The sequence below is a fragment of the Antennarius striatus genome, chromosome 13, assembly GCF_040054535.1.
Source record: "Antennarius striatus isolate MH-2024 chromosome 13, ASM4005453v1, whole genome shotgun sequence".
Classification (NCBI taxonomy): domain Eukaryota; kingdom Metazoa; phylum Chordata; class Actinopteri; order Lophiiformes; family Antennariidae; genus Antennarius; species Antennarius striatus.
Window position 1 is genome coordinate 1,727,261 of NC_090788.1, and position 261,458 is coordinate 1,988,718.

At 43.2% G+C, this 261,458-nt stretch overlaps 19 protein-coding genes and 43 non-coding genes across 65 annotated transcripts; 48 read left to right on the forward strand and 14 right to left on the reverse strand.

Annotated features, from left to right (window-relative positions):
* The first annotated feature begins 633 nt into the window (after nt 1-633).
* ankfy1 (ankyrin repeat and FYVE domain containing 1) lies at nt 634-9,981 on the forward strand. Its single transcript, XM_068331604.1, has 25 exons — nt 634-667; nt 2,121-2,331; nt 2,432-2,550; nt 2,923-3,058; nt 3,159-3,282; nt 3,481-3,630; nt 3,725-3,890; nt 4,016-4,220; nt 4,314-4,382; nt 4,475-4,677; nt 4,772-4,869; nt 4,962-5,163; nt 5,253-5,351; nt 5,441-5,594; nt 5,706-5,874; nt 5,956-6,074; nt 6,266-6,422; nt 6,787-6,987; nt 7,076-7,252; nt 7,358-7,505; nt 7,725-7,815; nt 7,893-8,017; nt 8,095-8,241; nt 8,339-8,429; nt 8,520-9,981. The coding sequence occupies exons 1-25, from the start codon at nt 658-660 to the stop codon at nt 8,650-8,652; spliced, it is 3,504 nt and encodes a 1,167-aa protein (XP_068187705.1). The 5' UTR covers nt 634-657; the 3' UTR covers nt 8,653-9,981.
* Nucleotides 9,982-10,083: 102 nt separating this feature from the next.
* Nucleotides 10,084-12,080, reverse strand: cyb5d2 (cytochrome b5 domain containing 2). The gene is made up of 4 exons (XM_068331606.1): nt 11,713-12,080; nt 10,928-11,068; nt 10,335-10,521; nt 10,084-10,258 (listed from the first exon to the last, which is right to left on the reverse strand). Exons 1-4 carry the CDS (start codon nt 11,957-11,959, stop codon nt 10,084-10,086), a joined length of 750 nt encoding a protein of 249 aa, XP_068187707.1. The 5' UTR covers nt 11,960-12,080.
* Nucleotides 12,081-12,127: 47 nt separating this feature from the next.
* Nucleotides 12,128-34,898, forward strand: zzef1 (zinc finger, ZZ-type with EF hand domain 1). The gene is made up of 54 exons (XM_068331603.1): nt 12,128-12,741; nt 13,130-13,274; nt 13,349-13,543; nt 13,609-13,792; nt 13,879-14,078; nt 14,613-14,823; nt 14,954-15,070; nt 15,874-16,052; nt 16,183-16,281; nt 16,363-16,454; nt 16,540-16,685; nt 16,782-16,887; nt 16,970-17,191; nt 17,314-17,405; nt 17,486-17,673; nt 17,744-17,877; nt 18,683-18,753; nt 18,968-19,082; nt 19,167-19,332; nt 19,409-19,530; nt 19,625-19,747; nt 19,858-20,027; nt 20,108-20,189; nt 20,274-20,475; nt 21,183-21,310; nt 21,395-21,635; nt 21,715-21,794; nt 21,876-21,969; nt 22,062-22,518; nt 22,608-22,772; nt 23,043-23,162; nt 23,257-23,418; nt 23,497-23,629; nt 23,740-23,878; nt 23,969-24,134; nt 24,241-24,503; nt 24,632-24,804; nt 24,898-25,090; nt 25,184-25,344; nt 25,532-25,815; nt 25,895-26,069; nt 26,175-26,307; nt 26,428-26,654; nt 27,623-27,931; nt 27,997-28,097; nt 28,171-28,306; nt 28,720-29,079; nt 29,152-29,295; nt 29,995-30,163; nt 30,292-30,390; nt 30,469-30,634; nt 30,708-30,858; nt 31,961-32,032; nt 33,114-34,898. Exons 1-54 carry the CDS (start codon nt 12,280-12,282, stop codon nt 33,192-33,194), a joined length of 9,105 nt encoding a protein of 3,034 aa, XP_068187704.1. The 5' UTR covers nt 12,128-12,279; the 3' UTR covers nt 33,195-34,898.
* Nucleotides 34,899-36,881: 1,983 nt separating this feature from the next.
* On the forward strand, nt 36,882-36,955 carry trnai-aau (transfer RNA isoleucine (anticodon AAU)). Its single transcript has one exon. It is a non-coding gene; the product is annotated as a tRNA-Ile (tRNA).
* Nucleotides 36,956-38,432: 1,477 nt separating this feature from the next.
* Nucleotides 38,433-38,506, forward strand: trnai-aau (transfer RNA isoleucine (anticodon AAU)). The gene has a single exon. It is a non-coding gene; the product is annotated as a tRNA-Ile (tRNA).
* A 2,426-nt stretch (nt 38,507-40,932) lies between these two features.
* On the forward strand, nt 40,933-41,006 carry trnai-aau (transfer RNA isoleucine (anticodon AAU)). Its single transcript has one exon. It is a non-coding gene; the product is annotated as a tRNA-Ile (tRNA).
* Nucleotides 41,007-41,237: 231 nt separating this feature from the next.
* Nucleotides 41,238-41,311, forward strand: trnai-aau (transfer RNA isoleucine (anticodon AAU)). Its single transcript has one exon. It is a non-coding gene; the product is annotated as a tRNA-Ile (tRNA).
* Nucleotides 41,312-42,196: 885 nt separating this feature from the next.
* Nucleotides 42,197-42,270, forward strand: trnai-aau (transfer RNA isoleucine (anticodon AAU)). Its single transcript has one exon. It is a non-coding gene; the product is annotated as a tRNA-Ile (tRNA).
* Nucleotides 42,271-44,215: 1,945 nt separating this feature from the next.
* trnai-aau (transfer RNA isoleucine (anticodon AAU)) lies at nt 44,216-44,289 on the forward strand. The gene has a single exon. It is a non-coding gene; the product is annotated as a tRNA-Ile (tRNA).
* Nucleotides 44,290-44,522: 233 nt separating this feature from the next.
* On the forward strand, nt 44,523-44,596 carry trnai-aau (transfer RNA isoleucine (anticodon AAU)). Its single transcript has one exon. It is a non-coding gene; the product is annotated as a tRNA-Ile (tRNA).
* A 1,071-nt stretch (nt 44,597-45,667) lies between these two features.
* Nucleotides 45,668-45,741, forward strand: trnai-aau (transfer RNA isoleucine (anticodon AAU)). Its single transcript has one exon. It is a non-coding gene; the product is annotated as a tRNA-Ile (tRNA).
* Nucleotides 45,742-48,118: 2,377 nt separating this feature from the next.
* Nucleotides 48,119-48,192, forward strand: trnai-aau (transfer RNA isoleucine (anticodon AAU)). Its single transcript has one exon. It is a non-coding gene; the product is annotated as a tRNA-Ile (tRNA).
* A 234-nt stretch (nt 48,193-48,426) lies between these two features.
* Nucleotides 48,427-48,500, forward strand: trnai-aau (transfer RNA isoleucine (anticodon AAU)). Its single transcript has one exon. It is a non-coding gene; the product is annotated as a tRNA-Ile (tRNA).
* A 1,637-nt stretch (nt 48,501-50,137) lies between these two features.
* trnai-aau (transfer RNA isoleucine (anticodon AAU)) lies at nt 50,138-50,211 on the forward strand. The gene has a single exon. It is a non-coding gene; the product is annotated as a tRNA-Ile (tRNA).
* A 2,375-nt stretch (nt 50,212-52,586) lies between these two features.
* Nucleotides 52,587-52,660, forward strand: trnai-aau (transfer RNA isoleucine (anticodon AAU)). Its single transcript has one exon. It is a non-coding gene; the product is annotated as a tRNA-Ile (tRNA).
* Nucleotides 52,661-52,891: 231 nt separating this feature from the next.
* trnai-aau (transfer RNA isoleucine (anticodon AAU)) lies at nt 52,892-52,965 on the forward strand. The gene has a single exon. It is a non-coding gene; the product is annotated as a tRNA-Ile (tRNA).
* A 1,139-nt stretch (nt 52,966-54,104) lies between these two features.
* On the forward strand, nt 54,105-54,178 carry trnai-aau (transfer RNA isoleucine (anticodon AAU)). The gene has a single exon. It is a non-coding gene; the product is annotated as a tRNA-Ile (tRNA).
* Nucleotides 54,179-54,411: 233 nt separating this feature from the next.
* trnai-aau (transfer RNA isoleucine (anticodon AAU)) lies at nt 54,412-54,485 on the forward strand. Its single transcript has one exon. It is a non-coding gene; the product is annotated as a tRNA-Ile (tRNA).
* A 1,015-nt stretch (nt 54,486-55,500) lies between these two features.
* trnai-aau (transfer RNA isoleucine (anticodon AAU)) lies at nt 55,501-55,574 on the forward strand. Its single transcript has one exon. It is a non-coding gene; the product is annotated as a tRNA-Ile (tRNA).
* Nucleotides 55,575-55,807: 233 nt separating this feature from the next.
* trnai-aau (transfer RNA isoleucine (anticodon AAU)) lies at nt 55,808-55,881 on the forward strand. Its single transcript has one exon. It is a non-coding gene; the product is annotated as a tRNA-Ile (tRNA).
* Nucleotides 55,882-57,004: 1,123 nt separating this feature from the next.
* Nucleotides 57,005-57,078, forward strand: trnai-aau (transfer RNA isoleucine (anticodon AAU)). The gene has a single exon. It is a non-coding gene; the product is annotated as a tRNA-Ile (tRNA).
* Nucleotides 57,079-58,147: 1,069 nt separating this feature from the next.
* Nucleotides 58,148-58,221, forward strand: trnai-aau (transfer RNA isoleucine (anticodon AAU)). Its single transcript has one exon. It is a non-coding gene; the product is annotated as a tRNA-Ile (tRNA).
* A 2,149-nt stretch (nt 58,222-60,370) lies between these two features.
* Nucleotides 60,371-60,444, forward strand: trnai-aau (transfer RNA isoleucine (anticodon AAU)). Its single transcript has one exon. It is a non-coding gene; the product is annotated as a tRNA-Ile (tRNA).
* Nucleotides 60,445-60,678: 234 nt separating this feature from the next.
* Nucleotides 60,679-60,752, forward strand: trnai-aau (transfer RNA isoleucine (anticodon AAU)). Its single transcript has one exon. It is a non-coding gene; the product is annotated as a tRNA-Ile (tRNA).
* Nucleotides 60,753-62,389: 1,637 nt separating this feature from the next.
* Nucleotides 62,390-62,463, forward strand: trnai-aau (transfer RNA isoleucine (anticodon AAU)). The gene has a single exon. It is a non-coding gene; the product is annotated as a tRNA-Ile (tRNA).
* A 2,418-nt stretch (nt 62,464-64,881) lies between these two features.
* On the forward strand, nt 64,882-64,955 carry trnai-aau (transfer RNA isoleucine (anticodon AAU)). The gene has a single exon. It is a non-coding gene; the product is annotated as a tRNA-Ile (tRNA).
* A 226-nt stretch (nt 64,956-65,181) lies between these two features.
* On the forward strand, nt 65,182-65,255 carry trnai-aau (transfer RNA isoleucine (anticodon AAU)). The gene has a single exon. It is a non-coding gene; the product is annotated as a tRNA-Ile (tRNA).
* Nucleotides 65,256-66,148: 893 nt separating this feature from the next.
* trnai-aau (transfer RNA isoleucine (anticodon AAU)) lies at nt 66,149-66,222 on the forward strand. The gene has a single exon. It is a non-coding gene; the product is annotated as a tRNA-Ile (tRNA).
* A 2,593-nt stretch (nt 66,223-68,815) lies between these two features.
* trnai-aau (transfer RNA isoleucine (anticodon AAU)) lies at nt 68,816-68,889 on the forward strand. The gene has a single exon. It is a non-coding gene; the product is annotated as a tRNA-Ile (tRNA).
* A 231-nt stretch (nt 68,890-69,120) lies between these two features.
* On the forward strand, nt 69,121-69,194 carry trnai-aau (transfer RNA isoleucine (anticodon AAU)). The gene has a single exon. It is a non-coding gene; the product is annotated as a tRNA-Ile (tRNA).
* Nucleotides 69,195-70,342: 1,148 nt separating this feature from the next.
* trnai-aau (transfer RNA isoleucine (anticodon AAU)) lies at nt 70,343-70,416 on the forward strand. Its single transcript has one exon. It is a non-coding gene; the product is annotated as a tRNA-Ile (tRNA).
* A 233-nt stretch (nt 70,417-70,649) lies between these two features.
* Nucleotides 70,650-70,723, forward strand: trnai-aau (transfer RNA isoleucine (anticodon AAU)). The gene has a single exon. It is a non-coding gene; the product is annotated as a tRNA-Ile (tRNA).
* Nucleotides 70,724-72,340: 1,617 nt separating this feature from the next.
* trnai-aau (transfer RNA isoleucine (anticodon AAU)) lies at nt 72,341-72,414 on the forward strand. The gene has a single exon. It is a non-coding gene; the product is annotated as a tRNA-Ile (tRNA).
* A 233-nt stretch (nt 72,415-72,647) lies between these two features.
* On the forward strand, nt 72,648-72,721 carry trnai-aau (transfer RNA isoleucine (anticodon AAU)). The gene has a single exon. It is a non-coding gene; the product is annotated as a tRNA-Ile (tRNA).
* A 1,445-nt stretch (nt 72,722-74,166) lies between these two features.
* Nucleotides 74,167-74,240, forward strand: trnai-aau (transfer RNA isoleucine (anticodon AAU)). Its single transcript has one exon. It is a non-coding gene; the product is annotated as a tRNA-Ile (tRNA).
* Nucleotides 74,241-74,473: 233 nt separating this feature from the next.
* trnai-aau (transfer RNA isoleucine (anticodon AAU)) lies at nt 74,474-74,547 on the forward strand. The gene has a single exon. It is a non-coding gene; the product is annotated as a tRNA-Ile (tRNA).
* A 1,639-nt stretch (nt 74,548-76,186) lies between these two features.
* trnai-aau (transfer RNA isoleucine (anticodon AAU)) lies at nt 76,187-76,260 on the forward strand. The gene has a single exon. It is a non-coding gene; the product is annotated as a tRNA-Ile (tRNA).
* A 2,188-nt stretch (nt 76,261-78,448) lies between these two features.
* trnai-aau (transfer RNA isoleucine (anticodon AAU)) lies at nt 78,449-78,522 on the forward strand. Its single transcript has one exon. It is a non-coding gene; the product is annotated as a tRNA-Ile (tRNA).
* A 231-nt stretch (nt 78,523-78,753) lies between these two features.
* On the forward strand, nt 78,754-78,827 carry trnai-aau (transfer RNA isoleucine (anticodon AAU)). Its single transcript has one exon. It is a non-coding gene; the product is annotated as a tRNA-Ile (tRNA).
* A 1,149-nt stretch (nt 78,828-79,976) lies between these two features.
* On the forward strand, nt 79,977-80,050 carry trnai-aau (transfer RNA isoleucine (anticodon AAU)). The gene has a single exon. It is a non-coding gene; the product is annotated as a tRNA-Ile (tRNA).
* Nucleotides 80,051-80,283: 233 nt separating this feature from the next.
* Nucleotides 80,284-80,357, forward strand: trnai-aau (transfer RNA isoleucine (anticodon AAU)). Its single transcript has one exon. It is a non-coding gene; the product is annotated as a tRNA-Ile (tRNA).
* Nucleotides 80,358-81,506: 1,149 nt separating this feature from the next.
* On the forward strand, nt 81,507-81,580 carry trnai-aau (transfer RNA isoleucine (anticodon AAU)). The gene has a single exon. It is a non-coding gene; the product is annotated as a tRNA-Ile (tRNA).
* A 1,069-nt stretch (nt 81,581-82,649) lies between these two features.
* On the forward strand, nt 82,650-82,723 carry trnai-aau (transfer RNA isoleucine (anticodon AAU)). The gene has a single exon. It is a non-coding gene; the product is annotated as a tRNA-Ile (tRNA).
* A 1,369-nt stretch (nt 82,724-84,092) lies between these two features.
* trnai-aau (transfer RNA isoleucine (anticodon AAU)) lies at nt 84,093-84,166 on the forward strand. Its single transcript has one exon. It is a non-coding gene; the product is annotated as a tRNA-Ile (tRNA).
* Nucleotides 84,167-86,080: 1,914 nt separating this feature from the next.
* On the forward strand, nt 86,081-86,154 carry trnai-aau (transfer RNA isoleucine (anticodon AAU)). The gene has a single exon. It is a non-coding gene; the product is annotated as a tRNA-Ile (tRNA).
* A 228-nt stretch (nt 86,155-86,382) lies between these two features.
* trnai-aau (transfer RNA isoleucine (anticodon AAU)) lies at nt 86,383-86,456 on the forward strand. The gene has a single exon. It is a non-coding gene; the product is annotated as a tRNA-Ile (tRNA).
* A 15,997-nt stretch (nt 86,457-102,453) lies between these two features.
* On the forward strand, nt 102,454-131,892 carry atp2a3 (ATPase sarcoplasmic/endoplasmic reticulum Ca2+ transporting 3). Of its 2 annotated transcripts, XM_068330494.1 has the most exons (22): nt 102,456-102,890; nt 112,401-112,418; nt 112,769-112,851; nt 114,639-114,743; nt 115,240-115,378; nt 118,582-118,662; nt 118,805-118,890; nt 119,016-119,480; nt 123,156-123,244; nt 124,018-124,120; nt 124,686-124,817; nt 125,606-125,722; nt 125,819-126,037; nt 126,107-126,442; nt 127,273-127,493; nt 127,575-127,777; nt 127,843-127,928; nt 128,008-128,141; nt 128,244-128,361; nt 128,456-128,573; nt 128,728-128,767; nt 128,852-131,892. In XM_068330494.1, the coding sequence occupies exons 1-21, from the start codon at nt 102,773-102,775 to the stop codon at nt 128,730-128,732; spliced, it is 2,976 nt and encodes a 991-aa protein (XP_068186595.1). In that variant the 5' UTR covers nt 102,456-102,772; the 3' UTR covers nt 128,733-128,767; nt 128,852-131,892. The 2 variants fall into 2 exon arrangements, with proteins under 2 accessions (XP_068186594.1, XP_068186595.1); XM_068330493.1 differs by lacking the exon at nt 128,728-128,767 and having other exon boundaries at nt 102,454-102,890.
* Nucleotides 131,868-135,119, reverse strand: LOC137605775 (histamine N-methyltransferase-like). The gene is made up of 7 exons (XM_068330495.1): nt 135,032-135,119; nt 134,731-134,876; nt 134,514-134,566; nt 133,658-133,765; nt 133,436-133,566; nt 133,263-133,356; nt 131,868-132,930 (listed from the first exon to the last, which is right to left on the reverse strand). Exons 2-7 carry the CDS (start codon nt 134,874-134,876, stop codon nt 132,569-132,571), a joined length of 894 nt encoding a protein of 297 aa, XP_068186596.1. The 5' UTR covers nt 135,032-135,119; the 3' UTR covers nt 131,868-132,568.
* A 3,841-nt stretch (nt 135,120-138,960) lies between these two features.
* LOC137606393 (histamine N-methyltransferase-like) lies at nt 138,961-147,641 on the reverse strand. The gene is made up of 9 exons (XM_068331641.1): nt 147,620-147,641; nt 145,932-146,078; nt 144,430-144,482; nt 144,208-144,315; nt 143,381-143,511; nt 143,168-143,261; nt 140,141-140,425; nt 139,646-139,724; nt 138,961-139,429 (listed from the first exon to the last, which is right to left on the reverse strand). Exons 2-9 carry the CDS (start codon nt 146,066-146,068, stop codon nt 138,961-138,963), a joined length of 1,356 nt encoding a protein of 451 aa, XP_068187742.1. The 5' UTR covers nt 146,069-146,078; nt 147,620-147,641.
* A 2,230-nt stretch (nt 147,642-149,871) lies between these two features.
* LOC137606512 (histamine N-methyltransferase-like) lies at nt 149,872-159,961 on the reverse strand. Of its 3 annotated transcripts, none has more exons than XM_068331786.1 (7): nt 159,939-159,961; nt 158,175-158,321; nt 156,651-156,703; nt 156,418-156,525; nt 150,974-151,104; nt 150,760-150,853; nt 149,872-150,478 (listed from the first exon to the last, which is right to left on the reverse strand). In XM_068331786.1, the coding sequence occupies exons 2-7, from the start codon at nt 158,309-158,311 to the stop codon at nt 150,120-150,122; spliced, it is 882 nt and encodes a 293-aa protein (XP_068187887.1). In that variant the 5' UTR covers nt 158,312-158,321; nt 159,939-159,961; the 3' UTR covers nt 149,872-150,119. The 3 variants fall into 3 exon arrangements, with proteins under 3 accessions (XP_068187887.1, XP_068187888.1, XP_068187886.1); XM_068331787.1 differs by lacking the exons at nt 149,872-150,478; nt 150,760-150,853; nt 150,974-151,104 and adding exons at nt 153,901-155,463; nt 155,745-155,838; nt 155,959-156,089 and having other exon boundaries at nt 156,430-156,525; XM_068331785.1 differs by lacking the exons at nt 149,872-150,478; nt 150,760-150,853; nt 150,974-151,104 and adding exons at nt 153,901-155,463; nt 155,745-155,838; nt 155,959-156,089.
* Nucleotides 159,962-161,926: 1,965 nt separating this feature from the next.
* Nucleotides 161,927-165,649, reverse strand: LOC137606578 (histamine N-methyltransferase-like). Its single transcript, XM_068331892.1, has 7 exons — nt 165,595-165,649; nt 164,564-164,710; nt 163,982-164,034; nt 163,755-163,862; nt 163,070-163,200; nt 162,857-162,950; nt 161,927-162,483 (listed from the first exon to the last, which is right to left on the reverse strand). The coding sequence occupies exons 2-7, from the start codon at nt 164,698-164,700 to the stop codon at nt 162,125-162,127; spliced, it is 882 nt and encodes a 293-aa protein (XP_068187993.1). The 5' UTR covers nt 164,701-164,710; nt 165,595-165,649; the 3' UTR covers nt 161,927-162,124.
* Nucleotides 165,650-167,885: 2,236 nt separating this feature from the next.
* LOC137606590 (histamine N-methyltransferase-like) lies at nt 167,886-173,436 on the reverse strand. The gene is made up of 7 exons (XM_068331918.1): nt 173,408-173,436; nt 172,171-172,309; nt 170,878-170,930; nt 170,644-170,751; nt 169,719-169,849; nt 169,519-169,612; nt 167,886-168,911 (listed from the first exon to the last, which is right to left on the reverse strand). The coding sequence occupies exons 2-7, from the start codon at nt 172,305-172,307 to the stop codon at nt 168,550-168,552; spliced, it is 885 nt and encodes a 294-aa protein (XP_068188019.1). The 5' UTR covers nt 172,308-172,309; nt 173,408-173,436; the 3' UTR covers nt 167,886-168,549.
* A 1,992-nt stretch (nt 173,437-175,428) lies between these two features.
* On the reverse strand, nt 175,429-180,785 carry LOC137606352 (histamine N-methyltransferase-like). The gene is made up of 7 exons (XM_068331585.1): nt 180,716-180,785; nt 179,794-179,940; nt 179,219-179,271; nt 178,992-179,099; nt 178,078-178,208; nt 177,892-177,985; nt 175,429-175,998 (listed from the first exon to the last, which is right to left on the reverse strand). Exons 2-7 carry the CDS (start codon nt 179,928-179,930, stop codon nt 175,640-175,642), a joined length of 882 nt encoding a protein of 293 aa, XP_068187686.1. The 5' UTR covers nt 179,931-179,940; nt 180,716-180,785; the 3' UTR covers nt 175,429-175,639.
* A 3,185-nt stretch (nt 180,786-183,970) lies between these two features.
* LOC137606353 (histamine N-methyltransferase-like) lies at nt 183,971-187,311 on the reverse strand. Its single transcript, XM_068331587.1, has 7 exons — nt 187,289-187,311; nt 186,502-186,640; nt 186,021-186,073; nt 185,786-185,893; nt 185,314-185,444; nt 185,088-185,181; nt 183,971-184,329 (listed from the first exon to the last, which is right to left on the reverse strand). The coding sequence occupies exons 2-7, from the start codon at nt 186,636-186,638 to the stop codon at nt 183,971-183,973; spliced, it is 882 nt and encodes a 293-aa protein (XP_068187688.1). The 5' UTR covers nt 186,639-186,640; nt 187,289-187,311.
* A 1,515-nt stretch (nt 187,312-188,826) lies between these two features.
* LOC137606605 (histamine N-methyltransferase-like) lies at nt 188,827-194,090 on the reverse strand. The gene is made up of 6 exons (XM_068331931.1): nt 193,954-194,090; nt 193,473-193,525; nt 193,239-193,346; nt 190,375-190,505; nt 190,149-190,242; nt 188,827-189,387 (listed from the first exon to the last, which is right to left on the reverse strand). Exons 1-6 carry the CDS (start codon nt 194,088-194,090, stop codon nt 189,029-189,031), a joined length of 882 nt encoding a protein of 293 aa, XP_068188032.1. The 3' UTR covers nt 188,827-189,028.
* A 10,700-nt stretch (nt 194,091-204,790) lies between these two features.
* LOC137606573 (histamine N-methyltransferase-like) lies at nt 204,791-209,848 on the reverse strand. The gene is made up of 7 exons (XM_068331889.1): nt 209,592-209,848; nt 208,980-209,126; nt 208,290-208,342; nt 207,103-207,210; nt 206,341-206,471; nt 206,116-206,209; nt 204,791-205,393 (listed from the first exon to the last, which is right to left on the reverse strand). Exons 2-7 carry the CDS (start codon nt 209,114-209,116, stop codon nt 205,035-205,037), a joined length of 882 nt encoding a protein of 293 aa, XP_068187990.1. The 5' UTR covers nt 209,117-209,126; nt 209,592-209,848; the 3' UTR covers nt 204,791-205,034.
* Nucleotides 209,849-211,057: 1,209 nt separating this feature from the next.
* LOC137606394 (histamine N-methyltransferase-like) lies at nt 211,058-217,621 on the reverse strand. Its single transcript, XM_068331642.1, has 6 exons — nt 217,485-217,621; nt 217,344-217,396; nt 216,812-216,919; nt 216,464-216,594; nt 216,247-216,340; nt 211,058-211,416 (listed from the first exon to the last, which is right to left on the reverse strand). The coding sequence occupies exons 1-6, from the start codon at nt 217,619-217,621 to the stop codon at nt 211,058-211,060; spliced, it is 882 nt and encodes a 293-aa protein (XP_068187743.1).
* A 2,176-nt stretch (nt 217,622-219,797) lies between these two features.
* LOC137605831 (histamine N-methyltransferase-like) lies at nt 219,798-231,501 on the forward strand. The gene is made up of 7 exons (XM_068330668.1): nt 219,798-219,810; nt 229,586-229,733; nt 229,935-229,987; nt 230,099-230,206; nt 230,506-230,636; nt 230,758-230,851; nt 231,146-231,501. The coding sequence occupies exons 2-7, from the start codon at nt 229,597-229,599 to the stop codon at nt 231,499-231,501; spliced, it is 879 nt and encodes a 292-aa protein (XP_068186769.1). The 5' UTR covers nt 219,798-219,810; nt 229,586-229,596.
* LOC137606396 (histamine N-methyltransferase-like) lies at nt 220,877-234,773 on the reverse strand. Its single transcript, XM_068331644.1, has 6 exons — nt 234,637-234,773; nt 234,351-234,403; nt 234,090-234,197; nt 222,125-222,255; nt 221,901-221,994; nt 220,877-221,235 (listed from the first exon to the last, which is right to left on the reverse strand). The coding sequence occupies exons 1-6, from the start codon at nt 234,771-234,773 to the stop codon at nt 220,877-220,879; spliced, it is 882 nt and encodes a 293-aa protein (XP_068187745.1).
* A 1,776-nt stretch (nt 234,774-236,549) lies between these two features.
* Nucleotides 236,550-239,317, reverse strand: LOC137606398 (histamine N-methyltransferase-like). Its single transcript, XM_068331646.1, has 7 exons — nt 239,253-239,317; nt 238,248-238,394; nt 238,038-238,090; nt 237,720-237,827; nt 237,343-237,473; nt 237,136-237,229; nt 236,550-236,905 (listed from the first exon to the last, which is right to left on the reverse strand). The coding sequence occupies exons 2-7, from the start codon at nt 238,382-238,384 to the stop codon at nt 236,550-236,552; spliced, it is 879 nt and encodes a 292-aa protein (XP_068187747.1). The 5' UTR covers nt 238,385-238,394; nt 239,253-239,317.
* A 6,013-nt stretch (nt 239,318-245,330) lies between these two features.
* Nucleotides 245,331-249,112, forward strand: LOC137606113 (histamine N-methyltransferase-like). The gene is made up of 7 exons (XM_068331200.1): nt 245,331-245,376; nt 245,901-246,039; nt 246,468-246,520; nt 246,899-247,006; nt 247,331-247,455; nt 247,586-247,679; nt 248,584-249,112. The coding sequence occupies exons 2-7, from the start codon at nt 245,903-245,905 to the stop codon at nt 248,940-248,942; spliced, it is 876 nt and encodes a 291-aa protein (XP_068187301.1). The 5' UTR covers nt 245,331-245,376; nt 245,901-245,902; the 3' UTR covers nt 248,943-249,112.
* Nucleotides 249,113-254,189: 5,077 nt separating this feature from the next.
* Nucleotides 254,190-257,631, reverse strand: LOC137606399 (histamine N-methyltransferase-like). The gene is made up of 6 exons (XM_068331647.1): nt 257,495-257,631; nt 256,450-256,502; nt 256,094-256,201; nt 255,523-255,653; nt 254,957-255,050; nt 254,190-254,545 (listed from the first exon to the last, which is right to left on the reverse strand). Exons 1-6 carry the CDS (start codon nt 257,629-257,631, stop codon nt 254,190-254,192), a joined length of 879 nt encoding a protein of 292 aa, XP_068187748.1.
* Between the last annotated feature and the right edge of the window lie 3,827 nt (nt 257,632-261,458).

The window sequence follows — 261,458 nt, forward strand, 5'->3', positions numbered from 1 at the left end:
CCAATCTCTCCACGACTATTGTTTAAAATTATTTTAGAAGACTTTTTGTTTCAGATCTTATTGTGCATTGAGGGGAACGCGTCAAGAGAACTCAGGTTCATTTATTTTTTAAACTCCCATTTGATTGACCTGTTTTTATGTAATTCAGTTGCTTAAAATCATTTAGTGGTCCAAAGAAAAATGAATATTACACAAACTTCACCTACGACGGAGGCAAGAGGCGACTGAACTTCATGTTGGGACTATTATTAGTTGTGAAATGAACCAGAACAATGAACAGATGAGTGACTTTGCGGTCATGCTGGTCACACCTTGGACCACCTGTCATGTTAGAAATGAAAGTTTAGCCCGAGCACCTGAAGGCAACACGGGTTTTACAACAAATTGGACTTTATTTGATATTCCCCTTTTATGTCGGCTCTTGTTTTGAAAACTAATTCATCTCTCATGGAACGCAGAGCTAAATATCCTCTCCTTCGACACAAATTCGTGGAATATGACACGAGGTTCCACTTACGAGTTTGGTGCTTTTTTTAACGAAATAAATAATTACCGAGCTTCGAGCGGGCAGTAAACGCAGCACCCCTAGCCCTGGTCTCGCGCCTCTTTCTTATCGCGATAAAGCCCGTCGGGCCGCGGAGCTTCGCGCTGAGCAACATGGCGGAAGGTATGAGACTGAGCTTTTCACGATTTTACACACCCTGTTTTCCCTCCCCGCTTGCGGGTTTGATAACCGGACTCCAGCGGCGGCTGTGCGGTTCACCAACCCGGGCTACGTCCGCGGAGGAACGAGCAGCGACACTTGTCACACCGGGCTAATGAGCAGCTCGGTCATTAGCTAGCTGTTGATGTTGCTAGCCCAATTTTTTTTTTTTTTATAGCTACGATTCGGCCAAACCCGAACAGAGATCGGTGTGTTGGACTGCGGAGAACGTATTTTCTTAGGGCGTATTACACACAAAAAAATGTCATTTTATAGAATTTACAGGTTTAACTTCATTTGAGTTAAATATAATCGCATCAAACTAGCATTAAGTTTCATTACCAATGCTAGCTTGGATTGCAGTAGCTTCCCCCTCTGTTGCCTTTTCCTGAATATAAAACATTATTTAAAATAAATTTTGTTTTACTTGACGTTGGTTCTGTTTGAGGGGTTATAAATATGGAGGAGACTTGACAGAATCGGGCTGGGGTGTCATTTACCCCACCTGTCAGGAGGCAACACCTTTTTTTTTATGCTGCCCACCTCCCTGAAGGAAACCCACATGAGGCTGGTGTTGTGGTGACTTTTCCTTTGTGATGTGTGTGTTGTTGTTTTTTTAAAAATGTTTTAAATGACTTGACAACACTTCTAAAGTTCGATTCCTCTTGTTTTGGGAGTTGAATTTGGGAAAAGCATCTTTTGTTTACCTCTTTATGGAATCTGGAGGAGAGCAGATCGAGCTGACACATGTTGATAGTGTGGAATTCATTTCCACTGAGGTTGTATTTAATGATGCAGTGCGTCACTTTCAGGCTTACATAGTACATGTTTTCTTATTATGAGTGATATCAAATCTGGCAATATAAAGCTGCATTTTAAGAATTAATCCGCTGATCTAACGCTGATCCATGCACCCTTCCTGTGTGGAGCGGTCAGGTGGTTTTCAGAGACACCCCTCATGACCAGCGGTTTTACAAGGGAGGGCAAAGTAACGTGCCGCCTCAGCGTTCTTTTCCCTACTAAATCTTAACAGTTTAAAAGGAAGGAAATGGGCCTCAGTGAAAGCTGAGCAATGAATTTGTGTCGCAACAAGAAGTTCTCTACAGAACCTGTTCACTTAGCGGATAAGGGGAAGCTTTGCTAAACTCCTGACTTGAGTGCCTCGTAGCAGAGAATGCTAAAAGTGTTTACGTCATAAAAATAATCTCAATAAGTAATTATCCATTGTGATGACAAGCAATCAAGGCCCACTCGTGGTCCTCTGGGGACAAATCCACATCATCCCTACCAAGCATTTGTGTGCTTCTCTCAACTTTTAGTCAAAGAATGAGGATCCGTCTGAACTGAGGTTGTCTAATCTCCTCTCTGTTACCCTTCGTCTTGTTTCTCCCATCTCCCTACCTTCTTTGTGGAGCAGAGGAGGTGGCCAAGCTGCAGAAGCACCTGGCCCTGCTCAGGCAGGAGTATGTGAAGATGCAGCAGAAGCTGGCCGACACGGAGCGGCGCTGCGCCGTGCTCGCTGCCCAGACCTCCGTCCAGGGATCCCCTAGCCCCGGAACGCCCGCCAACACCTTCGTCAGCCGCCTCCTGGACATCGTGGCCGAGCTCTTTCAGCAGGAACAGTACAGGTGAGGAACGGATGAGTGAGCGTGACGTTTTTACAGTCCTGAGAGTATTTCCTGTGTGTTTTCGGGGGTGGTTTCTGAGCTGAATTTGCTGGTTTTACAGTGATCTGAAAGTGAAAGTGGCAGGGGAGACGCTCTGTGCTCACAAGTTTGTGTTGGCGGCTCGGAGTGATGTCTGGAGTCTGGCCAACCTGGCCTCGACTGCAGAACTGGACCTATGTGGTGAGCGACTGGTGTGACAAAAAAACTGCCTAAATCATAACTAATAATGAAAATCCAGTTAACGATGACCTCTGTCAGTCAGCATGCTCAAAGATTCATCGATGATAACCAATATTTATTTTGGAATGCAGTATACACAGTGTCAAAGTCCAGTATTGATCTGGGCATGTGTGTACCCTTGCGTCTGAGTTAGTATTGAATATGTCTGCCTGAGAAATGCAAAAAGTGTCTCAAAGTTATTTTATTTTTCGGAATGAAGAACGTCTTAAAGATTTTCTTCCTCCAAAATGATTTTTTTTTCATGTTTACAAATCATCAGGATCGTGTTGACTCTGTGTACACGTCTGATTTTGTGACTCGATGCGTTTCCAGATTGCAAACCTGAGGTTGCCATGGCGATGCTGCGTTGGGCCTACACCGATGAGTTGGAACTCAGCGAAGATGACGCCTTTCTTATCGAGTTGATGAAGCTGGCCAATCGTTTCCAGCTCCAGTTGCTCAGAGAGAGGTCAGAACAGAACCAGCTCTTGTTCCTCAGCCTGACTGACACTAGACGGACCAAAACGTGTGACTGGACAGCCTGAAAAGCTGTTTCTCTGTTGGGACAGGTGTGAGAAAGGTGTGATGTCTTCAGTGAATGTCAGGAACTGCATTCGGTTTTACCAAACAGCCGAGGAGCTGAACGCCTCAACTCTGATGAACTACTGCGGGGAGATCATTGCCAGTCATTGGGTGAGAACCTGTGGACCGTGTGTGTCTGTGTGTGTCTTCTCAGAGAGGCCTCCTGCTTCTAACAATCTTTCTAGAGTTTATGTTAATCAGTTTTGTCTCAAACTGGTACCTGCTTTGTGATTCGCTCTGAGTTGTCTTATCCTCCCCAGTGCATCTCCATAGTTCTTATATTTGACACTCGATGTGTTGTTTTGTTAGGATGATCTGAGGAAAGAAGATTTCAGCACCATGAGTGCCCAACTTCTGTACAAGATGATCAAATCCAAAACGGAGTATCCTCTCCACAAAGCCATCAAAGTCGAGCGAGAAGACGTCGTCTTTCTCTATCTCATCGAGATGGACTCGCAGGTCAGCTGACTGACGCCCGACGTTAACCCATTAACCACTCTTTATTAGTTTTTCCCAACTGGATTAGCTTTATGTTGAAAGTTTTTCTTTCCAGCTACCCGGAAAGCTCAACGAACTGGACAACAATGGCGATCTGGCACTAGACCTGGCGCTGTCTCGTAAATTGGAAAGTATCGCAACCACTCTGGTCAACAACAAAGCCGATGTGGATATGGTGGACCAGAGCGGCTGGAGCCTCCTGCACAAGGCCATCCAAAGAGGTCACGATCTCTGCTGTTTGCTGCTTAGCGGTGTCCAAAATAAAGTCGTACCGACTCGTTCTGTGGATGCTTAAAAACAGATCACCTCTTCCTCACCGTTAACCTTCCTTCCTTCCTTCTTCCAGGTGATGAATTTGCCTCCGTCTTCCTGATTCGTCACTCTGCTCAGGTGAATGCAGCCACGGTGGGCGCCGTGGAAACGCCGCTTCACCTGGTCTGTTCTTTTAGCCCCAAGAAACATTCAGCTGAGGTGATGGGCGGCATGGCGCGGATCGCGGAGGCTCTGCTCAAGACGGGAGCCAACCCCAACATGCAGAACAGCAAGGGCAGGTCGGTCGCCGGGCTTTTTTGGGTTCTGAATGTCAATCGATTTTAAATCCTAACTACAGCGATGCATTATTTTGTTGTTGTTGTTGTTTACAGAACCCCTCTGCACGAGGCTGTGTCATCAGGGAACGAGCCGGTGTTCAACCAGCTGCTACAGTGCAAACAGTAAGACTGAAAAATGTGACTTTTGTTTCTTGAACAGCAGCATTTGAAGACCCCTACATTTAAGGTCACGTCCAATCTGTCCTCCTTGGTAGACTCGACCTGGAACTGAAGGACCACGAGGGCAGCACGGCGCTGTGGCTGGCCCTGCAGTACATCACCGTGTCCTCTGACCCCTCGGTTAACCCCTTCGAGGACAGCTCGCCGGTGGTGAACGGCACCTCGTTCGACGAGAACAGCTTCGCAGCCCAGCTCATTCAGAGGGGAAGCAATCCCGACGCGCCCGACACCGCCACAGGTGCCCCCCCCACACACACACACAGCGGCGATCCAGCATTCTGATGCTCCCAACGCCTTCTCATCTTCCTCTTCCTGGGTTTTTGTCTCTACAGGAAACTGTCTGATGCAGCGAGCGGCGCGGGCGGGGAACGAGGCGGCAGCTCTGTTTCTGGCCACTCACGAAGCGAAGGTCAACCACGTCAACAAATGGGTGTGTATGAACACACAACCAGCGTAAACGTAGCGTTATTAGTCGGTGCTGACTGATGCATGAGACCGTCCCGCCTTTACCCTCCCGTTCAGGGCGAGAGCCCCCTCCACACGGCGTGCCGCTGCGGCCTGGCCGGCCTGACGGCCGAGCTGCTCCAGCAGGGAGCCAACCCCAACCTCCAGACCCAGAGGCCCCTCCCCGATGACACCCTGGGCGTGGCCATGCAGACCCCCCTCCACATGGCGATCGCTCACAACCACCCGGACGTGGTTTCTGTCATTCTGGAGCAAAAAGGTGAAGGGGGCGTCGACGTTTAGGGGAAAGAGTCCCGTGTTCTTAAATTGATCGGCTCACGTTTGTTCGCCTCGACGCTTCGGTTTCAGCCAACGCGCTTCACGCCACCAACAACTTCCAGATCATCCCGGACTTCAGTCTCAAAGACTCCATGGACCAGACGGTTCTGGGCTTGGCCCTCTGGACAGGTAAGCAGGCCCCCACCTGCACAAGAAAGCTGTCATACAGTTGAATTTTGTCGTGTTCGTCTTTGTCTGACGTCTCTCATGCGCTGAAGGGATGCACATCATCGCGGCGCAGCTGCTGGGGTCAGGGGCGTCCATCAACGACACCATGTCCACCGGACAGACCCTGCTGCACATGGCCATCCAAAGACAGGACAGCAAGAGCGCCCTGTTCCTGCTGGAGCACCAGGCGGACATCAGTGTCAGGTAATTTATTAATCTGAGCCAGATTATGTGACAGTTCACAAATCAAGATTTACAGACGACCCTGATTGGACCTTCTTCTTTTGTCATCTCTGTTTTAACCTCCTCCACCAGGACCCAAGAGGGACAAACCCCCCTGCAGCTGGCCATCAGTAACCAGCTTCCACTGGTGGTGGACGCTATTTGCACAAGAGGAGCCGACATGTCTGTGGTGAATGACAAAGGGGACCCCCCGCTGTGGCTGGCGCTGGAGAACGGACTGGAAGACATCGCGTCCACACTGGTGAGAGAAATGCAGGAACAAACCAGAACCTGTCCTCTCCCCAGAACTTGGTCTTGACTGAGTCCTGTGTGTCCCGCGTAGGTCCGGCACGGCTGCGACGCCACCTGTTGGAGCACCGGGCCGTCCGGCTGCCAGCAGACCCTCCTGCACAGAGCCGTGGACGAGAACAACGAGGTGTCGGCGTGTTTCCTCATCCGCAGGTCAGACGTCCTCTAGATGAGCTCGAGAGTTGTCAAAACCTGCTAAAAAAACACCCGAGGAGTTTTTACTGAAATGACTGTAAAGTCTAGAGATCTGTTTGGTGTTTGGGACTTAATGTGTGTGTGTGTGTGTGTGTGTGTGTGTGTGTGTGTGTGTGTGTGTGTGTGTGTCTGTGTGTGTGTGTGTGTAGTGGTTGTGACGTGAACAGCTGCAGACAGCCCGGCCCCAACGGAGAAGGAGATGAAGAAGCCCGAGACGGACAAACGCCCCTCCACCTGGCGAGCTGCTGGGGGCTGGAGGAGGTGGCGCAGTGCCTTCTGGAGTTCGGAGCGAATGTTAACGCGCAGGTGGGTTCAGGTCGGTGTGTGTGTGTGTGTGTGTGTGGGGGGGTTGTGTATGCCTCGTGCTGCTGCTTCGCAGGAGGAAGGTTTACACAGGCTTTGTTTGGGCCCACGTTTCAACTCGAGCCATAAATCCTAAAAAATTACACCCCAGATTTTTCAATTTGAAGGTATTTCAGACTGAGTGGAGCTCCGAGTGATTTGATAATTATGTTTTAAAGACGTCAACTCTGGCAGTTATGGAGATATTTTAAGGAAAACGCAAAGATTGAATGGATGGATTAATATGTTTGAAGTAATTCCAACAATCTTTTTCCATCCTGTTGCTTCCTTTCTTAACCTTTATTCCCACGTCTGTTGTCTCCGTCAGGATGCAGAGGGCAGAGCTCCCATCCACGCTGCCATTAGCAACCAGCACAACGTCATCATCCAGCTGCTCATCTCCCATCCGGACATTCGTCTCAACATTCGTGACCGTCAGGGAATGACGCCGTTCGCCTGCGCCATGACCAACAAGAACAATAAAGCGGCGGAGGCGATCCTGAAGAGGGAGGCCGGAGCTGCTGAGCAGGTAGCGCTGACGTCAGGCCCACCGGCTCGCTGCAGCGGGAATATTTACCACCCCACCCCACCCCCATCTTAAATTTGTTTCCGTCTAGGTGGACAACAAAGGGCGTAATTTCCTCCATGTGGCCGTGCAGAACTCCGACATCGAAAGCGTTCTGTTCCTCATCAGCGTCCAAGCCAACGTCAACTCCAGGGTTCAGGACGCCGCCAAGCTCACCCCCCTCCACCTGGCCGTCCAGGCCGGCTCTGAGATCATCGTCCGCAACCTGGTAGAACCCTTAATGTCGCCTTCATGCCTGTTCTAAGCGATAGCGACCACGTATTTAAACGTCATGGACATCAAGGCGTAGCTGATGTATTTTCTCGTTTTCCAGCTGTTAGCCGGAGCCAAAGTGAACGAGCTGACCAAACACCGACAGACGGCGTTACATCTGGCGGCGCAGCAGGACCTGGCCACCATTTGTTCTGTGCTGCTAGAGAATAATGTCGACTTTGCTGCTGAGGATGAGAATGGGAACAATGGTACCGTTGATTCTGTTGTTTCCTATTCAGGGCTGCCTTTTGTTCAGCAGATGGCCCAGAATTCACTGTTTGTGTGTGTGTGTGTTAGTTAATCCCAACAGGTTTAGATTTGGATGATTTATTTCTATTTCATTCTCATACAGCTAATTATTGATTAATCCCAGCACGTCGTAATCCACGTGAATAACATTTTATGTCTTTGTCCTGCGTCTCCCCCAGCTCTGCATCTGGCTGTGATGCAGGCTCGCCTTAACAATGTCAGAGCCCTCCTCACCGAGTCCAACATCGACGCCGAGGCCTTCAATCTCAGGTGGATTATTATTAACCACGTGTTTAAACGGAACTGACATCTAGAGCGTTACGATCAACATGTCTGTCTCTTGTTAGGGGTCAGTCACCAATGCACGTGCTAGGGCATTATGGGAAAGAGAACGCCGCTGCCATTTTCGAGTTATTCCTGGAGTGCATGCCTGAATACCCTCTGGACAAACCAGACAACGAAGGGAACACGGGTACCGTCGCTCGTTTGAGCGTTTTATCGCTGTTGGCGCCCGACTCAGAATAACCGAATCATATTTTACGATTGCAGTTCTGCTCCTGGCCTACATGAAGGGAAACGCAAACCTGTGCCGCGCCATCGTGAGGGCCGGGGCTCGCCTGGGCGTCAACAACAATCAGGGCATCAACATTTTCAACTACCAAGTGGCAACCAAACAGTTGCTTTTCCGCCTTCTAGGTAAATGTCTCGCGTCGGGATCGTCAGCCTCACGTTCAGGGTCGATTTATGTGAATTCTGGGTAATCGGAGACTCTTTGTTGTCTGTGCTTGAGCAGATATGCTGTCCAAAGAGCCCCCCTGGTGTGATGGGTCCAACTGCTATGAATGTGTTGCCAAGTTTGGTGTTACCACGAGGAAACATCACTGGTTAGTCGTCTGAATTTAATTGTTTTTTAATTATACGTGTGTAAAATAACTGGTGTGATTAATCCTGCGTGTGTGTCCCCCCCCCACCAGCCGACATTGTGGGCGCCTGCTGTGCCACAAGTGCTCTATAAAGGAGATCCCCATCATCAAGTTTGACTTGAACAAGCCGGTGCGGGTGTGCGACATCTGCTTTGACGTATTAACTCTCGGTGGGGTGTCGTAATGCATCGACCTGTGGATATCTTCCTCCCTCCCAACGCGGCCCGACGCCACGCCGGGCACAGTGGTTCAGGCACACCAGGACCAGGGACGACAGTAGCAAGACGTACTAACAAAAACGTTTCCCGGACAGTTAAGGACATGATCTTTTATACTATTCCATTCTATGAAAAACCATCATTGTTCTAGAGGGACGTTTCAAATAGAAAGTGAAATGTTGTCTTTTTTTTTGTTTCCGTTCTGATCAAAGTATCTTAAAGTGGATTTCTGCAGCTCAAAGGGGTGTGACTGAGATCACGAGTCCGTCTTCAAAGTTCAATAATGTTTGTAATGATTAGCTCTTCTTATCACAGATGCAGGTAAACTGCTAAAAATACACATTTCATGTCAACGAGGAACGTTTGAACAAGTCACCTCTGTTGGGACGTTTCACTGTCAGCAGCTTTCTTACCGTCTTTCCTTCCCAAAGACACAACATTTCTTAGATTTACAGGTCGGAGCAGAACTGTAAAAATACCACTAGGTCAAATTATGAACACGCTCTGTCATCTTTCATCCTTTGGTCAAACTAATTCTGAGTCGCTTTAAAAGGGAAAGCAGGACAACTATTTTAAATCTGTTGTTTCCATCTGAGCTTCTGTATTCACTGTTAAAAGGTACAAGATGGCACAACTAGACGGGGACGCTTCCTTTTTTAAACACCAAGTTGGGAAACGGGAAGTCATTCCCCAAAACAAAAACTTCTCAACGATCCTCGTCAGTTTTCAGAAACGTCTGCTAATGCCTATGCACGTCGTTTATTTCGTAGCCTTTGTTCAAAAAAAAAAAAAGAATGAATAAAAAAACCCGTCGGCATCGATCACCGAGTGCTTACATTCCATTTCCGATCTGTGAGCTCCACGTCGGACGTCACGACGTTGCCTCAAGTCAAGTTGGTCATCTTGACCGTCGCATTTACCCTCCCCTCCCCCCTTTCTTGATTCCCAAGCCTATCGGGTGCACTTTATCAAGATCACACGGCATTTCCTGAACGATGGGTAGGACGTGGAGCGGAGGGACGGCCGAGCGGTCCGGCCGCTTCAAGTATTGTTAAATTGTACAGATAAATGTGTGATATTTTTGACCACTACAACTGTTTTGTACTTTAATGCAGTTTGTGCTTGTCATTGTGACAAACCTAAATCTTGCCTCTGTTAATCTTTTATGCACATTGTTTAATCTTTTATGCACATTATATTGTATCTGTATGCTCAGATATCTGGCCTGTCTCTTCCTGGTGTATCCTTTTAGAAAAAGGGGAGGACAAATTTACATAAAGGTCATCAAAAACGAGCGCAACCGAGTCTGGTTCATACGATTCTGATCGAAAGTCTCTTCCTGAGTTCTGTGTAACAAAAGCACCCAGATTAGGTCGGGGTTGTTGTCGTCCCACAGATTAGTAGTCTGCTACGGAGCAAGAGTCTGCCTGTGGATGACAGCCGTCGTACTTCTGAAGGTTTGGGTCTCGTTCTGCTGCAGATGGATCTTCAACACAGACACAACGGACGCCACTGGACCCCGGAGAGAAGAGCTTCCGGGGGACGCCGGTCCAGCCTCGTGCCACCCCACCGCTGGATTAAAAAGAAAATCAAATCATTATGCATCAATAAAACTAAATCCTCCACCAGGATAGAACTGGTTCTGCACCTCTGTGTGGAGCACCAGACTCTTCCTCCCCTTGCGGCGCTCCACTCAGAGTTGCAGGATGGGAGGCGGGACTTCTCCAGCTCAGACTGCGCCTTGATTCGCTGGCCTTCTACTCGGAACGCTCGCGCCTGCAGCAGCGCCTCCGTGGGCTGACCCGTCTCGTCGTAGAACCGGCCGATCACCAGACCTGGAATTCACAGGAGAGGGCAGGAATTAGGATGAAATACTCCAGCTGACCAGGAAGTTCATCTACAGCACTGATGGAGCTGGTTAGATGTTTAGAATTTAGAAGAACCCATTCATGGTTTGGTTTGAAGACTCCGAATGTTGTGAGGAATAAAAAGTTTACTTCGTTTTACGTACAATTTTAGGTTCCATGGAGTAAAAATATGTTAATACAAGTGAAAATGTGAGTAAAAGTACAAACATCTAACATCGGTAGGATCTATTTTCATTCCCAATAACTAGATCCAGGAGCATTTTAACTTAAATCGATGGATTAATAAATAAATAGAAGGTGTGTATGTTGTCAAAGTATTTGCCAAAGGACTTGTTGAGGATCTGTGGGGGCCGTGGGGTTGAGCATCCCTCACCCACAGGTCGGTAGTCTCTGTGGTAAAAGTCCAGCCAGTCATAAAGCGTCATCATCTGCAGCGGGGACAGACTGGACACGTCATCGCTCAGGCCACTTTCTGTGAAGTCTCCAGTGACGAAGGCCAGAGAGGCATCTTTACCTAAAAAACAAAAGTCGCATCAGCACAATGGCTCTCCTGAAAGGGCCAGATGTGACTAATGTAACTCAATGCAATGTAAATGAATGTAACTACTCCTTAATATTGAAAATAAACTTAATTTATTACTTATTCAAGTTACAAACATTACAGTTGCACAGAAAAAATGTTTGCTTGTTGCTGTTCTAACACAATTCCTTTTAATTTGTTATTGAACCCACAGAACTCCATCAAGGATCAAACTATCAATAAAAAATAACTAAAATCTTCTTTTCCTTTTGGAAAAAGAAGTAAAAATTTTAAAAAATCCGAAAATATTAAAAAGTAATGAATAAAAAACATCAAAACACATTAACTTTGTTCAGAAAGTAAATGTTAAATTGGGCTTAACTGCATTGTGGGAAATGTAGTTTTTGGTGAAAGCACACTTTTGACCTTCAGTAATTATTTTTAGACCCTTCTTTCATGCTCTTGGGGGCCACATTTGGCCCCCGGGCCTTGAGTTTGACACGTGGTCAACACCACATCAACACTGCATCACCGCTGTCTTAGTGATCTAGACTAAAATTAATATCCATGTTTTTGTTTTAATGACAATTTTGGGTGTTATTTGGAATAAACTATCTAATTCTGAGGATCATAACCACCTGCCATGGAGTGATAGGCCCCCCCGGGCCCGTAGTGCCTTTGCCCCTTGCGCACATCAAAGACCTGCCCCAGTACCGCCAGGTAGAGGCCGGCGCTGCCCTCCTCCCCGTCGAACCGAGACAACTCCCCGCTGCTGAGGAGGCGCACCGGGCCCCGGTTCGAATCATCTCCGACCTCCACTCCCCGCTTATAAGCCAGAAACACCGCAGCGAGCGATAAACCCGCGACACACGCCCGTCCGAACATTCCGGCTCGTTTAAAACGTTCTGGCTAATTCAGAACTCGACCCACTTCCATCGTTTCAACCGCCTGTCGGACTAGAACGCATCCGTTCCGTCACCGCTTTGACAGCCCGGAGGCAGGTGCTTCCGGGTTCTGACGCGCCTCTGCGCATGCGCGACCCGAATGCGCTCTGACGTAGGCACGTCGATGCGGTAGTAGCAGCGGCGGACGGCGGAGCTCTAGCTGCGGGCTGGCGGGCTGTGCGGACCGGCGCTACCGACTCGGAACCGACACCCAGCGGGTCACGGAGCGTTTCTGGGGAGGCGTAGGTCGGTTTAAGCAACATGGGGAACGCCGAAAGCGGCTGCGGGGGAGGTAGCGGCGAGGAGGAGGACGTGGAGACGGAGAGCCCGGGCTTCGCGGAAGACAGTCCGGCCTCTGCGGCCACAGGCGGCGGCGGCGGCGGCGGCGGAGGAGGAGGAGGAGGAGGAGGAGGAGGAGGAGGAGGCGGAGGAGGAGGAGGCTCCGGTTCGGGTAGAAGCGGAAGGGGATCGAGTAACGTCCCCGTGTCCGCCAGTGGGCCCCCCAGCCCCGCCGTCCTCCTGGAGCAGGTGAAGCTGCGAGAAGCGGCCGCCCGCGTCAGCGACTCCGGTGCGGCAATCCAGGAGTCCGTCCTGGCCGGGAACGAGAGCGCCCTGGTCCGGTGGCTGGAGGACCGGCTGAACCGGGGAGAGGAGTCCGTCAACATGGAGCAGTTCTGTGAGATGCTGGAGAGCAGGGACGCCCCCCGGGATGAGTGTGAGGAGGTACGGGGACTATTTCTACCTCAGGCCGGCTCATGATGGCCAATTTGTGGGTCCTAAATCCAGTCCAGACCTGCTGTCAGTGACTCTGTTGGCTCACACCTGTTGTCAGGTGAAGAGGTCACGTGTTGATTGTCTACTTTACAATTCATTTTCCTTTGTGTGTGTGTGTGTGTGTGTGTGTGTGTGTGTGTGTGTGTGTGTGGAATGCCACAGCTTTAAAAATCAACAATGTGGGAATACCTGCACTTGAAAAGCCCCAAACATGACCTGCTGTCCACACAAATGACGTATCTGTGACGTCATAACGCGTCAGAAAGGTGTGTCATGTGTGGACAGAGAGGTGCCAGCTGTTAGTCGAGTATTGATTGTGTTCATCACCCCCCCTCAGGCCTTTGGACAGTTCGATGCGGAGGGGGACGGGGTGGTGGATCTGGAGAGCATGCTGATCGCCCTGAAGAATTCTAACGGAGCCAATCTGAAGGGAGAGCTGAGTCATGTGATCAGACAGCTGCAGGCGTGCTCCTTAACTCCAGGTAGGAGAAGCCCCTGATTCTAAGAGTCTAACCCCTGAATGACTGTTTTGTTTTTTTTATTCCCTCCCCGACAGGTTTTGTGGATATTTTCTCCAAGACCAAAGACCGGTTGGGCGCACATGCTTCCAAAATCCTTAAATTCCTTCACAGGAATCGTATTCCCAGCAGCGCCATCCCCCTCCCCATCCTAGAGGGCTACAACAGCATCTGCACCATGAGGTCCAGCGTGGTCCAGGACTTCCTGCAGTTCCTCTTGCAGAAAGAAAAAGGTGAGCAGCAGATAAAAATTTTTTTAAAAAGTGAAATGATCTCCTAATCTGTGTGCTTCCTTCAGATTTAGATATCCAGTATAAAGCAGAGCTGGATCACGACCCAGAGGTGGACAAAGTCAAAGTGGTGACGCAGTGCTACAGCGCCATAGAGGCTTCCTCCAACGGCGCCGACGTTTACAAGATGACAAACGGGGAAACGGTTTCTTTCTGGCAGTCGGACGGCAGCGCGCGTTCTCACTGGATCAGGTGAGAGCATCCCGACGGGCGATCGCCACCGGCGGCGCCGCAGCTGATGGCTCATAATGACTCTCTCCCTCTTATCGGTTCTGTAGGTTGAAGATGAAACCGGATGTGGTTCTGAGGCGTCTCGCCATCGCCGTGGCGTCGAACGACCACAGCTACATGCCTCAGCTGGTGTCGGTCGCCGTGGGAAAGAATCGCCGTTCCCTCCAGGAGATCAGAGATATCCGGATCCCCAGCAATGTGACGGGTTACGTGGCTCTGCTGGAGAATGCCAACATCACACACCCATGTGAGTCATCGGGTGTCTGCGGCGCCCATCGCTGCATTTACTCACAGGCTGGTCTGTTTCATCACAGATAAACAGATAAACTCCTGAGAACATGTTGAGGGAAGTGATAAATAGTTTGCAATTCAAACGGTTAAAGGTGACAAATTCAGATTTAGTTGTTTTTTCCGATGCAGGCAAAACTGGAATTTATTTATATTTATTTTATTTTATATTTATTTTATTTTATTTTATTTTATTTTATTTTATTTTTTTTTTATTATTATTTTATTTTATATAATTTTTAAATTTTATATACTTGATATGACTGAATTGATCCATCTAGTTTTTTGTCTCCTCTACTTGATTTCAATTTCATTCTGTTCCTGAAAGGATTCGTTAGAAATAGAAGAATCCTTTATTTCTAATGAATTATTTTAATCTATAATCAAGTGCGAGTTTGTGGTGTCTTTTTAAACATTTAAAGGAAAACGGTGTAAACTCTGCCTGCGTCCCAGCGGTACGCTAACCGCTAACGGCTAACTTGGTCATCTCCAGACATCCAGATCAACATTAAACGCTGTCTGAGCGATGGCTGCGACACACGGATTCACGGCCTGAAGACGCTGGGCTACCAGATCACCAAGTGTAAAGAAGTGTCCGTTTCGGACGCTTCGGCCATCTGGTACCTGTCTCTCCTCACCTCTCTGGTCACCGCGTCCATGGAGACCAACCCCGCTCTGGCTCAGACTGTCCTGCAGAGCACTCAGTAAGCCCCATGCTGGTGTTTTCATCTGTGGACGTGTGTGAAGTGAACAGAAAGATGAAGGATTCTAATGTTTTCACTTCAGAGTCGTGTTTGGATCCTCTGATTTCTTTTCCTGATGTTTGCCCCTCAGGAAAGCCTTGCGGCACATGCCACCTCTGTCCCTGACGCCGTCGTCTTCAGAGTTCCCCAAGTTCTTCTCCTCCAACATCCTGGAGGAGGTGGATGGATTCCTGCTCAGAATAGCAGAGTAAGAACCCCCCCCCCCCTATCGATAACTTTCCCTTTAGTTTCTAATGGAGAGAGGAAATAAACCTGATCCGTTGTGGATGTTAGATGATTTTTATTTCTTCTCATTCACCAAATTTGGTCCCAGAGTTTCCTGAAAGAAATGTTACTATAAGTGATGAGAGAGATTCTCTCTGTGGGTTAGGGTCTGTATGTCTGGGGTAAATAGAGAATACAGCAGTCCCTCGTTTATCACTGCAGTTACGTCCAACACATAAACCGCTATAGTCAAATTCCGCAAAGTGGAACAAACCTTTATTTTTTACAGTTATTCCAGATGTTTTAAGGCTGTTTAACTCCTCACTACACACTTTTCCTACCAGTGATCCATAAAGCTAAAGCAGACTTCATTATTATGACGGACTTGTGGAGAATTTACGACCCTTTTTACGTCTTGATGTTATTTTCCTCCTTTTCACGTAACAAACTGAAGATTAATTTATTCCGTGGCGACGCCCTACGGTCACGTAACGTCTGTCTTCCTTTAACACGTCCAGAAGCCCAACGTTTTGTTCGATGGTCAGCATCTCCCCCTCTTTTGGGGGAGGTGTCTTTAAGGTGCAGAACGTTTCATCGACATTGTGGGTTTGTTGGGGAGAAAACCGTCAAACAAACAGTCCAGTTAAAAAAAAAAAAACCACGCAAGAAGAATTGTAAACCTCTCTAAGGTGGGGTGGGACATTGTGAAGTTACGGAGCCTGAAACACCTCCAGCGGTTTGCGGTAGAAGCGATCGGTGATCGTGTCGTTTCCCCCTCCCCATCAGCTGCTGCGTGAGTCCCGACGCTGAGCTGACCCTCCTGGCCTTCGCTCTGGCCCGAGGCAGCGTGGCCAAGGTTCTGCAGGCGCTGTCCTGCATCAGCGGCCGTCTGGAGGCCGACTACAAGGCCCGCGCCCTCATCGCCTCCATGGCCTCCGTCAGGCTGCGACTGCTGAACCGCAACGGTAACGAGACGATCCCTCCTCCAGTCTGTTCCACACACAGATGTGTGAAATGACGCCTCTGAGATGTTAAAGCCTGCAGAGCAGCGATGCTCTGTGATAACGGCAGGAAAACGCTTCTCGCCCCCGACAGGGAAGCCTCTCCAGCTGCACCTGCAGGCCTGTGACGTGAAGAGCAAAGAGGAGAAATCAGGACCGGAGAACATGCTGGTGGAGTCGTCCACCGGAGACGGTACCGCCCGCAGGATCACCCCCTCAGATTACGGCTCCGCTCGCCTTTTAAAGCCTAACAATGTCGTTGTCGCCGCTGAAGGTTTCCTCACGGAGAGCGGCAAGAGGAAGGCCAGCGTCATCCTGTCGACGGAGGACCAGAGTAACTTCCAGGTCACTCAGATGAGGATCAAGGTGAGGAGCGTGAACGCCCGTCAGCGATTGGGGGGGGGGTTCATCCGGAACGTGGGGGTCACTCTTCTGGTCGCTGTGGTTTCAGGTGCGGAAAGGCGCCATCGGAGCCAAATGCGGTCTGGTGTTCGCCTACAGGGAGGACGACCCGTTCGACGCCGACAGACACTTCAGGAGGTTCAGGAAGTACGACGCCTGGGACTACGTGGACTACAAAGATTTCGTTCACGACAAGTGAGCTTCCTGTTAGAGATGTCTGGATGTTAAATATGCAAAGGTAGGGAGGGGGGTGTGTGTCTAGTTTTAACGATGCTTCCGTCCGACCTGCAGCTCCAAGACCCCCCCGCAGTCGGAGGACGAGCCGATCGGCTGGTTCGAGGTGGAGAACGACTGGAACGACGTGGAGATCAAGCTGCAGCGCTGTCGGGTCACCAAGGTGCGTCCGGCGTCCGTTTGGAACCGCATGACCCCCCCCCCCCAGACATCTGGAGTCGCTCACCCGTTGTCTCATCTTCCAGTTCCTGATGGTGAAGTTCCTCTGCACCAGGCAGGACTGGGTGGCGGAGCGCCTGGGGGTGCAGTCCCTCAGCTTCAGCGGCTACCTCTGCCCCCGATTGGACCGGCTCTTAGACCTGGACGACCTCGGCGCCGAAGCCGAGGGCGGCGACCAGGACGGCGTGTCCGGGCTGTGTCTGCTGAACAAAACGCTGTTCTTCATCCAGCAGCTGACGCGAGACATGGTGAGGGACATTGGATGGATCTTAATTATTTCACTCCGATTTTGTCGGTTTTACGTGACTTTTCTTGACAAAACGTAGCTTCAAACATGAAGTAAATTTGACTTCTCTCCGTTTTTCTGCAGGACGTCTCTCATTTCAAGCAGAAGTTCCTCCTGGACTTCAGCGGTCTGAGCCTGAACCTCTTCTGGACGTTCTACAGTAAACTCAGGGAGATGTGAGTCGCGGCGGCGTCACGCCTCCTCCTCTGCGTCCGTCGGTGATTGGCCGATCGGTAAACCTTTGTGTTTCCTTCAGCGAGGGAGAGGAGGTGCTGAAGAGCCGGGTTCTGCTCCTCCAGCTGATGCAGAACTGCTTCCCCATGCTGCCCAACCCCCTGGAGCCGCGGGGCCCGGAGAGGAGCGAGGGCGACGCCCCGGCTCCGCCCACGTCCACGTCCGGCGGCGTCAGAGCCGTCACGGATCTCTACGCTCACCTCTGCCACGGTGAGAACCAGAACCAGATGGTTTGATTGGATGTTCCGTCACAGCCGGTCTGAAAGGCTCTCTGTTCCAGTCGTGGACGGTCCTGATGGTGACACGTTGGTGAAGAAGGCTTTGCACAAGGAGGCGGTCCAGGCCATCCTCAGCGGAGCGGCCGTCTTCTTCCCTGATAAACACGTCAGGAGGGACAGACTGTTCACCATGATGGTGAGTTTGTTACCGAAGGTACAAGTGGAGTAAAAACGGGGATTTGATCATGTTCAATTCAATTCACAAAACTTCATTAGCCCCCAGGGGGCAAAAGAAAGCACACAGAGCAGGATCGGTGTAAATGTGTGAACATTAACAATAAACAGAAATAATAAAAATTAAACACCAAAATAAATATAAATACAATGTATATGTTAAACAATAATCCAGAACTTAGTTTCAAACCGAGTAAGTTAGTTCAGGACTTACTGACAAAAACCTCATTAGTTTAGAGCCTAAGTTGTTCAAATTCTAAGAGTTCAGAAACTAATTGGTTTAAAACCTATTTAGTTATTTCAAAACCTAGTTAATTTAAACACCGAGTTAGTTTAAAACCCAGATAACTAGTTTCAAATGTAGTTGGTTCAAAACCTAGTTACTTTAAAAATGATTTAGTTTAAAAACCTAGTAAGTTATTTCAAAACTTGGTTAATTTAAAAACCTAGTTAGTTCAAAAACTAATTAGTTTAAAACTTAGCTTCTAATGCAATTAGTTTCAACTGGTTTTAATTAGTTTCAAATGTAGTTATTTCAAAACCTAGTTAGGTTAGTTAGTTTAAAACCTACTTAAAAAACCTAGTTAGTTCAAAAATTATTTAGTCCAAGAGCTATTTAGTTTAGAGCCTAGTTTGTTTAAAACCTAGTGGGTTAGTTAGTTCAAAAACTAGTTATTTTAAAACCTAGTTAGTTAAATATATATGATATATATATTCCATATATATATGTATATATTATGTATTTATAATGTTTTCCCTTCTCACAGAAAAACATCACAGAGGAGGAGCAGCCAGAGTCCACGAAGGTCACCTTTGAATCGCTCTGCAATTACTTCAGGTCAGCAGGTGGCACTCGTGCACACACACACACACACACACACGTAGTCGTGCACACACACACACACACACACACACACACACACACACACGTAGTCGTGCACACACACACACGCACTCGTGCACACACACACATACTCGTGCACACACACACACACACGTAGTCGTGCACACGCGGCTGCAGGTGGTTGTGGGTAACAGTTTTCTGTGCGCAGCGACCAGGACCCGAGCGGGCTCCTCCTGCTCCCCCCTAAAGGAGCCCCGTCGGACTTCGACGTGGGCCCCGTCCTGTCGGTGATGGAGACGCTGCTGCTGGTGGCGACCAGAGAGGTAAAAGCGTCGCCGGATCAAAAGATCTCGTAACCAAAGCCCCGCCCTGAAGTCACACCTTTCTCTCCGACCGCCGCCCGTCAGTGTGAGCTCCTGATGGGGGATGGGAGGGGCGGAGCCAGCAGGGCGGTGCTGCTGTCCTTGTTCTGGTCTCTGCAAGGCAGCCTGGTCTCCTGGTGCTACCTGCAGCTGAAAGGAGGAGCGTCCTCCGGCGTCGCCGCGGATCTGGCTCGAGACATTCTGCAAAAATGTGAGACGACCCTTCTACTGCTTCCCGTCGTCACGGTTACATTCTTTCTTTTATAAAAGTGGTTTCCTCCTCCCAGACGTGGATCAGTTCCTGGGGAGCATCAAACACACCCTCGGTCGCCTCCTGGAGAGCCACACCGGCGCTGAGATAACCGACAAACTGGGCAGCTCCATCCTGGCCACGGTCTTCAGACAGCTGGTGACCCACTCTTTTATTCTGAGTCTCCTTCCTGCACAGATATTCACGTCCATCGAGCTGCGTGAGGTTTTTTTTTAACCATTTTTTATTGCAGATGATTTTGCTGCTGGAGCTGTGCTCTCTGGATATTCCTCACTGCGTCCTCCTGAACAGCTTCTCCTCTCTGGTGGAGCTGCTCAGAAGCCTCTCCTGTGACACCGGAGACATCTTTTCTAAGGTGCGTCTGACTTCTCAACGCTCCCCACTGATCCTGTGATGAGATGCAGATTGAATATATCTGTAGAGACTTTACGTTCCACATCAGACATGTTGTTTCGTCGTCTTCAGGTGGATCAGGAGAGCTGGCAGCAGCCCCAGCAGCCGGTGGTGCTGAGAACCTGGGACATGGAGTCTCCTCACAACTACGAGAACAGCCGCCACGAGACGACCATCTACGCCTGTCCCGGTGCGACCGCCTTCGAGCTGGAGTTCGACGATCACTGCGAGACGGAGAAGAGGTCAGAGATTTAAAAATATAAGTCAGATGGTTGTTCTTAATCCGGGGTTTCATTTTCCATCTCGCTCTCGACGCGCACAGATACGACTACCTGGAATTCACCGATTCCAGAGGCGGGAAGGTTCGCTACGACATGAAGGTCGGAACAGAAAAGTGGCCGAAGGTACGATCAGCCGACGCCGGATTCAACGCTTCCGTTTCGCGATTTTTAAAAAAAAATTTCATACTTGCGCCGATTCTCTTTCAGAAAGTGACGTTCGACGCCGGGCCCCAGCTGCAGTTCCTCTTCCACTCCGACAGCAGCAACAACGAATGGGGTTACAAGTTCACCGTGACGGCGCTGGGACTCCCCGATATCACCATTTCCTGGATGTCGGACGTGCAGCTGCTGGTGGCTCGCCTCATGGGGCGCCTCGCTTCCAGAACACTTTCCCTCAAATCGCCTCACGGTATTTACAACCTTTATAATTTGAGCCGTACATACACGGATATTCGCTCCATATACAGGCAAACCTCGGTTTACGACCACAATTTGTTGCTGAAGGCTGCTCGAATAGCGATTTGTTCTCATTCCAAATACATTTTTCCCATTAAAAATAATGTATCAAAGAAATGTAAAAGAAAGAAGCAAACAGGAGAAAGAAAGAAAAAACACATGGATGCTATCAGGTTAGCCTAAGGTACGAGTTACCGTCGTCTTTTGGACAGAAGTTTACGGTACCGTAACTCGTACCAGAGGCAACGGAACGCAAATTAAGTGAACGATTATTATTATAATTATTAAAAAGTATTTTTTATTATTATTAATTTTATTAATTTAATTATTATTATTATTTATTATTATTAATAATAATATTTTTATTTATTATTTATTATTATTATACAGTAAACTAAAATAAAAAGTACATTACAATTAAAGCATAATAACAATAAAGATTAGTTTTATACCTTTGTGGCGGTGAGCAGTTGGCGTACGTGAACGTTGGAGAGGGAGAGGAGGAGGATGGATGTCACTGCGTCCAAATTTTGTTCGACTTCCAAGACAAAAAAAATTCCGAATTTTTTTAGTCAAATTCCGATTTGTTCGATGTCCAAAGTGTTCTAAAACCAAGGTTTGCTTGTATTTGATTTGTTGATCTATTCCTGTCTCCTCCAGACACACGCAACGTTAAAGAGCTTCCACCGGTGAAGGTGTCCCACGTCAGGTCTTCTCCTTTATGGAAACCAATTCTCCGACACGGGTTGTGCGAAACGGCGAAGCCGACGAAAACGCCGTCAGACCCGGTGAATAAAAGTCACTCCCAGCTTCGCTTAAATCCATTCTTTATGAAGTGGTTGTGACTTTTTTTTAATTTTATCGTACGGCAGACAAATTTGTGGACTCTGGACGAGTTGTGGGGCTTCCTGGAGGACTTCGCCCGTTGGAACCCGTCCCAGGAGCCCACAGACGCCCGGACGGAGCTGATGAGGACCCTCATGCTGTCCTGCAGGAAACACATCACCCGGCACGAGTTCGCCACCGGCTGGAGGACGGACCAGGCTGTCAACGCCATCTGGGCCGCCATGATCTACCACACGCCGGCGCTGAGCCTCGCCCTGAGGACTCACGGTACGTCCCTGGGGGGTGGGGGTGGGGCGATCGCAGCGGTTCGATTGTGGTTCATTCTCACGTGTTTGTTGGTCTGCAGTCCATCAGGACGGCTGCTCCAGCCTGAGTGACGACTTCCTCCAGGCATATTCGATGGCGGACGGCATCAGAATGTGGATGGTGAGTTTCTGTCACGTTTACGAATCGCCGTGTCGCTGACCTTTGACCGCGATGTGTTTTTTTTTTTTTTTCTCCGTCCAGCTGGAGATGAAGCAGAGATTCCTGGTGGGTAAATCCAGCGCCCCCGGTGAGAAAGGAGAAGCGCCGCACGATAAGGTTACCATGGAGACGCTCGGTGAGGAATCCACGTTTAAATTCCACCTTCTTTATTTATAATATTTTCCATTTGGCTGACTTGTGTTGCTCTCTGCCCCCCCCCCCCCCCAGCCGACGTGTGCATCGAGAAGAGCCTCCTGCTCTTCAGGTTCAACCCGTGCGGCGCGTCCGATCAGGACGGCGACTCCTCCAGACCAGCAGGGGGCAGTGGCACGCCGCTCCTCCGCACCAGCTCCATCTCGGAAGACGACTTCCAGCCCAGCCCCTCCCTCGAACCCCAGGCCGCGGGGGCCGAGAAGCAGGGCCCCCCACCTGACGCCCCATCCCAGTCGTCCTGCGAGCGCAGCGGGAGCCACAAAGGCTCCAGCGAGAGCCTCTCCGCCCCGCCGGGCGACCCCGTCTCGCCCTCAAACGCACCCCGGAGAGCCCCGTTCAGCCGGGGGCGCCTGCGCCTCCTCTCCTGTCGGTCCATAGAGGAACCCCGGATGAGCCCCAACGTCAGGGAGGGCTACCCCATCCTGAAACACATCCTGAACTTCATCAGGGACCAGTCTCTCACCACAGCTAGGTGACCCCCCCCTGCTCCAAGTTCCTCCATCTTTGTCTGTCATGTCTGTAATGGTGTCTAACCCCCCCCCCCCCGTCCTGCTCCTGCAGCATCCTGCAGACGCTGTCCTTGAGCAAAGCGCAGGCGGTGAGCGTCTGCAGCGTCCTGGAGACGGTGCAGCGGTGCCTGCAGTCCCTGGGGAGGCCTCACCTGTTCCAGGCCCCCTGCATCCTGTTCCTGCAGGAGCTGCTGGCGTGTCAGAAGGACTTCACCGGGTACGGCCCGCGCCCAACCAGGAAGCACAGGCGGACCTCGGTTTACGACCTCGGTTTACGACCTCGGTTTACGACCTCGGTTTACGACCTCGGTTTACGACCTCGGTTTACGACCTCGGTTTACGACCTCGGTTTTCTTCATGTCATTCATCAAACTGTATATTCATGAAACGCGTCAGAGAAAGAAGCAAACAGGAGAAAATACATGAATAAATACTCTAACCAGTCGGTAAAGTGACGCTGAAGAACTCCCCCCCCCCCCCCCCCCAGGTATTTCTCCCAGCTGTCAGACAGCGGCCAGAAGCTGGGGGAGGAGGTGCGGCGCTCCTACCATCAGCTGGTGCTGATGCTGGTGGAGGCGGTGCAGGGATTCGGTAGCCTCAACGAGAAGTGAGCTCTCACACACTCGCCACGAACACACACGTGTGTGTGTGTGTGTGTAACGTGTGTAATCTGACCCCCCCCCCCCCAATCTGCTCCTCAGAGCCCTCCTCCCCGCCTTGTCCTGCGTTCAGACCTGTTTGCTGCATCTCCTGGACATGAGCTGGGAATTTCTGGACCTCCCTCTCTTCACCAACATCAAACTTCCCGACCTGCTGCTCGCCATGGCCCAAGAGAACATCAGCGTCCACGACATCGCCATCAGGTAGCAGCGAGACGAGGCAAAGCATGGTGGGAATGATCCCTGATGTATGCGTGACATCACGTTTGAATTCACCTGCAGTCAGTGGACGGAGGAGGACGAGATCGCAGACTACAAGAAGAACCAGGAGTGGATGGACGAGTGTATGGACGGGATGTTCGAGAAGTGGTACGACAAGATCGACGAAGAGGAGTCGGCGGAGGACCGGAGAAAGGTGCGGCACGCCAAGCGATCACCAGCGACGCTCGGAGAATCATTTCTAGCCGTGACTTAATCTGAAATGAAAAACGAAGAGCACAGTTTTCACGTCCCCCCCCCCCCCAGATGCACATGTTCATCGCTCGGTACTGCGACCTCCTCAACGTGGTGATCTCGTGCGACGGCTGTGAGAGGATGGCGCCGTGGCACCGCTACCGCTGCCTCCAGTGCATGGACATGGATCTCTGCAAGACCTGCTTCCTCAGTGAGATCCTGCACGCCTTCACCGCCGCGTTCACACGGGAACAGCGTCCCGTGGGCTCCACAGAAGGTGTGTGTGTGCGTTTTTGTCCAGGTGGGGCCAAACCCGAGGGCCACGAGGACGACCACGAGATGGTGAACATGGAGTACGCCTGCGACCACTGCCAGGGGCTGATCGTCGGCAGCCGCATCAACTGCAACGTGTGCGAGGACTTCGACCTTTGCTTCGGGTGTTACCACGCAAAGAAATACCCCGACAGGTGACGCGCTTTTCACGTTTTGGTGCATTATGGGTAAAAAAAACAAAACAAACGCCAACGAGGAGTCGTAGAAGCGAATCTGTTTTTGAAACGGGCGTGTCCGCAGCCACCTGCCGACGCACCGGATCACCGTCTACCCCATGGTGACCATCCGCATCAGCGACCGGCACCGCCTCATCCAGCCCTACATCCACAACTACTCCTGGCTGCTGTTCGCCGCTCTGGCGCTCTACACGTCCGAGCTGAGCAGCGACAGGCAGACGGAAGGGGAAGTGCTGGACGGCGCCACCTTGAGGCAGGCCTCGGCGCTGCAGACCGGCTGCTCCCAGCTCGTCATCGACTGTTTGCTCAGGAGGCAGACGGGGAAAGGTGAGTCCAATCTAGATTAGATTAGATTAACGTGTGATGGAAGCAGAGGGAAACAGGAAATAAAAATGCTCGTTTTGCAACAAGATGACGCGCTGCGTTCTCTCCATCGCTACCCGTCCTCCTGGCAGGTCTGCGCTCGTCGGCGCTGCTCGCTCTGCTGTCGTCCAGCGAGTCGGTTTCCGAAAGCGAGCTGTGTCCGGTTTCTCCGGAGTCGTCTCAGGAGCTCAGCTCCACCACCGACACCTCCTCCATCCCCGGCAGCACGGCGGCCATCTGCTCCCCGTCCTCCCCTAAGGACAAGGTGAACGACACAGTTGATGTTGTAGATATGATTTTGATTCTTTAAGGACACACTTACTCCTCTGATGTGATATTTTTACTCTCCCTCCACCAGAACAATCCGTCTGGTGAGAAGAAGACGAAGGAGGCGAGCGCTCCTCTTCCCGCTCCATTGGAGGCGTCGTTCCCCCCGAACGCCGGCGAGGGAGAGAAAATGAAACTGGTGGCTCAGGACACGCTGGACTCCTCCAGCCTGAGCCAAACGCCGTCGGTGTCCAGCGAGGACGCCGTCTCCCCCGTGGTCCGATGTGCGTCCCGACAGAACCCAGTGTGTTCTCAGCCTCTCTCATTTTTCTTTGGTGGTTTTAATCTTTTTTTTTTTTTTTTTAAATACATTTCAGCGTCAGAATCCGGTCCCGGAGCAGTCGACTCCCCGTCTGACGTCGTCAAGGAGACGGATGAGAGGCTGCCCCAGGTCCCCCTTCAGGAACACGTGTTCTCCGAATGCTCTAGAGAGAGGATTCTGGGATTGCTGGCGGCCATGCTGCCTCCGGCCAAACCAGTAAGGAAACATTTATCAGGGTCGAGACGACAGGAAGCCCCAGAAATCAGCGTTCACCCTCAACATGACGTAGAAACAGAACCAACGAGGAGTTCTTCTCCACCTTTATGCTAATCTGAGACATTAACTGTAGACTGGCACCGGTATTTCTGACCTCCAGATGACGTTTCTCCCGTTTACCCCTCAGGGCAGCACCTTGTCTCTGCCCAGCCTGAGCTCCATCCTGCCCCACCTCTTCAGGGCAGTTATTTCCAACGTGGGCTCCCTGAACGAGACCTTCCACCTCACGCTGGGGCTGCTGGGACAGCTGCTGCTGCGGATCCCGCCGGCGGAGGCCGACGCCGCCGTCACCGAGGCGCTGTCCGACAAATACGAGCTGCTGCTGCTGCAGGGCGAGCCGCCCGGCGCCGACGCCCGGGGCTGGAAGACCACCCAGCTGCTGTTCAGCCTGGGGGCCGTCTGTCTGGACAGGTCTCCAGAAACCTTTAATTCACCATTTCTGCGCCACGTTCGGTCTGATTGTTAACGTGAATCCTCCCCCGTCCTGCAGCCGCATCGGTCTGGATTGGGCGTGCACGGTGGCGGACATCCTCCACAGCCTCAACGCCAGTCCTGATTGGAGCAGAGTCATCGCCGCCTTCACCGACCACTGCGTGCAGCAGCTGCCACAGACGCTCAGACGCACCAACCTGTTCACGCTGCTGGTGCTGGTGGGCTTCCCCGAGGTGAGCGGAACGCCGGGAACCCCCATACGGGATGGTGAACGCCTCCCCCCCCACCCCCAGCTGCAGGTGTGTTTACCCCCCCACCCCATCCCGCGTGTGTGTCAGGTGCTGTGCGTGGGAACCCAGACGGTCTTCATCGACAACGCCAACGAGCAGCACAGCATGATCCTCCTGAAACACTTCACCGAGAAGAACCACGCCGCCGTGGTGGACGTCAAGACGCGCAAGAGGAAGACAGGTGGGTGGGGGTTGGAAGGCTGCTCCGTTTGGGGGGGGGGGTTAGTCTGTAAATGTCTTCTATGATGATGAAAGATCACCTGAAGTCATCGTCCTGCCGCTCCGCTCTCCTTCGCTCCAGTGAAGGACTACCAGCTCATCCAGGCTCAGGATTCCACCGCAGCTGCCCCCCCGGGGCAGTTGGAGGGCCGCGGCTGCACCGACACCCTCCTCAGTCGCTACTTGAGCAACTTCACCTCCATCATCAGCCACCTGCTCCAGAGCAGCCAGGACGCCGGCTCCCATGATGCCGTGGAGGCGTCCTGGGTTCTGTCCTTAGCCCTCAAAGGCCTCTACAACACGCTGAAGGTAGACGCCAGTCGTTGTTCATCAGTTCAAATTCAATTCAAAAAACTTTATTAGTACCCAAGAGGCTGTTGGAAGCACATAAAGCAGGATAGGTGTAAAACATAAAGGTAAACTGTAAAGATAACCAATAATTAAATCATAAATAAATAATAACAAATATAAATACAATGTTTATGTTAAATAATAATTCAAAACCTAGTTAGTTGTTCAAAACCTAATGGGTTACTCATTTATTTAGTTCAGAAACTAGTTTAAAACCTCATTTAAAAACCTAGTTGGTTTTAAACTAACTTGTTTTTGAACTAACTGGGTTTTTAAACTAACTATGAATTATGAATTAACCCACTAAGTTTTGAACTAACCAGTTTCTGAACGAACTAATCCATTAGGTTTTGAGTAATTTAGGTTCTACACTAACTAGGTTTAGTACTACTGTAACTAGGTTTTTGAACTATGTTTTAAACTAACTAGTTTTGAACTATATAGATTTTTAAATTAACTAGATTTGTAATAAATAAACTAGGTTTTAAACTAACTAGTTTTTGAACTAAGTTAGTTATTACAAATGTAGTTAATTTAAAAACTTAGTTAATTTAAAACTGGTTAGTTTAAAAAATACATTGTAGTTCAAAAACCTAGTTACAGTAGTACTAAACATAGTTTGGAACCTACCGAAATTTGTTCAAAACCTAATGGGTTGGTTATTTAGTTAGTCAGTTAGTTCAGAAACTAGTTCGTTTAAAACCTAGTTAATTTAAAAACCTAGTTAGTACGAAACCTAGTTAGTATGAAACCTAGTTAGTTTAGAACCTAATTTGTTCAAAAACTGTTTAGTTCAAAACTTAGTGGGTTAATTCATAACTTAGTTGAAAATCCCAGTTAGTTCAGAAACGAGTTAGTTTAAAACCTAGTTAGTTCATATGGATTTATTTTGAATTGATTAACGGTGACCTTTGACCTCCCTCCAGAAACACGGCGTGGCGTCCGCCCAGGACGACATCCGGCGCTCGGGTCTGACGCAGCTGCTGGTGAGGAAGTGCAGCAAAGGGACCGGCTTCAGCAAGCTGTGGCTGCTGCGGGACCTGGAGATCCTGTCCATCATGCTCTACTCCTCCAAGAGGGAGATCCACTCCATGGCCCAGGACCCCGAGCGGGAGCAGCGGGGGCCCGACAAGGAGCCCGACTCCGACCACTCCAGCAGCGGCGCCGACGACAACGACGTCAACAAGGCCGACCCGCTGGACGGCCTGGACGAGGAGACCAAGATCTGCTTCCAGGTGAGGAGGGAGACGGTTTGTGACGCGGCGACGCGGCGACGATTTGACGTCCTGTTTTGGTGCAGATTACCCACGATGCCTTAAACGCGCCGCTGCCCATCCTGAGAGCCATGTACGAGCTGCAGATGAAGAGGACCGACTCGTTCTTCGTGGAGGTGCAGAAGAGGTCGGTATCAAGTTTCTTCTTCTTCCTTTTTCACGATCCAACACCCCCCCTCTCCCCCCCCGTCTGTGTTCAGATTCGATGGGGAGGAGATCAAAACGGACGAGGCCATTCGGACGCTGGCTCAGAAGTGGCAGCCGGCGAGGCGGCCGCGCTCGGAGGAGAGGAGCACCAAGGCGGTGGACACCGACATGATCGTGGTGTCGTGTGTGGTGAGTGTGAGGCGTCCAACGAAACGTGTTTCTTTAACACGCGGAGGAGCGCACCACGGATGCTGTCAGCCAATAGCGTTGCACGTACGGAATCATGTGACGTCGGGACGTGGAACGTTAACAACATCACAGCTTCACGGTGGAATCTGACCGTCCTGCTGACACGAGTGAAACCCAGAGTTCTTCTGTAGGTGGACGAGTGATTGATGTTTGATGACACGACCAGGCTTTTATAACAACTTCATTTTTTTTAAAATGGTGTGAATTTGTGAGTGGCGTGGGAGGCGGATCTGTGTGTTCTCTGCCGAGCGGCGCTGACAGACGCCGTCGACGCGTTTGTTTGGTTTATATTTATGGGATCACAGATTGGGATCACGGATTGAACGCTGTGTTTCCCCCCCCCCCTCCCTCAGTCCAAACCGGGTCACTGTGAAAAGGCCACAGAGGAGATCAACGTGGCGGCGCAGAAGCTCATCACCAGCTCGGAGAGCGACCTGCAGCTCAGCTACGCCAAGCAGCGGCGCACCAAGAGCTCGGCGCTGCTGCACAAGGAGCTGGACGTGCGCAGCAACCGGGCCGTGCGCCAGTACCTGGTGAAGGTCAACCAGGCCATCGCCACGCTGTACGCACGCCACGTGTTGGCCTCGCTGCTGGCCGACTGGCCCGCCGTGGAGGTGCTCAGCGAGGAGGCGCTGGAGCTGAACGGCGCCTCCCACATGGCCTACATCCTGGATATGCTGATGCAGCTGGAGGAGAAGCCGCTGTGGGAGAAGGTGAGCCGGAGGGGGGGGTGGGGTTAAAGGTGAGGGATGTGTGATGTGACGCGTGTGTTCTGATGATGTCAGATCCTCCAGCGCGTCCTGAAGGGCTGCGGTCGCAGCATGTTGGGCAGCCTGTCGCTCACCGCCTGTCAGTTCATGGAGGAGCCGGGGATGGCCGTCCTGGTGCGCGAGTCCAAGCACCCCTACGACAACAACACCAACTTTGAGGTGGGGGGGAACTTTGTTTATTGCCATCACTTAAATCACACGTGTGTCAGACTCGAGGCCCCCGGGGGCCCGAATGTGGCCCACGAGGGCATTAAAGGTCAGAGTGTCTGAAAGCAAAGAGGTCAAAAGTGTGCTTTGAGCAAAACTACATTTCCCATAATGCAGTAGTTCAGCCCATTTTAATCCTGACAAAAACGCTGTGAACAAAGTTAACGTCCTAACTTGTGTCTGATGTTATTTTTCTTTATTGATTGATAGTTTGATCCTTGATTGATGGGCTTCTGTGGGTTTAATAACCTGACTGATTAAAAGGATTAATGTTAGAACAGAGAAACAAACAAACATGTTTGTAACTAGAATAAATAATAAATGCAGTTGTTTAACATTTAGGAGTATTTACATTTATATTACATTGAGTTACATTTAGTTACATTTATTAGTTACATCTGGACTCACACAAACTTCATCGTCCTCTGATTCTCTATCCTCGGTCCCGTAACCGGATCAGTCGTCATGACGATAAATTCCATGATATGAAACCTGATTTCCACTGATGAGCTCGTCTTTTAATGGAAAACATCATTGAAGTCAACGTCAGCCGGTGATTCAAGCTGAGATACGACGTGTTGGCTTCACTTTCATGAAAACCTTTCCTCGGGTTCCGACCCGGTTTTGCGTTCCGCGCGTCTCGTCTTTCAGGACAAGGTCCACATCCCGGGCGCCATCTACCTGTCGGTGAAGTTCGACTCGCGCTGCTACACGGAGGAAGGCTGCGACGAGCTCATCATGTCCAGCAGCAGCGACTTCCTGCAGGACATCCACAAGTTCACCGGGTCGCCCCAGAAGTGGAACGACTTCGAAATCCCTGGTGAGGAAGACGTTCATCTGTGTGTGTGTGTGTGTGTGTGTGTGTGTGTGTGTGTGTGTGTGTGTGTGTGTGTGTGTGTGTGTGTGTCGGTCACTGACATTTAGAGAGTGTGTGTGTGTTTCCATCAGGGGATACTCTGTACTACAGGTTCATGTCAGACATGAGCAACACAGAGTGGGGCTACAAGTTCAGCGTGACCGGAGGTCACAGAGGACGCTTCCAGACCGGTACGTCACGTCAGAACCGCCCCGCCAGCGTCCATCACGCGTCACGAACGTCTTAAATGTCGTCTTTTCCCGGAATAGGGTTCGAGATCCTGAAGCAGATGCTCGCCGACGACCAGGTGCTCGCTCACCTGCCGCTGTCCGACATCTGGGAGTGGCAGGTGGGCGTGGCCTGTCGCCAAACGGGGAGCCAGCGGCTCAAAGCCGTCCACCTGCTGCTCCGCCTCCTGCAGTGTCCGTCGCAGATGTAAGAGCCCCGCCCCTCCCTCGCCCCGGCGCCGTTGGCGTCTCACCTGACTGTCCACCTGTTTGTGCTCCAGATCCTGTCAGCTGACCTTGCTGCGACCTCTGTGGCAGCTCTTCACCTCGATGGAGGTCAGCGCGAGTCAGGACCCCACCAGCATCACCGTGCTGCTGCCTCTGCACAGAGCCCTCACCGAACTGTTCTTCATCGCGGAGGCCCGCGCCATGGTAACACACACACACACACACACGCATGCGCGTGTAGCTGGAGGTGTGCGTTCTGTGTTTGTTTTGGCGTTGTTGACTCTGAAGGTTAAACTTAAAGCTCACATCCGACGCGTTCGGATTCTGTTTTCCTCAACACTGCTTCCTGTTTCCTGCTTCAGCAACAGAAACGGTTTGAATTTGAATGAAAACCATGAGTAGAAAATGAAGCAAATGAATATTTCATTCGTCACCTCCTGTCTGTTCTGTCTCTGTGTGATGACTGTTCTCCTATGTGTCAAAGCGCTTGAAGGAAGAGGGGATTGCGTTCCGTTTGGCGGTGTGTGTGTGTGTGTGTGTGTGTGTGTGTGTGTGTTTCTCTGTGTTCCTGCCGTCATGAATTATTAACTAATAGAACTTTTGAGGATTCTGGGTAGGAACGCCATCAGCCAAGAGTTTCCCATCGGTAACTTTCAGTGGATTCAGACGAGCTCGTCGCGCTGGGCGGATTTCGCTCTCCTCCCGTGTTGAAGGGGGAGCTGCAGTTCCCGCTGTGAACACCGGGAGGCAGCAGAGCGCCCTCGCTTCCAGCTCCTCATCCTCAGCTTGAAGGAGCGTGAGATGACGAGTGGCGCTCATTCAAAGCGTTCCGGGCGTCGACTCCCTCTCCTCCAGATTAAAAGGGTGACGGTGGGTGGGTCACATGACCCTCGCTGCTTCATGGCCATATTAGGTCCGATCTGGACCCGGATTATTCCCAGAGGTTTACTGGGAATAAATTCCAGCATCAGCCCCACTTCTGGTTTCAGCGAACTCTTCAACCCACAAAAGAAAGTTATATTTAGGAAACAACGGGGGTATGTCACGCACTCCCGCCGATACAAATGGTCTCAGGATGTCCCCCCCCCTGCATAAACAGTCAGACGGGACCCTGGACTGTGTCTCCTGCGTGTTTTTTTTTTTTTTAAAAACTCCACTTGGCCCGGTCTCAGCCCATTTAGCGGCGGCGGCGGCGTCTTATCTCTAACGCCCGCTTCAGCGGAAGCACTCTGTTTAAATATGAACTCCCAGCATTCCACAGTGTCATCTTGATGCTGAGATGAAGCGCTGTTGCTGTGTCTTCCAGGCGCAGGGCGACCTGCAGGACTACCTGCTGGCCATGACCACCGATCAGCAGCTCCTCAACAACACAGCCATGGTAAGAAACTATTATTATTATTATTTTTGCATATTGATCCCTGATAATTCCTTTGTTAATGTCACGCCGCGCCGTGTTTTCATTGGTTGAAATGTCGCGTCTTGAAGACGCCGTCCTCCAGCGTCCTGACATTCTGCGGCGCTCTTTCTGTAAGCACACAATCCCCCTGATTGAAAGGTCTCCAGCCCCCACGAGTCAGCCGGCGGCGAGAGTCTCTTTAGCTCGTGAGTCACCGCTGGCCCCCCCATCCCTGATTGTTGTATATATGTGTGGGCCTCACTCAGGACTAATGTATTTAGTAATTACATCCATTAGCATTTGTGGGATGGCGAGGCATGGCGTTCTGTTCGGTGCCCCCCCCCTTTAACACGGCAGAGGAGCCCGTGGGCAGCCGAGAGGCGCCGAGAGACGTGGGCTCCAGCAAAACACGGTGGGCGGTTCTGCTGAGCGGTTACCTAACGCCTGAAAAACAAAAACCACCGGTCGCCCGGCATCCCGTCGGTTTGAAGTTCCATCCGAACCAGGAGCGACTCAACGGAACTGGAAAAGGGTTGAGTCCGTCATAAGTCAAGTCATAAGTCAAGTCATAAGTCAAGTCATAAGTCAAGTCCGTCATAAATTCAAGCAGCACCTTTTGCTGTTTAAACCTCTGGTTATTTCATTTTTTTAAAAGGAATTCCCACCTTTTTGTCGCGCTTGGCGGCGAGAAAAAGGCGTTTGTTTTGTGTTCCACTTCCAAATTTTGTTCGACATCTGAGACAAAAAAAAAAAATCAGATTTTTTTTTGGGTCGAATTCCGATTTGTTCGATGTCTAAAGCGTTCGAAAACCAAGGTTAGCTTGTAGTTACATTTACTTGACATGACATTGACTTACATTCATTAGTTACATCCGGCCGTTTGAGGACAGCCGTGATGCCGATGTGACCTTCGATGAAAATGAGTTTGACCCCCCTGATTTAAGAAGATGTGTGTCGGGGGCATCAATTGTTTTATGATACTAAATGTTAGTATTTTATTTAGTTCCAGTCTCCAGACCCGCCCCGTCTCCCTCTGTTAAAAACTCTTTTTTTTGTTGCGTAGGCTCTGAAGAACATCGCCGCCATCAGCCTGGCCATCAATTACCCCAATAAATCCACCCAGCTGCTCCACATGTCCCCCTGACGGATGCTAAGGGGGGGGGAGGCATCCTGACTCAGCTGGTTCTCTCTGAACAAGGAAGAGCAGAGATGACGGGAGGGGGGGGTCCTCCAAGAGCACTTTCCACTCTTCCCATTACCCTTCTTGCCTTAGGGGGGGGTCCAGTCAGCGTGTGCATCACCACGGCGGGATCTTGATTTGTTTTGTTGTTTTAAACCATCGTTGGGTTTTTACTTGAAGTTGCCTTTTAAAGGACACAAAATGTGCCAAAATCACAATTCATGTCAAACGGGGAAGCATCTTTTTCTGCCTTTCTTCTTCTTCTCCTTCTTAAACCGCAGCCGCTCTGGGTTACGTCGTTGATTTGAAGGGGGGGGGGGGGGGGGAATCAGGTCACCTTGGCAACGTATATTTCTCAGCGGACATGTAGAGCATCCTAAAAATACAGTCCAGGACGGCGGAGTCTCATTAGTCACCGGAGGGAGAAGGCACTGACCTACTCGCCCCCCCACCCCCACCCCCCACTCACACACACCTCCGTTCCTCCCCCAGCTATTTATTTCATCACTTTCAGACTGTAAAGGATCCGTATATCATCATTAACGTCCGTCTGATCTGCTTCATGCATGCTTGACCCCCGGTTCAGGTCCGATGACGGTATGATCACCTCTACGTCGTATTTTCACTCCATTAATGGTAATAAATCAAAATGATGTCAATAAAAATGGGGGGTGGGGGGTGGGGGAGCGTGAAGGTGACATCATCAACGCAAGAAAGTCGGGATTACTCAAGTCTGAATTACCTCATTGCTTAGAATGAACCTGACGCTTCCTCACTTGTTGAATGTGACGATCCAATCGCATCACACACACACACACCCCCCCCATCTGTATCCACGTAGCCACGCCCACAGAGACCACACAGAGCACTTTCACCTTTAAAGAAAAAAAAGAATCTAAATACAGAGAGTAGGTAGATTTAAGTCGTCTCCGACTTTAATTTGGGGTCATGGTGGTTTTTATACCAAAGAATCCATGAAACTTTTCTCAGAGAGCTCCTGGTCGAGTTCCTTTTCTTTTGTGTCTCACATATCAGACGTTCAGTAATAATTTTTTTTTTTCTCTCTTTGACTTAACTTTTGAGGTGGTTTCTTCTGGGACGATAGATTAGCTCTGTGGTTTTGTTTACACAAACGTCGGCTCGGCTTCTGCGACGCCTTCACCTATCTACGATGTGCCTACGGTTAAAAGTGAAGCAATCATAATTTAACTGGTGTTAGCCAAATAGTTGTTAGTTCTATTTTAAATGAGAAGTTTATCGTTTGATTGGAAGTTTTTTGGGGGTTTTTTTTTGTAACTTTTTACTTTTAATGTTGTTTTTTTTTTTGCAGGAAGGCTGACTAATTTGAATGTACATATGTGTGAATATTGATTGCACAGTGGAAAGCCTTTGATATCAACCCCTTACAAATGGAAAACCTCATCGGGCACTTAATAATGGACATTTTGATTCTGATTTTGTAAGCATGGCACATTTACGATTAAAAGGAAATATTGCTTGGGTTGAAATGTGATCTGTTTTTAATAAAAAGTTAATATGATTGCAAATTCTGCTCCTTTTTTTTTTTAGTTTAGGCTCGACAGAGAATTTCTGTGCAGCGAACAAAACGACATTGATCATTTAGTTGGCATTGATCATCGCCTCTTTGCCCACCCCCACCACCCTCCCCCCTTGATGGGAATGATGATCACAAGGGTAATAATGGCATTAAATACAGGAAATATTCCAAAAGGCGTCGGCTTGTTTTCATTCCCCACAATGTAAAGATTATTAAAGAAAAGTTTCCCAAATTTATCTTTTCAAAAGTCCGCTTTCAAATCACATCACTTTATAGTGGTGATGATGTCATCAACCTCATATTTCAGCCAATCACATGCTACTTCGTTTACCTACTAAGTCATTGTGGGCAAGTTGCTTTCAAAATAAAACGTTTCATCACTTAAATGAAGTCGCGCTACTTTTGTTAAAGGTAAATAAATGCATCACCTCCACTAGTTTCAAGGATCTGGTGGAAAGTTGTTCCTTCTAGATCCAGTGCTGGGTAGTACTGCACAGCGTAATGAAGAGTCTCCACAGGAAATGACCTCTGATTGGCTCGAACTCGGTCCAAGGTACAACGTGTTTGCTAGCGGTCAGCCAGCAGTCATGCTAACAACAACATCTGCTCCCAAACCAGACCTGGAACATAAAATATTTTGCATTGTGTCAAGTTTCTGAAGTGTTTGGGTTCATTGGTGGAACGTTTTTCGACAGCGTTCTGGAGTTCTGAAGCTTTTCATTGGTTCCTCGAGCGCCTCCTTCGACCCCATGTGAACCCGTAACCCAGCTGATGAACCTACCGACTCTCCTCTTTGTCATAATGAGGCCTACTTCCTCTCAGGCTCCGGGGACAGGGTGCCGCTGTGGGCCGTCTCTCACGAGACTCAGGGATAATTGGCTCATTGACACAATCCAGTAGGAATTAGACGTGGGGGAGGGGTTCCTTATAATTAGCAGCTCCGCATGTGTTACTGTTTGACTGCAACAGGACAGCGAGGATTATTGTTTTCCACCCTATTTTACCCCTGCCTCCGACCTGGGGTAGAGGTGGACTGTGATTGAAACCTTTACCGCTAACGCATTAGTAGAGGATAGACGATCACAATCGCTGTGGCGATGAGACTGTTAGATAATCCCGATCATTAGGATGAAAGCTGGATATGGGTTCTAATGTGATGGAATTAGACTGGCCTACCGTGTCCTGAATGGAAACCTGTCCATTTATTTCCGATCTGGACCATAAACACCCAAATTCCCTTCAGGACGGACCCACTGATGGTGTCAGTTGAGGTTTACAAGGACTCCTACCTCATCCAACCCCAGCTTTGTCTCTTTATGATATATCTCGAAAAGCAGCTTGACTATGTTGGTCAGAAATTCCACGAAACTAGCATTTAGGTGGGATTTAAAGAAATGAAATCGTATCACATAGGTGGGGCAGCTGTGGCAGCAAATTGCGTTGACACAGGAGCTGTCAGGTTGTGATGACTGTATGAGTCAGAAGGCATGAATGAAACCGATGATTCATAAAAGACCCGCAGAAAAGAGAGGATAGACTTGAATGAGCCTGATAAACAGTTAGGAGATTCATGGAAACACTTCATCCCAGTGATTCTACGCAGGTCCAGGTGGATAAGACTGTTTCTGAGAGCTATTTTTAAGCAACCTGAGAGGATGAAGATAGATCAAATCGATCCACTGCGGCAAACCACTGTGGATTAAGATGAGCAGAGACGTTCACACCCCAGAACAGAGCTGGCTCTAACATCTAAAGCTGATACGGCTACATGTAGACGGTATGCACCGACTGTCCTGGACCAGGTTAGATAACCAGTGTGAGTTTCTACAGAATGTCAGCCGAAAATCTGTTGAAACTGGATTCAACTTTAAAAATAAGTTGGGTTGTTACAAAGAAGAACCGATGGAGGTAGTCTAGATTAGTGGTGTGGGAAAGTCATGGATTCAAACCTTAAGGGGACTTAAACCATTAACTTTTTGTCAGAGGTCAGTGACTTCATTGATGGGGCCAAATTCCCAAGGGAATACTTCTGAAGCTTTGAACTAAGATGGACCACTTTAATTAAAATAGTTTAAAATGCATTGCAGAACTGTGGCCGGTTAGCTCAGCTGGTTAGAGCGTGGTGCTAATAACGCCAAGGTCATGGGTTCAATCCCCATACTGGCCAAAAAGAAGGCACTGGTTCAAATGTTTGAAGACCTACTCAGCTACATTTTGAACATAGTCCTTATACTCTATGAATATTAAATACACTGTTTTTTTGAGATGCTTTCAAAAAATGAGTAAAATCCGCATGATATTATAATTATTATGACAGTGAACAGTGATAATAGTGTGATCAATCTGCCCCATGCTGGGCAGCACGGTGGCGCAGTGGGTAGCGCTGTAGCCTCACAACAAGAAGGTCTCCAGTTCAAATCCGACTGAGGGCCTTTCTGTGAGGAGTTTGCATGTTCTCCCCGTGTCTGCGTGGGTTCTCTCCGGGTTCTCCGGCTTCCTCCCACCTCCAAAAACATGCAACACAGGTGGATTGGAGATACTAAATTGCCCGTAGGTGTGAATGAGTGTGAATGAGTGTGAATGAGTGTGAGATTGGATCCGTTGTCATTCATTGTGGGGTAAGCACACCAGGAGATCCCCCACCACATGCTAAAGGATGTTGAACAAGCACTGAGACAACAAGCGAGTGGTTAAGTTGCCCTTCTGTGGGTCTGGGAGGAGTTGTTAACTCACCAAATGAACTACATGACTGAATAGAGAAACACATAAAGGCAACGAATGAATGTGGTAAAAAATTTTTGATTCCCTCCAAAAAAAGGCAGCGGTAGTCCCCAACCTACAAACACGATTGGTTCAGAGAGGCTATTTGTGAGTCATTATTTATTAAATGACCTGTGGGAGGCAGTTCAGGTGTATTGGTCATGTCAGGACTGCCTGTGGGTGTGCGTATGTATGTGAATGGTCGTTTGTCTTTCATCTGGCCCAGCGGTGCACCGGAGACACACCCAGATTGTCCCCTCGACTTTCATCTATGTTCTTCTGAGATAGGCTGCAGCAACCCCCGTGACCCGCAAAAAAGTGTAAGAGTGAAGGGAGAGGAGGGGGAGGGAGGAGTTATGGTCAGTGAGAGGCAGAGGTGTCACCGGAGAGATTGTCGAATGAACAAAGTGGTTCTGCTCGGGGTGTGTTGTGGCAGAAAGGAGAACTACAGTAGTCTGACCTGGTGGCCAGCGCTGTCTTTTTTGTGTTTTTAAAAAATTTCTCTTAAGCCAAGGTGAATTCATCGTCCTGTCCCGCTCTACTTCTGCCTTTCAGATGATGAAGCCTTGTTGTTGACCAGGATGAAAACCGTGCTAAATTTATTCTGTTGTGATCATAAATTCATCCTGGAGGATTAGTGCCATGATGGACAAGGTGTCTGACTTCCATGTGAACAAGAAATGTTATTCACATTTTTATCTCAACAATTCTAAAGACCATGGAGCATTCAGCCTTAAAGGGACTTGAACCATTAACTACTTGTCAGAGGTCAGTCACATTATTAATGAGACCAAATTATCAAGGAAATATTTTTGACTCTATGCTTTGAGGGTTTCACATGGTCCATTTCATTTAAAATGTGTTAAAACGCACATCAGATATATGGCCGGTTAGCTCAGCTGGTTAGAGCGTGGTGCTAATAACGCCAAGGTCGTGGGTTCAATCCCCATACTGGCCAAATCACATGCATTGCTTCAGGTATTTCCAGTATCTGAAGCAATACCTGAAAGATCCAAGATGTTTAGACTGATCCTGAACAAACATTTTAAAAGGATAAAACTTCTATAATTGTTTAACTTTTCCTTTATCATTTCAAGAGATTCTTGTTTTTATCCACATTTCAAGTCAATGCAAATGTCCTCTAGACTCTGAACTACTACAGTGTGTTGATCCTCAGTCCTTATACTCTATGAATATTAAATACACTGTTTTCTTGAGATGCTTTCAAAAAAATGAGTAAAATCCGCATGGTATTATAATTATTATCAAGGTCTCAGTCTCCACAGTGAACGGTGATAATAGTGTGATCAATCTGCCCCATGCTGGGCAGCACGGTGGCGCAGTGGGTAGCGCTATAGCCTCACAACAAGAAGGTCTCCAGTTCAAATCTGACTGAGGGCCTTTCTGTGAGGAGTTTGCATGTTCTCCCCGTGTCTGCGTGGGTTCTCTCCAGGTTCTCCGGCTTCCTCCCACCTCCAAAAACATGCAACACAGGTGGATTGGAGATACTAAATTGACCATAGGTGTGAATGAGTGTGAATTAGTGTGAGAGTGATATCAGTGACTCCTCCAGGATATATTCCGCCCAAGTATTGATGAGATTGAAGAAGCACTTAGACAAGGACTGAGAGTGGCTCAGTTGTCAAACTGTGGGTAAAACCACCAAACTGTAGCAACATAGTTAGAAAACCACTTAGAGACAATGAATGAATGTGGAAACCTTTTTAAGGTTCCCACAAACAAAAGTTATTTTTTTTGTTCTCTGAAGCTAAGATGGGACATTATCTTCTTTCATCTCCTTCTATCATCTCTTACCTTCAGGGGTCACCACAGCGAATCAGTGTCCTCCATCTAACCGTGTCTTCTGCATCCTCTTCTCTCACACCAGCTACCTTCATGTCCTCTTTCACTACATCCATAAACCTCCTCTTTGGTCTTCCTCTAGGCCTCCTGCCTGGCAGTTCAAAACTCAGCATCCTTCTACCAATATATTCACTATCTCTCCTCTGGACATGTCCAAACCATCTCAGTCTGGCCTCTCTGACTTTATCTCCAGAACCTCTAACATGTGCTGTCCCTCTGATGTACTCATTCCTGATCCTATCCTTCCTGGTCACTCCCAGAGAGAACCTCAGCATCTTCATCTCTGCTACCTCCAGCTCTGTCTCCTGTCTTTTCCTCAGTGACACTGTCTCTAGACCAAACAACATCGCTGGTCTCACCACAGTTTTGTACACCTTTCCTTTCATTTTAGCTGAAACTCTTCTATCACACATCACACCTGACACTTTCCTCCACCCGTTCCATCCTGCCTGGACACGCTTCTTCACCTCTTTTCAACACTCTCCATTGCTCTGGACTGTTGACCCTAAGCACTTAAAATCCTCCACCTTCTTGATCTCTTCTCCCTGTAACTTCACTCTTCCACTTGGGTCCCTCTCATTCACACACATGTACTCTGTCTTACTGCAGCCAACCTTCATTCCTCTCCTTTCCAGGACAAACCTCCACCTCTCTAGCTTCTCCTCCACCTGTTCCCTGCTCTCACTGCAGATCACAATGTCATCTGCAAACATCATAGTCCATGGAGATTCCTGTCTAACCTCGTCTGTCAGCCTGTCCATCACCATAGCAACAAGAAGGGGCTCAGAGCTGATCCCTGGTGCAGTCCCACCTCCACCTTGAACTCCTCTGTCACACCTACAGCACACCTCACCACTGTCTTACAGTCCTCATACATGTCCTGCACCGCTCTAACATACTTCTCTGCCACTCCAGACTTCCTCATACAATACCACAGTTCCTCTCTGGACACCCTGTCATCAGCTTTCTCCAGATCTACAAAAACACAATGCAGCTCCCTCTGGCCTTCTCTGTACTTCTCTATCAACATCCTCAAAGCAAACACTGCATCTGTAGTACTCTTTTTTGGCATGAAACCATACTGCTGCTCACAAATGTTCACTTCTGCCCTTAGTCTAGCTTCAGCTACTCTCTCCCATAACTTCATTGTATGGCTCATCAGCTTTATTCCTCGGTAGTTGCCACAACTCTGCACGTCTTTCTTGTTCTTAAAAATGGGCACCAGCACACTTCTCCTCCATTCCTCAGGAATCTTCTCACTATCTAAGATTCTGTTGAACAATCTTCTCACTATGTAAGATCTTAAGTAAGATCCTGTAGACTTCTATGAAACCAAGATTTCAAATAAAGTGAGGTCATAGATGGAAGGTGAACATGATGGTTTGATAAAGTAAAAGTCGTCTCACTTTTAGGAATATTAGACATGAAAATAAAGTTCATTCCAATGAAACTCATATTTCACGTTTGGGTCATGTACAAACTGCTACAACTTTTCCTCAGCACCCATTCTGGTTTGCTGAAGGCCGGTTAGCTCAGTTGGTTAGAGCGTGGTGCTAATAACGCCAAGGTCATGGGTTCAATCCCCATACTGGCCAGGTATAAAGTTCAGTTTACCAAACATATTTTAAAGAACTACATGAAACCAAGAATTCAACCAAAGTGAGGTCATACATGGAAGGTGAACATGATGGATTGATAAAGTAAAAGTCGTCTCACTTTTCAGGATACTAGACATGACAAGTCTTTTCCAATGAAAGCCATGTTTATATATGAACTGTGAACAAACCTCTACAGCCTTTGTACTACACCTACTCAAGAGTGTCAAAGGCCGGTTAGCTCAGCTGGTTAGAGCGTGGTGCTAATAACGCCAAGGTCATGGGTTCAATCCCCATACTGGCCAACTAGCAGGCTTTGCTTCATATATTTCAGGGAGCCTCTAATGAAGGATCCAGGTGTGATCCTGAACATAAATTTTAAACTGATAAGAATGACGAAGTGAACAGTGATAATAGTGTGAACAATCTGCCCCATGCTGGGCAGCACGGTGGCGCAGTGGGTAGCGCTGTAGCCTCACAACAAGAAGGTCTCTAGTTCAAATCCGACTGAGGGCCTTTCTGTGAGGAGTTTGCATGTTCTCCCCGTGTCTGCGTGGGTTCTCTCCGGGCTCTCCGGCTTCCTCCCACCCCCAAAAACATGCAACACAGGTGGATTGGAGATTGTAAATTGCCCGTAGGTGTGAATGAGTGTGAGAGTGATTCCGTTGTCATTCACTGTGGGGTAACTCCTCCAGGAGATACCCCACCAAAAACACAAGGATATTGAAAGAGCACTTAGACAAGGAATGAGAGTGGTTGAGTTGTCAATCTGTGTGGGTCTGTGAGGAGTTGTTAACTCCTCCAGGGTAAACCCACCAAAATGCGAAAAACAGTTAGAAGGTGCTCTTAAAGACAATGAATGAATGTGGTAAAATTTTAAGATTTCCAAAAACAAATTTTTGTTTCTATGGGGGGTTCTCTAAACCCAAAGTGGGAGGTTATCAATCCTGAATACATCCAGAATGGAGTCATTATCTTGTCTCGCTCTATTCCTGGTGTCATCATTTCACATTTCTGTTCAAAGGGACTTGAACCATCATCTTCTAATCAGAGGTCAGATAGCTCGTTCAGTGGCTACGTTATCAAGAAAACTATTCCACCCCTTGTTTATTTGGTTCAGACTCAGATGAAACAATGGTAACCCTGGTCCATTGTTATCTGAAATGCCTTCAAATCCATTAGCAGAGCAAGGCCAGTTAGCTCAGATGGTTAGAGCGTGGTGCTAATAACCCCAAGGTCATGGGTTCAATCCCCATACTGGCTAAGAGGAAGACACACATTGAAATGTTATAAAGACCATTTTAGAATTGATCTTCACAGCTGAACATGGTTTTAAACATGGACTTCAAAGTGATAAAAATGACTTCCATAAGTGTTTAACTTTTACTTTATTATTTGAAGAAATTCTTGTTTTTATCCACATTTCAAGTCGACCCAAATGTCGTCTAGACTCTGAACTACTACAGTGTGTTGATCCTCATTCCTGCTACACTACGAATATAAAATACACTGTTTTCTTGAGATGTTTTCAAAAACATCTAGTAAAGTGATCATGGTACTACAATTATTATCAAGGTCTCAGTCTCCACAGTGAACAGTGATAATAGTGTGATCAATCTGCCCCATGCTGGGCAGCACGGTGGCGCAGTGGGTAGCGCTGTAGCCTCACAACAAGAAGGTCTCCTGTTCAAATCCGACTAAGGGCCTTTCTGTGAGAAGTTTGCATGTTCTCCCCGTGTCTGCGTGGGTTCTCTCCGGGTTCTCCGGCTTCCTCCCACCTCCAAAAACATGCAACACAGGTGGATTGGAGATTGTAAATTGCCCCTAGGTGTGAATGAGTGTGAGAGTGGTGTGGTTGTCATTCTATATGGGGTAGCTCCTACAGGAGATACCCCAGCCAATACCCATTGACAATAATAAGCTCTTAGACAACGATTGTGAGTGGTGAGTTGCCGATCTATGTGGGTCTGTGAGGAGTTGTGAACTCCTCCAGGGTAAACCCAACAAATACATTAAAAACAGGTTAGAGAAACACTTAAGGGCAACGAATGAATGTGGTAAAACTTTTACGTTTCCCCAAAGCAAAAGTACAATTAAGTCCCCAACCTATGAACACAATTGGTTCAGAGAGGCTCTTCCCAAGTCATTTTCTATTAAATGACTTGCAGGAGCAAGAGCAAGAAGGCTCCCGGTTCTCCCCATGTTTGCGTAGGTTCTGTGGGATAGACTGCTGGAATAGGCCCCAGCAACTCCTGTTACACACAAAAAGTGGAGGAAGTGGAAGAAAATACTGTAGATTCATAATTTCATACATAAATTCATAGTTTTAAAAGTATTTTTACATCCCGCTTCAAAGCGGTGATGTATTTGATTGTCTGTGTTCGTCAGTTCGTCCGTCCGTTAGTCCACCAAATATCTTCTCAACCGTTGCAGATAGAAAGACGAAACAAAAAGTACATTAGTCGGGCGGCAGAGGGGATGGAAATGAGATGATGACCTTGAGAAAATGAGGTCATGGACAAATATAAACTTTTGGACACTCAGGAACCAGATAGGATATAAAGATGAGGGACAAGGCCATTGCGAGTAAGACCGTAGATCAAAGCTAGTGCTTTGATCTACCTATGCACTACCTTTGATCTATGGTCAAAGATAGTGCATAGTTTTGACCTACTCTGAAAGGTCAAAGCTATGCACACGTCAGGTACTACTTTCAGGGTACCCTGACCTACCCTGAAAGTAGGGCAGGGTAAGTAGCGGGATGTTGCAGTCTCTGACGGCCTCGGTTCTTATTGAATATTTGTAAAGAAATATTTTCAACTCCTTGCTTTGAACTCAGATGGATGAATGGTAACACTGGAAACTGTATTTAAAATGTCTTAAAATGCAAGTCCAGAGTAAGGCTGGTTACCTCAGGCGGTTAGATTGGGGTGCTAATAACCCCAACGTCATGGGTTCAATCCCCACACTGACCAAATATAAAAGTTAAGTTTAAGAAAGATATTTTTTGTACTTATAAAAAATCTAGGATTCAAGCAATGAGGTCATACATGGAAGGTGAACTTGATGGATTGAGAAAGTCAAAGTTGTCTCACTTTTAAGAATATTAGTCATGAAAATAAAGTCTTTTGTGATTAAACTCATATGTATATATGGGCTGTGAACAAACCTCTGCAGCTTTTCCACCACATCTATTGAAGTTTACTGAAGGCCAGTTAGCTCAGCTGGTTAGAGCGTGGTGCTAATAACGCCAAGGTCATGGGTTCGATCCCCATACTGGCCAAATATAGAAATTTCTGTTTAACAAAAATACTTATTATACTTGAAACCAAGGAGTGAAACAAAGTGAGGTCATACATGGAAGGTGAACATGATGGATTGATAAAGTAAAAGTCGTCTCGCTTTTCAGAATCTTAGTCATGAAAATAAAGTCTTTTCCAGTGAAACTCATATTTATATATGGGCTGTGAACAAACCTCTACAGCTTTTCCACCGCATCTATTGAAGTTTACTGAAGGCCGGTTAGCTCAGCTGGTTAGAGCGTGGTGCTAATAACGCCAAGGTCATGGGTTCAATCCCCATACTGGCCAAATCACATGAATTTTTTCACTCTTTTCAAGAAAGGTCTAATGAAGGTCTCAGGAGGGTTAATGTGATCCTCAACATGTATTTTAAACTGACAAAAAGGATGGCTACTAAAATAGTTTAACTTTTCGTTGACCATTTTAAGCGATCCTTGTTTTTCTTCACATTTCAAGTCCACCCAAATGTCCTCTAGTCACTAGTCACACTACACTATGGATATAAAGTACACTGAGATTCTCAGTACACTGAGATTTTCTTGAGATTCTTTAAAAAAAAGTAAAATCAGCATTGTACTCTAATTACTATCAAGGTCTCAGTCTCCACAGTGAACAGTGATAATAGTGTGAACAATCTGCCCCATGCTGGGCAGCACGGTGGCGCAGTGGGTAGCGCTGTAGCCTCACAACAAGAAGGTCTCTAGTTCAAATCCAACTGAGGGCCTTTCTGTGAGGAGTTTGCATGTTCTCCCCGTGTCTGTGTGGGTTCTCTCCGGGTTCTCCGGCTTCCTCCCACCTCCAAAAACATGCAACACAGGTGGATTGGAGATTGTAAATTGCCTATAGGTGTGAATGAGTGTGAGAGTGATTCCGTTGTCATTCAATATGGGGTAACTCCTCCAGGAGATACCCCACCAAATACTCGGTATGGAAATTGAAAGAGCACTTAGACAAGGAATGAGAGTGGTTGGGTTGTCAAACTCTGTGGGTAAAACCACCAAATTAACACGACACGCCTAGAAAAACACTTACAGACAACAAATGAATGTGGTAAACTTTTTAAGGTTCCCACAAACAAAGTTTTTTTGGTGGGGATTCTAAACCCAAGGTGGGACATTTTCAACCCTGAATACAACCAAAATGTCGTGTTCCGCTCTATTTCTGGAGTCATCCTGTTACATTTCTGTTCAAAGGGACTTGAACCATCATCTTCTAATCAGAGGTCAGATAGCTCGTTCAGTGGCTACGTTATCAAGAAAACGATTCCACCCCTTGTTTATTTGGTTCAGACTCAGATGAATGAATGGTAACCCTGGTCCATTGTTATCTGAAATGCCTTCAAAGCCACCACATAAGCAAGGCTGGTTAGCTCAGATGGTTAGAGCGTGGTGCTAATAACGCCAAGGTCATGGGTTCAATCCCCATACTGGCCAAATCACATGCATTACTTCACCTGTTTCAATGAGTCTTTGTGAAAAAACCCAGGATGCTTTTTGTGATCATAAAAATAAATTTTAAACTGATAGAAAGAATAACTTCCATAATTGTTTAACTTTTCAAAGTCAGCTTTATTGTCAAATGTACCAGATATACACATGACATACAGCACAGTACAACACAGGCAGTACAACACTGGTAGTACAACAGGCAGTACAACACAGGCAGTACAACACAGGCAGTACAACACAGGCAGTACAACACAGGCAGTACAACACAGGTAATACAACAGGCAGTACAACACAGGTAGTACAGCACAGGTAGTACAACAGGCAGTACAACACAGGCAGTACAGCACAGGTAGTACAACAGGCAGTACAACACAGGCAGTACAACACAGGCAGTACAACACAGGCAGTACAACACAGGCAGTACAACACAGGTAATACAACAGGCAGTACAACACAGGTAGTACAGCACAGGTAGTACAACAGGCAGTACAACACAGGCAGTACAGCACAGGTAGTACAACAGGCAGTACAATACAGGCAGTACAACTGGCAGAGCAACACAGACAGTACAACAGGCAGTACAACAGGCAGTACAACACAGTCAGTACAACAGGCTGTACAACACAGGCAGTACAAAAGGCAGTACAACACAGGCAGTACAACTGGCAGCACAACACAGGCAGCACAACAGACAGTACAACACAGGCAGTACAACAGGCAGTACAACACAGGCAGTACAACAGGCAGTACAACACAGGCAGTACAACTGGCAGCGAAACACAGGCAGCACAACAGACAGTACAACACAGGCAGTACAACAGGCAGTACAACACAGGCAGTACAACACAGGCAGTACAACACAGGCAGTACAATAGACAGTACAACACAAAGTATAAGACGAAACACAAAGGGAGGGTAAACATCTCTACACTCTTTAATCCCGTAGGGGAAGTGACGTGTGGGCAGTCCCTGAGCTGACGGGAGGAGAGAGAGAGAGGTACTCAGGTGCTGGGGGGTGAGGGTAGAGTTCAAGGCTGTGGCAGAGGGCAGAGCAGAGAGGGAGTTGAGCGTCCTGACTGCCTGGTAAAAGAAACTGTCCTTGGGCTGCTGCTTTTGGCCCCAGACTCTTCAGTCTCCTCCCTGATGGCAGGAGGCTGAAAAGTCTGCTTCCTTTTTCTTTATCATTTCAAGAGATCCTTGTTTTTCTTCACATTTCAATTCAACCCAAATGTGCTCTAGTCACTGAACTACTACAGTTGTTGATCCTCATTCCTGCTACAGTACGAATATCAAATACACTGTTTGCTTGAGATGCTTCCAAAACATTGACAATAGTGTGAACAATCTGCCCCATGCTGGGCAGCACGGTGGCGCAGTGGGTAGCGCTGTAGCCTCACAACAAGAAGGTCTCCAGTTCAAATCCGACTGAGGGCCTTTCTGTGAGGAGTTTGCATGTTCTCCCCGTGTCTGCGTGGGTTCTCTCCGGGTTCTCTGGCTTCCTCCCACCCCCAAAAACATGCAACACAGGTGGATTGGAGATTGTAAATTGCCCGTAGGTGTGAATGAGTGTGAGAGAGATTCCATTGTCATTCTATGTGGGTAACTCCTCCAGGAGATACCCCACCAAAAACTCTGGGATATTGAAAGAGCACTTAGACAAGGAATGAGAGTGGTTGGGTTGTCAATCTGTGTGGGTCTGTGAGGAGTTGTTAACTCCTCCAGGGTAAACCCACCAAAGGAACGTGATACAGAATTAGAGAAACACTTAAAGGCAACGAATGAATGTGGTAAAATTTTCATGATTCTCCAAAACAAAGGAACCGGTAGTCCCCAGCCTGTGAATACAATTGGTTCAGAGTAGCTCTTCAGAAGTCGTTATCTATTAAACCACTTACAGGTGACAGATTGGCGCTGTAGGTTTAGCTTTTGCCTCACAGCAAAAAGTTTCCAGGTTCTCTCCATGTTTGTGTAGGTTTTTTTGGGGTTCCATCCACCTCCAGCAACAAGCAATTTATGTTTGATTGCTCAAGTCAAAGTTGCCTGTAGCTGTGAGTGTGTGTGTGAATAGATGTTTGTATTTGGTGTGGCTCAGCAGTGCAATGGAGACGGGCCTCGAATGACTCCTGCTTTTCACCTGTAGGCTGCAGGGATAGGCTCCAGAAAACCCTGTGACACCCAAAAAGTGTAAGAAGCGGCAGAAAATAGAACCATTGCCTCATATATACATTCATAGTTTTCAAAATATTTTTGAATGTTGTGGAAGAAATATTTTTGACTCCTTTGTAGCTACGAAGTCAGATGAATGAATGATAGGACTAGACCATTTCAGTTTAAAATGTCTTAAAACACCATCTAAATCTAAGGCCAGTTAGCTCAGCTGGTTAGAGCGTGGTGCTAATAACGCCAAGGTCATGGGTTCGATCCCCATACTGGCCAAATATAGAAATTTCTGTTTAACAAAAATACTTATTATACTTGAAACCAAGGAGTGAAACAAAGTGAGGTCATACATGGAAGGTGAACATGATGGATTGATAAAGTAAAAGTCGTCTCGCTTTTCAGAATCTTAGTCATGAAAATAAAGTTTGTTTCAAGTGAAACTCATATTTATATATGGGCTGTGAACAAACCTCTACAGCTTTTCCACCACATCTATTGAGGTTTACTGAAGGCCGGTTAGCTCAGCTGGTTAGAGCGTGGTGCTAATAACGCCAAGGTCATGGGTTCAATCCCCATACTGGCCAAATCACATGCATTACTTCACTCTTTTCAAGAAAGGTCTAATGAAGGTCTCAGGAGGGTTAATGTGATCCTCAACATGTATCTTAAACCGATAAAAAGAATGGCTTCTACAATAGTTTAAATTTTCATTGACCTTTTTAAGCGATCCTTGTTTTTCTTCACATTTCAAGACAACCCAAATGTCCTCTAGTCACTAGTCACACTACACTATGGATATAAAGTACACTGAGATTCTCAGTACACTGAGATTTTCTTGAGATTCTTTAAAAAAAAAGTAAAATCAGCATTGTACTCTAATTATTATCAGTCTCAGTCTCCACAGTGAACAGTGATAATAGTGTGATCAATCTGCCCCATGCTGGGCAGCACGGTGGCGCAGTGGGTAGCGCTGTAGCCTCACAACAAGAAGGTCTCCAGTTCAAACCCGACTGAGGGCCTTTCTGTGAGGAGTTTGCATGTTCTCCCCGTGTCTGCGTGGGTTCTCTCCAGGTTCTCCGGCTTCCTCCCACCTCCAAAAACATGCAACACAGGTGGATTGGAGATACTAAATTGCCCGTAGGTGTGAATGAGTGTGAATGAGTGAGAGATTGGATCCGTTGTCATTCATTGTGGGGTAAGCACACCAGGAGATCCCCCACCACATGCTAAAGGATGTTGAACAAGCACTGAGACAACAAGCGAGTGGTTAAGTTGCCCTTCTGTGGGTCTGGGAGGAGTTGTTAACTCACCAAATGAACTACATGACTGAATAGAGAAACACATAAAGGCAACGAATGAATGTGGTAAAAAAATTTTGATTCCCTCCAAAAAAAGGCAGCGGTAGTCCCCAACCTACAAACACGATTGGTTCAGAGAGGCTATTTGTGAGTCATTATTTATTAAATGACCTGTGGGAGGCAGTTCAGGTGTATTGGTCATGTCAGGACTGCCTGTGGGTGTGCGTATGTATGTGAATGGTCGTTTGTCTTTCATCTGGCCCAGCGGTGCACCGGAGACACACCCAGATTGTCCCCTCGACTTTCATCTATGTTCTTCTGAGATAGGCTGCAGCAACCCCCGTGACCCGCAAAAAAGTGTAAGAGTGAAGGGAGAGGAGGGGGAGGGAGGAGTTATGGTCAGTGAGAGGCAGAGGTGTCACCGGAGAGATTGTCGAATGAACAAAGCGGTTCTGCTCGGGGTGTGTTGTGGCAGAAAGGAGAACTACAGTAGTCTGACCTGGTGGCCAGCGCTGTCTTTTTTGTGTTTTTTAAAAATTTCTCTTAAGCCAAGATGAATTCATCGTCCTGTCCCGCTCTACTTCTGCCTTTCAGATGATGAAGCCTTGTTGTTGACCAGGATGAAAACCGTGCTAAATTTATTCTGTTGTGATCATAAATTCATCCTGGAGGATTAGTGCCATGATGGACAAGGTGTCTGACTTCCATGTGAACAAGAAATGTTATTCACATTTTTATCTCAACAATTCTAAAGACCATGGAGCATTCAGCCTTAAAGGGACTTGAACCATTAACTACTTGTCAGAGGTCAGTCACATTATTAATGAGACCAAATTATCAAGGAAATATATTTGACTCTATGCTTTGAGGGTTTCACATGGTCCATTTCATTTAAAATGTGTTAAAACGCACATCAGATATATGGCCGGTTAGCTCAGCTGGTTAGAGCGTGGTGCTAATAACGCCAAGGTCGTGGGTTCAATCCCCATACTGGCCAAATCACATGCATTGCTTCAGATATTTCCGGTATCTGACTTATCCTGAACAAACATTTTAAAAGGATAAAACTTCTATAATTGTTTAACTTTTCCTTTATCATTTCAAGAGATTCTTGTTTTTATCCACATTTCAAGTCAATGCAAATGTCCTCTAGACTCTGAACTACTACAGTGTGTTGATCCTCAGTCCTTATACTCTATGAATATTAAATACACTGTTTTCTTGAGATGCTTTCAAAAAAATGAGTAAAATCCGCATGATATTATAATTATTATCAAGGTCTCAGTCTCCACAGTGAACAGTGACAATAGTGTGATCAATCTGCCCCATGCTGGGCAGCACGGTGGCGCAGTGGGTAGCGCTATAGCCTCACAACAAGAAGGTCTCCAGTTCAAATCCGACTGAGGGCCTTTCTGTGAGGAGTTTGCATGTTCTCCCCGTGTCTGCGTGGGTTCTCTCCAGGTTCTCCGGCTTCCTCCCACCTCCAAAAACATGCAACACAGGTGGATTGGAGATTGTAAATTGCCCCTAGGTGTGAATGAGTGTGAATTAGTGTGAGAGTGATATCAGTGACTCTGCCAGGATATATTCCGCCCAAGTATTGATGAGATTGAAGAAGCACTTAGACAAGGACTGAGAGTGGCTCAGTTGTCAAACTGTGGGTAAAACCACCAAACTGTAGCAACATAGTTAGAAAACCACTTATAGACAATGAATGAATGTGGAAACCTTTTTAAGGTTCCCACAAACAAAAGTTATTTTTTTTTGTTCTCTGAAGCTAAGATGGGACATTATCTTCTTTCATCTCCTTCTATTATCTCTTCCCTTCAGGGGTCACCACAGCGAATCAATTTCCTCCATCTAGCCCTGTCCTTTGAATCCTCTTCTCTCACACCAACTACCTTCATGTCTTCCCTCATTACATCCATAAACCTCCTCTTTGGTCTTCCTCTAGGCCTCCTGCCTGGCAGTTCAGAACTCAGCATCCTTCTACCAATATATTCACTATCTCTCCTCTGGACATGTCCAAACCATCTCAGTCTGGCCTCTCTGACTTTATCTCCAGAACCTCTAACATGTGCTGTCCCTCTGATGTACTCATTCCTGATCCTATCCTTCCTGGTCACTCCCAGAGAGAACCTCAGCATCTTCATCTCTGCTACCTCCAGCTCTGTCTCCTGTCTTTTCCTCAGTGACACTGTCTCTAGACCAAACAACATCGCTGGTCTCACCACAGTTTTGTACACCTTTCCTTTCATTTTAGCTGAGACTCTTCTATCACACATCACACCTGACACTTTCCTCCACCCGTTCCATCCTGCCTGGACACGCTTCTTCACCTCTTTTCCACACTCTCCATTGCTCTGGACTGTTGAGCCTAAGTACTTAAAATCCTCCACCTTCTTGATCTCTTCTCCCTCTAACCTCACTCTTCCACTTGGGTCCCTCTCATTCACACACATGTACTCTGTCTTACTGCGGCTAACCTTCATTCCTCTCCTTTCCAGGACAAACCTCCACCTCTCTAGCTTCTCCTCCACCTGTTCCCTGCTCTCACTGCAGATCACAATGTCATCTGCAAACATCATAGTCCATGGAGATTCCTGTCTAACCTCGTCTGTCAGCCTGTCCATCACCATAGCAACAAGAAGGGGCTCAGACCTGATCCCTGATGCAGTCCCACCTCCACCTTGAACTCCTCTGTCACACCTACAGCACACCTCACCACTGTCTTACAGTCCTCAAACATGTCCTGCACCGCTCTAACATACTTCTCTGCCACTCCAGACTTCCTCATACAATACCACAGTTCCTCTCTGGACACCCTGTCGTAAGCTTTCTCCAGATCTACAAAAACACAATGAAGATCCGTTTGGCCTTCTCTGTACTTCTCTATCAACATCCTCAAAGCAAATACTGCATCTGTAGTACTCTTTTTTGGCATGAAACCATACTGCTGCTCACAAATGTTCACTTCTGCCCTTAGTCTAGCTTCAGCTACTCTCTCCCATAACTTCATTGTATGGCTCATCAGCTTTATTCCTCGGTAGTTGCCACAACTCTGCACATTTTTCTCTTTCTTAAAAATGGGCACCAGCACACTTCTCCTCCATTCCTCAGGAATCTTCTCACTATCTAAGATCCTGTTGAACAATCTTCTCAATATGTAAGATCTTAAGTAAGATCCTGTAGACTTCTATGAAACCAAGATTTCAAATAAAGTGAGGTCATAGATGGAAGGTGAACATGATGGTTTGATAAAGTAAAAGTCGTCTCACTTTTAGGAATATTAGACATGAAAATAAAGTTCATTCCAATGAAACTCATATTTCACGTTTGGGTCATGTACAGCACCCATTCTGGTTTACCCAAGGCCGGTTAGCTCAGCTGGTTAGAGTGTGGTGCTAATAACGCCAAGGTCATGGGTTCAATCCCCATACTGGCCAGGTATAAAGTTCAGTTTACCAAACATATTTTAAAGAACTACATGAAACCAAGAATTCAACCAAAGTGAGGTCATACATGGAAGGTGAACATGATGGATTGATAAAGTAAAAGTCGTCTCACTTTTCAGGATACTAGACATGACAAGTCTTTTCCAATGAAAGCCATGTTTATATATGAACTGTGAACAAACCTCTACAGCCTTTGCACTACACCTACTCAAGAGTGTTGAAGGCCGGTTAGCTCAGCTGGTTAGAGCGTGGTGCTAATAACGCCAAGGTCATGGGTTCAATCCCCATACTGGCCAACTAGCAGGCTTTGCTTCATATATTTCAGGGAGCCTCTAATGAAGGATCCAGGTGTGATCCTGAACATAAATTTTAAACTGATAAGAATGACGAAGTGAACAGTGACAATAGTGTAAACAATCTGCCCCATGCTGGGCAGCACGGTGGCGCAGTGGGTAGCGCTGTAGCCTCACAACAAGAAGGTCTCTAGTTCAAATCCAACTGAGGGCCTTTCTGTGAGGAGTTTGCATGTTCTCCCCGTGTCTGCGTGGGTTCTCTCCGGGTTCTCCGGCTTCCTCCCACCCCCAAAAACATGCAACACAGGTGGATTGGAGATTGTAAATTGCCCATAGGTGTGAATGAGTGTGAGAGAGATTCCATTGTCATTCTATGTGGGTAACTCCTCTAGGAGATACCCCACCAAAAACTCTGGGATATTGAAAGAGCACTTAGACAAGGAATGAGAGTGGTTGAGTTGTCAATCTGTGTGGGTCTGTGAGGAGTTGTTAACTCCTCCAGGGTAAACCCACCAAAGGAACGTGATACAGAATTAGAGAAACACTTAAAGGCAACGAATGAATGTGGTAAAATTTTCATGATTCTCCAAAACAAAGGAACCGGTAGTCCCCAGCCTGTGAATACAATTGGTTCAGAGTAGCTGTTCATAAGTCGTTATCTATTAAACCACTTACAGGTGACAGATTGGCGCTGTAGGTTTAGCTTTTGCGTCACAGCAAAAAGTTTCCAGGTTCTCTCCATGTTTGTGTAGGTTTTTTTGGGGTTCCATCCACCTCCAGCAACAAGCAATTTACGTTTGATTGCTCAAGTCAAAGTTGCCTGTAGCTGTGAGTGTGTGTGTGAATAGATGTTTGTATTTGGTGTGGGTCAGCAGTGCAATGGAGACGGGCCTCGAATGACTCCTGCTTTTCACCTGTAGGCTGCAGGGATAGGCTCCAGAAAACCCTGTGACACCCAAAAAGTGTAAGAAGCGGCAGAAAATAGAACCATTGCCTCATATATACATTCATAGTTTTCAAAATATTTTTGAATGTTGTGGAAGAAATATTTTTGACTCCTTTGTAGCTATGAAGTCAGATGAATGAATGATAGGACTAGACCATTTCAATTTAAAATGTCTTAAAACACCATCTAAATCTAAGGCCGGTTAGCTTAGCTGGTTAGAGCGTGGCGCTAATAACGCCAAGGTCATGGGTTTGATCCCCATACTGGCCAAATATAGAAATTTCTGTTTAACAAAAATACTTATTATACTTGAAACCAAGGAGTGAAACAAAGTGAAGTCATACATGGAAGGTGAACATGATGGATTGATAAAGTAAAAGTCGTCTCGCTTTTCAGAATCTTAGTCATGAAAATAAAGTCTTTTCCAGTGAAACTCATATTTATATATGGGCTGTGAACAAACCTCTACAGCTTTTCCACCGCATCTACTGAAGTTTACTGAAGGCCGGTTAGCTCAGCTGGTTAGAGCGTGGTGCTAATAACACCAAGGTCATGGGTTCAATCCCCATACTGGCCAAATCACATGAATTTTTTCACTCTTTTCAAGAAAGGTCTAATGAAGGTCTCAGGAGGGTTAATGTGATCCTCTACATTTATTTTAAACTGATAAAAAGGATGGCTTCCAAAATAGTTTAACTTTTCGTTGACCATTTTAAGCGATCCTTGTTTTTCTTCACATTTCAAGTCAACCCAAATGTCCTCTAGTCACTAGTCACACTATGGATATAAAGTACACTGAGATTCTCAGTACACTGAGATTTTCTTGAGATTCAGTCTCCACAGTGAACAGTGATAATAGTGTGAACAATCTGTCCCATGTTGGGCAGCACGGTGGCGCAGTGGGTAGCGCTGTAGCCTCACAACAAGAAGGTCTCTAGTTCAAATCCGACTGAGGGCCTTTCTGTGAGGAGTTTGCATGTTCTCCCCGTGTCTGTGTGGGTTCTCTCCGGGTTCTCCGGCTTCCTCCCACCTCCAAAAACATGCAACACAGGTGGATTGGAGATTCTAAATTGCCCGTAGGTGTGAGAGTGATTCCGTTGTCATTCAATGTGGGGTAACTCCTCCAGGAGATACCCCACCAAATACTCGGTATGGAAATTGAAAGAGCACTTAGACAAGGAATGAGAGTGGGTGAATTGTCAAACTCTGTGGGTAAAACCACCAAATTGTCCCAACACGGCTAGAAAAACACTTACAGACAACAAATGAATGTGGTAAACTTTTTAAGGTTCCCACAAACAAAGTTTTTTTGGTGGGGATTCTAAACCCAAGGTGGGACATTTTCAACCCTGAATACAACCAAAATGGATTCAATGTCGTGTTCCGCTCTATTCCTGGAGTCATCCTGTTACATTTCTGTTCAAAGGGACTTGAACCATCATCTTCTAATCAGAGGTCAGATAGCTCGTTCAGTGGCTACGTTATCAAGAAAACGATTCCACCCCTTGTTTATTTGGTTCAGACTCAGATGAATGAATGGTAACCCTGATCCATTGTTATCTGAAATGCCTTCAAAGCCACTACATAAGCAAGGCCAGTTAGCTCAGATGGTTAGAGCGTGGCGCTAATAACGCCAAGGTCATGGGTTCGATCCCCATACTGGCCAAATATAGAAATTTCTGTTTAACAAAAATACTTATTATACTTGAAACCAAGGAGTGAAACAAAGTGAGGTCATACATGGAAGGTGAACATGATGGATTGATAAAGTAAAAGTCGTCTCGCTTTTCAGAATCTTGGTCATGAAAATAAAATCTTTTCCAGTGAAACTCATATTTATATATGGGCTGTGAACAAACCTCTACAGCTTTTCGACCGCATCTACTGAAATTTACTGAAGGCCGGTTAGCTCAGCTGGTTAGAGCGTGGTGCTAATAACACCAAGGTCATGGGTTCAATCCCCATACTGGCCAAATCACATGCATTACTTCACCTGTTTCAATGAGCCGTTGTGAAAAAACCCAGGATGCTTTTTGTGATCATAAAAATAAATTTTAAACTGATAGAAAGAATAACTTCCATAATTGTTTAACTTTTCAAAGTCAGCTTTATTGTCAAATGTACCAGATATACACATGACATACAGCACAGTACAACACAGGCAGTACAACACAGGCAGTACAACACAGGCAGTACAACCGTCAGCACAACATCAGCAATACAACAAGCAGTACAGCACAGGCAATACAAGAGGCAGTACAACAGGCAGTAAAACACAGGCAGTACAACACAGGCAGTACAACAGGCAATACAACTGGCAGCACAACATAGGTAGTACAACAGGCAGTACAACACAGGCAGTACAACAGGCAGTACAACACAGGTAATACAACAGGCAGTACAACACAGGCAGTACAACAGGCAGTGCAACACAGGCAGTACAACAGGCAGTACAACACAGGTAGTACAACAGGCAGTGCAACACAGGCAGTACAACTGGCAGCACAAAATAGGCAGTACAACAAGCAGTACAACACAGGTAATACAACAGGCAGCACAACACAGGCAGTACAACAGACAGTATAACACAGGCAGTTCAACAGGCAGTACAACACAAAGTATAAGACGAAACACAAAGGGAGGGTAAACATCTCTCTACACTCTTTAATCCCGTAGGGGAAGTGACGTGAGGGCAGTCCCTGAGCTGACGGGAGGAGAGAGAGAGAGGTACTCAGGTGCTGGGGGGTGAGGGTAGAGTTCAAGGCTGTGGCAGAGGGCAGAGCAGAGAGGGAGTTGAGCGTCCTGACTGCCTGGTAAAAGAAACTGTCCTTGGGCTGCTGCTTTTGGCCCCAGACTCCTGCTTTTCACCTGTAGGCTGCAGGGATAGGCTCCAGAAAACCCTGTGACACCCAAAAAGTGTAAGAAGCGGCAGAAAATAGAATCATTGCCTCACATATACATTCATAGTTTTCAAAATATTTTTGAATTTTTTGGAAGAAATATTTTTGACTCCTTTGTGGCTATGAAGTCAGATGAATGAATGATAGGACTAGACCATTTCAGTTTAAAATGTCTTAAAACACCATCTAAATCTAAGGCCGGTTAGCTCAGCTGGTTAGAGCGTGGTGCTAATAACGCCAAGGTCATGGGTTCTATCCCCATACTGGCCAAATCACATGCATTACTTCACTCTTTTCAAGAAAGGTCTAATGAAGGTCTCAGGAGGGTTAATGTGATCCTCAACATGTTTTTTAAACTGATAAAAAGAATGGCTTCTAAAATAGTTTAACTTTTCATTGATCATTTTAAGCGATCCTTGTTTTTCTTCACATTTCAAGTCCACCCAAATGTCCTCTAGTCACTAGTCACACTACACTATGGATATAAAGTACACTGAGATTCTCAGTACACTGAGATTTTCTTGAGATTCTTTCAAAAAAAGTAAAATCAGCATTGTACTCTAATTATTATCAAGGTCTCAGTCTCCACAGTGAACAGTGATAATAGTGTGAACAATCTGCCCCATGCTGGGCAGCACGGTGGCGCAGTGGGTAGCGCTGTAGCCTCACAACAAGAAGGTCTCTAGTTCAAATCCGACTGAGGGCCTTTCTGTGAGGAGTTTGCATGTTCTCCCCGTGTCTGTGTGGGTTCTCTCCGGGTTCTCCGGCTTCCTCCCACCTCCAAAAACATGCAACACAGGTGGATTGGAGATTCTAAATTGCCCGTAGGTGTGAGAGTGATTCCGTTGTCATTCAATGTGGGGTAACTCCTCCAGGAGATACCCCACCAAATACTAGGTATGGAATTGAAAGAGCACTTAGACAAGGAATGAGAGTGGTTGAGTTGTCAAACTCTGTGGGTAAAACCACCAAATTAACACGACACAGCTAGAAAAACACTTGCAGACAACGAATGAATGTGGTAAACTTTTTAAGGTTCCCACAAACAAATTTTTTTTGGTGGGGATTCTAAACCCAAGGTGGGACATTTTCAACCCTGAATACAACCAAAATGGATTCATTGTCGTGTTCTGCTCTATTCCTGGAGTGATCCTGTAACATTTCTGTTCAAAGGGACTTGAACCATCATCTTCTAATCAGAGGTCAGATAGCTCGTTCAGTGGCTACGTTATCAAGAAAACGATTCCACCCTTTGTTGATTTGGTTCAGACTCAGATGAATGAATGGTAACCCTGGTCCATTGTTATCTGAAATGCCTTCAAAGCCACCACATAAGCAAGGCCGGTTAGCTCAGCTGGTTAGAGCGTGGTGCTAATAACGCCAAGGTCATGGGTTCAATCCCCATACTGGCCAAATCACATGCATTACTTCACCTGTTTCAATGAGTCTTTGTGAAAAAACCCAGGATGCTTTTTGTGATCATAAAAATAAATTTTAAACTGATAGAAAGAATGACTTCCATAATTGTTTAACTTTTCAAAGTCGGCTTTATTGTCAAATGTACCAGATATACACACGACATACAGCACAGTACAACACAGGGTGTACAACACAGGCAGTACAACACAGGCAGTACAACACAGGCAGTACAACACAGGCAGTACAACACAGGTAATACAACAGGCAGTACAACACAGGCAGTACAACAGGCAGTAAAACACAGGTAGTACAACAGGCAGTACAACACAGGTAGTACAACAGGCAGTACAACACAGGTAGTACAACAGGCAGTACAGCACAGGTAGTACAGCACAGGTAGTACAACAGGCAGAGCAACACAGGCAGTACAACACAGGCAGCACAACAGACAGTACAACACAGGTAGTACAACAGGCAGTACAACACAGGCAGTACAACAGGCAGTACAACAGACAGTACAACAGGCAGTATAACAGGCAGTACAACACAGGCAGTACAACAGGCTGTACAACACAGGCAGTACAACAGGCTGTACAACACAGGCAGTGCAACACAGGTAATACAACAGGCAGTACAACACAGGCAGTACAATAGACAGTACAACACAAAGTATAAGACGAAACACAAAGGGAGGGTAAACATCTCTCTACACTCTTTAATCCCGTAGGGGAAGTGACGTGAGGGCAGTCCCTGAGCTGACGGGAGGAGAGAGAGAGAGGTACTCAGGTGCTGGGGGGTGAGGGTAGAGTTCAAGGCTGTGGCAGAGGGCAGAGCAGAGAGGGAGTTGAGCGTCCTGACTGCCTGGTAAAAGAAACTGTCCTTGGGCTGCTGCTTTTGGCCCCAGACTCTGCAGTCTCCTCCCTGATGGCAGGAGGCTGAAAAGTCTGCTTCTTTTTTCGTTATCATTTCAAGAAATCCTTGTTTTTCTTGACATTTCAATTCAACCCAAATGTGCTCTGGTCACTGAACTACTACAGTTGTTGATCCTCATTCCTGCTACAGTACGAATATCAAATACACTGTTTGCTTGAGATGCTTCCAAAACAGTGACAATAGTGTGAACAACCTGCCCCATGTTGGGCAGCACGGTGGCGCAGTGGGTAGCGCTGTAGCCTCACAACAAGAAGGTCTCCAGTTCAAATCCGACTGAGGGCCTTTCTGTGAGGAGTTTGCATGTTCTCCCCGTGTCTGCGTGGGTTTTCTCCGGGTTCTCCGGCTTCCTCCCACCCCCAAAAACATGCAACACAGGTGGATTGGAGATTGTAAATTGCCCGTAGGTGTGAATGAGTGTGAGAGAGATTCCATTGTCATTCTATGTGGGTAACTCCTCCAGGAGATACCCCACCAAAAACTCTGGGATATTGAAAGAGCACTTAGACAAGGAATGAGAGTGGTTGGGTTGTCAATCTGTGTGGGTCTGTGAGGAGTTGTTAACTCCTCCAGGGTAAACCCACCAAAGGAACGTGATACAGAATTAGAGAAACACTTAAAGGCAACGAATGAATGTGGTAAAATTTTCATGATTCTCCAAAACAAAGGAACCGGTAGTCCCCAGCCTGTGAATACAATTGGTTCAGAGTAGCTCTTCAGAAGTCGTTATCTATTAAACCACTTACAGGTGACAGATTGGCGCTGTAGGTTTAGCTTTTGCCTCACAGCAAAAAGTTTCCAGGTTCTCTCCATGTTTGTGTAAGTTTTTTTGGGGTTCCATCCACCTCCAGCAACAAGCAATTTATGTTTGATTGCTCAAGTCAAAGTTGCCTGTAGCTGTGAGTGTGTGTGTGAATAGATGTTTGTATTTGGTGTGGCTCAGCAGTGCAATGGAGACGGGCCTCGAATGACTCCTGCTTTTCACCTGTAGGCTGCAGGGATAGGCTCCAGAAAACCCTGTGACACCCAAAAAGTGTAAGAAGCGGCAGAAAATAGAACCATTGCCTCATATATACATTCATAGTTTTCAAAATATTTTTGAATGTTGTGGAAGAAATATTTTTGACTCCTTTGTAGCTACGAAGTCAGATGAACGAATGATAGGACTAGACCATTTCAGTTTAAAATGTCTTAAAACACCATCTAAATCTAAGGCCGGTTAGCTCAGCTGGTTAGAGCGTGGTGCTAATAACGCCAAGGTCATGGGTTCGATCCCCATACTGGCCAAATATAGAAATTTCTGTTTAACAAAAATACTTATTATACTTGAAACCAAGGAGTGAAACAAAGTGAGGTCATACATGGAAGGTGAACATGATGGATTGATAAAGTAAAAGTCGTCTCGCTTTTCAGAATCTTAGTCATGAAAATAAAGTTTGTTTCAAGTGAAACTCATATTTATATATGGGCTGTGAACAAACCTCTACAGCTTTTCCACCACATCTATTGAGGTTTACTGAAGGCCGGTTAGCTCAGCTGGTTAGAGCGTGGTGCTAATAACGCCAAGGTCATGGGTTCAATCCCCATACTGGCCAAATCACATGCATTACTTCACTCTTTTCAAGAAAGGTCTAATGAAGGTCTCAGGAGGGTTAATGTGATCCTCAACATGTATCTTAAACCGATAAAAAGAATGGCTTCTAAAATAGTTTAAATTTTCATTGACCTTTTTAAGCGATCCTTGTTTTTCTTCACATTTCAAGACAACCCAAATGTCCTCTCGTCACTAGTCACACTACACTATGGATATAAAGTACACTGAGATTCTCAGTACACTGAGATTTTCTTGAGATTCTTTAAAAAAAAAGTAAAATCAGCATTGTACTCTAATTATTATCAGTCTCAGTCTCCACAGTGAACAGTGATAATAGTGTGATCAATCTGCCCCATGCTGGGCAGCACGGTGGCGCAGTGGGTAGCGCTGTAGCCTCACAACAAGAAGGTCTCCAGTTCAAACCCGACTGAGGGCCTTTCTGTGAGGAGTTTGCATGTTCTCCCCGTGTCTGCGTGGGTTCTCTCCAGGTTCTCCGGCTTCCTCCCACCTCCAAAAACATGCAACACAGGTGGATTGGAGATACTAAATTGCCTGTAGGTGTGAATGAGTGTGAATGAGTGAGAGATTGGATCCGTTGTCATTCATTGTGGGGTAAGCACACCAGGAGATCCCCCACCACATGCTAAAGGATGTTGAACAAGCACTGAGACAACAAGCGAGTGGTTAAGTTGCCCTTCTGTGGGTCTGGGAGGAGTTGTTAACTCACCAAATGAACTACATGACTGAATAGAGAAACACATAAAGGCAACGAATGAATGTGGTAAAAAAATTTTGATTCCCCCCAAAAAAAGGCAGCGGTAGTCCCCAACCTACAAACACGATTGGTTCAGAGAGGCTATTTGTGAGTCATTATTTATTAAATGACCTGTGGGAGGCAGTTCAGGTGTATTGGTCATGTCAGGACTGCCTGTGGGTGTGCGTATGTATGTGAATGGTCGTTTGTCTTTCATGTGGCCCAGCGGTGCACCGGAGACACACCCAGATTGTCCCCTCGACTTTCATCTATGTTCTTCTGAGATAGGCTGCAGCAATCCCCGTGACCCGCAAAAAAGTGTAAGAGTGAAGGGAGAAGAGGGGGAGGGAGGAGTTATGGTCAGTGAGAGGCAGAGGTGTCACCGGAGAGATTGTCGAATGAACAAAGCGGTTCTGCTCGGGGTGTGTTGTGGCAGAAAGGAGAACTACAGTAGTCTGACCTGGTGGCGAGCGCTGTCTTTTTTGTGTTTTTTAAAAATTTCTCTTAAGCCAAGGTGAATTCATCGTCCTGTCCCGCTCTACTTCTGCCTTTCAGATGATGAAGCCTTGTTGTTGACCAGGATGAAAACCGTGCTAAATTTATTCTGTTGTGATCATAAATTCATCCTGGAGGATTAGTGCCAAGATGGACAAGGTGTCTGACTTCCATGTGAACAAAAAATGTTATTCACATTTTTATCTCAACAATTCTAAAGACCATGGAGCATTCAGCCTTAAAGGGACTTGAACCATTAACTACTTATCAGAGGTCAGTCACATTATTAATGAGACCAAATTATCAAGGAAATATTTTTGACTCTATGCTTTGAGGGTTTCACATGGTCCATTTCATTTAAAATGTGTTAAAACGCACATCAGATATATGGTCGGTTAGCTCAGCTGGTTAGAGCGTGGTGCTAATAACGCCAAGGTCGTGGGTTCAATCCCCATACCGGCCAAATCACATGCATTGCTTCAGATATTTCCAGTATCTGAAGCAATACCTGAAAGATCCAAGATGTTTAGACTGATCCTGAACAAACATTTTAAAAGGATAAAACTTCTATAATTGTTTAACTTTTCCTTTATCATTTCAAGAGATTCTTGTTTTTATCCACATTTCAAGTCAATGCAAATGTCCTCTAGACTCTGAACTACTACAGTGTGTTGATCCTCAGTCCTTATACTCTATGAATATTAAATACACTGTTTTCTTGAGATGCTTTCAAAAAAATGAGTAAAATCCGCATGATATTATAATTATTATCAAGGTCTCAGTCTCCACAGTGAACAGTGACAATAGTGTGATCAATGCTGGGCAGCACGGTGGCGCAGTGGGTAGCGCTGTAGCCTCACAACAAGAAGGTCTCCAGTTCAAATCCAACTGAGGGCCTTTCTGTGAGGAGTTTGCATGTTCTCCCCGTGTCTGCGTGGGTTCTCTCCGGGTTCTCCGGCTTCCTCCCACCTCCAAAAACATGCAACACAGGTGGATTGGAGATACTAAATTGACCATAGGTGTGAATGAGTGTGAATTAGTGTGAGAGTGATATCAGTGACTCCTCCAGGATATATTCCGCCCAAGTATTGATGAGATTGAAGAAGCACTTAGACAAGGACTGAGAGTGGCTCAGTTGTCAAACTGTGGGTAAAACCACCAAACTGTAGCAACATAGTTAGAAAACCACTTAGAGACAATGAATGAATGTGGAAACCTTTTTTAAGGTTCCCACAAACAAAAGTTATTTTTTTTGTTCTCTGAAGCTAAGATGGGACATTATCTTCTTTCATCTCCTTCTATTATCTCTTACCTTCAGGGGTCGCCACAGCGAATCAGTGTCCTCCATCTAACCGTGTCTTCTGCATCCTCTTCTCTCACACCAGCTACCTTCATGTCCTCTTTCACTACATCCATAAACCTCCTCTTTGGTCTTCCTCTAGGCCTCCTGCCTGGCAGTTCAAAACTCAGCATCCTTCTACCAATATATTCACTATCTCTCCTCTGGACATGCCCAAACCATCTCAGTCTGGCCTCTCTGACTTTATCTCCAGAACCTCTAACATGTGCTGTCCCTCTGATGTACTCATTCCTGATTCTATCCATCCTGGTCACTCCCAGAGAGAACCTCAGCATCTTCATCTCTGCTACCTCCAGCTCTGTCTCCTGTCTTTTCCTCAGTGACACTGTCTCTAGACCAAACAACATCGCTGGTCTCACCACAGTTTTGTACACCTTTCCTTTCATTTTAGCTGAAACTCTTCTATCACACATCACACCTGACACTTTCCTCCACCCGTTCCATCCTGCCTGGACACGCTTCTTCACCTCTTTTCCACACTCTCCATTGCTCTGGACTGTTGACCCTAAGAACTTAAAATCCTCCACCTTCTTGATCACTTCTCCCTGTAACCTCACTCTTCCACTTGGGTCCCTCTCATTCACACACATGTACTCTGTCTTACTGCGGCTAACCTTCATTCCTCTCCTTTCCAGGACAAACCTCCACCTCTCTAGCTTCTCCTCCACCTGTTCCCTGCTCTCACTGCAGATCACAATGTCATCTGCAAACATCATAGTCCATGGAGATTCCTGTCTAACCTCGTCTGTCAGCCTGTCCATCACCATGGCAACAAGAAGGGGCTCAGAGCTGATCCCTGATGCAGTCCCACCTCCACCTTGAACTCCTCTGTCACACCTACAGCACACCTCACCACTGTCTTACAGTCCTCATACATGTCCTGCACCGCTCTAACATACTTCTCTGCCACTCCAGACTTCCTCATACAATACCACAGTTCCTCTCTGGACACCCTGTCATCAGCTTTCTCCAGATCTACAAAAACACAATGCAGCTCCCTCTGGCCTTCTCTGTACTTCTCTATCAACATCCTCAACGCAAATACTGCATCTGTAGTACTCTGTTTTGGCATGAAACCATACTGCTGCTCACAAATGTTCACTTCTGCCCTTAGTCTAGCTTCAGCTACTCTTTCCCATAACTTCATTATATGGCTCATCAGCTTTATTCCTCAGTAGTTGCCACAACTCTGCACGTCTTTCTTGTTCTTAAAAATGGGCACCAGCACACTTCTCCTCCATTCCTCAGGAATCTTCTCACTATCTAAGATCCTGTTGAACAATCTTCTCACTATGTAAGATCTTAAGTAAGATCCTGTAGACTTCTATGAAACCAAGATTTCAAATAAAGTGAGGTCATAGATGGAAGGTGAACATGATGGTTTGATAAAGTAAAAGTCGTCTCACTTTTAGGAATATTAGACATGAAAATAAAGTTCATTCCAATGAAACTCATATTTCACGTTTGGGTCATGTACAAACTGCTACAACTTTTCCTCAGCACCCATTCTGGTTTGCTGAAGGCCGGTTAGCTCAGTTGGTTAGAGCGTGGTGCTAATAACGCCAAGGTCATGGGTTCAATCCCCATACTGGCCAGGTATAAAGTTCAGTTTACCAAACATATTTTAAAGAACTACATGAAACCAAGAGTTCAACCAAAGTGAGGTCATACATGGAAGGTGAACATGATGGATTGATAAAGTAAAAGTCGTCTCACTTTTCACTAGACATGACAAGTCTTTTCCAATGAAAGCCATGTTTATATATGAACTGTGAACAAACCTCTACAGCCTTTGTACTACACTTACTCAAGAGTGTTGAAGGCCGGTTAGCTCAGCTGGTTAGAGCGTGGTGCTAATAACGCCAAGGTCATGGGTTCAATCCCCATACTGGCCAACTAGCAGGCTTTGCTTCATATATTTCAGGGAGCCTCTAATGAAGGATCCAGGTGTGTTCATGTGATCCTGAACATAAATTTTAAACTGATAAGAATGACGAAGTGAACAGTGATAATAGTGTGAACAATCTGCCCCATGCTGGGCAGCACGGTGGCGCAGTGGGTAGCGCTGTAGCCTCACAACAAGAAGGTCTCTAGTTCAAATCCGACTGAGGGCCTTTCTGTGAGGAGTTTGCATGTTCTCCCCGTGTCTGCGTGGGTTCTCTCCGGGTTCTCCGGCTTCCTCCCACCTCCAAAAACATGCAACACAGGTGGATTGGAGATTGTAAATTGCCCCTAGGTGTGAATGAGTGTGAGAGTGATTCCGTTGTCATTCACTGTGGGGTAACTCCTCCAGGAGATACCCCACCAAAAACACAAGGATATTGAAAGAGCACTTAGACAAGGAATGAGAGTGGTTGGGTTGTCAATCTGTGTGGGTCTGTGAGGAGTTGTTAACTCCTCCAGGGTAAACCCACCAAAATGTGAAAAACAGTTAGAAGGTGCTCTTCAAGACAATGAATGAATGTGGTAAAATTTTAAGATTTCCAAAAACAAATTTTTGTTTCTATGGGGGGTTCTCTAAACCCAAAGTGGGAGGTTATCAATCCTGAATACATCCAGAATGGAGTCATTATCTTGTCTCGCTCTATTCCTGGTGTCATCATTTCACATTTCTGTTCGAAGGGACTTGAACCATCATCTTCTAATCAGAGGTCAGATAGCTCGTTCAGTGGCTACGTTATCAAGAAAACTATTCCACCCCTTGTTTATTTGGTTCAGACTCAGATGAATGAATGGTAACCCTGGTCCATTGTTATCTGAAATGCCTTCAAATCCATTAGCAAAACAAGGCCAGTTAGCTCAGATGGTTAGAGCGTGGTGCTAATAACGCCAAGGTCATGGGTTCAATCCCCATACTGGCTAAGAGGAAGACACACATTGAAATGTTATAAAGACCATCTTAGAATTGATCTTCACAGCTGAACATGGTTTTAAACATGGACTTCAAAGTGATAAAAATGACTTCTATAAGTGTTTAACTTTTACTTTATTATTTGAAGAAATTCTTGTTTTTATCCACATTTCAAGTCGACCCAAATGTCGTCTAGTCACTGAACTACTACAGTGTGTTGATCCTCATTCCTGCTACACTACTAATATAAAATACACTGTTTTCTTGAGATGTTTTCAAAAACATCTAGTAAAGTGATCATGGTACTACAATTATTATAAAAGTCTCAGTCACCACAGTGAATGGTGATAATAGTGTGATCAATCTGCCCCATGCTGGGCAGCACGGTGGCGCAGTGGGTAGCGCTGTAGCCTCACAACAAGAAGGTCTCCTGTTCAAATCTGACTGAGGGCCTTTCTGTGAGGAGTTTGCATGTTCTCCCCGTGTCTGCGTGGGTTCTCTCCGGGTTCTCCGGCTTCCTCCCACCTCCAAAAACATGCAACACAGGTGGATTGGAGATTGTAAATTGCCCGTAGGTGTGAATGAGTGTGAGAGTGGTGTGGTTGTCATTCTATATGGGGTAGCTCCTACAGGAGATACCCCAGCCAATACCCATTGACAATAATAAGCTCTTAGACAACGATTGTGAGTGGTGAGTTGCCGATCTATGTGGGTCTGTGAAGAGTTGTGAACTCCTCCAGGGCAAACCCAACAAATACATTAAAAACAGGTTAGAGAAACACTTAAGGGCAACAAATGAATGTGATAAAACTTTTACGTTTCCCCAAAGCAAAAGTACAATTAAGTCCCCAACCTATGAACACAATTGGTTCAGAGAGGCTCTTCCCAAGTCATTTTCTATTAAATGACTTGCAGGAGCAAGAGCAAGAAGGCTCCCGGTTCTCCCCATGTTTGCGTAGGTTCTGTGGGATAGACTGCTGGAATAGGCCCCAGCAACTCCTGTTACACACAAAAAGTGGAGGAAGTGGAAGAAAATACTGTAGATTCATAATTTCATACATAAATTCATAGTTTTAAAAGTATTTTTACATCCCGATTCAAAGCGGTGATGTATTTGATTGTCTGTGTTCGTCAGTTCGTCCGTCCGTTAGTCCACCAAATATCTTCTCAACCGTTGCAGATAGAAAGACGAAACAAAAAGTACATTAGTCGGGCGGCAGAGGGGATGGGAATGAGATGATGACCTTGAGAAAATGAGGTCATGGACAAATATAAACTTTTGTACACTCAGGAACCAGATAGGTTATAAAGATGAGGGACAAGGCCATTGTGAGTAAGACCGTAGATCAAAGCTAGTGCTTTGATCTACCTATGCACTACCTTTGATCTATGGTCAAAGCTAGTGCATAGTTTTGACCTACTCTGAAAGGTCAAAGCTATGCACACGTCAGGTACTACTTTCAGGGTACCCTGACCTACCCTGAAAGTAGGGCAGGGTAAGTAGCGGGATGTTGCAGTCTCTGACGGCCTCGGTTCTTATTGAATATTTGTAGAGAAATATTTTCAACTCCTTGCTTTGAACTCAGATGGATGAATGGTAACACTGGAAATTGTATTTAAAATGTCTTAAAATGCAAGTCCAGAGTAAGGCTGGTTACCTCAGGCGGTTAGATTGGGGTGCTAATAACCCCAACGTCATGGGTTCAATCCCCACACTGACCAAATATAAAAGTTAAGTTTAAGAAAGATATTTTTTGTACTTATAAAAAATCTAGGATTCAAGCAATGAGGTCATACATGGAAGGTGAACTTGATGGATTGAGAAAGTCAAAGTTGTCTCACTTTTAAGAATATTAGTCATGAAAATAAAGTCTTTTGTGATTAAACTCATATGGGCTGTGAACAAACCTCTGCAGCTTTTCCACCACATCTATTGAAGTTTACTGAAGGCCTCATACATGTCCTGCACCGCTCTAACATACTTCTCTGCCACTCCAGACTTCCTCATACAATACCACAGTTCCTCTCTGGGCACCCTGTCATCAGCTTTCTCCAGATCTACAAAAACACAATGCAGCTCCCTCTGGCCTTCTCTGTACTTCTCTATCAACATCCTCAACGCAAATACTGCATCTGTAGTACTCTTTTTTGGCATGAAACCATACTGCTGCTCACAAGTGTTCACTTCTGCCCTTAGTCTAGCTTCAGCTACTCTTTCCCATAACTTCATTGTATGGCTCATCAGCTTTATTCCTCTGTAGTTGCCACAACTCTGCACATCTCCCTTGTTCTTAAAAATGGGCACCAGCACACTTCTCCTCCATTCCTCAGGAATCTTCTCACTATCTAAGATCCTGTTGAACAATCTTCTCACTATGTAAGATCTTAAGTAAGATCCTGTAGACTTCTATGAAACCAAGATTTCAAATAAAGTGAGGTCATAGATGGAAGGTGAACATGATGGTTTGATAAAGTAAAAGTCGTCTCACTTTTAGGAATATTAGACATGAAAATCAAGTTCATTCCAATGAAACTCATATTTCACGTTTGGGTCTTGTACAAACCGCTACAACTTTTCCTCAGCACCCATTCTGGTTTGCTGAAGGCCGGTTAGCTCAGCTGGTTAGAGTGTGGTGCTAATAACGCCAAGGTCATGGGTTCAATCCCCATACTGGCCAGGTATAAAGTTCAGTTTACCAAACATATTTTAAAGAACTACATGAAACCAAGAATTCAACCAAAGTGAGGTCATACATGGAAGGTGAACATGATGGATTGATAAAGTAAAAGTCGTCTCACTTTTCAGGATACTAGACATGACAAGTCTTTTCCAATGAAAGCCATGTTTATATATGAACTGTGAACAAACCTCTACAGCCTTTGTACTACACCTACTCAAGAGTGTTGAAGGCCGGTTAGCTCAGCTGGTTAGAGCGTGGTGCTAATAACGCCAAGGTCATGGGTTCAATCCCCATACTGGCCAACTAGCAGGCTTTGCTTCATATATTTCAGGGAGCCTCTAATGAAGGATCCAGGTGTGTTCATGTGATCCTGAACATAAATTTTAAACTGATAAGAATGACGAAGTGAACAGTGATAATAGTGTGAACAATCTGCCCCATGCTGGGCAGCACGGTGGTGCAGTGGGTAGCGCTGTAGCCTCACAACAAGAAGGTCTCCAGTTCAAATCCAACTGAGGGCCTTTCTGTGAGGAGTTTGCATGTTCTCCCCGTGTCTGCGTGGGTTCTCTCCGGGTTCTCCGGCTTCCTCCCACCCCCAAAAACATGCAACACAGGTGGATTGGAGATTGTAAATTGCCCATAGGTGAGAATGAGTGTGAGAGAGATTCCATTGTCATTCAATATGGGGTAACTCCTCCAGGAGATACCCCACCAAAAACTCTGGGATATTGAAAGAGCACTTAGACAAGGAATGAGAGTGGTTGGGTTGTCAATCTGTGTGGGTCTGTGAGGAGTTGTTAACTCCTCCAGGGTAAACCCACCAAAGGAACATGATACAGAATTAGAGAAACACTTAAAGGCAACGAATGAATGTGGTAAAATTTTCATGATTCTCCAAAACAAAGGAACCGGTAGTCCCCAGCCTGTGAATACAATTGGTTCAGAGTAGCTCTTCAGAAGTTGTTATCTATTAAACCACTTACAGGCGACAGATTGGCGCTGTAGGTTTAGCTTTTGCCTCACAGCAAAAAGTTTCCAGGTTCTCTCCATGTTTGTGTAGGTTTTTTTGGGGTTCCATCCACCTCCAGCAACAAGCCATTTATGTTTGATTGCTCAAGTCAAAGTTGCCTGTAGCTGTGAGTGTGTGTGTGAATAGATGTTTGTATTTGGTGTGGCTCAGCAGTGCAACGGAGACGGGCCTCGAATGTCTCCTGCTTTTCACCTGTAGGCTGCAGGGATAGGCTCCAGAAAACCCTGTGGCACCCAAAAAGTGTAAGAAGCGGCAGAAAATAGAACCATTGCCTCATATTTACATTCATAGTTTTCAAAATATTTTTGAATGTTGTGGAAGAAATATTTTTGACTCCTTTGTAGCTATGAAGTCAGATGAATGAATGATAGGACTAGACCATTTCAATTTAAAATGTCTTAAAACACCATCTAAATCTAAGGCCGGTTAGCTCAGCTGGTTAGAGCGTGGCGCTAATAACGCCAAGGTCATGGGTTCGATCCCCATACTGGCCAAATATAGAAATTTCTGTTTAACAAAAATACTTATTATACTTGAAACCAAGGAGTGAAACAAAGTGAGGTCATACATGGAAGGTGATCATGATGGATTGATAAAGTAAAAGTCGTCTCGCTTTTCAGAATCTTAGTCATGAAAATAAAATCTTTTCCAGTGAAACTCATATTTATATATGGGCTGTGAACAAACCTCTACAGCTTTTCCACCGCATCTACTGAAATTTACTGAAGGCCGGTTAGCTCAGCTGGTTAGAGCGTGGTGCTAATAACGCCAAGGTCATGGGTTCAATCCCCATACTGGCCAAATCACATGCATTACTTCACCTGTTTCAATGAGCCGTTGTGAAAAAACCCAGGATGCTTTTTGTGATCATAAAAATAAATTTTAAACTGATAGAAAGAATAACTTCCATAATTGTTTAACTTTTCAAAGTCAGCTTTATTGTCAAATGTACCAGATATACACACGACATACAGCACAGTACAACACAGGCAGTACAACACAGGCAGTACAACACAGGCAGTACAACACAGGCAGTACAACCGTCAGCACAACATCAGCAATACAACAAGCAGTACAGCACAGGCAATACAAGAGGCAGTACAACAGGCAGTAAAACACAGGCAGTACAACACAGGCAGTACAACAGGCAATACAACTGGCAGCACAACATAGGTAGTACAACAGGCAGTACAACACAGGCAGTACAACAGGCAGTACAACAGGCAGTACAACACAGGCAGTACAACACAGGCAGTACAACAGGCAATACAACTGGCAGCACAACATAGGCAGTACAACAGGCAGTACAACACTGGTAGTACAACAGGCAGTACAAGATAGAAAGTACAGCACAAGTAGTACCACAGGCAGTACAACAGGCAATACAACTGGCAGCAAAACATTGGTAGTACAACAGGCAGTACAACACAGGCAATACAACAGGCAGTACAACACAGGCAGTACAACAGGCAGTACAACACAGGCAGTACAACAGGCAGTACAACACAGGTAGTACAACAGGCAGTACAACACAGGCAGTACAACTGGCAGCACAAAATAGGCAGTACAACAGGCAGTACAACACAGGCAGTTCAACAGGCAATACAACTGCCAGCACAACATAGGTAGTACAACAGGCAGTACAACACAGGCTGTACAACAGGCAGTCCAACACAGGTAATACAACAGGCAGTACAACACAGGCAGTACAACAGGCAGTACAACACAGGCAGTACAACAGGCAGTACAACACAGGTAGTACAACAGGCAGTACAACACAGGCAGTACAACTGGCAGCACAAAATAGGCAGTACAACAGGCAGTACAACACAGGTAATACAACAGGCAGTACAACACAGGCAGTACAACAGACAGTACAACACAGGCAGTACAACACAGGCAGTACAACACAGGCAGTACAACAGGCAGTACAACACAAAGTATAAGACGAAACACAAAGGGAGGGTAAACATCTCTCTACACTCTTTAATCCCGTAGGGGAAGTGACGTGTGGGCAGTCCCTGAGCTGACGGGAGGAGAGAGAGAGAGGTACTCAGGTGCTGGGGGGTGAGGGTAGAGTTCAAGGCTGTGGCAGAGGGCAGAGCAGAGAGGGAGTTGAGCGTCCTGACTGCCTGGTAAAAGAAACTGTCCTTGGGCTGCTGCTTTTGGCCCCAGACTCCTGCTTTTCACCTGTAGGCTGCAGGGATAGGCTCCAGAAAACCCTGTGACACCCAAAAAGTGTAAGAAACGGCAGAAAATAGAACCATTGCCTCATATATACATTCATAGTTTTCAAAATATTTTTGAATGTTGTGGGAGAAATGTTTTTGACTCCTTTGTAGCTATGAAGTCAGATGAATGAATGATAGGACTAGACCATTTCAGTTTAAAATGTCTTAAAACACCATCTAAATCTAAGGCCAGTTAGCTCAGCTGGTTAGAGCGCGGTGCTAATAACGCCAAGGTCATGGGTTCAATCCCCATACTGGCTAAATATAGAAATTTCTGTTTAACAAACATACTTATTATACTTGAAACCAAGGAGTGAAACAAAGTGAGGTCATACATGGAAGGTGATCATGATGGATTGATAAAGTAAAAGTCGTCTCGCTTTTCAGAATCTTAGTCATGAAAATAAAGTCTTTTCCAGTGAAACTCATATTTATATATGGGCTGTGAACAAACCTCTACAGCTTTTCCACCGCATCTATTGAGGTTTACTGAAGGCCGGTTAGCTCAGCTGGTTAGAGCGTGGTGCTAATAACGCCAAGGTCATGGGTTCGATCCCCATACTGGCCAAATCACATGCATTACTTCACCTGTTTCAATGAGTCTTTGTGAAAAAACCCAGGATGCTTTTTGTGATCATAAAGATAAATTTTAAACTGATAGAAAGAATAACTTCCATAATTGTTTAACTTTTCAAAGTCAGCTTTATTGTCAAATGTACCAGATATACACATGACATACAGCACAGTACAACACAGGCAGTACAACACAGGCAGTACAACACAGGCAGTACAACACAGGCAGTACAACACAGGCAGTACAACACAGGCAGTACAACACAGGTTATACAACAGGCAGTACAACACAGGCAGTACAACAGGCAGTACAACACAGGTAGTACAACAGGCAGTACAACACAGGTAGTACAACAGGCAGTACAACACAGGTAGTACAGCACAGGTAGTACAACAGGCAGTACAACACAGGCAGTACAGCACAGGTAGTACAACAGGCAGTACAATACAGGCAGTACAACTGGCAGAGCAACACAGGCAGTACAACACAGGCAGTACAACACAGGCAGCACAACAGACAGTACAACACAGGTAGTACAACTGGCAGTACAACACAGGCAGTACAACAGGCAGTACAACAGACAGTACAACAGGCAGTACAACAGGCAGTACAACACAGGCAGTACAACAGGCTGTACAACACAGGCAGTACAACAGGCTGTACAACACAGGCAGTGCAACCGTCAGCACAACATCTGCAATACAACAAGCAGTACAACACAGGCAGTACAACACAGGTAGTACAACAGGCAGTACAACACAGGCAGTACAACACAGGTAATACAACAGGCAGTACAACACAGGCAGTACAACAGGCAGTACAACACAGGCAGTACAACAGGCAGTACAACACAGGTAATACAACAGGCAGTACAACACAGGCAGTACAACAGAAAGTACAACACAGGCAGTACAACACAGGCAGTACAACACAGGCAGTACAACAGGCAGTACAACACAAAGTATAAGACGAAACACAAAGGGAGGGTAAACATCTCTCTACACTCTTTAATCCCGTAGGGGAAGTGACGTGTGGGCAGTCCCTGAGCTGACGGGAGGAGAGAGAGAGAGGTACTCAGGTGCTGGGGGGTGAGGGTAGAGTTCAAGGCTGTGGCAGAGGGCAGAGCAGAGAGGGAGTTGAGCGTCCTGACTGCCTGGTAAAAGAAACTGTCCTTGGGCTGCTGCTTTTGGCCCCAGACTCCTGCTTTTCACCTGTAGGCTGCAGGGATAGGCTCCAGAAAACCCTGTGACACCCAAAAAGTGTAAGAAACGGCAGAAAATACAATCATTGCCTCATATATACATTCACAGTTTTCAAAATATTTTTGAATGTTGTGGGAGAAATATTTTTGACTCCTTTGTAGCTATGAAGTCAGATGAATGAATGATAGGACTAGACCATTTCAGTTTAAAATGTCTTAAAACACCATCTGAATCTAAGGCCGGTTAGCTCAGCTGGTTAGAGCGTGGTGCTAATAACGCCAAGGTCATGGGTTCGATCCCCATACTGGCCAAATATAGAAATTTCTGTTTAACAAAAATACTTATTATACTTGAAACCAAGGAGTGAAACAAAGTGAGGTCATACATGGAAGGTGAACATGATGGATTGATAAAGTAAAAGTGGTCTCGCTTTTCAGAATCTTAGTCATGAAAATAAAGTCTTTTCAAGTGAAACTCATATTTATATATGGGCTGTGAACAAACCTCTACAGCTTTTCCACCGCATCTACTGAAGTTTACTGAAGGCCGGTTAGCTCAGCTGGTTAGAGCGTGGTGCTAATAACGCCAAGGTCATGGGTTCAATCCCCATACTGGCCAAATCACATGCATTACTTCACTCTTTTCAAGAAAGGTCTAATGAAGGTCTCAGGAGGGTTAATGTGATCCTCAACATGTATTTTAAACCGATAAAAAGAATGGCTTCTAAAATAGTTTAACTTTTCGTTGACCTTTTTAAGCGATCCTTGTTTTTCTTCACATTTCAAGTCCACCCAAATGTCCTCTCGTCACTAGTCACACTACACTATGGATATAAAGTACACTGAGATTCTCAGTACACTGAGATTTTCTTGAGATTCTTTAAAAAAAAAGTAAAATCAGCATTGTACTCTAATTATTATCAAAGTCTCAGTCTCCACAGTGAACAGTGATAATAGTGTGATCAATCTGCCCCATGCTGGGCAGCACGGTGGCGCAGTGGGTAGCGCTGTAGCCTCACAACAAGAAGGTCTCCAGTTCAAATCCAACTGAGGGCCTTTCTGTGAGGAGTTTGCATGTTCTCCCCGTGTCTGCGTGGGTTCTCTCCAGGTTCTCCGGCTTCCTCCCACCTCCAAAAACATGCAACACAGGTGGATTGGAGATACTAAATTGCCCGTAGGTGTGAATGAGTGTGAATGAGTGAGAGATTGGATCCGTTGTCATTCATTGTGGGGTAAGCACACCAGGAGATCCCCCACCACATGCTAAAGGATGTTGAACAAGCACTGAGACAACAAGCGAGTGGTTAAGTTGCCCTTCTGTGGGTCTGGGAGGAGTTGTTAACTCACCAAATGAACTACATGACTGAATAGAGAAACACATAAAGGCAACGAATGAATGTGGTAAAAAAATTTTGATTCCCTCCAAAAAAAGGCAGCGGTAGTCCCCAACCTACAAACACGATTGGTTCAGAGAGGCTATTTGTGAGTCATTATTTATTAAATGACCTGTGGGAGGCAGTTCAGGTGTATTGGTCATGTCAGGACTGCCTGTGGGTGTGCGTATGTATGTGAATGGTCGTTTGTCCTTCATGTGGCCCAGCGGTGCACCGGAGACACACCCAGATTGTCCCCTCGACTTTCATCTATGTTCTTCTGAGATAGGCTGCAGCAACCCCCGTGACCCGCAAAAAAGTGTAAGAGTGAAGGGAGAGGAGGGGGAGGGAGGAGTTATGGTCAGTGAGAGGCAGAGGTGTCACCGGAGAGATTGTCGAATGAACAAAGCGGTTCTGCTCGGGGTGTGTTGTGGCAGAAAGGAGAACTACAGTAGTCTGACCTGGTGGCGAGCGCTGTCTTTTTTGTGTTTTTTAAAAATTTCTCTTAAGCCAAGGTGAATTCATCGTCCTGTCCCGCTCTACTTCTGCCTTTCAGATGATGAAGCCTTGTTGTTGACCAGGATGAAAACCGTGCTAAATTTATTCTGTTGTGATCATAAATTCATCCTGGAGGATTAGTGCCATGATGGACAAGGTGTCTGACTTCCATGTGAACAAGAAATGTTATTCACATTTTTATCTCAACAATTCTAAAGACCATGGAGCATTCAGCCTTAAAGGGACTTGAACCATTAACTACTTATCAGAGGTCAGTCACATTATTAATGAGACCAAATTATCAAGGAAATATTTTTGACTCTATGCTTTGAGGGTTTCACATGGTCCATTTCATTTAAAATGTGTTAAAACGCACATCAGATATATGGCCGGTTAGCTCAGCTGGTTAGAGCGTGGTGCTAATAACGCCAAGGTCGTGGGTTCAATCCCCATACTGGCCAAATCACATGCATTGCTTCAGATATTTCCAGTATCTGAAGCAATACCTGAAAGATCCAAGATGTTTAGACTGATCCTGAACAAACATTTTAAAAGGATAAAACTTCTATAATTGTTTAACTTTTCCTTTATCATTTCAAGAGATTCTTGTTTTTATCCACATTTCAAGTCAATGCAAATGTCCTCTAGACTCTGAACTACTACAGTGTGTTGATCCTCAGTCCTTATACTCTATGAATATTAAATACACTGTTTTCTTGAGATGCTTTCAAAAAATGAGCAAAATCCGCATGATATTATAATTATTATCAAGGTCTCTGTCTCCACAGTGAACAGTGACAATAGTGTGATCAATCTGCCCCATGCTGGGCAGCACGGTGGCGCAGTGGGTAGCGCTATAGCCTCACAACAAGAAGGTCTCCAGTTCAAATCCGACTGAGGGCCTTTCTGTGAGGAGTTTGCATGTTCTCCCCGTGTCTGCGTGGGTTCTCTCCGGGTTCTCCGGCTTCCTCCCACCTCCAAAAACATGCAACACAGGTGGATTGGAGATTGTAAATTGCCCGTAGGTGTGAATGAGTGTGAATTAGTGTGAGAGTGATATCAGTGACTCCTCCAGGATATATTCCGCCCAAGTATTGATGAGATTGAAGAAGCACTTAGACAAGGACTGAGAGTGGCTCAGTTGTCAAACTGTGGGTAAAACCACCAAACTGTAGCAACATAGTTAGAAAACCACTTATAGACAATGAATGAATGTGGAAACCTTTTTAAGGTTCCCACAAACAAAAGTTATTTTTTTTGTTCTCTGAAGCTAAGATGGGACATTATCTTCTTTCATCTCCTTCTATTATCTCTTCCCTTCAGGGGTCGCCACAGCGAATCAGTGTCCTCCATCTAACCCTGTCTTCTGCATCCTCTTCTCTCACACCAGCTACCTTCATGTCCTCTTTCACTACATCCATAAACCTCCTCTTTGGTCTTCCTCTAGGCCTCCTGCCTGGCAGTTCAAAACTCAGCATCCTTCTACCAATATATTCACTATCTCTCCTCTGGACATGTCCAAACCATCTCAGTCTGGCCTCTCTGACTTTATCTCCAGAACCTCTAACATGTGCTGTCCCTCTGATGTACTCATTCCTGATCCTATCCATCCTGGTCACTCCCAGAGAGAACCTCAGCATCTTCATCTCCTCCACCTTCTTGATCTCTTCTCCCTGTAACCTCACTCTTCCACTTGGGTCCCTCTCATTCACACACATGTACTCTGTCTTACTGCGGCTAACCTTCATTCCTCTCCTTTCCAGGACAAACCTCCACCTCTCTAGCTTCTCCTCCACCTGTTCCCTGCTCTCACTGCAGATCACAATGTCATCTGCAAACATCATAGTCCATGGAGATTCCTGTCTAACCTCGTCTGTCAGCCTGTCCATCACCATAGCAACAAGAAGAGGCTCAGAGCTGATCCCTGATGCAGTCCCACCTCCACCTTGAACTCCTCTGTCACACCTACAGCACACCTCACCACTGTCTTACAGTCCTCATACATGTCCTGCACCGCTCTAACATACTTCTCTGCCACTCCAGACTTCCTCATACAATACCACAGTTCCTCTCTGGGCACCCTGTCATCAGCTTTCTCCAGATCTACAAAAACACAATGCAGCTCCCTCTGGCCTTCTCTGTACTTCTCTATCAACATCCTCAACGCAAATACTGCATCTGTAGTACTCTTTTTTGGCATGAAACCATACTGCTGCTCACAAGTGTTCACTTCTGCCCTTAGTCTAGCTTCAGCTACTCTTTCCCATAACTTCATTGTATGGCTCATCAGCTTTATTCCTCTGTAGTTGCCACAACTCTGCACATCTCCCTTGTTCTTAAAAATGGGCACCAGCACACTTCTCCTCCATTCCTCAGGAATCTTCTCACTATCTAAGATCCTGTTGAACAATCTTCTCACTATGTAAGATCTTAAGTAAGATCCTGTAGACTTCTATGAAACCAAGATTTCAAATAAAGTGAGGTCATAGATGGAAGGTGAACATGATGGTTTGATAAAGTAAAAGTCGTCTCACTTTTAGGAATATTAGACATGAAAATCAAGTTCATTCCAATGAAACTCATATTTCACGTTTGGGTCATGTACAAACCGCTACAACTTTTCCTCAGCACCCATTCTGGTTTGCTGAAGGCCGGTTAGCTCAGCTGGTTAGAGTGTGGTGCTAATAACGCCAAGGTCATGGGTTCAATCCCCATACTGGCCAGGTATAAAGTTCAGTTTACCAAACATATTTTAAAGAACTACATGAAACCAAGAATTCAACCAAAGTGAGGTCATACATGGAAGGTGAACATGATGGATTGATAAAGTAAAAGTCGTCTCACTTTTCAGGATACTAGACATGACAAGTCTTTTCCAATGAAAGCCATGTTTATATATGAACTGTGAACAAACCTCTACAGCCTTTGTACTACACCTACTCAAGAGTGTTGAAGGCCGGTTAGCTCAGCTGGTTAGAGCGTGGTGCTAATAACGCCAAGGTCATGGGTTCAATCCCCATACTGGCCAACTAGCAGGCTTTGCTTCATATATTTCAGGGAGCCTCTAATGAAGGATCCAGGTGTGTTCATGTGATCCTGAACATAAATTTTAAACTGATAAGAATGACGAAGTGAACAGTGATAATAGTGTGAACAATCTGCCCCATAGTGGGCAGCACGGTGGTGCAGTGGGTAGCGCTGTAGCCTCACAACAAGAAGGTCTCCAGTTCAAATCCAACTGAGGGCCTTTCTGTGAGGAGTTTGCATGTTCTCCCCGTGTCTGCGTGGGTTCTCTCCGGGTTCTCCGGCTTCCTCCCACCCCCAAAAACATGCAACACAGGTGGATTGGAGATTGTAAATTGCCCATAGGTGAGAATGAGTGTGAGAGAGATTCCATTGTCATTCAATATGGGGTAACTCCTCCAGGAGATACCCCACCAAAAACTCTGGGATTATTGAAAGAGCACTTAGACAAGGAATGAGAGTGGTTGGGTTGTCAATCTGTGTGGGTCTGTGAGGAGTTGTTAACTCCTCCAGGGTAAACCCACCAAAGGAACATGATACAGAATTAGAGAAACACTTAAAGGCAACGAATGAATGTGGTAAAATTTTCATGATTCTCCAAAACAAAGGAACCGGTAGTCCCCAGCCTGTGAATACAATTGGTTCAGAGTAGCTCTTCAGAAGTTGTTATCTATTAAACCACTTACAGGCGACAGATTGGCGCTGTAGGTTTAGCTTTTGCCTCACAGCAAAAAGTTTCCAGGTTCTCTCCATGTTTGTGTAGGTTTTTTTGGGGTTCCATCCACCTCCAGCAACAAGCCATTTATGTTTGATTGCTCAAGTCAAAGTTGCCTGTAGCTGTGAGTGTGTGTGTGAATAGATGTTTGTATTTGGTGTGGCTCAGCAGTGCAACGGAGACGGGCCTCGAATGTCTCCTGCTTTTCACCTGTAGGCTGCAGGGATAGGCTCCAGAAAACCCTGTGGCACCCAAAAAGTGTAAGAAGCGGCAGAAAATAGAACCATTGCCTCATATATACATTCATAGTTTTCAAAATATTTTTGAATGTTGTGGAAGAAATATTTTTGACTCCTTTGTAGCTATGAAGTCAGATGAATGAATGATAGGACTAGACCATTTCAATTTAAAATGTCTTAAAACACCATCTAAATCTAAGGCCGGTTAGCTTAGCTGGTTAGAGCGTGGCGCTAATAACGCCAAGGTCATGGGTTCGATCCCCATACTGGCCAAATATAGAAATTTCTGTTTAACAAAAATACTTATTATACTTGAAACCAAGGAGTGAAACAAAGTGAGGTCATACATGGAAGGTGATCATGATGGATTGATAAAGTAAAAGTCGTCTCGCTTTTCAGAATCTTAGTCATGAAAATAAAATCTTTTCCAGTGAAACTCATATTTATATATGGGCTGTGAACAAACCTCTACAGCTTTTCCACCGCATCTACTGAAATTTACTGAAGGCCGGTTAGCTCAGCTGGTTAGAGCGTGGTGCTAATAACGCCAAGGTCATGGGTTCAATCCCCATACTGGCCAAATCACATGCATTACTTCACCTGTTTCAATGAGCCGTTGTGAAAAAACCCAGGATGCTTTTTGTGATCATAAAAATAAATTTTAAACTGATAGAAAGAATAACTTCCATAATTGTTTAACTTTTCAAAGTCAGCTTTATTGTCAAATGTACCAGATATACACACGACATACAGCACAGTACAACACAGGCAGTACAACACAGGCAGTACAACACAGGCAGTACAACACAGGCAGTACAACCGTCAGCACAACATCAGCAATACAACAAGCAGTACAGCACAGGCAATACAAGAGGCAGTACAACAGGCAGTAAAACACAGGCAGTACAACACAGGCAGTACAACAGGCAATACAACTGGCAGCACAACATAGGTAGTACAACAGGCAGTACAACACAGGCAGTACAACAGGCAGTACAACACAGGTAATACAACAGGCAGTACAACACAGGCAGTACAACAGGCAGTGCAACACAGGCAGTACAACAGGCAGTACAACAGACAGTACAACACAGGTAGTACAACAGGCAGTGCAACACAGGCAGTACAACTGGCAGCACAAAATAGGCAGTACAACAAGCAGTACAACACAGGTAATACAACAGGCAGCACAACACAGGCAGTACAACAGACAGTATAACACAGGCAGTTCAACAGGCAGTACAACACAAAGTATAAGACGAAACACAAAGGGATGGTAAACATCTCTCTACACTCTTTAATCCCGTAGGGGAAGTGACGTGTGGGCAGTGCCTGAGCTGACGGGAGGAGAGAGAGAGAGGTACTCAGGTGCTGGGGGGTGAGGGTAGAGTTCAAGGCTGTGGCAGAGGGCAGAGCAGAGAGGGAGTTGAGCGTCCTGACTGCCTGGTAAAAGAAACTGTCCTTGGGCTGCTGCTTTTGGCCCCAGACTCCTGCTTTTCACCTGTAGGCTGCAGGGATAGGCTCCAGAAAACCCTGTGACACCCAAAAAGTGTAAGAAGCGGCAGAAAATAGAATCATTGCCTCACATATACATTCATAGTTTTCAAAATATTTTTGAATTTTTTGGAAGAAATATTTTTGACTCCTTTGTGGCTATGAAGTCAGATGAATGAATGATAGGACTAGACCATTTCAGTTTAAAATGTCTTAAAACACCATGTAAATCTAAGGCCGGTTAGCTCAGCTGGTTAGAGCGTGGTGCTAATAACGCCAAGGTCATGGGTTCTATCCCCATACTGGCCAAATCACATGCATTACTTCACTCTTTTCAAGAAAGGTCTAATGAAGGTCTCAGGAGGGTTAATGTGATCCTCAACATGTTTTTTAAACTGATAAAAAGGATGGCATCTAAAATAGTTTAACTTTTCGTTGACCATTTTAAGCGATCCTTGTTTTTCTTCACATTTCAAGTCCACCCAAATGTCCTCTAGTCACTAGTCACACTACACTATGGATATAAAGTACACTGAGATTCTCAGTACACTGAGATTTTCTTGAGATTCTTTCAAAAAAAGTAAAATCAGCATTGTACTCTAATTATTATCAAGGTCTCAGTCTCCACAGTGAACAGTGATAATAGTGTGATCAATCTGCCCCATGCTGGGCAGCACGGTGGCGCAGTGGGTAGCGCTGTAGCCTCACAACAAGAAGGTCTCTAGTTCAAATCCGACTGAGGGCCTTTCTGTGAGGAGTTTGCATGTTCTCCCCGTGTCTGTGTGGGTTCTCTCCGGGTTCTCCGGCTTCCTCCCACCTCCAAAAACATGCAACACAGGTGGATTGGAGATACTAAATTGCCCGTAGGTGTGAGAGTGATTCCGTTGTCATTCAATGTGGGGTAAGTCCTCCAGGAGATACCCCACCAAATACTAGGTATGGAATTGAAAGAGCACTTAGACAAGGAATGAGAGTGGTTGGGTTGTCAAACTCTGTGGGTAAAACCACCAAATTAACACGACACGGCTAGAAAAACACTTGCAGACAACGAATGAATGTGGTAAACTTTTTAAGGTTCCCACAAACAAATTTTTTTTGGTGGGGATTCTAAACCCAAGGTGGGACATTTTCAACCCTGAATACAACCAAAATGGATTCATTGTCGTGTTCCGCTCTATTCCTGGAGTCATCCTGGTACATTTCTGTTCAAAGGGACTTGAACCATCATCTTCTAATCAGAGGTCAGATAGCTCGTTCAGTGGCTACGTTATCAAGAAAACGATTCCACCCCTTGTTGATTTGGTTCAGACTCAGATGAATGAATGGTAACCCTGGTCCATTGTTATCTGAAATGCCTTCAAAGCCACCACATAAGCAAGGCCGGTTAGCTCAGCTGGTTAGAGCGTGGTGCTAATAACGCCAAGGTCATGGGTTCAATCCCCATACTGGCCAAATCACATGAATTTTTTTCAGTCTTTTCAAGAAAGGTCTAATGAAGGTCTCAGGAGGGTTAATGTGATCCTCAACATGTATTTTAAACTAATAAAAAGGATGGCTTCTAAAATAGTTTAACTTTTCGTTGACCATTTTAAGTGATCCTTGTTTTTCTTCACATTTCAAGTCCACCCAAATGTCCTCTAGTCACTAGTCACACTACACTATGGATATAAAGTACTCTGAGATTCTCAGTACACTGAGATTTTCTTGTGATTCCTTAAAAAAAAAGTAAAATCAGCATTGTACTCCAATTATTATCAAGGTCTCAGTCTCCACAGTGAACAGTGATAATAGTGTGATCAATCTGCCCCATGCTGGGCAGCACGGTGGCGCAGTGGGTAGCGCTGTAGCCTCACAACAAGAAGGTCTCTAGTTCAAATCCAACTGAGGGCCTTTCTGTGAGGAGTTTGCATGTTCTCCCCGTGTCTGCGTGGGTTCTCTCCGGGTTCTCCGGCTTCTTCCCACCCCCAAAAACATGCAACACAGGTGGATTGGAGATTGTAAATTGCCCGTAGGTGTGAATGAGTGTGAGAGAGATTCCATTGTCATTCTATGTGGGTAACTCCTCCAGGAGATACCCCACCAAAAACTCGGTATGGAAATTGAAAGAGCACTTAGACAAGGAATGAGAGTGGTTGGGTTGTCAATCTGTGTGGGTCTGTGAGGAGTTGTTAACTCCTCCAGGGTAAACCCACCAAAGGAACGTGATACAGAATTAGAGAAACACTTAAAGGCAACAAATGAATGTGGTAAAATTTTCATGATTCTCCAAAACAAAGGAACCGGTAGTCCCCAGCCTGTGAATACAATTGGTTCAGAGTAGCTGTTCAGAAGTCGTTATCTATTAAACCACTTACAGGTGACAGATTGGCGCTGTAGGTTTAGCTTTTGCCTCACAGCAAAAAGTTTCCAGGTTCTCTCCATGTTTGTGTAGGTTTTTTTGGGGTTCCTTCCACCTCTAGCAACAAGCAATTTATGTTTGATTGCTCAAGTCAAAGTTGCCTGTAGCTGTGAGTGTGTGTGTGAATAGATGTTTGTATTTGGTGTGGCTCAGCAGTGCAATGGAGACGGGCCTCGAATGACTCCTGCTTTTCACCTGTAGGCTGCAGGGATAGGCTCCAGAAAACCCTGTGACACCCAAAAAGTGTAAGAAGCGGCAGAAAATAGAACCATTGCCTCATAAATACATTCACAGTTTTCAAAATATTTTTGAATGTTGTGGAAGAAATATTTTTGACTCCTTTGTAGCTATGAAGTCAGATGAACGAATGATAGGACTAGACCATTTCAGTTTAAAATGTCTAAAAACACCATCTGAATCTAAGGCCGGTTAGCTCAGCTGGTTAGAGCGTGGTGCTAATAACGCCAAGGTCATGGGTTCAATCCCCATACTGGCCAAATCACATGCATTACTTCACCTGTTTCAATGAGTCTTTGTGAAAAAAACCCAGGATGCTTTTTGTGATCATAAAAATAAATTTTAAACTGATAGAAAAATGACTTCCATAATTGTTTAACTTTTCAAAGTCAGCTTTATTGTCAAATGTACCAGATATACACACGACATACAGCACAGTACAACACAGGGTGTACAACACTGGTAGTACAACAGGCAGTACAACACAGGTAGTACAGCACAGGTAGTACAACACAGGTAGTACAGCACAGGTAGTACAACAGGCAGTACAACACAGGCAGTACAGCACAGGTAGTACAACAGGCAGTACAATACAGGCAGTACAACTGGCAGAGCAACACAGGCAGTACAACACAGGCAGCACAACAGACAGTACAACACAGGCAGTACAACAGGCAGTACAACACAGGCAGTACAACAGGCAGTACAACAGACAGTACAACAGGCAGTACAACAGGCAGTACAACACAGGCAGTACAACAGGCTGTACAACACAGGCAGTACAACAGGCTGTACAACACAGGCAGTACAACAGGCAGTACAACACAGGAAGTACAACACAGGCAGTACAACCGTCAGCACAACATCTGGAATACAACAAGCAGTACAGCACAGGCAATACAAGAGGCAGTACAACAGGCAGTACAACACAGGCAGTACAACACAGGCAGTACAACAGACAGTACAACAGGCAGTACAACACAAAGTATAAGACGAAACACAAAGGGAGGGTAAACATCTCTCTACACTCTTTAATCCCGTAGGGGAAGTGACGTGTGGGCAGTGCCTGAGCTGACGGGAGGAGAGAGAGAGAGGTACTCAGGTGCTGGGGGGTGAGGGTAGAGTTCAAGGCTGTGGCAGAGGGCAGAGCAGAGAGGGAGTTGAGCGTCCTGACTGCCTGGTAAAAGAAACTGTCCTTGGGCTGCTGCTTTTGGCCCCAGATTCTTCAGTCTCCTCCCTGATGGCAGGAGGCTGAAAAGTCTGCTTCCTTTTTCTTTATCATTTCAAGAGATCCTTGTTTTTCTTCACATTTCAATTCAACCCAAATGTGCTCTGGTCACTGAACTACTACAGTTGTTGATCCTCATTCCTGCTACAGTACGAATATCAGATACACTGTTTGCTTGAATTGCTTCCAAAACAGTGACAATGGTGTGAACAATCTGCCCCATGCTGGGCAGCACGGTGGCGCAGTGGGTAGCGCTGTAGCCTCACAACAAGAAGGTCTCCAGTTCAAATCCGACTGAGGGCCTTTCTGTGAGGAGTTTGCATGTTCTCCCCGTGTCTGCGTGGGTTCTCTCTGGGTTCTCCGGCTTCCTCCCACCACCAAAAACATGCAACACAGGTGGATTGGAGATTGTAAATTGCCCGTAGGTGTGAATGAGTGTGAGAGTGATTCCATTGTCATTCTATGTGGGTAACTCCTCCAGGAAATACCCCACCAAAAACTCGGTATGGAAATTGAAAGAGCACTTAGACAAGGAATGAGAGTGGTTGAGTTGTCAAACTCTGTGGGTAAAACCACCAAATTGTCCCAACATGGCTAGAAAAACACTTACAGACAACAAATGAATGTGGTAAACTTTTTAAGGTTCCCACAAACAAATTTTTTTTGGTGGGGATTCTAAACCCAAGGTGGGACATTTTCAACCCTGAATACAACCAAAATGGATTCATTGTCGTGTTCCGCTCTATTCCTGGAGTCATCCTGTTACATTTCTGTTCAAAGGGACTTGAACCATCATCTTCTAATCAGAGGTCAGATAGCTCGTTCATTGGCTACGTTATCAAGAAAACGATTCCACCCCTTGTTTATTTGGTTCAGACTCAGATGAATGAATGGTAACCCTGGTCCATTGTTATCTGAAATGCCTTCAAAGCCACTACATAAGCAAGGCTGGTTAGCTCAGATGGTTAGAGCGTGGTGCTAATAACGCCAAGGTCATGGGTTCAATCCCCATACTGGCCAAATTTGGTTTACCAAACATATATTTTTGATTTGTATGAAACCAAGAACTCAACCAAAGTGAGGTCATACATGGAAGGTGATCATGATGGATTGATAAAGTAAAAGTCGTCTCGCGTTTCAGAATCTTAGTCATGAAAATAAAGTTTTTTCCAGTGAAACTCATATGTATATATGGGCTGTGAACAAACCTCTACAGTTTTTCCACCGCATCTACTGAAGTTTACTGAAGGCCGGTTAGCTCAGCTGGTTAGAGCGTGGTGCTAATAACGCCAAGGTCATGGGTTCAATCCCCATACTGGCCAAATCACATGCATTACTTCAATCTTTTCAAGAAAGGTCTAATGAAGGTCTCAGGAGGGTTAATGTGATCCTCAACATTTATTTTAAACTGATAAAAAGGATGGCTTCTAAAATAGTTTAACTTTTCGTTGACCATTTTAAGCGATCCTTGTTTTTCTTCACATTTCAAGTCCACCCAAATGTCCTCTAGTCACTAGTCACACTACACTATGGATATAAAGTACACTGAGATTCTCAGTACACTGAGATTTTCTTGAGATTCTTTCAAAAAAAGTAAAATCAGCATTGTACTCTAATTATTATCAAGGTCTCAGTCTCCACAGTGAACAGTGATAATAGTGTGATCAATCTGCCCCATGCTGGGCAGCACGGTGGCGCAGTGGGTAGCGCTGTAGCCTCACAACAAGAAGGTCTCTAGTTCAAATCCGACTGAGGGCCTTTCTGTGAGGAGTTTGCATGTTCTCCCCGTGTATGCGTGGGTTCTCTCCAGGTTCTCCGGCTTCCTCCCACCACCAAAAACATGCAACACAGGTGGATTGGAGATTGTAAATTGCCCTTAGGTGTGAGTGAGTGTGAGAGTGATTCCATTGTTAATCTATGTGGGGTAACTCCTCCAGGAGATACCCCACCAAAGACCAGAAGAAATTGAAGAAGCACTTAGACAAGGAATGAGAGTGGTTGGGTTGTCAAACTCTGTGGGTAAAACCACCAAATTCACACGACACGGCTAGAAAAACACTTACAGACAACGAATGAACGAGGTAAACTTTTTAAGGTTCCCACAAACAAGTTTTTTTTTTGGGTACTTTAAACCAGAGGTAGGATTTCATCGACACTGAATACATCCACCTGTTGACCTGCTGGTTAACACAACGTATGACAACATTTTTATAAATTTGTAATCAGCCAATCACACGGCAGTAACTCAAGACAACTTGCTGCATCTCAAACTGAGCATCAGAACGGGGGAGAAATGGAATTTAAATGTCTTTGAAAGTGGAATTATCTGAGTATTTCAGGAACTGCTGATCTGCTGGGATTTCCAAGCACAACCATCTCTAGGGTTTACAGAAAATGCTCCAAAATACAAGTGTAATTTAATGTAAATTCAAATAAACACCACGTGACTTTTTATCAGTTTTTATCTACTTCAAGACCTGCTGGGAAGCTGAATTCACATCATTCGTCTTTCCCCCGTTCCACTCTTTATTCTAAACTAAGCTGAGCTTCGTCTTAAATGCGGAGGTGAAAGTGATACCAATCTTCCCGTCCGACAAAAAAAGAAAAAGAAAAAAGATTTCCATAAGTGTTCAACTTTTCCTTTTAACCTTTTCGTTTAACGGCTGCAGTGTGTTGATTCTTTCTCCCGCTGCAGCATAAACACGACTCCAGCAGAAGAATCTCTGATTCCTCAGCCCTAAGTGGACCACGATCGGCTTCACCTCTTGTTTCCCAAACAAACGTCAATCAGACTCCAGTTTGTGTATTATGCTTCCTCCTTTCTGGCGGAGAATCTCAAGGATTGTAACTAACATAGCAAAGATCAAGTGAAACGTATCCTCGGGGACGCGGCGCCGCCGGCCGTGTCGTCCACGTCCTTCGCCTCGCGGTGAATCGGTGACTCTGCAGGCCGATCTGAGAAGATTTGGTTTCTCGCAGGCGGCAGTCAGGTGGTGAGACGGAGATGAAAGCGTTGAGAGAATCAAACATCCCCCGTCAGTCCCTGCAATGCAGAACCTCCTGCCTACGCCAGGTGAACCTGCCCACCTGCACGCCTAGAGGCCTTCATCATCTGAGTCCTTCATCATCTGCCTCCTCTTGAAGTCCTGTTTTATTGTCTGTTTTCTCTTTTGTTTGCCTTCCTCTCCTTTTTCCTTCATCCCTTTATCTCCCCTCTGCTGCTCTCTGTGATGAACAGAGAAGAAGAACATGATGGAGGGACGCCGGCTGTGATATAACACGTAAACACTTTACTATGTCTGTGAAAGTTGTTGATTCATGATTGATTCATGCTTTTTTTAAAAAAAAAGTCTTCATTAAATCTCACAGTGAAAAATACATTTTGAGGGTATTTGAAACAACAAATATACTTTATCACAAAAATCGTGATACTTTAAGTATATTTGTCATTTTAAATCCTTCTATTATTAATATAGGCTTTTGTGATGACATAGTCTTATTCAGGTAAGCAGGCGCTCATAGATTATGTACACAGACACATTTTGTACTTTCGGGAATCCAAACAGACTACTGCTTGTTCTGTTAGACATGCCCCCCCCCCCCCCCCCCCCCAGAAAAATCTCCTGATCTCGGGGGGCGTGGGATTGGTGGGACAGTCCTTCACACGGAGAACACATTTAAGATAAGGCAGAGAGAAAATCAAGCAGCACAGATTCCCAGCCTTTGCTCTGCAGGATAATAGTTGTTATACCGACGGGATTTAATCCCACATATTTTCATACCGATGGGATTTAATCCCACTGACTGCTGCATATTGACACAGACACGTGTTATATTAGTAGGAGAAACAAGAGTCAGATGTGTGGGTCCAGTCTATTTACTGGTAGTAGAGTGACCTTGTACCCGGGTCTGTTCAGTGTGAACATTCTGGGACAAAATGCACCACTTGTGCACAATTCCAGGCCCAGGCTTGACCTTCCTTTAAGTCAAGGTGCACGTGATCAAGATGGTGCACACGCGTGTGAAGCTCGTGCACACGGAGCCCACTGGCTGCAGGTATATCCAGTTCATACACGCTATATCCAATCTGCACGCCGATAAGAGATTCCAGCTGATGAAACCCGACCAACCGTTACCCCCGGGTCCAGGTCACACTCTGATGCCCATGAATGTGCTGCGGGGGTAACTTCATCATCAACTTGTTGCTCTGCTGCACAATGTGGTCGTCAACACGCGGCTGAAGGTGGATTTTTTTTCGTCTTCGTCACCAAACGACCTCGAACACACAAAGACAATTCAGCATAAATGATGATGAGTCGATTAATAGTTAATGTGACGACTTGAACTCGGCACCGCAGAGCCTTGGCTCCACCCGTGCTTCTTTTGAGGCAGGTTACATACATGAAATGAATTATTCAAGGCCTGCATGCAAAACCAGGAGGAAATTGAACTATCATCTTCAATTCTGAAACAAAGAACCAGCAGTTCATGAACATTAAAACGCAGAGTTGATGCTTCAAGAACAGAAACCAACAGATAATCTGACAGAGAATTGTGTGTTTGACCCACAAGCATCTTATTAAGTGTGACAATATGATAAAGTTGTGGAGGATTCACTGATGAATTGATGATCTTTGTTTTGTGTTTCCTGGAGTTGTCTTTTCTTTAGACGCGCGTTCTTGATTTTTGCTGAATGTAACAGCAGTGAACAGTTTTAAAAACTGAAAACGATTGTCCACCGAAAGGAATTGAGCAGATTAAGTGATGCTAGACGAGGACTTTGTTGGGATTTCCCTTCTTGTTCACCTCTTATTGCTGATCGTATAACATGGGGTAGATGAATTCACATTGGACCCAACAGCTTTCTGGCCGTCTGTCGTTGGCAGCTGGTGTCGCTGCATGTGAGAGTCGAGTGTCTCGGTCACCTGTGTGACGGCTGCATGTCAGCCAAACAGTGTTCCAGGGATAAGTAACATGCATGAGGAAGATCATTCAAACTCATCTTTACTTCCTTCAACTCATCGTGAATTTGAGTTCATCTGAGATGACAGATCTGAAAACTGTCTTCACTTACGTCCAAAAAGAAGACTGGATTATATTTTATGTCATTCCCTCTGTGTGATCATGAACACACACACACCTTTTCAAAGAATGTGTGTATGTATGCATTTTCATCATCTCATCCTCCTTTGCATCCGGAGTTCACTCCTGCCTGCCATCATTTGTTAGGCAAATATCATTTATGTTTCAGGTTAACCCGCCTTCACTTCATGCCCTTCATATGGGAACAGCTTTACTCTCACTTCCAATCAGAGACGTGTCTGACCACGTTTTTGTCTTTTACACACTTTTTGAAGGCTTAATGTATAAAAAGTTGGGCATAGGAATGGTGAGTGTTGATGCTGCAGGGGCTGAGATTCACTATTTTGCCAAAAGTTTTTGCTCACCCGTCTAAATAATCAAAATCAGGTGTTCCAATCCCTTCCGTGGCCACAGGTGTATGAAATCAAGCACCTAGACATGCAGACTGCTCCTACAAACATTTGAGAAAGAATGGGTCACTCTCAGGAAGTCCAACAAGGAACTGTGACAGAATGCGGATGCTGAGGCGCATCGAGCCGAGAGGTCACTAAGTTCATCGTACCAAGACATTCTAGACAATGTCAGGGCACAAAGCAAAGTCCATAAAGGACATGGATGATAGAGTCTGGTGTGGATGAACTAGACTGGCCTCCACAGAGTCCTGATCTTAACCCCATAGACAACCTTTGGGAGGAATTAGAGATTGGGAATCAGGCTTTCTTGTCCAGCATCAGTAACCTCACAAATGCTCTACTGGAAGAGTGTTCCCATAAACCCTCTCCTAATCCTCCTGGACAGCCTTTTTAGAAGATTTGAAGTTCTTATCGCTGCAAAGGATGGACGACGCCATATTGAACCCTATGGATTAGGAACGGGACGTCACTTGCGTTCATATGCAAGTCAAGGCAAGTGAGTGAATATTTTTGGTCATATAATGTATCTTGAAATGTCTTGGTTCATACAAGAAACTTAAAAAACCAACCCAGAGTGGAAATCGCAGCAGTACGTTACAGCTGTGAGCAGCAACTAACTGATGAGTGTTCTGCTTGACTCCCTGGATGTGTAGCCTTCATTTTTTAGAATGTTTCAGCTGATCAAGTCAGTGGAATCCCCTTCAGTCCACACCGAAACCCAGAGATTTATCTAATTCTAATGCAGACTCGCATTTTTTTGTTTAAAGATTGTGAAAATGGAAACAGTTTCTCACTATTTGATAGTTAGACTTTTATTTTAGCTTCAGTGCTCATCTGGTGCCGGTTTGTACTGCAACACGCTGTGCCTCCCATCTAGGCCATGCAGGCAAGCTACTTTCTGCTGCCTGTGTCGGAAACCGAGCCCCGTGCCGAGAAGAGAGCAATATAATCAGGCCAGCGCTTTATTTAAAGACTGTAACGTGGGCAGAAGCTATTCTCTGGGGCCCCCATGCTTCAGAGTGCAGCTCTCGTAGAGGTGATCAGACCTCCTACTTTAACACCTCAGCTCTTTTCTACCCCCCCAACTTCAGTTCTGGTGCAACGTGAAACTGGGCAGTCTCTCTCTTCTGGGCAGTCTCTCTCTCCAGAATGTGGTGATTTCTATGAAGCCCTCCGATTGACAGGAAAGGGGTTGGACATTAGCGAGAGATTTCGAGTCCGGGTGCACAGCTGCTTTGCATACAAGCCCATTTGTCATATATGTTTGTACACTCAAGGTCATTGACTTCATTAGTACTGTAAACATGTGGGTTGGTGGACAAGCGTGTGGCATGTGCGCAGCGAGCCTGTGAAAACATGACAAGAAGCTTTGTTTATCATGTGTCAATAGCTTTTTTGCTGGAGTGCAACAGTTCTGTCTCTCACCAAGCTCTTTGTGAAGTTCAGTAGGAGGTGAAGACCCAACGACAGCAATGTGGAACTGACACAACAGCTGGAGCATGGCGTAGCATGAGCAGCCATGTTAGCTGGAAGGTTGACTGTCTTTACTCGTCCAAAACACAAACGGTTACTGAACTGTCCTCCCAGATGTTGTCCAAAATGGTCAGGAAAAGACTAGCATTGGTTAACATTCATTCATTCATTTTATGTTTATCATTAATTGAATATTAATCCCAGGAAAACACAGGAAACCACAGAAGTTGATATTCAACTTTTTCCCCCACACAGGCAGGAGGCATTTAGTATAATTTTTACAGAATATATTGGTCAAAAATACTTTAGGTGCATGTTCAAGTCATTTACCCGCCATTGCCTGCTTACTTTCATGGATTTTTTTTTCATGTTGCCATCAATACGACCACTAGATGGCAGAGAAGAGTCCAACATTGCCAAATTGGGGTCATGGAGGAGGTTAGGGTTACAGTTGGGGTTAGCAGAAGCTGACTTCACATTTTCTTCATTGTGTCTGTATACGCTTGTCCTGCCATACTTGACCTATGGCAACAGCGCCCCCCCCCCAACTTTTTCCAATGGTATTGCTTGGTTTATGTGTTCTGTCCACGTCTACAAGCTTTCTGACACTCATTGTGAATAAAATGCTTTCAGAAGCGTTTTAAAATGTCACTGTTGTGTAGTCCGTATTAAAAAAGAAAAACACTCATGCACGCAACTCCCCTGCTGCACGCCAGGTTTGAAAAGGTGTCGAAAAGACTAGTTTACATCAGCATCACACATCCACGGGGGTGTTTGACTACATGGGGAAAAACAGACTGGCAGGTAGAGGGAGTTGTGTTGGATTCACACAGGGTGGACGCTGAAAAGTCACCTGAGGAGATTTCCCATCGCACACAATTACCCACAAAAGTCCCTTTTGCAACTGGGGTACAATATGGCTATCGCCAATCCTAACTTTACGACGATCGTTATTTGTGATATTCATTATTTCTTGAATTCTTCAGTTGCATTCCTAAGGGAACTATTTGCTTCCATATTGAGGCACCGTATACCTTTTGGATACAGTCTCAGTATAGTCATCGGCCGCCGTCGCCACCTCCAGTGTGCGGGGAGTTATCTCCTGCTCAGGTGTCCTTCAGTCAAAGTCTCCCTGAAGCACCAAAGTCCCTCTGACAGACTAATTATCATCTTTAAGTATCATCTTTACGTTGAACAATTATCTCTGGTGAAGGAAACCAAACAGGTTTGTTGGGACTTTAGGCAAAGGTTGAAGATTTAAAATGAAATAAAGTAGAATATCTGACTAGTCTGCTGTCTACAAGAACAAGACAAATCCAGCCGAATGAAAGGTAAACCCTTATTTTGACCTTTGCCTTCCAGCCCTGTTGACACAGAGAGGCGTTTAAAACACCTGCTCGAAATCGTGCTGCTCAGCCCATTTTGTCAATATTAACCACCAATTTATTGATGACACGGAGACGAGAGAGAGAGAACACCTTTTACGCTGATAGAATCCACAACAGAGATTGGACGAGTCAAATGAAGACTTTAAATACCGTCAGCTGGCGGCGGAAGATTACAAAGTTAACAAAAGAATGATTAAATAATTGTACAGGATTGTTAACTCTTCGATCCCTGTGACGGTGATGGATGCATGACACGGATCTGCACAAATACGTGCACTCGGTCCACAAATCTACGCGCTTGAATCACAAATCTGTGTACACAGATTCAAATGCAGCACATGGATTCGAACATTTCTGGCATGTGACACCTCATTGATGGACGTCTGGCTGACTTCTGGTCTGCAGCCCGCTGGAAATGTGGACCCAAGTGTCTAGTAGATGTAAAAGTAAAAATATAAGTGTAAAAAGTAGCTTCTCCTGCAAAGTAGAAATATAAATAAGAATATCCAGATCAAGCTCCTCTAGAATTTAAGCTTGTCTAAAGGAGGACAGAGTATTTTTGGCCTCAGACCTCTGGACTGAGATGTGGGGGGACGTCATTGGATCTGATGGAAAACTACTATATCTGCTGATATGTATGACGGAGAATGACACAGATAGAGGAGGTGAGCTCCTCCTCTTCCTCCTCCTCCTCCTCCTCAGAGCCCATCTGGGCTTCAGAACCTTCTCTCAGCCGAGATGCATCCACTCACCGTGGAAACTCTTTGCAGAACCCCACGACTGCAGATTTCTCCTATCGGAGTCTGGTTGACTTTTTTTTCCCATGCAGTAAACGAACGCCATTTGTGTTTCCAGTTGTAAAGTAAACAGCGACTGGTTGAACTGGGTGAGCTCCTCAAACAGCAGGGAGTCACGAGGAGAGAGCTTGGACTGAGTTGTGTTGAGTTTCTTTTTTCGCTCCAGTAAGAAATGAGGTTTTGCGTGAGAGCTCGCAGCCCCTCCAGCTTTGACGACTGGGACTATAAAAAGAGTGAGATTTCCCAGAGGACCCCGGCGCTCCCTGAGGAATCAACATCCGCCCGGCCCTAATCTCTGACCTCCATCACAGTCACTCCTTCCCTTCCTCTTTTTCCTGTCCTCCATCTCCTCATACCTGCAGCCAGGAGACGTGTAGATTACATACAAGTGTCAGTTTGACCTCCATTACTTAAATTTATACAGTCAGACCTACTAACTATTCCAGAGTTGAATGAATTTATTTCGTTTGGATCAGTGGATAAATTCCCACAGCACTTAAATTTTATATTTATTTGCATATTACATAAAAATGACAAATTACATATTTAACAGTCTTAACAGTCGAAACAGTCCCAATCAAACAGTCATCCCGAGATAAATACTGCTTAGATAGTTCAGAATATGCAAATATTTCTTCTTCTCCTTCTAATATTTAAAGTTATTATTTGTATTTACAGTATTTTTAATATCTGTTTTTACATCCATGCATCTGTCAGTGTTGACATTATTCTATGCATCCTTTAAAGCGATTGCATGTCATTATCTGCAGACACACAGTTCTCAAATAGTGGAAACTGTGTAAAGAAAGGGTGACGTAACAAAAAGATAAACACGTTCACGTTTCTCAAAATGTGTCGCGGGTGTTAAATCCCCCCCAAAAATGCTTTTTTTCCCCTCCCCTTATTACAACAATTTAAACATCAACTTTTTTTTAATTGTGGTTGAAATCACTGAATTCTCTTTTTATGTAAGTTTTAAGGAGCAAAAATATCCGGACGTTTCTGGAGCTGCTTTTCCTCCTCCTTACTTTAAATGCCTGTAGTTTTCATAGTTCTATATGGTGCAGCAGGAACATGGAAATACTCCAGTCCCCCCCCGTCCCCACCGCTGTGAGGCAAGCAGAAGAGCCCCCTAATGATATTATAACATGACAAATAATCAGTGTTAATTATCTGTCTGCGTCTGATGTCATGACAGCTCATTAGAGAATTACAAGGCTGCATAAGCTGCTCCGTCACTCTGTTGGTTGGTTAAAATTCAGTCTGTGCGGTGAGGCCTCAGACAAGGGGGAAGGCACCCTGGGATAGCGAGCTGAGCACAATCAGACAGGTAGGATTAAGAAACAAAGCAGATACAAACTCCCATTCATGACCGGGCATGCACTGATCTGCAGCCAACGGAGCAGGAGAAGATTTGCCACCAAAGACCTGCCATTTCTGTCTCCTTGAGCTGAAATTAGAAGGCTAACACTCTTTAATGGATCAGCCCCAGAGCGTGCTTGGCATCAGTATGCACAGATGGGTTGCAGGTGAGCTGAAATGTCATTTCAGAGAAGGGAAAGATGAAAAGTGGACAGCTTTGGAGGGAAGGAAAAGTTCTGCGGAGCAGAAACAAAAAAACAGCAACCCCAAAACAAAGTAGCTGCAAATTAGTGTGAAAAGTGAAAATGAGATGTTTTGCATCAATAATCCACGCTGAAGATGGGTTTGTAAAGTATATTTACTAGTGTGTTAAATGTCCCCTGAAATGAGTCTTGTAGGTTTTATCAACGTCAGCATAAATGGTTCACCAGGATCTTTTACTAAAGAAGCAATGTTTCCGGTCTGTTAATCATTTAACGCGTCATTTTTCACAAGCAGTCAAGTGGAAAAACAGAAGATAATCACTATTATATATACTGTATAATATATAAATACTTTGTCCCACAAATATGACTTGCAGGCCAATCTGGCTGCACAAGATTCAACTCCAACAGAACCCAGACACGTGATGAGGAATGATGGTGCATGCTCTAATTTTTGCACCGACACAATTATGAATATAATAATGATAATTTTTGAAAAAAGCATTGATTCCCATCAGTGATCGACCACAGTGTGGCGCTCAGGAACAAACTCCAGTGCCGACCCAGTAGCTCTGGTCTGAGCACTGATAAAATCAGCCTGATTTTAATAGAGGAAGTCAACATGGGGGAAGCCCCGCCCCATCAGGAAACACCCTCAACACACTTTATTGTCACTGTTTGTTTTTAAACCAATAACCAATCATTATTTGTGTACTTTCTACTGCAGAGAGTCTGAATTTGGACGTTGGTTGTTTTTTAATAGCTGTAGTCCACAGGTTCTAACTTTCCACCCTGGACAGGGCTTCCTTTGTGTCTAGTGTTTCACAGAGTTCACGGAGGTCAACGGACAGGAGAAGCTCGCTCCCACAGAGTGATGTAATGTAATCCATGGGAACTCAGTTCCTGTATTCTGGTGTCGCCGGTGCCGGAGCCGGAATAAAACCTGTGTCCCGGCTCTGTCATCAACGCTAGAATGAAAAGGAGGAAGTTTCATTGGAATAAGGTGTTTTAAAAACCTGAACACTTCACATCCTGTCAGGTCTTCCCTTTCGATGTCTTCCCTTGTCATGTTTCGGCTATGGAGCGTCTCACGACAAACCAAACAGTTTTACCTCCGTTTTCTCTGGTGGTTCCATCGGTTTTTCGTCGTATTGCTGCGCTGATGGCGAGCAGACGAGCCGAAGACGGAGAGGGACATCTGCTCCTCATTAAAAAACGATTGGAAGGAGAGGAGAGCCTCATCAACGCCGGACGGATCCGCCGTCAGTCTCTCCGACCCTTCTCCCCGGGGGAGGCCGGATCAGGGATGACACCCCGTCTGCAGGCAGGTAGACCAATTAGCGTTGCCTCCTTGTTAGGAAGCTTTGTGGCGCCTTAATAAAGCCCCTGTCTGGAGGTTTTAAACGTGTTTTTTCCTTTGTGAATGTCACACGCTTTTATTCTGGAGGTTACTTCCTGCCATTTCCACTCGATATTTATGAATCCTACTATTTGCTCACAAGTTTCACTTTTTTTTATTCATCCTTGCTGCATTTTTAACAAATAAAGACACAAAATGTGTCTTTGTCTCCTTAAAAACACATCCTGTGGGTCGTCTTGCGTCGTGCATCACCTGCTCCTCGCCGTCTATTTCCCAGACCGCTGATTGGTAATTGCATCTGTGTCACAGGAAATGGCGGCCGTTTATGTGGAGTAACCACGTTCGTTGGTAATTTACATAAAAGCCCATCGGCCCACAATGAAGCCCAGAACTGGATCGTCTGTCCCCCTCAAAACGACAGAAGATCAAGTCTTCCTGATTACAATCAGAAATAAAAGGTGGGTCTTCATTCGTGTGTTCAATTCCTAAAAACTATCAGGACAGCTGATGAGCAAAGTATCACAGACCTCCACGCTTCGTGACGGCCATTGGCGCCGGAGTTAATTGGTGTTGATGACCTGTCAAACCTGCGATGAGGAGCCCAGGAGGAGCCAGAAGGAGCGTTCGGAGGTCGTGATGGTTATTAATAGCGCTGGAGGGCTGGTGTCTGACAGGAGTGGCTTCAGAATGCAAAACAGAAAAGCACCAACATTTATTATTCAGCATAGACTTTCCTTCCCCTCTCGAAGACGTTTTATATTTGTGACCCAGCGTCTCCTGCGGTCCATTACTCCTCTCTCTTGGTGTATGCTAATGCTAATTTACAGCTGTGTCATTGTAAGGAATGAAAAGTGCTCGACAATGCAGATAAATACAGAACCCTCCTGCTTCAGATGGGTTGTTAGCGACGTTCTCGGGCCAACACCTTCCTGACATCTCCTTGGCATCGAGAGCCGCGGAGAATCATAGCTATTGATTGCGCCGTTGGGTCCCAGTTAACAACTTGTGTAATGTTTGGAGAAAAAGAGACTCCTCTGTGGCGTCTGAAGAAACTATAGATTTCATAGAAGAAAAACAAGTGGTCAATCAGGCGGTTCAGAGCCGGCAGAGGGAAATAATCGATCCTGAGGAAACACAAGTGATGTAGCGGTAAACCAGGACCATTTCTTTCTCTGTTTGCTGTCGTCTTGTTCTAATGCATCAGATGTTCTTTTTTTGGCCTTTCCTTCCAATGCGGGTCTAATCCACACTGAATTAAATGTTTCAGGGCTGTTTGGCGGCGGGTTACCATGACACAGGCTGCTGTGGAGACCACCAGGGGGACGGTGGAGGCACTGGTTAGTGGGCAGAGAGGAATGATGACAGGGTGAGATTGAGGTTTGACTCAGTGCTTCTTCGGAAAGGAAAGCGTTGCCATGACATTATTAAAACTTTTAAACGTCTATGACAGATGGAAATCATTAATAGAGCTCAGCCGGCGCCCTCTCCTGGTGGGAGGTCTGACTATTCGCGATAATGACAGCAAAGAGGCAGCGAGAGAGACTGAATCGGCGTTTAGTCGTACATAACCTCTTCAAATGTGGGAATGTTTTCGGTAACTCAAGGGTCTGATCCCATTTTGCATATGTTTGGTACCGTACCACGCACCGGGCTTAACACACACATCAGTCAGCTGGTTAGTCACTTCATGCGCATCATTTGATTTAATTACTCAGACTGATTGACAGTGTGAGCCGCTGCACGATGAGTCATCCTGCCCTGCACTGATTGAGTAGCAAATTGTGTGTGTGTGTGTGTGTGTGTGTGTTGGCGCCTCACAGTAATTCAGAATTGATGTGTTGTGGGGAAAATGGAAAATGACAGCTATAGAAAATGAACTGTCAACAGCGGTTTAATCTCATCACACACAATATATGTATTAATCAATATTGATTGAATTGTTCCATTGGCTTAAAATGGCTTATTTGATCAATGTTGCCAGGAGACACCGTAACGGGGCTAATCGATCACCAAATCGATCACCGAATGTTTCCATCACCGAAAAAATGTGGACGAGACGGCGAATTTAGAAAATCCGAGGAAATCCGAAAACAGAAAGACGAGTCAAAATGGAGCAAAGAGGCGAGTCAAAACGAGACACAGGTGCCAACAGTCAAAAGTCTCAAAGGTGGGAAACTTAATAGGGACCAGAACCAGAAGAACCTGTGATGTCACTTCCTTTATTCCACAACCAGCCCCTCCGTCAGCCACAGCAGAACTTGACCACCTCCAGTTGGGTCAGAGATTCGACTGTTCGAAAAGTTCGGCCCCTTCAGAAACGGGGCCTCACTGTGAATCATGATGCAATTTTCACTGTTAAATTCCATCTCATTAAAGGTGTTAAAACACATCAAACCACTGCTTCCCTGTGACATTCAGATAATTAAAGCAACTAGCAATTAGCCTGACAAACTCTCCTCACCAGCTGTTGCAACACACCGGTGGTCAGAAGGCCAGGTTCTGGGAGATGTGTTCTTCACGGAACACATCAGGGGTCGGGCGGAACGTCTGCAAGGTAAAGGAAGAAGAGTTTAATTTTGGGTATAAAAGAACTACTTTTGAAATATAAAAGTGTGAGTTTCTCATCTGATGTATTATTTATCTTCTTTTCAGGCGGGTTTTCTGCTCCCACATTGAGAAAGGACACTTCCCACAGACGTATGAAGTTCCTGAACGAAGAAAGAGAAGCCAATTACCATCCGCCCGGCCGGGCGAGAGGCTGACTTGTCTCCTGGGCTCCTTGTCAGGTTCAGCTGCTCCAGACTGGTCCTTGGACTCGCCTCACGTCTCCTTGATTTTAAAGGAAATGGCAGCAGCAGCTGTTGGTCCTTGTCAGCCTGGCCTTTTTGTGCGACGCTTCAAACGCAGCGGAGCTCCAAACGAAACACACGAGTCAAAATATTTAAAAAAAAAGAAGCTATTTTTCCCCTGATAAAATGTGAAATAAATGTCACAAGTGATATCACATGACTGGTGATGGTAGATGATAGATGCACCTTGACCAAGGTGGAGGACGCCACGGATAATTTCCCTCATGCAAAAACGATGGCGGCGAAGATATCCCAACGGAGGGCTGACGGCGCGGCGTGGAAAATGTAGCGCTGCTGGTGCTGAGACAAGCACAGTCCCCCAGTGTGTGTCACACTAACTGAAGTGGGGGTGGGGGGAGCCAATGGCGGGAAGGGGGGCTCCGGGATAGGAATTTCCTTTTCATGAGAGCTTTGGCACTGTTGGGAATTTCGTGAAACTTATATCACCTTCAGGCCCCGATGCAAAGACTCCAGCTCCCCAACATAGGTTTGAACCCTTTAACCCACAAGTCAGTCGTGTTTGTTTTGTGTTTTAATTAGAAATAGTTGGATCTGAATGTGACGTAAACTCCAGATATAAATATGCTTTCTTAGTTTTTTGTTTTTTTTGCTGGGAGGGAAGAGACCAGCTGTGAACGAGGACAGAACTGGAGCACCTTGTTCCTGTTACGTCTGCTGCCAAACAAGAACCCTGTCCAGGTCCTACAGTCTCCAACGGTGGACACATTTCAGAACCTGCACCACGAGGATGGAACGAAAAACTAGACCTTTTATTCCCCAAAATGTGGTTTGTTAGCTAATCCTACCCAAGGCCATTATAATAAGTAAATTCATTAAACTTCTGCCACATGACTCCACTGCTGGTTTCCCACCTAAAGGCAAAACTCCACACAGCTGTGACACGTTTTTAGCTGCGATCTTTCTTTAAGTCTTTCAACGGCGTGTAAAGATGAGATAAAGACGCAATCAAGAAGTGTTTGATAGAAAGAGAAACGCGAACAAAACTCATCGTTTTTCAGGAAATGTGACTTTTTTTTGCGGGTCATGTGTGTGACAGGATACATGGTGCCGAGGACACGGTTCTTCCAATGAGGACCGTCCACAATAGACTCGGGAATCATGTCCTTGCCGCCAAGTGTCCTTGAGAGAACAGTCTGGCAGCAACACAGCTGTGAAAGTGTGAGACCTCCTGCGTCCCTCGTCTTCATCAGTTTTTAAAAAAAAAATATTGAAGATTATCAAATAATTGAAATTCAGTTTTCTGGCAAAATAGATATTTGGCTAGCTGCTTGATTCCCGGTGAGTTTGAAGTAACTATTCAAGTTATTTTTTGTTAGAAATGCTTATAAAGATGCTACTTCCACCTCTCTGGTCTTGAACAAATGGAAGAATTGAGCAGCCAAGAGGAAAGCGGTGATATTTTCAGTGTGGAGGATAAAACAAGTCAGAAGTTCCAGGCCAGACTTTCCTCTTTGTGCCCCGTTGTGAAAACAACTTTGTGGTGAAAAAGAACTCGGGTTGTGGGTTTGCGATCTCGGTCAACTTAAGATTAGTTAAATTAACGGCTGTCTGATTGGCATTAGACCAAACTCTGGACAATCCTGAGTTTACCTCAATGATGAAACGAATCCACTGGATGCTCCAGGACAGAACTAGTCAAACTAGAAGATCTCTGCATGCGCAGGTAAGCAGTGGTGGTCTTCAATGAACAAGCATCAAACCATTGAGTTGAGCTATAAAATGACATTATTACATTTTGAAGGGAATTTCTAAACCCAACATGTCATTTCACTTTAATATTGTAAAAATGTACTCTTCATCAGCTGTTTGCAGAAACCAAATCAAACCAGAACTAGTTTCTAGTACCTTACAGACTGTTTCTTTAAACTATGACCTGTTGCAGCTGTGATTCAGCTCCTGGCAGCATTATGGAGGAATCTCAGCCCGTTCCTCAGAGGCAAAGGCCTCCAGTTTTGTGATATTACTGGTTTTATATGATGCAACCGATCTTCTGCATCCGTGTGACGGCCACGCTGGAATGTCGCTCAGGTTTGTTGGTGGAATTTGAGATCTTCAGATTGCAGATCTTCCTCTTAGCTGTGGTGAAATTATTATTCTGTTCAGGCTGTTGTGTAATGAGACAGTCAAGTCATTAAAATATATTAAAAAAAAAAAAAGGGTTTCATTGAGCCATTTCAACTTTTTCTTGTTTGATTTTTTTTTTTTTTGTTAACAGGAAAACAGCATTTTGAATCAAACGACCCGATGAGTAATTCTGCCTCCAAATGCCACCGTCTGCACTGAGAGCGACGCCGGTTACGCAGCGCGCCGCTCGGCCTTGACGGAGCGGCTCTCAGGTACGCGCAGCCAATGGGAGCGCAGGAAGGGGAGTGCTCAAACGGAGAAGAGGCGGACCGCCCCGGCGCAGACACACAACAAGCACACCTTCAGATGGAGATGAAGTAACGACAGCAGTCGTTACCGCAGAGCCACGGCAGCAGCGTTCGGTAGCGCGGATCCGGATCCGGAGGCTTTTTTTTTTCTCTTTCCCTCAGGGGGGGGAAGACAGGTGAACCGACACCCAAGCCCGCCTCCTCGACGTCCATCGGAGGAGAGATTACCGCCGTTCCAACCCACCGCGCAACCCCTCCAGAAAGTGCCACATTTTTAGATGTTCCTCAACTACATGCATTTCGATCCGATCATCTAAGATGGAAAATGCGCACACGAAATCTGCGGCTGAAGTTTTAGACAACTTCAGCGTGAACGAGAACACCGGGCTGACTCTGGAACAGGTCAAAGTCTGTTTTGAAAGATATGGGCCGAACGGTGAGTAAAAAAAAGATCATTTCCTCTCCTATACGTCCGTGTCTTTTTTTGTTTGTGCATACATTAAGTTCCTATTTGGTGCGCGCTGCAAGCTGCGCATCGGTTCGTAATGGCAGGAAATTACGCGTGGGGCTGTCGGAACGTGTGCGCCCCTGGAAGGACGTCTGGGTCGGTGTGTGGCTCCGGGATGCGGGAGTCTCTGCGTGTCGAGTCAGTCGTGCAGGTCGTGCGGGAGAAAGTTAACGCATCTGCGCGCTGCGGTTACCGGAGAGGAACGAATTTAATTTATTTAAAAGAGCGCATGGTTGGATTCCCCCCCCCCCTCTCTCCTCACCTCCCCAGCTCGTATCAGGTGATATTTAAAATTAAAGTCAACAAAAAAAAAAAAGGTTTATTCTGATGGAAAACACCCCCCCCCTTCCTCCTCCTCTTCATCAAGAGTCTGTTGACCCAGCAAGGCGCTGCAGCCGCGCGTAAAGCAGCCAGGTCTTGACATCCCTGCCTTTTCACGCAGGGATCAGGAAGTGTACAGACTCAAAAAAAGAGTCCAACAGGCTCGGAAGATGAAGAGTTGGAGATGAGGAAACAGAAAATGTTGAACAACCTGTTCTGGGTTTCAACAGTTGTTCTCCTCATTGGCTTAAAGGTTCCAGTTCGGATTTCACGACGAGAGAAGGGAAGTCATGTGAAAGCAGGTTTAATAAAACCATCCGTGATGCCCCCCCCCCCTCCAGAAGTCTTCCTCATCTCCTTCACCCGGGTGGCGTTTGGATGAGTATGTTTAGTCAGCCCCCCTGACATCACCACACCTTTCCCCTCTGGCCTGTCATTTGCATGTGGAGCTGAAGCCGGAGAGCAGAGCGCCGCATTGTGCCAGGCCAGACAGGGGCCCTTTTGTTGCAGCCGGCCCTTCGCTACCCCCGGGGGCCTTGTGATGACTTCATGGAAAAAAAAGTCAACGTCTTGCCTCAGATAACATCTTTCGCTTCTTAACTGTGAACTTCCTGCCTCGTGCGAGCCCGTTGGAGATAAACACCGAAAAGGAGGGAATACCCCCTTCTCCCTCCTTTTTGGACACGAGTTGGTTCATGGGGCAAAAAAAAGGGGGGGAAACAAGCTTAAAATTCCTTGAGTTTGTTTACTATTTCAATCCATGCCAGTGCAGGGTGATAAACGACTGTTACCCCCCCCTTTTACCCCGTCAACCCCCTCACAAACCACAGATTTTGTAGTTGACTGCAAAAAAAGGACTCCATGTGGGCCTGGTTTCGTTCCATCTGTAGGCAGATGTTTGCTGGTGGTGTGTATTCACCCCCCCCCACTAACACACACACACACACACACACACTCTCCCACCAACATGCTGTGAGCAGGATCTCATTATCTGCAGGATCTTTTAACCTAAATCAACAACGTCCACGAAAAACGAGACGTGGCTCCGTCTCCATTTTGGAAGAGATGGGGTGGGGGGGTGGGGGGTGGGGGGTGGCGTAATGATTCACATGACATGTGACATGTTTGAATCAGACATCAACCCCCCCCCCGCGTGACAGGAGGTTGTTCACACCTGATCGGTCCTGGATCATTTTGTTTTCTTATCCTCTTTACTCTGTATGTCAAATTAAGAACCCCCCCCCCCCAGGGATGGGATGCTTTGTTCTGTCACTGCTTTATTCTCATGAAAAACATCCGTTCCATCTAAATTCTGCTGATTCCACTCATGAATGACTGTTTTGACACCAAACCGGTGGGAACGATTCTGCTCCTCAGGTGATTCTTTCTCGTTCGTCACTTCCAAAGGGATTAAAACGTGAAGTCATGAGACTGTGACAGTAAATACCCCCCCCCCACCCCACCCCCCCGAGCTGTTTCACATCCACATGTTGGAAAAATGTTCTCCGCCACATCTGGACCATCTTATTCTATTATTTTTTTTCTCCTTCTTCGCTGCATCATGGAAGCATCTGACCTTTAATTCACACAGTTCACTTACGGTCCACTTAGCAGCTCCTTTATCTGCGACGGGGGGGTAGTGGGGGGGGGGGCAAACAAATCAGCCCCATTCATTCACCGCTGGGGAACAACAAACGGCTCCATTTTCAAAACTGTTTATGTGAACTAGTTGGATCTGATGAAGAAGAGGAAGTCCCAGGCCTTCCTGTAGGTAAAAAAAAAAATCAGAAAAACATTTTTTTCCCCCTTTATTTATTTTTTCCCCCCCTTTTATTTTTTATTTTATTTTTAATTTTAATTTTAATTTAAAAAAAATTTTTTTTTTCTTTTTCTTTTTTTTTTCGCCCCCTTTTTATTTGGGGGTGTGGAGCGATTCAACAGGGTGGACTGTCGCGGAACTTTTGAATTCATCGATCATAATTGTAATTTGGTGTTTGATGCATCCACCTCTGCGGGGGACAAGGTCAACCGTCTTATTTCTGCAGCGTGAAGCTCGTTTCCTGAACTCGACCGACTCGTTTCTGAGCTCCTTTCAGAGGCGAAACCCGTCTTTTCTTAACGTGGAAAATTCATTTGAAACCTCATTTTTCTCCTCAGATTGAGTGTTTATCTTCTCATCTCTAGCTACTCTTCATTCCGGCCTGTGTTTGACGGAAGACGCCACACGTAGCGACATATGCGAGCGCTAAAGAACTGCCCCTCAAGTCTGGGCTCTGCCAGGAATGGTGACAACTTCCTGTAGCGGAGCCTCACTTCAGCGCCGTTTCTCTTTCCTGTTCTGCAACTCGAACATAAAAGCCGCCTGACTTAGTCGCTCGAGCATTTGAAATATGAGAGATGTTGTTGCCGTTTCCTGGTCCTCGTTCACACCGACACACACACACACACACACACACACACACACACAGGAGAGCAGACAGTAGTGCCTTCTGCAGCCGTCGGTCGTTGGCTTCCACCTGACTGTGAATGAAAATGGTACGGTAGAGAGTTTAAATTGCAGAGTTTGGAATGATGTGGGCTCAAAAAGGAGAGTTAAGTTATAGAAGAGTGATCTGAGGTTCTCGGGGGGGGGGGTGTTGAGTCACTTCCTGTTTCTGGTGGGCTTCTTTGTTGGCCGTGATCCTTGTCACTCGTCTTCCTCCTTCCCACCTCTGAATCTGTCGTTCGCCGTTGACTCACCGGGTCTCGAGCAATCTGTCGCCGCGGCCGCCTCCTACCCAGAGTGGAGGTGGTGGTGGGGGGGTTTGCTCCAAATGTCTGGTAGGGGGGGTAAACACGAGGTAATAATTGTGTGAACAGGATAATAAGAATTACAAGTTGGGAGTCCAAACTGGAGTTACGCCTGTCGTCTCGCTTATTTTCTCATCATTTTACTTAATTTGTTTCTTAATTTTCCTAAAATCTTAACTTTTATTTGTCATTTCATATCAAAACATTTGATTTTTTTTTTTTCCTCATTTGAATGGATCCATGATGCCTTCAAACTTTTCTATAATTGCTTGTTGGTTTTTAAAGTTTTATATTAAAAGATGATTTCTTGATCTTTTGCTTTCTCTGGATTTAACAGATTGTTTTTAATCTCATGCCCATTTTGTGCGGTTCTGAATAAAAACCCAAGAGCTTCTGATGACTTCAAAACAGTCATGCGGGTTAAACAGCGACATCCCTGAGAAAGACATTACCCGGACGGCACCACACGATGTTCCTTGTGCCTCAGCATTAATGTTGCCATGGCTACCAACAAAACTCACATCCCAATCCATCACAGATGCTGCGTTTTTGAACTTTGTACTCCGAGCAGTCTGGATGGTTTTTAGCTGTAAAGACACGACGTCCATGAAATCTAAAGCTACACCTGTTCATATACGATGTTGTAGCAAACATTTCCAGTTATTTTCTGTTTGCGTTTCATTTCTTTTTCACCATCCCACAGGTTTTTTTAATCTGAATATGCCTGAATTAAAGCTGGTGATCATTTCCTGTCTATCAGTTACAGCCTTCGGATTGGATAAAAGTGTTGCTCTGGTTTCTAAACCTAGAATAAATTCTATAAATAGCATGGAGGCAACACAGATATTTCAGCGTGCCGTTGAGGGGATTGCTGACTATTTTCCACAGCTTTCAGCTTCTCCTCCTCTTCTCTGGCCCTTTTTTTTGGGTGTAAAGAATAAGGTTCTTCATGCAGCTGTGACAGTAAAGAGGAAGCTTGCAGCCCCGACGAGATATCGGCTCTGTGCTAATCACCTCATGCATGTCCTGCTCCGTTGACAGGCCTCTTTTCCTTTTTCCTCTGCAACAAAACAAGTAAAAACCGGAGCAAAGGAAACATGTTTGTCCTCTTTATGAACTGTACTCCTAATGTGCAACAGACGTGTTTGTTTGCGTTCTTAAAAAAAACCCAGTAAACCAGCTGCAAAGCAAACAGCATCGGCAGCTTTTGAGAAGTCAAATGTTTTTGAGAGGATTGAAACGTCTCCGTCAGACCAAACCTGAACGTGTTTGGTTAAGAACAGGTTGGTTTGGGGCCAGTGTTTGGGAAGACGTCATGGAGACGACAGGGATGCTATCATGTGAAACATCCTGAGGAAAAATCTAGTCTTTTTTTTTTCCTCCCCTGATTCACAGCTCCGATGACGCCGGAGGAGAACCGACCAATCAGCTCGGCCCGATCTCATGTCACCTCCTGTCTGAATTTGTTTGAACTCATAAAACGCTTTTTAAACTCCTTTTTCTCGCACCAAAGCTTTGCAGACGGGCATTTCGAGGCCTCTTTTAGCAGCGAGGAGAGAATTCCAGTTTGATCCATTATAGCAGATAAAGTAATGTCTCATCCTTCCCATCCGTCAATACTTCTACTAAACCAGTATTTCCTTTCTCATGTCTCAAGTGAGTCGCAGTCGGCCTCATCTGGGCTCAAGGAGTCTGAATGTCGGAGACGGTTTCGGTTTGAATTTGATTTGCTTAAAATTATTTACACAAATGGTTTTGTAGCCGGAGGCTACATGGGGAAGTGAGAAAAAAAGCAATCAAATTTTTAATCCACTGGTTATTGAGAACCACACACACACACACACACACACACAATATCAAACATTTTGGGTACATTTTTTAATATTTTCCAAATGTGATTATTCCTCCGACGCAACACGAGCTCCAAGTGTGGACAGTTTCTGTCGCCAGGCGTTCTAGAAGGTGTGAGGAACTGTTCCGTCCCAACAGTCGAGGTACGCGTCCGTGTCTCAACAATCATTTCCTCAAAGAGGGATCAATACCAACAGTCTGTGCTAAAGCTGCAGATGAGAAATGTAAGTATTTCGCGTTTAATTATTTTATGTGTTTCCGTGATCATTTAGCATGACGACATGCTAACAGGAAAAGTAAATATTTGACTTCTATACCTGCAGTACCTTCATTTACTTTGCAACTCCATTAACATGAAAATGCAAAAATTGCCAAAGTGTTTGTGGGCATGATTACCCCTGAAATCCTGCATTAGAGCTTTTTAAAGCAGTTTAAACGACCCATAATCCTCTTCTTCTTTTGTGTCACAGATGAACTGGTGAATTGTTGGACGTCATCTCTGGTTTTCCAGGTTTTCCTGGCCCACATATGGGTGAAGCGCAGAGTGCCGTTGGCCATCCAACGAATTTTAACGATTCCGAATCCGGTTTTTGATTCTGTTGTTTCTCAACGGTTCTGGATTCTCTCACACTTAATGTGCTAAAGAGGGACAGGTGACACGACCAGGTGTTTGATTGACTGAAAAAAACCTTTGCCTCAAACGTTTTTCTGTTTTCTTTATGACAATAAAACTCCCCTCTATGTAATTCACTGGTGGTGCTCTCGGTTACTAAGTGACAGAACAGTAATGTCACGTCTCTTCCTCTCAAATTCGCTCGATAAAAGCGTTTTTTGTTTGCGTTCACATTTACAAGATCAAGGCCGGGATAATCCATTACACATGCGTGCTGCTCGATTTCTAAGCATGGTGACATGCAGGTTTTTGGGTCTTAAATGACGAGCAGATGCATGTTTGTGTTTAGTAATTTATTTCCACTTCATTTTCTTGGATACCCTGAGGTTGGCAGGGCTTTAAAGAGCTGCTGACCCTGCCTTTTGTCTGCATTACAAGGTTAGGGAGGAGGGAGGGGGGTGTGCATTTATAATTCCCATTTGATATGTTTTATGCATCTGGATGCTTTCCGGTATGAGGATGCATTAGGAGCGGGAGTGTGTTCCAGAAGCTATAGTAGATTATGTCATTAGGGATTGCCTCATGGTTTTATTTAGAGGCCTGTTTTACTTTCTGGTAATGGTGGAGGAAGTGGGATCCAGTTACTGCAGAAACACCAGAATCCTCCGTGCAAACACGACCAGCTGGCTGCTACGGCGTTGTGTATTCAAAAGTGTGCGTTAGGTTTTTTTAGAATTAGCACGGTGGCTACGCTAATCAGAGTGTGTGGGGTTTGAACTGCCTGCAGCCGGAGAGTGTTGAATCAAGGCCGGACTGATTACATAACAGTTATTCTTGGTGAATTTTGACAGACACTAGCTCATTATGGTGTGAAAAACTTTTTTTTTTTTTTTTTGCCTAGAGCTATGTTGCCATGGTAACGCCTGAAAACTTACTAAATGTTTGTCGTTTACACAAGAGGACCTGAATTCCAGCTTGGTAATAATGCATAACCACACCCAGATGTAACGTTCACTAGGGGGTGGGGGTGGGGTTCCAATAATCCAGACGCATTAATGAACTTGAACTTGAACGATTAACTTGGGGGGGGGGGGGGGGGTTGAGGTGAACATCGTCTGCAGCCGGCGTTGATCGACGGCCAGGTTCCCATTTTTTTTCCTTCCTGACTTTGTGGACACAAGAAAAAGCGGCTCCCCTCCCTGCTGTTGTTGTTGGCAACCGTATCCAGGAAGTGTCTCCCCTCTCCGCTCTGCAGCGCTTGGCATTTCTGCTGCTTGTAAACAAGCTCTTTTATTCATTGTCTGGGTTGGGAGGGGAAAGAGGCGGGAGAGGAAGGTGCTGTGGGGACATGGAGAGAGAGATGAAGTCAGTGTTCAGGAATGTGCCTGGGTAAGCCTCTGGTTGACACGGCCCACATGACTGTGAGGGAATCCTTGGCAGAAGGGAAGCCGGGAAACCCCATTCAATGCATTCAACCCCCCCCTTCCACCCTTCCCTCCTCGCCTTCCCTCCCTCTTCCCCTTCCTTCCCTTCATCTATCTTGTCCATCTTTGTCTCCAGCGCTGGAGCTGCAGCCAGCCTGTCTGCCATAAAAACATTATACAACCAAGGAGCCGCGGTAATGGGGGGAAACGAGCTTATGTCAGACTGGTGGAGCATGGAAAACAGCAGAACCCACTTCTCCACTTTTCTGCCACTGCTGGCAGGGTGTAGCTTGGAGTTTCTGTGAGTTCAACCATGTCCAACCTGAGTTAAAAAAGAAAAAAAAAACCCCAACCCAACAACCTGTAGACAGTAATTTGCGGTGCTATTATTGCACGATTGGCTCCTGCAGCGGAGACTACGGTTGAACCGGGGTCAGTCTTCCCAAGAAGGTTGTTTTCAACTAAATTACGCAACAGCAGCGACATTCAGCCAATCCTGTGCAGGTTTGACTGGAAATAGTCTAGTCGATGTGCTGAAGGATTATTTTTAAATCAAAGGAAGAGAGGATACAATTTTGTTGGAAATGCCAGTTTCTCTACCAATGGGTAGTCAGTCTCCACCAGTAACTTCACAACTGGAATTACTGACTTGAAAAAAATAAATAAAATAAAAAGCCTGCAGATAGTGTTATCTGTTCTTTCCAGGCTCTCTTGGATCGTCTAGCACAGTCTGGTCAAAGCAAAACACAAGGTTTCCACTGCTCGAAGGAGAGGAGCCACTTTTCCAAAAAGAAGTCGTTGCTTCGAAAAGTCTGGAGGAAGAGCTGAGCAGAAAATCTTTTGCTCATTTTGTGTTTAATTGGTACCTTACTAATCGTCAATAGTACTTAGTACTTGCCTTAAAACATGGCTGCTGTGTTTCCCACTCATCTCACTCTTCCAGGTGATCGATTGATCGTGTCAGAACGGACATGCTGTTCAGTTTTTTTCAAGTATATATTGTTGTTGCTGTACATGTCTGTATGTCTCCCCTTCCTCACCCATCATCTTTCTCTCCACCCTCAAGTCAAATGGGTAAAGCCAGACTTGGGGTCTGGCCGGGGGTTTCTTCCTGTTCCAGGGCAGTATTCTTCACACCAGCATTACTCATTCAGAAACTGTTGGGTCTTCATGAGATTATAGTTTAGACCTGCAGTTTTTGGAAAACACCTTGATATGAGATTTATTAGGATTTGACACCATATAAGTAAATGCAGAGCGTTTAATCTTACGATGAGCGTTTGTATTACGAATTTTCGACAGTTGTATTTCATTTTGGGAGTTGGTTCAGTTGACAATTTTGTAATGCAATGTTTGACAGAAACACAACAGCGGCATGAACTGATATAAATCAGATGCTGAATTTGAACTGGGTAAACTGGGCCAGTTTAATGTCCAAAAAAAAAAAAAAAGACTTATTTGATCAACAATTCATTACTTTAGTAATTAGTCTCAAACAAAAATGTCCTAAAAGTATTTGGTTGTTTTTTTTTTAACCTCAAATATTAACCTGGTCTGGTTTTCTTAGTTGTCTGTAAATTGAATAAAATAGCTTTAGACAGTTTGTTGGGCAGAGCTAACTGGGTGTGCTAACATGGCCTGCAGGCATGAACTATACAGGGATCGTTTTTCAAAGAGACGTTTGACAGAACAAACAATTCATCTCATTTCAATCCCACTTAAAATATGAAAGTAAACCGTTGAAGACGTGATGGCTCACCGGTGTTTTAACTGAAACGTGAGGCATTCGCACGAATGTCGCTGAGCAACAAGCGGTCGTCTTCTGCAGTTTGATGTGTCATTCTTGGACGGCATGACTTCAGCTCTCGACTTTCTGGTTTTATGAAGTCAGTGATGTAACGTTTGTGTTGCAACGAGTTAAATCGTAAAGACATCATCCACTTCAACACTCATAAGCCTCGAGAACAGGAAGTGAGTCCGTCGTCTTGGTGTTATGCAATATTACGTCGTGTTTCTGGTGTTGGTGACTTCAGTAGTCACCTTTCTTGGATCTTTCTGGGTCTTCATGAATGATTTTGGGAAGACAAGAAGATTAAAGGTGAATATACGTAGAAAACAAAGAATGACAAGATGGACTTCATCCAGTTTAGCTAAAATATATCATGTTCAATCATCACTGGTGATTCCGACCAGCCTTTATAAGGAGATTGCCCATTATAGAGCCATTAACTGCCTTGGGTTGGTTCTGATGACGCCATTTTTTGCAGATCGATTCTGCAGAGTAATTTTCACACAGTCACGCATCTCAAGTGTCAGGACTGAAGCTGGACTTGTGTTTTCACATGTATTAACTCTTCTTTGTTTGTCCCTCCACCCTCGGCGCTGGTTCTGGCCGTGGTGATCCGATTCCTTTACAACCTCCACGCTTTGCATCCACAGAGCTCCCAGCCGAAGAAGGTAAATATTGATTTTTCCACTGAGCTGTGATCCTCCTCCCTTTTACTACCTGATTACGTGTCAGGAGCCCGGATCTTTTCTTTTATATAGGCCGACATTTTAAACATTCGGAGTGTACACTATAGCAGCTTTCCACCCATTGACACACAACCCCAATATCTCTGTAAATACACAACTTATCTTTCTTTACAGCAACATATCAGTGCAATTAAGCCAATGTCAACACATTTTACACGTCCTTTATACCCTTATATGTACACACGTCTTTGCTCGTAACAGTTGAAACCTCCCAAACTGAACTGGGTGCGATACCTTAGGAGTGTGTGATGTGTGTGTTTGTCTGTTTACAGGGAAGTCGCTGTGGGAGCTGGTGGTGGAGCAATTTGAAGACCTCCTGGTCAGGATCCTGCTGCTAGCTGCTTGTGTCTCCTTTGTAAGTCCAACCAGCTAGTTAAAATGCCAGCGGTCGGTGCCATATTTGTTTTTGGTTGGGATTTTCAAATAAACGCTAAGGGTATTTGCGGGCTCAATTTGGGGCATTTGCCAGGAAATTACCACCTAATAGGCCGCTCCATTAGATTTAGGCGTCTTTCCCCGTCCCCCCCCTCCCTGTTAGAACACTGCTCAACCTATTTAGTGTAGGCTTTTCATTTGGAAACCTGCATTGCAGACTTTTCCAGCCAGTGTTGATATGGTTTCACTGAGGGGGGAAAAGGGAGAACATTTGTGCCAAAACTGGAAACAGAACTCCCTCTGCTGCAGCACCTCCAACTGTGACCCTGGTTTCAGTGCGAGGGTGGTGGTGAAGGTGGGGCGGGACGGGGCGGGGGGAGGGAATCCTGACTACATAATGACTTTTTTCCATCTATAACAGTCCTTCCATCCCAATGTCTCTGCATGGAATTGCCCGTTTCTATTTCTGAAAGTCGGAAAATTGCTCTAAAACGGTAGATGACACAATATATCTCCTCCAGCGTGTTGTCGCGTTTGGTGAGAGGCTCTTAGAGCGGCGCTCAAACTGCAGGACTCACTTTTCCTAATATAAATCAAGGCTTTGCTTTCTTTACCAAGCTTGTTTATAGTGGAACGCCCCCGCCCCCCCATCCCCGTTCCACCACCGCCGTACAGACCCTCATGCTTTACAAGGTCAACGCTGCCAGGAACTGAAGCGAGGCTCCGTCTGACACGACCCGACTGAAAACACACCAGATCACACACGCCGGCTGGTGTTGTCGTCTTTCTTTGAACGCTCGCTCAGCGTTCCAGAGTGGTTGAAGTAGACGGAACCACGCTGGGAGTTAAACCTGAAGCCGGGGACTCATTTGACTGTCCCTTTGAATGTATTCAAATAGAAGTGATCAAACTTTCCTGCTTCTTTTGCATGAAGCGAAGCTTTTTCATCAGATATAAGTATGATTTTTAAAAGAATTAAAGTAGTTATACTATCATAACAAATTGACAAATATGTGAAGTTTTAATCTCAAAATAATTCAACAATTCATTTGAAATGTACTCTTTTTTTAAAATCATGTGCGTTTATGTACATATATGAAGCCAGTGATCGACCTACTCTCTGTAAAGGGTTTTATGGAGCAGAGTTTCGCACAAAAGCTCAATAAATAACTAAAATAATGAATTAATTTTCTCCGTTTTAGTCAAAAGACGAGCTGGGGCTGATTTCTTGGTGGTTTTCCGCATCACTACATAAAGTTCATCTCATGTGTTTTTCAAGAAAGGGATATTAAAGGTCACGAGGCAGTAGAACCGGAATCCCAGGCTTCTTTGCACATGTTTCAGTCGGTAACCCAACATGTGTGTGTGTGTGTGTCCACACTGTGTCGTCTGTGGCCGGACCCGATTTGTTTTTCCTTTGTTCTTCCGTCCCGTAATTCTGAATGCAAAATATCAGGACCGCCTGGACGGAAATCCCAATCCGGAAACACTCAAATGAAATGATTTTTGGTGGTCAAGAGCCGAGGTGCCGATGACCTCATGAATCACGCTGTCAGCCATGTGACGCGTCGTGACAACAGGAGGAAAGATCATGACTGTCTGACTGTTGATCAGATGCTGAATTAGTGACTCTGATTCCAGACATGGATGTATCCTGTTCCATTCTAATACTTATTTCTAAGCATACAATGTCCCAAAACGTCAGCTGAGGTAACGTGTGTGTGTGTGTGTGTGTGTGTGTGTGTGTGTGTGTGTGTGTTGGTCTAGGTGTTGGCTATGTTTGAGGAAGGAGAGGAGACAACCACTGCCTTCGTTGAGCCTCTTGTCATCCTTCTTATCCTCATCGCCAACGCTGTAATTGGGGTCTGGCAGGTGAGATACACTCTTCATCCCGCATCTTTGGATTTAGTGTGTGTATACACACACACACACACACACACATGCACATACGTAGTGTTTCTTTCGCAGGATTACGAAATCGACAGATACGTAACAAGGCTGTGAAATCCTGCCCACCAGCTCTTGCAGGACGCCTGGTTTCCCTTTTAGCTTCCTGTTAGCATTCAAACACACACGTCTGCATTCAAACACACACGTGTGCATCCAAGCAACACATTGCAATCAATTGTTGACAGTGGAGAATGTGAGCGTGCATGCACAAACCAGTGAACTCGTGTAAAAGGTCAACCTGGTTCATTTTGCACTGAAGCAGTAGCAGGAATTGGTGATGCAGGAGACAGAAGGCGTGTTGGAGCGTTCTGTCAGGACATCGACTCTACCAAGTCTATATAACATTTCTATAAGTTTCTATATAATTTATCCTTAAAAGAATTTCATAAATTGTGCGGCGTTTTCTTTCCTTGTCCAGGAACGTAACGCCGAGAACGCGATCGAGGCTCTGAAGGAATACGAACCGGAGATGGGGAAGGTGTACCGCATGAACCGCAAGGCGGTCCAGAGGATCAAGGCCAGAGACATCGTCCCTGGAGACATCGTGGAGGTGGCAGGTAAACGTAACGGACTGATTCCTGCTTCTCCTGCCCCTGGAGGACTTTCCCTGCTGACACCTCACCTCACACTTAGCCCAGCGTCTCTGCCTCCCATTCATGATTCTGGAAACACTGTTGGAACATCTCAAAGCGGGTTACATAAGAGTCTTTTTCACCATAGGTGCAGGTGCCAGGGCTGCAACCCAGTTGTGTGTGTGTGTGTGTGTGTGTGTGTGTGTGTGAGGTTCTCTGTAAGTGGCTGCGGTCACCCCCTTGTATTTAAGGCCCAGTTTAATTTTCCACTGCTCCCCCACCCCCTGTTTTCCTTCGGCTTTCCATGCTCTCAGTCTCACCACCTGGACGCGGCTGGATGTTAGTCAGCTCCTCACTCACTCTCCCCCCACGTTACGTTCACACACACACACACACACACACACACACACACACACACACACACACACACACACACACACGTCGCCCATGTGTGGGCAGTGTCATCTAAAAATAAGTCTTGTTGTCACTCTGGTTCCAGAACGTGTGTGTGTGTGTGTGTGTGTGAGTTAACGCGCAACAGCAAACACAAGGAGTTTGACTCGTGACCCCTCTGAACCAGACTGCCCCGCCCCCCCCCCCCCAGACGCTATCTGTGTCCAGGTGCGATGACATCCAGCATCTCTTTGGAATGCTGGCGTGTTCCAGCCGGTGTCCACCGTCACACACACACACACACACACACACACACACACACACACACACACACACACACACACACACCCCAACGCCGACATGCCCACACTGGTTTCCAGACTTTTTTTTTTTCTTCTTACAACCCCCCCACCCCCTCCCACATCACCCGTCGTCACCGTCAACACCAACGGTGTCGCCATGACAACTCTTCCTGCGCTCCGTTTTTTTTTTTTTTTTGACTCATCCGTGAAGACGCCGACGTTTCACTTGGGGTGGTGGGGGGTGGTGATGGTTTTGAAGACACCCGTGAAGATGTTCATTTACATTATTAACACATAGTGTAATACATGGCGATGGAAGCGAAGCGTCTGCTGCTTGAATGAGGGCAGTCGATGCCGCCGGCCACAGACGAGGCACGGAATCCAATTCTGATCTCACTTTTCTGAAAAGCTTTGTGATAAAAAGAGACGTTTAAGGAATAAAACGCATCTAATAGATGATTTTTTTTTCTCTCTGATGGCCGATATAACTGACGTGGCTCCTCCTGAGTCGTTGCTATGCAGTTGTGTGTTTGTGATCTTCACACACACACACACACACACACACTGCAACATGTTAAGGGTATGGCGAAAGATTTCCTAGGCTTTCCTGCGCCTCAGTGGTCATTCCAATGGGAATGGGGTAAAACAGACTTCATGGAGGTGTTGGCCGCAGGAGGAAGAGGAGGAGGTGTTGGCCCCAAGTGGCTTTGAGGAGAGAAAAGAGCCTAAATATATTTACTCAAGTTTCCACCGCCGCCGCCGCTGCTCTGCCTGACTTGTAGGCACGATGCTAGCGCCACGGTTACAACACAAGTTGTGATTTGTGCCTCCGTTTGTGGAACTTTCCCTGGTTTTCCTTTTTTTTTTTTTTAAAATAGTGACTGCAGCGGTCAGGTTGTCAGGAACTCCTCGTGGGTTTTTTACACACAGGAACCTGAAGAGATGGAAACCCGCGCCGAGCCAAAACCCCAGAGTCACGGTTATCCGGCACGTGAATTCAGACCTCTCTGCCAGTAATATTATGCAACATGTTTAGACTCGGTTTGGAGTCCAGTTTTGACGAAATGGAAGGAGAATTCTGGCCGGACTTCCTCTTTTACTTGAATCAACTTGGTTTTCTTGACCACCAGGTTCATTGGTTATTGATTGACAGCCATCGTACAAAAATAATCAGAAATTTCAGGTCTTTTTGTCGCTTAAATGAACTCAGGGTCGACATGAGGACTTGGATGGTGATGGGAATCAGTGGCAGAAAATGGCTTAACCTGAAGCCCCCAGCCGTCGCCAACGGCGACACATCATCAACTTTTTCACCCCTTCTTCTTGTACGGCTCTTGTTTCCGTGAATATGCATTCTGATGACGAACGGCGAAATATTAATCTCGAAACTCAGAGCATGGAGCAAATGTCACAAGGAGATAAAAGAGAAAGTCGAGAAAATAAACTTTCCAACAGAATAGTTGAATATCTTTCAGTTTATGAGCGAATAAAATTAAAAATCCAAATTCTGTTAATCCACCGTGAGTCCTTGCTATCACTTCTGACTCTTTCAATGGTTCATATCAACTCCTGATCAAGTCTTTGTTCTTGTCTGTCATGTTGATGAATCCAAAATAAAGAAAATTGAATCTCTTTCAACCGTTTCGAAGCGTCTATGCTCAGATTTTATCGTCTATATCAATCCTTTTGACAAGCCGGCTTTGTTAGGTCATGAAAATACTTCCATCAAATGTTCATTGTCAGACTCTGAAGAAGCAGCAGCAATAACCGTTTTTGTTGTTGGGCATTACTACGGCTATGAAATATGGGTTTAATATGCAGACTTCACGAGGCGACCGAAGGACTCGGCTGGATAAGATGAAATGCGTTTTGTATCTGCTGACATACTCAATGTCAGGAGGACATTGTGTTCCAGAGGAACAGAGAGAACTGAAGAGAGGGAAGCTCGAACTAAAGGGAGGGGAAATAATCAATCATTTCAGAAGAACAACGTGACTCCATCAAGGTTACATTGGACTGTTGTTTATCCGGGTGCTGCTGATGCTGCTCTGGTTTTACTGTTTGGTCAAGACTGTTTGATTCAGAGACCATGTCTTGGTCTCTGAATCGTTGGTCTAACAAACACTGGAGTACTTTCCCAAAGGATTCAACACATTCCAAACATCATTTTCGTAGGTCTTCTGCTCTTCTTTGGTCATGGCAGTATCTCAGGTGATTGTGTTGTTGGCTGTTGTTTGGTTTCTTTGCCATCTTGGTCCAGACTAGATTGCTTTGGCGATTGTCTGACTTATTCTTTAGTGTTACAGCAAGTCCTAACCCAAGTCCAACCTAGCATTGCAGGAGAGACATTGGTCTCCTTGAACCTCGTACAGTCTTTACCCCAATAACAACAAAATCATTGTCTTACTTATAATTTACACACCATTAAAACTGTTTTTTTGGGGGATTATTTTAAGATTATATAATAAGATCCATGCTATCTCTGGTTTCCAGTTGGGGACAAGGTACCTGCTGACATCAGACTGACCTCCATAAAGTCCACCACCCTGCGAGTGGACCAGTCCATCCTCACAGGTATTCCTTCTTCAAGGCTGTGCATTTCACATGCAATCAATACTTTAAAACCTCTAATGTTCAACTTTCTTTTCCGCTTTCAGGCTCTGTCACTGTTGTAAATGTAATGCCAAACAATGTTTTTGTATAATCTTTTCTTCAGGGGAGTCTGTGTCAATCATCAAACACACTGACCCTGTTCCCGACCCCAGAGCTGTCAACCAAGACAAGAAGAACATGCTCTTTTCTGTAAGCTCCTCAACCCCGACTCTCTGATGGAAAATCTCTTACATTTGCAGAATTCTCTTGAAGTTATTTAAACCTGATGTGGACGGACCGATTATAGATGGCTGCTTCTATTTCCTTCTTCTCAGGGCACTAACATCGCGGCTGGGCGCGCCATTGGCGTCGTCATTGCCACCGGCGTTTCGACGGAGATCGGTAAAATCCGTAACCAGATGGCATCTACGGAACAAGACAAGACGCCGCTGCAGCAGAAGATGGACGAGTTCGGCCAGCAGCTTTCCAAAGTCATCTCGTTGATCTGCGTGGCCGTGTGGGTCATCAACATCGGGCACTTCGGCGACCCCGTCCACGGCGGCTCCTGGGTCCGGGGGGCCATCTACTACTTCAAGATCGCGGTGGCTCTGGCTGTCGCCGCCATCCCAGAAGGCCTTCCCGCCGTTATCACCACCTGCCTCGCCCTCGGCACGCGACGCATGGCCAAGAAGAACGCCATCGTTCGCAGCCTGCCTTCTGTGGAGACCTTGGGCTGCACCTCTGTTATCTGCTCCGACAAGACGGGCACCCTCACCACCAACCAGATGTCCGTCTGCAGGGTGAGCGGCCGATCGGGCAACACACTCCACTGCTCACACAGTTTGGTCTATTCCATCAACACGTTACCGCAACACTCGTCCTAACTCGGCTCAACTTGTACAGAGAAGAAAACGACTCCTAAGTGTTTTATTTCCACAACTCTCCCCCCAATTTGATGGACGCTTTATAAAATGCCTCTGGGAATGCTCTTTGAAAAGACGTAATGAATGGGGCTTTAAGAGGGGTGGAAAATCTTTGTGGTGCTGTAATGTTTACCTTCGTGGGGCAGGTTTGAGATAGCTGCCGTTGGAATGGTACAGTCTGGAATGACCCTGAAATGCCTTAAGGGCTTTTCTGTGTCTCCAGATTGCCTCACTTTGTACATTGTGAGCGTTTCTGTCATGTCACCTCCCCTCCATCAACACAATGCTGTAATCCCAATCCTAGACTGTCGTGCAGGTCTTGGTCTATAAGTGGCGTATATCAACAGACTCATTAAGATCTTATCCACAACTATTCACACTAACCTAACCCTTTCCCTGATGTGTGTGTGCCTGTGTGTGTGTGTGTGTACATGTTCGTGTATTGTTTTCCGTATTTGCTCAAAGCGCTAAGTAAATACCAGCACCGCTGTTTGTCTTGGCTCCCAGTAAAGGTTAGAACCCTACCAACACCTCCTGGTCCAGTTTGAGCAGAACTAAAGAAAAACGGATTTAAAGAACGAAAACTTGACGTCAAGCATTCGTTTATTAAAGGATTGGAGAGTGATTGTTACTGTGAAAACGGGACATTTGTAGTATGCGCAATGAAAAAAAATCACTAAATTGCAGTTTTTCTGGACGGGCTATTTTAAACCTTTTCTCCATGTAAAAGGCACACTGGATTATAAGGTGTATTGTTTGTTTTTGAGAAAAATAAAGCTTTTATTTGCACCTTATAGTGTGGAAAACAGCGTAAAGAGATTGTTCTACGTCGTCGTGATCTCGCTGCCGTCTCAAAATGGAGTTGGCATTGACGGAATGTCCAGCTCCTGTGCTCTGCCTCCCCCCTCTCCGCTCTCTCTCTCGTTACCCTGGCGATGACGTGGAGAACCTCGGTGATTAATGCGTTGCAGCAGGGAGTTCCCTCTAGCAGGAGGGACGTGGAGGAGTGATCTCACCACAAGCCTGAAAACCTTCCTTACAAAAAAAAAAAAAAATGAGCAAGGCAGGCGGGTAAATATTGACCTTCTGCCTCCGACGCTGCTACCCCCCCACCCCCCCGCCTGCTGCTGCTCTCTACTGGGAGATAAGGGCCTGCATACACACCACTAGTCCGTCCGAGCCAATCAAACGTCTCCCTGACAGTTTGCTTCTGTCATCATAGTGTCTCCCAGAGACGGTAATTGCTCCGTTCTTGGGTTTTTTTTAGCTCCTTGTGGTGGTTATACGCTTCAGCTGCTGTTTTTTCAAGGGCTTTGAATAGCTGCATGCATGTTTGCCTAGACTTTAACCATCTGCTCTTATTTTTGGACCGATAGCACAGTCTCCCTTCCCTCACAGGGGTAAACCCCTTCCTCCAGGATTCCCCTCCACATCCTACGACTGCACTCCCCAAGATGTTTGCAAAGATGTGTTAAATTTCAGTTGCAGCTCGCCGTTGCTGGCATTACCTGATAATTTAAGGGGGCAGAGATAGAAAGACTCCCCCATCTCCAGCTCCGAGTTGCTCGTGTTTATTCATGGGGACACATGGTTGCTGCTGATAACGGCGAGCACCACAATAATAAAGAAGACCGGTGGTGGCAGACCCTTTAATATCACGTCGTGATGCCGTTTCCCACCCATCCCCCTCCCCCCTAGAGGAGCTGGATGTCTTCTAGCAGCTCTGAGCTGGGCCCCGCTGCTATATTAAAGCTGATTGGCTGTCAAAACATGACCACGAATGAATTTGATGAACCGCTGCGGTCGGTGCTGTCTGCAAAAAAAAAAAAAAAAAAGCAAGTTTTTGGAGGCTGTTTCACGGTAGATTGTAGAAACATAGCAGTCGTAGGAAAAAGTGGATTTCATGCATTTGATTTAGTTGCATCTGAAATGTAATTTTTTTCTTTTTTCTGCTGGAGATTTTATTGGAAAAATAATCTCTGAATGCAGATTAGAAGGACTTTTAGTTTACTGTCTGAACACTTCAACAAGTAAGCAAACGTCTAATCCATTCGTAACGCATGATATCATGAAAATATTTCTATTCCTCACATATATAAATAATAATTGTACCTAATTTCTTTTAGGAATCCAAAACCACAAGTTACGGACGTTTCTACAATTACACGGCTGAGTGAAACTCATAAAAGTACGACTTTGTAACCCTCGTAATAACACCGCTGTTACTGGAGCGAGAAAAAAAAAAAGGGAGACGTCAACACTGTTGATGTCAAACATTACAAAATTACATGTTCCCACAAAAGCCATGGTCTCACACGGGTTATAATCACGATCCCGTTTGACAGTTATTTATAGGCTGTCATCCCGTCCGAGACGAGCCGACGTCAGTAGAATGAATGTAGTAACTGCTGCTGCGGGGGGAGGACTCCACTAACAGGTGAAAACGCGCCTGGTCGGCTGGTGTTGGTGGGTTTTATCGGTGCGTTGAGGATTTGCTAACAACGCTGTCAAACTTTATTGAACCAGTGTAATCCCAGCGACAGCTTTCAGAGGTTATCTGAAGTCTGTTTTGACACCATTGGGGTTTTTTTTTGTTTTTTTTTTGCGTTAAATCAGGAAAGGTGTGCCAACATCGGTTTTATAATTCCACGCATGCATGTTGGACCACGCCTCAGAGCGGCTCGATGAAACCAGTTTTCACTGCATGAGTGATTGTTCTCGTAAATATGACTTCTAGGTGAAGCTTTAATTAATGCGCACTTTATGTACCCACAAGTTGTGTGGCGTGTCGGACCGTAGACTGACATTAGGGGGGGAGGGTTTGCTTTACTACTGAAAGTGTTGATAAAGATCTTCCAAACTTGTTCTGGAGTCTTCTAAGTATCCCTCCTCCAGGTTTCATTGGAATACTTGACGTGGTTTGGTTTGGGGTTAGGGTTAGGGGTTCAGGTTGGGTTTGGGGTTAGGGTTTGGGGTTCAGGTTGGGTTTGGGGTTAGGGTTAGGGGTTCAGGTTGGGTTTAGGGTTAGGGGTTCAGGTTGGGTTTAGGGTTAGGGTTAGGGGTTCAGGTTGGGTTTAGGGTTAGGGTTAGGGGTTCAGGTTGGGTTTGGGGTTAGGGTTTGGTTTTAAAGGTCAGGGCTAGAGGTTAGGTGTTGGGTTAGGGTTAGAGTTTAGATTTTGGTTTAGGGGTTAGGTCTACAGGTTCAGGTTATGTTTAGGGATTAGGTGTCGGATTAGGGATTAGGATTAGGGATTAGGGTTTAGGGGTTAGATTTATGGGTTAAGGGTTGGGGTTAGGTTTTGTGTTGGGGTTAATGTCCCTCTGCCAGGTTTCATTAAAATGCTGAGTCATGCTATGCATAGCACATAGTATGACACAGCAATTTAAGATAGCATATAATGCTGTGTAATGTTGTGCTGCTATACTAACACCATAGTGTATCTCAGCATAGGATGAAGCTACATATAGCATGTAGCACACAGTGATAGGTCATCTGGTTTCATCCCATAATCTCATCGTCCTGCTTCTGTTTGTCTCTCCTCTTCCTTCTAGATGCTCATTGCAGACAAGGTGGAACTTTCAAAGTGCCACCTCCATGAGTTCTCCATCACCGGCTCTACGTATGCCCCCGAGGGGCAAATGTGAGTGCACACGTGTCACGCGTGACGATGGGCAAAGATTTATTACAGCAGCGCTAAATATTTACCCAGAAACCATCCGGCTGAGCTTCATGTGACGGTTTCTATGACAACCAGGGAAGCGGTAGGTGATGTGGGACGCTTCTGTGGCGTGTTGAGGTGTGTGTGTGTAATTAAAGTGACACACACTCACCAGGCACACACAATAAATGCATCACACACTCCTCGTGGGGTATGACGAAGTTAAATAAAATAAAATCACATATTAGAAGGTTTCATCTTGTGTGGGGGTGCAGGTAGTGGGGTTATTGATTGACGGGGGCGGGCTCATGTGGATTGTTTATTTATTTACCTGTTTATTTGTTGTTTTTTTGGCGCCGTTCGGTGCACACAGCCTCCTGACTGCGTGACCATTCGGTAACGGAGCGAGTGTGGGTTATTGTGTGGGAGCTTCTCTAGCAACGGTTGCCGTCTCCTCTGAGAAGGGATATTTGGTTGTCACGCAGTCATGCAGCATCGCTCGTCAGGAACACACACACACACACACACACACACACACACACACACACACACACACACGTTCTGTTTACTTCTGTCCAACCACTGATTCTTCAGTCGGCTCTCAAAAGGCTAAACAAACGCGCCGCGTTCCCTCCTCGTGGATGTTGATGAGGTTGATGTGTCTCAGGTGCAGCGAGCTGTGAAGTGTTTTGACATTGATGGTGATATGTGTGTATGTGTGTGTGTGTGTGTGTGTGTGTGTGTTTTCCTCTCAGACTGAAGGGAGACAGGCCCGTCCAGTGTGGAGACTATGATGGACTGATCGAGTTGGCGACCGTCTGCTCGCTGTGCAACGACTCCTCACTGGACTACAACGAGGTCATTCACACACACACACACACACACACACACACACACACACACACACACACACACACACTACTTCTACTCTGATCTTCTTTGGTTTGCTTTTCTCACTCATTGTCATCACCACGGTATCACGGCAACCGTGCGGAGGAGAGACACCCGGGGATTACGTACTTTTCAACTTGTTCTCCTCGAATTATTGTTTCGCTTTCTGCTGAAACGTTTGAACAGAAGTAATTTTGTACGTTTTTTTTTTTTTTTTTAAAAAGAGATCAAATTGCTCTAAATCGGTGCAGAAAAAGTGGAGCAGAGCATTTGAACGATGGAGGTCGACGCGGCGCTTTGTTGCCGTCGACGCCCGACAGAAAACCAACAAATGCTGTGTGATCGCTTTAGCATCATAACCGCTGCTCCGTCTCACCAGTACTACGGAAGTATTAACAGAACCGTTAAGCATCCTGCTGAGATGACACACACGCAAACAGGAAGTCATTTGTGATTCTTTCTTTCTGCATTTCAACTTTAGTTGAAATCCAGATAATATTCTGGGATTTCCTGCGTCTCTGTTGTCTCTCAGGCCAAAGGGGTTTACGAGAAAGTGGGCGAAGCCACAGAGACGGCGCTCACCACCCTGGTGGAGAAGATGAACGTCTTCAAGACCGACCTGTCGGGACTCAGCAAGGTGGAACGGGCCGGATCCTGCAACGCGGTACGCAACCCCTTTACAGTCCTGCAGTCGTGAGCGCGCAACGATAAATCAGTAGATCAATCCTGTTTGTGTTAAAATCAAGTTTGTTGTACTCCAGGTGAGTGTGTAATTGGATCGTGTTTGCTTTAACAGTTGGTGTGTCTGCTGCAGAGATGTCGTCACGTCGCTGTGTGTCGCGTTTGTTCCAGCTGATGGTTTTCACTCGCGTATAACTCGCGAGTGAGTCAACAGAACGGGGTTTATTCTGCAACACGAGAACCTGCTAAACGTCAGCGCCAAAGACGTGTTGGAGTTCAGGGAGAGATCGTCGGGTTTCGGAGGCGAAATGTCGACGGTTCACTTGTTAGAATGAGATCGACCAATCAGATGGTTTGAAGTCTCAGGTGTGATGTCAGAATTAGAACCTTTTGATTAGAACCTGCTCGCAAACGGGGGATCAGAACCAACACTTTAACTGTAGCGACCCCTAGTGGTCAGACGAGACACGACACCTGATAATTCTTTTGAAGGAAACGGGGATGTTTCTGAGCAGCGTTTGCCATTTTTCTCCTCTTTTAGTCATGGTGGCTAACTTCATCATCACCCACATGATGTTTGAAGGCCTTTGTGTTCAGACAGAAGCAGCAGCCAGACATCCAGACGAGGTGGCTGAGCGCTCGTCAAACCGTCAGCTGTCAGCGCCGCCGTCCAACCTCTCCCGTCATCCGCCGACGCCGCATCTGACAGCTGTGTTTTTTTTTTTTTTGTCGCCTTCCACTCATTTCCCTCCCATCTTTCCCGTCCTCCAGGTGATCCGACAGTTGATGAAGAAGGAGTTCACCCTGGAGTTCTCCCGCGACCGCAAGTCCATGTCGGTCTACTGCACCCCCAACAAGCTGGGGTCCCAGAGCAAGATGTTTATCAAGGCAGGGATGAAATAAAAACCGATCGGATCCACAGGTGGGTGAACGCTCCATCACTTCTGGTAATCGTTTCATCGATTCCACCCGCCCCCCCCCCAGGGTGCGCCGGAGAGCGTGATGGAGCGCTGTCAGTACCTGCGGGTGGGGACCGGGAAGGTGATGCTGACGCCGGATCTGCGCGACCAGCTGATGGCGAAGATCAGGGAGTGGGGGACCGGGAGGGACACCTTACGCTGTTTGGCTCTGGCCACGCTGGACAACCCCCCCCGGAAAGAAGACTTGGACTTGGAGGATTCCAGAAAGTTCATTCAATACGAGGTGCAGGTTTAATTTCCAAAGATGTTCTTATCTTTTGGTAAAGATCTAAACGTCCCCCCCCCCCATCAGGTCGGCCTTACATTCGTCGGCTGCGTGGGCATGCTGGACCCGCCCAGGAAAGAGGTGATCGGCTCGGTGAAGCTGTGCAGCGAGGCGGGCATCCGCGTCATCATGATCACGGGCGACAACAAGGGCACGGCGGTGGCCATCTGCAAACGGATCGGCATCTTCGGCGAGGACGAGGACGTGACGGGGAAGGCCTACACGGGCCGCGAGTTCGACGACCTTCCCGCCGACGCGCAGAGAGAAGCCGTCAAACGGGCGCGCTGCTTCGCCCGGGTCGAACCGGCGCACAAGTCCAAGATCGTGGGATACCTGCAGTCGTTTGATGAGATCACTGCCATGGTGAGGAAACGAACCCTTCAAGTTTCCTCGGGTTCTTTCCGAGGCTCGTACTTTATATTCCCCTCCTCTTCTGGCGCCTTACGTAACTGACTGGTGGAGATCGCATGAGATGAAGCCAGCTGTCATCTCTCATCCGCTCCGCTGCTTCCTGTCTGACAAACATCTGAGAGGAGGGTTTAATCTGAAGGGAGGGGGACGTCAGTATCACCGTTTACCCATCAGACTGACTCCCCCACAGCCCACAACTGTTAATATATCTCACTTGTTCAGCTTCGGCTTAATCCCGCCTGGATCCGAAGAGATAATTCGACTTTACATAATGAGAGAGAAGCTCGTTTTCTCTCCTCTCTTCTTGTTAGCTTCATCAAATATTGATCTTGTCCCCCCCCACCCAAAAAAAAAAGTGAAATGGGGTCATGGATGCATTACAAATTTTTATATCAGGCATTTAAAAAAAAAAGTTTATTGTATAAAGAATCATTTTTTATTTCAGCCATTATTTAAATTTTTTTTAAAAAAAATTGTAATTTGTCTTTATTAAATAAAAAATATACTTTTATTGCAGCTAATTTATTATTTATGTTTATTAATTTTTTTTATTCAATAAAAATCTTTTTTATTTCAGCTATTTTTAAAATTTAGTCATCTATTTTTTATTAATTAAAAAAATATCTTTTTATTTCAGCCATTTTTTAAAAAAAAAATTCAAATGTTTTTTTTAATTTAAATAAAAAAAAAAAAAGTTTTTGTTTCTGCCACTAACCAATCAGGAAGTTGTCCCTACTTCCTGATTGGTTAGTGACACGACGACGGATCCTCTCTTGTCCCAGACAGGAGACGGCGTGAACGACGCCCCGGCCCTGAAGAAAGCCGAGATCGGCATCGCCATGGGTTCCGGCACGGCGGTGGCCAAGTCTGCCTCGGAGATGGTTTTGTCTGACGATAACTTCTCCACCATCGTGGCGGCGGTGGAGGAGGGCAGAGCCATCTACAGCAACATGAAGCAGTTCATCAGATACCTCATCTCCTCCAACGTGGGCGAGGTCGTCTGGTGAGGAACGGGAGGTTCGACCGCCGAGCCGATCCGATCCGAACGCGTCTCATCGTCACTTTGATGTCCGATCTCCTCCAGCATCTTCATGACGGCCATCCTGGGTCTCCCCGAGGCTCTGATTCCCGTCCAGCTGCTGTGGGTCAACCTGGTAACGGACGGCCTTCCCGCCACCGCCCTGGGCTTCAACCCTCCAGATCTGGACATCATGAGCAAACCCCCCCGCAACGCTAAAGAGCCTCTCATCTCTGGCTGGCTCTTCTTCAGATATCTGGCCATTGGAGGTCATTTTAGCACCAAACGGCACCTGATGTAAAAAAAACCACCTCCAACTGTGTTTTTCTTGTAGGATACGTGGGTCTGGGGACAGTCAGTGCCGCCACATGGTGGTACCTGTTTGATGAGGAAGGCCCACAGGTGTCGTTCTACCAGCTGGTGAGTAACGGATCGACCGGTCGGGTCTATTTGTGTCCAGAAATGGAAAAAGAATCGAGACCTGTGTGTTTACGCGCAGAGACACTTCATGCAGTGCACCGAGGACAACCCCCTGTTCCAGAACATAGACTGTGAGGTGTTCGAGTCCCGCTACCCGACAACCATGGCTCTGTCTGTGCTGGTTACCGTGGAGATGTTCAACGCCCTGAACAGGTCGGTGACATGATGGAGACGCTGGTTTCATGATGATGTAAAAATGGTAAAATAATAAGAATCTTATTTATAAGGATCCATTTTTTTTCCCCCCACTTCCAGTTTGTCTGAGAACCAGTCTCTGGTCCGGATGCCTCCGTGGGTCAACATCTGGCTCCTGGGAGCCATCATCCTCTCCCTGTCCCTCCACTTCTTCATCCTATACGTCGAGCCTCTGCCGGTGGGTAACCATTTCCTTCCCTTTCTCCATCCCTCCGTTGTCCCTCCGTTACATCATTTAAGCCAGCAGCTCACTGCGTTTCCCTGGGTTCTAGTTAATCTTCCAGGTGACCCCCTTACGCTGGTCCCAGTGGATCGTGGTCCTCAAAATTTCCATCCCAGTCATCATCTTGGATGAGACACTGAAATATATATCCAGGAACCACCTAGAAGGTATGTAAAGATTTTTTCGGTCCACATTTACGATGAATAAAACCAGAAAAATTAAAATAGAACGAGTGAAAACGTTTGAATTCAAGAACCAGATTTTTACTGACAAATCTCTTCTACCCTTTTTTTCCCCCCATCTTCTGCATGTCTAATTCAGCCTAAATTCCTCTTCTAAAATTCTCACCTTCTGGGAAAAGGTATCTCCTTCCTCACGCCTTCCACCCCGCCCAGAACCAACCCGATGGAACGACTCACCTTCTCTACATTTTCCTCTCTTGCAGCTGATGAAGAGAAGAACTTCCGGAGGAGACGGCAGCTCGACTAGAACTTCTCCCCCCCAACAGACTCGCACACTTAGACATGCCTGTCCTCTTCCCTTTAGGAGCTACCAACCTTTTCTTGCCCCCCCCCCATCCATCCTTATTCCTGCATGTCCGACACACACACCCCGTAGAAACGAGCATCGGCTTAGAGAGAGTCGTTCTGTGAGTGTTTGGATCCATCCTCGTTCCAAAAAGTGTGAATCGACTTGAAAACCAACCCCCCCACCAACCCGGTGCTCTGCTTTGTAAAGATTTCTGCTCATTGGTGTTTTGACTGTGCCGTTCACACATAGTGGTGTAGTAATTTAGGGGGGGGGGGCGGGTCAAAGGGCGAGGAAGGAGACTGAGAAGGAACACCGACTAGGGTGGCGAACGGAAGACTTAACGGGAATTGGGAAGGTGAAATCACGAAGCCACCGTTAAAATATTATCAGGGGGTGCCGCCTTTACTTCTGCCCCCCCCCACCCCCACCCCCCCACACTGCTCCGCTGGTACTGAATCCCAGCTAGTTCCGCACAAACACGACCTCGTCGGCGCGACACGACTGCAACTGTTTGCCAACACTGCTGCACCTTCACTGCTCTTTGCCCCCCCCCCACACCCCCATATCCAAAGTCACACCCCCATTAGTTACACATGGTGTGGTATTGTTTTTCTATTTCCTGTCTTAATCTCTCTCTGCGGGCGTGAAGTTGGGCGAGGCGTTCCCTGTCTGGTGGGGCGTCCCGCCCCGACCTGAAGGTGTGAATATCTTTGCGTTGCTTCGACGCTTCTTTGGCTCTAATTTGGAGGAACTTTCGGTCGTGTTAAGATTAAAAAAAGATATAACAGAAGATCCTCGCTCGGGTGACGTCTGTCACCCAGGCGAGGATTTCCTTAGGAGGTTAAGTTAAGCCTGAGTTTAATGTCCGTCTGCTGCGCCGCCGTCGGAGTTTGTAGCTGAATCGTCATCTTAGAGCAACGTCCTGCTGATCAATCAGCTACCCCCGCACCAGCATTAAGGTGTGTGTGTGTGTGTGTGTGTGTGTGTGTGTGTGTGTGTGTGTGTGTGTGTGTGTGTGTGTGTGCACATAGCTTTACTTGAACTTATTTGACTCGCTGAGTCACAGCAGGCGGATTTGAAGTGGATTAAAGAATGACAAATTATCGCGTCGGCCTCCATCACTCATGACTCACGCTTCTCTGCCTTGCGCCACCCGCCGCACCCCCACATTGGATTATGTGGTCGGAATGAATGTTTTACCCCCGTCCCCCGTTTTTTTTTTTTTTCTACACTCAATCTTAATGTCTGACTGAACTGAACCCACGGTGTTGGTGGTGGGTGGGGGGGGGGGGTAGGTTGGATTGTGCTTTTTAAATCTTACGGATTTTTCGCTCGGCCCTGTCGTTTCGCTCTGCCGCCTGAAGGGGGCGCTGTGTGTTTGCTTTCGGATACAATCCGCATTCCACGTCAGCTGATTTTCAACGAAGCAACGATTTAAACAGATATTAGTGCTAGTTTTTTTTTTTTTTTTTAAATTAAATAAATTTTTGATGCTTTGCAGATCTTTTCTTATTTAAACTTTCCTTTTCTTGCTTCCAGACTTCATTTCAACAAGCAGCAAAGGTTCCCACGTGGTGACGTAGAGCGTGTTTTAAAGAAAGGTCCTTCCAACACTTCAGCAGTAGAGGCCAGCGGGCCGATTGCTCACAGGACTGTTTGTAGTTGTAAAAACTCGCATTTCTATGGCTTGACATTATTTAATCCAGATCTGGCCAGTCCCACATGTTCCGTGAGGTCATTCTTGGAAACGTACAGCAGGAAAAACCTCTATGGAGGCTTTAAACGCCACAGCCTGATGACCTCTGACAGTATGAGAAACAGGTCATCCAGAAATAGAAAGGTCAGCGTCTGATGTGGCGTTAAAATGTGGGTTCACAGGAGCAACTCATAAAAATATATATTTTTTAATGATTTGAAGCATGTTGAAAATTTAAATAATTTGCCAATATTCCCATCTTTCATTTAAAATGTCATTTAGAATGAGGCTTTTGATCCGTGAACTGACATTCGAGCTTTCATTTGTGGATGGACCGTTCCTTTTCATTCCAGCGGCAGCAGAGCGTATTACTCCACACCAGAAGCTGGATTTTATCTCAAGTAAATAAAGGCGTGATTTTGGTGATACTTGACATAAACGGCTGCTACCTTCAGTTTTTTTTTGTTTGCCCTTCCCATCAGCACCTTCTGTCTCCATCCTGGGTCTCCATGGATCTGTAACGTGCTGCCACTTAGAGGTCTGTCTGGCCTTATTATTAACTACTGAACCCTCAACTCTGTACAGAAAAATGACAACATGATTGCATGGAACTTGTTACTGTAATAATAACCTATACAGTATAAATATTTTTTTGATAAACCGCCGTAATGAAATTTACCCACAACAGACGGACTTTTTCTTTGTGCACATGGTATCTAAGGATCTCCTTTATATTTCTTTTATTTGTAGAATAAAGAGGTTTGTTTCTTCATCATTCCCGTTTTTCCACTTGCTGGGGTTTCATGTATTTCACTTTAGGGAAGAGAATATGTTTCATGTTAATTAGTGACGGTAACGCTGAGCATTTCAGTGACGGCTATCCAGTATGAGAATGTTCAAGAATTTGTGAATGAACTGTGGTTTACACTGAGTGTGCAGCGGTGAATCCTGGGTAATGAAGTTTTATGATTGTACTTTGAAGGGCTTGGTGTGGATACGGGCTCTAGAGACCCTTTAGGATCTGATCTCTACCTGATATCATCAGTGAAGGTGTGATCGGGTTCAGATCAATAACATCTGATCAATGGTTCCAATCGTTCTTTGTCTTTGTGGACAAACGGTCTCTAGAACCCGAGTTCCGCCTTTGAGAAATTAAAAGGATTCTCTGTATTGCCTTGTTAATATTAAATGTGGACACATCATTTTATAAAGGAAAAAGACACGAAAATAAAGATAATTTATCTTGTTATTTATTTAGAGATTGTCTTCTTTTTTTTCCATGCATTTTTGAAATTAAATGATTTTTTTCCCCCGTGCGTATTCTTGAGCCTGTTCCGGGTCCGGTGTGTGCAGCAGCTGGATTCCTTTAAAGAAAAACCCTAAAATAACAGATTGTCAAACATTTGATTGCTACTAGAGAGAAACTCATTATACAGACGAGTGAAGCTTGATGTTACTCTGAAGCTCAGTTTAGAATTAATTAAACCTCCATGCTTCAGGAAGGAGAGAGGATTAAGAACAATTATGTTTTAAATTAATACTTGCACAAACTAAACACTTAAAACCAAATGTTATCCTATTAAAGCCTCTGGAATTTTCTGCAAGGAAAAAAAAAACACCCTATGTCACCTATGCTTTTAAAATTTCAATTTTATTGTTTTTTTAAAACAATTTTTAATCTGCTTTTCCAACATCTTTTTCGATGAAGTGAAAACGAGGTTTTCTCTATTTGTAATTTTGATTCTTGATAGTCAGTTTTGGTGATTAAATTTGACAATGTATTGCCATGGACATTGCTAAACTAAGATTTAATCTGCTGTAATTTTAAAGTTCATTTTTTTTGGGCGATGCGTCCTGATGATGCTCCTGGGATTCCAGTCATGCCTCTGTGTGAAGAACCTGAATTCCATCCGGTAGATTGAGATGCTTATATTATCAGATTTGGGGAAGCTGATCTATGACCACCATCTCATAGTTGCTGTTAAGCAGGACTTTTCCATCAGACTGCTCAGAACAGCCGTGACGGAGTAACTCCATGACGTCAGCTTTCAGCTCTGGCGCGCAGACCTGACTGAAGTTCAGCACCTCAGTCAGAAATTCAAGCATCAGCTCTCCATCCTCGTTCCCGTCGGTGAAGCACTCGGTGATGTCGATTTTAGACGGCAGCAGGTAGCTCTGGTAGCTCAGCCCTGTGGCGTCCAGATGCCGTTTGACGTCATCCATGAACACGCTGGCCATCCCAGATTCACGAAACCTTTTTCCGTAGGCCTTGTCCAGCTTGGCCCAACCGCTATCACCTGGAAGAGATGCTGCGGAATCACACCGAGAACGGAGGCAGAGCCGCATCTACAGCTGGATGTGAACACACTCACAATCAGAATCATTCAGGTGAGAAACATGAACTCTGTTTGGCTTTATTTTAGGTGAAGTTCTCTGAATTCACCAGTAGGGGGTGCCAAAATCAAACTAAATTTTGTGCTCCCCAGTTAAATCCAGATTCATGATTTTCACCAAATGCTATAAAAGGAGTGACTAATTGAAATGTATTTACTGCAAAGTTTTTTTGTTTGTAATGAAAAAAAAAAAAAAAAGATCGCTTTGATAACTGAAGACCAGATTGACCACCCACCTGTCAGGAGGCTGATAAAAAGCTTCCCATTCTTGTTGAGGATGCTGTGGAAGAAGTTGATGGTGGCTCCTGGATCCTTCACGTAATACATCATCTGTTGATTCGTCACAGACATCGAGATGAGAGCCTGACTCCAGACGGACGCTCTGTGGGGTTCAGGAAAGTGACCCGACCTGTAACATGTGAATGAAGTCAGCCTTCTTAGTCATCTTTTTCTGTTTCCAATGAGCCTCAAACTCTTCGGCTGTCATCTCGTTCCAGTTGAAGCTGATGTAATCCAAATCTGGAGTCTGGGACACCAAATCTGGAATAACCAAAGTAGAAAATGTGACCATAGAAGAAGAGACCTGGTGTCTTGGATCTTCCCAGCTGAATAAAGATAAAAAAAAAGTTACCTGCATATTCACTCAGCTGCTGGGGGCTGGGCTCCACCACCTCAGTGTCCACCCTCATCTTTGGGTTCTTCAGATGGAGCGCGGAAAACATCTTGAGGTCCAGCTCACCTGGAGGCACCAAGAGAGGTTTAAAAGCCACAAAAGCACAAGATAGTCGGCGGCTGTTCTTAATTGGGGTTTGTTGTAATTGGTCCAGACGTCACACGTGTTAGCATATTAATAAATACTGTTTATAACTTATATAACACTTATATTACACAGTTATAACTTTATACATTTATAACACAGCCTAAAGTCATGCTGAAGCCCAGAGAGGAACTCGCTTTTTTGATTTCAGCTCCTAAACTATGGAATGGGCCCCCGCTGCACATCAGGCAGGCTTGTTCACTGTCATATTTTAAAGCTCTTCTTAAACCCACCTCTTTTCCCTTTAGAGTGTTTTGTGTATTTTTTCCACATTATTGTAATTGTTTTTATCTGATTTTTATTTCCACTTTTAACTCATTTTAAATTATTTAATTGGATCTTTATTTGATATTTTATTTAACTGTATTATGTTGATGGTCTGTTCTGTTTGTTATCAAGTTACTGTGCAGCGCTTTGCAAACCTTGTGTTAATTTAAATTGTGCTATATAAATAAAGTGGATTGGATTGGATAACTTGTTTAGAGAGAAAAAACTGTTTTTGTGTTGTTTTTTTCTCATTCTTCATCAAAATTCATTGGAAGTAAAGATTAAGGAAGTTAGGCCAACAGACAATATTGCAAACCTTGTAATGTAAGCACAGTTGTGTGAACAGTTTTAGCAGCTTTTAGCTTTTAGCAATCACCTCCTCGACATTAGTGTGTGTTCTTACCGGACCCACTTCCAACTCCAATAACGTTTAGATTTGATTTTCCATTTATAGTGCTGAGGGAAGAACAGAGAAATATTTTCAGTCTCTTCTGTGCTCAATGTGTGGAACATTGCCGTAGAGTATATTAAAACCTATCAGCTGTTTCATCAGCTTAGATTGACTGCACCTCTTCTCTGGCGTCTCCTGTCATGAACAGTTTCATGTAACTGTAGATTACCTGGACATTATATCTGGCAGCTGATTGTTGATGAAGTCCTGCATGCGCTGAATCTCGGTGGAGCGGTCCAGAAAAAGTTGGTAGCCTTTCTGGTACCTGCTGTCATCGGTGAGCAGACTCCTCAGTGGAGATATCATGACCGGCATCTGTCGACAAAGAATGATATAATCCCAAACATTGATATGAAGAATGTATGTGTTCCATCTTAATTTGTTTAAATTCTGCTACTACATGTATTAAAAATTACATTTAATCACCTCTATAACATGAAGTGTACATATGAATCCACTTTTTTACTTACACGTAGTTGCAGTTGTGTATCGGAAGGAATCAGCTGAGTGGTGAAAAGTCCAACAGAAGCTTTGTTTTAAGACGGGACAGAATTAAAATGTATCCAATAAAAAAACAACCCCCGTCTGAACACCAGCCCCCTTGAGACGTTTGCTTCAACACAGCTAGAGAACGTGACGGTCGGCAAAAAGAAACTTTTGATGTGACGCCTTCGCCGCCTTGACAAAATTAACTTCAAATAAAGCTAATTAAAACGTCACAATGCCTGAAGATCAGTCACAATGCCTGATTGTTGGGTTCATTTGTGGGGTGGATTGTGTAGTCACCTTCAATTAAGTTCAGGACTGTACTGTGCTTGTCAAGAACTTATGAGCTAAATGTTTCAAAGTACTCTTCTCTTGCTTTGACAATGAGCTCAAATCTAATTTTCTAGCACACCTTACGGGGTGCAGATGAAGTAGCGTGGAGCCCACAGACGGATATCTGTGGACAGTACTGCCTGTTAGCGTCTGTTCAGTGAAGCAAAACCCATTCCAGTGACGACAACGAGTATCTCTTTTATTGACTCACGTTGCATGTTCTCTTCCCCGTGTCAGCCTGTTTCATATGTGCCTGCAGGAATAATTCAACCCAATTTTGATGACAATGGAAAGTACACTTTACCCCTGTTAAACGCTATCCTCTGAGATGTAATCAAATATTCCCTGACAGTTGGTAACTTTGCTGTAATTAAACCGCTTCTTGGAAAGCTAACAATTGACCCCTGATGTTTTTTTCAAAGTATAGGCCGATATCTAACCTGCCCTTTATATTTACAATACTTTAGAATACTGGAGATTTTCTACTTTGCAAACAGTGAAGCTGTGAGGGAGAGTGATGTGGAAGAAGCACAATTTTTGCACCTGTTTAATATCATTTTTTGCATCTTGGACATCTAGTTTCATTTCTGTAAAAGTACTGTATCAGTTTCTTTGATAAATCAAAATGAAGTTGCTGATCCAAACACCCAATGGTTTATAAATGGAAAATAATGGAAATTTGTAAGGGGCGGCCAAACATTTTCATAGACCTGTATATATGTAGAAACCAGAAAAAAAAGTGAGCACCCTTGTCATTTTGTTAAGTTGAACACCTGTAACTTCTTCTGGTTAATTGGAACACAAGGTTGTCTTGGTGAGCTCATCAAGCCTTGAACCTGATAGACAGGTGCATCCAATGATGAGAAAAGGTACTTAAGGTGGCTGCTTTCATGCAGTTCCTCTTTGAATCTCCTGTGAGGAGTGGAAACATGGGGGCTGCAAAACAATTCTAAAATGACCTGAAAGAAAAGATTGTTCAACATCAGGGATTAGGGGAAGAATACAAAAAACGATCTGATTTCAGCTCTCAGTTTCTACTCTGAGGAACCTAATGAGGAAATGAAAAACCACAAACACAGTTTTCATAAAAGTCAGGAGCTACAGGCCAACAAAATTATCAGAGAGGCCAAGGTGAAGGGTGTTGAGAATGGTCAATGACGACCCACAGACCACCAAAGACCCAAACATCCATTGATTTATGATATATAATGTATAATATAATGGATGGATAATGGATATAATATAATGGAAATTGTCAGAGGTGCCTCAACTTTTTCATACCCTGTAGAAACCAGAAAAAAAGTGCTTCATAAAAGGAAACATTTAAAAGTCAATGATAACAAAGTGTGTGATAAAAGAAAAAGTGAAAGTGCTTGTCTAACTACGTAGTGGGCACTGAAGATGTATGTTTGTGTAACTTGGACAACGATGTACAGAACAGAGGAGACTTTTATTTTTATTCAGAAATAGTAGTTTCTCAACTACTTTCGGTTTGAGGCGATTCCTCTTTTTTGACACAACTTCTTCGGCTTTAGAAAATATTCTTTCACAAGACACCAAGGATACAGGCGTGCACAAAAAAGTAAAAGCCAGCTTGTATAAATTGGGGTACAATGATTTCAAGAGGTGTATGTCGTGTTGTAGTCCTGCTAATGCTGCTCCAACCGGCTCCCTTAACCAAACGTTGCCTCATTCCATCTGGTTTCCACTTCTTGCAGTAGGTTCAAGTTTGGGATTCCAAGATGAGGCTGGTCTTGTGTAAGATTCACTTTTAAAATACAGATGACTAAGGTCATTAAATTACTGCAATGGCAACACACACAATCTATGGCAGTTACAAAATTGAAATAAAGGGAAATACCTTAGGAGCGAGGCTGCTTGTAAAGTAGCCCAACCACCTTCCTTGCTTTGGCCCAGATGCCAGACAGAACAGTGTCCAAGTGCTTTCCTGACTCTCAGGTCCAGAGTTTGAGCAATACAAATATGCCATTGTGTTCCTCTGCTCATAAAAGCGCTGCATCATCTCATAGGTGCTGTTCAAGCGAGTATCTACCTCACTGATCAGTTAGTGTGCAGGGCGGCCCATTTGCACGTAGATATGCTGAAGCTATTCCTTAGCTGTGGTGCTACTTGTAAAACAGGTGACCATACGCCTCGTTTTAGCACGTACTGTATGTATGTCACCAAGCCTGGTATTAGCATCCATGGACTTTTTAACTACTAAATTCAGTGCATGTGCCAGGCAGACCACCTGCAGGATATTTGCCACAGCAATCTAATTTGCGGCAGCATTGGTCACCAAGCACTTCACTTTATCCTCCGTATGAACGTTAGCAGAACAAAACATAATTTTAGTTTTGGAAGGAACAGATTAGGCCAACATTGTAATACACTGCGCTGTACAGTCATTCATTTGCAATCAAAGGAAGCAAATCTGTACGAAGTGTTGCCAGAGCAGATGCGACTGCTTCCCTCTGCTCGCGGATCCCGTTTCAGCATCTCATAGGTGCTGTTCCACCGCATATCCACTTCCAATATTAATTTCATAACGCGGCAGCCCATTGGCACGTGCATCTGCTGGAGACGCTCCTTTGTTGTGGTGCCTCAGCTTTGTTGGTGTGTTATTATTATACACCAATTCCTGAGGGTAAAGCAAACACTGCACCTGTAAAACCAACACGACATGTTACTCATAGCAGACGCCCTCTTCTATGTATTTACCATCCCGTCAGTGAAACGCCTACTATTGAATAATATGACACTACAACTGTTACACTGCTGACCACATAATGCGTCCTATTGGATGAACACAAAAAGTGAACGTAGTTTACCTTATTCGGTGGCACCAAATCAAAATGAGAACGCTGAATGTTACCCTACAAATGATGGCTATTTGTAACGTGCAATACGTGTAGAATTGGGGACCTGATTCAGTGTTTCGGCATCTCTTAAATACACTGAGTATCATTACAAAGTTTCAAAGCTCCGCCTGTCAGAGTCAGTCAGCTGGCCCACTGCTTCACTATAACCGGCCTATCACGTTTGAAGCGTGCTTCGGAGCTTCGGTGTTAGAGGTAGCATCACTACCTCTGTCGTGTTCGCTGAATGGTCTGCTGGGAGGATTGCTGGTTGTAGAGTCTGACGGCCGTGGGCAGGAAGGACCTGCGATAGCGTTCCTTCACGCATCTTGGGTGAAGCAACCTATCGCTGAAGGTGCTCTCCAGTGAACTTATTGTGCCCTGCAGAGGGTGGGAGTGGTTCTTCATCGTTGATGACAGCTTGGCTGTTATCCTCCTTGTCCACCACCACCTCCACTGAGTCCAGGGAGCATCCTAGGACAGAACCCACCCTCCTAATCAGCCTGTCAAGTCTCTTCCTGTCAGCCGCAGTGATGCTGCTGCCCCAGCAGACCACCCCATGAAAAATAGCTGAGGCTACTACTGTATCATAGAAAGTCCTTAGGAGTGGCCCCCGCACTCCAAAAGACCTCAGCCTCCTGGTCAGATAGTCTGCTCTGACCCTTTTTGTGAGTATTGGTACTCCAGTCCAGTTTATTGTTCAGGTGAACACCCAGGTACCTTTACGAGGACACCACCTCGATGTGCGTACCCTGGATCTTTACCGGTGTAACTAGGCAGAGTCCTCTCCTATGGAAATCCACCACCAGCGCCTTGGTTTTACCCGCGTTGATCTGGAGGTAGTTCCGCTGGCACCAGTCCACAAAGTCCTGGGTCAGTTCTCTGTACTCTCTGTCGTCCCCATTAGTGATGAGGCCGACAATTGCAGAGTCATCAGAGAACTTCTGCAGGTGACAAGTGGGGGAGTTGTAGGAGAAGTCTGCAGTGTAGAGGGTGAATAGGAATGGAGCCAGAACCGTTCCCTGCGGTGCCTCCGTGCTGCAGATAACCGTGTTTGACTCACAGTCCCGGGTCCTCACTAATTGTAGGCGATTGGTCAAGTAGTCCAATATCCAATCCGTGAGGTGGTGGTCCAACCCGGTGATCTCCAGTTTGTCCCTTAGCAGTGCCAGTTGTATTGTGTTGAAAGCACTGGAGAAATCAGAAAAACATGATCCTCACAGTCTCCTACAATGCGAGACACAGCTGTTTGCCTTTCCACAAGAGGCTTGTAGACTGGCAGGAGATGAACCAGGTTGTGGTCTGATCTTCCCAGGGGGGGGCAGGGGTGATGATATGTATGCCTCCCTGGTGTTGGGATAGCACAGGTCCAGTATTTTACTGTCTCTGGTGAAACATGTAACATACTGGGTGAAGGTGGGCAGAGTGGAGGGGGGAGAGGTGTGATTAAAGTCCCTAGAGATGAGGATGAGGGCATGATTCTCCACTCCGAGGTGTGATAAACCATGATTTAGACATAAGGCAGTGGCCAAAACTTCCAATCAGGCTACATACCATTTATTTAGATTAGTCAAGATTATTAAATTAATGCAACCAGAGAAAATTACATTTAAGATATCAGCAATTTAATTCTGGATACTATGGTGTAGTTGTTACATGTTAGACGGCTTGTCATTGGTGACACAATGATAACCTAATTCAGTTACAGTAAGATGGTGTGATGCATATATCTCTCTGTAGATTCTCATTCACCCAGAGGCATTTAAATCGATCCACTGGACTTCCTTTCAATGAGAAACATATATCTGGATGCATGAGTATGTTATATTTCTCTAAGTTGATCGACAACTATTATTTCACAATCATTTTTTAACATGATTTTTCCACTGGACTCCGCACTACAGTCTGGGTGTTGAAGTAACTCCAGGACCCCAGCTTTCAGCTCAGGTGGGGCTGACTTCCTGAAGTTCTGCACCAGAGTAAGAAAATCAAGCATCAGTTCTCCTTCCTCATTCCCCTCAGTGAAGCACTCTGTGATGTCTATTTCAGATGGCAGCAAGTAGCTCTGGTAGCTCACTCCCTTGGAGTCCAGATACTGTTTGATTACTTCAATGACCACGTAGCTGAATTCTGGTGGACCAAACATGTCACCATAGGTCTTGTCCAGTTTTGCCCAACCACTATCACCTGGAATAGAGAACATGAAAACAACACTGGGAATTCATGGTCTGAGGCCCTGAAAAGTTGCATTTATGCACTGCAAAGATCACATGAAAGAACGAGAAGGGAAACAAGTGACCCTGCCCGGAGGAAGCCCGGGGCCCACGTCCGGAGCCCGGCCTGGACGGAAGGCCCGTCAGCGAGCACCTGGTGGCTGGGTCTGCCACGGGGCCCGGCCGGGCTCAGCCCGAAAAGGCAACGTGGACTCTTCCCACCCCTGTGGACCCACCACCTGCAGGGCAGATCGATGGGGTTGGGTGCGCTGCCAAATGGGTGGCAGTGAAGACAGGGGGTCGCGACAGACCAGGTCACCTCACTGGGGAGGTGGAGCGTTACCAGTTGGATCTGGTGGGGCTTAACCTCCACGCATAGCCTCGGCTCTGAATCCAAACTCGTTGATAGGGGTTGGACCTTGTTTTACTCCGGAGTTGCATGAGGCGCACGGCGGGGTTGGGGATACTCGCAAGCCCCCGGCTGAGCGCTGCTGTGTTGGAGTTTACTCCGGTGGATGAGAGGGTCGCTTCCCTGCGCCTTAAGGCTGTGGGAGGGAAAACTCTCATTGTTATTTGTGCGTACGCACCAAATATCAGCTCAGAGTATCAGGCCTTCTTGGAGTCCCTAAATGGGGTCCTTGATGGGATCTCTGTAGGGGACTCCACTGTTCTCCTGGGGGACTTCAATGCACACGTCTGCAATGATGGAGACACTTGGAGGAGTGTGATTGGGAGGAATGGCCTCCCTGATCTAAACCCAAGCAGTGTTATGTTGTTGGACTTTTGTGCTAGTCAGGTATTGTTCATAACTAACACCATGTTCAAACACAAGGATGCTCATAAGTGTACCTGGTACCAGAGCACCTTGGGTCGGAGGTCAATGATTGATCTTGTGATCGTATCATCTGACCTTTGACCATGTGTTTTGGACACTCGGGAGAAGAGAGGGGCAGAGCTGTCAACTGATCACCACCTGGTGGTGTGTTGGGTCCGTTGGCGGAGGAAACCTTTGGATAGACCTGGTAAGCCCAAACGAGTAGTGCGGGTTAACTGGGAACATCTGGAGGAGGACTGTCCGCGGCCTTCAGTTCACACCTCCGAAGGAGCTTCTCGTGCATCCCTGTGGAGGCTGGGGGCATCAAACCTGAATGGTTGATGTTAAAAGCTTCCACCGGGGTCCACCACGGTGGTCAGGGAAGCCAACTGAAGAAGGAGGCCTTCAAGGGCATGTTGTCTCTGGGGATTGAAGCAGTTGCAGGGTACCGACAGATCAAAAGGACTACAGCCTCGGCTGTAATGGAGGCAAAACAGAGGGTGTGGGAGGAGTTCGGAGAGGCCATGGAGAAGAACTATTGGACGGCACCAAAGTTGTTCTGGAGGACTGTCTGACACCTGAGGAGGGGACCATCCAAGCTGTAGACAACAAGGATGGGACACTATTGACCTTGATTGAGGAGGTTGTCGGTTGGTGCAAGGAACACTTTGAGGAACTCCTGAATCCAAGTACTCCAACTGACCCGTCCTCTGTTGCAGAGGCAGAGCTGGAGGATGATGGGGGATCCGAGTAAATCTCTCTGAGTGAAGTCACCGAGGTAGTTAAACAACTTCACGGTGGAAAAGCCCCGGGTGTTGATGAGATTCGCCCAAAAATACTGAAGACTAAATATGACGTCACAGCAGTTTTCGTCGCAGACAAGACGTCAGCGTTTTTAAAAGTTGCGGATACACCGTCCACACAGCAATGCAGACCCATCCTTTTAAAAAAAATCCACCTCGGCCACCGTTTTTAAAAAGTTGGGTTTTTGTTCCGGATATCTGCGTTGTGGACGGAAGGCCTAAACGCAACAGAAAAGTTGCGCTTTCAAAAAATCCGTCATCGTGTGGATGGGGCCCAAGGTGCTTAAAAGGAGGGTCCGGCCGATTGTCGAACCTTAGATTGAAGAGGAACAAAGCTCTCCATCTACCGTTCACACTTCGTTCCTACCCTCACCTATGGTCATGAGCGATGGATCATGACCGAAAGAATGAGATTGCGGATACAAGCAGCGGAAATGGGCTTTCTCAGGCGGATAGCTGGTGTGTCCCTTAGAGATAGAGAGAGAAACACTGCTAATCGCGAGGGGCTCAGAGTAGAGCCGCTGCTCCTTCGCGTGGAAAGGAGTCAGTTGAGGTGTTTTGGGCATCTGGTGCAGATGCCTCCCTATGGAGGTGTTTCTGGCACGTCCAGCTGGGAGGAGACCTCGGGGCAGACCCAGGACCAGGTGGAGGGATTACATCTCAACACTGGCCTGGAAATGCCTTGGGATCCCCCAGTCAGAGCTGGTGGATGTGGTCGGGGAAAGGGAAGTTTGGGGCTCCCTGTTGAAGCTGCTGCCCCAGCGACCCGATTTCGGATAAGTGGTGGAAGATGAATGGATTGATATTTCCCTGTTTGGGATCTGTCTGTCTGCAACCTAAAATTACCATGCAAATATGAACTATATGTACATTTATATTTAAACGGGTTTCAAAATGAATATTCCAGTATGATGCAACAGAATCATCAAACAAAATTGTGCAAGAACTGAAGCAGTATTAAAAAGATCAATCAATCAATCCACAGGACTTCTTAAGGTCATCCAAGTCAAGCAGCCCTTTGATATACATTTACTGATTACAGCATAAAACCATCAAAGAAGATGGTTTTCATTATGTAAAACCAGTTGCTACCACTTACAAGGCGACAGACTGATGAGAAGTTTCCCATTCTTGTTTAGGAGACTCTGGACAAAGCTGATAGTTGATCCACGGTCCTTCACATAATACAGCATCTGTTGGGTTCACCACTGACAATGAGCTAAAAAACCCAATGCTTGATATTAAATCTGTTTAAATTATGTGACAAAATGGACACGATGAAATAGTTTTTGACTGCAATAGCAACACCAACATCGAACATGTGAATGAAGTCAAACTTCTTGGTCCTCTCTTTCTCTTTCCAGTCCTTCTCAAACTCTTGGACTGTCATGATGTTCCAGTTCCATTTGATGTAATCTAATCCTGGAGTCTGAGACACCAACTCTGCATCAACAGACACAGAATAGAGTGATGGAATGTATATTAAAGCAATGTACTGTATAATTTATCAATATCTGATTGCTATTCTATGACTATAAGTGCAAAGTTGCGACAGATAAAACAACATTGATTTATTATGTTACACAGACGTTCTGCTTCAAAGTGGAAGAACATTTAAATGATACCAATGAGGAATTTGTTACTGTCACGTATTGTTATGCTACAGGAACTAATCCTTGTTCTGCCTCAGAAATTTCACCACAATTTTTTATTGTGAATTGGTTTCAGCAGACTCTGTTAAAGTGTTTCAGGCAGAAACCATGAGTGCAAACCAAGATTTATGACTGTGTGGAGAAAGTGAGACATAGGAAGCTGTTGTGGTCCAAACCAACAGACAAACTACTGTAGCTCATTATGATGCAGAAGTTAATGATTCAAATAAAAGGTTGTCATTTTAAACCTCACAAATTAGACGACTTAAAGGATGTGCTGCTAATTTACAGCACAATAGAGTACATATACATCCATCCATCCATATCCATAGTACATATACAACGCAAGAAATATACACATAGCACAACACACCAAATATTCTGTTGCGTGATGTGGTGTTGACCAGGACAAGACATTTTTTATTTACCTTCCTTGCCAAATCTTGGATAGAATAAAGGCTAAATGAAACAAATGCTAAGGCAGTACCTTTATGTTTACTTATCTGCTGGGCCACAGGCTCCACCACCTCATAGTCCACCATCATGTTGGGGTTCTTCAGGTGGAGCGCTGACAACATCTCAAGGTCAACCTCACCTACAGGCAGAGCAAAAGCTTCAGCAGGCAGTTGTGGCTTTTACAAAACAGTTCTTCACTGTTTAACTGAAACATCAGTACTGAATGTTTAATATCAATTATGTATTTTCTTACCAGATCCACTTCCAATTCCAATGACATTTATTTGGGACTTTCCATTGATGGTGCTGAGGAACGAACAGAAATATTTTGAATGTTCAGCAAAATAATATTTGGAAATTCAAGTTTATCTTAAAAAATAATAATGTAATGCTGACTATTCTTTAGTAATGTTACAACTAAAAGAAAAGATGAAGCTCTCATTGTCATCAAACAATTGTACAACGAAATTTCAAGGTTACATGGAGAGTTGGTCCTGAGCCGTGGCCCCCCATGTGTACTTGCCACTGCGGGCCAACATGACCTAACCTTCCTCCAACGCATGTTTTTTGTGATGATGGGGCAACTCCCAAGGATCCCAAGGCGTTCCCAAGCCAGTGTCAAGGTATAATCCCTCCAACTGGTCCTTGGTTTGTTCCGGGGTCTCCTCCCAGCTGGAATACCTCCCAAGAGAGGCACCCTGGTAGAATCCAAACCAGTTGCTCAAACCACCTCAGCTGACTCTTTTCGACGTGAAGGAGCAGCAGCTCTACTCCAAGCCCCTCGCGAATAGCAGTGTTTATCTCAAAGGGAGTCACCAGCTACCCGCCTGAGAAATCCCATTTCCGCTGCTTGTATCCGCGATTTCGTTCTTTGGGTCATGACCCATCGCTCATGACTATAGGCAAGGGTAGGAACATGGATTGAACGGTAGATGGAGAGTTTTACCTCTTGGCTTAGCTCCCTCTTTGTTGCAGTAATGCGGTAAAGCAACTGCAATACCGCTCCTGCTGCTCTAATTCTTCGTCCAATCTCACGTTCCATTGGTCCTGCACCCGTGATCAAGACACCAAGATTACACACTGATGCACTGCTTCACTTTGGGAAGGACCTCGTTCTCCACTCGGAGAAGGCAATCTACAAGCTTCCCACTAAGAACCATGGTCTCAGATTTGGAAGTGCTGATCCTCATCCCCACCACTTCACACTCAGCTGTGAGTGCTGCAGGTCAGAGACCGATGACCCAAATAGGAACACATCATCTGCAAAAAGAAACGATGCAATCCAAGCCCTCTCCAAGATCCCTCCAAGAGTAAAGAGCTGGTCTCTTGTTACACGACCAGGGTGGAATCCACGTTATTCCACCTCAATCTGAGGTTCGACAATCGGCCGGACCCTAGGCCTTCCCAGCATCTTGTGGTAAACTTTCCCAGGGAGGCTGAGGAGTGTGATGTCACTGCAGTTGGCTCACACCCTCTGGTCCCCCATTTTAAAAAAAGGAACCTCAGTCTGCAACTTAGTGTAGTGGCAGACGTCCACACAGCCTTAAAGAGGCGTCCCATCCATGAAAGAGAGTCAGAGTCATGGCTGCAACACACTTGTTCTATGTACACAAACATTTCTCCTGTCTCTGGGGTCTGAGTCCCCAAAAAGTCTCACCCTAGAACCACTCCTGGATTATATGGAGAAATAAATGCTGTAAACATTAATGATATAAATCACTCATGACTATCTAGAGGGCAGTGAGAAAACGTTACCTGGACATTATATCTGGCAGTAGGTTGTTGAAGAAGTGCTGCATACGCTGAAGCCTGTTGGAGCGCTCCATTAAAAGCTGGTAGCCTTTCTGGTACCTGTCCCCATCACTGAACAGACTCTTCAGAGGAGATTCCATGGCTAATGATCTGTCAAGAAAACATGAAAATATATGGTTGATTGTATTTATTTTACTGAACGTTTTTCCCAAATCACATCATTCAAAGCTCCGGGGTGCAGTATCTGCTAGGAAATTGTAAATTAGAAATCGACATTTGTTTGTCATTTGACAAACCCATTTTCCAAGAAAGTTAATGTATTATTCAAGAAAAAGTAACTAACTCCACAATGAGAACAAGCAAACATAACATTAAAAATTTTTTTTAAAATCCTCTTTTTTATTTATTTAACCTTTATTTAACCAGGCAAGCAATTAAGAACAGGTTCTTATTTACAAAATGCAGCCTGAACAAAGAGCAGAGGCCCTTAGAGGTGTGGGGGTGGGGAGGAAGGCTGATATTAACACAAAGTTATACATTATACAGAAAATATAAAGAGAACGAGAGAGAGAGAGCGAGAGAGAGAGAGAGACACTCAACAAGTGCAGCTGTCAACTACAATTTCATGCAGGTTTTGTTTAAAAGCAGTGAGTGATATGGGGACAATGAGTTTGAGGGTGTTCCAATCATTAGCTGTAGCAAATGGAAAAGAACTGCGACCAAAGACAGTAGGGGCTTTAGGGATGGAGAGTTTGATGAGCTGACTGGACCTAAGATTGGGGGCAGGATGGGAGAGGTGTACAAGGGAGGAGAGGTAGGGAGGTGTTTTTCCAGGTATGGATTTGTAAATGAGGTGAAAGCAGTGGTGGAGCCGTCTGGTGTGGAGGGATGTCCAGTCTACCAGGTTGTACAGGTCACAGTGGTGAGTTCTGAATGGAGTGCACATGGAAATCCCTACAGTTTCTGTTAAGAGAGTGCTTCATTCCTTATTGCGGATTTTTTGTTCTCTACAACCCACTCAAAAAACCCCCAAACATGATTGAGGAGATACATCATGGAGAATATCAAATTCCAAAAGAATAATACAGTGGTACCTCTACTTACGAATGTCTCTACTCACGAAATTTCTCAGCAGGAAAACAATACCTCTATTTACGAAAGAAATTTCGACTTACGTCGACTTTCGACGTAATGTAAAAACACAGTATCGGCTGATACTCGAATCTCCCAGAGGTTCCTGAACACCTCATTCTCATAGCTGCTCTGCTATTGGCTATTACCTATTACGTATCAATTAATTTCGTAAGTAGAGGTACCACTGTACATGTATCTCAAACGGCTGGTTGACTTTGGGGACATCTCTTCCCAGCCTCCCTAAAGTTGGTACTTATAGCCTGTTCTATACTTACGTAATTTTGTACTTACGTCATTTCTTCCGGAACCAATTAATTTCATTAGTAGATGTACTACTGTAGTCAGATATTGTTACAGGTAAATAAAAATGTGTGTCTTCATTAGATTGAAGGTGTCAGCCAACATTCACCACATGATGTTAATCCTGCCTGTTTTAGAGAATTCTTGAAACAAAAGTATTTCATGAAATGGACCAAATATTGTAACATTGTACATTCAATAAGAGACTGTAGTACAAATGATATACCTGCAGACAGACAGAGACTTTATTCACTTACATGCTGGTGCAGTTGCTAGTGTTTCCACATAGATGAGCAGAATGACATGAAGTCCTCCCACAGCTTTTTTTTAAGGAATGAAAAGGGGGCAGACAAGAAACTCCTCCAATGAGAACGCTTTTTGGAAGCCCCCCCTTTGAGAAACAAACATTGTTGGTTCAGTGTGCTGAATAATTATCTCTTTCTGGTCGGAGCTGTTGGGATCACATGTCAAGGTGTTACATGTTGTGTTGGATCAGGACAGACACCGGTATTATTTCATTGATACACTTTGGTCCATCATTACAGACTATGATCTCTGTGAAGTCAGGACTGTACTGCCTGCAGATGTTTATTTAGGCAGATTTCAGTGACAACAATTCCCTGTTTTCTCCTCACGTCAGCCTGCTTCACCCAAGTCCACAGAAATAATTCAAGACCCAATTCTGACTACAATGGTAACAACATATTTACTATGGCAAAATAATAATTCCCGTATTTGTTTTATAATCATCAAAAAAGGCTTTTCATTCATTCCTAAATAAAGCGTCTGTGATGTACGGTAAACATTGCCAAATTATGTTCATAAATTCAGATTTTTGTCTGAAGCAGATAAAAATAATTTATTTGGTTAAGATTAACCATATATCTCATATATGCCATACCCCCCTGATGTTGTTCACATACGTCACGTGCCCCTGTGTGCTACCATCCGCTCGCACTTACCTAATCCAGAAGTTTTTAAACAAACAACAATTTCTAAAGTATCTAATTGGTCAGATTTGTCTGTTTTAATTGACAAATTTAATTTGGTACCATCCGCATAGCAGTGAAAAATTAATGCTATGTTTTCTTATATTTCCAAGGGGTAACAACTGTATATTAAATAAAATCGGCCACAGAACAGATCCTTGAGGTGCTCCAAAACGAAGACTCTATCTGAAGATTTATTATTTACATGAACAAACTGAAATAGGTCAGACAGATGTGATCTAGACCAGTTTAATGCCCAAATCATCTTCTTATCTCCTGAGAAGAATATTATAATCAAGGGTGTTGGACGCAGCACTGAGGTCAAATAAAACTAAAACAGAAGATCTTTGTTAGATGCTATTAAAGGGTTATTTGTAACTCTTAGGGGTGCAGTCTCCATACCGTAATTTGTTCTAAAACTTGACTGAAAGTCCTCTAACAATTAATTCTCCGACAAATATTTAACTGTTTGGTCACTATACTCTCTAGAATCTCGTTTAAGAATGGCAGGTTGGAGATTGGCCTGTATTTTGAGAGGAGGCTTACATGCTTACATGCTTGATGTGGGATAAGGCATGATAAGGCACACACAATTTATTCAGAATAGTCAGTATTTCTTTAAAGGTGCAATATATGATTCTGAAGATAAGCAATACGCATTAAAACAAAATGACACAGGTGCAAACATTTGGGCACCCTTGTCGTTTCTGTTCATTTGAACACCTGTAACTTCTTCTGGTTAACTGGAACACAAGGTTGACTTGGTGAGCTCATCAAGCCTTGAACCTGATAGACAGGTGCATCCAATGATGAGACAAAGCACTTAACGCACTGGCTGCCATAGACGTTGATTGTTTTTCAACAGGAAGGGCTGGGGGATGGTCTGGCAGAGCTTGTCAGTGAAAATCATACTTCTAATCATGGAATTTGGCATCTTGGGAGAGTGATCCAGTTAAAGCAGAGGATTGTTAATCAGAGGAAGATGGAGAAGTTGCAGCAGCTTACAATGCAACAAGGTTTGCGTATTTCAGAGATCAACCTCGAGCGAACACAATGTTGCTCTGAGTGAAGCATATTGGGATCAGTCAACAACAGAAAGAAAACACATAAATGTCTGGAGCGTCGGAGAAAGTCCACTGAAGGAGATCAATTGGTACAAAGAGCTGGCAGCCAATGCCTGATGGCATGTTGCTCCTCTTTGAATCTCCTGTGAGGAGTGGAAACATGAGGGCTTCAAAGCAATTCTCAAATAACCTGAAAGAAAAGATGGTTCAACAACAGGGTTTAGGGGAAGAAAATCTATGGACACAGACTCTGGAGGGCAGCTGTATGTCTTGACTGGTTGGGTGGAAAAGAAATGCAATTGAGATACAGAAAGGGCAATGGAGAGAGAGACACAGGGCCAGACAGTGTCAGCAGAACCCTGGAATCACCCCCTCCATGTTGCCACCACATGACAACATTGATCCTAAAAGCTAACCAAAGAACACACCATCAACAAGAAGGCAAACTGTTCACACATTGTAGTTACAACCAGTGAAACTTAACATTTAAGATGTATGCAGATTATTTGTGGATACATTGGTGTAGTTGTTACATGTTAGACTGCTTGTCATTGGCGGTACAATGATAACCTCATTCGGTTGCATTAAAATGCTGTGATGCATGAATCTCTTTGAAGATTTTCATTCATCCAGGTCACGGTCATTCAAATCTGCTGGATTGATGCATGTTTCCCATTGAAAAGAGGAACATATATATCTTTTCTTTAACTTAGTTGTTCCACAACTATTATTTCATAATCATTTTTTAACATGATTTTTCCATTGGTCTCCACACTACAGTCTGGGTGGTGAAGTAACTCCAGGACCCCAGCTTTTAGCTCAGGTGGGGCTGACTTCTTGAAGTTCAGCACCTGAGTGAGATAATCAATCATCAGTTCTCCTTCCTCATTCCCCTCAGTGAAGCACTCTGTGATGTCTATTTCAGATCGCAGCAAGTAGCTCTGGTAGCTCACTCCCTTGGAGTCCAGATACTGTTTGATTACTTCAATGACCACATAGCTGACTTCTGCTGGAATAAACCTGTCGCCGTAGGTCTTTTCCAGTTTTGCCCAACCGTTATCAGCTGGAAGAGAGAACATGAAAACCACATTGAGAATTTGTGGTCTGAGGCCCTGAAAAGTTGCATTGAAGCACTGTGAATTTCCCTGTTTGGGATCTGTCTGCAACCTAAAATGACCATGCAAATATGAACTATATGTACTTTTATATTAAAATGGATTTCTGATTAATCCACCGGACCTCTGAAAGTCCCCCAAGTCAAGCAGCCCTTTGATAAACATGTACTGGTTACAGATTTAAACCATCAAAGATTCTCTTCTTTATGTAAAACCAGCATTCACTCACCAAGCTGCAGACTGATGAGAAGTTTCCCATTCTTGTTGAGGAGACCCTGGACGAAGCTGACGGTTGATCCACGGTCCTTCACATGATACAGCATCTGTTGGGTTCAACACTGACAATGAGTAGTAAAACCCTAATGCTTGATATTAGATCTGCCTAAATTATGTGCAAAAATGAACACGTTAAAGTAGTTTTTGACTGCAATAGCAACACCAACATCGAACATGTGAATGAAGTCAAACTTCTTGGTCCTCTCTTTCTCTTTCCAGTCCTTCTCAAACTCTTGGACTGTCATGATGTTCCAGTTCCATTTGATGTAATCTAATCCTGGAGTCTGAGACACCAACTCTGCATCAACAGACACAGAATAGAGTGATGGAATGTATATTAAAGCAATGTACTGTATAATTTATCAATATCTGATTGCTATTCTATGACTATAAGTGCAAAGTTGCGACAGATAAAACAACATTGATTTATTATGTTACACAGACGTTCTGCTTCAAAGTGGAAGAACATTTAAATGATACCAATGAGGAATTTGTTACTGTCACGTATTGGAGGTGTGGGGGTGGGGAGGAAGGCTGATATTAACACAAAGTTATACATTATACAGAAAATATAAAGAAGAATAAATACAATAAAAAAGAGAACGAGAGAGAGAGAGAGAGAGAGAGAGAGAGAGCGAGAGAGAGAGAGAGAGACACTCAACAAGTGCAGCTGTCAACTACAATTTCATGCAGGTTTTGTTTAAAAGCAGTGAGTGATATGGGGACAATGAGTTTGAGGGTGTTGCAATCATTAGCTGCAGCAAATGGAAAAGCACTGCGACCAAAGACAGTACGGGCTTTAGGGATGGAGAGTTTGATGAGCTGGCTGGACCTAAGATTGGGGGCAGGATGGGAGAGGTGTACAAGGGAGGAGAGGTAGGGAGGTGTTTTTCCAGGTATGGATTTGTAAATGAGGTGAAAGCAGTGGTGGAACCGTCTGGTGTGGAGGGATGTCCAGTCTACCAGGTTGTACAGGTCACAGTGGGGAGTTCTGAATGGAGTGCACATGGAAATCCCTACAGTTTCTGTTAAGAGAGTGCTTCATTCCTTATTGCAGATTTATTGTTCTCTACAACCCACTCAAAAAACCCCCAAACATGATTGAGGAGATACATCATGGAGAATATCAAATTCCAAAAGTATAATACAGTGGTACCTCTACTTACGAATGTCTCTACTCACGAAATTTCTCAGCAGGAAAACAATACCTCTATTTACGAAAGAAATTTCGACTTACGTCGACTTTCGACGTAATGTAAAAACACAGTATCGGCTGATACTCGAATCTCCCAGAGGTTCCTGAACACCTCATTCTCATAGCTGCTCTGCCATTGGCTATTACCTATTACGTATCAATTAATTTCGTAAGTAGAGGTACCACTGTACATGTATCTCAAACGGCTGGTTGACTTTGGGGACATCTTTTCCCATCCTACATCTTGGTTGGACATACTATGGTTGAGACCAGCCTCCCTAAAGTTGGTACTTATAGCCTGTTCTATACTTACGTAATTTTCTACTTACATAATTTCTTCCGGAACCAATTAATTTCGTTAGTAGATGTACTACTGTAGTCAGATATTGTTACAGGTAAATAAAAATGTGTGTCTTCATTAGATTGAAGGTGTCAGCCAACATTCACCACATGATGTTAATCCTGCCTGTTTTAGAGAATTCTTGAAACAAAAGTATTTCATGAAATGGACCAAATATTGTAACATTGTACATTCAATAAGAGACTGTAGTACAAATGATATACCTGCAGACAGACAGAGACTTTATTCACTTACATGCTGGTGCAGTTGCTAGTGTTTCCACATAGATGAGCAGAATGACATGAAGTCCTCCCACAGCTTTTTTTTAAGGAATGAAAAGGGGGCAGACAAGAAACTCCTCCAATGAGAACGCTTTTTGGAAGCCCCCCCTTTGAGAAACAAACATTGTTGGTTCAGTGTGCTGAATAATTATCTCTTTCTGGTCGGAGCTGTTGGGATCACATGTCAAGGTGTTACATGTTGTGTTGGATCAGGACAGACACCGGTATTATTTCATTGATACACTTTGGTCCATCATTACAGACTATGATCTCTGTGAAGTCAGGACTGTACTGCCTGCAGATGTTTATTTAGGCAGATTTCAGTGACAACAATTCCCTGTTTTCTCCTCACGTCAGCCTGCTTCACCCAAGTCCACAGAAATAATTCAAGACCCAATTCTGACTACAATGGTAACAACATATTTACTATGGCAAAATAATAATTCCTGTATTTTTTTTATAATCATCAAAAAAGGCTTTTCATTCATTCCTAAATAAAGCGTCTGTGATGTACGGTAAACATTGCCAAATTATGTTCATAAATTTAGATTTTTGTCTGAAGCAGATAAAAATAATTTATTTGGTTAAGATTAACCATATATCTCATATATGCCATACCCCCCTGATGTTGTTCACATACGCCACGTGCACCTGTGTGCTACCATCCGCTCGCACTTACCTAATCCAGAAGTTTTTAAACAAACAACAATTTCTAAAGTATCTAATTGGTCAGATTTGTCTGTTTTAATTGACAAATTTAATTTGGTACCATCCGCATAGCAGTGAAAAATTAATGCTATGTTTTCTTATATTTCCAAGGGGTAACAACTGTATATTAAACAAAATCGGCCACAGAACAGATCCTTGAGGTGCTCCAAAACGAAGACTCTATCTGAAGATTTATTATTTACATGAACAAACTGAAATAGGTCAGACAGATGTGATCTAGACCAGTTTAATGCCCAAATCATCTTCTTATCTCCTGAGAAGAATATTATAATCAAGGGTGTTGGACGCAGCACTGAGGTCAAATAAAACTAAAACAGAAGATCTTTGTTAGATGCTATTAAAGGGTTATTTGTAACTCTTAGGGGTGCAGTCTCCATACCGTAATTTGTTCTAAAACTTGACTGAAAGTCCTCTAACAATTAATTCTCCGACAAATATTTAACTGTTTGGTCACTATACTCTCTAGAATCTCGTTTAAGAATGGCAGGTTGGAGATTGGCCTGTATTTTGAGAGGAGGCTTACATGCTTACATGCTTGATGTGGGATAAGGCATGATAAGGCACACACAATTTATTCAGAATAGTCAGTATTTCTTTAAAGGTGCAATATATGATTCTGAAGATAAGCAATACGCATTAAAACAAAATGACACAGGTGCAAACATTTGGGCACCCTTGTCGTTTCTGTTCATTTGAACACCTGTAACTTCTTCTGGTTAACTGGAACACAAGGTTGACTTGGTGAGCTCATCAAGCCTTGAACCTGATAGACAGGTGCATCCAATGATGAGACAAAGCACTTAACGCACTGGCTGCCATAGACGTTGATTGTTTTTCAACAGGAAGGGCTGGGGGATGGTCTGGCAGAGCTTGTCAGTGAAAATCATACTTCTAATCATGGAATTTGGCATCTTGGGAGAGTGATCCAGTTAAAGCAGAGGATTGTTAATCAGAGGAAGATGGAGAAGTTGCAGCAGCTTACAATGCAACAAGGTTTGCGTATTTCAGAGATCAACCTCGAGCGAACACAATGTTGCTCTGAGTGAAGCATATTGGGATCAGTCAACAACAGAAAGAAAACACATAAATGTCTGGAGCGTCGGAGAAAGTCCACTGAAGGAGATCAATTGGTACAAAGAGCTGGCAGCCAATGCCTGATGGCATGTTGCTCCTCTTTGAATCTCCTGTGAGGAGTGGAAACATGAGGGCTTCAAAACAATTCTCAAATAACCTGAAAGAAAAGATGGTTCAACAACAGGGTTTAGGGGAAGAATACAAGAAAATCTATGGACACAGACTCTGGAGGGCAGCTGTATGTCTTGACTGGTTGGGTGGAAAAGAAATGCAATTGAGATACAGAAAGGGCAATGGAGAGAGAGACACAGGGCCAGACAGTGTCAACAGAACCCTGGAATCACCCCCTCCATGTTGCCACCACATGACAACATTGATCCTAAAAGCTAACCAAAGAACACACCATCAACAAGAAGGCAAACTGTTCACACATTGTAGTTACAACCAGTGAAACTTAACATTTAAGATGTATGCAGATTATTTGTGGATACATTGGTGTAGTTGTTACATGTTAGACTGCTTGTCATTGGCGGTACAATGATAACCTCATTCGGTTGCATTAAAATGCTGTGATGCATGAATCTCTTTGAAGATTTTCATTCATCCAGGTCACGGTCATTCAAATCTGCTGGATTGATGCATGTTTCCCATTGAAAAGAGGAACATATATATCTTTTCTTTAACTTAGTTGTTCCACAACTATTATTTCATAATCATTTTTTAACATGATTTTTCCATTGGTCTCCACACCACAGTCTGGGTGGTGAAGTAACTCCAGGACCCCAGCTTTTAGCTCAGGTGGGGCTGACTTCTTGAAGTTCAGCACCTGAGTGAGATAATCAATCATCAGTTCTCCTTCCTCATTCCCCTCAGTGAAGCACTCTGTGATGTCTATTTCAGATGGCAGCAAGTAGCTCTGGTAGCTCACTCCCTTGGAGTCCAGATACTGTTTGATTACTTCAATGACCACATAGCTGACTTCTGCTGGAATAAACCTGTCGCCGTAGGTCTTTTCCAGTTTTGCCCAACCGTTATCAGCTGGAAGAGAGAACATGAAAACCACATTGAGAATTTGTGGTCTGAGGCCCTGAAAAGTTGCATTGAAGCACTGTGAATTTCCCTGTTTGGGATCTGTCTGCAACCTAAAATGACCATGCAAATATGAACTATATGTACTTTTATATTAAAATGGATTTCTGATTAATCCACCGGACCTCTGAAAGTCCCCCAAGTCAAGCAGCCCTTTGATAAACATGTACTGGTTACAGATTTAAACCATCAAAGATTCTCTTCTTTATGTAAAACCAGCATTCACTCACCAAGCTGCAGACTGATGAGAAGTTTCCCATTCTTGTTGAGGAGACCCTGGACGAAGCTGACGGTTGATCCACGGTCCTTCACATGATACAGCATCTGTTGGGTTCAACACTGACAATGAGTAGTAAAACCCTAATGCTTGATATTAGATCTGCCTAAATTATGTGCAAAAATGAACACGTTAAAGTAGTTTTTGACTGCAATAGCAACACCAACATCGAACATGTGAATGAAGTCAAACTTCTTGGTCCTCTCTTTCTCTTTCCAGTCCTTCTCAAACTCTTGGACTGTCATGATGTTCCAGTTCCATTTGATGTAATCGAATCCTGGAGTCTGAGACACCAACTCTGCATCAACAGACACAGAATAGAGTGATGGAATGTATATTAAAGCAACGTATTAATGTCTTATCAGTATCTGGTTGCTATTCCATGACTAAGTGTAAAGTTGAACAGATAAAATGACATTGATTGATTTATGTTATAAATCATGTTAAGGTTGCCTGCTAATTTAAAGGACAATATAGACAACATATACAACATAAGAAATATACAGATAGCACAACACACCATATATTCTCTTTTTCATGAAGTTGCGTTGACCAGGACAAGACATCTTCCTTGTTAATTCTCTGATAGAACAAAAGGATTACAAAAACTACCATGAAGGCAGTACCTTTGTATTTACTTATCTGCTGGGCCACCGGCTCCACCACCTCATAGTCCACCATCATGTTGGGGTTCTTCAGGTGGAGCGCTGACAACATGTCAAGGTCAAGCTCACCTACAGGCAGAGCAAAACCTTCAGCAGGCAGTTGTGGCTTTTATAAAACAGTTCCCCAGTGTTCAACTCAAACGTCAGGACTGAATGTTTAACATTAATTACTATTGGATAGTGTATATTCTTACCAGATCCACTTCCAATTCCAATGACATTTATTTGGGACTTTCCATTGATAGTGCTGAGGAACAAACAGAAATATTTTGAGTGTTCAGCAAATAGTTTGGAAATTCATCACTGATAAGCAGATTAATTACAAAAGTTTATGTTAAAAAATAATAATGTAATGCTGACTAATCTTTTGTCATGTGACAACAAAAGAGAAAAAAAAGCTTTAATTTTCATATAATTGTACGACGAAATTTCAAGGTTAGATGGAGAGCTGGACCTGAGCCGTGGCCCCCCATGTGTGCTTGCAACTACGGGCCAACATGACCTAACCTTCCTCCAACGCATGTTTTTTGTGATGATGGGGCACCTCCCAGGGATCCCAAGGCGTTCCCAAGCCAGTGTCAAGGTGTAATCCCTCCAACTGGTCCTGGGTCTGTTCCGAGGTCTCTTTCCAGCTGGATGTGCCAGGAACACCTCCCGAGAGAGGCACCCTGTTGGAATCCATACCAGATGAACAAAACACCTCAGCTGACTCCTTTCTACGTGAAGGAGCAGCAGCTCTGCTCTGAGTCTCTGCGAACAGCAGCGTTTCTTTATCTCTAAGGGAGACACCAGCTACCCGCCTGAGAAAGCCAATTTCCGCCACTTTTATCCGTGACCTCTTTTGGTCATGACCCGTCACTCATGACCAGAGGTGAGGGTAGGAACATGGATTGAACGGTAGTTGGAGAGCTTTGCCTCTCGGCTTAGCTCCCTCTTTGTTGCAACAGGGCAATAAAGTGACTGCAATACCACTCCTGCTGCCCCAATTGTCCGTCCAATCTCACGCTCCATTGGTCCTGCACCCGTGATCAAGACTGCGAGATACTTGAACTCCTTCACTTGGGGAAGGACCTCATTCTCCACTCGGAAAAGACAATCCACCAGCTTTCTACTAAGACCCATGGTCTCAGATTTGGAGGTGCGGCTCCTCATCCCCACCGCTTCACACTCGGCTGTAAACCGGACCAGTGAGCGCTGCAGGTCACAGGCCGATGACGCAAATAGGACCACATCATCTGCAAGAAGCAGCGATGCTATGCAAGCCCCCCTGGAAGAGTGGGGATCTTGGAGGGATTCTTGTTCCACGACCAGAATGGAATCCACGTTGTTCCACCTCAATCTGAGGTTCGACAATCGGCCGGACCCTCCATCCCAGCATCTTGTGGTAAACTTTCCCAGGGAGGCTGAGGCGTGTGATGTCACTGCAGTTGCCTCACACTGTTTGGCCCACCGTTTTAAAGAGGAACCGCAGTCTGCAATTTAGTACTGTGGCGGACGTCCACGCATCCTTAAAGAGGCGTCCCATCCACGACAGAGTCAGAGTCATGGCTGCAACACACTTGTTCTATGTACACAAACATTTCTCCTGTCTCTGGGGTCTGAGTCCCCAAAAGGTCTCACCCTAGAACCACTCCTGGATTATATGGAGAAATAAATGCTGCAAACATGAATGGTACACCTCATTAATGACTACCTAGAGGGCAGTGAGAAAACGTTACCTGGACATTATATCTGGCAGCAGGTTGTTGAAGAAGTGCTGCATACGCTGAAGCCTGTTGCAGCGCTCCATTAAAAGCTGGTAGCTTTTCTGGAACCTGTCCCCATCACTGAACAGACTCTTCAGAGGAGATTCCATGGCTAATGATCTGTCAAGAAAACATGAAAATATATGGTTGATTGTATTTATTTTACTGAACGTTTTTCCCAAATCACATCATTCAAAGCTCCGGGGTGCGATATCTGCTAGGAAATTGTAAATTAGAAATCGACATTTGTTTGTCATTTGACAAACCCATTTTCCAAGAAAGTTGATGTATTATTAAAGAAAAAGTAACTAACTCCATAATGAGAACAAGCAAACACAAAAAAAAAATTTTTAAATCCTCTTTTTTAAATTTATTTAACCTTTATTTAACCAGGCAAGCAATTAAGAACAGGTTCTTATTGACAAAATTCAGCCTGAACAAAGAGCAGAGGCCCTTGGAGGTGTGGGGGTGGGGAGGAAGGCTGATATTAACACAAAGTTATACATTATACAGAAAATATAAAGAAGAATAAATACAATAAAAAAGAGAACGAGAGAGAGAGAGAGAGAGAGAGAGAGAGAGCGAGAGAGAGAGAGAGAGACACTCAACAAGTGCAGCTGTCAACTACAATTTCATGCAGGTTTTGTTTAAAAGCAGTGAGTGATATGGGGACAATGAGTTTGAGGGTGTTGCAATCATTAGCTGCAGCAAATGGAAAAGCACTGCGACCAAAGACAGTACGGGCTTTAGGGATGGAGAGTTTGATGAGCTGACTGGACCTAAGATTGGGGGCAGGATGGGAGAGGTGTACAAGGGAGGAGAGGTAGGGAGGTGTTTTTCCAGGTATGGATTTGTAAATGAGGTGAAAGCAGTGGTGGAGCCGTCTGGTGTGGAGGGATGTCCAGTCTACCAGGTTGTACAGGTCACAGTGGTGAGTTCTGAATGGAGTGCACATGGAAATCCCTACAGTTTCTGTTAAGAGAGTGCTTCATTCCTTATTGCGGATTTATTGTTCTCTACAACCCACTCAAAAAACCCCCAAACATGATTGAGGAGATACATCATGGAGAATATCAAATTCCAAAAGAATAATACAGTGGTACCTCTACTTACGAATGTCTCTACTCACGAAATTTCTCAGCAGGAAAACAATACCTCTATTTACGAAAGAAATTTCGACTTACGTCGACTTTCGACGTAATGTAAAAACACAGTATCGGCTGATACTCGAATCTCCCAGAGGTTCCTGAACACCTCATTCTCATAGCTGCTCTGCCATTGGCTATTACCTATTACGTATCAATTAATTTCGTAAGTAGAGGTACCACTGTACATGTATCTCAAACGGCTGGTTGACTTTGGGGACATCTTTTCCCATCCTACATCTTGGTTGGACATACTATGGTTGAGACCAGCCTCCCTAAAGTTGGTACTTATAGCCTGTTCTATACTTACGTAATTTTCTACTTACATAATTTCTTCCGGAACCAATTAATTTCGTTAGTAGATGTACTACTGTAGTCAGATATTGTTACAGGTAAATAAAAATGTGTCTCTTCATTAGATTGAAGGTGTCAGCCAACATTCACCACATGATGTTAATCCTGCCTGTTTTAGAGAATTCTTGAAACAAAAGTATTTCATGAAATGGACCAAATATTGTAACATTGTACATTCAATAAGAGACTGTAGTACAAATGATATACCTGCAGACAGACAGAGACTTTATTCACTTACATGCTGGTGCAGTTGCTAGTGTTTCCACATAGATGAGCAGAATGACATGAAGTCCTCCCACAGCTTTTTTTTAAGGAATGAAAAGGGGGCAGACAAGAAACTCCTCCAATGAGAACGCTTTTTAGAAGCCCCCCCTTTGAGAAACAAACATTGTTGGTTCAGTGTGCTGAATAATTATCTCTTTCTGGTCGGAGCTGTTGGGATCACATGTCAAGGTGTTACATGTTGTGTTGGATCAGAACAGACACCAGTATTATTTCATTGATACACTTTGGTCCATCATTACAGACTATGATCTCTGTGAAGTCAGGACTGTACTGCCTGTAGATGTTTATTTAGGCAGATTTCAGTGACAACAATTCCCTGTTTTCTCCTCACGTCAGCCTGCTTCACCCAAGTCCACAGAAATAATTCAAGACCCAATTCTGACTACAATGGTAACAACATATTTACTATGGCAAAATAATAATTCCTGTATTTTTTTTATAATCATCAAAAAAGGCTTTTCATTCATTCCTAAATAAAGCGTCTGTGATGTACGGTAAACATTGCCAAATTATGTTCATAAATTTAGATTTTTGTCTGAAGCAGATAAAAATAATTTATTTGGTTAAGATTAACCATATATCTCATATATGCCATACCCCCCTGATGTTGTTCACATACGCCACGTGCACCTGTGTGCTACCATCCGCTCGCACTTACCTAATCCAGAAGTTTTTAAACAAACAACAATTTCTAAAGTATCTAATTGGTCAGATTTGTCTGTTTTAATTGACAAATTTAATTTGGTACCATCCGCATAGCAGTGAAAAATTAATGCTATGTTTTCTTATATTTCCAAGGGGTAACAACTGTATATTAAATAAAATCGGCCACAGAACAGATCCTTGAGGTGCTCCAAAACGAAGACTCTATCTGAAGATTTATTATTTACATGAACAAACTGAAATAGGTCAGACAGATGTGATCTAGACCAGTTTAATGCCCAAATCATCTTCTTATCTCCTGAGAAGAATATTATAATCAAGGGTGTTGGACGCAGCACTGAGGTCAAATAAAACTAAAACAGAAGATCTTTGTTAGATGCTATTAAAGGGTTATTTGTAACTCTTAGGGGTGCAGTCTCCATACCGTAATTTGTTCTAAAACTTGACTGAAAGTCCTCTAACAATTAATTCTCAGACAAATATTTAACTGTTTGGTCACTATACTCTCTAGAATCTTATATAAGAATGGCAGGTTGGCCTGTAATTTGAGAGGAGGCTTACATGTAGGCTTGATGTGGGATAAAGCATGATCTAGCCACGATGCAGTGGCCAAACCAACCAATTAAGCCACACACAATTTATTCAGAATAGTCAGTATTTCTTTAAATGTGCAATATAATATGATTCTGAGGATAAGCAACAAGCATTAAAACAAAATGACACGGGTGCAACCATTTGGGCACCCTTGTCGTTTCTGTTCATTTGAACACCTGTAACTACTTCTGGTTAACTGGAACACAAGGTTGACTTGGTGAGCTCATAAAGCCTTGAACCTGATAGACAGGTGCATCCAATGATGAGACAAAGCACTTAAGGAGCCTGATGGCATGTTGCTCCTCTTTGAATCTCCTGTGAGGAGTGGAAACATGAGGGCTTCAAAACAATTCTCAAATAACCTGAAAGAAAAGATGGTTCAGCAACAGGGTTTAGGGGAAGAATACAAAAATATCTATGGACACAGACTCTGGAGGGCAGCTGTATGTCTTGACTGGTTGGGTGGAAAAGAAATATGATTGAGATACAGAAAGGGCAATGGAGAGAGACACAGGGCCAGACAGTGTCAACAGAACCCTGGAATCACCCCCTCCATGTTGCCACCACATGACAACATTGATCCTAAAAGCTAACCAAAGAACACACCATCAACAAGAAGGCAAACTGTTCACACATTGTAATTACAACCAGTGAAACTTAACATTTATGATGTATGCAGTTTATTTGTGGATACATTGGTGTAGTTGTTACACGTTAGACTGCTTGTCATTGGCGGTACAATGATAACCTCATTTGGTTTCATTAAGATGAGGTGACGCATGAATCTCTTTGAAGATTTTCATTCATCCAGGTCACGGTCATTCAAATCTGTTGGATTGATGCATGTTTCCCATGGAAAAGAGGAACATATATATCTTTTCTTTAACTTAGTTGTTCCACAACTATTATTTCATAATCATTTTTTAACATGATTTTTCCATTGGTCTCCACACTACAGTCTGGGTGGTGAAGTAACTCCAGGACCCCAGCTTTTAGCTCAGGTGGGGCTGACTTCTTGAAGTTTAGCACCTGAGTGAGGAAATCAATCATCAGTTCTCCTTCCTCATTCCCCTCAGTGAAGCACTCTGTGATGTCTATTTCAGATCGCAGCAAGTAGCTCTGGTAGCTCACTCCCTTGGAGTCCAGATACTGTTTGATTACTTCAATGACCACATAGCTGACTTCTGCTGGAATAAACCTGTCGCCGTAGGTCTTTTCCAGTTTTGCCCAACCGTTATCAGCTGGAAGAGAGAACATGAAAACCACTGAGAATTTGTGGTCTGAGGCCCTGAAAAGTTCCATTGAAGCACTGTGAATTTCCCTGTTTGGGATCGATCTGTCTGTCTGCAACTTAAAATGACCATGCAAATATGAACTATATGTACTTTTATATTTAAACGGGTTTCTAAATGAATATTACAGTATAATGCGGCAGAATGATCAAACAAAATTGTGCAAGAATTGAAGCAGTACTAAAAAGATCGATCAATCAATCCACAGGACTTCTTAAGGTCATCCAAGTCAAGCAGCCCTTTGATATACATTTACTGATTACAGCATAAAACCATCAAAGAAGATGGTTTTCATGACGTAAAATGAGTTGCATTGACTCACTAGGCGACAGACTGATGAGAAGTTTCCCATTCTTGTTTAGGAGACTCTGGACGAAGCTGATGGTTGATCCACGGTCCTTCACATGATACAGCATCTGTTGGGTTCACCTCTGACAATGAGCTAAAAAACCCAATGCTTGATATTAAATCTGTTTAAATTATGTGACAAAATGGACACGATGAAATAGTTTGTGACTGCAATAGCAACACCAACATCGAACATGTGAATGAAGTCAAACTTCTTGGTCCTCTCTTTCTCTTTCCAGTCCTTCTCAAACTCTTGGACTGTCATGTTGTTCCAGTTCCATTTGATGTAATCTAATCCTGGAGTCTGAGACACCAACTCTGCATCAACAGACAGAATAGAGTGATGGAATGTATATTAAAGCAACGTATTAATGTCTTATCAGTATCTGGTTGCTATTCCATGACTGTAAGTGTAAAGTTGTAACAAATAAAACAACATTGAATCAGTTTCAGCAGAGACTCTGTTAAAAGTGTTTCAGGCAGAAACCATGAGCGCAAGCCAAGATTTATGACCGTTTGTGTGGAGAAACTGAGAGAGACACCAGGAGGCTGTTGTGGTCCAAACCAACAGACGAGCTACTGCAGCTCGCTGTGATGTATAAAGTTAATGATTCAAATAAAAGGTTGTCATTTTAAACCTCACAAATTAGACAACTTAAAGGATGTGCTGCTAATTTACAGCACAATATAGAGTACATATACAAGATAAGAAATATATACAGTAGATACAACAACACACCTTATATTGTTTCATGATGTTAACCCGTCTTTTCTGTTTGGGTTTTTATTCTTTCAAACTATCTATATTGTGTTGACCAGGACAAGACATCTTGTATTTAACCTCCTAGCTAAATCTCGAATAAAGGCAGTACCTTTGTATTTACTTATCTGCTGGGCCACCGGCTCCACCACCTCATAGTCCACCATCATGTTGGGGTTCTTCAGGTGGAGTGCTGACAACATCTCAAGGTCAAGCTCACCTACAGGCAGAGAAAAAGCTTCAGCAGGCAGTTGTGGCTTTTATAAAACAGTTCCTCAATGTTCAACTGAAACATCAGTACTGAATGTTTAACATTAATTATTTAGTGTATATTCTTACCAGATCCACTTCCAATTCCAATGACATTTATTTGGGACTTTCTACTGACAGTGCTGAAGAACAAGAGATATATTTTGAGTGTTCAGCTAGACGTTTCCAAATTCACAACTACTAAATGTGTTTCAAAAAGTTATCAGTGATAAAGTGAAAAAATGTAATGGACTTTCTTATCTTGAAAAACAATGAAGTGCTGACTGTTCTTTTGTCATGTTACAACTAAAGAAAGAAAAGATAAAGAAGCTCTTGTTGTCATCAAACAATTGATGGAGCGTTGGTCCTGAGCCGCTGCACCCTGGGCGTGCTTGCCACCACGGGCCGACATGACCTAACGTTCCTCCAACGCATGTTTTTTGTGATGATGGGGCACCTCCCAGGGATTCATCTGCAAAAAGCAGCGATGCAATCCAGACCACCTCCAACACAAGTGTTCTATGTACACAAACATTTCTCCTGTCTCTGGGGTCTGAGTCCCCAAAAGGTCTCACCCTAGAACCACTCCTGGATTATATGGAGAAATAAATGCTGTAACATTAATGGTACATATCACTCATGACTATCTAGAGGGCAGTGAGAAAACGTTACCTGGACATTATATCTGGCAGCAGGTTGTTGAAGAAGTGCTGCATACGCTGAAGCTTGTTGGAGCGCTCCAGTAAAAGCTGGTAGCTTTTCTGAAACCTGTCCCCATCACTGAACAGACTCTTCAGAGGAGATTCCATGGCTAATTATCTGTCAAGAAAACATGAAAATATACGGTTGATTGTATTTATTTTTGTGAACATTTCGAATCATTGTACCATCATAATGAGAACGGGCACAAACAGTATTTAAAATGTGAAGACACAATATTTAGTTTTTTAACTTTACATTCTCTTTAACAATGTTTTGCAAGAAACATGTTGCTTAGATCTCATGATGTAAAGAAGGAAAGAAGAATGGAGTGAGGATCCATGCAAAATGTGCCTAAAATATCTTTGAACAAGGACATGGATTGTATAGCTTGAAATTCTCCCAGAGTCTGAAACTCCAACCAATGGATCCAACAGCTAAAAATTCAGTTGCAGTTTCCTCTGCAGATATTAATGCTTTGGTCATTTAATAGTAAGACCTAGCGCAGAGGATGGCAAACGTCTTGACTTCTGGGCCACACAGAGTTCTAAAATTTAAAAGGCGGCTGAGGAACAGGAAGCTGGAATGTTTATTTGTACTCATGCAAATGACATGTAAAAAACAGTACAGTGAGTTTTTGACAAGTCAGACGATGCACATGGAAATTCCTAGTTTTTGTTAAAATAGTGCTTCATGCTCTATTGTAGATTTATTGTTCTCCTCAACCCACACAAGAAAAACCCAAAAATGATTGATACACCATGGAGTATATCAAAATGCCAAAGAAAAATAGACAGATATTGTTAGAAGTGTGTCTGCATTAGATCCAATTTGTCAGCCAACATTCACCACGTGATGTTAATCATGCCTGTTTTGGAGAATTATTGAAACAAGAATGATGGCAAAGAAATGGACCAAATAAAATAGTCTAACATTGTACATTCAATAAGAGACTGTAGTACAAATGATATACCTGCAGACAGACAGAGACTTTATTCACTTACATGCTGGTGCAGTTGCTAGTGTTTCCACATAGATGAGCAGAATGACATGAAGTCCTCCCACAGCTTTTTTTTAAGGAATGAAAAGGGGGCAGACAAGAAACTCCTCCAATGAGAAGGCTTTTTAGAAGCCCCCCCTTTGAGAAATAAACTGTGTTGGTTCAGTGTGCTGAATAATTATCTCTTTCTGGTCGGAGCTGTTGGGATCACATGTCAAGGTGTTACATGTTGTGTTGGATCAGGAGAGACACCGGTTGTTGACCTGGTCTCATAAACTATCATCTCCCCTGGAGTTATAAAATAAAGTGTGGCAATTATCACATTATGTTAACCAGATCGGCAAAGGTCAATCCTGTTCCACCCATCCCAGTGGTGACAATGACTAATCTCTTTCTACTGAGTTTGAATAGCATGAAGGTTTCTCCCTCTCACATGACATGAGGGATTTTGAGAAACCAAAATTACAACAGAAGAAAAAGTCCAAAATTTGTAATTTATTTCAAAATTGAAGTTCACAAACCGAGTAATCATTCAGAACCTATTTACTGTGAGGTGACAGGACTACCCACTGAGCCTCCGTGCTGCCTTTTTTTCGTGTCACATTTTATAATTCAACTGAGGAATAAAGCTGATGAGCCATATAATGAAGTTATAGGAAAGAGTAGTGGAAGCTAGACTAAGAGCAGAAGTGAACATTTGTGAGCAGCAGTATGGTTTCATGCCAAAAAAGAGTACTACAGATGCAGTATTTGCACAGAGAAGGCCAGAGGGAGCTGCATTGTGTTTTTGTAGATCTGGAGAAAGCTGATGACAGGGTGTCCAGAGAGGAACTGTGGTATTGTATGAGGAAGTCTGGAGTGGCAGAGAAGTATGTTAGAGCGGTGCAGGACATGTATGAGGACTGTAAGACAGTGGTGAGGTGTGTGTAGGTGTGACAGAGGAGTTCAAGGTGGAGGTGGGACTGCATCAGGGATCAGCTCTGAGCCCCTTCTTGTTGCTATGGTGATGGACAGGCTGACAGACCAGGTTAGACAGGAATCACCATGGACTATGATGTTTGCAGATGACATTGTGATCTGCAGTGAGAGCAGGGAACAGGTGGAGGAGAAGCTAGAGAAGTGGAGGTTTGTCCTGGAAAGGAGAGGAATGAAGGTTAGCCGCAGTAAGACAGAGTACATGTGTGTGAATGAGAGGGACCCAACTGGAAGAGTGAGGTTAGAGGGAGAAGAGATCAAGAAGGTGGAGGATTTGAAGTACTTAGGCTCAACAGTCCAGAGCAATGGAGAGTGTGGAAAAGAGGTGAAGAAGCGTGTCCAGGCAGGATGAAACGGGTGGAGGAAAGTGTCAGGTGTGATGTGTGATAGAAGAGTTTCAGCTAAAATGAAAGGAAAGGTGTACAAAACTGTGGTGAGACCAGTGATGTTGTTTGGTCTAGAGACAGTGTCACTGAGGAAAAGACAGGAGACAGAGCTGGAGGTAGCAGAGATGAAGATGCTGAGGTTCTCTCTGGGAGTGACCAGGAAGGATAGGATCAGGAATGACTACATCAGAGGGACAGCACATGTTAGAGGTCTTGGAGATAAAGTCAGAGAGGCCAGACTGAGATGGTTTGGACATGTCCAGAGGAGAGATAGTGAATATATTGGTAGAAGGATGCTGAGTTTTGAACTGCCAGGCAGGAGACCTAGAGGAAGACCAAAGAGGAGGTTTATGGATGTAGTGAAAGAGGACATGAAGGTAGTTGGTGTGAGAGAAGAGGATGCAGAAGACAGGGTTAGATGGAGGACACTGATTTGCTGTGGCGACCCCTGAAGACTCAGTGTTCTTTGTTTTTGATTACCTTGTATTACATTGATAGATTCGAATTAACCATATATCTGACACGTGCCACCCCCCACATGTGGTTAGGGAGGACCACTATGTATATGTAGAGATATGTTTTTCATAAGACCCCTTTAAGTCATAACTTGTGGAACTTGTTGGAGTCAGGTGTCTAAGGTATCTAGGACTAATAATCACTTCAGTTTTATCAGTGTTTAGCATTAAGAAGTTGTGAAACATCCAAGACTTAACAGCCCTGAGGCAAATTGTATATCTTTTAGACCAGTAAACCTAGTTTTACTTATGAAAATATATCAGTTTGTTTGATAAATCAAAATGAAGTTGATGATCTAAACACCCAATGATTTAGAAATGAAAATAATGGACATTGACAGGGGTGCCCACTTTTTAATACCACTGTATATGTATAGAGACAAGAAAACACACACTTTTTTTTTTTAATAAAGGGACGCATTTACCAGTCAATCAGCCAATCAACTTTTGCTTAAAGTGCTTAATCACATCAACAAACATGTTGAAGCATTTTTTACAGTTAGGGAAACCAACAGAACCCTCCAGAGCAACCATAAGCTACAGCAGTTCTGGAAAAACTCCTTCATTGAGGAAGAAACTCCGAGCAGGACCCAGACTCTGGAGGGTAGCCACATGTCTTGACTGGTTGTGTGGAAAAGAAATACAATTGAGATAGAAAAAGGGCAATGGAGAGAGAGACATAGGGTGGCAGACAGACCAGCTAGAGTGACAACAGAACCCTGGAATCACCCCCTCCATTTTGCCACCACATTACAACATTGAGTGTAAAAGCTGACCAAAGAGCACTTTATTATCCAATGCATGATTCTCCACATTGATGTGGAATAAACTATGATTTAGACACAAAGTAGTGGCCAACCCCCCCCCAATCAAGCCACAAACCATCAACAAGAAGGCAAACTGTTCACACATTGTGGACAACAAATTTTATTCCAACCAGTGATGTGTCTATCTCTTTGAAGTTTCTCATTCATCCAGGTCACGGTCATCCAAAGGCAATTAAATCAATCTACTGGATAGATATATCTAGGTTCCTCTTTTCAATGGGAAACATATTACCGGATGCATGAGTGTTATTTTTCATTAACTTAGTTGTTCTACAACTATTATTTCACAATCATTTTTTAACATGATTTTTCCATTGGACTGTACCACACTACAGTCTGGGTGGTGAAGTAACTCCAGGACCCCAGCTTTTATCTCAGGTGGGGCTGACTTCTTGAAGTTTAGCACCTCAGTGAGAAAATCAATCAACAGTTCTCCTTCCTCATTCCCCTCAATGAAGCACTCGGTGATATCCATTTGAGATGGCAGCAAGTATCTCTGGTAGCTCACTCCCTTGGAGTCCAGATACTGTTTAATGTCATCAATGACCACAACGCTGACTTCTGGTTCACGAAATCTGTCGCCGTAGGTCTTGTCCAGTTTTGACCAACCACTATTACCTGGAAAAGAACATTACAATAACACGAAGATGGTCTGAGGCCCTGAAAAGTTCCATTGAAGCACTGTGAATTTCTCTGTTTGGCATCTGTCTGTCTGCAACCTAAAATGGCCATGCAAATATGAACTATATGTACTTTTATAGTTAAACGGGTTTCTAAGTGACTCTTCTAGCATAATGTGCATGAAATGTAGGGGTACTAAAAAAGATCATAACGTCTGTACGTTCTCATTTAAGTTATAGTTATCCAAATCAATCCACTGGACTTCTTAAATAAGTGGACTGATTTGAAGAACTTTGGATAAAAGTCCATGAAGACCATAAATATGACCATAAATGAACAGCAAACTATGGTGTCATCTTTTGCTTCACAACATTGTAAAGTATGGAAAGGCATAATGACAGACTGGCCCACAGTGGACGGTTGAATAAAATTCTTTCAGACTGAGCTCAGTTTAACAATAATTTAAAAATGGGAGTATGGACATCTTTAGAGAGAGCAGTCCCTCAAGTCAACCAGCCATTTGATTTAAATGTACGTGTTCACATCATAAAACCCCTCCAAAGAAGATTGTTTTCATTATGTAAAACCAGAAGCATTCACGTACCAGCCAGCAGACTGATGAAAAGTTTCCCATCCTTGTTGAGGAGACTCTGGCAGAAGCTGACGGTGGCTCCACGGTCCTTCACGAAATAAAGCATCTGTTGGGTTCAACATTGACATTGATCAAAAAACTCTCATGTGCCACAGGGTTCTGCAAAATGAATATGATAAAATACAGTTTGTGACTACGGTAGGAACACCAACCTCAAACATGTGAATGAAGTCAAACTTCTTGGTCCTCTCTTTCTCTTTCCAGTCCTTCTCAAACTCTTGGACTGTCATGTTGTTCCAGTTCCATTTGATGTAATCTAATCCTGGAGTCTGAGACGCCAACTCTGCATCAACAGACACAAAATAGAGTGACCGAATGTATATTAACGTATTAATGTCCTATCAATATCTTTCTCGCTACTCCATGTTTGTAAGCATAAAGTTGTAACACATAAAACATTTGTTATACAGACCTTCTGCGGATTTAGATTTAAGAATATCTTCTTTGCTTCAAAGTCGAAGAACTTTTATTAACATTTAAGTCATGCCAGTGAGGAATTTGTACCGTCATTGTCACTTATTGCACTGTTACAAGATCTAATCATTGTTATGCTTGATTCAAGGGTTCAATTCAAGTTCTCTTTGTGTAACCTCCAGACAACAAAAAGTTATCTAAGGAAACTTTCCAGATAGAGAAAGAAAAAACCTGCTTTGGTGATGGAGATGCAGAAAAACTTCTCTTTACTAGGAAGAAACCATGAGCGCAAGACAAGATTCATGATAAGTTGTGTGGAGGAAGCTCTTGTGGTCCAAACCAACAGACGAGCTACTGTAGCTCACTATGACGCAGAAGTTAATGCTGACAGAGTTGTCATCTAAAACCTCAGAAATTATAGGACTTAAGTGAAGTGTTTCTAATTTACAGCACCATATAGAGTACATATGCAACATAAAAAATATATGTACCACAACACGCCTTATATTCTGTGTTTCGTGATGTTAACCTATCCTTTCCATTTCGATTTTTATTCTTTGAAACTATGTTGTTGTGTTGACCAGGACAAGACATTTGTATTCACCTTCCTTGCTAAATCTTGGATGGAGTTAAGGATAAATAAAATTAACATGGAGGCAGTACCTTTGTATTTACTTATCTGCTGGGCCACCGGCTCCACCACCTCATAGTCCACCATCATGTTGGGGTTCTTCAGGTGGAGTGCTGACATCATCTCAAGGTCAAGCTCACCTACAGGCAGAGAAAAAGCTTCAGCAGGCAGTGGTAGGCTCTCATTTAGCAGTTCCTCAATGTTCAAGTGAAATGTCAGTACTGAATGTTTAATATTAATTACTATTGGTTGGTGTATATTCTTACCAGATCCACTTCCAAATCCAATGACATTTAATTGGGACTTTCCATTGATAGTGCTGAGGAACGAGAGAAATATTTTGAGTTCAGCAAAATAATGTATGGAAATTCACAACTACTAAATGTGTTACATTTTTTTACTTCATCACGGATAATTTTTTGTAATAAATTGCTTTTCTAAAAATATAATGTAATGCTATTTTTTTTTGTCATGTCAGAACTAAAGAAAAACAAAAAGCTTTTATCGTCATATACAATTGTACAGCAAAAATGTCAAGGTTAGATGGAGAGTTGGTCCTGAGCCGCTGCACCCTGGCTGCACTTCCCACTACAGGCCAACATGACCTAACATTCCTCCAACATATCTTCTTTGTGATGACGAGGGGGGGCAGAAATTCAGACAGAACATTCAAACTCTACACAGGACAGCCATGTTGGGACGGCCATCTCCACCGCTTCACACTCAGCTGCAAACCGGACCAGTGAGCGCTGCAGGTCGCAGGCCGATGACGCAAACAGGACCACATCATCTGCAAAAAGCGGCAATGCAATCCTCAGCCCACCAAACTGTAGACCCCCCTCACCACGACTACGCCTCGATATCCTGTCCGTGAAAATCATGAACAGAATTGGTGACAAATCGCAGCCCTGGTGAAGGCCAACAGCCACTCGGAACAAGTCCGACTTACTGCCGAGAACTCAAATACAACTCTGACTTTGGGTCTACAGGGATTGGATGGCTGGATGGATGAGGAGTGGCCCCCTCACCCCACACTCCCGCAGTATCCTCCACAGTATATCCCAGGGGACCCAATCATCATCCAGTCTACAAAACACATGTAGACTGGGTGAGAGTACTCTCAAACCCCCTCCAGGATCCCTGCAAGAGTAAAGAGCAGGTCCCTTGTTCCACGACGAGAGACAGAATCCACGTTGTTCCTCCTCAATCTGAGGTTCGACTATCGGCAGGACCCTCCTTCCAGCATCTTGTAGTAAACTTTCCCAGGGAGGCTGAGGAGTGTGATGTCCCCGTAGATGGCTCACACCCTCTGGTCCCCTGTTTTAAAAAGAGGAACCACCACCCCATTCCTGCCACCCTTTTGGTACTGTCCCAGACTTCTATGCAATTTTAAAATGGTTTGCTGTTCTATGTACACAAACATTTCTCCCGTCTCTGGGGTCTGAGTCCCCAAAAGGTCTCACCCTAGAACCACTCCTGGATTATATGGAGAAATAAATGCTGTAAACAGTAATGGTACACATCCCTCATGACTATCTAGGGGTCAATCAAAAGATTACCTGGACATTATATCTGGCAATAGATGGTTAAGGAAGTGCTGCATACGCTGAAGCTTGTTGGAGCGCTCCAGTAAAAGCTGGTAGCCTTTGTGGTACCTGTCCCCATCACTGAGCAGACTCTTCAGAGGAGATTCCATGGCTGTTAAGAAAACATGAACATTTGTTTTTCTAGAAATGGGAAAATAGAAATGATGTATGGTTGATTGTATTTATTTTTCTGAACTCTTCCACCAAATCACATATCAAAGGGTGTGACATCTGCTTAGGAAATTGTAAATTAGAAATTGACATTTGTTTTTTATTCGTTCACCCTAACCCTTAAAAAAAGTAAACATTGGCAAATCATTGTAACTCTATAACGAGAAAGAGCACAAATAATATTTCAAATGTTAAAATACACACAATATTTTGCTTTGGAAATTTACATCCTCTTCAAGAATGTAATGAAAGCAACATGTTGTGCAGTTGGTCAATGGTGAAAGACGATTTGATCAGTTTAATATTAATCTCTAGTGCAGGGGTCGGCAAACCTCTTGACTTGTTGGTCACACAGAGTTCTAAAATTTGAAAGGCAGGTCAGCTGAGGAACAGATGAACGTTTATTCGTACTAATACAAATGACATATAAAAACCATTATGTAAAATGTTTTGCAAATCATACATATACGAGGCGCACTGTAGAAATTATTTTATAACAGCATCCGTTTCTTATAATTGTATAGCTTAAACAAGTTTGGATTGCAAAGCGTAACAGGCTCTTTTGTCATCTTGGTACTTCGGTACTTCCATTGTGTATCCTGTAGTAGACCGGCCTGTTGTCGCGACTCTGGAAATCATCTGAAAAACCTGCCTGATATTCTTCTTCTTCTTCTTTTAAAATCAAATTCCAAAAGAATTTTCATAAAGTATTGAAGGTACAGTATGTTTTAATAAGTTTTTGACAAGTGAGACGGGGCACGTAACAATCCCTTTTCCTACAGTTTCTGCTAAGCCAGTGCTTTATTCTCTATTACAGAGAACCCACAAAAAAAACCCCCAAACATGACTGAGAGGATACATCATGGAGAATATCAAATTAAAAAGATTAATTGATGTCAATGATGCCTGTTTTAACAAAAATGTACAAAATGTATTTAATGAAATGGACCAAATAAAACATTCTGCCATTGTACATTCAATATTGGACTAGAGTACAAATGATGTTATACCTGCAGACAAAGACTTTTTTTAAACTTACATGCTGGTGCAGTTGCGAGTGCTTCTGGATAGATGAGCAGAATGACATGAAGTCCTCCCACAGCTTTGCTTTAAGCAATAAAAAAGGTAGCAGAGACGAAAATCCTCCAATGAGAAAATCTTTTTGGAAGCCTAACCTTTCAGAAATCAGTATTTTGAATAATTGTCTTTCTGCTAGGAGCTGTTGAGAACACGTGTCAAGGTGTCACATGTTGTCTGGCATCAGCAGATGATCTGACCTGATCTCTTAAACTATCCTCTGCCTTGGAGTTATAGAATATTATCACATTATGTTAACCAGTTCGGCAAAGGTTTTATGTTTATGTATTACGTTCCACCCATCCCAGTGGTGACAATGACGAATCTCTTTCCACTGACTTTGAATGGCATGAAGGTTTCTCCTTCTCACATGACATGTGTGACCAAACAAGGAGATTATTGAAGCGACAATAATTTGTGGTAATTTGGATTTTGAACCATTTCATGTTACTTTTGCTATCTAATGGAAGAAGAACCACTCCTCCGCCAGCAGTTAAGTGAATTTTCCAAAAGGAATGGAAGTTGTTCTTGTCATGAGGCAGACGGTGAGAACACAAAAACACAACAGAAGAGGAAGTCCAAAATATGTAATTTATTTGAAAATTAGAATTCACAAACGGAGTAATCAGAACCTATTTGCTGTGAGGTGACAGGACTACCCACTAAGACCCCATGCTGCCTCTTTCTCATGTTACTTTTTAAAATTCAACTACAAGACTTGGTGTTCTTTGTTTTTGATTTCCTTGTGTAATTCGTTAGATCGACGCACTTTGGTCCATCATTAGAAACAATGATCTCTGTTTAAATAAACATCTACAGGCAGCACAGTCCTGACTTCAGAGTTCAGTCACGACAACAATTAAATCTACATGTTCTCTCCTCTTCACGTCAGCCTGCTTCATCCAAGTCAAAATTGCTAAGTAATAGTCATGCAGTTAGATTCTGAACCAAATTAGAAAGTAGAATTTATTTGCTTAAGATTAAAATAGATTTGAATTAACCGTATATCATTGAAAATGCATTCATAAATAAAGTATAGTACAAAACTGGGAATGGCTATTTTTGGTTTAGCCCTGGAGACAAGTTAATTTGACATACATCATTTTTCGACTTAGAGGTCCCATTTCATGCTTTTTAAAAATTTCATGCAGCTGCAAGATGTCCAACTAAACTGATCCTTGGTCTTCGATATATTTGATTAAATATTAATTCAATCACTTCCGATCCAGCAGCTTCGTTTGAAGGGGCTGGCCATTATATGTTTATGAATTTCCTCTGTCAACACCTGCCACCCCCAGCAGATGTTGTTCATAAACACCACGTGCACGAGTGCTAACGTCTGCTCGCACTTTAGTAGTTTTTAAACTTTCTGTAACTTCATTACTATGTATTTCCCTCTGATTTTTCTCACGTCTTTCACTCTTGTTTTTCATGATATAACTATAACTTTCCTGCGGTAATCATGGAGCTACTTTCTCAGTCAGCTGAATGTGACTCCATGGCTCCATTGTGTAAACACTAGATGGCTGATCCAACTGAGACCACCGGTAATCATCGTGGAGGATTTGAGGAGTAAAACACAGTGTTTGCAAATGGGAAAGAATGACAAAATGACAAAAGCTGTGTTTCCCGATAATCGTCTTGGACAATGAGAGATCACTGGCTAACAAAACCGGTGAGCTAAGCTAACACAGTCTAAAGTGCTTCAGTAAAACTTGGATTCAATCTCTGATAACTACATTTCCATTAAAGGCATCTAGACTACCGGCAGGGATGGTACCAGAGCAGTCAGAGGAAATGTGTAGGTTATATAACTTAATTTTTCTGGAGCTGTGTGAACTCAGTGGCACTGCTCAGCAGGGTTGTGGTAGAAAGGGGAACTACAGTGGTCGGATATGGCATTGCATGTTTATTTGCATCTAGTAATGTTTGTAAGTCAGATGTTTGTATCGTTGGGACTAAATGCATGTGTGTGCTTATGGTCAACAAGAAGGCAAATAAATTGTGGACGATAAGTTTTAATGTAACCAGTGGAATTACATTTTAGAAATCAGTTTATTTCTGGATACTATCTCTGAAGATTCCCACTCATCCAGGTCATGGTAATCCAAAGGTATTTAAATCAATTTAAATCAATCTACTGGACTTGTAGAAAATTTCTTTGAAGGAGGACCATATATCTGACTATTCTTCCCTAACTTAGTTGTTCCACAACTAGCATTTCAGAAGGGCATTTAAACATGATTTTTCCATTGGACTCCACACTACAGTCTGGGTGTTGAAGTAACTCCAGGACCCCAGCTTTTATCTCAGGTGGGGCTGACTTCTTGAAGTTTAGCACCTCAGTGAGAAAATCAATCATCAGCTCTCCTTCCTCACTCCCCTCAGTGAAGCACTCAGTGATGTCTATTTCAGATGGCAGCAAGTAGCTCTGGTAGCTCACTCCCTTGGAGTCCAGATACTGTTTAATGTCATCAATGACCACACTGCTGATTTCTGGTCCTCGAAACCTGTCGCCGTAGGTCTTGTCCAGTTTTGCCCAACCACTATCACCTGGAATAAAGAACATGAAAAATAGCATCAGGAATTCAGGGCCTGTGGCCCTGAAGGTTTGTAGTTAAGAAAAGCATTGCTTTGGGTTCTCTGCAAACATACTCAAAATGACCATGCAAATGTAAAATACGAACTGTGTACATTTATATGAGCTGGTTCTAAATATATTTTGCAGTATAATATTGTAGACAATAATTTAAAAATGGAAGCATATACATCTTTAAAGAAAGACATATGGAGATGACAAAAAACATTTAAATGTACATTCACATGGATTGTTATTATTTTACCAAATTCAGTGGAGAAGTTTAAAAATACTAGAAAAGGAAAATGCAAAAATTCAGTGCCCATAAATTCCTTTTAAAAATACATCCATCCATTTTCATCCGCTCATCTGTAGTCGGATTGTGGGGGCAGCAGCTTCAACAGGGCACTCCATCAGCCAGGTCTTACCTGGAGATCCCAAAGCTTTCAAGCCGGTGTTGAGATACAGTATAATCCCTCTACCTGGTCCTACGTCTGCCCCGAGGTCTCCTCCCAGCTGGACATGCCAGGAAAATCTCCTGGCGCCCTGGTTGCAACCGCACCAGATGTCCAAACCACCACAACTGACTGCGTTCTATGCAAAGCAGCAGCGACTCTACTCTGAGCCTGTCACGAATATCAGTGTTTCTCACCCCATCCCTAACACAGACACCAGCTACCCGCTTGAGGCCCATTTTGGTCGCTTGTGTCCGCAATCTTGTCCTTTCGGTTGTGACCTTTGGTGAGAATAGGAACAACGTTTGAACTGTAGATGGAGAGTTTTTCCTCACGGCTTAGCTCTTTTTTGTTGCGACAGTGTGATAAAGTGACTGCAATACCCCTCCTGCTGCCACAATTCTCTGTTCAATCTCATGTTCTATTGCTCCCTCACATGTGAAAGAGTTGGTCTGTTGTTCCACGACCAGGACGGAAGTCACATTGTTTCTCCTCAATCTGGTGTTTGAAAACACCCTTCAACACCCAGGGCCTTCAGCATTTCAGGATAAATGTCATCAACACTTGGGGCTTTCCCATTGTGAAGTTGTTTAACCACCTCGGTGACATCGCCCAGACAGATTGATTTGAGTCCCCTATCATCCTCCAGCTCTGCCTCTCGTACAGAGGGTGGGTTTTTGGGGCAGTTGGATTCAGGAGTTCCTCAAAGTGTTCCTTCCACCGACCGACAGCCTCCTCAGTTGAGGTAAACAGTGTTCCATCCTTGCGATACACAGCTTGGATGGTCCCCCATTTCCCCCTTCTGAGGTGTTGGACAGTCTTGGTGCCATCCGAAAGTCCTTCTCCCCTCTGTCCTCTCCTGACCTCTCCAAATCTCTCCCACACGCTCTGCTTTGCCTCCATCACAGCTGAGGCTGAAGTCCTTCTGACCTGTTGGTACCCTGCAACTGCCTTAGGAGTCCCCAAGGACAACATGGCTTTGAAGGCTTCCTTCAGTCGGACAGCTTACCTGACCACCAGACAGCTCCCACTGTCACTCCCACTCCAAAATCTGTTGCCCGACACGGATCTAGAACCGCCACCCCTCCTGTCCCCAGTGTAAGCTTAGTGGACTGAACTACTGCCGCCTCCAAAATATGGCAGCGCACCTGACCCCATGGGTCTGCCTTGCTGTTGGTAGGTCAACAATGGTTGGCAAAATTCATGTTGCCTCCTTGGGCTGAGCGCGGCAGGTCCTGTGGCAGATGTGGGCACCAGGCACTTGCTGACAGGCCCTCTGTTCGGGCCTGGCTCCAGACGCGGATGGGCAAATATGTCCTCTGAGCCAACCCGCCATTTAATATGCATGTAGGTTACAACATTAAAACCCCTGAAGAAGATTATTGTCATGTAAAACCAGATGCATTCACGTACCAGCCAGCAGCCTGATGAAAAGTTTCCCCTTCTTGTTGAGGAGACTCTGGAAGAAGCTGATGGTTGCTTCACGGTCCTTCACATAATACAGCATCTGTTGGTTTAACACAGGTGCTGAGAATTTAATGCTGGACATGAGTTCTGCTAAATTTTTGTGCCATGGAGTCCTGCAAAATGAACATTAACCCCAAGCATGTGAATGAAGTCAAACTTCTTGGTCCTCTCTTTCTCTTTCCAGTCCTTCTCAAAGTCTTGGACTGTCATGTTGTTCCAGTTCCATTTGATGTAATCTAATCCTGGAGTCTGAGACACCACATCTGCATCAACAGACACAAAATAGAGTGATGGAATGTATTTAAAAGCATATATTAATCTTTGTTTCCAAGTGGAAGAACTTCTACCAACATTTAAGTCATGCCAATGAAGAATTTGGGCTTTTTTTCTCTGTCCTTCATTGGAGGATAGTAACCAAGGCTGGCCCTTGTGGTCCAAACCAACAGACGAGCTCCTGTAGCTCACATGGCTAGAATAAAGGATAAATACACTGCCCGGCCAAAAAAAAAGTCACACACCCTTAATATTTCGTGGGACTGCCTGTAGCTTTTATTGCGGGGCGCATTTGCTGCGGCATTGTTTTGACAACCTCGTACAACGTCACAGCATTTATTTCTGTCCAGAATTGCACCAACATTTTTGGCCGAGTTCTTGTATTGACAATGGGAGTCAAACCACTCTGCAAGGTCTTCCTCAGCACATCCCATAGACTTTGAATGGGGTTAAGCTCAGGACTGTGGGGGCCAATTGATGTGTCAAAATAACTCCTCATGCTCCCTGGACCACTCTTTCACAATTAGTCCAATAAATTTTGGCTTGTTTGACCTGGAATATGATTGTGCCATCTGGGAGAAAAAATCCATTTATGGGATTGCCTGGTCATTCAGTACATTCAGATACTCAGCTGACTTAATTTTTTTGCTGAGCCTAGACTTGACCAAGCGAAGCAACCCCTGATCATAAGACTGCAATTTGCTTATTGAAACCCAAACCGGTGACTTTTTTTTGGGCCGGCAATGTGTAGAACTGTAACATGAAGGCAGTACCTTCGAATTTACGTATCTGCTGGGCCACCGGCTCCACCACCTCATTGTCCACCATCATGCTCCGGTTCTTCAGATGGAGTACGGACATCATCTCAAGGTCAACCTCACCTACAGTCAGAGCAAAAGCTTCAGCAGGCAGTTGTGGCTTTTATAAAACAGTTCCTCAATGTTCGACCTAAACACGAGTACTGAATGTTTAATATCAATTATTTAGTGTATTTTCTTACCAGATCCACTTCCAATTCCAATGACATTTATTTGGGACTTTCCTTTGATAGTGCTGAGGAACGAACAGAGAAATACTTTGAGTGTTCAGCAAAAATAAAGTTTGGAAATTCACATATGTTAATTGAGGTAAATATTTGAGTTTGTTACTGATAACCTCTAAAAGGGGTCTTGAATTGCTTTGTTTAAAAATGTTATGTTAATTTCATGCTGATGTATGATGCTAATGATGTATTTAGACACATTGGTAGTTCATTTCCTCCCATAGGTCTGCTTCAGTACATCTGGTCCTATGAGCCTCAAGATTTGTCCTAGCTTTCTGAAATGTCTAAATGGATAACCACATGGAGACTACAATGGAACACTGGAATGAGTTATGTTTTATATTCCATTTTCTGCCATGTAAGTTTTTTACTGACGACGCAAAGTCATGGCAAAAACCCAACATCTCTGCATACACAAATAAAAAAACCCCCAGGGAACACCCCTTGTTTTCTTTATATGGGGAATTTAATGCTTTAAACATTAATGGTAAACATCACTCATGAGTATCTAGACTGTAATAACAAAAGATTACCTCGATATTACACCTGGCAGCAGATTGTTTATGAAGTCCAGTGTAGATTGAAGGCTATTGGAGCGATTCAGATAAAGCTGGTAGGCTTTGTGATACCTTTCACCATCAGTGAACAGACTGGTCAGTGGAGATTCCATGGCTAATTATCTGTCAGGAAAGCATGAAACTTTATTTTTACAATAGTAGAAAAATGAATAAAAATGCATTTCTTTTTCATGAATGAATGATTCGTCTCCATCGTAATTACTTTTCTTAACGCTTCTACCAAATCACATAGGTCAAAGAGTGTGGGGTGTGATATCTGCTTTGGAAATTAGAAATTGACATACAGTGCACCCTCGTTACTCATGGTTAATGCGTTCCAGAATCACGAATTCTGCAGTGTAACGACAAACTATTTATCTTACTATTTACATTAATTTAAACGTTTATGAACCCACCCCATACTGTTTTTAAACCACCTTCTATCTGTATTACCTATCTGTAAAATTGACATAAAAGGAGGACATTCCTGAGGTCAGGCATGGGAGGCTTACACTGTTTAGTCTTTTTGTGTTTACACAGCAGTGCCATGGTGACAGAGAGCGACCTAGTTCAAGAGTCAATCATTTATGAGAAGAAGCAACTCTTAATATTGAGCAAGGAAGAATTTCCCTGACCTGGTCGAGTGGGTTTTGGTTAAGTCTTGACAAGACCTTTAAAGACACTGTTACAGGTAAATAAAACGTTTGTCTGCATTAGATTTAAAGTGTCAGCCCACATTCACCACATGATGTCAATTATGCCTGTTTTAGAGACTCATTGAGTCAAAACTGTATTTAAAGAAATGGACTAAATAAAACAATCATGACATTGTACATTAGATATTAGACGATAGTGACAATGATGTAGCTACCGACAGATTGAGACTTTTTTTACTTACATGCTGGCGTGGTCGCGAGTGGTTCCAGGTAGATGAGCAGAATGACATGAAGTCCTCCCACAGCTTTGCTTTAAGCATTGAAAAGGTGACAGACAAGAATTTCCTCCAATGAGAAAGCTTTTTGGAAGCCCCCCCCCCCCATTTGACAAACAGTGTTGGTTCAGTTTGTTTACTAATTATCTCTTTCTGGCAGGAGTTGGTGTGACCATGTGTCAAGATTTTATGTTGTGTTGCATGAGAAGAGACACTATATAGGAAAGAGAAGGGCAGTCATCGCAGTACGAGAACCAGTTAGGCAGATGTTAATTATGTTCCACCCACCCAAGTGGTGACAATGACAAATCTCTTTCACTTGAATAGCATGAAGGTTTCTCTTTCTCACGTCTGCTACAATACATGATACTTTTTAGAATTCAATTATATGATTCAAACTATTCTTTGTTTGTGATTACCTTGTATAAATTATTTCTTTGACACGCTTTGGTCCATCATTACAGACAATGATCTCTGTGAAGTCAGGACTGTACTGCCTGCAGCTGTTTGTGATTTAGAGTTCAGTGACGCACCACCCATTTCAGAGACGCAACAATTATATGTTTTATTGACTTTGAGTCAATTATTTGTTTTTCCAGCACGTGCTTCACTCATGCCAAAAGAAATAATTGAATCCAATTTTGAAATATGTCATCCCCCATTTTTATAGTAAGGCAAGGCGAGTGGAAAAAACAAATGAATGGCTGCACTTGACTTTCTGACTATAGACTGGAGCTTGCTGTGTGGAAGTGAAATAATGCATGCGTAGGTCACAGTTCAAATCAGAGGAAACACATTTTCAAGTTTGGCAGCGAATAACCAGATTGTCCAAAAAACAGGAAGACAGGAAGCGGGTCAACCTGACATGGGGTGGTTTTAATTGGCAAAGTTAAAATATCTAAAGTTTAAGTCACTAAGCGTAGTTGGATGCTCCAAAAAGTTGTTCAGAGACCTGAGAGACGTGAGAGGTGTTGCAGCAGAGGGTGTGCTTCGCTAAAACTCCAGGTGCACATGGAGATCTTCACTTAGAGAAGTGAAGCACAATTGGACTGATTGGCATTACGACTAAAAGGGAACAGCCAGAAATTAAGACAGCAGCTGGGGAGAAGTGAAGCTCCACAAACTGTCCAAGTGTGGAAACCAGGGTCCACATGTGGACTTGTGTTGTTACTGGTTTTGGGAAACCAGTGGGTCCAAGTGTGGACTTCAAGCTTTTTCCAGGGTTTTGAGTTGACAACCCTGGGCCTTCTACTGGTTCCGGCGGTGAAGCAGCTGTTTTGTTTTGTCCATTTGTGTGTCTTTGATCGAGCGCTGGCAGTAACCGATAGTGGCACAATTTGACTCTAAAATTCAGAAAAGGTGCCAAGAAATAGCATAGTTAAGAGACTACGCCTATCGTGTCTCTATAATCCAGAAGATAGTCTGGAGAGAAGCGACCATAGGCTGATATAAAATAAATTATAATAACCGGCCGGTAAAAATAAAAAAATAAGTAAAATTGTAAGAGTAATATAAGTAAAGGTGATATAAAAGAAAATTTGGGAACCATAATTTGTGAAATAGCGTAAAAAGGCTGCAGCTAAATATAACAATCACTTCATGCGCATGAACCTAAAGTGAATCCCATCTGAATTGAAGCCCCCCTCTACACACATGTCCCACTGAAATACAATGGGCGTATGAAAGCATAAACTGCATAAGTAATTGATATAAACTTTGTGATGAGTCTTTCAGTGTTTGCATACATCCGTGTATACATAGGGTTGCATTTCTTAAACGTCATCTGGCTGAAATAAGGTCACCCAGAATTAGTGTGTGTTTGATAAGATCCAACCATACATGTATGGGAGGATCAGAGCGAATGAGAATTTGTGTAACTGATAAGCCCACCGAAAGTACAAGCATACAAATCAAATAATCTGAACATATAAGCTTGGGATAAAATAAGTTTTTTTCTTTTATGAGTGTACGGATATACATTACATCTACATACGGATATATCATAAGGATAATCACTATGACATTATTCTTACTATTCTGTATAACCATTGTTTAATCATCGATTTTATCAGTTAGATCATTTTAACAGTTAGATCATCAGAGGAAACACATTTTCAAGTTTGATAGCGAATAACCAGATTGTCCAAAAGACAGGAAGACAGGAAGCGGGTCAACTTGACATGGGGTGGTTACCTAGGTTTGGACAGTTGACGGGAACAATTGGTTTCCTGTTTTCTCATGAATAGGACACGTACAAAGCTCAAGCACACACAAATGAAGGACTGTGTCTATAAAAGGGTCAGGAGACATGCATCCAGTGGCTGTTCCCGATTGATCTGTACTGATGATCTGCGTATCAATAAAAGAATTCCCGTTTTGGCTGTAACATCATCCTCGTTGTACTTTGGTTTTTATTTTGGTATTTTGCTGGACAAAACACTCTCACCACAGCTGTCACTTATTCTGCGGCTGAGGAGTCCCAAGCAGAATCCCTGGGATCACCAGCGCCCCCTTCCATGAGACAGGAGAACTGCGTGCCTCACTTAGTGCCTCTTCCCAAATGTTTTTAGGATTTTCATGGATAAACTGTGGAAATTCAGTTCATAGAACAAACGTGTTTGAACATTTTAATAGTGAAATATAGATAGATAGCATTACGGTCTCAGTGTTTAGCATGCCAGCACAGCTAACCCATGGTGAGGCTCGGCTGGCTGGTGCCTCACCGCAGGACTGTCCTCAGTATTTCAGCAGTAAATGTAAAAATTCAGCGATTTCGAGTAAAATAATCTAAAATTGGTGATGTTAAACAGAAAATAACTTCATAGCACCACTGGATAAATATTACCATTCAATTTATTTCTTCCATTTTCCAATTTTTTTCTTTCATAATGCCTCCCTGGCCACAAGTCACTAAGTCAGATGTTTGTATCTTGAGGACTAATTGCATGTCTGTGCTGATGGTCAACAAGAAGGCAAATTGGTGACATCATTTTTAATAACCAGTTTAGATATCGGCAGTTTATTTCTGGATACATGTTAGACCTCGTGTCATTGGTGGTACAATGATGACCCGATTCAGTTGCAGTAAGATGATGTGACAAATATATCTGTGAAGATTCTCATTCATCCAGGTCATGTTCATCCAAACGTATTTAAATCAATCTACTGGACTTGTAGAAAATTCCTTTCAAGGAGGAACAAATCTGGATATATTATTTTTCTTTAACTTAGTTGTTCCACCACCACCACTTCAGAATGGTAGTTGAACATGATTTTTCCGTTGGACTCCACACTACAGTCTGGGTGGTGAAGTAACTCCAGGACCCCAGCTTTTATCTCAGGTGAGGCTGACTTCTTGAAGTTCAGCACCTCAGTGAGGAAATCAATCATCAGTTCTCCTTCCTCATTCCCCTCAGTGAAGCACTCTGTGATATCTACTTCAGATGGCAGCAAGTAGCTCTGGTAGCTCACTCCTTTGGAGTCCAGATACTGTTTGACTTCATCAATGACCCCATAGGTGCCTCCTGATTGATAAAACTTGTGGGAATAGGTCTTGTCCAGTTTTGCCCAACCGCTATCACCTGGAATATGAGAACAACACTAAGTACTCATGACCAGATCCTCTGAAAGTTTGTCTTTCAGCACGACAGCGCTTAAAACGGAAACCTATTCAAAATGACCATGCAAAGATGAATTATGAACCACCGTATGTGTAGTTTTCTATTACAACAGGTTTCTTAATGAACATTCCAATATATAATAGGGCAGAATCATAAAAAATGGTGCATGAAGGGTAGCAGTACTAAAAAGATCATAAAGGAACATCAAACTATGACTGCAGCTTTGCTCTACAACTTTCTATAGTGTGGAAGGGCGTAATGACAGACATGGAGATGGAGGGCTGAACAAAGTTCTTTTAAACTGAGCTCAGTTTAACAATAATTTTAGAATGGAAGCATACACATTTTTAGAGAAAAAGAGACGGCAAATAACATGCAAATGTACAGTACATGCATGCATTGTCTCTCCTTGCAAAATTCAGTGGGAGACGTGTCAAAACTAATAAATAGACATGCAAAAATTCATTGCACTTTTTTTTAAAGGGAATCTATGGGCGATGTGAATTCTTGATTTCTAAAAGCCAAAACAACAGGCTGTAAGTACGAACTCTAAACAGGTTGGCCTCAACCACAGCAGGTAGTAGCCAAGGTGCCGGATGGCAAAGATGTCCCCCAAGTAAACCAGCCATTTGATATACATGCACTGTTCACAGAATAGCCCCCACCCACCCCCCCAAAAAAATACTGCTTATTGTGTCAAACCAGATGCATCCACTTACCAACCATCATACCAATCAAAAGTTTCCCATTCTTGTTGAGGAGACTCTGGAGGAATCTGACAGTTGCTTCACGATCCTTCACATAATACAGAGCCTGTTGGGTTCAGCACTGACAATGAGCAAAGAATCTAATGCTTGATATTGGCTTTGCACAATTTATGTACCATGGAGTTCCGCAAAACGAACAAGATTAAATATATTTTGTGACTACAAAAGGAACACTAACCTCAAACATGTGAATGAAGTCAAACTTCTTGGTCCTCTCTTTCTCTTTCCAGTCCTTCTCAAACTCTTGGATTGTCATAATGTTCCAGTTCCACTTCATGTGATCTAATCCTGGAGTCTGAGACACCAACTCTGCATCAACAGAGTGATTTCCTGATTTCAAATGTCTTGAATAAATGAAGAAACACTTCAATTATCCCAAAGGGAAATTATTTACCTCTGGTAATTACCACGCCACCACCCCAACACACAATAGTGTAAGACAGCACACTGGACAAAATGGACTGATAGAACAGTCCGTTCTGGTCTTGGAGATGTGCATTAAAGGATGTGTTCCTAAGTTACAACACTACTGTATTTAGTATTCTTTGAAACTATCTATGCTGCCACATTGACAAGGACAAAATATCTTATATGAATCTCGGATGAATGTCTGATAGCAGTTCAGCAAACCTGTAAAATAAAGGCAGTACCTTTGTATTTACTTATCTGCTGGGCCACAGGCTCCACCACCTCATTGTCCACCATCATGTTGGGGTTCTTCAGATGGAGCGCTGACAACACCTCAAGGTCAAGCTCACCTACAGGCAGAGCAAAACCTTCAGCAGGCCAGTGGAAGGCTCTCATCAAACAGTTCCCCAATGTTCAACTGAAACATCAGGTCCGAAGGTTTAATATTAATTACTATTGGATAGTGTATATTCTTACCAGATCCACCTCCAACTCCCATGACATTTATTTGGGACTTTCCTTTGATAGTGCTGAGGTACGAACAGAGAAATACTGTGAGTGTTCAGCACAGTTTGGAAATTCACATCTGTTAAATGAATGGATGAACAAATGAATGCTTTTATTTTGGTTTAAAAACAAGAAAAATAAAATCATAATTTTTCTACATAATTGGTTGGTCAGTAACTGGAAAAAGGAGTAGGCTGAAGCTCCCAGGCTTATTGTTGCCTATCCTGTACATCATAAGAGTAATTCACAATGAAACATCAGTACCAATGAACCAGTACCAAACACATGCCAGCTGAAACTAAAAAATAAAATTTTGTTATAACCATCAGTGGTAATACACAATTACAGAACACATGATGGCTTAAACTAAAGAAAATCAAATGCCATTATAAAATGCTGTAAACATTAATGGTAAATATCACTCATAACAATCTAGATAATAAAACATCACCTTAACATTATGTCTGGCAGCAGATTTTTGGAGAAGTCCTGCATATGCTGAACCTTGTTGGAGCGCTCCAGATAGACCTGGTAGGCTTTGTGGTACCTTTGGCCATCGGTGAACAGACTGGTCAGTGGAGAATCCATGGCTGATTATGTGTAAAGGAAGGAAGGAATATTTTTATAAAATGTTTTTATTACAGCGACAGAAATGTGGATATAAAAATGTATGTCTTTCATGAATGAATGACTCATTTTCATCTTACTGTATTTCTTTTTCTGAATGCTTCTACCAAATCACATCAGTGTGTGGGGCGTGATATCTGATTACGGAATCGCAAATTAGGAATTGACATATTTGCCTTTCACTGTACAATCCCATTTCCAAGAAAGATGATATGCGAACATGTCGATGTCTATTTCTGACTCCATGAAATGAACTTGAATATCTAAGTCAGAGTGAATCAGTCAAAGCTAATAGACGATTCCCCATGTGTCGTTAAAATGTAACGGTTGAAAATGATTAAACAAAAAAAAAACATGATTGAGGAGACATATCATGGGGAATGTCAAATTCCAAGAGAAAACACTGTTACAGGTCAATAAAAAAAGTGCCTGCATTAGATTTAACATGTCAGCCAGCGTTAACCACATGTCCATTATGCATGTTTTAGAGAATTAACTGAAACAAAAATGTACATAATGAAATGGACCAATTGGGACATTGTACATTCAATATTAGACTAGAGTGAAAATGATATTTTAGCTGCAGAGAGAATGAGACTTCATTCACTTACATGCTGGTGCAGTTGCGAGTGCTTCCAGGTGGATGAACAGAATGGCATGAAGTCCCCCCACAGCTTTTTTTGAAGGGATTAAAAAGTGACAGACAAGAAACTCCTCCAATGAGAAAGCTTTTTGAAAGCCTTCCTTTTGATAAACGAAGGGTAGGCTATTAACTATCTCGTGCTGGTAGAATCCCATGTTGACAAACCAGGTATTCAGTCCAAACAGACTTACAGTGTAGGCAGAAGACTGGAACCAGGGTGGGGTGGGGGGGTTACAGGTGGCTGCAGCAACACGGGTCGACAAGAATGAGTGTCCACTTTTCTGCCTTGCAGGTCACGGGTGTATCTGGGGCTAATATCAGCTGGTTACAGACTAGAGGTGGGGTATACCCCAAATACATCACACCAACAACCATTCAGGCACACACTCACACCTACAGACAAATTGGAGTCATCAAATCACCTAAGCTGCACGTCTTTGGAGGTGGGATGAAGCTGAAGAACCCTCAGAGAACCCACACAGACATGGGGAGAACATGCAAACTCCACACAGAAAGGACTTGTGTGCAGAACCTACTTGCTGTGAGGAGACAGAATTACCCACCGTGCCACCTCTTTCTCATGTCACGTTTTGAGATTCAATTATATGATTCAAACTGTTCTTTGTTTGTGATTACCTTCTATAAATTATTTCTTTGACACGCTTTGGTCCATCATTACAGACAATGATCTCTGTGAAGTCAGGACTGTAGTGCCTGCAGCTGTTTGTGATTTGGAGTTCAGTGACGCACCACCCATTTCAGAGACGCAACAATTATATGTTTTATTGACTTTGGGACACGTGCTTCACTCGTGCCAAAAGAAATAATTGAACCCAATTTTGAAATATGTAATCCTCCATTTTCATAGCAAGGCAAAGCGAGTGGAAAAAACAAATGAATGGCTGCACTTGACTTTCTGACTATAGATTGGAGTTTGCTGTCACTTATTCTGCGGTCGAAGAGTCCCAAGAAGAATCCCTGGGATCACCAGCGCCCCCTACCATGAGACAGGAGAACTGCGTGCCTCACTTAGTGCCTCTTCCCAGCTGTTTTTAGGATTTTCATGGATAAACTGTGGAAATTTAGTTCATAGAACAAAAGTGTTTGAACATTTTAATGGTGAAATATAGATAGATAGCATTACGGTCTCAGTGTTTAGCACGCCAGCACAGCTAACCCATGGTGAGGCTCGGCTGGCTGGTGCCTCACCGCAGGACTGTCCTCAGTATTTCAGCAGTAATTGTAAAAATTCAGCGATTTTGAGTAAAATAATCTAAAATTGGTGATGTTAAACAGAAAATAACTTCATAACACCACTGGATAAATATTACCATTCAATTTATTTCTTCCATTTTCCAATTTTTTTCTTTCATAATGCCTCCCTGGCCACACGTCACTAAGTCAGATGTTTGTATCTTGAGGACTAATTGCATGTCTGTGCTGATGGTCAACAAGAAGGCAAATTGGTGACATCATTTTTAATAACCAGTTTAGATATCAGCAGTTTATTTCTGGATACATGTTAGACCTCGTGTCATTGGTGGTACAATGATGACCCGATTCAGTTGCAGTAAGATGATGTGACAAATATATCTCTGAAGATTCTCATTCATCCAGGTCATGTTCATCCAAACGTATTTAAATCAATCTACTGGACTTGTAGAAAATTCCTTTCAAGGAGGAACAAATCTGGATATATTATTTTTCTTTAACTTAGTTGTTCCACCACCACCACTTCAGAATGGTAGTTGAACATGATTTTTCCGTTGGACTCCACACTACAGTCTGGGTGGTGAAGTAACTCCAGGACACCAGCTTTTATCTCAGGTGAGGCTGACTTCTTGAAGTTCAGCACCTCAGTGAGGAAATCAATCAACAGTTCTCCTTCCTCATTTCCCTCAATGAAGCACTCTGTGATGTCTATTTCAGATGGCAGCAAGTAGCTCTGGTAGCTCACTCCTTTGGAGTCCAGATACTGTTTGACTTCATCAATGACCCCATAGCTGCCTCCTGATTGATAAAACCTGTGGGAATAGGTCTTGTCCAGTTTTGCCCAACCGCTATCACCTGGAATATGAGAACAACACTAAGTACTCATGACCAGATCCTCTGAAAGTTTGTCTTTCAGCACAACAGCGCTTAAAATGGAAACTTATTCAAAATGACCATGCAAAGATGAATTATGAACCACCGTATGTGTAGTTTTCTATTACAACAGGTTTCTTAATGAACATTCCAATATATAATAGTGCAGAATCATAAAAAATGGTGCATGAAGGGTAGCAGTGCTAAAAAGATCATAAAGGAACATCAAACTATGACTTCAGCTTTGCTCTACAACATTCTGTAGTGTGGAAGGGCGTAGTGACAGACATGGAGATGGAGGGCTGAACAAAGTTCTTTTAAACTGAGCTCAGTTTAACAATAATTTTAGAATGGAAGCATACACATTTTTAGAGAAAAAGAGACGGCAAATAACATGCAAATGTACAGTACATGCATGCATTGTCTCTCCTTGCAAAATTCAGTGGGAGACGTGTCAAAACTATTAAATAGACATGCAAAAATTCATTGCCCTTTTTTTTAAAGGGAATCTATGGGCGATGTGAATTCTTGATTTCTAAAAGCCAAAACAACAGGCTGTAAGTACGAACTCTAAACAGGTTGGCCTCAACCACAGCAGGTAGTAGCCAAGGTGCCGGATGGCAAAGATGTCCCCCAAGTCAACCAGCCATTTGATATACATGCACTGTTCACAGCATAGCCCCCACCCACCCACCCCCCCCAAAAATACTGCTTATTGTGTCAAACCAGATGCATCCACTTACCAACCATCATACCAATCAAAAGTTTCCCATTCTTGTTGAGGAGACTCTGGAGGAACCTGACAGTTGCTTCACGATCCTTCACATAATACAGAGCCTGTTGGGTTCAGCACTGACAATGAGCAAAGAATCTAATGCTTGATATTGGCTTTGCACAATTTATGTACCATGGAGTTCCGCAAAACGAACAAGATTAAATATATTTTGTGACTACAAAAGGAACACTAACCTCAAACATGTGAATGAAGTCAAACTTCTTGGTCCTCTCTTTCTCTTTCCAGTCCTTCTCAAACTCTTGGATTGTCATAATGTTCCAGTTCCACTTCATGTGATCTAATCCTGGAGTCTGAGACACCAACTCTGCATCAACAGACACAAAATAGAGTGATAGAATGTACTGTATATTAAAGCAATGTAAATGTTATGAATATTTGTATTGCTACTCCATGTCTGTAAGTCAAAAGTTGTAACAAATAAAACATCACAGACCTACTGCAGATTAAGGAGACTTTTTATCATATTATTTTTTTCGAAGTCAAAATGTTTAAGTCATGCAAATGATAAATTTGTGTTTTTTTCATTTGCTATCTTTTGTTTTAAGTGATTAGACACCTACTGCGCATGCGTGAGCTAGCCGCAGGTTTTGGTCTGCTCTCTTGTATGTCTTCTTTTTTCTTTGTCTTATCTACGCCCTTAATTTTATTTATTTAACCACAATGGATAGTACTGTGTTCATGTACTCCAGAGAGGAAATGCTGATGAACTTAACAGCTTTTTTAATCGGTTCAGCTCCCCCACCACTCCATGCCCCTGTCCCCAGAGTTCCCCCGGCCCAGCTGACTTGACTCCACATGCCTCCTTCTACCCCTCTCCGTCCAGCTCACCTGCCTCACCCTCTCCCTCTCCGTCCACTGCACCCATCTACCTCGGGGCAAACCCAGACCCTTCCCCCACCTGAACTGCGAGACCCCCAGGCCAAAGGGATCAACGTTCCACGCCCCCACACACGGCCATCACTGTAGAACAGGTGACGTCTGCGTTGAGAAGGCTTCGCCCAAAGAAGGCGGCTGGACCAGACCAGGTCCCCCCAAGACTCCTCAAGGCCTGTGCTGCCGAACTGGGTGAGCCCCAACACCAGGTCTTCGACCTCAGTCTCTGGCGAGGGAGGGTCCCGACACTATGGAAGACATCCTGCATCGTCCCTGTACCCAAGCGGAGACGCCCCACTGAGCTCAACGACTATCGACCAGTCGCTCTCACCTCGCACGTGATGAAGACCCTAGAGCGACTGATCCTGGAGCTCATGCTTTCCCAGGTGCAGGGTGCTATGGACCCTCTACCGGCCACAGGTTGGGGCTGACGACGCCGTCCTGTACCTCCTCCACCAGTCCCTCTCCTACTTGGATGTTGGGAGTTGTGCAGCGAGGGTGCTCTTTTTTGACTTCTCGAGCGCCTTCAACTTCATCCAGCCCCGGCTCCTGCAGGAGAAACTATCATCCATGGCTGTGGACCCCTATCTCGTGAGCTGGATCACGGACTATCTAACAGACAGACCCCAGTACGTCCGTATGGGGGACTGTCTGTCATCAGTGGTGACCAGCAGCACAGGGGCCCCGCAGGGAACGGTACTCTCCCCCCTTCTCTTCACCCTCTACACGACGGACTTCCAACACAACTCCGATACGTCCCATTTGCGGAAGTTCTCTGATGACACTGCAATCTTGGCATGTATCAGGGAGGGTGACGAGAGGTAGTACAGGAGAGTGGTGACGGACTTTGTGGGGTGGTGTCAGCAGAATGAGCTTCAGCTAAACATCTCCAAGACAACGGAGATGGTGCTAGATTTCTGGCGGGCACCACCCTCCCCACAGACAGTGGTCATTGGGGGTAAGGAGGTGGAGGTAGTGGGGACTTACAAGTACCTGGGGCTGCAGCTGGACAGCAGACTGGACTGGTCGCACAACCTGGACTGTGTATACAAGAAAGGTCAGAGTAGGATGTACTTCCTCAGGAGGCTGGCCTCTTTCAACATCAGCTCTGACCTGCTCAGACTGTTTTACCAGTCCATTGTGTCCAGTGTGCTGTTTTGCGCTATTGTGTGTTGGGGTGGTGGTGCCAGGAAACAGGACACCGAGCGCCTTGACAGGCTCATCTGCAGGGCCGGTTCTGTGACCGGTCAGGAACTGGACACTGTACAGACTGTCTTAGACAGAAGGATATGTCCAAGTTTAGAGTGTTCCTGGGTAACACCACCCAGCCGTTGCACACCACCTTCGCCCAGCAGAGGAGCTCCTTCAGTGGCAGACTGCTGTCACCAAGCTCCTCCACTGAGAGACTCAGGACCTCCTTTGTGCCCCGTGCCATCAGGAGGCACAACCACTCTCTCAGAAGGAGGGGGTCTGAAGCCACAGGGTCATCAAGGCCGGCCTGGGACGCACTGGGGATGCACTATGGAATACTTTGTGGGGGTCCTTAGTGTCGTTTTACAGCTCGGTTCACCCATCCTTCTGATCCTACATCGTCTTCATCTCTCGCTTATTTCATGTTCCTACACTTCCTTTTATGGTAGGTTCCCCTGTTTTTTCTGCTGTATAACTATGTCACTATGCGATGTCTTTGTCTGTGCCAATTTCATCACTGTTATGTGTATTTATTTGTATCTCTGTGAGCAGATGTCACCCCGAATTTCCCTTGGGATTATTAAAGTATATATCTGTCTAACTCTATCTATCTATTTCTTGATTTGAAATGTCTTGAATGAATGAAGAACACTTCAATTATCCCAAAGGGAAATTAATCACCTCTGGTAAGTACCACCCCACCACCCCAACACACAATAGTGTAAGACAGCACACTGGACACAATGGACTGGTAGAACATCTGAAGGAGCTCGGAAATCTGGAAATCCAGGACCATCTACTTGGTCTTGGAGATGTGCATTAAAGGATGTGTTCCTAAGTTACAGCACTACTGTATTTAGTATTCTTTGAAACTATCTATGCTGCCATATTGACAAGGACAAAATATCTTATGAAGCATTTTTTGCTGAATCTCGGATAGCAATTCAGCAAACCTGTAAAATAAAGGCAGTACCTTTGTATTTAGTTATCTGCTGGGCCACAGGCTCCACCACCTCATTGTCCACAATCATGTTCGGGTTCTTCAGATGGAGCGCTGACAACATCTCAAGGTCAAGCTCACCTACAGGCAGAGCAAAACCTTCAGCAGGCAGTGGAAGGCTCTCATCAAACAGTTCCCCAATGTTCAACTGAAACATCAGGTCCGAAGGTTTAATATTAATTACTATTGGATAGTGTATATTCTTACCAGATCCACCTCCAACTCCCATGACATTTATTTGGGACTTTCCTTTGATAGTGCTGAGGAACGAACAGAGAAATACTGTGAGTGTTCAGCACAGTTTGGAAATTCACATCTGTTAAATGAATGGATGAACAAATGAATGCTTTTATTTTGGTTTAAAAACAAGAAAAATAAAATCATAATTTTTCTACATAATTGGTTGGTCAGTAACTGGAAAAAGGAATAGGCTGAAGCTCCCAGGCTTATTGTTGCCTATCCTGTACATCATAAGAGTAATTCACAATGAAACATCAGTACCGATGAACCAGTACCAAACACATGCCAGCTGAAACTAAAAAATAAAATTTTGTTATAACCATCAGTGGTAATACACAATTACAGAACACATGATGGCTTAAACTAAAGAAAATCAAATGCCATTATAAAATGCTGTAAACATTAATGGTAAATATCACTCATAACAATCTAGATAATAAAACATCACCTTAACATTATGTCTGGCAGCAGATTTTTGGAGAAGTCCTGCATATGCTGAACCTTGTTGGAGCGCTCCAGGTAGACCTGGTAGGTTTTGTGGTACCTTTGGCCATCGGTGAACAGACTGGTCAGTGGAGAATCCATGGCTGATTATGTGTAAAGGAAAAATGAAAGTTTTCAATTTAATGATAGAAATGTTACAATACAAAACGCGTTTCTTATTTCTTTTCCTGAATGTTTCCACCAAATCACATCAGTCGGTGTGTGAAGTGTGATGTCTGCTTGAGACATGACATATTAGAAATGGACACACAGGTATATTTTAGCCTACACTGTTAATCAGTTCCAGGCTTGAGTCCAAAATTGTACAGTTTAATTGTACAATAAGTGTTTGAATATGTATCTTTTAATATATTGGAGATGTATTTTGCTGCTTTTACTGCTTTCTATACAACATGGCCAGGGGACTATAGATGAAAACTAGCCTTCTGGATAATTTTGGCTTTTTTGACCATGTGTTTTATGAAAATACATCGTCCCCTTTCAAATAAACTGGCCGAAGTGTTGTTGATAATGATGGCCGTGATTTTAAATTCTGATTTTAAATACTTTAAATACTGATTTTAAGATATTGTTTTGACCATGCACTTACTTTATACACATGATAAATTATTTTTTAAAGTTCACTACCTCCACCAGCTACCTCCAACATCTGGAACCCCCACCCCCTCCACATACACACACACACACACACACACCTGTGTGTGTGAGGTTGTGTAACCTACATTAACCTTCACCACCCATTGCTTTGTCCCTTTCCTTTCTTTTGTAAAGCATCTTTGCATTCATGAAAAGCATGATAGAAACTGAACTATTATTATCATGGTTATTATAATTGAGAACCTTCTGCAGAGCAAATATTCCATTAGGTCTTTATACACAGTACACTGAACCGTTTGTCTCGCACTATTTCGGGACTTAATGAACACACATGTGTATAAAGCTTCTCTCCATATTGACTCTGATAAAAAAAATCATCACACCGAGTCTGTGATTCTTCAGCGTCAGTCAAAGTTCAACAAGAAAGAATTTTCCAGACCCAGTCCTGTGGGTTTTGGTTTTGTCCCAACTTTACCTTTCAAAGGTTTAAAACAAATTCAAACCAAAATTAAACTCCAAAATAATTTTTAAAATGTATAGAAGGTATGTAGAGTAACCAAGAAAAACAAAAAGGTTACACATGGACAACAATCAATGTGAAAGGTAAATGGCAAGAGGTATTTAAAATGTCAGGCAACATTTAATCTGTTACAACATGATGTCAGTTATCCCTGTTTTACAGAATTGAGACGAAAATAAAATTAATGAAATGGAACAATTCAAGATTTGAAAAAAATGTACATTCCATATTAAATCATTGTGCAAATGATGTTATACCTGCAGACGGACTGAGAATTTTATTACTTACCTGCTGATGCAGTTGTGAGTGTGTCTGGACAGACGAGCAGAATGACATGAAATCCTCCCTCAGCTTTGCTTTAATAATAGAACTTCCTGTTGCTAACACACTACGAGCCAATAGTACCTGGTAGGCTACAATTGATTTGCAAATGTGGTTGACACCTGAAACAGCAGGTAAGTGTGGGGTGGGAGGGGATGGAGCACAGCTTAGACTTGTGCATTCTGTTCGTTTGCTTTTCAGGTGAACACCCAGGTACTTTTTAAGGTGTCACCATCTCAATGTCCGTTCCCTGAATGTTCACTAGTGTCACCAGACGGACTTCTCGTCTGCGGAAATCCACCAACAGCTCTGGTTCTGCTGGCACCAGTCCACAAAGTCCTGGGTCAGTTCTTGGGTCAGACATAACTTTCCGAACACACAAGTACAGAGCAAGCACAGTACATACATGTGAGACTGGGTCAGGCTAACCCAAACACTATAAAGATCACGGTCTATGAACATTGGAGGCTCTTCCTGGGTTTTTTTCGCTGTATCCTCACCAACTTTGTAAACTGCTGAACATTTTCAGTAAACCTTGTTTGCACTACAACTTGTCTTATCATTGAACTGTAGCAGTACAAAAGCAGCATAAAAGTATGGTTTCAGCTATTGTTCCACAACATTGCAGATCCTGGAAGGATTTAATGAGAGACCGGCCCACAATGGAGGACTGAACAAAGTTCTCTTAGATTGAGCGCAGTTTAACATTTCTTTGAAAATGGAAGCATGCACATCTTTGGAAAAAGAAAGACAGATAACAAATAACATGCAAATGGACATTCACATGCATTGTCTTTTTTTTTTTCCCCTTATGTAGTTTATTTAAATTTTTTCTCTAGTAGATACGTGTTTGTATCTACTAATGTTCGTACGTCATATGTTGATATCTTGAGGATTGACTGTATGTGTGTGCTGATGGTCAAAAAGAAGGCACACATTGTTTACAATAAGTTTTAATGCAAAAATTAATTATAAATACTGTGGTGCAGATTTACATGTTAAACTGCTTGTCATTGACGGTACAATGATGACCCAATTCAGTTGCATTAAGACCAAATGACAAATATATTGGGAAGATTCTCATTCATATACGTTCAGTGGATGCATAAATGTGTAATCTTTCTTTAGCTTAGTTGTTCCACCACTACCACTTCAGAATGGTAGTTAAACATGATTTTTCCGTTGGACTCCACACTAGTCTGGGAGGTTGTAATGGAAATTTGTATTGTGTGTGTCCTGATTTGACTCTTTTATCATGTCATTACTGAGAACATGCTTCAAAACCTCAATGCAACTGCTGGGTTAAGTCACATCTTAGTTTGTTTGAACACAGAGAGGTCACAGCAGGTTACAGCCCAACCATATGGGGAGCTGAGATGCTGTAAACCCAGTACCACTCACAACGGAGAGCAGATAGAGAGGAGATGGAGACCTGTTTACCTTCCAAGGTGTAAGGTGTTTTACGGTGCGTGGAAGCCTCTAAATTGTATCCCCAGGAGTAGTGAAAACACAACTACATTCCAATGTGTAATAATGTGTAATAAAGATGTTTTGCGGTGCGTGAAAGCCTCCTACACTGCATTCCCAGGGGAAGTCATGTTTTTTCCTAGGCTGGGGGGGATACCACCACAGGGGGTCTTGCCTGTGAGCTGGAACTGGCCATTCCTGCTCGCATGCAGGCCTTGTTCCTTCAAAGGGTATAAAAGGTGAGGAGTTTCATACTCCGGTTAGAGTCAGCTGCGGGTTACCTACGGATGCCCAGACGGTTGAAGCTACTCTGCCTGGGTTGTGGGCTCTCCTTCCCTGTGTCAAGGTAAGAGGCGAAGCATATTTGGAACAACACCATATATTGCCTTAGCTCAACCAAATATTTGTTTGTTTATTGCTATGCTCTGTGGGGAATGAAACTACCAGTTTATTCTAGCATCATAGAATTGTTTGTTTGCATTGCTATGCGCTGCGGGGACTAAACGACACATTTAGTCTAGCATCATAGGAGTCTTGTCGATCAATTGTGTGAGTTTTCTGTGTACCCACCTCCGCGGACCTGCATTAGAATATTTCACAAAACATTTTGGCGTCACGAACAGGATTCAACCGGATCCAAAAGTAAATTTAAGAATAAAATTGGATCTTGAAGGTTCGGAGGGTATACATAGAAAACAATGTTTACGCTGTTTAAGAAGATTAAGAAACAGATATTTGAGGTTCCCGAGTGAGGGAAAGGGACGGAGTTTTCTGTTCCCGGATGGGAAGACACTCCTTGGAAGGAGGTAGCGTTGTGTTTGCGGGACGGCGGTGGCCGACCCGAAGCGTGGTCTGATTTGGTGAAGGATGGTTCGGTGACATCGGTGGTTAACGTACTACAGGGTGTCCCGGTTCCGTCTAAGGCTCCGCTGGGGGGAGTCCAGAGACGGATTTGGGTGTGTGCTGAAGCGTGGTGGCAGCAGAGTAAAGTGAATGCTGAGCTAAAGAAACAGCTGCTTCAGCTGAACCAACAACTGACTGATTTACAGTGTAAAAATGAAAAGTTAACAAAGCTGACGGACCGTGCGGTCACGCATGTGTCCAAAGTATATCGCTGATGACGGCGTAAACCGCCATGGCGTGCTGAGACCACCCAGATACGGTCGTTCGTGTTTCGGGTGATAGATGGTGATCGGATCGTCTGGGATCCGGAGACCTGGGACGGGAATATCTGGGATGATTCTGATGACGGGGAGTGGATCAGTCCAGCCCCCGAACATCCGCCGCTCCGTGCGAACCCGGTGGTCCGACGGAGGCGGATGCAGCGGAGGATTCCTCCGGTGCGTCGGCAGGCGATAGACGGGGCGGGCAGGCTGATGGTAGATGAGCATGGTCAGGCTATCATGGTTGATGAACCCCAGCCGCAGCCAGACACCGAAATTTCGCAAACCTTGGAGGATTACACTTCTGAGGAGGTGGTTTATTTAAGGTCTCGTTTCTGGCAGAAGCCGGACGAGCCGCTAGATTTGTGGCTCATGCGCTTGTTTGGGTGAACGGGGGTCGCAAGCGGAAATAGATGAGGGGGACGGGATGAGATTTGCGGGGTTATCACGAGATACAGCAGTAAATGCTTCGTATCGACAGCTAGTACGTGATCGCGGAGCTGATATGACGACAGTTCTTGCTCTGTACTCGGAAGCTATCCGCGAACAGCACCCCCTGCCCTCGGACTGGCCTCCGCTAGACCGAATGTGGCATACCATCCGTGAGGGAATGCAGCGATTATTGAGGCTCTGTGTGCGGGAGGCATTAATGGTGGGACTGGTGGATGACGTAACTGCTTTGGCTGTCCCCAAAACGGTGAGGGATATGATGATAAAGACCTCACCCCCCCCATATAAGTCTTTAGTTTTGTCCCTCATGTTGGGATCACCCGATCGCCCCATGGGAGAGATTCGGGGAATGATGGCGGAACTCGTGTCATTAGGAGACTGGGACCAGGCTCCTGTTCGATACCGAGAAGATAGATGGCACGTCCCCGAGCGGGTGCCGCCTGCGCGTGCTCCGAGAGCCCCCATGTCCGGCCCCTCTAGGCTGGATCTGTGGAAGGCGTTGATAAGATCGGGAGTCCCCGCCTCAGAGATAGATGGACAAATGAGTTGAGGAAACGCTATGCTAAAAAAGGGTTAAAAGTACATTGTATGACGGAAATGAAGCAGTTCGGGCAGCTTTTGAAAACCCTAAAGGAGTTAACCACGGTAACTCCCTCCGCTCCTCCCATGGAGGACCGGAACCGATCCCGTCATTCCGGCATGAAAAGGGAGGAGTCAGAGAGTTCAGATTCAAAGGAGGAGTCAGATTCAAAAGACAGGTTAGTGAGGATTGCTAAAGCCGCAGCTCCTAAACGGAAGAAGGGGAAAAATAAGGGCAAGCGTAAAACGCACCTTTACCCCGACTTGACTGATTTACCGCTTGATATTTTGGATGAAGGCCGAGCCCCTGAAATTTGATCTAATTTGAAAACAAGGGTGACAATCCATTCGGGAACAGGCCAACTCCAGCAGGAAGAGAAGAGAGAGAAGACAGAGTGGAGCATGAGACGTCGAGACTATGAAAAATGGCAAAAGAAATTGAATGCTTGCTAAACCTCCACTGCAAGCAAACACCAAGACAAAAATGATTCCTTGCCCCAAATGGGGCAGAGAGATGTGCAATTGTGTCTCTTATTTCTCACTTACAGATTTAAATGTTCGAGGCTGAAGTGACGACATGGTCACAACGGAACTCATACAACATGAAACCGGAGGACAGCCCAGTCTACACAGATGCTATTGGCATCCCAAGTGGAGTTCCAGATGAGTACCAGACCAGCCAGATCCGACCAAGGATCTGCTCTCCCTCCACCGGCTGGTGAAGGTGCCACTCCAGACCCTCATCTGGAAACAGAGGTTGCAGCTCTTGCAACCCCAGAGAGTTCCTCGGCTGAGGAACCAACAAAGGCAACGGCCTCAACTGAGGACATCGTGTGTTGAGTCATTGAGGAGTCGGTTGTTTTGGTGTGAGTCCCAAACGGAGAAATAGAGAAGCATCCAACGGGCGGTGGGCAGACTGGAAATGCCCCCCTCATTTCAGAAGGCAGAGCTGGAGGCCCTAATGGCGCCTGAGTCCAACGTGGAGTTATCCTGCGGGTCGTGAGGACTTGCAGTGGTCATCAAGGCTCTTGTCAACGATTACATACTGAAACATGGGTTTCCTTCTCGTGTTCGTTCGGACAACGGTACACACTTTAACAACAAAGTTTTACAAGCAGTGGAAAGGATGTTAGGCGTGGACCATCGTTTTGGTTGTGTATATCATCCTCAAAGTCAAGGTCAGGTTGAGCGTATGAACAGGACTCTGAAGGAAAAATTGGCTAAAAAATGTCATGACACAAAATTGAATTGGTTGGATGCACTACCTCTAGCTCTGTTATCTGTCAGACAGTCTGTTAATAAATCTACAGGTCATTCACCTTTTGAACTTCTTACAGGTCGACTGATACCAGGTCCTACGTCTACATTAATTTGTGACTCTGATGTTTCTTTTGCAGATATTTCTCATCGTGACTATTACAAGACCTTACATGCTACTGTACAGTGTTTCTCTTTGCAGGCACGTGATTCTTCAGTGGATCCAACCACTCTACATCCTCAAGTTTGGGACTCTGTTTATCTCAAGGTTCTTTCCAGGAAGTGGGACAATCCTCGTTGGACTGGACCTTACGCTGGGACAAACTCACTGGTAATTTGGCTAAATTTGATCTATTGTTTCCCACAGTAGGTGTAGTTTCTTCTGGAAAACCTATATTTGATAAAAGAGTGGCAAAATTACCATTTATTTGTGTAACATTTAAACACAATACAAATCCCGTTAACGTTGGAACTATCCTTGAAGTATTTTGTAACATCACTATTGTGAGAACAACTAATGTTGCCATGAAACCTCGTGCTGACCTCTGGTGGTTGTGTGGAAATGATCAATTATATGATATAATTCCTGTAACAGCACAAGGGCATTGTACTTTAATCACTTTTCTACTGCCTGTTAACATTTATGCAGTAGATCTAGATTCAATCCTAGACTCAGAAGCTAAACCTACTACCTCTATTTTAAGTCGTAAAAAACGTGAAATCAAACCAGAATGGTTGGGAGAAAATGACCCTACATATTTAGATGCGATTGGAATACCTAGAGGAGTACCTGATGAATATAAACTTGCTAATCCAATTGCTAATGGTTTCGAAAGTATTCTCCCTTGGATCACTACTAATAAAAATGTAGATAGGATTAATTACGTCCATTATAATATCCAAAAATTAGGAATTTATACACTTCGAGGTTTTGAAGCAGTACACGAACAGCTTAAAGCCATTTCTCTTATGGCTTTTCAGAATCGTATTGCTCTAGACATGCTTTTGGCTGAGAAAGGAGGTGTATGTGCTATGTTTGATCAATGTTGTACTTTCATTCCTAACAATACTTCTCCCGATGGTAAGTTAACTCGGGTAATTGATGGCCTCAAAACCCTCATGGATAAGATGAAGAACCACTCTGGAGTGGATCTTTCCGCGTGGGATTCTTTTCAATCCATGTTTGGAAATTGGAAAATACTCATGTCTGTTCTAATCTCTGTTGCTGCAGTAGTCGCTATGCTTGATGTATGTGGTTGTTGTTGTATTCCTGGCTAAAATGTTTGCTGCTCCAAATGGTAAAGGTCAATATGTGTTTGTCCCTACCCCTGACTGTAAGGAATGTGAGTCTATTCAGCCAGGGGGCATAGTTACTTCTCCCAAAGAGCCATACCTCAATTTTTGTATTAGAATTTTATATTTTATCTTTATTTTTGTTATTATATTTTATTTTTATAAATTTCAGAAGTTGCATTTATTACAAAAAGAAAAACCAAACAAACAAAACAATATATTTTTATAATAAATAATATGAATTTTTTGTGACCTATTTTCAATAGGTCAAGAGAGGGAATGAAGGAAAATGTAATCAAATATATTTTGTATTTACTTTGTATTTCACTTAATAATGATATAGCTAAATACATTGTGTAATGGGCGTCCACCGTTTAGCAGCGGATGCTGGCTGTGTAATTTGCCTGGCTACTGGTGACTGACACTGGAGAACCATATAAGGAAAAACAACCAGCCAGAGAAAGACACGATATATATATGTGTTAATGTATAGCGGCTCATCCTTAAGGTTTGAGCCTAGAGACGGGCATAATAAATATCTGAGATTCTCTGCAATGTGTTGTTCCTGCCCCTTGTCACGGTTCAGACAACACCAGAGTTTGTGTTAGGGACAAAGAACCCAGATCTGCTTAGAAATAATGTATTAGGGTAAAAATACATATTTGATGAACGAAACGGTTTGTTTCTTGTTCTTCCTTCCGGTTTTGAACACGCACAACTGCTCTGGGTGGACTTCAGGATAAAAGTCCGTTTACCTAACAGTATCTAGACAGCAATAGTAAAAGATTACCAAGACATGATGACTGGCAGCTGATTGTTGAGGAAGTCCTGCATATGTTGAAGATAGCTGGAGCGCTTCAGTAAAAGCTGGTAGGCTCCGTGGTACCTTTGGCCATCAGTGAACAGACACTTCATTGGAGATTCTATTGCTAATTATCTGTTAAGTATATATGAAAGTGTTGTTTTTTTTTACAATGAATAAAATGTGATAATAAAAATACAAATGTGTTTCCCATTTCTCTTTCTAAATGCTTCCACCAAATCACATGGATCTGAGTTTGAGGTGTGATGTCTGCTTGGGACATTGAAAAAACATTATTTTGTAAAGATTAGGATGAAATTATTTAAAATTATTTCCTTGACCCAGTGCAGTGGGATGTGGCTTTTCCTCAATAAAAGGTTTAAAGGTTTAAATCAGAGTCAAACCAGTATCAATTCACAAAATAATTTTGGAAAACTATAGAAGGTATTTATCATTCAATGTTAAGCCTTAAAGTACCCTAAATGTCAGATCGAATCAGTCAAAAGTTTGTAGAATTTGCAGTGATGTCATTAAAATGTAAGTGTTGTTGAGATAGAGACTGTATTCACTGACATGCTGGTGTAGTTGCGGAGTGCTTCTGGATAGGGGAGTAGAATGGCATTTAAGGAATGAAAAGTTGCCAGACAAGAAACTCCTACAATGAGAAAGCTTTTCGAAAGCCTACCCTTTGAGAAATCAACGTGTCAAACTGTGATCTGTATCTTGTAGGAGCTGGTGGGATGCCATGCCAAGGTCTGATGTGGTGGTGGTGCTCCAGAAGAGAGACAATTGCAAATCTGATTACAGTCACCAAATGACTAAATCGTTAATTTGTCTAATCTGTGACCAGGAGCAACAACATGGGAAAAACTGAGGCACACAAATTCATTTTGAAGATATCAGCTGTGCTCTTTAGTCCCACCTTCCAACCTCACTTCTACAACGTGAAGGTTTCCAATTTTTTTCAGACTTCACCAAAGGTCAGAAATTCAGAATCTGCAAATCATTGACTCCACAGTGTGGTAAATCTGTCTCAACAGCTACCTTGTGTCAGACTGATAGAAACATGTCTGCTAATCTGTGCCAACAGATGCACAAGTTGGGTGTGTCTTTTGCAAACACACAATGGCCAATAATGACTGGGATGGCATGGAATACCAACTGCCAACCTTCTGGTTCTTGAAGGTGTCACTCTACTTCCTGTGCCACAGCTGCTCCCAGACCTGGAACAGGACTCAATCTGAAACTGTTTGGTCCCATTCCAAGAGGCAGGACTGTTTACAGCTGGAAATAAAGTCTCTAGACAAATTTCTCACCTGGCATCACAGAAAGGATTGAGGCGGCTATCACTGCATGTCAACCAGTTGGACAGGTCTATTATGTTCTATCATGTTAACAATGTTCTACCCATCCCAGTGGTGACAATGACTAATATCTTCACTCTGACTTTGAATAACATTAAAGGGATAGTAAAGTTAATTTTAAGTGACATATGTGTAGCATCATCCCTTTGGTCAGAATCTGCGCCGCAGCAGCTTCTGCATTTAGTGGTCACGTGGGCATCATACGTCACTGGCGCCCAACATAGCCTGGCAGCCATAAGAAACAACGCGATCCACGACAAGATTAACTCCAAAAATATCACGGTTACCTGCGCGGTGAACAGTTTTGTCAACAATAACATCAAGAAAACACAAAGACAAGGACCTGTCGTTCTTTAGAATACCTTCTGGGAAGCTAGGAAGGAGATGGAGAGCAGGGATAAACAGGATCAATATGAACAAGGATCTGAGGATCTGTCATGAGCACTTCACCTCGGAGGATTTCCAAAGAGATTTGAAGGTAAAATCGTTATTGATCATATTGACCCGGTTTATCCGTGTTCTCCATCTCCTTCCGAACTTCCCAGAAGGTATCCTAAAGACGGATAGGTCCTTGTGTCCTCTTAATGTTCTGTTTACACAACAGTACAAGGGGCTTGTAGGCTTTTAAGTGATGGGGAGGTAGAGTGGCGGGCAGAAACTTCTACATGCGCCCCAAATGAGCAGCTTTTAGGGAGTTAGGGTTGCCTTGCTCAAGGGCATCTCGGTAGTGCTCAGGAGGTGAAGTGGCACCTCCCACTGCCAGCTCACATTCAAAATGTTTTGGCCCCCTGCCATGAAAGACATGCCTTGTGTGACAAAACAGGGAGGTTCATGAAGCTACAATTGTCTGTAGTAACTTTGACGTTTCCAAAAGCTTGGAGAGTAATGTCATGAGGCCATGTGAACAAAACCAGCACAGGAGAAAAGAGTAGTCCAAATTCTGTAATTTATTTCAAAATCAAAGATCACAAACTAAATAATCAGTCCAAGTAGGCATACATGTCCAATAACAGGTATGCAGAAAACAGGACTCAGCAACTTTGTGCAGCCTTTAACCCAGACCACCCAAAGATTATATTCCAAAGCCTCTGAAATTATTTTTTAGCACAACCAAATACAACATTGTAACTTAATAACAAAAACATTAAAAGCTTACATATGAAGACAGGGGGAGACGGAAAAAAGAGCAATATGTGGTACTTATATATGATTTCAACTGAGCTGATCTACAACTATCACTTCAAAATTTGCACTCAAAGTGATTTTTCCATTGGACTCCACACTACAGTCTGGGCAGCGAAGTAACTCCATGATCCCAGCTTTTAGTTCAGGTGGGGCTGACTTCTTGAAGTTTAGTCCCTCAGTGATTACTTCAAGAATCAGTTCTCCTTCCTCATTCCCCTCAATGAAGCACTTTGTGATATCTACTTCACATGGCAGCAAGTAGCTCTGGTAGCTAACTCCTCCAGAGTCCAGATACTGTTTGACTTTATCACTGACCACAAATGTGAGTTTTGGGTTATGAAACCTGTGACCGTAGGTCTTGTCCAGCTTTCCCCAACCAGTATTACCTGGAATAGAGAACATGAAAAAAAAGAACTGAGAATTCATGACCTGATTTTCTGAAAAGTTGTATTTGAGAACAATGCGAACATATTCAAAATGTCCACGCTAATGTGAAATATGAACTTTGTGTACTTTCATATTAAAACAAGGTTGTACATGAATCATCCATTAAAATACAGCAGATTCACTAATCAAAATAATGAAGTGCAGTGGTGCTAAAAAACAATCCTCCAAAACAATCGTCTTCTGGGGTGACGTGTCTTGAAAATTTCAGTGTCTACATTGATCATGGTATTAAATTATATGGTATTTTATTTCCATATTTGCCTCCACTTAAAGCTTGTTGCAGGAAGACAAAAATTTGTTTATGTCTGGTCAATATCCTCCAGCAACCTTTTATTGCGTATACTCTTTATCATCTGGTGAGGCTGAACTCCTGACTAAAAGATATCAGACACCTGTTTAACTTTACAACATAAAGTAAAAGCAATAAAATACTGGGCTGGAAAAAAAAGCAGAGATTCTCTGACCATTGCAACAAAAGAACAGGCTGTAAGTACCAACTTTAGGGAGGCTGGTCTCAACCATAGTATGTCCAACCAAGATGTAGGATGGGAAAGGATGTCCCTAAAGTCAACCAGTCATTTGTGATACATTTACTGTTTTCAGTATAATATCCCCCAAAGAAGACTGTTTTCATTCTGTAAAACCAGATGCATTCACTGACCATCCAGCACACTAATGATAAGTTTCCCATCCTTGTTGAGGAGACTCCGGAAGAAGTTGACTGTGGCTTCATTATCCTCCACATAATACAGCATCTGTTGGTTTAACAGAGATTAGGTGCTGAGAATTTAATGCTGGACATTGGTTTTGCTTAATTCATGTGCCATGGAGTTCTGGAAAGTGAACAAGATAAAATAGAGTTTGTGACTACAGTCACAACACCAACCTCAAACATGTGAATGAAGTCAAACTTCTTGGTCCTCCCTTTCTCTTTCCAGTCTTTCTCAAACTCTTGGACTGTCATGATGTTCCAGTTCCATTTGATGTAATCTAATCCTGGAGTCTGAGACACCAACTCTGCATCAACAGACACAGAATAGAGTGATGGAATGCATATTTAAGTATTTTATCAATGTCTATTATCAATGTATTGTTATTCCATGACTGTAGGTGTAAGTTGTCACAGGTAAAACATTCATTTAACTTGTTGGGGACAGTCCCTTGCTCAAGAGCACCTCGGCAGTGCTCAGGGGGCGAACTGCTAGTTCACACTCTTTTTGGGTCTACTTGGGCCTTGAACTGGGCCACTTACAGGCAAACCAGGATCAGCAGGGGGTGAGAGCATTACTGTGTTGAATATGTTGAAGAACAGATGAAGACGTTGGCCCAGTCCACTGTAAGGTAAATGTCAAGTAATATACAGATACCAGAGAACACCTTCAGAGCTCGAGTAGTGACCATTCCTGGAATGACCAGGGCTGCTTTGGAAGCAAAATTGAGACCTACAAGATATAAGACTAGTGGTCACATTGTCATGACTGACAAGAGTATATTCTATGTGTTTAGTGATGTCTTTTCCTTTTGATATTTATTCTTTAAAACTACCAACGCTACCATCTTGTCCAGGTTAAGATATTCTCCGTCTACCTTCCATGCTTAATATAGGATAGGATAAAGGATAAATAAACCTGAAAAATCGAGGCAGTACCTTTGTATTTACTTATCAGCTCGGGTGTAGGCTCCACCACCTCATTGTCCACCGTCATGTCTGGGTTCTTCAGATGGAGTGCGGACAAAAGCTCAATGTCAAGATCACCTGCAGGCACAAATTCACACTTAAAAAGCACAAGTTGTATGAATAAAATATAACATTATAACCAAACCTGTCCTGTTCAGGAGATAAGAATGTCAGAGCATTTGGTGTGGCAGTAGGTCAGTCCTGTGGGCCTTGGACAGTAAACATGCAAACTCTGCACAGAGCAGGGCTCGAACCCGGAATAACAGCGCTGCGCACTGCACCACCGTGCAGAATTAAAGGTATGCTAAATGAAATAAAGCTGTTTGAACTATGTAACAGAAGTGAAACAGAAGCGAAAAATGTTGATAGTGCTGTTATCAGGGAATTGAGGAACAGGTTAAGATGAAATATCAATGTGAACAGTTATGTGAGGTATTGTAAATAAATCATCTAGAAGGCAATGTCATGGTGGTCTGATCAACTAAGGCAAGCCCAAAGACACGAGTGTAGAAAGGCTCCAAAATGAGAATGGGACTCCTCAAGATGTCAAGACTGTCACATTGGACCTCACTACTTAATGAGAGTAGAAACATCCTCTACACCTGGATTATTTTTTCAAAACCAAGAATGATTGATATAACAAGGAAAAACTATTGTTTTTGGATTTCCCCCCTGCTCAGAAGCAGCGAATAAAGGAATTTATTTTGGTCTCAGAGAATGAGGTGACTGTCTAAGGTCAGCCTGAGAGACTCAGCAGATCGACTCAACAGTGCCCTTCACAAACGACTGAGTGTGAGAGTCTGCTCTGTAATAGCATTGGATGAGGACTCATCGCAGAGCTTGAAGATATTATAGGAGGATTTATTGCCTACTATTAAATTCTTTTTAATGGACTTTGCCTCTGTTGAGTAAAAGGGACCACTCTTAAAAAATAAGGAATTTCTAATACGAAAATGAGAAATTACTGAAGTATATCTTCCTTTAGTTGCAGGTGTCCGATAAACCAACCCTTAATGTTGTACCTTTTTATTTTAAAGCACAGCAATGGCCTTAGCAAGCACAACCAGGTTTTTATAAAACAGTTTCTCACTGTTCAACTCAGTTCAGTACTAAAAGTATAGTATTAGTTGTTATTATTAATTAGTGCATGTTCTTACCAGGTCCACTTCCAATTCCAAGGACATTTATATGGGACTTTCCATTTATAGTGCTGAGGAACGAAAAGAGAAACACTTTTTTGTATAAATCGCATAATAATAAAACAAATAAATCTATGGATAGACCTAGAAAAAAAGAAATTATAGGGCAACAGCTTATTGCTAGCACTTTTTTCCAAGGAAAATGTCAACTAAACTAATTTTGTCACTAATAGCACTTAAAAGCCTTGTTTTACCAGGCACATAGTCATATGGAATAGTCCATCAGTTTACAGACAGAGCACGCAGCTACACTGGAAAACATGGATAAGAGGAGGAATTCAAAAGTTCTCAGATGTTATATATTGTGATCTGTTTCTCCAAAGTGTACTATCTGTTAATCTTTTGTCTGCTCAATAATTTTCTTATTTTGCCTTATTGCCCTTCATCATTGCCCTTAAGATACCCTCACAAATTATCTTCTTAATTAGTAAAAGTATCTGCGTTTACTCTGCTTTAACCCACCTGAAATCCATTCATTTCTCCAGAGCATCACAGATTAATTTTAGTAAATCTAGTATGAACCTAAGTCGCAAATAGCTCAGAAATTTGGAGTTAGAAGCCACCAAAACATGGACTTAATCCCTAAAAATCATAAACGCATCACAAACCATACATGGTAGCAAAGAAAGTACAGGAATTAAAAATTACCCAGACATTATATCATGGAACAGATTGTTGATGAAGTCCTGCATAGCCTGAAAGTCAGTGGAGTGGTCATAATAAACCTGCAAGGCTTTCTGGTACCGTTCACCGTCAGTGAGCAGACTGGGCAGTGGAGATCCCATGGCTAATTATCTGTCAAGAAAGTATGAAATTATCTTCACAATGGCAGGAATGCAAATACACAAAAATATGTCTGTGTGTCTGTCTTTATTTTATTTGTTTATTCTGAACAATTCTACCAAGTCACATCAACCAAAAAGTATGGGATGCAATATTTGCATCGGAAATTGCATATTAGAAACGCATATTAGACATGTAATGTGCAAACCCATTTCCAAGAAAGTTAATGTGATACGTTTAAAAAAGGCAAACATTTGCATCTCATTTTTACTCCTTATTCCTGCAGAATTAAATGCTTCGTCCAGTGGATTCAAAGTTTCTAGAATTTGCTGTAATGTCATTAAATTATTGCTGTTTTATTGTTCACCACTACCCATATAATAAAAACCCCTAACCCTAATTAAAACATTGAGACATCAGTAATAGACTATAGTGCAAATGATATTATACCTACAGACAGAGACTTTATTTACTTACATGTGGATGCAGTTCTCGTGCTTCTGGATAGATGAGTAGAATGGCATGAAGTCCTCCCACAGCTTTGTTTTAAGGAATGAAAAGGTGCCAGACAAGAAAATCCTCCAATGAGAAAGCTTTTTGGAAGCCTACCCTTTGAGAAACAGCGTCAACAACACGGGAAAAACCGAGGCACACAAACTCATTTTCAAGATATCAGCTGTGCTCTTTAGTTCAAAAGCCCCACCTTCCATCCTCACTTACTGGGAAAAGATGCTGCTAGGATCATTGCAATGGAACAGCGAGTAGAAAAAGGTAGATGCGCAGTAGTGGTGGACTACAGTGTGAATTCAGAATATGCAAATCATTGACTCCACAGTGTGGTAAATCTGTCTCAACAGCTACTTTGTGTCAGACTGATAGAAACATGTCTGCTAATCTGTGCCAACAGATGCACAAGTTGGGTGTGTCTTTTGCAGGCACACAATGGTCAATAATGACTGGGATGGCATGGAATTCCAGCTGCCAACCTTCTGGTTCTTGACCGTCTCACTTCCTGTGCCACAGCCACTCCCAGACCTGGACCAGGACTCAATCTGAAACTGTTTGGTCCCATTCCAAGAGGCAGGAGTCTCTAAAGTCTCTTCACTATCCTCTCAACTGTCATCACAGAAAGGTTGTGGCAATGATCACATAATTCGAACCAGTTGGACTGGTCTATTATGATCTACCACGCCATAATGTTCCACCCATCCCAGTAAAGACAATGACAAATCTCTTTCTACTGGCTGTGAATAGCATGAAGGTTTCTCCGTCTGACATCTGCTGAATGAGTCAAGATTAACACGCCATGAGTGACAAAACAAGGATATTAATGAAGCTACAATCGTCTGTAGTAACTTGGACTTTGTAAAATTGCCATTTCTGCATGTTATAAGTTTGTTGTATTTTGATGTGTAATAGAAGAAGCATCATGTCTCTTGTCACAGTTAAGTGAATTTTCCAAAAGCATGGACGGTGTTCTTGTCACAATGCCGTGAGAGCCCAAAGCACGACAGAAGAGTCAGAAGAGGGAGTCCAAAATCTGTAATTTATTTCAAAATTGGAATTCACAAACCAGGTAATCGGTCCAATTAGGCTTACATGTCCGATAACAGGCAGAAGACAGGATCCAGTCACTTAAATTGGATGTTTTTGGAGGTGTGAAGACACCGGAAAAGCTGGAGAGATGGAGAGAACATGTAAACTCTGGACAGAAAGGAATTAAACCCAGAACCTTGTTGCTGTGAATCAACAGTACCATCTACAACACCAGTGTGCTACCTTGAACCAGATGACCCAAAGATTATACTCCAAAGCCCACTCATTTTTTTGCATGGACAAATAAAGAATTATATGCGAGCTTCTAAAATGAAAATTTAATTGTTATTAAGTAATCATGTAGAGGGAGAGAGAAAAAGATATGCGCTGCTTATATCGATTTAATTTCAAGTGAACTGATCGACAACTACCACTTCAGAAGGGCAGTTCAACATGATTTTACCGTTGGACTCCACACTACAGTCTGGGTGGTGAAGTAACTCCAGGACATCAGCTTTTATCTCAGGTGGGGCTGACTTCTTGAAGTTCAGCACCTCAGTGAGGAAATCAAGCATAAGTTCTCCTTCCTCATTCCCCTCAGTGAAGCACTCTCTGATGTCTACTTCAGATGGCAGCAAGTAGCTCTGGTAGCTCACTCCCTTGGAGTCCAGATACTGTTTGACCTCATCAATGACCACAAAGCTGATTTCTGGATCTCGGAACCTGTTCCCGTAGGTCTTGTCCAGTTTTGCCCAACCACTGTCACCTGGAACAGAGAAAACAACACTAAGAATTTGTGGCCTGAGGCCCCTGATATTTTTGTATTCAAGCACATCAGAACTTTGAGCTGGACATACTCAAAATGAGCATTCAAATGTGAAATAGGAATGATTTGTACCTTTAAAACAGGTTTAAAGCAGGTTTCAGAATTACCAAAGAAGATTGTGAATGAAAAAAAAAGAGTCACAAACATAATATAACATCTGTTGGTTTAACACAGGTTAGGAGCTAAGAATTCAAGTCTGGACACTGGTTCTGCTTAGTTTATGTGATATTATGATATTGGTGCTTTAAAAATACAAAAAAGAATACACTGGAACAACCTTTTTACTAGTTCTCAAAACTATCCTACATGTGCATAGACACAAACAAAACGATCTTCCTCATATACCGTATATACTTCCTGCAGACTTAACCACACCCAGGAGTCTAGAGCCCCCTCTAGGTAACTCCCATGTTACATTCTCAGGATACTACAGCTACAGAAACAAGACATAAATGTTTAGTATTAATATATATATATATTGCTACTCAATGTTTATAAGTGTAAGTTTTAACAGACAAAACGACATTGATTTTCTAAAGAGCTGTTAAGGAAATCCTCTATATTTTTTCCGCATCAAAGAACTTTCACTTTTTACTTACACTGAAGTCATGCCGATGAGGGATTTGTGCTTGATTCATCTGTCTTTTATTCTCATGAGGTGATTTAATGTATTTCATTGCCTCTTTATCCATGTTGTGATTTTTTCTCTTTTAATGTTGCATGGTCTCATTGTTATACTCCAAATTAATTTGGGAAATTTAGTTACACTACCTACGTGGCCATCTTGACCAAGACTAGATATCTTGTCTATCGTCCTTGCTAAATATACATGTACCGTAAAATAAAGGCAGTACCTTTGTATTTACTTAGCTGCTGGGGCACGGGCTCCACCACCTCATTGTCCACCATCATGTCTGGGTTCTTCTGATGTCCTACAGACATAAATACAGATTTTAAAAGTACTGAAGTCTTAGGGCTAAAATCCAAGGTTTGTCATCACTGAACATCTAATCAACCAGCACATCCTCAAATTTATCTAATTTGTGTTGAAGATTAACATGTAATGACTCCATCAATCCGTCTTCATCCACCCATTCGTAGTCAGGTCATGGGAGCAGCAGCTTCAACAGGGAGCCCCAAACTTCCCTCTCCCCAGCCACATCAACCAGCTCTGACTGGGGGATCCCAAGGCTTTCCCAGGCAATACCGCTCCTGTAGCCTCAATGCTCCGTCTAATCTCACCTTTCAATAAACCAACCCACAATATTGTACATTTGTAAGTTAAAGCGTAGCAATAGCAGTACTGAAAGTCTAAAATTATTATTTTTTATTAGATATTATGTGTTCTTACCAGATCCACTTCCAATTCCAATGACATTTATTTGGGACTTTCCATTTATAGTGCTGAGGGACAAACAGAGATATATAGTTTTCTGCAGAATAAAGGACAAGGAAAATTCTTTGCTATTGGATTGGTGTCTTTAAAATGAATTCATTTCTTCATAGGAAGACAGACAGGTTTCAGGAAATTTTCTATTAAAAGAAGGAAAATTAAACTGGAACAAGAGAAGTTATAACTGCAATCACTAAAAACTTTAAAAAATATATATCAAAAGCATCAGTGAGAAAAACCACACATGGTATCATGTGTAAAGATTACCTAGACATTATATCTCATAGCAGATTGTTGATGAAGTTCTGCATAGTCTGAAGGTCATTGGAGCAATCCTGACAATGGTGGAAGGCTTTCCGGTACCTTTCACCATCACTGAACAGACTGGGCAGTGGATATTCCATGGCTAATTATCTGTCAAAGTATGAGAATATTTTCACAACAAAGACAGAAATGCAAATATACAAAATGTGTCTGTCTTACTTCATCCTTCATATCTTTTTTTTGAATGCTTCTTCTTAATTGAAGTTGTTCTGTTGTACTATCGTTGGTGTAATAACAACTCTTGTCCATCCTGTTATTTTAGGGATTGTTATCAAGGTCAATAATTCCATTCATGACTTTAGTTCATTCATTTCTGCTACCTTTTTTTTGTTGTTGTTTTTTTGTTCTGTCACTTACTAGTTCCTGTATGCGATCAGGTCATTCCTGTCACCTGCGTTCTTCAGCCACCTGCTGCACATCAGCCGATCAACCCCCACTACTGAAACTCTGTTCAGACATCCATTACCTGTCAGGTTGTTCAGCTGCTGGTCCTACTCTCCGGCTTTCCCCTTCCATGCGCTTTTCATGTTCTATTTCTGCTTGTTTCCTGGATTCTGCCTGCTTACCTGCTCTGTCTGACTCGTCCGGCAGCCTGGTTGCAAACTGCAGAGTAGTGATGACAAAAGGGTTGACTGAACCTTATTTTGAACCACGGTGTCATAAAGTGGTTCACTACCTGAAGCTTTATTCAGTTTTCTTGGGTGACATCAGGAGATCATTGTTTATTTAGACTCATCATTCAAATGAACCCCTGCAAATTTGAGGCACTTTTTGTGTGTAATAATACTTCCATGCATGGCAAAATATAATGCAGAGTTCAGTTTACCTCAAGACAGTAGTGAATCTTTGGCATGCACTTCAAAAAATTTGTGCGTCCCAAAAAGTAATACAATATATTGTAGAAGGTGTATACAAGGATGGAGTTTTGACAGCAGTTCAATACAAAAACTAAACAAACTTAATTTTAAATGAATCATATTTAGGTGATGTCAAAATTAAGGTAAATTTACTGTATTCTATCCAGTTGTTTATTGATCCACATTGGGATCCAGGAAGCAAGAGCTCAATGAGGTTCCTGAGGACTTTATGGTGAGGGACCCTCAGCCGTTCACTGTGGTGAATGATCTGAGCATTTGAGGCAAAACTGGATCCTACATACACCACCCCATGTAGGAATACAGTTAAAGCCATGGTGGAGGGGAGATATGTGGAGGAAGATGAAGGGGCAAACACTGAATTATTGACCACTGACATTGTCGGCCTCACAGCTGATACGCGGACCTCCATTAACATGTGAGTGTTCTGGTGTTTGGCTCTGTGATGTTGTTGAGTTGCTGTTGTTGTTGGACACCAATTCCTGAGGGTAAAGCAAACACGGCACCTGTAAAACCAACATGTTACTCATAGCAGACGTCATCTTACCTTCAATGTATTTACCATCCCGTAGGTAAGAACGGCTCCTCTTGAATAATACGTCACTCTATTTACACTGCTGGTTTGCAATGCTTCCTGTTAAATGAACACATGAAGTGAACTTGATTTTAAGTATGCAGTGGCATCAAATCATGCTTGAGAACGCTTCCCGGATGGCTCTATAACTCAAAAGTCCAAATGTAAAACAATGGCTATTCATAACGTACAATACGTGTAGAACAGGGACACTATGTGGTGTTCCAGCCGTCTTAAAAAACACTGAGTATCACGTCAAAGTTCCACCTGTCAAGCCTCATCAGTGACGTCTACTGAAGCACGTTCCGGCCCACTGCTTCACTATAACAGGCCTATCGAGCTCGAAGCATACTTGGGAACTTCAGTGGTAGAGGTAGAATCACTATCTCTGCCCCAGAGAAAAACGTTTTAGGGGGCAGAGCAACCATTGGCTGAACAGGTTATAAGAACCTCTGTATTCTTTGAATTGAATGTAGGGTTCTCTTGGCATCTCTTCCATGCCTTTGGAAACATTTACCCAACTGTAGGAAGGTTTTCTTACTAAATTTGCAACTCTGATGGGGTCTCTTAACATTTAGGTACAAGCGTAATTTAAGTGTTTACAAAATGTTCTACATCTCACCAAAATTAAAACTGAACCACCCAAATATTATCCTCCAAAGCCTCTGGACTTGTGAACAGACAAATAAAAGCAATACAATGTACAATTTTAAAACGTGTAATTAGTTTCACAACAGGTTTTATTCAGGGAAAGTGAATGGTAGACCATTGAGAAGACAAATAAAATTGAATAACAATGTGTTTGCTGAGGACTTTGGAGCGTGATAACGCCTATGGAACTCTGCTGAGAGAAAGACAGAGATGTAGGGCTTATAGTTACTTGATTTTAAGTGAGCTGATCCACAACTACCAATTCAGAATTGTTTTTCAACATGATTTTTCCGTTGGACTCCACACTACAGTCTGGATGGCGAAGTAACCCCAGAACCCCAGCTTTTAGTTCAGGTGGGGCTGACTTCTTGAAGTTTAGCACGTCAGTGAGGAAATCAAGCATCAGGTCTCCTTCCTCATTCCCCTCAATGAAGCACTCTGTGATGTCTATTTCAGATGGCAGCAAGTAGCTCTGGTAGCTCACTCCTTTGGAGTCCAGATACTGTTTGATTAATTCAATGACCACATAGCTGACTTCTGGTTCACGAAACCTGTCCCCGTAGGTCTTGTCCAGTTTTGCCCAACCACTGTCACCTGGAATAGAGAACATGAAAACAACACTAAGAATTTGTGGCCTGTGTCCCTGACAACAGAACTTTGAGCTACATACACAAAATGACCATGGAATTGTAAAATATGATGTGTTTTATATTAAAACAATGAATTTTGTAGGATGATGCAACATAATCACCAAACAAGATTATGAATGAAAATAAGTCACAAATGAGCATCAAATCACGATTTATATTATTGCTCTACAACATTGTACAGTGTGGAAAGGCGCAGTGAGACAAGGGTGCAATAAGACAAGGGTGCAACGAGAGACTCATATTAAAATTAAAGGGAGCAGATCTGGTGAGTCAGTTAATGTATAACCAGATGCATCCACGTACCAGCCAGCAGACTGATCAGAAGTTTCCCATTCTTGTTGAGGAGACTCTGGAAGAAGCTGATGGTTGCTCCACGGTCCTTCACATAATACAGCATCTGTTGGGTTGAACATAGTTAATGAGCTAAGGACCCAATGGTAGACATAATTTCTGTTTTGGAAGAGGTGCCACGGAGTTCTGCAAAATGAACAAATACTACGATTGTGATAGTAACACCAACCTGAAACATGTTAATTAAATCAAACTTCTTGGTCCTCTCTTTCTCTTTCCAATCCTTCTGGAACTCTTGGACTGTCATGAGATTAAAGGTCCATTTGATGTAATCTAATCCAGGACTCTGACACACCAAATCTGTATCAAAGGATATAAAATGGATCAGTGTCAGTTACAAAAGAAATGTTAGATAATAAAAGAGTGGTGGAAGTAGCAATCAAGAAGATCCGGTGACTTCAAGCACTTTGGAAAAATCTATTGTACCATCTTGAACAGGACTACCTGACAGAAGCCATCTGAATGGGACCTTCTGTGCTAAATGAAGGATAAATAAAGTATTAAATGAAGGCAGTACCTTTGTATTTATGTAGCTGCTGGGGGACAGGCTCTACCACCTCACTGTCCACTATCATATCTGGGTTCTTCAAGTGGAGCGTGGACAACATCTTGAGGTCAAACTCACCTACAGCACAGAATAAAAGAACTCAAAAGTGTTATGAATAAAATGTTAATGTTTTCTCATCGCTGGACCGATCTTGTTCAAAATTAAAGAAGGTCAGGACATTTATTCAACCAGCATATCATCTAGATTGCAGACCAGTAGAGTTCAGAGGTTCAATGAATTCTGTTCAGAAAGCAAACCAACTGTTTTTGGTCTTTATACAAATGAATACACAATTAAAAGCCAAATAGAAGTATAGAGTTTCAATTATCTGAAGTAAAACTAAAGATTTATCTCCATTAAGCAAGTGACCAATAGGCCAACCTACAGTGACCCACCTGTTGAGTGTGGAGCACAGCAATGACAACGGTTTGAGGAGCTTTTAGCAAGCTGTTTTAACAAAGTTTAGTACTGAATGTGTACGAGTAACAGATTATGTTCTTACCAGATCCACTCCCAACTCCGATGACATTTATTTGGGATTTCCCATTGATGGTGCTGAGGGGAAAACAAATATTTTGAGTCCAAAATAGTCAGGTCTGTATGTGTAGTGTGCGTAGTATAGTGTTATGGATATATTGATTACCTTGATGCTATCTCTGGCAGCAGATTGTTGATGAAGTCATGCATACACTGAAGCTTGTTGGAGCGCTCCATTAAAAGCTGGTAGCCTTTCTGGTACCTGTCGCCATCAGTGAACAGACTGATCAGTGGAGATTCCATGGACGACTGTCTGTGGAGGAAGAAAGAAGGTGTTAAAGATTAGCAAATTACATAAGCAATTAATATATACGTGTTTTTATAAATATATTACTTTTTGTTTTGCCAGCCAGGAGCCTATGCCAGCTGGCTGAGGAAAAAGTGCTTATAAAGCAGATGGAGTTCATAACGATAAAACAAGGCGAGCCCAGTCCATAAGACGCTCGGTCAAGTGGAGCAGGCAGCTCAAAATGTAAATGTGACCAAAAAAACGGTCCCTAAAGACAACAAAGGTAGCAGACAAATGACATTGAAATGAACAAAAGCAAATCAATAAAAAAAGGAATTAATTAAAACAACCACACACACACACAAACACACACACACACACACACACACACACACACACACAAGCAACAGGAATGGAATGCGTGTCCGACCTAACAGCAGATGAGTACAGCCTCAAGGGTGACAGGAGGGTTCCAACGCCAACCATCAGCGTTCGACCCAAACAAATGCCAGGGTCACTGGTGCGCGCAAGGAGAGCGAATTATCCAGGGAAATTACCTGCATGGGTAAACAACAGAATAGATGTTCACTCGATTCAACCACGCCAAATGAACGAAGGTCAGGCTGCAGTACGACCAGTAAGAGAAGCAATAAAAACTATATTGGACTTTGGAATAAAACGAAGCGATGCGGCGCCAATCAAGGCGAGCGCCTGGTCCAATAGCGTCACAGCAGAAGACTGCATATGTGTGTATGTGTTTGTTTCAGGGGCCTCTACACACACACACACACACACACACACACACACACACACACACACACACACACACACACACACACACACACACACACACACACACACAGTATATACATGCTAAAAATATATAGAAACCATGATTGAAAAATAATTTCCCCAAGGGGATTAATAAAGAACACGTCCTCTTATTTCTTCTTCTTCTCATATCCCAGAGACCCTTCTTATTCTTCCTCTGTTGTGTAAATAAAAAGTAGCATATAGTTTTAATACATCCGCTCACCTCCCGAGCACTGCCAAGGTGCCCTTGAGCATGGCGCCACCCCTTATATAAGATGCTCATTAGGGCGCACCAAGAAGGAGCTGCCTGACATAACCTTGCTTTAAGGAAGGAAAAGGTGCCAGACAGGAAATTCCTCCAATGAGAAAGCTTTTTGAAAGCCTACACTTTGAGAAACAGTGTCAGATCAATGTGTTGAATGGTTATCTATAACTGGTAGGACCTGGTGGAACCACATGCAAAGGTCTCATGTATGGTGGTGCTCCAGAAGAGAGACGGTTGTAAATCTGATTACAGTCACCAAAGGACTAAATCGCTCATTCAATCTGTGATCAGGATCAACAAAATGATAAACATTGAGGCACAAGAACTCATTTTGACGAATGATGAAATGAATGCACAGGGGCAGGAATCTTGATAGAAACGGGGTTAGGGTTTGGTTAGCATGACTTGAAATATGGAGCGGAGAGGAGTGTCTTCATTTAAGCTGACATAATTTTCAGAACTCAGCCAGGTTTCAGTCAGACTAATTTTTTTTACATGACCTAAGATCATTAATGAAAATGTTTTAGATACACTTTAAAAAAATGTAGTTTAAGGTTCTTAACCCTGTTTGTTCTCCAACTATTGCACCTTTTTGACATTTTGACAGACAGGCTTGAGTAAGAGAAACTCTGCAATCCAGAAATATCTTGTTCTTCTTGTCGGCATGGGTGGGGCTTGTATGACCTAACTTAAGTCGGTCTAGCGTCATAGCAACCGTAGAACACATTGGCCTGACTTGACAGAGATAATACAAGTCTGGCTTGACTAACTACAGACATGATTATGAAGCGTCTGGCTGCGCCTAAAAACAAAACAATAACATGTTTTTCAGGAGACTATTGCAACATAAGATGAAAGACGGGTTACAGTTACACTTACGGTTGATCAAAACTCAACTTTATTAATATGACTTGACTTGACATGGGATCCCACCAGCTTCTACTAGATGAAGATAATCGTTCAACACATTGATCCCAGACTGTTTGTTTGTCATAGGCTTTTAAAAAGCTTTCTCATTGGAGGAATTTCTTGTCTGCAATCTTGAAATGCGTTAAAGCAAAGTTGTGGGAGGACTTCATGCCATTCTGCTCATCTAAACGGAAGCACTCACAACTGCATCAACATGTAAGTAAACAAGGTATTCAGAGACTGCAACATCCCGCGACTTACCCTGACCTACCTTCAGGGTAGATCGGGGTACCCTGAAAGTAGTATGTGACAAGTGCATAGCTTTGACCTTTCAGGGTAGGTCAAAGCTATGCACGAGCTTTGACCATAGATCTTTCTCCCTCATCTAATCCGGTTCCTGAGTGAACAAAAGTTGAAATTTGACCTTGACCTAGCGTTCTCAAAGTCATCATTTCATTTTCATCCCCTTTGCCGCCTGGGTAATGTTTTTTCGTTTCATCTTTCTATCTGCAACGGTTGCAGAGATACTTGGTGGACTAACAAACAGACGAACGGACAAACGGTCAAACACATGAACGCTAACAATCGCAATGTAGTAATATCTCAATCTGTCTGCAGCTAAAACACAATTTTCACTATATTGTATTATTGAACATACAATGTCCCAATGTTGTAATTGGTCCATTTCATTATACACATAGAGTAATTCTCTAAAACAGGCATAATTGACATCATGTGGTGAGTGTTGACTGACACTTGGTAACTCTAACACAGACATATGGTTATTTTTACCCCTAACAGTGTCTGTATTATTCTTTTGGCATTTGACATTCTTTATGATTGTATGTGATTTGCAAAGAGCAGCCAATCTATTCATTCACAAGAGTTACCTTTTAACTACATTCTACTAACTTGGACTCAACCAGTCTGACATTTAGGGTAAGTTTATTTCAGGGAGTAAGAAAAAGACATCGAGTCAAAAAAGTGATCTGCTGGCTTAACAGAAAGTGTAGGAACAGGAATTTTCAGCTGCAAGAATCCTGTCTGGACTTTTTGTATCTGCCTCTACCTGCTGGAGTGTGATAATTCTGGACATTGGTTTTTGTAGTAATGTGTGTGTCATGTGCCTCAAGTCAGACCCATGTCTTTTGTGGGCAACTTCCTGGTACTGTTATTTTCCCTCCATTTTTCTACTATTTTCTGGACTCTATTTTGCCTGCTGAGCTCTGTCTAAATGAATCTCCTAAATAAAGGGAGAGACGCTGTGCTTATTCCTCTGACGTCAAGTGAGCTGATCTACAACTATCACTTCAGAATAGTAGTTAAATATGATTTTTCCGTTGGACTCCACACTACAGTCTGGGTGGTGAAGTAACTCCAGGACCCCAGCTTTTAGGTCAGGCGGGGCTGACTTGCTGAAGTTTAGTACTTCAGTAAGAAAATCAAGCATCAGTTCTCCTTCCTCATTCCCCTCAATGAAGCACTCTGTGATATCCGTTTGAGATGTCAGCAAGTAGCTCTGGTAGCTCCCTCCCTTGGAGTCCAGATACTGTTTGATTTCATCAATGAACACAGTGCTGACTTCTGGTTCACGAAACCTGTTGCCATAGGTCTTGTCCAGTTTTCCCCAACCACTATCACCTGGAATAGAGAAAACAACACTGAGGATTCATGGCCTGCTTCTCCGAATTTATTTATTTCAACTCGAAAGCACTTTGAGCATGAATGCATACATACTAAAAATGACCACGCAAATGTAAAATATGAATGACGTATACTCTTATGATAAAACAAGGCCCTTCATGAATTGTCCAGTAGAAGGCAGCAGAATCACTAATTGTCAATAATTGTGAAGTGCAGCAGAACTAAAAAACAATCGTTAATGAACATCTGGGGTGAAGTGTCCTGAAGATTTTGGATGATTTATTTTCCTCATGGTATGTAATGGTATGGTATTTTATGGTATTTCAACATTTGCTTCCGGTTAAAGCTCGTTGCAAGAATAAAATGTGTTTCTGGTGAAGTTCATCCAGCAACCTTCTGTGGGTTAAGTCTCTGTGTTATGATGAGACTGAACTCCTAATTGAAAGATATCAGACACCTGTTTAACTAAACATCAACAGTAAAGTTACCAGAAGGTAGAACATGTTGGGCTGGAGAATAGCACAGATTCTCTAATCATGGCATCGAAAGGATAGGTTTGAAGTACCAGCTCTATACAAGAAGGCCATTTGGCACACATGTACTGTTTACAGCATAAATACCCTACAGAAGATTGTTTTAATTATGTAAAACCATCCACGTACCAGCCAGCAGACTGATGAACAGTTTCCCATTCTTTTTGAGGAGACTCTGGAAGAAGCTGATGGTTGCTCCACGGTCCTTCACATAATACAGCATCTGTTGGTTTAACATAGATTAGGTGCTTAGAATTTAATGCTCGACATTGGTTCTGTTTGATTTGTGTGCCATGGAGTTCTGCAAAATAAAAAAGATGACTGTCATTTGTGACTATGAAAGGAACACCAACCTCGAACATGTGAATGAAGTCAAACTTCTTGGTCCTCTCTTTCTCTTTCCAGTCCTTCTCAAAGTCTTGGACTGTCATGTTGTTCCACTTCCATTTGATGTAATCTAATCCTGGAGTCTGAGACACCAACTCTGCATCAACAGACACAAAATAGAGTGATGGAATGTGTTTGTACTGTATCAATGTTTATTATCAAAGTCTGCTTTGCTACTCCATCATTGTGAGTATAAGTTGTAGCGGGTAAAACAAAATTTATGAGGATTTTCTAAAGACTCCTTGCAGATTAAGGAAATCTTCATGTTGTCTTTGTTGTTTTCAAGTCAAAGTTTTATGAACATTTAATTAATGACAGTGTGAGATCTGCTTGTTTCCACTAGCGGGCTGGTGTGGACTTGCTTATTGCCCCACAGTTCAGCCACATTATGTTAGAGTTTACTCCGTAAGCGAGAAGGTCGTGGCCCTGCACGTATGGGTTGAGGACTGGTGCCTAACTGTCCTTTCGCGGCCAAATGGGAGTGCGGAATACCCGGCCTTCTTGGAGTCCCTGTGAAGGGCACAGGGGGCTGGACAGACTCGGCAGGCCCAAAGGTGTTTTGAGGGTCTGTAGGGAATATCTAGTGGAGCCATCTGTCAGTGAGGTCTTTAATTACACCTTTAGGAAAGCTCTTCCCAGATCCTGCAGGAGACGTTGAGTCAGAATGGACCATGCTCTCTACCTCCTTGGAGCTGTGGTTGCAAGGTCTCCGGTACCTGTTGCATTGGCAGCCCCGTAAATGGTGGTGGACTCCGGACGTACGGGATGCTGCAAGCTGAAGAGTTTTATCGAGTCTTGTTAAATTGTGGGACATCGGAGGGAGCTGACAGGTACGGGCAGGCCAGGCGTATCGCTTCACAAATGGTCATGGAGCAAAAACTCAGATCTGGGAGGAGTTTGGAGAGTCCTTGGAGGAGGACTATTGGTCAGCCTCAGAGAAATTTTGGCAAACCGTCTGGGGCCTCAGGAGGGGAAAGTGGTGCACCGCCCAACACTGTATAAAGTGGAGGCGGGTAGCTCAATTCGACTGAGGTGGCCTCGTCCATCACCCTAGCTGAAGTCACCGAGGTGGTTGCCAAACTCCTCTGTGGCAGGGCACCTAGGGTGGTTGGGCACCTGGGGTGGATGACGTTCGCCTCGAGTACCCGAAGACTAAAAGAGAAAAAGGGATTGTCTAGGTTGACGCATCTCTGTAACATCGCGTTTGGGGACAATGCCTCTGGGTTGGCAGACCAAGGTAGTCGTCCCCCTTTTCAAAAATGGGGACTGGAGGGTGTTCTCCAACTACAGGTGGATCACACTCCTCAGCCTCCTGGGGAGAGTCGATTCCATGATACTGTAGAGGAGGAGGTCCATGGAGGCCTGACCCCAAAACTTATAGCAGTTGAAGAATCTGTTGTTTTTACAGCACAATTTCTTGTATATACAATGTATAAAGTAATATAGAGATACCACAGTGCACCTGAACTCTAGTAGAATCCATGTCTCAACTGGCCAAGTGTGCTTTTGCAGTAAAAGGATATCAGACTGGCAATCATAATGTTATAACTGATAAGAGTACTGTATACTCTATGTGTTTAATGATGTCTCTTTGTTTTAATGTTTATTCTTCAAAACTATCTAAGCTGCCACCTTGACCAGGAAAATACATCTTGTGTCTACTGTTCATGCTTAATATACCTGCAGCATAAAAATAAAGGATGAATAATACTGTAAAATAAAGGCAGTACCTTTGTATTTACTTAGCAGCTGGGGCACGGGCTCCACCACCTCATTGTCCACCATCACCTCTGGGTTCTTCAGAATGAGCGCTGACAACATCTCAAGGTCAAGCTCACCTACAGACACAAATACAGATTTAAAAAGTAGCAAAGTCTAAAATAGGACTAAAATGTAAGATTTGTCATCACTGAACCTATCCTGTTCAAAAGTAACGTCTGAACATTGAATCAACCAGCACAGCCTCAAATTCATCAAAAGTAATCTGTGCTGCAGAATTACCGCAGGTAATAACTAACAACCATTTATAATGTTCAGCTGGAATTATACATTCATATTTTAAGCAGATTGAACAGATAGCTAACCAATTCAAGAGATTTATTTCAGTGGTCAACTAGTCTAAATTAAGGTCTGCTACATGATGAAGTAACAAAATGTTTTATTTAGCGATGGAATGAAACCGATGTCATGGGGAGTATGATGTAGAAGTTTAGACTGCAGCCGGATGTAAATGATAAATTATTAACAACTTACAATTTTCATCATTTAAATTATAAATCAGTAAAGTATATTTTCATCTATGTTCAGGTGCCCAATAAATCAACCCACAATGTTGGACCTTTTGTAATGTAAAGCAAAGCAATAGCTTTAGCAAAGGTAGGTTTTTATTTAAACAGTTCCTCAATGTTCAACTCAACGTTCACGACTAAAAGTGTGAAATTGGTTGTTTTTATTAGATATTTTGTGTTCTTACCAGATCCACTTCCAATTCCAATGACATTGATTTGGGACTTTCCATTTATAGTGCTGAGGAACGAACAGAGAAATATGTTGAATTTCTTGCAGAATAAAGTTTGGAAATTCAAATTTCTAAGTTTGACAGCGAAACCCTTTTTAATTGATCTTTACTTGCCTTGCTTAAAATATAATGTAAATTTAATCTGATGCTGATTATTTCTTTTGTCATGGTACAATTCGGCCGGTATTTGGGAACGTTAACAGCACCCGCACTCATGAAAACCCAATATGCTATGTTTTAATTAATAGGGTGCCAATAAAATACTACAGGCTATTAGTTACAGTAAAAACATTGTATTATGAAACACTAGATGCTATTTGATGGTGATGGGAGAGATCAGACCAGATTACACATGGTGACTATGATGAAATAATTAAATGAGTAATGTTTTATATTCAAGTAAGTTAGGACAATTCTCTTCCATGCATGTTTCTGTTGCCGACCTCACACAGTCAACACATGGCAGGAAATAAAAATATAAATGTGCAGGACTGAAACAAAGCACTGAAGCAGCCATCGGTTGATTCAAACTTTATTCAGGCACATTTCGAGGTTTCTTGGGGACTGTCTGGCACCAACAAGCATTGAGCATCCACTTTTTATTCTCCATCCCTTGACCTGTGGCAATAAAGTCACCCTGGAGCAGCGACAAATCTCAGACATTTGTGGCACATTAATCACTGAGACAGAACATTGTGACTCAACCAACAATGAGAAGGAATCTCCAAGCGGTTGGTTTGACATCATTATATGTTCATCAATTCATTTTCCATACCCGCTTCTTCCGCTGCCATGAATCACACATTCACACCAATTGAGACTGGCCAATTCGCCTGAAGATGGATGGGAGGAAGTCGGAGACTCCGGAGTGAACCCACACAGACACGAGGAGAACGTGCAAACATGCATAGTGCGGAACTCAAACCCGGAACCGCCTCACTGCGCAGCAACGGCGCTACCCACTGTGCCACCGTGCAGTCTTGATGTCTTTAATGAAATGCAATTAAAATACACAAATTTCTCCATAGTAACACAGAATGTCTTTTGTAATTTTTCTATGAACCCTTTGACTGCCAGCCATGTGTAACGTCAATGAATGGAAAGATGCCATATGGCGTCTTTGGCATATGGCGTGAAAAAGAAACAAATCGAAGTTTAAACTTCAAAGTTTGGCATTTTAGTTAGGCACCAGTAAAAAAAAAGAAAATCATCAACGTATCAGAGAGAAAAAAACCAGCAAATTATAGCAAGAGTAAAAGATTACCTGGACATTATATCTTGTAGCGGATTGTTGATGAAGTCCTGCATAGCCTGAAAGTCATTGGAACACTCCAGAAAAAGCTGGTAGGCTTTCTGGTACCTGTCACCATCACTGAAAAGACTTTTAATTGGAAATGCCATGTCTGATTAACAGTCAAAAAGTATTTTTAAAACAATGAGAGAAATGAAAATATGAAAAATGTTTAGATTAGATGACTGGCTAAAAAAAAAGCAGAAACTGAATGTTTAAAAAGGAAAAATTCAACTGTTTAATTGCTGTAACAAAAACCACAAGTGAGCAAAAATGAAAACAAGTCGAACAGGAAGGATAATCCACAAACGAAGACAAATAGCAGGTTCCAGAGACAGGTGATCAAACATGAAGCAAATGTCTGGCAGGGAAGATGAAGAAAGATCATTTTAATATGGATATTATAATTAGGGAATACAATTAAGGTTTGTCTCAGCCTCCAGCCAAGGATGCGCCACGCCTTCTTGTTACCCTGAATGCACAACAACTGTGGGCAAAAACCAGAAAAGTGAGGGAAGATTAGAAAAGAAGCAAAAACCAAAACAACATCCCAAAAACATGTTCCACTGTATTTGTCTTACTTTCTCTTGTTTCTTTTTTTTTTTGGATTTATTTTTGCTAAATCACATCAATCCAAGAGTGTGGGTTGTGATGTAAATATTTGCAAATATTTGCAAATCATCTGAACTCCTCTTACCATGTTCGCGTGATCGGTCCTAAATTAAGCCATATCAGGCCATCTTCATCATCTTCATCTTCCACATTGTGGCCTGCACAGAAAGTTATATGATTGTCTATTAAACACGGATGTTCATTTGTCTGGAACTTTGGCTCAAAGGGCCTACAACTAACATAAAACTGAAGTAGGCCTGTTGACTTTTTTTTCCGTTAAAAAACATGTTTGCTTACAACACAAATTCTTTTATTTTATACTCCATCAATCAAGGATCGCTCTGACCTTTTAAGATTGGCAAGTACTCCAACATTGTTGGAGTACTTGCCATGATTGTGTTTCGTCTCCTGAAGTCATACTGCCACTCTGCCACTAGAGGTGTGTATATTCTCTCTTTCAGGACTGTCTCCTCATCTCTGTCAAGCAGATGATGGCGTAAGAGTACGGCATATCATCATTGTTAACAACACCAGATAGTATACAGTATTTATTTGAAACTCTACATCAATGAACTTTATTTACTTATTTTTTTTAATTGTCTTCATATTATTTCCATTTTTACACTCAGTCTGGATTCATTCCTTTAATTAAAATACAAAATAAATCTTATGACCAAACAGGGCAGCAACATAAATGCATTTCTTTTTGATTAAAACAAATTTAATTTAATTTAATGTTGTTTCATTGCAAAGTTGGGCACATGCAAAATGATGAAAATCAACTGAGAGTGAAGGGGCGGGGTCTCAGTGAAACACTCCATGTTATTCGTTCTTTTTCTGCTCGGAAGTTCAGGGATGTGGATTAAAAAAGCACAAAATATAAATGTTCAACTATCTGAAATCGGGACTCATAGGAAATATCATTAACCTAAAAAATAATTAGAGCAGTTGATTGCTTATTTTGTCATGATTAAAAAATTACCACCACCACCCCCCCCCCCGTTTATTAGAGGCTCACAGAGGAATTATTCAATAGCAAGACTTGATTCTTCTATAATGAATTGATCACAGCCTTTGATTGTATTAAGACTGGGAAAACTCATCACTGCAAAAAAAAAAGACTGATTTTAATTGATGACTCGTGGTTCTGCAAACATACAAGCTGGTTTTAATTGATTACAGTATTACAGAACATTTTATTAATTACTATTGGATGTTGATGATTTTTTGGGTTTATGGCTATAAGCTTTTATGCCCATAGCACAAAGATTATTTGCAGTTTTTGCATTGATGCTTAAATAGATTTTCATAAAAGGAAGTTACATTGATGGTGTTAAATTGATTGAATCGTGTTATTTCCTTTAAGCTTTCAACTTTGTCAAAAGTCCTGGTTTTGACAAACGTTTAAATTTTGATGTTGCTCTAGATAATGAAAGTAACACCTCGGTGTAAACTGTTGTCTTACTAAATGTTCCATTAAGAAGGATTTCTACTCATCATCTTTTGATAGTTTAAGTCATGTTTGAGAAACGTATCTTTGTTAAATTTGTCTAATTCTTCTCATTAGTTAATATTTCAAAATCTTCTCTGTTAATTGTTGATATTTCTTATGGTGTTGCCTTTCTTGGTGCACAATTACAAAATGATTTGCGAGACTTGTGAATACAACGTTCTCAAACATATTAATGTCATGACTGTATTTTCTATATCTTCATTTCTGTGCTTCACCAGGACGGTCCTTTGAGTTAATTTCAACATAACCATTTAAAGCTGAATGCTGTTACTTCAAATGAGCGTGAGAAAGGAGAGAATGAACAAAGAATATTGTTTCACTATATTGTTAATAATGAGTGAGTCAACATTGGAGGAGTACTTGCGTCACAAACATGAGGGACGAAAGAAACTTCAAACAAAAAGTGAAATTAATTCACATCACACAAGAGGAAATGTACTCTCACCAGATCGTCTGTGTTTTTACCATTTCCACTTCTGACTCCAATGTATTTTCAGGTGGGATTTTTGGTGTGTGTCACAGCATGCATATGTCATCTGTAAAGGGCTTTATTCTGCATTTCAACTCAGTGTACAAACATGTCATGTAATAAAATATTTATAAAAGGTCCCAGACATCCGAGGCAAATCCATCAGGCACATGTGTTGTAGGTTTAGTCAAAAGTAGTCAAACACAATGAAATTCTGTAATAAAAGGCTTTTAATCTTTTTTGCCAAGATGAAATTGACCTCTTTGCAGCTCATTGGAATTTAAAAGTTAAGTGTACCATCATATTTCCTTGTTTATATTCCATTCATTGTACATGCAGGGTTAAATTCCATACAGCACTGTAACTGCCACTCTAATTATCCTCAAGTGAAGAGAAGCAATCTGGAATGGAGCCCTACAGCAAATCTCCGTCTGAAAGAAAGAAGAGCAAGTAGGGCAAAATGTCTATAAGGGATAAATTTAAGAGATAGTTTTATTAGTTATAAGTGATTAATAATTTTCAGATTATTTATGTCAATATCACTGCAGCTTTGACATGTTTATAGATTCCTTCGACGGCACGACAAATTAAATGTCACACAATGGTAATCCATCTGTTTCAGATGTTTACTGTACATAATGTCTTGCAATGGGCGAATCAGCGATATGGGTGACGCCTCCTCTTCATAAGCATGTCTTATATAGTCTTATAATGTGAGTGAGGCAGAATCAGATTTAGAGAGAGCTCCTGTTGGTTTCTGAAGGTCTGCATTTCCAATTGTAAGGTAACATTTTCTGTCTCCATTAATCTATGCACTAAAATATGTTGGGTTTGTGTTAATATGTATTTAAAGTTTAAAATTTGGGGGAAAGACAAATATTGCCTAATTAAAATCAAATATTTCACGACCACCTAAATCAAAGCCTAAATCGAAGACCTGTGCCTTTATAGGATGGCTCTTCAAAATACTTTTTTTTGTTTTTGGATTTTTTTTACTGCTAATTAAAATGTTTTCACTTACCAGATCAAGCCACTATGGCAATTCCACTGCAGAGTCTGTTAAGTGATCATAAGAGGTACCAGAAATCCTCCCAGCTCTATGATGAGCGCTCCAGTGAGAACCAGTCGATGCAGGACTTCATCAACAATCTGCTCCCTGACATACTGGCGAGGTAATCCTCCACACTTTCCTGCACTGAAAAGGTGGTTACATATTGATTGAATTCACTAATCATTGACCCAAGTACGAGATACAGGTTTAACATGACATTATACTGTATAATGTAAGACCTGAGTAAATCAATTTATGCTAATTTTACATTAAAGCTCAAAGGTTTTGAAGATTTAAAAGTTTTTTTCTGTTCTCCATTCAGCACTGTCATTGGAAAGTCTCACCTGAATGTGATCAGTGTTGGAAGTGGGAGTGGTAAGAGCACTAACTCACCTGCTTTCTTCTTGTGTGAATTAATTCCATGAATAGTTTCTTTTCTCATTGCCTCCTGTTTTTGATTCATGTGTTGCTCCAATGCTGCTCCAGGTGTACAAGACCTCAATCTCCTCTCGATGCTGCATCTGAAGAACCCCGTGATGGAGGTACACAATGAGGTGGTGGAGCCCAACCCCACGCAGATACACTCATTCAAAGGTATAGCATTTATCAGCACACGATTACATTGTGTACAACAAGACATATGCTATATGAAGCTATAAGGCTCTAAAATACAATTTTTAATTCTTAATCTAGCACCAAAGAGAGGATTATGTGGCCTATGACACATTAATCTACCTCAAAAATCTGGATGAACATTAACATCTGTTATGTCACTGTTAACCTTCTTAGAACTTGATTTATGTTCTATATTTACCTGTTTGTTATTCACATTAAATCTGTAACAATAATGTTCAAACAGATCTCATTACTGTGTTCTGTGTCTGTCGTTCCAGATTTGGTTTCTCAGACTCCTGATTTGGATTACATCAACTTTAACTGGAACAGCATCTCTGCTGAAGAGTTTGAGGAGCAGTGGAAAGAGAACAAGATGACTAAGAAGTTTGACATAATTCACATGTTCCAGGTTGACGTTACCAATATAAAAACAGACTGCACTTTTGAATCATGCAGAACAGAAATGAAACCTGTTAGAACATCTGACTATCATCAAGTGAGCAGCTCATGATCTGTGGTCAAATCAACAGGTGCTGTATTTTGTGAAGGATCCTGAAGCCACCATCAGCTTCTTCCACAGTCTCCTCAACAAGAATGGGAAGCTGCTCATCAGTCTACTCCCTGGTGAGTGAATGCACAACATCTTACATTTAAATAGTTTTTTTTAATGCTGGATTGGTTATTTTGTTGACACCACATGCAAATGGCTGACATTTTCTGTTTGTTGGTGTGTTTCTTCAACGTGAACTGATGTAGTTTTTCACTCATTTTTCTTGGGCGACTTCCTTTTTCTTTTTTGCTGCAGAGCAAAAAAAAAAAAAAAGAAGAAGATATGTAGTTAACCACATTATGATAGCATGTAGCACTGATCTCACCGAGCCACTACCTGCAACCTTTATTTCATGACATCTGTTACAGATGGCAGCAGCTGGGGAAAGCTGTACGATATGTGTTCCAACCGCTTAATTTTGGCTAATCATGTGGATCTTACCATTGATGACGTGAAGAGCTACCTGGATTTAGAGGGACTGAGCTACGAGACCTACATTCTGCCTCGTCAAGTGGACATCACACAGTGTTTCATTGAAGGAGATGAGAATGGAGATTTAGTTCTTGATTTTCTCGTGCATGCCATACACTTCAGTAAATCTGTGTCATCTGAGCTAAAAACTGAGTTTATGGAGTTTTTGCGTACCGAATGCTGCGATGAGGCCAATGGCAAAGTTCTGTATAACAGTGACTTTGAAATGATTGTAATAGATAAGCTGAAGTAAAAACAGCTGAAATGAAGTATTGTATTTACGCGTGACTACTGTTCAGGATTTGTTCTTAACCTGACCTAGAAAAAATACAATTTCCAATAAAATGTCAAAATATGGCCAGTGTTTGCATTTACACTGTTTGTTTTACACCTATCCTGCTTTATGTGCTTTCAATTTCCCCTTGGGAACTAATAACGTTTTTTTTGCATTGAAAATTGTGGAAACATATTCTGTGGCATTGTGATAAGCTGGCATGTCATGTGGGGTGTATCCCACCTATTGCCCATAAACAGCTGGGATAGGCTTCAGCATAACCTGTGACCCGTAGGTCAGATAAGCGACTGGGTATGAGATGATTGCCATCATCTTGTCTACAATAAAATGGATGGAATAATATACAACCACTTCGTACAAGGAGATAGAAAAAAAGAACAAACTGAATAGGTCTTCAACACCATTCCTTTGGCCGAGTCCACTGACGTGAAAAATTAGATGGAGACAAAATATGTTGAGACGTGACAGTGAAATATTTGTATCATCCATTGGAGTTCTGTGTGATAGTTTGTATAGAAGCAATGGTCAAGGACTTTATAAAACAACCTGCATTCGAGGGACATTTACATGTTGTTGTGGGTAGTTTACTCCATCTGGGGGAAGCAAGAATGTTAAAAACGTAAGTAGTCTTTCTGTAGCCAGGAGACGGAGATATGTTCTTTGTTCTTTTTGGGGACTTCAGCGTTCACATGAGCAATGACAGTGAGACCTGGAGAGGGGTGATGTGGATGAACGGCCTTCCCGATTGCAAACAAGTGGTTTTCTCTTACTGAACTTCTGTGCCAGTCACAGTTTGTTCATAACGAACACCTTGTTCAACCACAGGGATGTCCATAAGTGCACATGGCACCAGGTCACCCTAGGCCCAAGGTCAATAATTCTATTGTAGTATCGTCAGACGTCCAATCATGTGTCTTGGACACTCGGGTGAAGACAAGGGTAGAGCTGTCTATCGATGACCACCTGGTGGTGATATGGATCAGGAGCCCAGACAGACTTGACAGGTCCAAATGTGTTTTGAGGTTCTATTACGAACGTCTGGTGAACCCTCAGTCAATGAGGTCTTTAACTCGCATCCCACAGAAGGTTGGGGACATTGAATCAAAGTGAACCGTGCTTTTCACCTCCATTGTTGAAGCAGCTGCTCGGATCTGAGGTCACAAGGTCCCGGGTGGCTCTTGCGGTGGCAGCCTCATTCCAGGTGGTGGACACTGGAAGTAAGAGAGGCTGTCAAGCTGAAGGAGATTCATCAAGTCTTGTTGGGACTCTGGAGGCAGCTGACCGTTACAGGCAGGCCAGGCGTCCCTCGGCCTGAGTGGTCATGGAGGCAAACCTCGGGTCTGGGAGGAGCTCAGGTAGGACATGGAGGACGATCAGTCGGCCTTAAAGAAATTTTGACAACCATCCGGTGCCTCAGAAGGGGGAAAGTGATGTACCATCAACACTGTTTATAGTAGGGGCAGGGAGCTGCTGACTTGGAGTGAGGATATTGTCAAGCTGTAGAAAGAAGACTGAGGATCTCCTCTATCCCTCTACCATTTCTCCCATGAGGGAAGGAGAGGCTGGAGGTGCAGAGATTGTCCTAGTAGTCTGTTACATTGCATGACATTCGGAGATAGTACCTGTAATTTGGAAGACCAAGGTGGTGGACATCCTGTTCTAGGAGGAGGACTGGAGAGTGTGCTCCAACTTTAAGGATATTACACTTTTCACCATCCCAGGCAATGTCGATTCCAAAGTACTAGAGAGGAGCATTAAATTGAAATCAAACCTCAGATACAGAGTACCTCAGAGTACACTAGACAAACTCTACACTCTTATTTTATTGATATCTTGTGGGGAGTGGATCCGGGGCCCTTTATGATTGAAACCGCAGCTTGGTTCCCATTTCCAGCAGTAACTCAGACCTGTTCCAGGTGCATGTTGGACTTTGGTAGGGCTGCCCTTTATCCTTGGTTCTGTTCATAATATTTATGGAATTTCTAGGCACAGCAAGGTGTCGGAGGGAGTTCAGTGTGAGGACCACAGGATTTCATCTCATCTTTTTGCAGATGATGTTTTTCTGTTGATCTCATCAAACCTGGACCTCCAGTGTGCATTGGGGCGGTCTGCAGCTGAGTGTCACGCAAGTGGAATGAGGATCAGCACCTCCAAATCTGAGGCCATGGTTCATGAATGGAAAAAAGTTCTTTGCCCACAACCAGTCAAGGCGGATGACCGCCCTCCAGAGTCTGGGTCCTGCCCAGAGTTTCTTCCTCAACGCTGCTGTTTAAGTCCAAACCCGGAGTCTCAAATACCAAATCTGCATCAACAAGCACAAAACAGGGCAACAATTGTCAAACTTTACTGTGCTTATCATCTTTTTTAATTTTAGAGACACAAACATCTTTTTGACTACCACAGCTGTAAAATGTAATCATTGGAATTAAAATACAGTTTATCTATAAAGTATCCTTCAACAGCCATTTAAACAAATGATATATCACGAATATGTGTAGCCTATAAAGACACGTGTGATAGATGAGTGTGTCAATCAAAAGCTGTACCTTTGTAGTCATGGATCTGCTGAGGGTTGGGCTCCACCACCTCATTGTCCACTGACATTAGTGGATACTTCAAACGGAGCATGGAGAGGATCCTGATATCAATCTCACCTACAGTTAACAACACAGGTTTTAAAAAAAACTTTTAAATGTTCCCTATGAAATCATTCTTGCTATTTTATAAGGCATAAAAGCAATATGCAAATAAAAGTGGTGACATTTTGAGCATAGGGACTCCATGTGTGTAAACCAGTGTGTTCTTACCGGACCCGCTTCCAACACCAATGATGTTCAGGTGGGACTTTCCATTTAAATTGCTGATAGGACAACAGAAAAGGTTCGTTTTAAATGTTCAGTCGAGTCTGGAAGTTCACATTTTTTAAACGCTGAGGTTTTGCTGTGACGTTTTCTTTCACAAACATTTTTAGCAAAACTTTTAGATACTTTTTTCACATCTGATAGATCTCTCTCCTTTATTCAGGTATGGTGTTATTCCAACGTTCAGCCGTATGACAATACCCCTCACATGAAGTTGAGTGTGATACATTACCTAGCCATAATATCTGGCAGCTGGTTGTCGATGAAGTCATACGTGTTCTGGTAGCAGGTGGTGCGCTCCTTGAACAGTGATAAGGCTTTCAGATACCTGTTACTATCACCGATCAGGCTCCTCAGTGAAGATGTCATGTCTGGTTATCTGGTATGGAAATCAAACACACACACACACACACACACACACACACACACACACACACACACACACACACACACACACACACACACACACACACACACACACACACACACACACACACAGTGTTTGTATCAGTAGGAAATAAACTTATACCTGTTTAAAGTAAAGTGGGATTTCCAGCACCGAAAGTTTGACTCCCTGATTAATTAATGGTACATAAAAACACTGGAGCTTCCAGCTTCATTTAGACTGCACTTGAACCCACTGTAGTTCACATCTGTTCATTAGAATTCAAAGGAGCCGAAAGAACCAGGAAATTATCACACACAGAGAATGTAGTGATTTTTCCTGCTTTACTGGATTGTGGTTCACCTGTAAATCCATCACACCTCCTGTCAGGACTTGAGTTCACTCTGTTCTTCTACTCACACTAATGTTTCACTCATTAACACATCCAATCATTTCAGAATCCTCGTCAAGCTTCCTGCGTTCAATCAGCTCTTTCTTGTCACCTGTGTCGCTTGACCGACTGCTCCTCATCATCCAATCAGCTTCCACACTACTTATATCCTGCAATCAATTTTTTGATCTAGTTTATTTAAATGGTATATAAAGTTTTATTCATCCTCCAACATAGTTGAAATGCAATTTATCATTTCAATAATATGAACAATATAATTTTATCAAAGAAAGGCAAACAGTTTTCAAAATAATATGTTCAGCTACATTTGCTTCGGCCCAAACAAAACTGATAAGTAGGACCTATAACATTTAGAAAACACATGTTAAACATCAGTGTCATACCTATAGATAGTTTAAAACAAGGTTTACTTACATGCAGAAAGGGAAGCTAAGACAGTTCCTGGTGAAATCACTCTGGTATAAAATGATTTCACAGTGTCATCAACAGAAAAACAGGGCAGGACCTATGAGGAATTGATCCTGTGCACAGGCACTTTCAAGATCCACCCTTTTCATGACACAGTTCAAGTGATAGCTGTAAATAATGCCATGCGACATTCCAGTATGAAAAAAAAACAACCTGACAATAAAAGCAAGAATTGTTGAATTTAACCATTAAATGTCATTGGATTATCCCTGGAAGGGTAAGGAAGATTGTAAAAAGTCAGTAGTGTGGAAATTCACTGGTTGAAGATTGCAGAAACGGATAGTATACAAATTATAATAAGGGATTAATAGTATAAATAGTATAGGTTACCGTAATAAGGGAGTTTAAGTTGCTCTGATAGTGTCAGTTTGTAATTATTACCTGTAATGATAGCTTACCGAGAAAGAGAATAAGTGGGTGAAAAAAATTGTACGCCTGTTTTTTTGTTTGGTCTAGGAAGGGTATAAAGTTTGAGAGAACACTCTGAAGCTTCTGTCCATGCTGCGTTTCTTTAAAGAGGTCGAAGTGTTCACGCTGACTAATTCTTTATGAAATTGGCAACTCTCATTGAACAAGGAAGAATTTTCCCAACAAACACAAATTTATTTGCATTTCAACCAAATTAGCAAAAAGTGGCAGAAAGAATCGATCAGTTATCACATTAAAATCACCCAACCCCACAATCATTTCTTGATTAGACTGAAGGTATTATTTTTAAGCAGGTATACGGACTCACAACGAGTGGCATGAATCACAGACAGTAAAGAAGCAGAGAATAAGCAATTTTGGGTCTTAAATCAATTTTATGGATCTAACTGATGACCCTATTGTAATAGTGACTGCAATTAGAGCTTTCCAAAACATAAAAGGTCACTGTTGCTTACATTTGGTCAACGACTATTATTTCACTGTCAAGATTAAACAGAATTTTTCCATTTTCATCCACGCTGCAGCATTGGTTACGGTAAAACTCCATGATCTCAGCTTTTAGCTTAGGTGGGACCGACTTCTTGAACTGATGGACTTCAGTAGTAAAATCAAACAGCAGCTCTCCCTCCTCATTTCCCTCAATGAAACACTCTGTGGCGTCCATCAGACTGGACAGCGGGTAGCTCTGGTATTTCAGTCCCTTGGTGTCCAGCACACGTCTGACTTCAGTGGAGGTCAGATATTTTATTTCTGTGTCAGAAAATTTCTTGCTCAAGATCCCCACCATTTTTCCTGCACCACTGCTACCTAGAGTAGATGACATGAAAAAAGGAATTGTAAACTAGTGGCCCTGTGAGGTTGTACTGAAGCAAAGCAGTACTTTGAGCCAAACGTGTATGGAATTAAAAAGCATTTTACATTATTTTTGGACCATAAAGTGCACTGGATTACAAGGCACATTCTCAAATACAGACTCTATTTATGTACTTACCGGTAAGTCATAATTAAGGTACTTAGAATTAGATGCATTCACTGACCAGATAATAAAACGATGAGAAGCTTCCCATTCTCGTTGAGGAGACTGTGGAAGAAGCTGATGGTGGCTCCGGGATCATTCACAAAGTACAGCACCTGTTGATTTGACCAATATTTGTAGCTTCACACTGGACAGATAATCTAATGGGAATATGTGCTTTGGAGCACTGAAAAACCAATGAGTCTTTGACTATGATGGTAACACCAACCTGGAACATGTGAATCAAGTCAGCCTTTTTCGTCAGGTTTTTCTCTTTCCACTGATCCTCGAAGTCTTCAGCAGTCATTTCATTCCAGGTGAAATTGGTAAAGTCCAAACCCGGAGTCTCAAATACCAAATCTGCATCAACAAGCACAAAACAGGGCAACAATTGTCAAACTTTACTGTGCTAATCATCTTTTTTAATTTTAGAGACACAAACATCTTTTTGACTACCACAGCTGTAAAATGTAATCATTGGAATTAAAATACAGTTTATCTATTAAGTATCCTTCAACAGCCATTTAAACAAATGATATATATCACGAATATGTGTAGCCTATAAAGACACGTGTGATAGATGAGTGTGTCAATCAAAAGCTATACCTTTGTAGTCATGGATCTGCTGAGGGTTGGGCTCCACCACCTCATTGTCCACTGACATTAGTGGATACTTCAAACGGAGCATGGAGAGGATCCTGATATCAATCTCACCTACAGTTAACAACACAGGTTTAAAAACCACAGATCAAAGCTAGTGCATAGGTAGATCAAAGCACATGGACATACTAACGGACGGACGTATGAATGGACGGACGGACAAATACACCGACACTGACTATTACGATACATCACCGCTATGAAGCGGGATGGAATAAAAAGTGACGTTTTTCAGTATAGGGACACCACTTATTGTGTTCTCACCAGATCCGCTTCCCACTCCAATGATGTTCAGGTGAGACTTTCCTTTTAAATTGCTGATAGGACAACAGTAAAAGTTAATTTTGAGTGTTCAGTCAAGTCTGGAAATTCACATCCTCTAAACTCCAAGGTTTTGCAACACTTTCAGACATTTTTATCCACTATTCCAGTCAGATCTGATTCCTCTCTGCTAAGTTGAGTGTGATACATTACCTAGCCATAATATCTGGCAGCTGGTTGTCGATGAAGTCATACGTGTTCTGGTAGCAGGTGGTGCGCTCCTTGAACAGTGATAAGGCTTTCAGGTACCTGTTACTATCACCGATCAGGCTCCTCAGTGAAGATGTCATGTCTGGTTATCTGCTAAGGAAATCAATACTAATACACAATACTAAAATGCACACAATACATACATACACAGCTCTGAACCTGAGCTGTTCATATATTTCTGTTTATGAATTCAAAGTAGACAAAAGAAGCGGGAAAGTGTTGAACAGACAGATTGCACTGACATTTCCTGCTTGACTGGAATGTGATTCACCTGTAAATCCATCACATCTCCTGTCAGGACTCGAGTTCACTCTGTTCTTGTACTCACACTAATGTTTCACTCATTGACACATCCAATCATTTCACAATCCTTGTCTACCTTCCTGCGTTCTATCAGCTCTTTCCCTGTGTCGCTTGACCGACTGCTCCTCATCATCCAATCAGCTTCCACATCACTTATACTCTGTTCGCTGACATATTCATCCCTACTTAACAGCGGTTCTTTGTGATTATGGTGAATTGTTTCTGCCTGTTCCCAGCTTTTTGTGTCTGCTTGCTCTTTGGATGCTGTTTCTTGGATTTAAACTCTGCATTTTGAATGACCTCTACTGCCATTCTTTTGGCTTCCCCCTGCCTGCCGTTTTAAAGAAATCTCGTCTGCTGACCCGAGTTGATTGTGCAACGTGCTGTTCTTTGACTCCAATTAATTTATATACACTTAAAATAAACTAGATAATTTGATATATCCTTTGACAAAATTGAAATTACATGTCAATAACATTTGTAAGATATTTTGATTCTGTCAAAAACTTTTGAAAATAAAATGTTCGGCTACATTTGCTTTGGCCCAGACCAAACTGATATCTAGGGTCTGCACCACTTAAAGAACATATTTTAAACATCAAATAGTGTCATGGCTATAAACAGTTTAAAACAAAGTTTACTTACAAAGTGGAGTTAAGAGAGTTCCTGATGGAATCAATCTGGTACAAAATTGTTTCCCAATGTCAACAGGGCAGGACCGAAGAACTATGAGAAATTTATCCTATTTATCCAACCACTTTTAAGACCCACCCTTTTAATGACACGGTTTCAGGTGATAGCTGTAAATAATTCCATGTGTCATATTCCAGTAAAAAGGAAAAACTTGGCAATCATCTTTACCTTTCAGCTTTTCCCTTTGGGGGTCGCCACAGCGTGTCAATAAAACCGTTGACAATAAAAGCAGAAATTGTTGGATCGAACCATTAAATGTCATTGGATTATCATTGAAAAAATAAGAGAGATTGTGAAGAGCCAGTAGTGTGGAAATGCACTAGTTGAAGACGGGTGCAGAAACGGATAATACAATACACAATTGTAATAAGGGATTAATAGTATAAATAATACAGACTACCATAAACAGTAAAAACAAGTGAGTTTAAGTTTCTCTGCTAATGTCGGTTTGTAACTATTACTTTGGGGATAAAACCTCATAAGTTTGTCATTTTGCTGTCGGGTAAAATAATCCAACAATACATTTAACTACAAATCAGAGCACGTCATCATAATTACACCAACGTCAACGTAATAACACCACTGTGTAAATATTGAACATTGAGGCCACGCCTCACCACCCAAAGATCACATGTGCCAAAAACCACAGATGCAATCCTTGGAATGATTTGTTTCTGAAAAGACGCTGACACATTTTTAATTTAAAGATCTGTCTGTTGTTTCAGCTTCTGTGGACAGAGTTAATGAATGGATGAATGCTGCTTTTTTTTTTTTCTTTTTCAATTTTGCAAATGTGGTAGTAAAACAAAGAAATACACTGAGAGAGAAAAACAAAGACCATTGAGAGTTGACAAAAAGAAAATAAGAATAGTCAAAGAAATGAATGCCACATGCATTGATCCGTGTTTCTGATATAGCAATTGTTTTGAATGGTTTTATAAATTGTCTTAAGTATTCCTTGGTGTTATTGATTTTTGCATAGAGGCTTCTGCTGTTAAAATTGATTATTGATGATTTACTGTCCTTTTGAATTCCTTGTACTGTTCATCTGTGTAACAGCAGCCATTGTCTTTGATATAAGAGAAGTATATCTGCTCCACGTACAGTAACTTATGGTTGGTGTGTTGAACTGGTCTCAGTTCTAGAATTTCATGGTCAGCATTCCTTGTAATATCCATCAGAACCAGGCAAACCTGCTTCTGATGCTCATTCATGTTTGTCCGGTTAGATTTTCCTGATGACCAGAACTCTGGCGTGCTCCGGTGTCCCGTTGAGTGATATGTTTGACACCCTGATATTTCTTTTTCAGTAAAATGCAATTCTTCAATGATTTAAAAAAAACAAAAGATTTTCATGCACCGTTTCTCGTCTTTATTGAGTTGTTTTAGACTTTTAGCTAACTTTTTTGCAAAAAGCACACACCTGTGTTCTTACATAAAAGGAGGACGGCTGTCAAACTGGAGCCAATTTAACCTAAGGGTAAAGGTATGATTCCTATGGAGAACAAGCTGCAGCTTGTATTTTAGACTATGAACGCTTTCCAAAATGCACCTTCTTGTATCAAATAGTTGAGCTGTTCTGTGTAGAAGCCTTGTCAAGATGGCAGAAAGACTCCACAGTACCATGAGCCCTATGTTTGGTATGCCCAATATGACTGCTCTGGCAGATTGAGCATGACTAACCACAGAACAACACCCAAAAACCATAAGAAGCATTTGGATGTTCTTTACAGAAGGAAACAGGTTGTTCATTAGCCATTTTAAATACCTGGTGATTGATGGTTTGTGAACTTCCAATTGAACATTTCTTAAAAATAAAAAAAAAGTAACTCCAAACAAGTGCTTCTGATAAAAAATGGCATTTCGGTCAGGTTCTGTACAGAAATTATTGCAAGAAAAAATTCCAAAGTGCTGAAATTCCCACATACTCAAGTGCCTGCAGGTGACATTAGGTTTACCTTGCATTTTTTGTAGCTTATTTTCTCATGTCTTTCATGAATTTACTTTTGTTTGTTGTTTGATTTTATTTACAGGATTTTTAAAAATTCTTCCTCTTTGTTTTCTTTAGTTCATCACACATAATGCTCTGCTGCACCCATTTGCCATTTATTGGTTTGGTTGTATTATTTGCCACACAAAATCTCATGTCCCAATGGTTCCAAAGTCAATTGAGTCTAACAATGAAATGAATGCACATGGAATCAGAATAGGGTTCCAAATCAGGATCAGGTGATTGGAAGACTGTAAGAATTAATATGACTACAAACAGTGGCTTCATTTTAGTGGAAAAAATTTTCAAGACTCAGCTAGGTTTTAGTCAGTAAAAAAAAAAACATGTCCCTCTCACCCTTGTGGGGTGGTATCTGTGTGTCATCCTCAAGCTTGGGTCCTCTACCAGAGGCCTGGGAGTCTGAGGGTTCTGTCAGTATCTTAGCTGTTCCTAGGACTGCGCTCTTCTGGACTGAGGCTTCAGATGTTGTTCCAGGAATCTGCTGGAGCCACTCTTCCAGTTTGGGGGTCACTGCCCCAAGTGCTCCTACTACCACGGGGACCACATTAACCTTGACCTTCCTGAGTCATAAGCTTTCTGGTAGTCCAGGCAGTGCACAAGTTGGTCTGCCTATTCTTACAGTCTCTGTGTACTGCTCTGTCCACCAGTAGCTGGTGCTTGGCTCCCCTGGTGTTACTACCAACTCCTTTCTGTGCCCCGCTCATATATTGATCCATGTGCCTACTCATCTTAGCGGCCATGATGCCTGACAGGAGCTTCCATGTTGTACTGAGACAGGTTATTGGCCGGTAGTTGGATGGGGTAGATTCCTTCTGTGGGTCTTTCATGATCAGGACTGTCCTGCCTTCAGTCAACCATTCTGGGTGCGTCCCATCCCTTAGCAGCTGGTTCATCTGTGCTGCTAGACGCTCGTGGAGTGCTGTCAGCTTCTAGCCAGTATGTATATATCATATCCGGGCCCGGTGCTGACCAACTCTTCATCTTTGACACTTTTTTTTTGATGTCTGCCATTGAGATGACACTGGTTCTTGTTCTGGGAGGCAGCTGTGGTCAGTCTTCAGGTCCACTAGCCACTGGGCATCGGTGTTGTGTGATGCTTTTCTTTCCCATATGCCCTTCCAGTATTTCTCCACCTCAGCTCTTGGTGGGTCTGGCCGGATGCTATTTCCCTGCCACTGAGAGTACACCTTTGCTGGTTGAGTGGAGAAGATCTTGTTTATTCTCCTGGCCTCAATCTCCTTGGTGTATCGCTTCAGTCGGGTAGCCAGAGCAGTTAGTCTCTGTTTGGCAGTTTCGAGTGCTTCAGGTATGGAGAGCTTGCTGTATTTCCTCAGTACCCCTTTATTCACCATGTTCCCCTTCTGTAGCTCGGCTAGCTGGCTGACTTCTCTCCGTGTCGCCTTTATCTTGGCCTCTAACCGTCTCTTCCATGGAGGGTATTGTTTGTTATGCCCTGTGTTGATCTTGTATCCCAGCATCTCGAGGATTACTGTTGCTGTACTGTGGATCAGCTTGTTGGTCTCAGTTATGTTCCCTGTGGGGGTGGCTCTTATTGCAGCATTCACATCTTCTAGCAGATCTTCTGAAGGTACTTGACAACTTAGCTTCGGTATTTGTCGGAGGCTCCAGGTTTCCAGTTGGGTCACGATCTTCCTTCTCAGGTCAGCAGCTCTTGTATTGAGGCTGTCTATGTCTCTTGGGGCTTGGTACCCAATCTCGGATTGTGGGGGGGGGGGGGTGATATCCCCACGCTGACCCCCTTGCCATAGCATTGTAGTATTTCATCGATCTCTAGTTGTGACAGCAGTTTTCGGTTACGGATGTTGGAACACTGGGCTAACAGCTATTTCTTTGTTAGCCTTGATTGTGGGTTTCGAAGCATCCATTGGTCCCACATCCGCCCCATATATCCCCTCTCTCTGGGATTACTTGTGTAGTAGCATTCCAACAACTCCGTATTTTCCACCCTTGTCCATGTGTGTCCATTTGTCATCACATTGCCCTGGTTCCCTAGCATCTGACGAAGACCTTGTTAACCCGGGCGACGTCCGAGCCGGTATGACTCTGTCATTATTGTGTTCACTCATTTTTGAGGTAGGCTGGTATAGCTTTAAGGGTCTTGCCTAAGGACCCTCACTGGATAGTGTCCGCCATGTCTGGGGTTCGAAACCACGCCATATATATATATATATATATATATATATATATATATATATATATATATATATATATGGAGCTTTAGATACCTGTGAGCGAGTCATAATGTACATTTAATGTTCCTGTATAGTTGCTTTTCTGTTGTTATTAAATTTGTGTAACACCTCTTCTGAATGAGATAATATGCACAACATCCCATAATGTTTTTCACCCTTTTTCTTCAGATTCGTTTCATCATTTATTTATTATTATTATTATTATTGACTGTATTCGGCTATTTGTTGGTGACAACGTTTTGAAACAAATGGCTGTTTATTAACCTAACATCATTAAAAGTGTAGAATGGCCAACTGGAATATAACTTCTCTCAACTTGTCAGTTCAGTTTATAAAGACATTTTTTGAGGTTTTTCAACCTGTCTGTTCGCCCACTATAAGAAGCTTTTGACATTTTGACGGACAGGTTTGAGAAAGAGAAAGTCTGCAATCCAGAAATATCTTGTTCTCCTTTCAGGGATCGGTGGGGTTTATCTGACTCAAATTGACTCGGTCTAACACTCATAGCAAATGTCGACATGATGTTCTGACTTGACAGAGAAAAGACAAGTTTGACTTGATTAACTAGAGAACAGCACGCAAAGGTCTTATGAAGCATCTGCCTGGGCTGAAAAAAACAAAAGAGAACAAGTTGTTCAGGAGGCGTTTGCAACATAAGACAAAAGATCAATTATAGTTAGAGTTATTCTCAAATGTCAAAAAAAATATTGAAGTCCGACCACCGTTGAGAACTTGAAAGGAAGAATTCTCAAAGGAAAGCGGAACTGAATTTACTGAATATCAATAAAGTCTATATATAAACATGCCAGATTAGAATTGTCAGCAGTTAGCAGCCTTATTGATTAGCAGCACATTTGCATTCTCTGGTGGCAGATTTAGGAACTACTTTTTGCTTGTTGAAAGAAAGTTTTTTCCTCGCTACTGTTTTTGGAGAATTCAGATGGGTTTCTGTAAATAGGCTTGACAGACCAGTTTGGACCAGCTCTATATGTAAAGTACCACAAGATGACTTCTGTTATAATTTAGCGCTATGCAAATTAATTTTGATTTGAAGCATCCTCCGATTGGGTCCTGCCCGGAGTTTCTTCCTCAATGAGGGATTTTTTCCCCACCACCGTCGCTTATGCTTGCTCTGGAGGGCATTGTTGGCTTTCCATCTGTAAAGCGCTTTGAAATGTCTTCAAATGTGATTAAGTGCTATATAAATAAAAGTTCATTGATTGATTGATTGGTTGATCCTCCAATTGCAGGTTAGCAGGTTGGCGGGGTTTGTAGGGGTACTCACGAAACAACCAACCAACTAGGAGTCCAAGGAAAGTACAAAGATGCCAATTGGTTTAAATTCAGATGTATTGGTATTTAATAATACTTCTATAATTTTGAGGTTAGTAATAGTAAGTTTCAGTTCCGTCAGGTGATTTAATAATTATTATTTTACAATATAATGAACAGAGGGATTTGACCTCTGATATGATAACATAACCCAACTGGTAAACAGTTTTTGAGTCTACCATGAATTAGATGAGATAGATCAATTATCATTTTCTATCAAGATTTTATCAAAAACTATGTCGTCTCGGTTTTAAGTTGAAGAAAGACGAAAGAAAAGAAGAAAAGATGAAATAATCTCTTTAAATATTAAGTTGGTGAATAATAAGGAAAGAGAAAACTTTTAGGAAGGTCAATGAAACATTGCCTGTCGACTACTCATCGTCATTACCTTCATTCCATCGTCTGAGTGGGCTGACACTCAGAGTTTTCTGACACACCTTCTGCCAAATATGCATAAGTAGTGAGAAGACGTCGACCTACTCTGCTGATCTCTCTGGAGCAACGCGCAACTCTCACTGCATGTAAGTGGAAAAAAAAAGTGTTTTATGTCTTCAACTTTAAGATTCAATAACCTTAAACAGCTTCATGAGCAGGATTTCAAGTTAGTTTCAACCAAACAAAGTATTTTGGATTCATGGATTCAACCATACCTTCAGTGTGCATGCTTCATTTGCTAGATACCTTTATGACACTGATGTTATATTCTCCACATATATCTATTGTTTATTTATTCCAAGCAGCACACAAGTTGAACCACATTATTCTCTGTGTGTATTTTTCCTTGCTGAGGATTATGCAGGCAATACTATTCACACATAGGGAAATACCGGCATGTCTGATGTCTTCAGTTTGAACTCAGCTTCAAGAAGCGATTGATAGAGTAACTGCTGAGTGAGCTGTAGCGAAGTTTTAGTGACACACACACACACACACGCGCACACACACACACACACACACACACACACACACACACACGTGCATCTCTACATGTTATTTTTCCTTTTTGTATCAGTGTCAAAAACCAAATTCCATCCTTTTTTGACAGCAATGGCCTTTCCACTACCTTGTGTATACAGTGATGGTAGCAGGTATCTGAAAGCCTACGAATATTTTCACAAGTGCTCCGGTGAGCATCAAGGTATGGTGGACTTCTTCAACAATCATCTGCCAGATATAATGTCCAGGTAATTTTTCCACGCATATTTTTATTTGCCAGCATACAATTGCGTTATCATCTTTATCTTGATAAAGTATATTGAACGGTAGTGTTCAGGTGGAGATTGTCAGTATTTCTCAAACAGACATGGGCTAATCTTATTTCAACAGCAAGCATGACAACAGGCAATTCAGGAAAGATGGAATGCAAGAATTGCCCCAAGGGAGCTCAGTCAGTGCTTAAAGAGGGAATCCATGCCTTCCATGCAGACACTCAAAGCGTTTTATGTTTTATGTGTTTACTTTTTTTAACCAAACTAATTAACAATCAATGAAAGAATCACAGTGAATAACAGTAACAAGATGAGAAATTGTCGCATGGTTGTTAGATTATCCAGATTTCCAGGCTCAGCGCTTCTGAAGACTGAAAATGATTTTTTTTTTCTCTTCTCACCAGTGCTATAAATGACAACTCCGTTCAAAATGTCCTTGGCTTTGGGTGTGGATCTGGTGAGAACACACACTAGCACACTAGAACTGAACTCTTAACTATATGCTAAAACTAAAACCAACACTCTCTCAAGGATGCAAACCCATAACTTGTTTTTCATTGATTTGTTTAAACCCATCACATGTGTCAAACTCAAGGCCCGGGGGGGTGGGGGGGGGTGTGGGCCGCCCCATCGTTTTATGTGAGAGCATAAAAGGTCAGAGTGTCTAAAAATAAACAGGTCAAAAGTGTGCTTTCACCAAAAACTGTGGCAGTGATTCTCTCCTTGGATTGGTTCAAACATGAACAAGATCCATTTCTGCTAAACTGACATTCTATGAGCTGACAAGAGAATTTAGTTTCATTTTCAGATGTTAGTGTTCTCTTGTCGTCTGCAGGTCCCCTCGACCTGGAGATGTTTTCTGCGATCCATCGGATGTACCCAAAGGTGACTGTGGATTATGAGGTGGTGGACCCAACCGTCCAATTTATCAACCAATACAAAGGTACTGTCTTTATATATTCTGCATGGGTTTATATACTACACATATTCATAAACCAAAGGGTTTTTAATAATTAATTTAATGACGAATACAAAATGATTAATGCCAGGAAGTTTCTGATAAGACTTTGTGAAATATCCCATCCCTCCTTGACATCCAACTCCACGTATTTGTTGTACTTGTTGTATTACCAGATGCCTCACAGCATCCCCATCAATGGAACACATGATCAAATAGTAAATAGATATACTTTTCAAACTATTCTTTTTGACATTGCTATCACAGTTTTTCGTGACATTGTTGTTAAAATCTCTTCTGTCGATGCAGATTTGTTATCTAAGACTTCGGGCTTCGATTACATCAAATGGAATTGGACGCAGTTGACAGTTCAAGAGTTTGAGAAGGAAAATAAAGAGAGGACAAAGAAGGCTGATATGATTCACTTGTTCCAGGTTGGTGTTACCATAGTAACCATACTATGTAAATGTAGGTTTTGTTAGATTTGCCGACCTTCGATTAATCCAATCAGAACATCCATCGGGAATGAATTTGTAAACTGATTATTTGTGTTTTAATCGACAGTCGCTGTATTATGTGAAGGAACCTGGACCCCTTGTGAACTTCTTACAGAGTCTCCTCAGTAAGAATGGAAAGCTTCTTATCAGTCTCATATCTGGTAAGTGGTGCATCTGGTCTCAGATTGTATGGTTCATGTTCTTCTCTAGAGTTTTTTGCCTAACTGATAATATTGCAAGAGCAATGAGGGGGACACACACATGAGCTTGTAGCAGCTAGACGTAGGGGTAGGGGTAGAGCAAACAAAGTGTTAGAATTCATTAAAAAAAATTTTTGTTTAACCTCAAAAACTTAAAAGGCAAACTTTATTTAACAATTGAAAAGACAGTGAGTAAAACTGAACTTCAACAAACTTCAACATAACTGTTGAAACAAGTTGGCAAAATCTGCAAATGTTGAGCAAACAGATGCTTTTGTAGCTTTTCCAAAGCAACCAGGAAGATAGAAATTGAATTGGAAAATAGTCAAACTTGATTAAAGACACTGGTTATGCTAAAATATGTTCGCATACAGGTAAAGAATCACGGCTCTTTATTTGTGTAGTTGTGATTGCGTTGGATGTTTTCCAGCAGATTGATTGGCCAGAACACTTGAACTTTAAATAACCGCTGTCCAGCATCACTCATTATCGTCTTCTTGCACTTCATTGCACTTAATTATTAAGTTATTGATTAACTTATTTAACAGGGACATTGCACAACAAATGTGTTACACAGAGCAGAGATAGCTTAAAGCTCATTTTCATCTGTAGTCCCTGGGTAAATGCAGAAATACATCAGATTTACGAAAATCCAACTAGCACAAGAAGACAAAACAACAAGTGGCTTCACTGCAGTTCTGTTATATTACTCTGAATCCTGTTTTGTTTCTAATATGTCTTGAGCAGTGATCTATAGTGTTTGCAGATTGGAGGTCCGACTTGCATTTTTATCTCCCCATCACAATTCAGACAGCAACACGAATGTAACTAGTGTTGAATGTGTTGAAATTTTCTACTATTCCAGGCAACTGCGGTTGGGCGCAATTGGAAAAAAAATACTTCAAGGAGATCAGCGACTGGGACGCGTGCTGTTCGTTCAGCGACGACATCCGACGGTATCTGGACGCCAACGGGCAGCGCTACCAGACCTACGTAGTGCCATGTCAGATCGACGTCACGGAATGTTTCATTGAAGGAGACGAGAACGGAGGGCTGCTTCTTGACTTTTTAACTGAGGTGCTGAACTTTGACCAAACAGCCACCCCCGAACTAAGAGCAGGGGTCCTGGAGCTATTTCGCGACTCCAAAAATAGTGTGGAATCCAATGGAAGAATTATGTTGGGCAGCGAATATGAGGTGATAGCCGTAGATCAGCTGATTTAAGGGGCTCGGTGGGGGGGGCGGCAGTGGTAGAGCGGGTCGTCCTATGATTCAAGATTGGCGGTTCGATTCCCGCTCCCGCCCAAAAACACCCGGTGCGTGAGCTGACAGTGGGAGGTGTCAGCTCACCTCCGGAGCACTGCCGAGGCCCCCTTGAGCAAGACGCCTCCCCCATTACAAATTGCTCAAGAGGAGCGCACCATGAAGGAGCTGCCCGCCACTCTGCCCCCCTTTGTGTGCCTACAGGCCCCCTTGTGTAAGTGTGTGTGTGTGTGTGTGTGTGTGTGTGTGTGTGTGTGTGTGTGTCAGGGGCCTGTACTCACTAACATGTGTGTATGCATTTTAACCACTGACTAGAGTGTGCTTTTTTTTATTACCCTTCGGTGATCAAATTAGTATATAAAATTGAAAATAAAAAAAATTATCGGAATGGACGTGCCAAAACAGCAATATACTAAAATAATCCGAATGTTAAATTTAATGTGTGAATTTGTTTGACAGAATATTGTAATGAGAGACGTGTTGTTAATTCTGGGGACAGGAATTTTTTTGGATGATGTGCAAATATGATGAAGGTGAAGCCTGTTGCCATAACATGTCTGGAGGAGAAAAAAAATTAAATTCAAATAAATACAAAATCAATCAACTGTTTTAGGTTCTACACATTTATTTTTGTTTTGTTTGGAAAAGCAGACATAACCTGCTATTTGTCTTTGCTATCAAGTAATTCTTGGGAGGATTTTGGATGACATTTTGGAGGATGGCTTGGGGATACATACTGTGTTGCAGATAGGAGTGCGTGAATAATGGGTTTATTTACACACACACACACACACACGCACGCACACACACACACACACACACACACACACACACACACACACACACACATGCACAGTAGCAGTAGCTCAGTCCACTAAGTCTCTGGCTGGGGACTCATGAGAACCCCATCATTATCTGTGCCTACAGGCCTGTGTGTGTGTGTGTGTGTGTGTGTGTGTGTGTGTGTGTGTGTGTGTGTGTGTGTGTGTGTGTGTGTGTGTGTGTGTGTTGTCTGTGTGTGTGTGTGTGTGTGCACATGTGCCACAGGCCTGTACCCATATATGTTAAGTGTGTATAGACTAACTAGAGTGGAAAAATAATTTCCCTTTGGGGATGAATGGAGTTGATCAAATCTTTAATAGAAGTGCTTTTTTTTTTGTTTCATGATAATGAAGCCGTGGGAACATTGTATGCCACACTTGTCTCTACAAACAGTCACTTCTGCAAATCCTTAAGTTATTTCAAGACATTGTAACCCGGCAGATTGACATTTGCTGAAATTTAGTGTTGAAGAAGTTCATCAAGTCATTCATTTGTTTCGGGTCATGAAGAAGTTTTATATGACAGTTGTCAAAACAGAATTACAGACATGTGCATCGTTCATTTAGAAGCTGTATTTAACAGTTATCTGCTACAAGACCTCTGCAGATATCTGTTGATATATACATACAGATATACACACACGTGTATATCTGTTTCATCTTTCAATCTGCAACGGTTGCGAAGATATTTGGTGGACATACTACGAACGGACGAACACACAAACGCTCACAATTACAATACATCACCGCTTTCAAGCGGGATGTAATAATAGAAATCAAATAAAAGACTAAATTTAAAGTATATCAGATTTTCCAAGAAAGAAACTAATAGATACTGTATACCAGATAAATAGATTAAAAAAATGAATCTCACCATTTCCACTCCCAATTCCAAATACATTTACATGAGTCTTTGCGTTGACAGTGCTGGGAGGAGAATGAGGGGAGAGTGCTTTGAGGAATTAAACAGAGAATCAGAAAAACCCCATTCATCAGTAAATACTGAACACTAATATAAATGTCTGAGCCTTGTGCTAAACTGATAATGGTATATTCAAATCTATCATTCATTCTTTTGAAGACAAGATGATCAGAATTGTCTCATCTTCAGCCACTTATCTTCCTTGTGGTCTATCTCAGCTGGTGAGAGGCAGGGTACACGCTGCATAAGACGCCAGCTCTTTGATGATGCCATGGTTGGTTTTCTGGCAAAAAATAAATAAAAATATTACATTAATTAATAAATGAGGCAAAGTAAAAAGATCTTCAGGAAAGACATCAAAATATTTAGGTGACGATTATTATTACATTTGATTCTGTACATTAAAAACTCAACTATAGTTAATTTGGCCAGATCAAAATGATAAAAAAAAAGCTTATTGGACTATTAAACTTAAGACATTATTTCTATATTTTAATTGTTGTCACATGGGTAAAGAATCACTCCTTTTTATACTCACATACTGGCACATTTGAGAATGTGCGCACAGAGATGAGCAATCTCTCATGAAGTCGTCCACATTCAGTGCTTTAAGAAGGGAAAGGGTTAAAAATAGATGAAGTTGATCTTGTCCCCTTTCAATTTATGTATAAACCTGTCTGGGAGTATTAAATATTATATCTGCAAAGACATCAGCCGTGACTTTCTCCCCTAAACCAGTTGTGTGCACCCAAAAATGTGTAAGCAAACCCAGGAATTAGTCATTCTGAAATATTTTGCAAAGTTTTGCCATTTTCTCTCTCCATGGAGATGTGAAGTTCCTTGATGAAGAAACTTGATGCCTTTAAATGTGCATGTCTGCATTTCAGTGTAATTAAGTTGATATGTAAAGTATATCTGTGTGTTATGTAGTTATACCTGATCTGCTGTGTAAACATGCCACACCCAACAAGGTGAGGCAAATGTGTCATCTCCCTACATTGACTTCGGAATCCATTGTTTCTCATTATTAGTGAAACGTTAAATGTGAGCGACAGTACGTATGGTTCTTTAATATAATGACTGTCTAATCAACAAGTCTGTTAGGGTTGAACCTGGCTACCTAAGAAAAACTGAGTTCTCTTACATAATGATGAACTCTTCAAGACTTTTGTTAGGTTTAAACCAGAACACGTAGGAACGATGTTCTCTGAAATAATGACTGACAATCTTCAACAATTTGATTTGATCCGTCAGAGCGTTATTCCTGCAGTAACGTGGGGCAGTGGTTTAACCTACCATATTGTCTGCTGCTATCAAATCAAATCACATTTATTTATAGAGCACCTTTCGTAGGGCAAGCATAAACTTCTTACATTTAAACACAAGTAAAGATCATAGATAGCAATTATATATAATAGTTCATATATAAAATAAGTAAGAAAAATTGTTAAAAGAAAAAAATGTAACATTAATACTGTTTCTTAAACAGAAGTTTTACCAATTAACTTATCTTCTCTGGCAAGATTTTCGTTATGTTTTTAGCCTGCTTGTAAACGTAGACACTACTATGGTTGACCTGTTCATGTGGTAGTGGGTCCCAAAGAGTAGGTCCATCATAACAGAAGGCACTATGAGCTGATGGAGTATTTCTAGGTATATTTTGCACATCTTTTATACAATTATCACAAGGGTCTAACTGGTGTGTATTCTGAGAGCATGTCAGCAATAGAGCCCAGCTCCCTCCTACACAGTTCACAGCTTTAAAAAGACAAGTACTGGTATTTTCCCGGTCTGGAAATGAATGCTGTGACAACAAAGCTATGGTTATATTTATAAGATGATAAAAAGCACCCAAGTTTTTGACATGCTTAGGAAGTCTTAACGAAAGGGGAGCTGAAGACAAAATAGAAATTCCTTTAGCAGGTCCAAAGGCTTAGCAACACCAGATCTTTTAACTGCAAGAAATGTTTGTCCATCTTATGTTGAACTTCAGTATTGCACTGGATGAGATCAATCATTGGGTTAATAACGTTGGCAGAAACAGATATGTATAACATTGTGTCATCAGCATACGACTGATATATTGTATTGTTGAACGGTAGATTCTAGTAGGAGCCTATACAAATTAAACTGTAGAGGGTCAAGAATTGATGCTTGAGGGACTCCACCCTAGCTTTCCTCAGCTGCTGTCACTTGAAAGAAATGCCAAAATAATACTAAGCATGTATAGCTGGTGGCTCTCTATTAATTTTCTCAAGCAAATAAGTCAAATTCGTCAAAGAAGCAAACACTCAAGGGTAGCATGCAAACAACAGATTTGAAAAATAGCGCAAAAACATCCACAAATACATGCAAGATAGAACTTGGTGGTTTGAATTCCGCTCCTCCCACTCATCCGTCATTGTGTCCTTAGGCCACACACTTCACCCTTCTTGCCCAAGATCAGTCTTTCATACACTGATACCCAGTAGAAGCTTCCAGAAAGAAACTTGAAAGATTGCAGGTACCCGTTACTATCAAGATAGGTGCAGTAATTCTCGCAATGGCGGTAGTCCTCAACATATGAACATTCAACTTACGGAAATTTGTACATACGAAAAACGCCAGAATATCTAACTATTGTCCTGCAGTTCTCCTTTCTGCCACAGCCCCGATGGGGGCAGCACTGCCACAGTCACACAGCTCCAAAGTACTGGTGGAGAGTTGAATTTTTCTCTTCTTCTTTTCCAACAGAGGGTGCTCTTGTATAGCATTAATCACATGATGGCTTTTCAACTGGAGGCTCAGATGGACCATCTCTCACATACAGTAGATTATAAGGAGACCCTACTCCAACAGTTAGAAATAGTTTAAAGACCAGTTTTCCAAGGTGAACACATGAGTAGAAAGATCTGCAAATTATTTTTTTTACAAAGAGGGCACCATGAATTTCATTTTGCTGGAGCAAAAGTGTGTGTTTTTGCTGGGCAGATATGCTTACAGAACTATTGAATGAGTCTATTGATGATGCACAACTAAATAATTCTACACCTTTTACAGCAAAATACGGACAGTGTTAAGACAAAAAAAAACCCCCCACAATCTTTAGACTGTACTAATCAATTTCCGGAAATCAAATTTGAAATCATCATTGCTGAATAAATTTGACAGATAATGGACAAATCATGTATTTTTGAGATAAAGAAAGTTAAATATAGAATCAAAATTATGATGAATGAATGGCAACATCTGACAAGATATCTTTAGATATTTTTATTAGACTTTTGACATGTTGACAATGATACTGCATGTATAGTCATGTCAGGTGGGAATGGAAGCATTTTTATTTCAAATATGATGATCCTGCAATAACAAGTCATTGTCCTACAATCTGATTGCAAACTTAACTTGGTTTCTATAACATACTTTGCATAGAATCTATAATGATATGCATCAAGTAGATGCAATGTTCACATTTGTTATGTTTTAAGTGAGCTGCTCTAAGACGATCAGTTCATAGTTGACGTTAATTAAAACTTTGCCGTTGGACTCCACACTAAATTCTGGGCAACGAAGAAACTCCATGACCCCAGCTTTTAGCTCAGGTGAGGCTGTCTTACTGAAGTCCAGCACCTGAGTCAAAAAATCCATCATCATCTCTCCTTCCTCATCCCCCTCAATAAAACACTTTGTGATATCAACTTCATTTGGCAGCTCGTAGCTCCGGTAGCTCACTCCTTTGGAGTCCAGGAAACATCTGATGTCGCCAGTTGAACGATTTACTTCAGTTGTGCCGAGCTGCTTGCTGTAGGTGTTTCTCATCTTTATCAAATCGGCTTTTCCTGAGAGAGATGGAATAAAAATAGGACTCAGAGTCAACTGTCAGTCGGGTTTGGCGTCAAAAGTTTGTTCCAATTTATTTCTAAGTAAATACAGTATGAACAACATGAATGCCCTCAACCACAAGGTGTGTAAATTAATGACCTTGCCTTTGTGTGACATGACACATCAGTCTTTGCAACAATAAGTGTCTGCCTCAAGGATCAGAATGCAGAGCTGGTAAGGTGGCAGAATCAAAACCAGAATTACAAACACTAATTGCCGGGTTCAACTGAGGACAACAGTACTCTGAGATAAATGGGGACATACTGTAATCCAAAAAAACATTCTAAAAGGTTTTTAAACCATCCATCCACCCATCAATCCATCCATCTTTTTATTAATACTGTATCAAATAACATTCATTCTCTTACCAGAAATTAAAGTGATCAGAAGTTGTCCATTCTTGTTCAGGAGACTCTGGAAGAAGCTGATGGTGGATGCAGGATCCTTCACAAAATACAGCACCTGTTGATTTTGCCATAAACAATGGGTGAAGAACAAAAAGACATGTAGTTAAAAGTTTGTTTAAATTAGTTTTTCCACTCATGTGGAATATATTTTAAAAATTTTAACATACATTTTAACGTGCATATATAGTATATGTGTGTACAGGCCCCTGAAACAAACACACACACACACAGGGGCCAGTAGGCACGCAGTATATACAGTGGAAGGTTGAGTGGCAGGCAGCTCAGACCTGGTGCACCCCCAGACCTGGTGCACCCCCAAACCTGGTGCGCCCCCTTACAAAAAGCTTTTAAGGGGGCAGTGCCTTGCTCAAGGGCACTTTGACAGTGCTCAGGAGGTGGCACCTCCCACTGCTAGCTCACATTCTGATTGTATTGGCTCACATGGGTCTGGAACCAGTGACTTAGTGGGCTGAGCTACTGTTGACACATTGGATTACATTGATAAAGAATTAATGGGATCAACTAACCTGGAACATATGGATGAAGTCAGCCTTCTTCGTCCCTTTCTTCCTTTCCCACTGCTCCTCAAAGTCTTCGGCTTTCATTTCGTTCCAGTTAAATTTGATAGAATCCAAGCCTGGAGTCTGGGACACCAAATCTGTATCAACAGATGCAAAACAGAGTGATGGAATATCCTGTATTTAACAATAATTTATCTGTATTACTTTGAGTTAACTGTGATTACACATTGATCCCTCTGTTTACAGTAATTGATTGGTTTACTCACTTAAGTACCCTGGGATATGTTGTCTGGGGTCACTCTTATAAACTTACTGTATGTTTAATCAGTGGTACTACCAATACTCCATAAACATGACAGGCAAAGACAAAGAAAAGGCTTTATTCATGCATGTGTCACCCCACATAAGAGGTCACTATGTCACCCTCATCCTGATGTTTTTTTTCTTCTTGTTTTACTGTTTTGTGTTGCTTTTGATGTAGTCTGCATGTATGTCCCAAACAATAAGGGGAAATTTGGCATGCACTGAGTGTAAGTATTTTTGTTATTTAAGATGTGTGTCTATTTATACCAAGTACCTTTGTAGTCATGCAGCTGTTGGGGGTTTGGCTCTATCACCTCATTATCCACAGTCATCTCTGGGTACTTGTGATGGAGTGCAGAGAACATCTGAAGGTCAAGCTCACCTACCGGCAAAAAAAACTTGTGTCTTGAAGAAACTTTGACCAACAGTTATCCACAACACCCAACCCAAATAGAAGACAGTTAATTAAGTCAATAATATTGGATGGTTGACCCTTGGCAGAGGTATCCTCTTTGTTGAATTTTGTTCTATTTCAAACTGCCAGAAAATGCATCATATTAGTTATCAGTTTAGGTCAATACAAGTAGCCCGGAATCATGTATAAATGTGTTCTGCAAAGTTTGATTTTACCAGATCCACTTCCAACTCCAATGACATTCAGATTCAATTTTCCATTCACAATCCTGAGGAAAATAAACAGAAAAATGTGTTGAGTCCTTGCAACAGTCATGCCTGGAAATGAAAGTCCCCTACTTTCCAAATGTTTGTCACACTTTTGTACAGATAATGGGAAACAAATGTATGATTAGACGAAGATTCTGATATGCAGCAAAAGAGGAGGTATGAAATGTTGTAGCGGATTCACGCAGAAGTGTAAAAAAATATTTTTTTTCCGAACAACCTCAGCTTACATCATGTTGATTTACATTGTTCTCAATTATGCGTCACTTTAAAAAAAAACCCACGGGGAAAAAAGAAAATTAAGTTAATGCCATTTTTCTCCACCTATAGAAAATAATAATTCCTCAATTTTCTATACACTATAAAAGACATTTAATAATTAAACTTAATTGTTTATAACCTTAAAATAAAACAATATTACTGAAAATGCATCTATAAATAAAGTACAGCACAACACTAGGAATGGCAATTTCTGGTTTAGCCTGACGAGGATTAAATTTCATATTCGTCACTTACGTTGTGTCTCCTGGAACCAATAAATGATGTAATGTGAGGTATATCTGCACTTTGTAATATGAACATTTTTGTCATTTACGCATAAACTACTGAACAAATTCAAAGGAGGCTTGGAGGATGGGTGGAATACAAGTACTGTATAAGGAAAAGCCAGATCTTTCAAACGGTTAACCGCAGAAGAGATGGTGTGCCAAAGAAAGATGCATTGAACTTTAAATTGGATCTAGATAAACAGGTAGATCCACTTCCCTCTTGACGATGTCCTGCCTCATAGTAAACATGTAAAAACCAGCGTAATTATCAGAGAATAAGACAAGGTACTGTCATTTTTTCTGTATTTGCCTTAAAAGCCAGATTCAACTTTGAAATAAGAGAACTCTACACCGACTCCACTGTACAGTGTATTGTGTAACGTTCAACTGTGCTTTCTTGTATTCTAATGTCAGAAATTTGGCTCAAAACAAATGTAAAGGATTACTTAGCCATTATGTCCGGGAACAGATTGTCGATGAAGTCCTGCATCCTCTGAATTTCAGTGGAGTGCTTCAGATAATTATGGTAGCATTTTAGATACCTGCTGCTATCACTGATCAGATTTCTCCGTTGCGTTTCCATGACAGTTATCCTTGAAAAATGAAAGTAAGTATTACATATTTATAAAATGTGACAAAATATGTTGTTTTTCTTAATAAATCTACAACATTCATTATTGATTTGGCTACAATTATATAGACATTCTGGACCAATCAATGAAGGTCATTTTACATTGTTCATTCATTGTTCAGGTATAAATGTTGTGTAGAATATATCAGACAAAGTGAAAATGCAGATCATTACAGGACTGTTAATGATTTAACACAAGGGGTACCAGAATTGTGGCTGAGAGTTGCTAATTCTCTGGAGAATCGCAAAGTCAGTGTGATGAATAAGATCTCTTTTGTACATGTGGACTTAAGAGACAGTACTGTTGAGAGTGTGTCTCTGACAGCAGTAAGATCACTTCAGTTTTTATGCAGTTCCAGGCCCATTGTCAGGATTCTGTTCGTTGTTGTTTATATCAGTCCGCTAGACTTGAAGAAGGTTCCTTGGAAGGAACAAGTGAGAACCTACACAGACAACTGCTGCTTAGGTCTCCCTCTACCTGTCAGAGTGTCATAATTCTGGACTGGGTTTGTTTGAGTCGCCATGTGTTTGTCATAAAACCAGCGTCACACCAGTGTCCTTTTACGGGCAACTTCCTGCCTTTGTTATGTTGCCTCCGTTTACTCTGCCTTGCTGCAACGATTATCAATCATGCGCATCTTCTCAAAATGTTTTTTAGGGGTCATTTTAGGATCTCATTAATACACACAGTATGGAAAAACACACTATCACAATCTTCCATCCCAATTCAGGTAATTAATAATTATTCAGAGAACCACCAACACCAGAAAGCCTGTGCCTGACCTGAATGCCTCTGCATCGACGGAAATCCAATTTGAGTATGGTTGTTGAGACATGCCAATGACCTGACCTGACCTTTGGTTTTATTTTTTGTTTTAACAATTAAGGCCTAAGTGGGGACAGGAGTTGATCATTTGCTTGGCTTGAAACTTGTGTCCATTACATCTACTGTATATCATAAAATCATGATACATTGGTACCTGTTCAATACACATCTATTATGAAAAAAAAATCTCTCTGTCTCTTAATTCTTGTTGTTACACTCAACAACATAAAATCAACTTTTCTTTCCTAGATCCTTTCATTTAGTCAAAGGAATGCAAGCAATTTTATTTTTAATCCTAACATTAATCTGTTTACAGTCTAAGAGCTAAAAGGTATTGCATCTCTGTCAAGACTCCTCGTGCACATGGTGTTTCAGTTGCGAATGGAGTTGAAAAATAAGTTCTACTTACACATTGGTGTAGATGCAGTCTGACATAAAGAACTGTGACACGTTTATTTAAAGTTGAATCCATCCAATGAAAAAGGACTTAAAACACACACCCATTTTGTGATGTTTCCACACACAGATCAGAAGAAGGATACAGTGGAAAATTTAACACAATCCAATACAGATAAAAAAGCTCAAAGTGACTTTCTGATTAGCATTAATTACTACATATCCTCTAAGTAAACTTCAAAACAGTCAACATAGGAATAAAACCAGGTTGTGCGACCCTTAGGGTTAATTGTTGATTACAGCTGTGCCTCAGTTATGTGGGAAACATTCGTACCGAGTTTGTCAAAGGCAACTTTTTCCTTATAGACAGAACATTGTCATTGGTGACATAGAAAGAAATAACAATATATAAAAAAAAAAAAGATTTATATCATGTTTCTCAAAACCATCTCATAGTGATATCCCTTCAACTAACCATGACAAAAGCTTTGAATTTCGAAGTCTTCTTGAAAACAACTTCAAAAATAACTTAAAAACTCATAACCGAGAACAAAATAATGTCCGAAAACAATGGAAGGTGACATCTTGGGTGGTTCTTCGTTGACAACTGCTGATTTCAAAGAGACAGAATAATTTTGATGACTGAAAAAATGAGAATTAATGCGAATTTGTTTGCACAAAATACATAGAAACGGAATATCTATTTGAATCCAATGGTACCAGCTAGTTGAAATATGTCATTTTTCATTTTGACACAACAACATTCTAGTCCCAGGAAGTAAAAATGCTCTAGCACAATTTTTTTTTTTAAAGAAATATTGAGTTTAAGAACTGCAGTTACTATTAAAAAGTCTAAGTAGCTAATGAGTGCACATGAAAGTACTCACAAACTTTGGAACAAAAAACTAAACCAGCCAGCGGAGAAAACTCAATTCAACTGTTTGTACTCGTGACCTTATTCTTTGGGGCATTGTTCTGATAAGAACAAACAACCTTCCCCAAAAGGTCTCTCCATGGTAGATAAATCTGAAAATTGCTTTACTTAATGCTACTATATATATTAATTTCTATATACATTAATGTGTAGATTGTATATACAGTGTGTATATATAATATATATTGAATATATATTATATAGAATATAATACATAATATATACTATCAATATATATATATATATATATATACTGTATATTGATAGTATATAATATGTATTATATTCTATTTTATACATCGAGTATTATATACATATTATATTATTATTATTATTCTTTTCCTTTGGGCTTTTCCCTTCAGGGGTCTCCACAGTGAATCAGTGTCCTCCATCTAACCCTGTCTTCTCATCCTCTTCTCTCACAACAACTACCTTCATGTCCTCTTTCACTACATCCATAAACCTCCTCTTTGCTCTTCCTCTAGTCCTCCTGCCTGGCAGTTCAGAACTCAGCATCCATCTACCAATATATTCACTATCTCTCCTCTGGACATGTCCAAACCATCTAACGCATAAATGCATGTTTCAAAATGTATATTAACCATGAGTGAAAAAAAATAATTTTCCCAAGGTGGATAAATAAAGTCTTTTTAATTTTTTTATTGTAACTCATCAGTTACCTCTTGGTTCCCACATTTAAGTCCGGCTAAAGGACTTCTTTAGCCTGAGAGCATCCCACACCTCTGCTGTCCACCATCAGGTTTTAAGATTTCATTGTCAGGATTTAATTTCATTGATTCCCTGTCCAGGAAACTCAAACCCCATCAGCACGGCTGTGATGACCAAAATGACTTAACCATCATCTGATCTACTGTCAGGTGACTCCAACCTCCCTAGGGTGGAGACCTGAGTTTCAACAACTCTCACTATGGCCTAACTTTCACAGCCATGTTCTGGATGACTGAGAATACTCATAGATATTGTTGATAATCATTCATCATACTTTCATAAGACAGTTTGTTCCTAGAAATAAATGTTTTGTGCAATCCCAGGACACTGTAGGAGATAACGTTCTACCTGTTCTACCTGTAGGGATAAGTGAACCTTGATTGACCTCTAACACACAACTACATGCTGAACGGTCCAGACTTCAAAGAGACAGCACGATACCCTTTAGAACAGTAATATGCATGTATAAATAAAGCTGTTTATACATGCTAACGAAGCTCAATTTAAAAAAAAAGCCTTACTTTTACTTATACACTATTGGCCTCTTATTATCTATTGGCTACTTGGACAAGGTCATTTTCCATTTCAACAGCAAAACTTTAGTCTTGGTAAGTGTTGTGAATGTTTTAAGTGGTATTTAGATGGGAGGGGTAAGTCAGAGACCCAGGGAGACATCTGATAATTATAAGCAGAAATTGTATTTTTCTACAGAATCAAATATTTACTGGCAGCTCAAGCAAATTTTCTTTATGAAAACCAGGATGGTGGTTTGTATCCATTTCTTAGAACTCTTCAATGGTATTTGATGGACTCAGTTACGAAATACTAATTTAACTGATGTTAACATATTAAACATTGAATGGTTTCAGGATAAAACATTTTGGTTATTCTTTT

Bases quoted from the DNA above. Each gene is read 5' to 3' on its own strand.
- ankfy1 (XM_068331604.1), top strand. The intron at 3,283-3,480 runs GTGAGAACCTGT...TTGTTTTGTTAG, and splicing joins AGATCATTGCCAGTCATTGG to GATGATCTGAGGAAAGAAGA. The intron at 8,430-8,519 runs GTTAGTCGTCTG...CCCCCCCACCAG, and splicing joins ACCACGAGGAAACATCACTG to CCGACATTGTGGGCGCCTGC.
- cyb5d2 (XM_068331606.1), bottom strand. From the start codon at position 11,959: ATGTTCGGACGGGCGTGTGTCGCGGGTTTATCGCTCGCTGCGGTGTTT. The intron at 11,069-11,712 runs GTGGTTATGATC...TTTGTTTTTTAG, and splicing joins GGCCTATCACTCCATGGCAG to GTAAAGATGCCTCTCTGGCC. The intron at 10,522-10,927 runs GTGAGGGATGCT...TGTGAATTCCAG, and splicing joins CAGAGACTACCGACCTGTGG to GTCTGGTGATCGGCCGGTTC.
- zzef1 (XM_068331603.1), top strand. From the start codon at position 12,280: ATGGGGAACGCCGAAAGCGGCTGCGGGGGAGGTAGCGGCGAGGAGGAG. The intron at 14,824-14,953 runs GTAAGCCCCATG...TTTGCCCCTCAG, and splicing joins ACTGTCCTGCAGAGCACTCA to GAAAGCCTTGCGGCACATGC. The intron at 24,805-24,897 runs GTGAACGACACA...TCCCTCCACCAG, and splicing joins CGTCCTCCCCTAAGGACAAG to AACAATCCGTCTGGTGAGAA.
- atp2a3 (XM_068330493.1), top strand. From the start codon at position 102,773: ATGGAAAATGCGCACACGAAATCTGCGGCTGAAGTTTTAGACAACTTC. The intron at 126,038-126,106 runs GTGCAGGTTTAA...CCCCCCCATCAG, and splicing joins GAAAGTTCATTCAATACGAG to GTCGGCCTTACATTCGTCGG. The intron at 126,443-127,272 runs GTGAGGAAACGA...CTCTTGTCCCAG, and splicing joins TTGATGAGATCACTGCCATG to ACAGGAGACGGCGTGAACGA.
- LOC137605775 (XM_068330495.1), bottom strand. From the start codon at position 134,876: ATGCCGGTCATGATATCTCCACTGAGGAGTCTGCTCACCGATGACAGC. The intron at 133,766-134,513 runs GTAAGAACACAC...TGGTGCCTCCAG, and splicing joins TGGAGTTGGAAGTGGGTCCG to GTGAGCTGGACCTCAAGATG. The intron at 132,931-133,262 runs GTGGGTGGTCAA...CATCTCTTCCAG, and splicing joins TTTTATCAGCCTCCTGACAG to GTGATAGCGGTTGGGCCAAG.
- LOC137606393 (XM_068331641.1), bottom strand. From the start codon at position 146,068: ATGGAATCTCCTCTGAAGAGTCTGTTCAGTGATGGGGACAGGTACCAG. The intron at 144,483-145,931 runs GTAACGTTTTCT...TTCGTTCCTCAG, and splicing joins CTGCCAGATATAATGTCCAG to CACCATCAATGGAAAGTCCC. The intron at 139,430-139,645 runs GTATGTTACATG...TGATTTCTCCAG, and splicing joins ACTCTGCCCACCTTCACCCA to TGCTTTCAACACAATACAAC.
- LOC137606512 (XM_068331786.1), bottom strand. From the start codon at position 158,311: ATGGAATCTCCTCTGAAGAGTCTGTTCAGTGATGGGGACAGGTTCCAG. The intron at 156,526-156,650 runs GTAAGAATATAC...CTCTGCCTGTAG, and splicing joins TGGAATTGGAAGTGGATCTG to GTGAGCTTGACCTTGACATG. The intron at 150,479-150,759 runs GTGAGTGAATGC...TCTCTCTTCCAG, and splicing joins TCTCATCAGTCTGCAGCTTG to CTGATAACGGTTGGGCAAAA.
- LOC137606578 (XM_068331892.1), bottom strand. From the start codon at position 164,700: ATGGAATCTCCTCTGAAGAGTCTGTTCAGTGATGGGGACAGGTTTCAG. The intron at 163,863-163,981 runs GTAAGAATATAC...CTCTGCCTGTAG, and splicing joins TGGAATTGGAAGTGGATCTG to GTGAGCTTGACCTTGAGATG. The intron at 163,201-163,754 runs GTACTGCCTTTA...CTGTTGATGCAG, and splicing joins GCAGATAAGTAAATACAAAG to AGTTGGTGTCTCAGACTCCA.
- LOC137606590 (XM_068331918.1), bottom strand. From the start codon at position 172,307: ATGGAATCTCCTCTGAAGAGTCTGCTCAGTGATGGGGACAGGTACCAC. The intron at 170,931-172,170 runs GTAATCTTTTGA...CTCGTTCCTCAG, and splicing joins TTGCCAGATATAATGTCCAG to CACTATCAATGGAAAGTCCC. The intron at 169,613-169,718 runs GTTGGTGTTCCT...TGAACCCAACAG, and splicing joins ACTTCATTCACATGTTTGAG to ATGCTTTATTTCGTGAAGGA.
- LOC137606352 (XM_068331585.1), bottom strand. From the start codon at position 179,930: ATGGAATCTCCACTGACCAGTCTGTTCACTGATGGTGAAAGGTATCAC. The intron at 179,100-179,218 runs GTAAGAAAATAC...CTCTGACTGTAG, and splicing joins TGGAATTGGAAGTGGATCTG to GTGAGGTTGACCTTGAGATG. The intron at 178,209-178,991 runs GTACTGCCTTCA...CTGTTGATGCAG, and splicing joins GCAGATACGTAAATTCGAAG to ATGTGGTGTCTCAGACTCCA.
- LOC137606353 (XM_068331587.1), bottom strand. From the start codon at position 186,638: ATGGATTCTCCACTGACCAGTCTGTTCACCGATGGCCAAAGGTACCAC. The intron at 185,445-185,785 runs GTACTGCCTTTA...CTGTTGATGCAG, and splicing joins GCAGATAAGTAAATACAAAG to AGTTGGTGTCTCAGACTCCA. The intron at 184,330-185,087 runs GTAAGTGGATGC...CTCATATTCCAG, and splicing joins TTTGATTGGTATGATGGTTG to GTGATAGCGGTTGGGCAAAA.
- LOC137606605 (XM_068331931.1), bottom strand. From the start codon at position 194,090: ATGGATTCTCCACTGACCAGTCTGTTCACCGATGGCCAAAGGTACCAC. The intron at 193,526-193,953 runs GTGATGTTTTAT...TTCGTTCCTCAG, and splicing joins CTGCCAGACATAATGTTAAG to CACTATCAAAGGAAAGTCCC. The intron at 189,388-190,148 runs GTAAGTGGATGC...CTCATATTCCAG, and splicing joins TTTGATTGGTATGATGGTTG to GTGATAGCGGTTGGGCAAAA.
- LOC137606573 (XM_068331889.1), bottom strand. From the start codon at position 209,116: ATGGGATCTCCACTGCCCAGTCTGCTCACTGACGGTGAACGGTACCAG. The intron at 206,472-207,102 runs GTACTGCCTCGA...CTGTTGATGCAG, and splicing joins GCTGATAAGTAAATACAAAG to AGTTGGTGTCTCAGACTCCA. The intron at 206,210-206,340 runs GTTGGTGTTGTG...TTAAACCAACAG, and splicing joins ACTTCATTCACATGTTTGAG to ATGCTGTATTATGTGGAGGA.
- LOC137606394 (XM_068331642.1), bottom strand. From the start codon at position 217,621: ATGGAATCTCCACTGATCAGTCTGTTCACTGATGGCGACAGGTACCAG. The intron at 217,397-217,484 runs GTAATCAATATA...TTTTCCCCTCAG, and splicing joins CTGCCAGAGATAGCATCAAG to CACCATCAATGGGAAATCCC. The intron at 216,595-216,811 runs GTACTGCCTTCA...CCTTTGATACAG, and splicing joins GCAGCTACATAAATACAAAG to ATTTGGTGTGTCAGAGTCCT.
- LOC137605831 (XM_068330668.1), top strand. From the start codon at position 229,597: ATGGCAATTCCACTGCAGAGTCTGTTAAGTGATCATAAGAGGTACCAG. The intron at 230,207-230,505 runs GTATAGCATTTA...CTGTCGTTCCAG, and splicing joins GCAGATACACTCATTCAAAG to ATTTGGTTTCTCAGACTCCT. The intron at 230,637-230,757 runs GTTGACGTTACC...TCAAATCAACAG, and splicing joins ACATAATTCACATGTTCCAG to GTGCTGTATTTTGTGAAGGA.
- LOC137606396 (XM_068331644.1), bottom strand. From the start codon at position 234,773: ATGACATCTTCACTGAGGAGCCTGATCGGTGATAGTAACAGGTATCTG. The intron at 222,256-234,089 runs GTACAGCTTTTG...CTGTTGATGCAG, and splicing joins GCAGATCCATGACTACAAAG to AGTTGGTGTCTCAGACTCCA. The intron at 221,236-221,900 runs GTACGTGGATGG...TCTCTATTCCAG, and splicing joins GTTCATCAGTCTGCTGGCTG to GTGATAGTGGTTGGGGAAAA.
- LOC137606398 (XM_068331646.1), bottom strand. From the start codon at position 238,384: ATGACATCTTCACTGAGGAGCCTGATCGGTGATAGTAACAGGTACCTG. The intron at 238,091-238,247 runs GTAATGTATCAC...TTGTCCTATCAG, and splicing joins CTGCCAGATATTATGGCTAG to CAATTTAAAAGGAAAGTCTC. The intron at 237,828-238,037 runs GTGAGAACACAA...TGTTAACTGTAG, and splicing joins TGGAGTGGGAAGCGGATCTG to GTGAGATTGATATCAGGATC.
- LOC137606113 (XM_068331200.1), top strand. From the start codon at position 245,903: ATGGCCTTTCCACTACCTTGTGTATACAGTGATGGTAGCAGGTATCTG. The intron at 246,521-246,898 runs GTGAGAACACAC...TGTCGTCTGCAG, and splicing joins TGGCTTTGGGTGTGGATCTG to GTCCCCTCGACCTGGAGATG. The intron at 247,007-247,330 runs GTACTGTCTTTA...CTGTCGATGCAG, and splicing joins ATTTATCAACCAATACAAAG to ATTTGTTATCTAAGACTTCG.
- LOC137606399 (XM_068331647.1), bottom strand. From the start codon at position 257,631: ATGGAAACGCAACGGAGAAATCTGATCAGTGATAGCAGCAGGTATCTA. The intron at 256,503-257,494 runs GTAATCCTTTAC...TATTTTCCTCAG, and splicing joins TTCCCGGACATAATGGCTAA to GATTGTGAATGGAAAATTGA. The intron at 256,202-256,449 runs GTAAAATCAAAC...TTTTGCCGGTAG, and splicing joins TGGAGTTGGAAGTGGATCTG to GTGAGCTTGACCTTCAGATG.